Source organism: Parasteatoda tepidariorum, chromosome 7 (assembly GCF_982258835.1).
Source record: "Parasteatoda tepidariorum strain Cologne lab strain chromosome 7, Ptep-v5.0, whole genome shotgun sequence".
NCBI lineage: Eukaryota > Metazoa > Arthropoda > Arachnida > Araneae > Theridiidae > Parasteatoda > Parasteatoda tepidariorum.
This window is the reverse complement of record NC_141761.1, coordinates 62049887-62338244: the sequence shown is the minus strand read 5'-3', so window position 1 is coordinate 62338244 and position 288358 is coordinate 62049887. Positions and strand designations below refer to the sequence as shown.

General features: G+C 28.9%; 6 protein-coding genes and 1 pseudogene across 11 annotated transcripts; 2 read left to right on the top strand and 5 right to left on the bottom strand.

Moving 5' to 3' along the window:
* Positions 1-66072: 66072 nt before the first annotated feature.
* On the bottom strand, positions 66073-66618 carry LOC107451557 (ADP-ribosylation factor-like protein 8B). The gene has a single exon (XM_016067696.4). It carries the CDS (start codon positions 66616-66618, stop codon positions 66073-66075), a length of 546 nt encoding a protein of 181 aa, XP_015923182.2.
* Positions 66619-78670: 12052 nt separating this feature from the next.
* On the bottom strand, positions 78671-179429 carry LOC107451579 (E3 ubiquitin-protein ligase Rnf220). Of its 6 annotated transcripts, none has more exons than XM_043046895.3 (16): positions 179239-179429; positions 156019-156074; positions 133438-134137; positions 105116-105242; positions 101761-101800; positions 100970-101035; positions 98679-98721; positions 97716-97810; positions 97226-97337; positions 96941-97019; positions 95620-95700; positions 93128-93180; positions 92156-92219; positions 88085-88193; positions 81790-81864; positions 78671-81388 (listed from the first exon to the last, which is right to left on the bottom strand). In XM_043046895.3, the coding sequence occupies exons 1-16, from the start codon at positions 179357-179359 to the stop codon at positions 81317-81319; spliced, it is 1893 nt and encodes a 630-aa protein (XP_042902829.2). In that variant the 5' UTR covers positions 179360-179429; the 3' UTR covers positions 78671-81316. The 6 variants fall into 6 exon arrangements, with proteins under 6 accessions (XP_042902829.2, XP_015923212.2, XP_042902830.2 ...); XM_016067726.4 differs by having other exon boundaries at positions 97716-97813; positions 179239-179428; XM_043046896.3 differs by lacking the exon at positions 100970-101035 and having other exon boundaries at positions 97716-97813.
* A 2083-nt stretch (positions 179430-181512) lies between these two features.
* On the top strand, positions 181513-182274 carry LOC107451561 (V-type proton ATPase 16 kDa proteolipid subunit c pseudogene; annotated as a pseudogene).
* A 2543-nt stretch (positions 182275-184817) lies between these two features.
* LOC107451574 (E3 SUMO-protein ligase PIAS4) lies at positions 184818-200727 on the bottom strand. The gene is made up of 11 exons (XM_016067720.4): positions 200581-200727; positions 200328-200506; positions 197872-197975; positions 194726-194795; positions 193668-193785; positions 192543-192650; positions 190580-190682; positions 189527-189588; positions 187668-187828; positions 185689-185755; positions 184818-185037 (listed from the first exon to the last, which is right to left on the bottom strand). Exons 1-11 carry the CDS (start codon positions 200626-200628, stop codon positions 184978-184980), a joined length of 1080 nt encoding a protein of 359 aa, XP_015923206.2. The 5' UTR covers positions 200629-200727; the 3' UTR covers positions 184818-184977.
* Positions 200728-211757: 11030 nt separating this feature from the next.
* On the bottom strand, positions 211758-229895 carry Rpp25 (ribonuclease P protein subunit Rpp25). The gene is made up of 6 exons (XM_016067721.4): positions 229641-229895; positions 229154-229305; positions 218599-218691; positions 214250-214284; positions 213838-213954; positions 211758-211964 (listed from the first exon to the last, which is right to left on the bottom strand). The coding sequence occupies exons 1-6, from the start codon at positions 229657-229659 to the stop codon at positions 211856-211858; spliced, it is 525 nt and encodes a 174-aa protein (XP_015923207.2). The 5' UTR covers positions 229660-229895; the 3' UTR covers positions 211758-211855.
* Positions 229896-230056: 161 nt separating this feature from the next.
* Gcat (Glycine C-acetyltransferase) lies at positions 230057-248292 on the top strand. The gene is made up of 12 exons (XM_016067716.5): positions 230057-230388; positions 233958-234190; positions 234858-234947; positions 235553-235772; positions 237237-237333; positions 238573-238659; positions 239777-239859; positions 241367-241476; positions 243131-243232; positions 244157-244229; positions 245954-246001; positions 246086-248292. The coding sequence occupies exons 1-12, from the start codon at positions 230376-230378 to the stop codon at positions 246187-246189; spliced, it is 1260 nt and encodes a 419-aa protein (XP_015923202.2). The 5' UTR covers positions 230057-230375; the 3' UTR covers positions 246190-248292.
* A 7913-nt stretch (positions 248293-256205) lies between these two features.
* Positions 256206-271008, bottom strand: LOC107451572 (serine/threonine-protein kinase STK11). The gene is made up of 9 exons (XM_016067715.4): positions 270300-271008; positions 269331-269504; positions 268706-268838; positions 268035-268171; positions 265421-265548; positions 264616-264673; positions 262617-262792; positions 259773-259967; positions 256206-256956 (listed from the first exon to the last, which is right to left on the bottom strand). The coding sequence occupies exons 1-8, from the start codon at positions 270620-270622 to the stop codon at positions 259837-259839; spliced, it is 1260 nt and encodes a 419-aa protein (XP_015923201.1). The 5' UTR covers positions 270623-271008; the 3' UTR covers positions 256206-256956; positions 259773-259836.
* Positions 271009-288358: the final 17350 nt, after the last annotated feature.

Here is a 288358-nt window from a genome sequence, read left to right as displayed (position 1 = left end):
TTATACATAATTGAATAATTTATAAGACGTGATGATTAAAAGAATTTCAAAACAAATCTATTAAAAACCAAAAATAAAACACGCATTAAAACATAATATCGCAACATCAAAAATGTTGGAAAATGTTCCCGAAAATCTGAAAGAGTCATGTAATAAACGATGTATCCAATAGATGGCGCTAGCTTAAATGCTTTGAATAAGTCTGTATACTCCTCAAATTGTTCTGTTGATATTCATATCGTTAACACTTTTTTGAAAATAAAACTGTGACACTCTCTTTTTTTCAATAATATTAAATAAAATCATTTGCCAGAATTTTAAAATAAATAAATTTTTTCCTACATTTTAAATTTTTTTCTTCTGACATCAAAGAATTAAGTTAATTTATACTTAGCTAATTTAGGCCCTTTCATTTTTATCCATGATCCACTTTAAAAACAAAATTTTTTTCTCTTAACTAAAGAAATGTTTAGTTAATGCAGAAAAATAATGTTAAAAAATAAATAACTGAAAATCGGAAATATTATCAATTGACAAAATATGATGGTGACATTTAACTTTGAATAAAAAGGAATAAGATAATTTATAGTTATGGTTAATGTATTCCGTAAAAAGCTCAAGGAGTATTATACATTTTTCAAATCAACCATTATATTCCAAAAATGATAGATGGTTTAGATATATGCTCTATAAAGTAAAATATTCCATATGGAGCACTAGGCTTTTTTTTCCTTCTAATGTTTCAGCAAATTTTCATAGTTAAACATGATAAAAATATTCCTTCTGGTGTATTATACTATATTTTTAATCATCCGTGCAACTTTTTTTAAAAATGCTTGAGTAAGTCTCTACATATAATATTTAATATCCTTAAGACATGATTTTCGATTTTTCTAATCGCAAATTCAGTTTTTATTAAGTTGCATGATTAACGTATTTCTAAAATGCATAGCACTCTTTAGAGAATGTTATGTTTCTTTTAATAACCCCTTTAATTTTACTTAAAATGCATGGATAAACAGGAAAAATATGCATGAAACGAGTACTATACTCACTAATTAAATTTCTGTTAAATTGAATGATTAACGGTATTCCTAAATTGTATAACACTCCTTAAAAAATGTTATACTTTTTCTAATTATCCATTTAATTTTCATTAAAATGCATGTATAAAAATTAATTCAATCCATAAAATGAGTGTTTTATTCCCCAAATCAATCTTTATTAAGTTGCATGATTCACGTATTTCTAAAGTGTATAACATTTTTTAAAGAATGTTATACTACTTTTTAATTAACCATTCAGTTTCCTTTAAAATGCGTAAATAAGACTTTCCTTTTAAAAGATTAATATTCTTTCAGAAATATTATACTTTTTCTTATCACTCATTCAACTTTTATTAAGATACATGAATAAGATGTCTGTGAGAAATATTAAAGTGCAATTAGCATAAAAATTAGATCTATAACACAATTTAAAATCACATAAATTTAATTAAAATGCTATACTTTTGATTATGAATCCAAAAAAAGTTATAGGTTTTAAGTCTATGAACGTATTAAATAAAAGAGGATTCTATTTCAGAACTTTATAGTTATCTTACGCGGAAAGTTTTCAGTGCATTTTGACAACATTGTTGATACGGATGAATTTCAGGAAGAGATTATAGTGATCATTAAGGATAAGACAAACATTATAGAACCAACAACACATACAGAACTGAAGTCAATCAACTGTTTTAATCGTTGAACAAACAACCTTAATCCTGACGTATCACATGATGAGAAGAGATTAAAGAGAGAATTAGTTTCTCCATCCAACTCTCTAATGAACACACTCATTAAATTTAATGATCTATGTAAGATTTATTCTGGAAAAACATACAATTCTTTTAACTGTTATCGTCTGATTTTTCATTGACGTTCAAAATTAAAATATTTAGTTTAATTAATGTAAAAAGTAAAAATAGTTTCGTGTCAACACTTACTGATATTTTTATCATCCGTTGTTTTAGTCCCTTTTTTAATATACGAAACATATACGTAAATGAGTAAATAAATAAATCCCACTACCCCAATAAAAGATGCATACAACAGACACCGTAGCTTGATCTATTCTATCGTAATTTCAGTATTTTTAAATATTTTTAAAGCCCTTGAAAACTCCATTTGGGCCCTCTTTCCATCTGTTATGATCATTAAGAATATTAGAAGGATAAATAATTAATCGTCTACTAACTCTTATCCACCATTTAAATAAGCCATTATTTTAAATAAACCCTAAAATGTTAACATTTCCAATTAAATGGTAAAAGGAATAATAGTTCAGAAAAAGTTTTTGGTAATTTTAACATTATAACTTAGAGCACAACATCACAACCATCTACTCAGCTAAATTTACTCTTCAGCTTTGTATTTTTAAGAAATGTATGGTAGTATGAACTATAATTTTGAAAACCAGAAATTTTTCGGTAAACCGTTACCATATGGAATAAATGAACGGGATAGAACAAATGAAAATCACCAATAGAAGGGTTTTAGTACTGTAAATTTTGGTTTAATTGCCAAAATTAAGATTTTTTTTTCCAGAAATGTTTTTACCATACAAGTGTGGTATTTTACTAGAATTTTTCTCTTCTTGTGTGTGGGTTACTGGAATAACAAGTGAAATCCACATTTCCAATAGATTTTCTAGTAATACTAAAGTTTTTTTCGACAGTGTAAGTAGTAAATAACCTAAAATAAATATACAAGCAGTTAGAAACTGAAGAGTAAAAACAGGATCTGAAAATCTACACTTTTCTAACAAATTTTTGAAAACATTGTCGTTGACAATCAAATAGCTTGTACCGCCTTTCATTCATCTACGAATAACGTAGCTACGATTGTAATAATAGCAGTAATTCAGTCAAAAAGACCGACTCCTGATTTAATTCATTCATCTGGTTTTATCTAACTCTCCCTTAGCTTAAAATAATTTATGTACTTAATATTCGGCTCTTATTGCTTTACGTGCAGTTACACACAAAGAATGTTTGTCTCGGCAATAATGAAAATAACTATGCTTGGAAAAAATATTTAGAAAGTTGAATTTTGTTTATTATGAATCAAAAGTATTTTAATATGAAATAAGCAAATATCTGATTTTTAGAAGAATGTACATAGCAACTATTTCCTCTTGAGCAAATAAAACAATTTACATGCCTTGGTTTTTAATTGTTTTAATATTTAACTGTTTTTCAAGTTACGCTTTAAGTTACAAGACAAACACTAAAGTAAGAATTAAAAGTGTATTCTTAACACAATTCGCTGCATATTAACTGTTGAATAAATATTCTTTTACTGGATTGGATATTTTATTTGAATTTTAATGCATATTATCTGAATTGTGAGTCGTAGACGAGCTATTGGAAATTATTTAATTACTTCTATGCGGAAAAATATTGTCAAACTTTCAGTTTTACTCTCTTATAAATAAGTTTTATTTCAAAACCTAACTTTCTTTAAAAGGGAAAAAACTAAAATTACTCCTTGAAATGATATATTCAGCAGGAAAACAACTCAAAAAGATCAAACTCATGAAAAATGCAACTACACAAAACATTATCTGCCTGATATTCGCCAAACATCAAACTCGATGAGTAAACAAAATTTGCAAGTATAAATGCAATTTTTCCCAGAAACTAAAGGCAACAGTTAAAATTACTCCGTCTCACTTTACTTCTAAAAAAGCTTGACTTTCGTTCAAAAAATGACAAAGTTCTTCTCATTTTAAACTTTTCGAATCTTCAAGCTGAGTAATCTGCATAAATGTATAAATGCCCTCACATGTGTTTCACTTTAGCGTTTTTTTAGTTCTTGTTCGTAAACGGGGAGTGAGGCATTGGGGCTATTCAAAATTCATTTGTGGAAAATTTATCACCTCATGCGACAAATTGGTTTCAATTTGAATAATGCCCTCAGTGCAGGGTTAAGTGCTAACAGTGTTACCACAAGAAATTAGGGCATTTGTAACCCTGCCGCATAATTTAACTCGAGACATTACGTGTTATTCTTTTCCTTTAACGAAACTACTCAGATTTGCGCTATTAGTAAAACATTATAAATAGGTTTAGAAGCAAAAAAAGTGTTTTTTGTATCGAAAGAACAATTTTAATATGAAATAGTTTGAATTGCTTAATGACAGCATTTTCCATGTGACGTTTAACCTGCCTTAAATTCGTTATTAAAAGTACTACGGAATTCAATTTTAGTGCTTGAGTTCCTGACATCAAATTATTTAACATATTATAATTTGTGTTTCTAAATTTTTACTTAAATACGCCTTTTTAAACTATTTTTCATTTTCATTTAAGCAAAATAAGAAGACGGAAGTTTTACCTTTCAATTTAAATACTATCAATTGAAATAAAAATATAATTAATTTAATCAAAAGGTAGAAAAACATCCTGTTCCCTGAATGTTGGATTTAACAAAAAGAAATCCTAATGATTTGTTCTCGCACTTTTTTTTTTAATTTTTCGATAACATAAAACATCCTTTTAAAAATAGAACTTATTATTTTTTTTAAGATATGTCGCCATATAAGGTCAACTAACCTTAGGATACAAAATGAAAATGAAGGTCTTAATCGAATCGCGTAGGTGGCGCTTACAAATTTAACCATAATTTAGTTCACCATTATATTATAAATGTTATTGATTAAGATAAATCAATAAATCTTTTGTGCTGTTATTTAACTCTTTGACGCAGAAATTTTACTCATATTTTTCTTCATTTAGTATTAATTTAGGATACAATAAGAGAAAAAATATTGAATTTAGCATTTTAATTAATTTTTGGTTATGAAATAAAGCATGAAGCACCGGTCCCTTTTTCTGCACTGAAGTAAAATTTTCCAAACACGACTCGCTTCCAAACAATAGTTTTTCAAATTTTCACTTATTTGCAGTTATTTAGATCTAAAAGAAACAATTATTCATCATTTACATTTCTCTAATTTGCAAAATCAATTATTAATAAATTCTTAAATATGGGTGGAATTTTTTTTTTAATCTAATATTTTAGTCAAAATACAATTCCGATAATCTGACAGATTTTTTAGTAACTATTAGACCTTTTTTATAGTTAAAAAGTACCAAAATTTTATTTTGTCTGTAAAAATATATATAAAATATAAAATATAAATAAATAAAATATAAATAAATAAACATCGATGTCCCGTCTGCGTCAAAGGATCAACCGTCATTGACGAAATATTCAAGAATTAATCAAACAATTTATGCTTTCCTACTTAAAATATAAGAAAATGTTACTTTTGTCTGATATATACAAAGTTATAGTGAATGCTTACATGGAATTTTTATCAGAATTTAAATAATAAATTATTAAATGATTATTTGCTAGTTTTAGCAGTAATTAAATAACAATGTAATTGATCTTAGCATATTAATTTGATTAGCCTTCCACTTTTGCATTGTTAGCTGATAAGAATAAATTTTATTTTCCACAAATAAATAGTTTTTGCTTTAAAAAAAATAAACTGTTTATTTATGAACTACAAAAAGTGTGGTCAAAACTGCCAGAGAATTGTAACATTTAAATTGTTTCTGGCTTTACGGGAACGCCAAAAAGCATGGTAAATTTTACTGTAGCACTTTGGTAATGATTTTGGTAAAATAAACAATAAAATATGATTTTATAGTATGCGTTAAGATTTAGTAATTTTATCATGATACCTTAAAGCATGGCATATAAAAAATAAATTATTCGGTTAAATTTACTTTCCAGTTTCCGTTACCATGTGACAGAAACAGTTATCATATGAATAGTTTGAATACCGTATGTTTTGGTTCTATTATCTAAATAATGTTTTTTTTTCTACCAGAAATGTCATTACTATACTATACGGTAATTTATCAGAAATTGTTTTTCTATATTCTACAATAAAAAACTGGCTTTTTTAGCTTCTGTAGTAAGTTATAACGCACACAAAATTTTGCACTAAAACCATCACCAATTTTTGTAATGTATCAACATGCTAAGATACCAAAATATTTCAACATTAAACAAATATAAGCAATAAACAAATTTGTTGTTTAAATCGTGGTGTCAGAGTTGGCCGCATTTTAAGGCTGTTTAACTTTTTTATTTGAGATTTTTCGTTGTTGTTGTTGAAGTTTTACATTTATACCAACTAGTTAGTGGTTATTAATGTCTTAGAAGATGAAATTGAGTGCCTTAACAACGAAATCAAACCACATTTATGCAAAATAGTTTTTGAGAGTGTCTAAAATAATTGTGTTTTGTCACAGCAAGCTTCACCATTACCTAATATGCAGTGACATACATAATCGCATACTGAGCATATTATGAGTCTATAAAATAAATCAAATTATTTAATCTGGGTATGTTTTCTATCGGAATAACTACTTCTTGCGCGAATTTCGAATATCCTTTAAAAGTATGCACTGTCCCAAGAAAAGCGAAAACAATAATCGATTTCCGACACAAATATAAAGCGAGATAAAATAATACTACTCCTCAAACCACATTTTTCACATGAATGCAACATAAACTTCCATCGGACGGAACACAATATCGCAGTATCGAGCCAATAATTCAAGAATCTTCAACCGTCCGAGAGCAGACCAAAAAGGTGCAATAAAACACCACTTACAGTTCAGATAGCAGCGCAAAATGAAGGGTGTAACACAGCCCAGCTCAAAACACTGGGCAATGCCAAAAGAAATATGAGCCATATTCGCAATTGGCAATAGCCTCCACAAAAATGGCTATTCTGCGTTTTCAGTATGTTTTGCACCAGTGTGTTATTTTGTTGGCTCTTCCCCCTCCTCATGATAAAAAGGTATCGTTTCTCAGTTGGTTATGTCAGCCTAATGGCCCATGGCCTACGGGATGGGCCTCGCTCGATTGCGCTTGCGTCCCCACCTGCAATAAACTCCTCGGACCTTGGCTATTTGGGAGGTCCCGACTGTTCATCCATTTTTTTGTTTTGTTTTGTTCCTAAATGCTGTGATACCATGATTTCTCATTGTGGTAGCATAACATTCGAAATTGGATTTTTATTTTCTGGTATCACTGTAATAATTTGATCAGATGGGAAAATAAATTAGAATAAAAAATTAAGGAGGATATATAAACATACAAATCGGATTTGTTGCATATTTTCTGCTGAACAATATATATATTTTTTTGAAGATTTAAGGAAGCATTTCGAAAAAGGAATCAGAAAAACTTTATTTGAAAGTGACAGTGCTGATATAATGTCTTCACTGAGAAAAAAATGTGCGGTCAAACTATCAATATACGGTAAAACTTACCATGTTTCTGAATGTAAGGGAAAGCAATTGAAGTGCTTCGACAGTAAAAATTAAGAATGAAATATGGTTTTATAATATGGTATAAAATTTGGTAAATGTGGCAAAATTTGGTAATTTCATCAGGATGCATAAGAAAAAGGATAACAGACCATTTAATCAGTAAAATTTATTTTTCAGTTTTGCATTTTTTGCAAAATGTGTGATAATAAAAACTATTATTTCGAAAACCAAAATTTCAAGTGAACCGTTATCTTATATCATATTATCTTGAGCGGAAGAATTGTAAAATGAATGCTTTAAATACCATATTTTTTACCAGAATTATGGTTTTTTATCTTTTTATTTTAACTTGAAATTTCCTTACCATACAATACGGTTATTTTACCGGAATTTTATCCCGTGTTACAGAAGCTTATAGGTTTCCAATGCATCAAGGTGAAATAAAGTAAAAAATAAATAAATAAAAAAATTCAGTCAAAATATGAACTTCAAACAAAAAATTAAAGTAATAAAATGTACTTAGACAAAGGTTCATGTGCACTGTAATATTGTCCATCCCTTGGCAAACAAAGAGCTCTGGTATCCTTTGGCCAAGGTCCATCCAAACAGCCGTGAAGTTTACGGTAAAGAACATTTATTACTTTTACGGTTTTTAAATCGTTTACAACTAGTATCGCTCAAAAACCATTAATGCAAAACTGTACTGTTTTTTAGCCATTTACAACTAGCATAGTTTCAAACCCATAAAAAAGAAATTTAATTTGACATTGGAGCAATGGTTTCCGGATCTAAATTCTTTTGTGCTGAAGGCAATAGAGGAAATATTGTGGTGCCAACGCTGGGACTTCAATTCCCGTTCCGTCGGTCATGAGATTTTCAGAATAGCCTTTTTGGCTATAATTTGTACCCAACTGCAAGGAACTAACATTCTATTTGGTGCGCTTAAATTCTGGCTGTTTAACCGTATTAGGTGAAAGCAGTTTTAACGGTATTACTCATAGTTAACAGTTTAAATACCATTCCATTTACGGTTATTTGACTGTTTTGTTTTATATGAATATGGTAAAAAAAAACAATTAAATAAACTTAGACTTAGCCATTTTTCAAAGGGAAATTTCTAACACTGTATGAATGAAAGAAAGACGCAATAATGGAATTATGTCTTAAAATATGTCAAAAACGTTAATCAAATTTATTGATTCAGGAATATTTGAAAGAATAAGTTGTGTAGTGATCTTTTAAGAGTGGATGGAAAATATAATTCTGTTACATGCTTTAAAATTTTGTCATTAAACATAAATACCATGGTTCCTAAAAGGATATTTTCGTGAAATGTCGGAAGGCAAAACATATGCTGAAAACAGATAATTGGCTTTGAAAAGAAAAAAAAATCAGCAGGCAACAACTTAACAAGGAAAGCGAGCCATTTTTCATGAAATACTTTTAATAGTATGAATCATAAAGTATAATCATTAAAATGTATAACACTAATCGAAAACCTATTAAATACTTTAAAGAGTACAATGCTTTTTTAAAAAAAAATAGACTTTTGATAAGCAATTATACAAACGGTTCATGGGAAGAAATCAATCAATTTTTCTAAATCAGGCATTTTTTGCTTTTATGCTCAACCAACGTACAATGGGATTCATTATTTTACGTACATTGTCAGGGACCGATCAATACAAATTCAGGCCCAAGACCCACAGAATTTTCCGGGCCCCTAACGAAATATTTTGAAATTAAATTTCTGAAGAGTAATCCTAACAATAAAAAGAATTTATTGAACTGCATGATTCACGAGAAACATTCCAAAAAATTTTGAAAGTAGACAATTGAAGATTATTTTTCTAAGATAAAGTTTACGTATCCAAATAGAGCAAATTATAAAACAACAAAACAATGTTGTATGAAAATAAAAATAGCTTGGTGACCACAAACAATTGAAATCAGTGATTCTTGCTAAAAGTCACTGAATTATTTTAAAGATTGTAACCTTCCATCTACAGCTTTACATATTTGTCAAGAATAAGCTTTTAGTTCTTGTTGACACTAATCATTTATAAGAAACTTTGCGAATATGCATTCTCGTTGCATTTGCATAAACCGTTGCAGTAAAAATCGCACCAATTAAAATTCAGCTGTTCTTTCGAATTTAGTTAGTGCAATGTTTACAAGAGTTTGGTTTATCACAAATATAAGGAAAATTTGAAATAAAAAATGCCTTTTTTGAGATAAACTTTTTCCTTCGGTAATTTTTTTTTAAAGAAAGTAATATTGTGGACTTATTACTAATGTTTGAGGTCCGCCAGAAAGTGTGGGCCCTAAGCCCGTGCCTATTGGGCCTAGGCTATAATCAGGCCCTGTATATAGTACACATTTGGATAACTTAATCAGAATAAGGGGTGGATTTATAAAAACGACATAAAAGAGTACGTCGTGATTAAGAAAGAGTTAGATTAAATAAATAATACGTACTTTAAGATGTACCAAATTATAGTTGTGTAATTCTAAAGACACTAAACATGCGTGGTAATATGGTGTAAAATTTCATCAAATATATGAATACATGTGATATTATGAAAGTTAGATTAAATATATAATACATACTTTAAGATGTACTAAATTATAGTTGCGTAGTTCCAAAAACACTAAACATACGTGGTAATAGGATGTAAAACTTTCTCAAATATATAAATAAATATAATATTATTGAAGTTAGATGAAATATACTTCTAAAGAGTAATTTAACATTTTTTTATAATTTTAATAGTGCAAAATAAATTTTTACGACTTTTCATTTTCTGCACTTAGTTTAACAAACATTATTTTAAAGATTCTAGTCTTATACTATTTGTTTTATTTTTTTGTTTTATTTTTTTGTTCAATCTACAAGACGACAACTCTGGAGCTTCCGATTTAAAAATTTCATAGCTAAAGGACGGTAAAGTAAATATTATAGTATAGTGTTTTTTAATGGAAGTTAAATTTATATATTTGAACGTTATCGAAATTCTTATAAAGAGAATTAATTCTCCTAACTATTAAAATAATTATTCTAACTAGGCTCAAATTTGAATACTGGAAGATATGTCTAACATTTATTATTACAGTTATTTATTATGTTGTGCAGATATAGGTAAAATAATCCTACAAAAAATCACGAAAATACCCTAAATTTTATGTATTGCTTATTAATAGTTTTACTGTATTGCTCCTTTTCCATAAAATTTTGACTTTTGACTACACTCAGAGAATCAAACTTTGACTGTACACAGAGAATCAATTTAAATATATAATTCTATATTGGTATATTGCTCCCTAATATAACAAAAAATTGTATCCACCACTTTGAATTATACTATTGTATAATGAAATTCAATACTCATTTATCGCCGGAATAATATCGTTCAGCAAGAATGCAGCAAATTAAAACAATATTAGGATTCAATACGTTTTAAACTTTCTCACAGAGTAGTTTGTTGAATAAACTGCAATCATTCAATTTATGAAAAGTTTTTCCAGTCCAAAATAACACATTCATAGGACCTTGAACGCTTCATAAACTAAACACGTCGCCAACTTTCTATATTTCTTGGTGAAAAGAAGTCTACTCTAAACTAATATTCTTTGTTTCAGACACCGAACTGTCAAGAGAATATTCTTCTTTCTTCGTTTTCCTTTAACAGTTTTCCTAAGTTTTCTTTTGTGATGGTAGGGAAAACAGAATGCAAAAAGCATGCATCAATCGATGGCGGATAAATGGAATAAAATGCATTACGGAAATGGTCTTCGGAAAGTCTGAGAGTGCGGGACAGTCACCAGTCTCATTCCTGTAATGGATAAAAGGGAAAAAAGTTTAGGATGCATATTTTTTTGTCAACTTCTTACACATACTCTATTTCGAGTGCTCTACGAAATTCTAAAACTCTTATTTCCTCTGGGCGCACTATATATATTGAATAAACCACTGACGAAATAATACTTAAATTCGAAATATAACAGTCGGAATTCCATTAAATGATTGAGATTCGACGAAGTGATACTTGTTCGAATTTTATCAAACAGTAAAGGAAGTTTGATAAAACGCATTTGTCACAAAATTGCTTGAAAATTTTCACAAAACTTAAGGGAAATTTAAAAAAAAAATCAAATGAATGCATCAAAGCGTACTGGAATTATTGGACGAGAATAATTTATTTTTAGAGTTGAAAGTTAAATTAGGAAAAAAATGGTGATCGCTTTATTACTATCAATGGTTACCCATATGTCAAAAGCTTTTTTATCCGGATTGACTCCGGCCGCAATATTTCTAATTATGTGTTGCAAAAACTGTCTCAATTGATGTTTGTCGTCGGATTGGTTTTCAAATCCTGCTTATATACGTGTTTCAAGACGTAACGAAATACTTTTCCGTCTTCAGTATTCATATTTATATTAAAATCACCGTCAAGACAGTAATTATAAGTTAATAATAATAAGAATATAAAAATAATAAACTCACCAACTTAATACATAACAAATTAAAAATGGAAAAAAGAATACTAAGAAAATTATCAAGCAGCAGCGGCTGCCGTAACAACGCATGCATTGACGACGCAAGCGCACTATTACTCTTGAACACAGTTGAAAAGTGTGATGACGTCCAAATAAGGCGCACACGCTATGAAACCCAAAACAACACCCATTTTGCCAATGGGTAAAAAAATTATCACATTTTATAGAAATGAGCGAATGAGTTGTTGCTAATTTTCATCAAATTTCATAATACTTTCAAAGTTTTATTAATAATAGTTGAAAAATAATTGGCAGTGGTGGTCTAGCAGCTAGAGAATCTGACCTCGGTCCAGAGGGGCTGGTATTCGATCTTCGACTTCATTAAGACCCTTCAAGTACAAGCGATATGCGTGCTTGTGAAATCTGTAGAATCGAAAGTTATGAGGTCGCTCACTGAGCAGTACTGAGGTCGTCTGTGATTAGTTTCTCAAATGTCAGGAAAATTATCCATTTTTGAAGAGCATCATCGCTGAGAACAAAAAAATGGGTCGTCTGAAACATTGTGAAGGTCTCCACAATCTTTTAAGATTTTTATTTCTTAAAAATCCTCACTTCAAATGAGGAATCACTTGAATCAGTTTTGTTTGCCAGCAAAGAAAAAAGAAATTTGAGCTTAGAATTATGCTACTTCCAGAAAGATGGTAAAAGATCATGGATCATGGGTTAGAGTCCCCTTGCCATCAGACTAACCGTGGGAGTCTTTCGTGGTTTTCCTCTCCATGTAACTCAAATGCGGGTTAGTTTCATCAAAAAGTCCTCCACGAAAGCAAATTTCTCCCAATTCTTGATATAGGAGTTCCCTTATCTTCTGGATTGAGTTCAAAATTACAAGGCTACGGAGTTGAACATTAGTAGTCGTAAACCCAAAATTGGGTCGGCTGTTCAACGACGATTATGAAATAAAATAAAATATAGGAAAATCGTCTATCATTTTCATAAAAAAAAATGCGAAATTCTTACCCAATATATCCAAAATAAAGAAATTTGTAATTTTTCTTGTCTCTCTTAAAAATTAAATTCTACTAAGGTCTAATAAATAAAAAAAGAGCTGCTTTATCCATTTGAAAACGAAAGAAATCATGCTTCCGATTTCATTTCCAATCCTCTTAAATCAGGATGGTTTAAAAATTTTCCTCCAACTCCAAACCACGGAAAAATGTAACCCAAACGCCAATCAGAGTTTTTTTCCCCCTTCTCTCTTATAATTAGTATTTAAAGCTCCGCATATCAAACTTCAATTAAGTTACAATCCTGGCCTACGATGACATGAATCACTAGTGGCATGAAGGGTTTAATCTCATCTTCTACTTGGCGATCGATGCCAATTCTGCGCCATTTGCGTAATTAATTCTCGCCTGAACCCGTCGAATAATTGTTCCCTCAACCCCTCCTGTCAACGCTTTCGATTGGCTATGACAAGATAGGAATTTGATTCCATCGCTCTTTGTTCCATGTGTTGCCATTCTGGGGATGTAAATTGAAATTTATATGAGGATTTACGGTCGCATTCCACCTTTTTTGTGACGCTCTAGTTGAAGTTTCTAGGAAATATTCTTCTAAACTTTCTGGAAATTGTTTGATTTTTTTTCCTTACATTTTATTTAGAAAATTTGTAATAGAATTAAGATGCATTTCTTTGTGTGGTGATAAAACTAATGTTTTGAAAGCCAGATGAAAATGTAATTATTTTGCAAAGCTTTCCTGTATGCTAGTCGGAATCAAATTTATTAACGCATTTTTTCTATAAAAATATAATGTGTTTTGTAATCAAATTTCCTGAAAATGTATCTTTTTTGTCTTTTTAATGAAAAAATGAATCCTAAATTTTTGCAGAATAGAAAACTAGCACGTGCTTCAAACGGTAAAATTAATTTTATTTCATTAAATACTCTTAACTGTCAAGCAGTTCCGCAAAATTTTTCATAGACACATAGTTACATATATATTGTTACATTAACTTTTATAATCAAATCTTTAACAGTATTTTTAAAGGCAAATCTATGTCTATGCTAATTTTTATACAGTTTAACTGTCTATAGTATAAAGTAATAATCTATTTCTAATTATATAGTGTTAAAATTGTATTTTATTGTTTATGTGTCTGAAGATAGATATAAATCCTTTTTTTTAACATGAATAATAATGAAATTAATGAGAGGGAATTAATGTTAATGAAATTAACAATCTATTTATATGTCTAACAATTTATTTTGCATGAAAAATTATTTGATATGTTTAAGTTGCCATGCTTCATTTAGAAACAGAAGTAATAAGAAAATATTAAAACTGTACTTACTCTAAGAAAACAGTATAAAAATTAAAGTAACAAAATAAAATGTAGAATTTCCAACAAAAAAAAGGCAGAAATTTCCACAAAATAATTAAACAGAAAAAAAAACCCTTCTCAGAGCAGGAAAAATAATTCATCTACGACTAGGATCATTAGAGAAAGCTACTATAAAGTGTTTCTTCATTTATATAGTGATGAAGTTGTAGAAAAAAATACTTTGAAGGAAAAAAAAATACTTTGTTGGTTAAAGCATCTGACTGAATTAAAAAAAAGGAACGAAAAAATAATAATGAAACAAATCTATTAGAAAATTGAAGCATTGATAATTAGAAACGCGTCAACTTTATTCGGACTGCAGAAAATTTGGAGAAAAAAATATCAAAGGAATAAAAAAAAGAGGCACGCAGAAAAAGTTCAGTTCAGGTTAAAAATGAATTTTATCTAAGCAGTCATTCTCATATAAATATACATTTTTACAATTTTAAATCAGAGTTCTTATACATAGATAAATTTTCATAATTTTAAACTTTTATAAACTCCTTAATTCAAAGTTCAAATTATCTAATTTCACATAAAACAATTTCCAAATCAGCCACTCAATTTATTCTCGGATGGCTGGAGGAGGCATATTGTTAGTAGTCTCAACTAAAGAGAGCAGAAGAATTTTTCATTTAAAATATAACCCACAAAAGAAGCATATTGGTCATCACCCTCCACAGCAACCAAATTAAATCACTTATGGACCAAAGCCATAAGGGAAAGCGACCTTAGTTATTAATATGAATGAAAAAATGGAGCATTAAGGAAGAAAAAAAAATGGAACAAAAAAGAATGAAACACACTTCACTCAGGGGTGGGGGTTCTGGAAAAAATATAGTAAGGGGGGATTTCGAATCATGGACCACTGCTCATATTGAAGTTGGCGACCATTAAAACTTAATGTCTGTCCACTCTTCGACACAAGAGCGGACATCTAACGGAAAGAAGAATATGCCTCTTCTTGACTTAGAGCCAGAGAAGATGGTTCTGAGGCAGAGAGAGAGAGCCATCTTGCAGCTCTAGAGAGTGAGTCTTTTCAACGACCTAAACCGCTTTTTGATGAATTGCAGTTGTTACACGGAGGACTCTGCAAAAAAGTCACAATAGCCCAAGTAGTTTGGTCCTCTTCAATAGAAGAAGAACCTATTGGCCCTATTCGTCAACTTTCGCCTATTCATCGGCGGCTTTTCCCTCCCCTACGATGAAAAAGCAGAAAAAAAAAATATAAAAAAGAAACTTCCATTATTCCGAACCCACATTTTGGGGAAATCATTCGCTTGTACCATAGCCGATAGAACATGGAGATATATTGAATTTTTTTTATATTTATATCTATATGGGAAGATTTTTAGGTGCTTTTTTATTATCTCCACACTATCGGTCTTCTTCTGAGATTTTCAATGGACTGCATGGTATATATACTTTGTTCAAGACGGGACGATATTTTGGCAAGAGTATTTCCTAAATTTGACGGAAATTTTTGGCATTGGGACTTGGAGAGTGGCATTTATTCCATTTCTTTTCTCGCACAATTGAAAAGGCCTCTTCCTTTATCACAATGACAAGAATCTTGAAATTGTGGGGGCGATTCGGGCTCAGCGTCGACTTGATGATGATGGATTGAAGATTGTGACACGGGAGAGCGATCAATCTAAATTTTAAGTTTGAAACGAACAACATGCTTAGAGAATAAATGCAGGCGACAATGCAGGGAGCTTTCGAATTATGAAATGTTTACGCAAATTTATCCAATTTTCTTTTATAAAAATGTCTCGTGTTTGTTGTAAATTGCGATGTTGTTGTGATACTTAAAACATGCTCAGATTCTTAAAAAAAGAGTAAAAAAAGAAAAAAAAGAAGAAAACATTAACTTTTTTGGTGCAAAAGGAACGATTTGAGAATAAAAGAAAACATTAGGGCTTTCCTTATAAAAAAAAGCTCAGAATGAAAAGTTCAGAATAGGAAAACGGGTATTAAAAAATTATACATATAAAACTCATAATTTTATATAAATAAAAGAAACATGGAATTTTATAAAATGAATGTAAAAGCAAAAAAAATGTACGATATTTTTTATTTAAATAAAGATAGTCGTTTTTTGTTAGTTTTAAAGGTAATAAAGTATTAGTTTTAAAGTAATATTTGTAATTACTAGATGAAATGATTAAAAATGTATAATTGCATGATGAAAAGACTAAAAATCGTCTATAAGTGAATAATGAATCTTTAAATTAGATTAGAAACTAAAAAATGAGTATAAATTTAAATAGAATTATAAAATTTATAAATTTAGATAATTACACTAATTAAGTAATTATAAAATTATTTAATTCTATCATTACAAATTATTTATTTATATGATTATGTATTTATACATTTATAATATTTATACTGATGGGACACTCTATTAAGCAATGAAAGCGTAGAAATTATAAAACAAGTCTAAGACAGATAATCATTACATAGGCAACTTTTTTCTTACATGAACAACTAAAAAGTTTTGTTTTTGTTAGTTTTATTATATCTTTTTATAATTTTTCAATAAACTGTTTCACTTTTCCACTTTTTTCAACACTGTTCTCGCTTTCGTTCCGATGCTTCTATATTATGTAGTCTACACAGTCTTCCCAATAATGTTTTTTTATTCAAAAATGCTTCTAAATGCCCTATATATTATGCTCTTATAAATTATATACATTTTATTTTTGTACTGAATTTTCTTTTTTAAAAAATCAGTAAAACATAATGACTTAAGCTGTAAACAGATTCTGTTATCAAATTATAAACAAAGCGCTTACAATTAATTATTCCCATAATTTAATGAGTATTAATACTATTTGAACTTGTTTGTACCAATGCTTGATCCAGGAGTTCCTTTCTCTTCTGGGTAGGGTTTAAAATTACAAGGCTTCGGAGTTGAACATTTGGCAGTTGTAAAATCAAAACTGGGTGGGTTGTTCAACACCACTCATAAAGTAAAATAAAAAAAAAACTTTTGCAGAAGACTTCTAAATCAGGGAATGTTTGCACGCTACGATTTGACGATAAAAAGCAATTTTGATCTTTTTTCCCCTTTATTTTATAAAAGTTAAACGTATATTTTTAAATAAATTCGAATGAGTTTATGATGATTGTGTAAAACAATAAGCAAAACTTAAAACAACTTTAAAAGAAGAAACTGTATAAAATAAAAATTGATTTTTGACATCACTGTTGTATAAACTTTAAAAGTAATGCTTTTTTAAATTTTTTTTTTACATCTTTAAGCAGTGACATGCAAAGTTTTTTAATAAAAAAAAAATATGTTTCAAGCTCAGTTGTTATTTCATAATGAAAAACTTCAAAGAAAATATGCTAATTCCAAACAAGCATTAAAAAAATATGCTTGAAATGGGGCCATAATGCATAGCTCTAATTAATTAAATTTCTAATTTTTATCTCTTAATTACATGTAATACTATCAAAAAGAAAATTCCGCTTCTTAAAGCAAGCAGTGCAAAAAATGTTTGAGTTTTTTCAGCGGCTGCAAACTCCATTAGCGGCATAGGATGAAGAAAATCATTTGGAGGAAAAAATCGGGAACGAGAGCTAGAGCCTGTAAAAAAAATGCATCCATTAAAATTTCTTTCCTAACAAAGCTATAAAAATAAAGTTTTCCCGAGATTGAATCTAGAAATTAAATAAAAACTTTCCCCACATTTCTTTTTATCCTCTTATTGTAATATTTAATTTTTTGTACATTTTTTTTCCCTTTAAGACGCCAAGACAATTTATAAGAATGAAAGTAACTTTCATTTTTTTAAAGACTTTTTCTAGCCTATTTAGATTTTAAACAAAGTTTAAAACAAAGAAATATTGTTGGTATTGCAAATCAAAATTAATCACATTATGAAATATATAAACTAATAAAATCTTGCTCATTTTCAGGTAATATATAATAATAAGAAGTGTTTGTTTTTCAGGAATATTTTCTTGGTGAAATTAAAATAGATAATGCACGCTTAAAATAATAATACACTATTGGAAGTTAAGGAGCACATCGTATGACAATGCTGAAAAATTCACTGCAACCTAAAGATGACGCCATATTGTCATGGCTATATTACAGCGCTCGACATAATACGCACCATTTATCATGAACTCTATTATGCACCATATTTTATATTATTTAATTACCGTCGTTTTCAGCCGACCTAATTTTCAGTTTACGTCTAAAGGCCGGGATAGCCTGGTCGGAAGGGCGCTGGGCCTATGTCCGAGAGTTCCTGGGTTCGAACTCCATCGGCCGATCTAGTAAAGTGACTGATGCACGTTAAATTTGTCGAGTCGCAAAAGTCTTCCATGTTCCCATAAAAAATCAAAACCTCTGGGGGTACTGGATTGGAGATCGATCGTTCTCTGATTCAGGTCAAAATTACGATCTGTGGATGAATGAATGGATGTATGAATTGGTCTGCTCTATAAACGGGTGCGACGTATGATGTATCAGAAGTCAAAATCTTGGCCGCCACTGAAAAAAACAAGAAACGCACTCTCTGCCGTAAATCTGCTCGGTTTCACCAAGCAGGTTTGCCCTTATGGCAAGTGGCATTAGAACCAACCAACCAGCTTGCGCCTACCATTGTTGAACTTCGTAATCTTGTAATTTTGAACTCAATCTTGAAGACCGCCTTTGCACTACATGGAGAGGCAAATACCCAAGAAAATCTCCCATGGTTTTGCCTGAGGGCAAGGGGACTCTAACCTTTTACCTGTCTCCTACCAGCTATCGATGGGATTTGTACCAGGGTCACCTCATTTGGAAGCGAGAGCTTTATTTTCTGCGGCATCACGGTTCATCATGCACCAGTATCATGAACCATGTTATCATGCACCACAAATCATGAACCATGTTATTATGCATTAAACAATTTATTTAACTAGAAATTGATCACGAGATACTACAGTTTAGCTTGACTGAAAACATGGTTCAATTTAGCACATTATTAATGTTGAAAAACATTATGGTTTAATAATAGGAATATATATATATATCATAATAGAATTCAACCTTGAAACGATTAAATTGATCACGAGATACTATGGTTTAGCTTGACTGAAAACATGGTTCAATTTAACACATTATTAAAGTTGAAAAACATTATGGTTTAATAATAGGAATATATATATCTAATATGATTCAACCTTGAAACGATTAAATTGATCACGAGATACTATAGTTTAGCTTGACTGAAAACATGGTTCAATTTAGCACATTAAAGTTGAAAAACATTATGGTTTAATAATAGGAATATATATATATATATCATAATAGGATTCAACCTTGAAACGATTAAATTGATCACGAGATACTATAGTTTAGCTTGATTGAAAACATGGTTCAATTCAACACATTATTAAAGTTGAAAAACATTATGGTTTATTAATAGGATTATATATATCATAATAGGATTCAACGATTCCTTGAAACGATTTTTTTTAGAGTGGATCAATTTTGAAAGTGGATAGATTTTTTTAGAGTAGATACGATTTTTTTTAGGTTGAATTTTTTTAGAGTTGTTCCATCAAAAGAATACTTCGACTAATTGTATAGGGAGCTTTGAAATCACCAACAATAATTGTAGAGTTCTTATAAGAAATTAAGTATAAAAAAAATGCCCCCTTTAATTATTGAAAATTAGTATTTAGATTATGTGTAAGACCAAAACGTAATTTAAATCAGAAAAATCTTAGTCTAGGTAAATCATAGAAAAAACGAGATTAAAAACATCAAAGTCAGTTCGATTGTTGTGCAAATTTATTATTCGATGTATTTCTTTTTATTATCACCGGTTGCAGTTTCATAGTGCTGCTCATCAATCTCTCCTTTATTGTGGTTGGCTTCGATAATGTCTCGTTAGTCCTTGATAATATTTTTTTTCCATCAATTAAATATTATTTTGTGACATCTGATGTGGATATTTATGTATTTCATTTCTTTAATTATGTATTAAGAATATTCGATAATGATAGACACTTAATAAATTAGATTTTTTTTCTAAATCAAACTAATAATCGACTGTTATACATTAATGAATGTCTTTTTGTCTTTATTTTGTCATATGAAAATTACTTGTCCGATTACTCTATGATCAATAACTGATATGTCCCTGTTAAGTTATTTTCTTTTCAATTAATTAATTATTTTGACTATTAAAAAATTTTACTAAGTAAACATCAGATTGAAAAAATAACAAAATATTAAAACAAAAATTTTTTTTTTTTTTTTTGTCGTATGCTTGTTTAGGCAGAGGGGGTGCGATTGTTCCTGTTTTTCAGTGGCGCCATCTATGGCCAAGAATTCGACTTCTGCCACGCCATTCACACAACCACAACCCGTTTATTGGGCGGGTCACATTCATACACAAAGGAGAAAGGACATAGAACACACAGAAAGAGAAAGAAACATCCATGCCTTGCCCGGGATTCGAACCCAGGACCTCTTTGATGCAAGGGCAGTTCCCTGCCCCCTACACTGGCCGGTCGGCAAATAATTAATTGAAGAGGAAATAAAAATTTGGCTCGTGAAATTGAAATTTATAAAGGAAAAATATGTTGATCACATTGAATGAATTTATAAAATAAAACATGAATATTGGAATCAACATAACAGCAAAATATATTTTTTAAAAAAAAGTCTCTTTAAAAAAAAAAAAAAGTAGTATTAAAGATTTTTTGACACATACGATCGATGGAATCACAGAGAAAAATTCTATAAGAAGGATATTTTTCTGATCCAGAGACGCAATCAATGGTTGTAACTGTCTTTTTTTAAGGAGTCTAATAAAGCAATTGAAAAAGATTCATATTCTGAAGACGAGAGACTACTCCCCCTGAAGAGTGTGGGGGAGATAAATGGTTCCAATCATTTGTCGTCTCCCCTGTTCAAGGATTTGTTATTATTTTTATCCACGACAGGGGGTTGATCTTTCATAAATGTTTGATTGATTCACTTTCTACTGTTAGAGGCGGTTACGAAAATATGTTTTTTATTTATCTTCATCTGGATTAGATTCATTGTGGTTTGGCTCCAAGAATACCAGTAAGTAAATTGCCTTTAATAACTATTGTGTATGCAATTTACAAAATAAAATTTCACAATTTCAATAAACACAACAATATTAAATATTAAAAAGGGTTTTAGACATAAAAGTAAAATGATATATATCGATAGATTCCATAATGATTCTCATTGCTATAGATTTTTAGAATCCTAGTAAAAACTTAAGTCAAAACAGTATTCAGAGTAAGACGAATGGATTGAATTGTAGTGAAAAAGAATTTTCCCAAGATTCCATAATGATTCTCATAATTTTAAAATCCTTGTAAAAACTTAAGTCAAAACAGTTTGACTGACGAACTAAACTAAAGAGAAAAAGAATTTTTCCAAGATTCCATAATGATTTTCTTTAATATATGCTTTTAAAATCCTTGTAAAAACTTAAGTCATAATCACTGCGCATAGCTCGACTGACAAACTAAACTGAAGTGAAAATGAATTTTTCCAAGATTCCATAATGATTCTCTTTAATATATGCTTTTAAAATCCTTGTAAAAACTTAAGTCATAATCACTGCGCATAGCTCGACTGACAAACTAAACTGAAGTGAAAATGAATTTTTCCAAGATTCCATAATGATTCTCTTTAATATATGCTTTTAAAATCCTTGTAAAAACTTAAGTCAAAACACTGTGCACAGTTTGACTGGCGAACTAAACTAAAGTGGAAAAGAATTTTTTCAAGATTCCATAATGATTCTCTTTAATATATGCTTTTAAAATCCTTGTAAAAACTTAAGTCATAATCACTGCGCATAGCTCGACTGACGAACTAAACTGAAGTGAAAATGAATTTTTCCAAGATTCCATAATGATTCTCTTTAATATATGCTTTTAAAATCCTTGTAAAAACTTAAGTCAAAACACTGTGCACAGTTTGACTGGCGAACTAAACTAAAGTGGAAAAGAATTTTTCCAAGATTCCATAATGATTCTCTTTAATATATGCTTTTAAAATCCTTGTAAAAACTTAAGTCATAATCACTGCGCACAGTTTGACTGACGAACTAAACTGAAGTGAAAATGAATTTTTCCAAGATTCCATAATGATTCTCTTTAATATATGCTTTTAAAATCCTTGTAAAAACTTAAGTCAAAACACTGTGCACAGTTTGACTGGCGAACTAAACTAAAGTGGAAAAGAATTTTTCCAAAATTCCATAATGATTTTCTTTAATATATACTTTTAAAATCCTTGTAAAAACTTAAGTCAAAACACTGTGCACAGTTTGACTGTCGAGCTAAATTAAAGTGAAGAAGAATTTTTCCAAGATTCCATAATGATTCTCTTTAATATATACTTTTAAAATCCTTGCAAAAACGTAAGTCAAAACACTGTGCACAGTTTGACTGACGAACTAAACTAAAGTGAAAAAGAATTTTTCCAAGATTCCATAATGATTCTCTTTAATATATACTTTTAAAATCCTTGCAAAAACTTAAGTCAAAACACTGTGCACAGTTTGACTGTCGAGCTAAATTAAAGTGAAAAAGAATTTTTCCAAGATTCCATAACGATTCTCTTTAATATATACTTTTAAAATCCTTGTAAAAACTTAAGTCAAAGCCACTGCGCATAGCTCGACTGGCTAACTAGATTGAAGGGAATTTTTTTTCAAACACTGACTGCCACTGTTGAGGTCATTAAAAGCAAAGGAGTGAAAAAAAATGTCAATATATAGTTTTTAGAACTTTCAATCCTTTCTTTATTGACATCACCAGAGATAGGTTAGAATTTGAGAACGTTTTTGTTCTTTATCATTTAAATATTAATCTGTGTCCCCAACAGTGAAATGGATGGTCATAATTGAAAACCACACTTACTTTTTAAAGTCATTACGATGTAGTGAACAGGAGCTCTCTTGTGGCACTGTCGTATAAGACGAAACTAGCATCTCTGGTTGGAGAGCTGAGGGTAGTAAGTGCGATCCCGTTAGCCGTCAAGTCAACCGTCGTGTATATAGTTTGTCTAAAGTAAGAACTTCTCTAGCCATTCGTCTGGACTATGGTAACGAGGTGTAACTATTTCAGGTAGGGGTGCTGAGTCACTGTTTCGAGTAGGTTTTGGGTCGGTTCGGCGAGAGAAAAGAAATCTTTTTCTTCAGTCTATTGTGTTAACCTTGGAGTGAAGACAAGCTACCCTCCCTGAAATGCGCTATTCTTGTTTCCGTAGCAGCAGACGGCATCAGATTTTGTGGTGGGGGGAGTTCTTACCGTAGACAAATTATACGCAACAAGGTGCACGTTAAATCCATCGTGGCTGAATGTCCTCACGAAGTTTATGGCATAGAAGTTTTGAGAGAGGGGTACCAGATCAGGCGCTGTTTTCTTCATCCGATCATGGTCAAAATCACATGGCATTCCTATCATCGCCGTTAAAATATAGATCCCAGAAGATTTCACTTGTTTCTTTGTCACAGTTAGGGGATGGTGATCAACAGGAATAATGTGGTATAGGATAGTGAAGTCAGTGGGAAAAAGAAATAGTTTTTTTAATTTTTTATTACGCAAATCAAAACACTGATCAAATGTTTGTAGATTACTATTAACAAACAAAAAACAGATGCATAAAAAATAATTCAAAGTTTTTCTTGCCAATGTATATGATACACTTGTGTTTGCAGTTCCTGAAAAAATTCTTGAGAATTGCAATAATTTAATTTTAGAATAATCTTCAAGCACCAAATGTTTTGATCTTGAAAACGCTTTTCATATTTCCTTGGCGCTCCACTAGAGTGTGGAAAATTGCCTTCTTATATTAGATTTTTAAATGATTTTTAAATGCATTTCTTCGGACCATCCTTAAGAATGTTTCCCAGGCCACCGATAGCCCATTATGCAGCACTAGAAATAGGCACTTTATTAACGTCGCATTAGAGCTGTACAATGGACTATAGGCGACGGTCCAGGAAACATACCTGAGGATGATCCGAAGACATGGCCTCGCAATTTCGATCCTCTGCAGAGGGGATGGTACCAATGTTTTGGTAGCCCGACGACATGGGCGCGAAGTCGAGCTCTTTACGGTTGAACAATTTAACGAGGACCGATACCGTGCACCCTCGGTCCCTACGCAAGCTGATCTAAACGGTCACCCACCAGCTTACTGACCGCAACCAGTGATGCTTGACTTCGGTGTTCTATTGGTTTTTATAATCAGTCCACTGCTGGACGCAGCTCTAGTGCATTGTAAAATAAGTACTACTACTACCTACACATGTTAACAAAAATCGCACTCTGTTATGAAAATTATTAAATGCTAAAATTGGGTTTAGTTCAGACTCTGCGAAAAGTTTAAAACATATTTCCGTGGTAATTTAACACAAAATTTTTGAATTAATATTAATATGCAAACATTCGAGTAAACTTGAAAAGAACTGATTTCAAAATCTCTGCTTAGCAAAATTAACCATTATTTTCACATCGAGAATGAAAATAGGAAGAAAAAAGAAACTTAATATATTGTATGACATGATTGTTGAGGCCTCACAATCTAAATGATGGCATATACAATATGAAATCACGACTGGGCGGCAATTAATTAAAAATGAGCTGCATTTTACTGAGGGCTGCGCGTCAAAGCGGACGTAATGTGACAATCCCCCAGTTTCCTCCCGCAATAACGGAGTTACGAATTATCAGGCATGAATGAATTACGGTCATCCACTATCGGTCATTCAATGAAAGAATAACTGAGAGAGTGTGTCAGAAAGGAGAGACAAATTTCTTCAATAAAGGCTGGCCGGAAACTGACCCTAAGGTCTCCACACTCCCACTCTTAATACTCCCCCACATCCCATAGATTCATTCCCCTTCCCTCCATCCTACAATATAGAACAAGAATTTTGACAAATGTTTTTATGAATATTGAAGAAAAGTTATCTTTTTTCCCCTTTAATATTGACTAAAAACCACGCGAAAACGATGAAATGAAATGAAGATTTTATAAATTGTGATATTGTTATAAAAATAATATTTCTATATGAAGAAAGAAATAATGCTTCTATAATTAAAAAGGGTAATTCCGTAACTAAAAAGTGTAATTCTGTGATTAAGGAAATAATGTTTCTGATTCATGTAATTAAAAAATGCGGAAGAACTTACCTTTTAATTAAATGTAATTTGGCATTGTGTTAGCTTTGTGTGCAATTGCAAATATATTCTATCAAATTTACAATTAGTGTATTTACATGGCTAAAATGAAGTTTTGACGCAACTACATTTACTATAATATGAATCACGGTTAAATTTTACCAAAACATATAACTTTTGCTTTAGTGATAGGATGATGCAATTTATTTATTTACTTATTATTGTAACATGAATCTTCGCATTGCATATCTGACTGCATTGCTTCGTATTGCATAGCTGACAATCTTGCATCTCACTTTCTGGTTAAAGCTTTTCTTAATGGTAGTGATATAACAATTGATTTGACAATTTGCGCAGATTTTTTTAAACTGTGCAACTTCTTATTAGTTTTAAATAAAAAGGAAAATATTTTAATTTTAAGTAATTTTGTTAGAACTTGTATACATGTTTTTAATGATACTTATTTAGTGGTAGTCTAATTCATTATAAATCTATTTTATTAACCAAGTTAAGAAATAAAGTACGAATTATGTGCATGTTTATGTAAAAGTTTTCATGATCACTTTCCTTAGTGTATTCAAAATAATAATTTATTTTAAACCGAGTCAAATTTATTTATATATCAAAATATTTAAAAAAAAACAATAGGACATTTAATCATATAAGATTCTAAAATAATAAATTGTTTTGTTTTAATATATCAAGTATCAAATGTAAATGAAGTAAGCTCTTTTAAATTTAAACAGGTCTTTAATATTTAAAATTAATTTAGATATTAAAATGCAGGCAAAAAAAATTTTAAGCTAATCAACCAGATGTTAAATACAGTTTCCATATTTTTGCAAATATTTCACCATTACGTCTAACAATCTGGAAAAGTTCGATGAAGGATGCTTAATTGTTTAATTATTTTACTTTGGGGTACTCCTTAATTTACTTAATTCTCCAGAAAATTAACCTTCATTGGTTTCTAATAGGGATACCAGATTTCGAAATATGTCGTCAGTTTTCTTTTCTAAAATATTAGTATGTAATCATGCGTTTGTATTTTAAATTTGAAATTAAAGCTTATTTAATTAAAAAATAATTCATGCAGCCTTTTTACAATTCATAATAATCATTCACTGTTTTTCCTAAGGGTGCAAATAAGTTCATTAGTTTAATGATTTTTAGTATTTTTATGTACCTTATTTGGATTCGCTACTTTTGATCCCTAAAAAATTCTTTACCTCAAAAATTAAAAATAGTAGTAATAGCAGTTGAAATAAAAGTTTCAGGAAAATTTCAGCACTCTTACATTTTAAGTTTCGGCTCTGATTTTTAGAAGTTGTCCCAATTATGAAACAGAAATGGATTTAGTTGCGTCACTAATGTAATTAAAAAACAAAAGTTTTCGACCTTACATAAAACGTTTTTTTTTCCTCTCTTTTTGTTTCAAAACTTTTTTTAGCTGCAACAATTTTTTTTCTCTTGCCGTTTTAAAGCAAATATTGAAAAAATTAGAAAGAGGTCTTCAAACTCCATCTGCGCTGTTGAAAATTTCCCGAAAAAATGGTTAAATTACAATATATTTAATTGTTATTTTACCATATTTAAGCAATGCAGTCAAATAAAAATAAATAAAATGGTAATTAAACTGTTGAGCAAAACCGTTGCATGTGTAAAACCGTTTATTAACTGCTTTTACCTGATACAGTTACGCAACCAGAATTTTATCATCTAGGCCCACCTAATGAAGCCACTCAGTTCCTTGTAGTTGGGTACAAATTATACCCAAGAAGACTATTCTGTAAATTTTATGACCGATGGAACGGAGGTTTGAGTTCCAGCGTTGGCACCACAATATTTTCTCTCTTTCCTTCAACACTGAAGAATTTAGCTCCGAAAAGCATAGCTCCAATGACCAGTTAAATTTCTTTCTTGAGGTTTTGAAATCATGATAATAGTAAATGGTTAAAAAAAAAAGCATACAGGTTTGTATTCATAGTTTATTAACTATACTAGCTGTAAATGGTTTCAAAACCATTAAAGTAAAAAAAAAAGCTCTTTACAGTTAACTCTTCAGTTAATTTGATGGACAAACTGCTGATGGTTATTTTACCGTAATTTTAGAATGAAAATTCTAACAGTGTAGATAAATAAATATTAGAAAAAAGTTTCTTATTTTTTATTTTATTTCCAATGGCAAAAGAAAATGGCAAACTCTTACAAAATATTAAAAAAAAAAGTAAATAAGTAAATAAAATAAGGGATGCATATTAAAACTTAACGGCTAAAGAATACAATGCAGCGTTTTGCTTTCAAACCCGTTTGAAACTGAAACAGAAAGCACAACAAAAATTCCCATCTGCAGTGATGAACGGCAGATTCCCCAATCTGTCAATATCCTCAGATTTCAGACCGTTAATTTCCTCTAATGACTGACCCTTCCCCAAAAGTCTACCATCTAAACCTCGTATTTATTTATGAAGTGGACGTAATGGTGCCTGACCCACGGTCACTCTTTTCCAGCCCTCAGAAAAGGATTCCATAAATCAAAGCCAGTAGAGAGTCTTCCCACTCTACACTCAGCCATAGTTGGTGGTCAGTTCACAAATTTGATTGTCCTGTCTTTGGATTCCAAATATTTATCAGTCATTCCTCCCTCGCATAATGGCCAGTTGAAGGGGTTGAGGTCACTTCCAGTTGACCAGATTAAAAATGGTTGCAGTGCTGGAAATGATTGCTGTGACCACGTCTTGTTAGAGTGAGAGTTAGATTTTTAGTAAGGATGCTGCTTTATTTCCCTTGAGCTCATTGGATACCGTAAACCATTTATTTGTTAGAACCTGAATTAATTGCATCTCTGCTTGAAGACAATAATTTCGTCATATACTCAAACAAAGCTATTTACTTAATATGTAAATAAATAAGCAAATAAATAAATAAATAAATAAATAAGTAAATAAATAAATAAATAAATAAATAAATAAATAAATAAATAAATAAATAAATAAATAAATAAATAAATAAATAAATAAATAAAGTTGGTGTACATTTAATATTTTTCAAAATTCACATTCAACTTGATCTATTCATTTCACTCAAAACCCATTTGTTTAGCTGCAAATTAAAAGCAAAAATAAACCGCTTAAAAATCATATCTTTTCAAGTTATTTTTCTTCTTTCTCATGAAATAGAATTCTGATCAGTAAGATCATCTTGTTTAGTAATGATTTATGAACTTTAAAAGTTTCGCAACTCACATTCGAAATTCCCGATCAATTTAATCATATTTTGGCATTCATATGCCATGCAAAAAATCCTGCAATCATATTATAGAAATATATTGCATCCGTATTAGTTTGATATCACGCATTCATCTCGCTAAGAGATTGACGCATATTATTCCTAGTTTCTGCATTCATATTATTTTAAGATTTCGTGATAAGCTTAATGTTAGACAATCTATACCAATTTAAAAAAACTTAAAGTTTCTTTCTCCAAATACCAAGTTTAAATTAAAAAAAAGTTGTAACATAGTAACACCAATTTTTAATAAAATAAATTGATTGTTATATTGTTCAACTATTTTTACTATTTTCTGCCAAGAAATTTTTTAAAAATGGGCAAAAAACCTGGTTCAATATTACCGAATCACAGAACCATCCCCTTTCATTAGATGCTTACGCAATATTTGAACAGTCCCTTTCAAGAAATACTTTATATTCTAAAAAACATAATGTTGCTACAAAATAGCAGACCATTAATGAATTCTACCTTTAGCAGTTAATAAAAAAGAATTCACTCATATTTAGAACAGTTCCTTCTCAACTTGTCAAAAAAAAATATGATGAAATTGTTTAATAACATTTTCTAATGATTGTTAGTAATTAATGGTGTAACAAATATGGGATAGTAGATTTAAGTAAACTAAAAGACAATTAAATGATAATGATTTTGTTCAATTAAATGAAAATTAAATTAAGTGGTAAAATTGCTAAAGAAGAGTTACTAATGATTAAAGAATAACGGTGAAACACATTTAGGATATTTGCTGTTACTGACCAGAAAACGATGCGGAAATTGCATCAGAACATTACTGATGTTGGAAAGGAAATTTTAAATAGGCGATACTGACTTGGGACAATTGTAGTTGTTGGTAAGAAAATAACCATAAACTAAATTTAGGATACTTGCTGCGATTGGTAAGAAAACCATAAGGAAAGTATTTTAGAAGATTTATGCTGGCTGTTGGATAGAAAATAACAATGAAAGAGATTTAAGACAATTACCGATATTAGTCAGAAAACAGCGATGAAATAGATTTAGGACGATTGCTGCTGATGTTAAGAAAACTATGATGAAATTGCTTCAGGGAAGTTTTTGCGGTTGAAGTCTGGAAATAATGGTGAAACACATTTAGAACCATTGATGCTATTTGTAAGAAAGTTGTAATTAAATGGTTTTAGAGCATTTATTATGTTGTTGAGAAAAAAACGGTGCAATAGACCTAGGACTATTGCTGTTGTTCGTTGCAAGGAGATAATCGTGAAACAGATTTAGGACAATTGCTTCAGTTTGTTAAAAAAAATAAAAATCGTAAAACAGATTTAGGACGATTACAGCTGTTAGCTAAAAATAATCATGGAACTGATTTAAGACAATCGCTGCTGTTTTTTAAAAAATAATTGCGAAGCAGATTTTGTGCTGTTGATGAGAAAGCTATACGACCTAAATAATGATTTTGAAAGAAAAAGCCAAACAATTTAAATCGACATCTTCAAAATATCTGGGCTTTTTTTCTTTTCATTTAAATTTGATTTATTTAAATCTCGTGTCGAAGATGAAATATTAATGATATAATAAAACTTTAACTGATATTTCGTCTTCTTTATGTTTTTTGCTGAACTTTTTATTGTCTTTACTCATAACATTTGTCTGTCTTTGGGTCGGGCACTGTCTCGAATCTCTTAAGCTTCCAGAACGATTTGAGCTATGGTTCAGAAAGTTGTATATTAACTAAAAGATCGACTACAAGCATGGCTATATCCCCGAACTAGTATTTCTAAAGTTATCGGAAATCCCGTGTTTATTTTATTACGAGTTGTTATTTTTAAACGCGTTCTTATGAAATTAAACAATTTGAAAACAACGGTAACTGCAAAAGAAAAAGTTATGCACTGAAAAGCAGAGTTAATGGAGAAAAGGTACTGATTTGTTAAGAGAAGCATATTATTATTGACACCGATGATAATTACTTAGTTTTGGTACTTAGTACTACTACTATTACGGTAGTTGGTGCTATTTTAATAGGTACCATTTATGCTAATATGTGCACTATTGCAGGCATTGGTGGTAATAGGTCTTTTTTAACTGCGTACCGGAAGAAATAAGTACCGGAAGAAATTGCTTGATTGTGGAAAGTTTTCACTACCATGAGTAGGCCTCAAGCAAATAGCACCATGCCAACTGAGTCTGATTACAATAAATCTTTATTTTGATGGTTTAAACTTCTAAAAAATGTTTCGTTTAATCTAATAACGGCGATAAATAAAAAAATAAAAAAACTTTAGATTTATTAATATTGTCGGTATATATCTTTCAATTTTGTTTATAATTTCATCGAGTTGATGAGAGCCGTGAGGTCAGTAATTAAAAAGCTCTTATCCAACTTTGACTCCTGACTTTCTCGAGAGCTCGACTCCAACTTTGAATCCGGCTTATACGCAATTAAAATTTCTACCAAATCCCAGGAAACTGCTACGATATCATTTTTTAACAACTTTTTTGCAACCTTACTTAATTAATATTTAAATTTAATTAATAATTTAATTGCTCATTTAATACAAAAAAAACAGCTATCTTTAGTTATCTGCTTCATCTAACCTGCTAATAACAGAGGAGATAATTAGATTTATATAAACTTTTTTTTCTCTAGATACAAATACACCTGACCTGAAATCAAAGCTTAAAGTCAGTATCAAATGTGCAAAGGTCGGGGAAAAATAAAGCGGTTTTTTCTCATAGGCTTAAAGAATCCTACGACAGAAGAGTATAAAATGAAATAATTAAAAAATTATAAAAACTACATCTTTTCTATGGTTTTGTACGAAAAAATAAGAAATAAGTTCTTGCGGTGTATCTTATAAGAATCGAGTCTAAGTTAATTTTCCAGATATTACGTTCATTTTAAAGAAAGTTTATCTTTAAATTGTTTTCCAGACTTTATTGTAACATTTTTAAAGAAATCAAATTAAAAGTCGACTGTTTTTGGAATAACTTTAACAACATAGTATAAACCGATGAATTTCCATTTGCTTTCTTTAAAAATCTATAAAAAATTCGTGCAACATATTTTAAGATAAAATTTATATAAAATGCTCATTATACCCTAAAATGAACTGAGACTATATCATCTCAATTTTAATAAGATACACGCAATATTTAATTTCTTACTTTTTCGTGTAAAACTATATAAAAGTTATTATTTTTTTGCAATTTTTTTAAAATAATCTTTTTCGACTTTAATACTAATCAATTTAAATCCATAAGCAAGCAAATTACATGACAAGTTACATGAAATAATATTTTTTTTCCTTCTTAAGAAGTAAAAACAAAACATTTCTTTAAAAAATACTAGCAGAGTTGTTTTCGTGAATTTTACTTCGGAAAAAACATTTTTAATATTCTGTTTGCCATAAAATAACATGTTTTTCTTTTTTTATAAATTCTGCACTAAAAATAACTAACCGGTATAATCCATATAAATGATGCATAGATAATCTTTTTACATACTAGTTTTATGCAATTATTATAGGAAATTACTCGATAAGAACAAATGAAAAGACATAGTAGTAAAAATAACCTAGATTTTTAGTCATGTAAGATATTTTTAAGAATTTCTGTACACGTGGAGAAAAAAAAAACATTTTTCCGTATTTACAAAAATTGGAGAAGCAATAATAGTTCTATGCCCTTTTATTTCTATTTATTTACATTAGTTTTTTGATAAATAAATTTAAAAAAATTGTTGCGTTTAGACAATGAATAATTATTAGCCTATATAATATTTAAAACAAATTACTATTAAAAATAAATATGATATTCGAGGAGCTAAAAAATTTATTCAAGAATTTCAAATTCATTGAAAATTTACAAAATTAAATCTCCATCCCAGAATTCTTTCTACTGCAGTTATTTTTCTCCATTCACTGTTACATTCCTTTTCCACTCTTGAATTTTTTTCTTAAAATTTAAAGCAAGTATGAAACCTAATCTTTATTGTTAATTTATTCCAACCATTTTATTTACTCACATCTTTAGCACTAGTCGTTAAAGAGGTTATTTGATTTGCACATCTGGTAAAATACTTAAAATCTTTGTATTGACAGAAGCCAACTGTTTCTTTAAAGGAGTTGTTGAGTAACGTGCCTCACCTGATACTCTGATTTTGTTTTTACGATGTAAACAATGCCTAAAGAGGGTCTAACTAGTATTCGAAATGTTGTAAGCGTGATGAAGTGTAGATATCTTTCGGCTTCATGCCATTTGCTGCACTTTTAATGCAACGCTCTACTGTTTTTTACAATATATTGAAAATGATAGTTGAGCCTGATATTTAAAACATTTTATTCTATCCAGAAAAGATGCCGTTTCAATTTATAATGAAAAAAGAGTACTTTTTGAAGGTTTTGTGTATAAAATGAAATAACGTTCATCGTGTGCAATGTAAAAAATTTCAGTTCAAATTACGGTATTAAGCACCGGAAATTTGGGGGTATCATTTATAAAATCTATTTACCGTAAATTTCATTTTTACAGTAAAATATTATATCGAAATTTTTACAATAATATTTATTTTGTTAAAGTGATTCAGTGATTTTACGGTAGCTATTACTGTAAAAATTACGGTATACAATTTTTTTTAATTCTTTAACATGCTCCGGTAAAAATAATTTTACAGCAAAAAGTACCGGCACCCTGAGTACCGATATTTTTTATCGTAATTTGGTCCGGAATTTTTCACAGCGAACAAAATGAAGTCAACATATTTGACATTAGAATCAAATGGCAAAGTTTAACTTATATCACAAAAATATCTATTTTAGAAATTTAAACAAATGTGAATACGATTTAAATATGAAAGATTGGTCTTAAATAACTATTATGCAAGTTTTTAATGAATTCATTTAGTCAACAAAACGTCACGTGCTAGGCTAAAAACAATCCTATTAACTTTATCAACTAGTGTAACTAAATTCTAATTTGAAATGACAGTAATATATTTTCTTTTAAAGGAGTAATGTTATACCATAATTATGAATGCAAATTTTACAATAATTAGGAACTTTAAGTTATTTTTTAAATTTCGAACTGTTTTCCTAACTTTAAGTCACCAATATGCCGTTGTTAAAGCATTTTATCATCTAATAATAACAATGAATAAGCATTTTACGGTTAGTTTCAACCGAAATATACTAACTAAATATAGCTGTTATTATTTATTATTATTTTTTACTTATCATTTATTCATTTCTTATTTTTCATTTATTTATTTTAGCCTATATGGTCTAACAACTACCACATAAAAGTCGTGAAGAAATTATAATGTCGTTAAAATGATAATTAACATTATCATGTTATGACACAAAAATTAGAAATTTATTCATTACTGCAGTCAATTTTTAAAAAACGAAAGATTTGAAGTAATTTTTTATTTTTATCTTTTGATTTATAAAACTCTTCTAGACATTTTTTATTAAGATACAGTAGAATATATTTCCTTTTTCAAAGAATACCTTTTTTAAAAAAAATCCTTTTCGGCTGTATGATTATGCCCTTTTTATGTGTGCTGAAACTTCAGGCTAGTTTTTTCCGACCATCCCTACAACATACCAAGAGGTGAGAAGGAGATTTTCCATCATTAAGTGAAGGGTGCATGCCGGCACCATACGCACAGTTGTCGTAGTCACCGAGGGTCCTCGTTATAGCCCAAGTGCTATAATAGGCAAATATTGGCTCATATGCACTGTTGGTTTAAAGGCTCTGAATCTTTTCTGTCGGAAATAGGAATTGGGCAAAGAGGTAGTGCGTGGGGGTAGGGGAAGTTCATGAGAAGATTTCTGGGGAAGTTGTGAGATGGATTGTCCTTAATCAGAATCATCTGTCACTGTCCGAATAGCCATCGATTAGCCCATGTCCGTCAAACAAGCATTCTTAAGGGGGTGTCACGTGCATATTTTTAGTAGTCTTTTATTATTTTGTTAACATTAAGTAACTTAGTTATATAGTGCAAACAAATTGAAAGAAGAGAAATAGAAATAGTAAATTGCTATTTAGTTATTTTAAAATTAAGGTTTATTTTTTAAACGTCACTGCACCCACCAGTAATCATTCATTTATATGAATTTTGTAATTACTCTAGTTACTTACTTCAATAAGTTATAGATTAAATGTTTAAGTAATTGTATAAGTAATTGCCTTAAAAGTTAATAAGTAATTGTCTTAAATGTTTTAAGAACATGACGTGATGGTTACATTTTCCTGTTTCCAGCTTGGAATAAATTAAAATGAGTTCCAAAATTCACGTTTGTAGTAATTTTGGTAGAAAACAGATATTTTTAATTCAAATAACTTAAAATTGAGTGTTTTTGTGTAATTCATATGGCATACCTTTATGCGTATTTCGCTATATCTTAAAAATTTCTTAAGAGAATTGAAAAAATTCTGCACACAATTATAAAATTCGTATATCCAAAGATAATTCCATGCAAAAAATAGCTTTTAGTAAACATTTATTTTTTTAATTTTATTTCAGAATAGTTGAAAAAATTGAATACAAGGTATACAATTATTTACATCATTTTAAAAAAATGTAATTTTACATTTCAAAATGCAAAATTTTGTGCAAAATCGGTCGAATAGTTCTTGAGAAATCAGATTTCAAGTAAACGACTTTTTTGAAATTCAACTTCTCAGGAACTTTTCGACTTAGGAAACTATATTTTGCCATGTAAAATTACATTCTTTAAAATGATGCAAAATGTTGTATATCATATAATTCGAATTTTTTGGACCATTCTCAAATAAAACAATAAAGAATAATGAATATTTACTAATTATTTTTTGCATGGAATTATCTTTAGATAAGCAAATTTTATAATTGTGTGTAAAATTATTTCAATACGCTCAAAAGGTTTGTGAGATGTAACGAAATATGCAAAAAGTAAAATGAACATTAAGGGGTCCAAATTTTGATGAGCTCTCCTGACTTTACTATAGGGATTATATTTTACAGATTGCGGCTATCCCCAATATTTTGGGGGTCGGAAATCGGAATCCTTCGAAAACATTTTATGTTTATTCAGATAAAGTCTATTTTTGTCTCTGATTTCTTAACTTAAAACATGGTCTGCGCTTATTAATTAGCATATTTCAGGTCATCCCCTTGAGCCATAAATATTGAGTCCTAGAACCTGAAAATCAGATCAGCAAATTAAGAGATATCCAGAGATGTACTTTTTTTGGAGCACTGTTCTTTCTAAGAAATAAAACTCTAACTTTCGACGACTAAGCAAACCTTGAGCAGTGTTTCGTTAATTTTGAGAATCATTTCGTCAAGAAATCACGATTTATGACGAAACAAGAACTCTCGAATGTATGAAGAAAATGTTTCCTCAACTGGAAACCTCATCGTATTGTATTGTGGGAGATTGTTAACTGAAATGATGAAACTAGGATAAAGACTATGTAATCGAAAACATAGTGACGAATTAAGCTGACCGGCGTATGGTAGGCAAGGATATGGTGTCGTACCAGGAAGATACGGGATTCGAATTTCGCTTCAGGCATGGGTATAATTTATCTTTCAGTTCTATCTGTGTTGTTATGTTATGCCCATGGTAAAATGATTATTAAAAAAGTTAGATACATTTGGTATTACAGGATTTTTCTGTTTGTTTTTTGTTTTTTTGGAGAAAAAATAGAATGACGAAATATTTCTTCAATTTTGACGAAATTTGTTTCCTTGAAGAAGTGACGATAGTTATTTTATCACTTTGATGAACTGTTGGCTCGGAGCATATACCAGGAAACGGCTTCGTCAAAAACGAAGAGAGTTTCGTGATGTTTAAGAATTCATTTTTTACAGTGTAGATCAGTTACGTTTACTCCGTGTCTAATTTTTACCTTCAATCGTGACCTTGTTGGAAAAAAGTTTTATCTACATAAGACTCTAAAGAATTAAGTTCTGCAGCGTTAAGTTGTTTAATTTAGGTTGTCTGATTTAGTTCTCAGTTAAGATGAATTACATAATTAGGAAATGACAAAATGGTAAAAATATTTCTCAACAATGAAAACGCCTTGTTCCTTTACGTATTGGTTTCTTTAATAACTATGAACAGTCAGCTGTCACTTTCTCGTCTTTTTTTCTTTGGCAACATTATAGAGCACATTATGGAAAACAGTTGTTTCGATTTCGATTTGTTGATTTTTGTTCTTATCACAACTTTTTAATGTAAAAATTAACTATGTTTAAAGAAAGAAAAAAGTTATATCAGTCTATCGAATTTTGAAAATAAAAAAGACAAATGAATATTTTGAAATTAAAACGTGTTTCACATTAGATGAATTTACTTTTCTAATGTTTATTTTTGTTATATCATTATTTAACACTAGTGGCTAACGCTCGCTAACGCTCGTCAACCCCCGAAAATTGCTACGCAATCCACCGGCGGAAAAGAAATACAGCCAAAATATGGGAGCCACGTAAGAGAATTATATATATTAGATTTTATATGGCAGTTTAGTATAGTTAGATTATCCTCGTTTGATTTTTTTTCTCTTTTTCACACTTGAGTAATACTTTTACACTTTGCGCTTTTAATGTCATCTTTTTCTTGTATCTTTTCCTTGATTAAAAAAAAGAATAAAAATAAAAAATAATAAAAATAAAAAGAATAAAACGTATTGGTTAAGCCCCTGTAAAATTACTTTTAAAAATATAAAATATTTTTAATTGATTTTATTTGTTTATCGCTAACAGATCATATTTGTTTATGAAACAAATGCGTTTAACAAAATTTCAAAATCATCTGATCATTATAACTTCCTTCCATTCTTTAGAACAGTTTACAAATCGAGAAATTGAAATAGGAAAACGACACATTTATTATAAATTTCACCCCAACTCACTTTCCTCAAAGTGGTATATCTTTAAAAAACAAACAAACGATACTTTAGATTTTTATTTTATTTCTTTATTTCTCGTTTTTTTTTCTACCCCACACATCTTCTTTTACAATTTTCTCTCAGTTTTCCCCCCTTTTATACTCCAACGCAAATTTTCCCTGGTCTTTTTACCCTTCTCAACTCTTTCATTTTGACAACTCTCCCCCTTTTTCTCCCTTAAATAATCTGATTAAAACCGCAACCCAGGGGTTACCCTAACAAAAGAAGTTCCTGATTTTCCTTTTTATTATTGTTTTATTTTTTATATCCAGTGCATGCTTTCTATCAACATGCTTTTGATGTGTTGATTACATACCTTATTCAATTTTTTGGATTTTTAAGAACATAAGGTTGAAAATTAAAATTCATCGAAAAAGTTGGAATTTATTTTTACTCTAATCATTTTGCTTTTAATAAAACAACATTTTAAATTGTTAATTTTTAAAAAGTTGAGACAAAACGATGAAGATTATATTTGAAAGTATGTGCTTAAAAAGAGGAGGAATTGAATTTTTCTATTTTTTTGAAAGATCTGGAATCATATCCTTTTTCCTTACAATTCGAAAAGTAAGTCTTAGTTCCTTAAAGGGTCAATTGTTTCAGCTGTTTCTGAAAATGTGGATAAATACCAAAGACCTTAGAGAGAAAGTAAAATCATAAAATTTCAATTATTTCATCTTGCTATTAAGTTTTCGATTAGAAACAATTAAATAACTAATTATTGAATTTAAAAAATTGACATGAATAAATTATAACAATTATTTTCATATAATTCATGTAACACTATTCTCTGTAGCAAACTTGTAACTAAAGGTTCATAAGAAAAGGTTTATTATTTTCATTACATTTTTTTGCTGTTGTTGTTTCCAAAGACACTTGGGCAGGACAAGCTCGCCAGCCATTGGCCTTTTGTGACTTAAGCAGGAAAATGCACCATTGGTTTAATAAAAGAGCACCGCAAAGGGGAAAGTACGTCTTCGATAGATGGCAGCACCATTCATTCGTGTGACCACTTCCTCAGCTTAGACATAGATCTGAAATTCATCCAGATCCCTGTACCCATGGTACTGCTCAGCAACCGACCACAGGACTTCCAATTTCACAGACTTTAAGTTAATTTTTAAAGATATTAATTAAAAATAAGTTGTAGGATAAATGAGTTATAAATATCGAAAAATCTATTTGAGCTTATGCTGAGTTTTTACTGTTGTGCCATTTTTAAACCTATTACTAGTACATCATCATCATCCTGGGGCAACAGCCTTTGCAAACCCTTGACCTCCTTTAGGATTTTGGACCATTCTTTTCCGTTAGCAGCCGTTTGCTTGTAGTTTGTAAAATGTTCCAATGTAAAATGTTTGTGAACGTAAATAAAATGTTGTCAGCTCCTCTTCAATTTGTTCCTTCCTTCTAGCAATAAGTCTTCCTCTAGATCTTGACCCTCCCGGTTTTCTGTCTAATAATCTTTTGATATTTCTTTGTCTGTTCTTAGGATTTGTTTCAAATCATTGGATTCTTTTTATTCTTATAATTGTTACAAAATCTGGTTTCTTACAGTTAGCCTAAATCTCTTTATTTGTTCTGACCCTCCAATATTCATCTTCATAAATTGTGTCAGATATCTTCCGTAAAACTTTCCTTTTTCCATATTCTTAAAAAATCAGAATCGCTTTTAGTTTAAGTACATATCTCAGATCCATGATATACAATTGGTAGAATCATTACTTTATTCATAAGAATTTTAAGATTAAGGTTTACATTTCTAGATCAAAACAATTTTTGTAAAGAATAATACCACCTTTTCTAGCAACCATAGTCATAATTTCTAGCTGATTCCTGGTATTTGAAATTTTTTACTCATTCATCTTAACCATTTCTTCACTGTTAAAAACTTAAGACAATTTATAATTTGATATTTTTTTAATGCTCACTAATTTTTAATAATAATTGACTAAATTTTTAGAATATAAATATATATTTGCATTTTACTTACGGACTATTTAAAGTGTTAGGTAATTACCTCCCAAAGTGTCATATATAGATTAAAACAAAAGCATAAAAATTCAAACTTGTTGGATTATTTTCGAAACTATCATAATAAGAAAAAAAACTACTTCAATTTAACTTTAAAACTAAGCGAATATGGTGAAATTTAACATATTTTCCAACTCTATAATAAACACCAAATAGCAATTAACAGGTAATTTTTGGTTACTTTGGTAATGACTTCATGGCAAAAGTATGAGAAATTATTTCAGACTCAAAGAGCTTACATTGTTGGAGAAAAAAACACAAATTATATGTTTCAGATGGTTGTTTTGCAGTTTTATAGACATGATCAGGTAAGAAAAAAAACCTTTTATCCCAATCAATTTCTACAATATTATAAATAAGGCAGAAAAATCATAATAAGTACAATTAAAATTATTACATCCTTTTTATCGCTTACATCCTTTTTATAATGTGGATTCTTACATCTTTTTTTATTGCGTTTTTTTTCTTTTTTATTACGTTTTTTTCTTAAGTGGCAAGATATTACCTTAATAAAAACTTCAATCGTTTTAAAAATATATAGATAGGAAAAAATAGTCATCATGGTTCAAGCTCTCAAAAATAGGTGCTCATTTTCAAGATTCTCCAGACATGAATGAGAAGAAACAAAAGTGATTTAAAATATAAAATGTAGGTGAGAAACAAAAGAAGATAAACCACAGCATCCAAGAGGAAAAACATGTTTTTTACACATTGTTTTTCATCTTTCTTTCTTTCACGGCTACTGTGGTTTTTCTGTTTCGTTTTTCACTTTTATTTTTCCATTTTTCGTTACCAACTTTATGCTTTATATTCAAATCACTTTTGTTTCTTCTCATTCACGTCTGACGAGTCTTGAAAATGGGAGCCTTTTTATGAGCGCTTTAAATCTGAAGACTGCTATTTCCTCTTTATATATTTTTGAAGCAAATGAAGTTTTTTATCACGTAAAAGTATAACTTTCGTCGGTGGCTTTTACATCTGTTTTCTGCATTGTGGCTTTTTTTACTTATAATTTCTTAATTAGTTATTGTTAATATATATATATATATATATATATATATATATATATATATATATATATATATATATATATATATATTTATACAGAGAGAAAGAAAGAAAAAGGAAGAATGAGATAAATTGGCAAAAGTGGTGAAACATTTTTTCAACGTTTTCTCAAGTTTTTGGTGGCGAAAGGAGAGGGTAAAAGTTGAAACTGGAAAGGGAAAACCATAAAATAAAAAAAGAACAACGAAATAAAAATCAAAAGGGGTTTTGAGAAATAAAAGCCTTTTAGGCTAAATCCATTTTAAGTGCGGAAGGTCCTATGCATCCATTACATAGTCAAAAAGCGCCACGTCGGTTGTTTTCAATGTATGCGGGGGGAAAAGCCAGCCAAATAAATAAATGAAAAGATTTAGAAAAAATAGCCAAGAACGATTCGTAAAATACGATTTTTTATCCCTTTGGGAGGGTGCAAAATTTTTTCCTTTTCTGCGTTTGTGCAAGAAGGGATAAACTTCGAGTCTTAGCTAACATCTGCTATTAGCTATCCCCTTTCTTTTTTTATGTATGTATTTAAACTCAGCATTTTCTGAATCCATTGTTTTTCTTTGGCGCAGAAAGAAGCTCGCCGTGCATCATCTATGAGGCCACGCTACAACGAGCTGTGTTGGATGGAAAAAGAAGACATTTTTTTACTCGCCAAGTGGCACTTAATAAAATGGTGGGACGATTTGAGGGCAATGTTTCTACTTCATTTTCTACGGAGACCTTTCTTTTTATGTTTTGATTTTTTCTTTCTTAGAACTAAAAGGAAATTTAAATCCATAACAAAGACTTTTGAGAGAGCAAAAAGCGTTTCAAGAGCTCTTCATCTGGATGATATGTCATTCATGAATATGAGGGGAAATGGAAATTTATGAAGACGTAAAAGCGAATTTGATTCTTTAAAAGTTAATATGATTGTTTCATGCCGAATAATTTATGTACTAAATTTTTCAGTTACCTAATAAAGTTTCATTTGTATTATAGTTCCAAAAAAGGAAAACTTCTTTATTTTAGTGTTACGTAGTTATAATTATATTTATAATTATATTTTGCACGATATATATTTTACACAAATTATATTTTACACGAATATACGCTTTATTCTTGTAATTATATTTTACACGAATTTCTTTAATCATCGTCACATTTACACTAATTCAGCTTTTTAATCATTCCTATTTTATTATTAAATGTTTGCAATTATAATGTGTAGTTTTTTATAACTAATTTGGTAAACAGCTTGATCTTGTTTACGGCCTCACCATTTCCGTCTAATTATATTTCATTTTAAAACCGTGACTTTTTATATTAGTTTGAACAGAATGCTTTTTTTATTATTTTTTTAAAATTTTTATTTTCAATGAGTTGCACAATCCGATGAGCAGACCTAGTGAGTTCTCCAGAGGTGGTATCTACTCTTTCAGGACCACCACAATAGGTGAGATACCGTTGGTCATGTTAATTTAGACGTCTAGTTTCTGCCACACTATATGGCAGCACCGAGACTCTATTTGGATGCTAAAGTGCACTAGGAATTTAATTTTGCCGGAAATGCCAAGAGCCGATAAGGCACTCCGGGGATCTTTTACATGCCGCATAATCATACGACATGGCCGCTGAGGATTTTCTGCATCCTGAAAATCCGGTATCTGGTTCGGGGATCGAACCCGCAGACTTGGGCTCAGAAGGCCGACGACAAACCAACTGCGCAACCCAGCCGTGAACCGAATGTAATAATCTCAAAAAAGCAACAAAAAATTCCAGCTGACTTATCATTCAAACGTACCTGGTGGTGGGGGCACTTTCAAAGGGTTTAATGACTATAAAAAATAGACACTCAGTAAGGACATTTAATTTATTATATTTAGACACAAGAAATAGAAAGCTTACTTACTGCACGTGTATGAAAATTGTCTAACCTCTAGATTTATTTTGTGAAATATTTTTGTCACCTTGTTTAAGGTATGCGTCGAAAAGCGTATATTATGACTACCTATGGCAACTATAGCTCAAAAATGCGCAATTACTGAGAGTAACTAAAGCATGCAATAGCAGAACAACATAACGTTTACATCATAATTTTCACCAATGAAAAAAGAGGTTACCCATTGAAGAATTTTTTGAAAATGCTTATAAGGATATATATCCCTATTCGAAGTACTTTACCTTCGTAATCACGGTAACCGCCCACACCATTGTCGGGAGTTGAGGAGTTCTTGTGATAGCTAGACAGTAAAATTTCAGTAGAACAGTTCAACAACTGCATTTAAACATATGCAAAGTGCTCTTGTTTGCTTGTATAAAATATGAAACTGTTATAAATATTTATCAAACTATTTGCAATACGTAATAAATAGTTATGTTATTATTGACCAAACTATCTCTAACATATTAAAGTTGTCTGTGGGATATTGACCTAAAAATGACTAACTCACCTATAAATTTTTTATAAATAAGGGGCATTCGGCACAGTTTGCAATCTATTAGTCGTTTTTAAATTTGTTTTAACCGAGTACTTAAGCTATAAATCAAGAATGCTTCAAAAAAAATCTTATTTTTCCAATTTTTATAATTTATTTAAAAGCAATACACAAATACAAAATGCAGTATTTCTTCTTAAAATCATATAATTCTTATATTAACTATATTTCTTGCTTCAAATAAACCTTATTGGGACGCACAAGCTTCTAAACAGTGCTTAGAATGGTAGCCGACGGCTGCTAAAGATGTTAGCATCAATACGATCTTAAAAACATGTCTTAATTCTTTTTAATTTATTGATTTATATTCTACGTTTATTACGGTGCATGCAATTTAGAGAGAAAACACCTAAATTGAATTTTAAGAAATTGGACATTTGCTTTGTTTTTATACGGTCAGAATTTGCGGAGCCCCAATATCGATCGAAGTTGTTGCAATTTTAATTTGGTACTAAGCTAAACCATGTTATCGTACTCTTCAAACTTTACCACGATACCATTGGTTCAACTTTAGCCCACCTTATTAAGTTTGCAGAAAATTTAGACCGTATAATGATTCAAGTTCCCGATATTATGACTTACCATTAAAGTGATTTTTCTGGGATTGAAGTTAAATGTTTGTCTACAAATTAAAATCTACAGAAGCATCCAACAGGTATAAAATTTTGAAAAACTTGCCTGTCTTAAAAATATAAAATAATAATTCTCTGAAGATAAAGATAATTCTTATTATACGCAGTAATAAATTATATTTTGTTCTGCTTTTGTATTATTTCGTAAGTATCAGTCAAAAAATAACTTCAATTCTGATTTTTTTAACTCACACAATAGAGTCCGAATTTAACAACTCGGCGCGTTTTCACTCTGTTTAACTCATTGTACTACTCTCCCTTTTATCAAAACCCCTAAAGTCGGTACATTACTTACTTCCCTTACAAGCAGAGGGATTAAAAACTGCGGATTTAATCCAAAGTGGGGCAAGGGAATCTATAAATTGCTTTCGAGTTTCAAGCCCGCGTCGCATTGCATAGAAGCCACTTTTTTCCACTATGTAACCTGTGCATCCACGGAACTTAATTCTTTTAAAAAAGTAAACACCCTATTCTGTATTTTTTAAATCTGCCCCACCCCTTTTGAGAGATTTAAAAAAGCTTACTTTTTCTATTCGAACGTTTTTTCCTTTAGCCAGGAATTAATCCTCCCTTCATTTTAAGCGGTTAGAAGTTAGGCAGGAGAGTTCTGGAGTCAAAAGACTGGCTGCAAAATAGTCCATTATCGCCATTTGGACTATGTGAGGGGAAAAATGGGATATTACTCAGCTGTTGATAGCTTAAAAAACGTCTCTATGAATTAAATCCCGTTGAATTAAATTTCAAATTCAGTTAGTTCTGGTAAGTTGGAAAAGTCTATTAAGCAGTAAAGAATGCAGATGACCTTGAACAGCATTCAAAAATTCTTTTTATTTACAGTATTTACTTTTTTTTTATAATACCGTGTTTACGAAGCAGAAATCTTTGCATAAGATATGAAATAATGCATCGTAGAAAATTAATAAATCGAAAAAAAATTTGCTTTTTTATTGAAAGGAGTCTTATAGTTTCGCAGCTTTACTATTAGTTGTGAACATAAACATGTCAATTTTATTGTAAACTTTTCATTTCTTGCGTATCATTATTGTTTAAAACACTATTAGTACTTTCTATTTACATCTAACGTAGAGTTCCTGGTATCTAACTCTTAGTTAGAGAGTTACGACAATGATTTCAAAATTGTTCAAAACAGCTGGGTTGCGAAAGAAAAAGATAATGGAATGGTTACCGCATTTGGCGATGCTTCTCCCTAATCTCTGTTTCTTCCTCCGTGTTGGGAACTTTTAGCTTTCACAGTGATTTATATTGGTATTTTAATTTTTTTTCCAGTATCATTTGAAGTTTAAGTCAATCGAAATTTCAACTACTATCCGATTAGCTAGGGGGCCTACATTTTAAATGAAGCTCTGTACCGGATGACATTTCAAGTTTTCATCGTTTCCTGATCTTGGCTTTAGAATCATATCGCCAAAAGGAATTTGTCTTCAATCTGAATTTTGACTTCTAGTTAAAGCGTTCTTAAATGAACTAAACACTGTTAGATGGAAATGGTTGCTTCAATTATTTCTCGACCTATATAAGCATAGATTAGATCGTCATGTGAAATTTGTTTGCCCTCTCAATTTCGACCTTTTCCGGACTAGCTAGAGTGCTTAAATTTCTACAGGAGTGCAGTGTCTGATAAAAATAAGTAATTCTTTTTTAAGCTAAATTTATTTAGTTCAAGCTAAATTTATTAACAAATTTTTTTTCTATTTTTTCAGACTTTATTTAAAAGGCACAAAACTAAAAAATAGAAAATAACAAAATAAAAAAGGCGATTAAAATAGAGATTTTCTAAGAAAAGTTTTTTAATTCACATCCGGTTTTAAAATTCGCTGCAAATTTCATCAAAAGCTGATGCTACTAAGTGAAAAAAGCTTATAAAAGATATTTAAAGTAAGAATAAAAATTTGCAGCAACTAAGTAAAACAATTAGATTTCTCAAATTCCTTTCAAATATTTATATGATCAAATATTTGAAGGAATATTCGGAAAATAAAGCAGAAATATTGTTTTATAGATTTTCCTGCCAGGAATTCTATATGGTGATGAATTTTTGTAAATTATTATGAGGTATGGTAAAAATAAAACTAGTTTCCTAAGCAGAACTCAGAAAGCAGCACATTTCTATACCCTTCTATTTTTCTTTAGTTTATTTTTCCAATCGTCAACCACTTTTGGGCATCTGGTAATTTACTATCAACTGCATACTGTTACAGTGCGCAAAATAAATATCATTTCATCCTAGATAATTTTGACCTTACGGTACAAAATTTAAAAAAAGTTAAGCCGTACTAAGCTGCAATCTTAGTGGCGAAAGTGGCTCGCCTAAAATATTCAAATCAATTAGACCCTACAATGATTTGAGTTATAAAATCAAAAATAAAAACTTACTTTCTTTGAATAAACATACTTGTTTAGATCGATTGGAACTTTTAACATTCAAGTTAAGGAAAGATACCATAGTACGCTATTGATGGGCATTATTTTCCGACTAACTATAAAAGGTTTTAATTGAAATCATTTCATGTAATTCAAATGAGGATGATTTCGATTTAAAATATTCTTTATGAAGGTATGTTTGCCTGCTTGTTTACCTAATGTAAGAATTTCTTTGGCATTAGTGTATGCCTCAAATTTTCAAGATGAAATGCTTTACGCAAAATATTTGTTCATTAGCAACTGTAAAAATAATATAAATATTTTGTTCCTTTGTGTTAAATTTCAAAACCTAAACTATATATGGGTCATTCTCACAAAAACAGTCATTTTCATGTCCCCAGTATATTTTATGTTTGTTTTACAGCTTACGAAAAAAAAAAAGTCAGGGAAAGTGTCCTTCAGAATGCAAGCTAACAAAAGAATAAAAATAAAATTATCAATTTTTATTTTTTATTTATTTTAGGTAATTAAAATATACCAATATGTCATTCCCTCACTTGTTCCCACTGCTGATTTAAAAAAAGAAAAAAATTGTTTCTGAAATAGAAATTTTTTTTTTACAAATTCGTGTTTTTTATTTCAGAATACTGAAATATAGAATTCAGAAAATCAATTTTAAATTTAATTTCTGATAAAAATATTAACACAGCACTATTTTAAACTTTGTCTCCAGTGTTTCGCGTTATTCCCTCACAACAATGTTCTTATCACCTGCAATCTTCTTAGAATAAAAATATTTTAATAAAAACTTCAGAAGTTAACAAGTGGCATCATAGAACAAAATTGCAGTATGTTTCCATCTTCAACTTAAAGAAGCTTTGCTGTGGAATAAATTTGAATGAATTAAACCAGGTAAAATTTTTTACATTTGTCATTCCCTCATGTCATTTTTTAGAGTAAAATAAAATGCAACTTCATCGAGAAAGTGGATAATAATATGTTGCTTTCTTGTATGAATATAATTGTATGTGATTGACTTCAGAAATTAATTAGGCCTAAGTGTTATTTTTAAATTTTATTGAATTCGTTATTCCCTCACTAGTGTATAAAGTGAGGGAATGAAGCTGAAGTGAGGAAATGATTCAAGATGAGTATATTATAAATTCTTTTTTTGTTCAATCGTGCCAGCCAATTTTATTTCCCAAACCTGTAAAAACTATTAAATATATAAGACTAAATTATAATAAATATTAGATATACTTAGTATGTTATCATTTTCAAACTTTAGGTAGATGTAACTTAGTTAGAAACATGTATTAAAATAAAATATCATTCCCTCACTATTAGTGTCATTCCCTCACTTTTTAAATAGTAAAAATAATTAATTTACTTATTAATTATTTTGAAAAATAAATTAAAAAATTAATCAATTAATTTATTAAATTAATTTATTTATTTATTAAATTAATAATTAATTATTATAAATAAATTAATTATAAATTAATTATTTAAAAAATTAATTAATTTAAATATTAAGTATAATTTATAGGATATATATTTTCTTTACAATGCCATTACATATTTCTATTAATCTAAAAAGTTTCAGAGCTTTTTATTCACTTTACTTTTTTGGGATTTCATGAACTGAAAAATGACAGTTTTCGTGAGAATGACCCATATACTAATTTATTTTACTGAATAAAAATGTGTTCTTGTCTCTAAAAATAAAGCTGTACCATACTTTAAGAGATTTTTAAGCAAATTTCATGTAATCTTTATGAATTGCTAAGTTGGACAATATTATAGTGAGAATTAATCCCTCTTAAACTTATCCCTCTAAGACCTCGGAAACACTATTTAATTTAGTACCTTTGCAGTAAATTTGCATAGATATTTCGAGATACCGCTATTATGGTATGCAATGAATCAATTTCTCTGACAGTGTTGTGACTCTCTGTAACGACTTAATGAGGCATTTTGTTTAGTTGTTATTTAAAAAAAAAAAAAATTCAGAAGACTTATTTATAAAATAAACACGTGATAGAAAACAGCATTCAGAATAATAAAAAAAAAGTTCTGCGATGGTATGTAAATATACCATTATCAATTATTAGTACTTATTTTGAAAAATGAAAACTCCAGTAAAGTGTAATAACAGGCCTATATGTCTTAACACGTGAAAAGAATTAATGCAAGGTTAAGTACAATGTTATCTGTACTTTACTATTTATTTTAGTTCTTTAAAAGAGCAATTAAAGAACTAACGACATCTTTTTTAATGTTCAATTAGAAATATTACAGCATTTTTAAAGCATGAGTTGCATTGAGCAACAAAGTTCCTAACATTGATTATTTAACGAGAGGTTGATCTAGCCCAGGGGTTCAAAATTTTTTTCGGCTGTGGAACTCAACATGATCGAGCTTTTTTCCGGAATTCCTAGACTTAATAAATACACTTCATCAGCAGTTGTGATACTTTACTTATTTTAAAAATATTTTGTGAATGAATGAAGAACGAAATGTTTTCATCATATTATTTTATCAATATTAGTTGGAAAATCGGGTTTTAAGTCAGACAGTTGACTTCACAAGTGTGAAGCAGCATCTAACCGAGTTCTTAATTTAATTTTAATGCTTGTATAAACTGAAAATGAATGAGTTGAAACATAACTAACATTAAAATAAACATGAAAAAGGAAGAAAATAAATGTTGCGAATAGTCATCAGAGAAACATACACCGAAAAGCCATTACATTATGACCACCCTCCATCTATAGCAATGGGCTCGCCCGAGTTTTCATGGTTTCTCGCCCAGGAATAATGTTTTCATGGGGCACATTAGGACACATAATCCTCACAGAACAATCCCTGACGTCTGTAAGCTACTTGAACATAGTTGCAGACCAGGTTCACCCATTCATGGCAACAGTTTTTCCTGCGGGGGATGGTGCTAACCAACAGGATAATGCAACATGTCATAAGGGTCGAATCGTCATGGATTGGTTCGAGGAACATTCCAGTGACTTTCAAGTCATGTCTTGGCCCCCAAATTCACCTGACCTTAATCCAATAGAGCATTTGTGGTCCTACTTGGAAAACCAAATTCGTGCAGCCACGCTACCCCCTCGCAATGTGAGGGAATTGCAGGACCAGTTGGTGAGCGCTTGGTACCAGATACCTCAGACTACCTATCAGCACCTTGTGGAATCAATGACACTGCGGGTGCCAGCAGTTTCGAGGGCAAAAGGTGGTCCTACATGTTATTATCAGGGTGGTCATAATGTAATGGCTCTTCGGTGTACTTCTTAATTGAGGAATTCGGTTATTTTTGTTCGATTAAAAATAAATAGAATATTTCATAAATAATTATTTTTATCGTAATTAATTTATTATATTGTTAGATAGCGTCGAAAATTTCTTTCTTCATTAGTATTTCAATTAAATAATTAAATGAAAATAACACAAATATTAAATAAGTAATTTATTATTAATTGGATATAAATTTACAGGTTTCGAAAATCATTACTAGTAAAAAATAAATCTTAACTCTCGGAACCCCTGCAACTTTTCCACGGAATCTTAGAGTTCGCGAAACACCATTTAAGAACCTCTGATCTAGCCAATTAGATAAAAGCGAAATAAATGTAACTAGATATTAGGTAAATGTAAATAATCTGCATACTGATAGTCGTGAAATGTGATAAAATCGTTGGACTATCACATGCAAAAAAACAAGCCTCATGCCTAAAATTTAACTCTACTTACTTTTTCATTTTTGTTTTGATAAAAAGGGGATATTATCCTAAAAAGAAATTCAAGAAATGGGTTTTTGACATTTTTATTTGTTTAAAGAGATCATGTCGATGGAGGAGGCCTGTTTGTGATTGAAATAGAGGGGTTGACCTCAGGATAAGAAGTCCGAGATTTGACTTCCGTGCTTGGGTTATGTTCTGAAATGTTTAGGGATTTGAAAAATCCCTTTGAGATTTTGGGAATGGGAGTAGACGTAGAAGTTTTTCAAGATTTAAAAACGACTTTATATACAACGACATTGCTTGAAACTTGCCACTTTGAAAACATACCGAACTGAATTATTTCAAAAAAACATGTTGTTTGCCTTAGAGGCCTCTACCCTCGCCATCTTGGATTTCAGATTAAATTTTTAATTAGTGTTTTTTTACATATTTTTTGTTTTTAGCAAAATTTTGATGATATAGTATTATTAGAAAGCTCAATACTTTTAAAAAAATAGAATATAAAGGAATCGCTTTATTAGATTAGGAAAAATAGCGTTTGATACTTGGAAGAACTTCTATGAATTTTCCTGTTGTTGTTGTCATCAGCCATTAAGGCAGAGGGCGTGGATTGTTCTTGCTGTCCAGCGGCACCATCTATGACCAAGAATTCGACTTCTGCTACGCCCCATACGTCACACCCGCTTATAAGGTGGATCCATTCATACATCCACATATGGTAATTTTGACCTGAACCAGAGAACGATCAATCTACAATTCAGTACCCCTAGAGGCATTGGTTTGCTATTGGAACATGGAGCACTTTGTGATCTGATAGATTTAATGTGCTCCAGTCGCCATTTACGACACGGGGAGTCTTTGGCCGGATGGATTCGAACTCCCGTTCAAGCAAACATGAGTCCAGCGTCCTGCCAACCAGGCTATCCCGGCCCCTTGAATTTTTATAAAAACTTTAAAGCAATAAAATTATGCGATTTATGATTTTGAGTTAGTTATTTAAAGCAACACGTTTTCTCAGTTTTTAGATTTTTTTTAAATCTCTAGTTTTATTACAGTTTTAACTGATGAAAACCGAACGCTAAAAAATTATTTTATCGTCAATTGCATGAAAACAAAAATACTTAGCAAAAATCTAAAAGCCGGCAACTATCTTCCATTTAACTACCTATCGAAAACTGTTGATTTCAGAATTGTATTGGCATAATTTTGTGAGAAAAAATTAATAGAAAATAAAAAAATGCCACATGCTTTATATCGTAAATTGTGATCGGGGTGCAGACTTGCATTTTACGTGTATCGAAAAATACTCCAAATTGAGTAAATATCCATTATCAATTTATTTGCGAATATTAATCCAATTTATGAAAATAACTAAACTAATTTATATGCATTGCATTATAAGTATCAATAATAATTAAAATATTGAACGAACCAAGTGCAGTTATTTGTAGCTGTATAAGATTATTGTTTAAGTTGTATAAGATTATTATTTAAAGCTTCGAAATCAGAAATCACAAAACAATTTTTTTAAATCTTCAAACATTCGTTATTATCAAGTTTGAACTATGCTATTGAGCCTTTAGAAATATTCCAAAGTTCCAAACTGCAGACAATTGCATCCCCTCCCTTCGATTAGGGGAATAAAAAAAAGGAACTCAAACTCCTTCAAAATTCAGTGACCTGAAAACTGAGTTGTGATTACAAGATAAACCATCACCTTTCTATTGCAACTGAAAAATAAAATGTAAAAAGAAAAAAAATGATATTAAACTTGCACCAAATCGTAGTTTACACGTAGACAATGACTTTCAGCCAACAGCAACCAGAAATATGCCGATTGAAAGAGACTATTCTGTGGCAGATACAAGGCAAGCAAAAGCGTTCTGAATAGCAAAAGAACCCACCAGCAGTCCTTCTACCATCTCTTTCAAAAGCGGTAGACTGTATAATTGCTTCCTTACACGAGTTCCATTCGAGTTTAAATAACCATGTTGGTGTACCTAAAGTTACCTCCCGAAGGTGTTATCGCACCCAGTCCTTCGTCTTTTGTGTATATATATAAATAATAGTATTTTTTTTACTTGCTTGAAAATGGGAAATATTTCATGTCAGGCTTACGGAAATAAGCAGAATGCTAATTTGTTGTTGAGCATAAATCAAACTTGTGTATTAGCAAACAAATATAACATTTAAAATTAAGAACTTTTTTGGAATCAAGCATCCTGTTTATTTACTTTGATGTTATGAGATTTAGAATGAAAATTGAAGAACCGAGTGGAACCAAAAATTTTAAGTGTCATTTTTGAGTTATAATCAACTTTTATGTTTATACGTTGGCAATAGGAAATAAGAATTATACCTTTATTTCTTTTCTACTTTTCAAATGGCAAAATTACGTAATATCTTTCTTTTAAACTGATCGCGTCATAAAGTTTACACTCTTGACTTGTTAAATTGTTACCAGAAGACAAGTTTTCTCAGTTTACTCGCCAAATGTTGGTTCTAAATGTGCATAAAACTTCATTTTACATCAAAAGCACTCAGAGATTGTCACTTTTTCCACTAAGATTTTTGAAATTTAAAGAATTTATATAAATTAAATTAATATTATTCAATGCTGTAAAAGTAAAATATGATCTTTCGCCGAGAAACCTCAATTTTTTTAAACTTTTTAAAAAAAATTGAGGCTTTTGAGTAGAAAAACTATCTTCTGCTAAGCTTTTCCTTTCTTCCTTTAACTATTACTAACTTAATTAACTTGAACTAACTATAACTTATCACTATTACTAGCTTAATTAATCCTTCAACAATTATCTTATAAAGGCGCATCGTATGTTGTTTCTGCCTTTCAATTCCTGTAGAAAATTGGCGAATTAAATGCTTTTAATTCTTTTCTTCAAGTACTTTTTTTAATTAGTATCAGTACATTGGTAACTTGAGTTTTGAGCATTATGGATTTTATGAACGTTTTGGACATATGGACAACATTGCAGTAGGGGAGAGTGGGGTCAATTGTAACATTTTTTACTTAACTATTTTTAACTAACAAAAAACTCAATATATTATTAGTATTAATTGACAGACGAGTAAAGTAGACTATCCTCTACTAGAAAAAATAAATAAATATCTTATTTTAAATGTTATTATATTAGTTATTAACAATTTTTGACGGTCGTGCACTTGTTACAATTGTCCCCATTTACGGGGACAATTGTAACAGTTCATAAATTCAACTAAAACATAGTTAATTATACATATTATCATAGTTGTGATATATTATTTTATTGATCAAAATAGTAGTGATATTTTAGGAGTAAAAATAATAATGAGCAGAGACCTAAAGGGTTAAACTTTTAACTTTAAGGGGTTAAAAATTTTAATTTATGCTGTGAAAGGTGACAAATAAAATAGTGCACATGCAACATAATATAAATGATATAGGAAACTATTGGTGGATCTTAAAGAGTTAAGTAATGGTTTGTAAACATAAGATTATTTATTTTCAGCTGTTACAATCGTCCCTTTACTTATTGTTACAATCGTCCCCAAGACGCCATTTCAGCTTCATTTGTTAAAAACAATGCTAGTTAATTAACAAAAGTAATTTTTTTTAAAATTGAAATGTTAATTAAGGTGTCCACTTACATATTCGGTTAATAATTTTTATTTGTTTAAACAAAATTACTTTGTTACAATATAATATTCTAATGCCAAAAAAAGTACTTGCGTAGCGTGAAAATATCTTTTGTGATATAACTCTTTCAAAAATACATAAAAATGGTTGCCAGCAAGGATGTACATGTAGATTTATTAAATACACCTTGTGCGCCACCTAGGAACCAAATCTAGAACCCGACACTCGAAATTTTTGCTTTGTTACAATCGTACCCTGTTACAATTGACCCCACTCTCCCCTATATTTCGTCATATTATCCTTAACCTGGCAGACATTGTATATTCAATTAAAAAAATTTCAACAGCTGCACTAGATAGCTTTACATTTTTATTTAAACGAATATCCAATTAGAATTTATGTAAATTAGGCTCGCTACTAGGTTTGTGTCAAATTGTATCTTTATCTACAACTTAAATAAGCCAAAACCCTTATACTGATGAAACGCTTGCAATTGCATACGAATAGTTTTATTGACCCGATTTTGATCTCATTCTATTCTGCAGTAAAAAGAAATACACAGAAAACAAAACTTCATTCCTATCTACATAGCAATGCCAAAAGCGTAAATAGATATAAATATATTATAATAGTAAATAATAGTATAAAATAGTAAATAGATATAACAATATGTGTATTTTTTCTGCGCCAAACCTAAATAACTTCTAAACTATTATTCTTATCTACTTGAGATTAGATTAATTCGATTAAGCATAAAAAATAAATCCATAGCAATACGTAATATGTCTAGATAGCAATATTTACTCTATCACTCCTTTTACCCCAGCATGAGATGAAATATGAAGTGCTTCAACTTCTTAAAATCATGTTCATAGGTAACAATGATGAAAATTTTATGATTTTATTACAAAGAGTACAATTGTTTCACTAAGCTATCTTGTAGAATCGAAAATGTAAATTTGATTCTCATCAAAATCAAACCAGATATATTTTTTATAAAAATAAGTCGTCCTTTCACACTTTATAACGAATTTCACTCTTTTAGTTCAGTGTAATTAACTTGTTTTATATTACATATATTTTTTATTTTAATTGAAATAATTATAATAACAAACTTTCAAGTACCCAATATAAATATTGCTTTTGTTATATACAATGTTTTCCATTTTATTATTTCTATGCAATGAAATACATTCTGGCAATTCGATTATTTTTCTTACTTTTACTGTAATGAACTATCCTTCAAACTTGTAGAGGTCCGAAAAAGAACATCAAAATTGAAACTGCTGAACAGTCAGTTGTAAAAGGCCATAAATTCCCAGGAGTTGAAAGTCCGACAGTCGGTTGAATGCCAACTTATGTTGAGTTTCAACATATTGCCCTTATATTTTTAGCTTCCATTCTGGCCAATAGGCTGAGGAGTCAACTGATCCGTTACAGCATTGACATCTGTCCACTTTCCCAGCAAGATGAATTACTTTTAAGAAGATGGCAGGACTGAATGGATGAAAAGATATTCTTCCAACTCTCTCGGGTTTACAATGTCCCAATTTCAACTGATGATTTTGCTTCACTTATTTGTTTTTGGAAATAGGTAGCTGGAATATATATGTTCTTGACCACTTAAGGTAATTGAACGGAACGTAGTGCTCTGACTCGAAAACTGATGCTTTAAAAAAGACTATACTGCATACGATAGACCAAAGATACTGTTTCAGATATCGAAACAGTTAAAAGATATCATGAGTTTATGTCAATCCCTATTTGAAATAAGCTGCAAGTGTTTTAGTTTGCAGAAGTTTCATTTTCTAATTTTATTTAAATTCTGTTACATAAATTAAAAATCTGGGATGAATGTTTGGCCTTTTGAAAAATCAGATGACTAAAGGAAATAAAAGTAATAGATTTGCTTCATTCTTTCTAGGAAACTAGAATTTCATTCCCACCAAATTTTAAAATTGCTTACATAGTCTTTATTTTCATGATGGCGCTACTATCTGAGGAAACTATCTTTGAAAATAACCAACATTAACAACTTTGTGAAGTTTTAGAATAAAAAAAGTAATTCACAGATGAAACAATTGGAAAAGTTTACGGTTTTATAAGTTTCATATTCTAATTTTATTTCAATTCTGTCTTTAGATTTTCCGTTACGCAAATTAAAAAACTGGAAAGACGCAAAAGTGATCAACTATTTGACAAATCAGTTAACGGGAGATGAAAGGAAATAAAAATAGTCTTGAATAACAGAAATTAAAATAACTTGATCTAAAAATAAACTTTTTCAACGCCGAAAAATAAGTTTTTTCAGGGAAACTAGATAGTTATTCCAGCAAAATTTTAAAATTGTTTATAAAGTTTTTTGAAAGATAGCGCTACTGAGGAAACTAACTTTATAATTGTTTACAGTTAAATATTGTTTTACAGTTTTTATAGTCAGTAGCGTCATCGGCTTAATAGTTTTTGAAACGAATTTCCGAACTTTACTAGGAAATACACCTTTGTTTCCTAAGGAGAACGTTCTTGTTTAATAACTGTGTTCAGTGTCATTTAACATGATGCTGCTTCTCGAAGCCAACTCTTGCTAGTCAAAATTTACTTCAATCTGGAGATTCTCTGCGATACTTGGTACCGTAAAAATTTCTTCTCAATATCTGTATTAAAACTCTACAGTATTGATGTAGTTTCAATATTTTAATAGTTACCAAATATAGTAATATATGATTGTAGTAATAAAGGCCAATCATGCCTAATTAATTTTGGTAATAGGCACTACTAGCATTAAAATTGGTACAATTTTAATTGTTACCAAATATGCTAAGATAAGTACACTATATTAGCAATAAAATTGGTAAAATTTTAATTGTTACCAAATATGCTAATATAAGTACGCCATATTAGCAATGAATTGTAACTATATTAGTCTATTTGGTAACAATAAGAATTTTACCAATTACAATAATACCAGTACCATATTACTGACCATGAATTATGGTAATACCAGTGCCTATCACCATAATTCATTGATTTCAATAATCGCTAAACGATTTATTACGATTCAACAAAATTAATTAGCACCCTTTATAGTCTCTATAGTGCATAATTTATTTTTATTTCAGATAGTAACTATTACCAAAATTAAGAAAAAATAGTATGGCTACTTTTTTATTTTCTTTAAACTAATTAGTACCATTTCCCTATTAATTTTGCTTTTTAATATTGCTACAATCATATTTTAGCTTATATTTTTGCTGCAATTAGTAACTATTACCAAAATTAATTAGGCATTATTGGCATTCATAATTGTGTAGCGAATTTTCGCTCTTCTTTTAAATACCTTTGAGTCATTTCTTTATCAATTTATATTTTTAATATAGATCTTTTTTTTTATTCCAATTAAAAATGCATCAAAGATGATTGACGTCAATAATTGCTGGGTTGCGATTTTTTACGTTCCTACTCGACAAGTTAGTATTACTTCTCCATTAATTTTATTTTTCAATTCATAAAGTAGTGTTTTTTAATTTCCAACTCCGTTGACTTTAAATTTTTAGCTTTTAAAGCATAACTGTAAACAAAATAAACACGTCATTTCTGATAAATTTAGAAATACTAATTTGCTCACGTAATCTGCCTATCTATCGCGTTTACGTTATTCGCGTTTATCCAACATAGCGAATAAAAAATAATAAATATTGAAAAAAACTTTCAATTAATTATTTTTTTAATAAGATCTATAAGCTAGAAAGCAACACTGATGTTATCTTTAAAGTATTCAATAAAAACGGGATCAGTTTAGTTTTTATCAATGACTAGTTCTGAATCAATTAGAAAGTTCCGTTTTTCAAACATTTCTCCCTAACCATCTAAGTAAAATCTTTGAACGATTTTTGAGAAAAAAGAGCTAAAATCACCCTTTTCGTCTACTGTTCAAATTTCAGGAAGCTAGCGCAAACTGTTCTGGTGTTATAAGGAAGACACACACATAGAGAAACTCTTCATTATATTATTATTATAAATATTCCTGAAAATAATATAAGAACAAAAAGGCATCAACAATGTAAGTCAGATATTGAATGAATCGATGCAAAACAAAGTGTGTCACATTGGTAACATAAATTAATATAGAGCTAATCTAACATTGATTTGCTTCCTTATTTTTATGCACTCTTAGAAAATTGCACTTAATTTGTTTATTGTTTAAAAACCTAATCGGTCCCATACTTGTAATTTAATTTATAGTTTTTTAAATAACCTAAAAAGAGAAATTTAAGTATTTTTATACCTTATTTTCCCTATCAAAAAATTATGTTCACATCTGAGGGACACAAATAGAATAAAAATACCATATTATAAATTGACGATACTTTTCTTATTCCGTTCAGCTATCACAATGGTATCTATTTATTATATTTATCAACACGTACTTTCCCAAAGCGCGATCACCCAGAACACATCTTTTATTGAATAGAATAATACATTCGTAAACAACTTCAAAGATTCTGAACAAAATATTCTTTCTCAATGGGCTTTACACATACATATTTCGTTAGGTTATAACCTCACAGGAACAGGATCTAATCTCCTAAAGTCTAAAATATAAAGCAATCGCTAAATAAAGCAAGCATTTAGTCTATCACAACAGCTTAACAGTAACTCACCATGTCCCCTTGCATTTGGTTGTCCAGTAGATTTTTCTGATTTCCATATTTTCCCCCAACCCCCTGATTTTTTATACCATATTTCTGACGTCATGGCTTCAGAACCCCCGAACGAGAAACCAACCCCACCCGAAGCGTCTGGTTGACTTTATAATCCTCTACTTAGCTTTCATGGTAAAGATCAGGCAGCTTTTAATCCAGTAGTACAAAATCTTGACATTAAGCGTTATGCATCGCTCTGGAATAGACAAAGTAGCATACGTGAGAAAGCTAACATGGCAGCTGTTCGAAACCCATGGAATAAACTGTGGATGCCATGAGTCTTTAAATAAGCCCCACGTCTATGGAATCATTATCATTGGTGGATGTTTTTTTTCAAACCGATGTTGAGAATTTGATATCCTTTTTTGGAACATAAGCTACTTTATTGGTGTTATCGGAGCAGGCGCGTGGGAGTTGATAACAGTGAGTTTTAAAATTTAAATTGACATATCTCTGAGTAGTATGGGAAAAAGTGGAGTTGTTTTCTGCTTCGCCCTTGATATCTTAATACTGGCAGAACTAAGCATTGTTCCATCAAAACTACTCTTTGTATTCATGTGAAATTTAAGAAAAATGACAGAAATATTAGATATTTTCTTTTTCAGTGAAGATATAGTTCAGTGTTACTTTATGAGTGTTGTTGCTTTATATCTGAGCAACCACGTGAGAATTAGTGACAGGGAATTTTAGTATTTAAATTGACATGCCCATGAGTTGTATGGGAAAAAGTGGAGTTGTTTTCTGATTCGCGCTTGATATCTTAATCCTGGCAGAACCAAGCATTGTTCTATCAAAACTACTCTTTATTTACATGTTAAATTTAAGAAAAATTACAGAAATATTAGATATTTTCTTTTTCAGTGAAGATATAGTTCAGTGTTACTTTATGAGTGCTGTTGATTTATATCTGAGCAACCACGTGAGAGTTAGTGACGGGGAATTTTAATATTTAAATTGAAGTGTCATTGAGTAGTATGGGAAAAAGTGGAATTGTTTTCTGCTTCTTAATCCTGGCAGAATTATCCATTGTTTCAGTAAAACTGCTCTGTGTTTATACGTTAAATTTAAGGAAAATGACAAAAATATTTGATAATTTTCTTTTTTTGTGAAGATATAGCCCTGTATTTATTTTTTTACTTTAACACAAATCAGTGATTTTAACGTTTTTTTGACTGAATTTTTGGGAGTGAATGAATATATAATTTGATGAATAAATCTCTTAATAATATTTATTCATCAATATTTAATGAAATAATAATTTTAAAGGTAGTTTAGACCACCAACTGCAAAATAGGTCTAGGTTAAGTAAGTTTTTAGAAAAATAATGATAATGAAATCCTGTTTCATTAAGGAAATAGAAAGGAAAAATTCTAATTGAAAGTATGTTAATAATGACTATATGAATAATATTAAAAGTTTAAAGTGCATTGAAAATTATAAAAATTAACCACCTCTAATTAAAATATGATATTTCTTAACCTCATTGAGTTATGGTTTAAAAAAAGTATTCTAAGCATATTGAAGCTTGATAAAAAAATAATTCATAGACTATTTAAGTATTTATTTATTAGCAGAACAAAAGGATTATTTTTAAAACGCTTTGGAATCAATGGATTTTTTTCATTCCTACGATATAAAATTGTTTAAGCATATATTGATTTGTAAATTGAAAGTGTTGTGAAAAATTATGAATCACATATATTATTCAGAACAATGTTCAAAAAATGAGTCAGTTAAGATAAATTATTACATTTTGACCAAATTGTTTAGCTTCAGTAATTTTGCAAAAAATATTCTTGTGATTAAAATTACGATATGATATTAACCTATTGAATATTAAAAGCCAATTTAGTTCGCAAAGGTAAGTTTAAAAAAGAGTAGCCAGCAAAACAGATAAAAATACTCAGTAACAGTTTTACCATGTCAATTCTTTCACATGATTTCGAAACTGTACGTTATGATTAATATCATTATGATTATTCATAACAACTCAACGCAGCGAAGCGCTTGTTAGCTATTGCCTATAGACAAAAAAGGGATGAAAGTTGCGAGATTCTCCGAGTTTAGATGGGTTGAGTTTTATTAAATGTAGTCTTTCAGAATATATAAAATTTAAACAGAAGGAAGGGTGAATGCTTTGAAAATAATCTCAAGAATAATATTTAATAATCCTAGTAATGTTAATATTAATCCCGATTTTTGTCTCAATCCAGCTCCCTATTTTAAATCTCACGATATTTTTTTACCAACGTAGAGAGTAGAAAATCTAAAAAGCTTTTAGGATGCATTTATTCAAATCCAACCTCGCTATCTCTGTCTCGATTTTTGCAGAAAAGAGCGAAGAATAACACCCATGGATAGTTCAGCGAAAAATAAAACAGCATCCTCTGGATGCTTTTAGGTCATCCTTGTGTGAAACTCAAGGGAGAAAGAGGAAGCGCGAGAGCAATGATGATCATTTTCTTGTGTTTGAGGGCGAAGAAGAGGCTGTCTCTGACAAAGTGTTATCCCCCGACCCCTTTCTTTTTCAGAACAGAACTTTTTCTAGTTCTAAAAGTGCAGAAAGGGGAAAGGTTCTTTCCTAAATATTCATTTCTGTCTAGAAGAGATATACGAATTTTGTCTCTCCTATTAGTTTTTTTCCTTCTTTTTTTTTCTTTTTTTTTTATACTGTGTCCTCGACATTGTGTTAACGGTTCTGATTCGTTTATGTTCAAGGGATGGTATAGTGGTTGCTGTTGAAATGTTTCGAGGGTTAATATTTCGGCTCTACACACACATATTACATAAATATGTATATATATGTTATATTAATTGCTTTCTGCTTTGACGTGATATTTTTACTTATTGTGTTCGATTTTATTTGTTGTAATTGTTTTGCAAAAATTTTTTGAGTGCTTCTCACACTATTGTATTGATATATTTTGTTTTGGCTATATTGATACAATATTAGAAAGCGCTACTTTTTGCGGATATAATCGTGTGAGCTGATGAATCTTTTATTTTCCAGTTTTTCTTATAAATTTTCTTCCTTTTTTTCGGATATATTTTTTTCGGTTTCTTGTTATTTTTATTTTTTTACTGTTATTTTTCTTTTTCCCCCTTTTTTCATTGTTCTGCAATCTTTTCCATGCTTACTCTATATTTTGAACTTATTTTATGAGTTCTATTTACTTGCAGCTCTAAATAAGTAGTAAATAAAAATTACTATTACTAAATAAGCAGTAAATAAAAATTACTATTTTTCTTAATTTTCTTTGCGTTTTTTTATTTTTTTTGCATTTATTTATTATGCTACATATATATATATATATATATATATATATATATATATATATATATATATATATATATATATATATATATATATATATATATATATATATATATATATATATATATATATATATATATATATATATATATATATATATATATATATATATATATATATCAAGTTAATACTATACTAGACGAAGTTTAATGACTTAATGATCTCATTTGTTCTTTTTTTTTTCATTTACATTTTAAATTGTTATAATTGATGGTAATCTGCTACTTTCTTAAAGTTCACCTTTTATCTCATTTTCCCATTAATGAAAAATAAATGTTTCAATCTTTGATAACAACGAGCGTCATCTAATATTTTCAGTTGCTATGACGACTGTTCGCTTTCGAAACTGATCAAAAATCAGAAACTTCTGAAAACTGCTACGTTTTTTGTTTGCAAATACTATAGGGTTTCAAACGAAATCAGTAATTTTACCATAAAAATGTTGATTAATTTACTTGTGGTTTAATAATCCCATTTATCAAATAAAGCTCATTGTAAAAAATATAATCTCAATAATGCAACTGCCTGTTATATTAATTGTTTTTTGTTTATTATGTGTTAAACAATATTTTTTTTTGAATGGCAGGCACTGAACTTTATTCGTTTCGCCTTAGAAGATGCCAGGGTTGTTACTCATTTCGCGTTACCCAGTGGGCACCTGTGAACCAAAGTCACGGAGGCGAGTATCATTGCCCACGCCACACTGTCACAAATCCGTTCATAGGGCGGGCCACATTCACTCATCACGCGCAACAGAGGACAACAAAAGAGAGCGAAACATTCATGCCCAGAGCGGGATTCGAACCGGCGGCCATTGGCTTCGCAGTCAGGTACGCTAACCACTCGGCCACCTGGCCGGTTGTTTACCAATATAATTATTTTAAAATATTTAAATGAATCCTACAGCAGCAACTCAACAACTTTAATGCTTCTTTTATAGCATTTAAAATTCACGTCAGCTGACTGACCACAGGGTAAAATGAAAAACTTGTTAAAAGATAAATGAAACCAATTTAATATTTTACAAAATGATAGAAAAGAAAATATACCTCTTTAAGCTTCAACTTTCACAATATTAAGCTTCTAATCGTTATAAACAAATTGAAAAATATTAACTTTTTAATAATATCGTGCTGGTGACAACAAAAAATATCTGTAGCACCGGCTAGTATCAATATTTCCTTTTCTCAGTAGTAAATTATCTATAATAATAAAATGAAGAGTTTGTGTTTCTCTCTTATAGCACCCGAATTTTTCATGTTAGCGTCCTGAAATTTGGACAGTGTGTGAAATGGGCAATTTTGGCACCCCACCCTAAAAATCGTTTAAAAATTTGAATTGGATAGTTGCAATGAGAGAAGTGAAGTTATTATCCCTAATCATGTGATTTAAATCAGATTTAATTGGATAACTGAAGCGACGTTACTCGTTTGTCTGGAACCTGATTGGCATCCGAACTGATAAATACCTCGATTTAACTACAATGATGTCACTTTCAGGCATCCAATTGCATCGTCCGGGAAAGATGCTTGAAAAATTGAATATTTTCATTGGTTTAGAGCTAGCAATTGATAAAAATGAAACTGCAGACGATTCGGAGCGTAAAAAAATTGTCGTGCTATTTATGAAGTCAATTAAGTTTAATTAATTATGGAAAAAATTCTCATTGAAACAAAAAAAAAAGGTAGGCACTAAAAAACAAAATTAATGGAGAAATCGTATTAATTCGCTTAGGAGAAAAATAAAAACTCGCAATACTAATTTTGACGCCAATGATGCTCAATTAATTTTGATTATAAGTACTAATCCAAATAAAACTCAAGCAATGTATTAAAAAACAAAATTATGAAGAAATTGTATTTATTCGTTTCGGAGATAAGGGAAAAAATCAACATATTATTATTGAAGCCATATTATATATTTGATTATAATTCGTAACAAGTACTAATTTTATTTTATATTATATAACAGTCGTTGAACAGCCGACCAATTTTGAGTTTACTGCTACCTATGTTCAACTCCGTAGCCTTGTAATTTTGAACACAATCCAAAAGACGAACTCCTGGGTCAATAATTGGGAGAGATTTGCTTTCATGGAGGATTTTTTGATGGAACCAACCCGCATTTGCGTTATATGGAGAGGAAAGTCACGAAAATCTCACACGGTTAGCTTGATGGCAGGGACTCTAATCCGTGATCCGTCAGCACTGTAGTAGGTGCGAGCCAGTCACGGAATTGAATCCCAGCTATCACTGGGATTTGAACCTGGCTCACCTGGTTGAGATGCGAGCGTTCCATCCCCTGAGCCACCACGGCTCAACAAGCACTAAAAAAATAATCTACGAACTATAAAGTTAAGTTAATAAAGGAATGATAGTAATTCATTTAGGAGTCTGAAATTGCCATGCTTCTTGTTAATACCAATGCTGCTTAATTAATTTCGGAAGCAGACACTTTCGGCATTATAGTAATTAGTGCAATTTTGATATAGATACTGAGAAAAGTGGTTTTGTAAGATTCTTCTCCGAAAGGTAATGAAATACTTACTTGAACTAATTTTTCTATAAATTATTGAGTTTAAATCAATTATCTGCTTTTAAGTAGAAAACTTATGAATTTTTTTTTTTTTTTTTGAAGTTATACTTCTTATGCGACTTCCAACAAGGTTGCGTTAAACGTTTAACGCTACATTCTTATTGGCCGGGAAATCACGTGGTAGGATCCAGTTTTCCCTCATTCATTTCCATATTGTTTTGGTTCTCACTAGCATAAAAATAATAAAAGTCATAAAAGCATTGTTTTTCTATAAATATTTTTTTAGTTTGATTTGATACACATATAATTTAATAGGATAGTATTTTTTATTTTCATATTTAGTGGATAACAATTGTAAAAAATGAGTGAAAACAATCCCACGGACAATGCGACGGATTTAAGGTTATGCCAAGGTACGTCTCGTGTGAATATCAATTGATTGTCAGGTTTTCTCTTTTGAAATTACATTATGACGCATTCACATACATTATTAATATAAATACATTTTCCAAGGCGAGACGATGAGGCAACCACAAGCACTTCCACTGGTTCAAGAGGTCCTCGAGAGAAAAATGCACAATATTACCGTGATTACAGAGCACGGAAGCGAGTGGAGCAGGAAAAAGAGTCGTTGAATAGAACTAGTTATCCTTCTACGACTGCTGATTCTTCCACAATTAACGTCGCAGGTTACGAAGTTTAACTTCTTCCGCGCGGAGGGACTCCACGCACTATTTTTTTTTTCTTTTTTTTTTTTCTCATCCAACATTTTAAAAGCTGTTGTCTGTCCCGTTAGAGGTGTAGACAATTATCCAAAGAAGTGAAAAAAATCTGGTTTCAGAATTCATTGTAATTGTTTCATTTGCGTTCATGTCCACGGAGAAAAATTACCAATCCTTAATACAGTGATTTTTAATAATCGTGATTAATTCAATTTTATCCCATTATATTTCTACAAACGAGCACGAAATTAGGAAATATTGAAATTAGGAAAAAATTAGGAATTGATTTGTAAGGCACATTTGCCGTTTAGATACAACTAGCCCAACAGATCAGATTTTCAGACATAAACCAATGGGTTGAAGAGCTTCAGGATGTCCAAAAATTATTCAACAGCTGAACCTCATGAACGTGAATTTCCAAGCAACCATGGTACTGAAGTGGTAAAACCTGGCGACAAAGAGCAGCATAGAGAAATGTTCTGAAGAAGGCCAAGGACCATCCCAGGCTGTCGCGTTAATGATAGTGATGATTTTTATGCACACTAAATTAAGGAATGCTATTAAAATTTTCGTCCTACGTTATATTTAAATCATTCCCGTGTCCGTTTGTAAGGCACAAATTTCGACCACTTTTCGACTAGCTAGAGTTTTAAAATTTCAGCAGGTGCCAAATGGCAATAATATCGTAATTTATCCTTTCTTGATCACAACAGACGGAATTAATGACTAATACTTTTCGACAAAAATAAACTAACGGACAAAAAACTAAGATAAATAAAATATTTAAGAAACATAGAAGTTTGAAAAACTATCACTAAGTTGTTTACTTTCCACAATCATTCTTGGTTTTTCATATCTTAAAATCAGTGTAAAATAAACAGTGAATATTTATGATAATTATAGTTGCATAATTTATGAATTGTGAAGACATTTAAAGTAGTACTACTAATAGCTGATATTAAAAGGGAAAAAATAGCCAAAGCGACCAAAACACACACCACTATGTTATGTTTAACAATGTAAAAAAAAATCCTTTATTCTAGTTCAGTGTAGTGAAATGATAAAGCCTTGGTTTTAGAACTGTAAAATTTAGCACAAATTCATTAAAAATCAAATCACATAAGTTTTGTTTTATTCATATATTTATTTAAAACTTAACGAACTTCACTAGTAAAAATGCAAACTATTTGGGTCGCTTAGAATAGGCAATTAACCATTGTAATGTAATATCTATATTATCACGTTTTTTACAAGATACCATGGCACAAAAAGTTTTTCGAACTCTGACGCAATTTAAATGAAGATAGTCTGTAAGCTCTTCCGAACTGAAAGCATTGGGCAAATCGGTTTTGTTGCCCACTATCAAAACAGGAACGCACATCAGCTGAGGCTTGTGCAATAATTCGTGAAGTACGTGCCTGGCTTTGGACATTTTTTCGCCATCAGCTGCATCCACCATGAAAATTATTGCATGCACACCACGACAGCATTTTTCCACACCACGACGAAATCTTCTGTCTCCTCCAAGATCCCAAACTTTGATTGAGGTATTACTATACTTTACCTTTCTCATTTTGGTTTTAGTGCAGTCGATTTTGGAGATTACGTTAACATACGTTGTTACGCCAGCTTTGTGTAAACCAACAACAGCAACTTCCATTCGAGATTCTCTTCCACGCCAAAAAAGGCCTATTAGCCATTCCCACAATCGCCAGATAAATTGAAACATTTTGGAAGCGAAAAGGAAAAAAAAATGAATTTGCTTATTTATGCCAAGGCTGCACTAGATCAATAACTTAACTGTTCCAAGCACGAGCGAAAATAAGGAAGCGAAAATAGTGCTTGAGACAACTTTTGAACTAAAATGTGTTTAATTAATATACATCACAACACAACAATAGTAATTTTTATCCGTCGTCATAATAATCAAATAAATATAAATAAAAGCATTTAATTTTTAAGAAAATATTTTTTTAAAAGAAATTGTTTAGAGTCGTAACTTCTGAAAATAAAAGAGGTCCAAAAAAAAAATGAAGGAAAAAATTAAACTTATGCAAATTTTAGTAAAAAAAGGATAGAGCGCTCGCCTTCCAATAAGGTGAAACGGATCGAATTCCACCGATGGCAGGTCGATATGAATTTGTAATAAATATCCTGGCGTAAAATATCCTCAGTGGTAGACGGATCATTGGCTTAAATCCCCTTGCAGTTAGGCTAATCATGGGAGGTTTCCTTGGTTTTCATTTCCATGCAACGCCAATGTGGGTTAGTTCCATTAAAAAGTCATCAGCGAAGATAAATTTTTCCCAATACTTAATCCAGAAGTTATCTTGTCTTCCGGATAGGGTTCAAAATTACAAAGATACCTAGTTGAGCATTAGTAGTCGTAAATCCAAAAAATTGGGTCGGCTGTTTAAAGATGGTTATGAAATAAAATTTTATTATCGTCATCGATGCTGCAGATAGATAAAGGATAACTAAATTAGAATATTTACTGTAATAATTGAAATGTTGTACAAATTAAAACAGGAAGAAGAAAATTGAATGCGTATTTTTTTTTAATTCAGTTTTTTTCCAATTTTAATTGCTTTCTAGATCATCCGCTACATATTTGCATAATTTTTTAAAAAAATTGCCTCATCCTTGTTTCATAATTTTAAGCAAATTTCCACGTAATCAGTCAGGCTCTACTTATGTAATTAATAAAATAGCTCCACTTTTGTATGTTTAATTATGAAGTTTTGTGTTTTGAGTTAAAAAAAAAAATAATCCACACGATGCTTCAATTTATTTTCGAATATTCTTTGTGTATTTTTACATATCACTACATAAATTTTAATGTATAACATAATTATCTTATTCTTGGCGTAAAAAAAAATTAGCCAAATAATTTTTATCCACTGTTCATTTTATATACAAATACGCTTATTTTAGTACGTCACATTACGTACCAAAATTTTTTTATGCATTTGCTGCATCTCACTCATTTGAATTACTAAGATATAAAGTTTTCCATTAAAAAATCTCTTATCGATAAAAATATTTACCCAAACTCGAAACCGCATATTCTATTTGTATACGATCCCTATTAAATTTTCCAGACGCAAGTCCGTACTTTAACATACGAAAGTATGCATGCTTCAATGATGCAATACCATGCATATATGCAAGTGTCACGTGCATATGCATTTCATTTTGACCAGAAAACGAGAGTGTAGTTTTTTGAAATTGCTATCCCCTTTTCTCCCTTACTGATCCGGATACATATCTTACTCCCTCGCATTTTTTTCCCCTCTCCCTCTTCACAATTGTAACATCTCCCTTTTTTGCCATTTCCCCCATCCCTTCATTCCACATCAAACATGAAACAAGACGGCAACCAAAGATCATAGGTTAGCCCCCTGTACTTGACATAAGTCTTTCCCCTACCCCTTCCTTCCTTTTTGAGGTTAGCATTTGTTTGCGAGTGACAAGAAAGGGTAGAAGAGAAAATTTCGCTCTTTATTATTTTTTTTAAAATTTTTATTTCTTTTATGATTGCTGGAATTATTCTTGCGTAAAAATTATAATATGTGCCCCGAAATGATATAACATCAATTAATTTTGTATCCAAAATTAAATGAGGTTTTTTATAAACTTAAAAAAAAATTAAGCAACATTTCAATTGAATTATTATATGTTACTTGATTCATTAAAAAACAGTAGTCATGCAAATTTTATTTTGTTATAAACATAAATACAAAAAGGGAATGTTATAGTTTAAAACAGCTCAATGCATTTTATTTTAATTTTATAATCGACGTTAAGCAGCCGTCTCGATTCTGAATTTACAATTATAGATATTCAACTCTATATCCTTGTAATTTTGAACCTAACCTAGGAAACAAGGGAGTTCCTATATCAGGTATTGGGAGAAATTTACCTTCGCGGAGGACTTTTTGATAGAACTGACCCGCATTTGCGTTACATGGAGAGGAAAATCACGAAAACCACACTTGGTTAGTCTGGCAGCAATAAGAGTCTAAACTATGAACCGCCTATCATTGAGGATATTTTACAACCGCAGTGTGGTCGGTGCTTACCGGATGCGGGATTCGTATCGATCATCTAACGCTGGGATTTGAATCCGGTTCGCCTCATTGGGAGGCGAACACTAAGCTTCTTGCAGGACTTTTGGATGGAAGAAAACTACATTTGCGTTACATGGAGAGGAAAACCACAAACCTCCCACGGTTAGCCTGACAGCAAGGGGACTCGAACCCAGGGACCGTCTAAGAAATGGAATATTTTTTACGTCCGCAGGGTGGTCGGTGCTTCCCGGATGCGAAATTCATATCGAATAGCCATCGCTGGACATCGAACCTGGGACGAACATTGGGAGGCGAGTGCTCCATCCTCTGAGCCACTTCGTCATCTCAATGTATTTAGAGAAAACATTCAAGAGCATATTTAATGAATAAAATAGCGACACAATTAATGAGCTCACGCACATTTCATGATCATATATAGTGAATAATTTAGTTGTCCAATGAAAAAATCAGCACAACTCATATAATAGTATGGGTGGAGGAGTCACTTAAACTCAGGGAGTTCTGCAATCATCACCCTTACTGTTCATATTTATAATCCTTGGTAAAAATGAAATTAATGAAAAAAAAATGTAATTCGAAAGAGATCAAATTAATATTTTATAAAGGGTAAAACAAAAACGCTATTCAAATCTAATAAATTCCTTTAAGGATTGGGATGTTAAAACTTGTTTCATTACCAGGTGAAAATGAAAGGAAATTTGGGAAAGGTGATCAGAAAGCAATTACACTGGTTTATATCTTCAATCCAACCATTCCTAATACTGAATCGATAGATTTCGATATTGTTTTAATATCTTATTTGCTTACATATAAATTTGTGTAATCTTTAATGTGCATATATCTTTATTGCATTTTAGAAAAAGACAAAATGAATTCCAAAGGTGGTGATTAAGAAGCATTCCAACAAGTCGCTGCAGAATTAGTTAACTCATTTTCCATCATAAGGTATTGTTTCTGGATTTATTTTAATTATTTTGAAAATAAAAAATATTTAAAATGTAGCAATTAAACGTTTAACACAAATATTATACAAATTATAGATATCTACTTGGTTTGTGGGTAAAGATATATGTCAGGGAAATGAAAAATCTGGCTTATTGACAGTCATTATGCAATATGGCAAACTATTCGGAAAAGCTTTCAACATTTTCTGTTCACTATGATAAAGCTTAGGCCTATTACAACCAGCCCATATTCCTTTAAGCTGGTTGGAAAATGTGTAGATATTTACATAAATAGCCAAAAATTTACATAGGCTTATCCCAGCTGGTGCTTTGAATGGTAAGTCGGAGGTTGGTTTAATTGTAACTTAATCTTTTGTTTGAATTCTTTTAAATAAGCCTAGACGTTACTCAGCTCATTGCAACAAAAAGCTTAAAATAAAATTAGCTAATTGAGCAATGAGTTACATATTGTCTACTTAGTTTAAAGGTTAATGAACTGATTGCACTAAAACTGAAAACTATCAGGCTGATTATTGAAAAACACTTTTGACTTTTCCAGTTAACTTGGTTCATTACAGAACTTTGGAAGCAAAAAGCAGGAGTTTTCAATTTGCCTACAGTTGCTCAGGGAATACAGCGCTCTCCTTCCAATATGGTGACCTTGGTTTCAATATCATCGTTGGCTGTCAATTCGATACAAATACTGCTCTCAGCTCGGACCAACTACAGTGCAGTCGTAAAATATCCTCAGAGAAGAGATACATGAATCATTAGTTAGAATATTCTTGCCGTCGGACTAACAGGGGGATGTTTTCGTTGTTTTCTTCACCGTGTAACGCAAATGCTGGTTAGTTCTATCAAAAAGTTCTCCCCGAAGGTTAGTTTGTCTTAATGGTTGAACCAAAATTTCCATTGTCTTCTGGGGTTTAAGATTACAAGGCTACAGAGTTGCACATTAATAGTGATAAACCCAACAAGTGATAAACCCGATTGTTTAACGCTATTTATAAAATAAGGTGTAAAATTTGTCTACGACACATCTACTTGTGACGTAACTGAACGTAAGCCAATTTTTTTAATATTATATTTAACGACTAAATTATTTTCGCCTCTTTTACTACTTATTTGAGATTTTTATCTATTACTAACATTTATTACTTGAATTAAGTTCAAAATAGAAGAAAAATCCCAAACAATTATTCCTCGAATGTTTGATCTGACATTGCACCTAACAAGCTGTTTATTTTCTAATCGAACTTCTTGAATGCAACGTTTATAAAAGTATATTTTCAAACATTCTGTTATTCTATACTCCACTTCCATTCTATACGTGGCAGGACTGGAAAAATGCTTTTTGCTTCTCTTTTTCCAGTAAAAACACTTTAAAACACTAGTCACTTGCGGAAAATAAAAACCTATGAAAAATAAAAATTTCTACAAAAAGAGTAGGGGGCAGCCTGCACTTTCGCTTCGTCATTTATAACATGGGCCCTCGCTTCAGCAAAATGACAAAACTCGTTTGACGTCAACAAGGAGGTAAGTAATATGAGTCCTGTCACTCGACGTCGCGGTTGCAGTTTTGACGTATGACCACCCCCTCTCCCATACCTCATTTCTATGCCCATCTTCTGGGTTCTGATTTTTGGACTTTTGAGGCAACCCAATACCGAGAGGAGTTGAGGAATATATATATGGACTTTTTATATTTCGTCGGGTCCTTAGAAGGTTTGGAAAAAAAAAGTTCCTTAAATTGGAAACTCCAAAAGAGGGAGTGTTGCGTTGAATAATGCAGAAGCTGGGTTCTTCAATAAAATTCAAATTGGGCTGCCAAGTTTGCCCGCTAAAAGAGTGTGATTTTGTTGATAAATTTGTGATTGGTCAATTTACGAAGACTTGAAATTATTTCCCATGAAATTCATACAAGACTAACACTTAAAAAAAATAAATATTGCTTTTGGTTTTAAATTTGATTAATGCCTTTAAATATAAATGAGTAAAACTCTTGTATAAAGATTGTTTTCGAAATTTTTAGAATAACTATCATCGCGAATATCTAAGCGAACTTCAATTTTACATTTCCTGTGAAAAAAGACATTTCCTGTGAAATGAGCGAAACTCATCTATAAAGATTGTTTTTGAAATTTTTGGAATAGTTATCATCGCGAATATCTAAGAGAATTTCAAATTTAAATTTCCTGTAAAAATAGACGTAAGATAAATTTCGAACCTTACACATTCAACCTACAAATTAATGCTGCATCCTTAATTATTCATCATAATTGTCCTAGAAAAAAAATCTTTCTGCATATGACTTTTTATTTAAAGAAAAACAAAGGCTTTAAGGTATGACTATGAAGACACCGAACAACTATTAAACAATTTCTATTTCAATTTAATTATCTATTTTAGCTAATATTTAATATCTTAATAAGCACTAATTATATTATATGGTTGGTTTCCATATTCTTCATCATTCAAATCAATTTTTTCGTCGATTAATGTAATTTAACAAACTGAGTTTTTAATTATTATTATTATGTTCTAAACACATGAAGCCACAATTATTACAGAACTAGCTGAATACTCGTTTTTCTCTCTGGGAGAAAAAAGTCAAACTATCAATGAATCTGAATTAATCAACACAACAAAATCATATTTAAAACTGAAAAACATATACGTACTAATATAATTAATGAAGCTTAAATAATTATTATTATTCATTGTCCTCCCTGTTGTCTTTAAGTTATACGATTAAGCAAAACACGTTTTTAGAAGTTGAACCCACCTAAACAAAGATTATCTACTAGTACATACGGAATCATTCCGCACTATGTTGTTGTTCGAGATTAATTCTTGATAATCCAAATTTAGCACTATCAAGAAATTTCCTCCGGTAGCAATTCCTTTCCGGTCCTGTAATAAAACCTATTATCACAGTACTACATGTAGTAGGTATTTTGGTACAGATATTAGTTTATTTGGTACTTAAATAGCACCAATTACCATGCTACTCGTAGCCTCTATTACCAAAATTAAATAAGCATCAATAATAGTATGGCTTTTTTTTTACTGTTCCTCTTAAAGAAATGAATAAGTTACTTGATTAAAAATTTCATTTGTGTTGTTGTTCTTTCTAATGCCACTTGTCAAAGCAAGCAAGCCTGCTTGGTGGGCAAAAGGAGCGTTTCTTATTTTACAGTGGTGCAATCTATGGCCAAGAATACGACTTCAGCCACACAGATATCATTGCCCGTTTATAGGGCGGAACCATTCATTCATTCATTCAGTCATCCACAGTTCGTAATTTTGACGTGAACCAGAGAACGATCAATCTTCAACTCAGTACCCTTAGAGGTATAATTTGATATGAGTTCGTGGGGGACTTTGCGACCCGACAAATTTAGCGTGCACCAGTCACCATTTATAACACAGGAAGTCTTTGGCCGGTGGGAAGGAACTCAAGAGCTCTTGAACATAGGACCGATACCCTACCAACCAGGCTATATCGGCCTACTTCATTCGTTTCAAAAACTTATGGATAGGAAATAACAGTTGAAAAGTTTCAAACGCTCATAAACAGGTACTTATTTTCAAGACATGAAAGAGACGAAACAAAAGTGATTTGAAATATAGAACGTAAAGTAGCCTACGAAAAATTGAAAAAAAAAAAAAAAAAAGGTAGGGAACAAAACTAGAAAAAACAAAAAACAAATTATCAGAGAGGGAGAGAGAAAAAAAGATGAAAAACAAAACAAGAAAAACCAAAGTAGCCGGGAAGGGCAATTCAGGGTTAAAAGCATTTCCACGCGCTATGTACAGGTGATGAGGAACTAATGTTGTTGACAAAGAAATTCAGGGGGATCATTAACAATCTTCCATTTTTTGTCTTGGCAACTTTACTTTTTGTATTTCAAATCACTTTTGTTTCTTCTCATTCACGTCTGGAAAGTCTTGAAAACGGGCGCCTAAATTTGAGAGCTAGAAACATATCGACTATTATTTCCTATTTATATATTTTTGAAGCGAATGACGTTTTTAATCAAATACTATTTTATATTTTCCGTTTCTTGGGATAATTTATTTATAAATGAATAGATACCTTAATAAGTGCATTAGAATACTAAATATATTGCTTTTTAGAGCTTGAATCATATTTTTTATTTCCAGTGACGTTGATTTTAAATTACATAGTTTTATGGAAACACGTTTTAAAAGCTTAAATATCAACAGACTAAACATGTATTGTAGTTTCAGATAACTTTAGGAATGCTAATTCGTTGTATTCTTGTATGTGACGTAACATTTGACATTCGATCATGTGATATGCTCATTGTGCTTATTTGACATAACGATTAAAAAATAATTAAATCTTAAAACGCGTAAAATATATCCTTTTTATTAATAAGAAGTATAAGATGTTATTATTTAAACATTTGGAAAAAAAAGGGAAAAAAAAACAGAATTGCTTACCCTAATTATAAGCATATGTCTATCTTTCTAATGTTTTATACATTCTAGAAATTCGAAACATACGAAAACGTGTTATTAAAATAGTGTCCCGAATATTTTCGTTCTGTAGTCATTTATTACCGATCCAGAGAAAATTCTAATTTTGACAACAGTGATATGATACACAACATTTTTGCAAATAGACTACTATTCATTGAAGCAATTGTGTATGAGATAAAAAACTAAATATTTAATACAAATGTAAGTTTTGAATTGACTGCCCTAAATATGTATTTTTAGAATCCTTTTTTTTTATATAAATAATTAAAAGTACGTTTTTTTGGGATTAGCAAATAAAAATATAAAATAGAGAGAGAAATGATAGTGATTAAAGAGGGATGAACAACATCAAAACCAGTTTGATTACATTCTCTTTTGCAAGAATTCTTAAAACTTATATTGTATATACTACGAGGTACCAATTTACATAATAAGATTGAATTTTTTCTTTTTTAATTTACCGAGATACTATCCCTTTCAATACAAATGCATGAATATCGGCAACCTCATTTGAAAGTTTTAAATTTAAGAGATATAATATTTTTTTACCATCAGTTTCTTCAGAGCTCTAAAAAGATACGTTTTTCAATTTTAACAAGCTAAATTTCTTAATTTAAATAATTTTTATTTGCTAATTATAACTTTTAAGTTTTGTTTAAATGGTGCTTTCAGACAGTCTCATAATTCAATTTTAGAATAATTCAATTTAAGAAGACATCAAGGCGTTTAAATATTAATAGTAATGATTTCAATAATTGTTATAATTTCTGAATAAACTTGTAATTGGTTCACTCTAAATATCTGTTATAAGGAAAATTCAATTTTTTATATTTACTTGATCCAACATAGTGACAACTCACATTTTTTTCCCAAATTTGACGTTTTAACATCAAACTCTTTCTTCTTATTATTTTCGAATAAGTATTTTCCATGTTTTCGAAATTACAGCACAATGCACAGGAAAAACTTATTGCTAGAATGAAAATATGTTTTCTTTTTTTTTAATTACCAAAAACGTTTTCCTAAACAATTTGAAAATACGTTATATTACCCCAAGCTCCTCGTTTAATTTACTTCTTTTCAACTGAAAATATACATATATACACATTTCCAAGCGTTAAATTGCCACCAACTTTAAACCGCATATTTATACACCATCTTAAAATATTTTCTCAAAAAAATCCGATCCTTAAACACTTAAAAACTCATTTATCAACAGTCAAAACACCCGGAATAACTTATTTAAAATTCAGCACCCTTTTATGACGTGGTCTTTCTCGATCATTTGCCTTCACCCCCTCAATGGTGCAAAACATGTTCGAACTTGTCGAATGAAAGGGTGTTTAGAATTTAAGGAAAGTGTAATGATGCATGGTTGTGAACATTGCGGCCGACAGTTTTGAATTTATTGATTTTTAAGCACCCTGTAGAAAACTGTAATAACTTTTTACTGCAGCTCTAAATTGCTCTAAGTGATGGATGATAGCATTTTTTTATTTTATTTCTATAAATATATTTATTTATTTTACGGTTTTCAATCTTATTTAAAAGTAAAAAGTCTTAAATTCGCTTCGTCCAGTTAATTTAAAGCTTAAGGTATAAAAGAGAATAATCCGTTATAAAATTTGGCGTGTTGATTCAATATTGAGAGGACCACATTCACCCGCTTCCATATATTTTCAAAATCTTTTATAAAAACCCATATATTTTCAAAATCTTTAAAAAAAAAAAAAAAACATATATTTTCAAAATCTTTTCAAAAAATCCATATATTTTCAAAATCTTTTCAAAAAAACATATATTTTCGAAATCTTTTAAAAAAAAACCATATATTTTCAAAATCTTTTCAAAAAACCCATATATTTTCAAAATCTTTTTAAAAAACAAACTAATATACATCTATTGTTAGTTGCATTGAATTGAATGTAGTTTTTCGCAAGACGTGGGTGGAATTATAACAAACTCAAAGTTAAAAAAAAAAAAAAGAAAAAAGTACTATATTATATTTTTAAGGCTACAAAATAAAACCTGTTTGCATTCTTAACAAACAAACAAAAAAAAAAAAGAAAAAAAAAAGGAGAAAATGACACCAAGGAGAACTATACTTAGGTTGAGGCTGTAAAATCAGTAATCGTTCACGCATAAAAATCGCAACAAAAAAAGTGGTAAAATAAAATTTAAAAAAATTATAATAATAACAGTAAACAAGAAATTTAAATCAGAATTTAAGTTGTCGAAGTTGAAGAAACTGTTTGTAGAACAAAACTGCCGTTATCAGAAAATAAATGTTTGTGCATCGAATTTAAAACTTACAAATATACAGGGAGTTCCACAATTACGACAATTTATTAGGGGGACCGGAAAGCAATGTCGTTTTGGTACATTTGATATTTGTTATCAAGATTTTATTTTCAATCAATAATATATTCACCCTCGTTAGCAACCAGCTTTCAATGCCGGATAGAAAATGAATCGAGATGGATCAAAAAATAAAAAAAATAATTGGTTTTTTAGACAGACAAATATTTAATGCGCCGAAACGACATTACTTTCCGGTCCCCCTAATATAATTACCTAGAATCTTCGCAATAATGAAATAAAAAAATGTACTCACATTCATGATCTTAATTAATATTTAAGCAAGGTAGTAGTAATAGTAGTATTTTATTTACGTTGCACTGGAGCTGCGCAATGGGTTATTGGCGAAAGTGTCAGAACCATCCCTGAGGATAATTCGAAGACATGCCAACCTAATTTCAATGTTCTATGATGTCCTTACTTTGATAGCATGACTAACTGAGCGCAAAGTCGAGCACTTAACGGTAGAATAGTTTAACAAGGATCTATACTGCGCACTCTCGGTGCCTGCGCAGGCTGATCACCAGTTCTCTGACCACAGCTAGGGATTCTTGGCTTCAGTGTTCTACTCGAAACCGTGTCTTCATGATCTGTCCACTACGGGACGTTAAAGCAATGAATTAAAATATTTTTTATTAAAATTTAACGAATTTTTCTCGAACTAACAAAACTAATTAGATAGCCGTTTGAAGCTTAAAGGAGGTTCTATCAGGTAAGAAATAACAAATGATTTGAAAATTCAATTTAATGAAAATGGAAGGAGAGAGAAAACGGTTTGTTGTGCTCTGCTTAGAAAACCTTATTCTTTCCAAGTTTGAAAATTAGTTACTAAATTTCTTAACAGATGGCTGAAAAATTGCAAAATATTTCAGTCAAAGGAAATATTTGCCTGAGCTTCTGCCAATTTTGTCTTGAAACTGCGTTGCGTTGTTATGGCGAATTATGGCTATTTTGAAAACATTATTACAGTAAGGTTATTACAAACTTGAATACTGCGATTAACACTTAAATAAAATGAACTTTTATTCTAAACAGAGAGTGGTGAACTGTATTTTTCTATCTTCCTTCCTTTTTCTTCAATTATTTTTTAAATCGTCGGCTATCATCATAATATCAGAAAGTTTTGAATTTTTTAAATTTAGTCAAACCTCCTCACACTTTCACCCGTCCCGCAGGGGACTGATCGTTAAGACACGGTTCCCAGATGATCACCGAAGTCAAGCATCACTGGCTGCGGACAATGTACAGGCGGGAAACCACTTGGATCAGTCTGAGTAGGGACCGAGGGTGTGCGGCATGGGTCCTCGTTAAACTGTTCTACCGTAAAGTGCTCGACTTCGCTTGCAGGTTGTTGGGCTACCGAAGCGGGGGTGCCATCCCCTCTGCAGAGGATCAAAATTGTGATGGCTTGTCTTCGGATCATCCTCAGGGATGTTTCCCAGACCGTCGCCAATAGCCTATTGTGCAGCTCTAGTGCGACGTGAATTATCTACAACAACAACACACTTTCACCCTTCTTTCTATTATATTTTTTAAACTTGTTCCTCTGTCCTGATTTCAAAGTGATATACTTTGCACGTGCTTACTTAACTTCTCTTTATTTTGATGCCTTTTCTTATGTCATTTGATGTTTAGAGAACAGAAACTATAGTATGTCAATTTCTGTACATGATTTGTGCATTATTAATGTTTTTCACTTTAGTCCGAAATTAGAATGCTCTGTACTTTGAGAAATATTGTGACACACGCAGTAAAATGACTTAAAATATTATTTTTTACTTACCTTTGAAATGTGCTGCTTTTTTAAGTATAAAGAAGAAGAAAAAGAGTGTAAAGAAAGCAAGTTTCTTAATAGTATTATGAATAAAGAACATCAAGATTGGTATTGACATTAAGTTTTTATTTATAATTTAGACAACAGAAATAATTTGGTACAAAGCAAGCAGTGGCAAACTCTAACAAAGTAAAAAACTGGGGAGGGGAAAATTTGTACAAGAGGTCTAAAACTATTCCCAGCTATACAATAATACAAGCTAAAAACAATTCATCGTAAAACTTTTTGCAAATTGAAAATTTCCAACAAGACAACAATAACAACACTTAAATTTTTATTACATCCAAATTGCAATTTAATCATTCGAAAAAGATTAGCTCCCCATAATCCACAGCTGCTCTTTTAGATTTTTGTACCTCACTTTCTTTATTAGATGCAATAGTCGTAATTTTGATTCGAAACATACAGTTTTCACTCTTCTGCAAAAAATGGGACCAAATTTAACATTTGGATACATAAAAAAAACAATTTTGTCAATTTCGAGAAGCTGAATTTAAAAATATGCTATTTATTTTGATGACATTTATATAATTTCTAAATTTTTGGGAAAAGAATCATTTGCAACTAAAAAACAGAGATGATACCAAATACAAAATCTTCAAGGCACGAAAGAAAAGTGTGAGTCTTCTGTTTAGAAGTACACTGATTCAAGTCATATATGAAACTTTCAAAATGCTGTTCAAATTTTGTTATCTTTCTGAACATACTGTTATAATTTTTGGTGTGGTTTGATCCCTAAAATCATCCAAATTTTCAGCAAAACTGAACCTTGTTTTAATGTACTTCTTTAACTTGATTATACAATACCATAGTTGAACTTCAAAACAACGTTTATTAGTTTAACCCCTTATTTCGATTACAACAAATTTGCAACAGAAGGCCCACTATACTATTCCACACTAGAACTTAATGCTTTAGCTATCTTTTTTTAATCAACTCAATTAATTGCTTCTCTTTCAGAAACAATATAAGAAATATTCAAAGTGTATTAAAATAAGTAACATATTTCATATTTGAATTCAGCACTGATAAGATTTACAAACATAAAAAGTTCTGTTTGACTTGAAGATTACATGGTACGGTAAGTACCAATTTTTTTGTATTCATTAATACCGGTATCAGTTAATTTGATTAGAAAAATCCGTCTCAAAATTTATTGAATAAAGTTTATCAATTAGCGTAATGAATAAAAAAAATTGTAATTTTCTTTCAAAAGTTCATATTTGATATTTGTAAAATGTTATTACGTATAAGAATTGGAAATATATTACGAAACGTATTTTTCCCAAGAAAAAAATGTGGGAATATATATAAATTAATAGATTTATATGTTTTTAGAATTAAGATGGATTATGTATGAAGGGATAAAATTTCATAACAAAGTATATTTAAGCAATGCAAAATTTCAAACATCACAAAAACAAAAGCGAAGTAATAAATATTTGTTGTAATTTAGATTAATAAATAAAAATAGGTAAAATAACAACAAAGTCGCTACATATGGATACCACTTATGCGTTATGTTTTAAAAATTATTTCAAAAATGAATCGAAAATGTTGAGATTTCCAAAAAATGTAATTAAAAAAACATTCAAAACTTAAAAAAACAACATCGAACCGAATCTTCTAGTCAAAATTTGAATCTTCAACTCAACATTAATTTAAAAAATTACAATAATTATAGTTAATTGATAATCACACCTTAGGTAAACTTTACTAACACTTAATATTGTTGTTAAGTAGATAAATAAATATTTTAAATGACCACATTATTTATATTAAGTGTAATGGTGCAGTACTAAATAGTATTATTGGATTAAGAATTATTATGCTCACTTTCTATGCAGTAGTATTAAACAATACCTTGAATAATTATAACATCCCGAAATAAATTTGAAATTAAAATTCCAACACGAATTTTCATTGCACACATTTTTAAAAAAAATCAAAATTACTTTAATTTTCATGGTGGGAACATAACTTTGAAATCAACGTTCTCGGTTTCATGCAACGTTCTAAGAATTGAAGTTATGAGAATTGGATTTTCGTTTTTGACGTAACAAGGATATACATTTCAAACATTGGTACCTTTTTTTATACAATAAGGGTATATATTTAGGGAGAATGTTCTTGACCGACAAATGTCTAGAAAACAGCGTTAGTTTGCCTTAGAATATAGATCTATTGTGGATGTCATTTGGTCTTCAACTGTCTAGAAAATGGAGTTACTTTAGAAGAATCGAAGATTATTTTTTCACACAACAAGGATGTATCTATGTATCTTTAAATTTGATGTCTTTTGTCTGCAGATGTCCATAAAATGGTTTTTATATGAAAAAATCGAATAATTTTTTTGAAAACAAGAAGAATATATCTTTGTGGGTGCCTTTGGTCTTCAACTGTCGAGAAAATCTCGTTAATTTGAAAGAATCAAATTTATTTTGTCGAACACAAGAAGGATATATCAATAGGATTGATGTGTTTTGTCTTCAGCTGTTCAGGAAAGGATTTTAATTGTGTGTAGCAGATATTTTTCAGAAAATTTAAATTTTTCCATTCCAACACAACAAGGATATATTATTAGAGTTGACGTCCTCCCTCTTCAGCTGTCTAGAAAATTGTAGATTGCGGGTAATATAAAGGTATATCTGACTAGTTAACAATAAGCTTGTAATAAGGAAATTAGGACAGTCATAGATAAATACGCCTCAAATCTTTGGCTGCAGTTATCATATTGCACTGAGGACACAACTTTTTAGTTCCCTAAAATAAAATAATATAATTTTTAATTGATGTTCAACAATATACAAATATAAATTAATAGATAATAATTTCGACAAAATAACAAGCTTTGATTATCATTAATTTTACATTAAAAATAACTAAAATGGGCATAAAAGAGAAACTAACTCAATTTTAAACCAACAATTATCTTTGTGAAGAGAAAAAATAACTTAAGTGCCTTCAAGCTATAGTGAAATATCTGATAATTCCGAGGTCTCTTAAATTATTTCAATATCTCAAAGCTAGTGCAATATTTAAATATCTGTTCATCATGCACTTTTAAAGTAATTTAATTTCCCTGAAGTTAGCGAAATGTCTAAATATTTTATCCTCACGTGCTTCTAACATAATTTTAAGTTAGTGATATATATCTTACTTACCAGAGTTTTCAACCAACACTCTTCGCAGTGAACATGCCAGCAACATATTGACACAACTGGTTTGATGAAAGTTTCCTAAGTAAAGAAGAAAAACATGTTAAATTCTAATACATAAAGATTTTGAATGCTAATAAGAAAATGCACAATTCACTGATTCAACTCCAATTAGTTCAGCAACATTCATTTTATAATAAGAACCGCATTTCATTTCAGTTTAATAAACTAGTTAGTCTTAATAAACTGGTCTTAGATTACTTTAATTAAGATTACTCACACATTGACCTCAAAAAGGACTAGTCAGAGGTAAGAGCTTCGCGAGCCCTTAATGTGCAAACCTTTTTACTTCATTTTTTAGGAGAACTTAAAAATTCTATGATAGAAATCTTACAGAACACTTTATATTATCTTTCTTGGGTAAAAATTAGGTAAAAAATATCGTATCCAATTGCAAAAATACAATTAAGCTTCCAGATGTTAAATTCTTCTTACTCGATTCTCGCACCTTTTTGAAATGTGAATGAAAATGACGTCATTATGATACATTATCAATGACGAATGAAGCGGATTTTTAGTGGAAAGTAAAGTGGTTAATCCTTTGATGCAGAAGGTTACATATAAAAGTCAAGTATTGAAATATAAAGTCCAAAAAAAAGTAGTTTGAATTTTAATCTAATATTTGCAAAATCTAATATTTTCCACTCATTTTTACCAAAATTAACAAATTTACTTTTCTCAAGCTGTGACAGGATTACTTTCTTTTGATATAACAGCAGCCGAACCTGCCACAATTTGTTCACAATTATATAACGCGAAAATAAAAAATTACGGAATTTAAAACTTTATACTAGTTTTTTACTTTTGGTTTGCCAATTTTCCCCTTGCTTTAAACTTTAAATTACTAACATAGTTGTTTGTAATATAGTTTTTTGCAATATAGTTTGTAATATTTCTGGTATAGAAATTTGCCACTAAAGGTTATTCCAGCGTTAGAAGTCCTATCTAGAATATTCTCTACTAAAATTATGTCAAATGATGATAAATGATGTCATTTAAATAGTTTGTAGGGGTAAAAGACGTTTTCTCCCCTAAAGTTTCGATTAATCTAAAAATATGAAGCGTGTCAAATCAGTTTTGTCCCTAGCCAGGTGCGTCTATCCTTGTGCGCATTCTACAAATGAAATTGCTCCTTTGTGCACCACGGGAGCTGATTGGGAGGCAGAAATGCCAGAAGGGTGTGAGTAGTAAATACATAAGCAGCAATTTATATCACTCTCTACAACGCTCCAAGCAAAGTTGAAATTGAGATAACCTATAATTAAGTTCAGACCTCCCCTTCAGAATAAACAGTAGTTCTTATTTGACAGAAAAACGAGAACACACGCTGTTCTATGGATCAAAATAGCATTTTTCTTGCAGCATCATACAGTGTGGAATGCGCATTTTACCCCAAAAATGAATTTTTTGATCATATTAAATCGTATCATATGTCATTAATATTAAAATAAATTTCTCTATTTGATTATACATGAGGTTTTGAAAGAAAATAATATGACACTACTTATTATTATAATTTTTTTTTACATATTGTTAAAGTACATTTGCAAAAGTTTAGAAAAAAAAAATATATTGGTAAATACAAATTTTATTTTCGGTGATTTCGGATTCTCGGAAAATTTTGAAGATTCTTCCAAGATTCAGAAATCACCAGTTCAGACCTTTATTACATAACTCATCGCTAGGCGTTTTCTTTCTTTCAAAAAACACGCTGCGAACATGATTCTACATGTTTTTCCTTTTTTAGAAAACATGCTGTGAACATGCTTCTACAAGATTTTCGTTACTTTGATATAAAGCTGCGAACATGTTTCTACAAAATTTTCTTTGTTTAGAAAAGTGTTTCTCCTTAGCTAATTTTTGATTAACTTTGTCCATTATTTTACCTTATAATTAAAAGAAGATCTTTGCTTTTTAGAAAGTGTAGCTTTACCGATGTGCAGCTAAGGAACTTATTTTGCTAATTGACTGAACTATATTAAAAAGGGCTCAATTCTCTTAAAAACCAACAGAGTAAAAAAAAAATTGTACCAATGTAATAAAAATTAACTTATTTTACGTAAAATTTTAACAAATTTTCACCGTAATGCGTATATATGCGTAATACTTTTGTTAGCCTTTTTCTATTTGACATGAACGAGAATATATATGCGGCATATTAAGTTTCCAGTTATAAACAAAAGAAAAAAGAACTTCAAAGAAGACAAAACTTAATATTATTAATAGATTATAAATTAAAATATTATTATAATTAAACTTAATTTATAGAATATTATAATTATAAGACTCTTGCAAAAAATATATTTATTAAAAGATTTCTCTAGTTAATAAAATATTAACTTTACACAAAAATAAATTTCATGGCAACGAATCTATTTTATATTAAAACAAAGCAAAATTAACGTCTGAATGCCAATTATTTTATTTAAATCAAAATTTAGAATATGTTCAAAAGTTACTACCAATTTCTGAAGGAAATAGATGATTATAAAATAAAATTTGGCCTTAAGCGTTTTGATGAAGATTATCGAAAGACAATATGGCTACCGTATTTATTTACCGATTACAAACAATTATTCTTAAGAAACTTGCGAAGAAATTGGCAGCCAACTAACATTCTAGAAGCAGATCAAAGAACTGAAGTAGGTGCGGATGGCGCACCTTTACCAAATTCCTTGCCTGATGGCGAAAAACCCAGTCGTTGTATTTGCAATGGATGGATTCATGGTGTTGATGAACCCGCACCATTGTTTATTAGAAGAAATCCCTCTACAACATCAGAATTTCAAGGTGCAAGATTTCGGATTGGCTGTCCAATAGGTCCATACTATCCGCAAATGCTGACTAAAAATGTCGCCAATTATTTAAGTAGAAAAAGTTCTGGGCGACACAGTAATTGCGCCAACGTGAAGAAATCATCGGCTACTTTATGGCGTGACAAAATTAATTCCGCTTTGGATAATGAAGTTATATCTGGTGTTGAGTTGTGGTACCATCCACTAATTGCATCGGCTGAGGAAAGATTTGAACAAAGATGGCCGTACCAGAGGAAGCTAAGAGAACCAGAAAAGTATTTCGAGGAATATTTGCAACTTCATAATACACCGTCTCGACTGTTTGTTCCAAATTGGGTAGATGAACAATTAACATTTCCTTACGCTGATCACATCAAAAATATTTAACTGAAAATGTTAACATTAATATTAATGACGAATAATAATTTATCTATACTTGATTATTGTGTATAATTAATTATATTAATTTTATTACAATTGCATATTATATACCACTTTAATTTCGCTTGACGAACATTACTGGCTCTTCTTAAGGAAGACAAACAAAAAATTGAAGTTAAATAATAGTAAAATGTCGTTTGAGTTATGTGAAAGCGAGATCATGCTTAAATTTATTTTCTTCAATGTTAGCCAAATATATGTTTCTTTTTTAACATATTTGGTGTCCTTTGTTAGAAAAGCTTTTTCAGTGGTACTACTAGACGAACATAACCAGTTTCCTCAAAAATAACAGATGATTTCAAAGCGGAATAACAGTGACTTGAACAAAAACGTAAATAAGTGAGTTAAAGCAGTTTATATACAAAATTATGTTAATTAAAATATGGTGATTTTTTTTTATCAATAATTATAAGGCAATAGAATTAAAAGGTGCAATAAATTTTAAAAATCAACAAAACACGAAACGATTGGGTAGATGAACTGGTAGATGATTGGGTATAAATTTTGAGAAGTAATAAAAACAGTAAAAAATAAACACTTTATCTTGTTTTATTAATTAATGAATTAATTTTGTCTTAAAACGCAATGGCAAAGCGCATTTGCTATAGGGAAGTAGAATCAAGAAAGGAAAATGGTAAATTATACAGTACAAAGACAGTAATGAATAATTTTAAATATATCGTTATCAACGAATTTTTTATGCCGAAATTTAAAATTTGAAGTAAAACCACTCCAGTGAACTTAGAAAAATATATTCCCCCCGAAACACTGTAGCAAAGGTTTGACAGAAGCATTGTTCAACTACTTATTTGCTTCAAATTTTGTGTTTTTGTATAAAAATCACTTTGATATAAATATTAAAACATATTTACCAAAATTTCTGATAAAAAAAATATACTATTTTTGTATACTTTCTAAATGTTTTTTATTTTCAAATGTTTTCTTGGACTTGATTTACCTACAGAAGATTCCCCGTGGTTGTCACCCTTTTCATCTTCGATCCGAAGTTCTATGACAAAAATTGTTTCAAGGTGTCCTTACTGAAACACCTTCCTTGACACTTAAATACAATAACCGATACAAGCAATGCACTTTCCACATATCCTTACATTTTACAGAAGGCCTTTTGCCGGCAGAACCAACTCACGTAAATGATGGAGTCGGATTCTACCATTAAGTCCAGCACGCAATGCGTGAAATTATTTAATATATTTAAGAAAGCATTTCGTAACTAAGCATTTATGCCTGCAATATCTTTGTGTCAAATGTATCTTAGAGTCAAATGTTAGTTAAAAAACAATTTTATTCATGCTAATAAAATCATCTATATATATATTTCTCTTACACGGCGATAAAAGAAAGTCTCATTACAACTCCTCGAATGGCAACGCTTGAAAATCGACCAATCATTGCGGCTAAGAATGTCACATGGTGAGGTGACTCAACATATAGCGCTTTTAACAACGGAAACTGAAATAACCAGAGTGTAAAATATTATGTGCTTATGCGCATCGTATTTTGTGTTTTTATTTATTTATTATATATTAGTTTATGGATGGTAACGAGAAGAGTTTTGTGGTTGCTATGGTGACTATTTAGAATGTAAATTGTTTTTTTTTTGTTTTTTTTTGAGTGAGTGTGATATTTCTTTCTTGGAACTGCGATGCTGTAATTTTATTTTTTAGTTAATAAATCTTCCTTTTGTATTAAACGTGATAGTAGTTTCCTTAATTATTTGATTCGAAGTCCATTGAGTTTTATTTGAGGTCAGTTTATTTTGTATTTTTTGACAAGAGAGAGCATTCTCACCAAATGTGATTTCTTCCGAAATTCAATGTTTTGTTTATGCAGGTTTTTCCATTGCAATTCACTTATTTCAATTTTTAATAGATTTAATTATAGCCAAAATTTTAACCTTTTTTAAAGAGATATCAGTTTTAGAAATTTTATCTTAAGATTTTATACTATAGCACATTTCTAATAGGTTTAACGAATTACATGTCATTTATTTGAATTCAAATTCATTTTAATGACTTAGTATTTACTAAAAAGATGTAATTTTTTTTAAAAAAAAAGTTGTTATATGGAACAATCATTTAAATGATTGTTTTGAATTCTTAGAATTTTGTGAATTTGCAATGTATCTAAAGGCCTGGTTTCTTAGGACAGGACGCCGTCCGCTGGAAATCAGCGCTAACCTCTGATTGGTCCATTTGTGAGTTGGATAGTATACGTCATCGAACGCTTATCTTGAACTTCAATTGCCGTCCAACTCAACTGCAGTTGGATTACAGCGTGACGTTAACCACAGAAGCAATGGCGGACAACATCCAACAGCACATTGAAATCAGCCAAGATTTTGATTTTGACATTAAACATAGCTTCTTCATTAAACATAGCACTCTTCATTTAGCTCAGCTATAATGTGTTTTTTCTTGAACAAAGTCATTATTTGTTCTCTAAAACACTGGTCGACAATAACAAAATCAATACAAATTCAAAATAAATATTTGTTTACGTTATTAACGCATGCGCAATGAGAGATAATGTCTGCGTTGGACCGACTGCTCACGCTGAGCTAACAAAAAAGTATTTTTTTGGCGTCAGATCTACGTCAACTTTCCGCTGACGCCCAGATAAGGCGTTAGTTCTAAGAAACCAGGCCTTGAGCTAACAAACCAGTATATTGTTGGCGTCAGCGTGACGTTGACGTCCCGCTGACGCCCAGATAAGGCGCTTGTCCTAAGAAACCAGACCTTTAGTTAGTAGCGAGCGAAGCGAGCTTGGTTTGCGAAGCAAACCATATAAGATTGCGTAGCGATTTTCCGGGGTTGGCAAGCTTCAGCGAGCAGGGGGCACAGCCCACTAGTTAGTATATAATTTCTTAATTTTCTCCCCACTGTGGAATCCCCCTATATTTGTTGAAAAAATATCAGTAAATCGTTTCAATAAAAAATTTCAGATATTTAAAAGTAAAGCGAAAGAAGCTTCGAAAACGTACTTACCATACAGATTAAGCATTTAATTCCATCCTCCATTTGCTCTTTAGGATTATCACTATTTGTGTCCTTGCTGGGCTTAGAAGCTTTTTCAGACGGAGAAACACATTCACTGCTGTAATAGAAGAAGAAAAAACAATCTTGCTGAGCGAGTATTTTCAATGGAAAATTTGTTCGCATAAAATACCAATAACGTCATTAGTTACAATTTGTTTATTTTAGTATAATAAATTATTATAATATGATAGATTATTATAATGCTAATAAACGTAGCACTTTCTTACAACTAAAGCGTTAAACCCAATATTTTCCACCCTTCCCTACCGATATGATAACAGTACGTTTGTTTTTATTATTATTATTTCCTTTAAACTTTCTTTAGCTTTAATTAAAGTTTCATTAGCACAGTGTACTCTCTACATTTTAATTAAGGAGCATAACGCTTGTCTGTGGCATGTTAAACATGCTTAAAAAGAAAAAGGTGGATAATCAAATTTTATGTTTTCAATTAACTCTGCATATTTTTTGTTTCTAATTAATATACTTCACTACCCTTGCCTTTCACTAAACTTAAAGTGTCCGCGAAGATAATTAATTTTCACCAGAATGTGTCCTCAACACTAAATTTAAAGTTATAAAGTTTTTTAAAAGTTAAAGTATTTGAAATCCCTCCATTCTCTGAGGAAGGAAAATACTATCCCATTTCATAAATGTATGTAACTTAACTAAAACAGGAATGTATTTTTCTAATTGCACGTCAATAAAAAAGCTATATTTCTCTAAAATTAAAAATTATAATTTAATAAAAGGAAGAATATTTAAAGAATCATATATTTATAGGGAAACCATAATTCCCATATTTGCTAATATTCTTTACATTCTAATCATTTCTATGTTTAAGATTTTATGTTTATGTATATTCTGTTTTGGAAGAGTATGTATAAAATAGTTCGGAAAAATAATATTTAAAATAGAAAAAATATTTAACGGGACCTTTCTACCGACTTCCGTTAAAAAAGCAATATTTCGAATGATGTTTTTTCATATTTTCTTGCAATCTTATTATTCTTTTTATTCTTTTAAGATGTTAAGAGAGAGAAAAAATTTCTATTCTCTTCTTATTTTTTAAGTTTTTGTTTCAATATGGGTAGCCTGTCATTGAATTTTAAGTGAACTTTTTCACTATGCACCTAAATTAAAACATTTCTCCGCCATTTTGAAAATAAACCTCTATCCAACATTATGATTTGTATTGTTATTTGTTCATCATCCCTCTCTCAGCCCTGGTCATCTAACCCCGTTTTGTGGTAAAATGATGAAAATTACTTTTTTAGAGACATGAAGTACTTTGCTTTCCTTCAAGAGGAAATGAAATTGTAATTTCTTACGAATCTAACGATTACTTACGTAGTAATCGATTTCTTTTTCTTTGAAAGAAAAATCAGGTAAGCAGTATTTCTGTAAATTTTAGGTTTTAAAACCACCAAACTGAATTAGGAAAAATAGTAAAAAAGAACTCTTCACTTTCCATTTATCCCACTTCAAAATTTAATTTCTCAATTTCGTTAAACTTAGTACCTCACATGCCTCTATATGGTTAATATACTTTGCTTTCTCTTAAGACGAAATAATTTCTTACGAATCTTACGATTACTTATATAGTAATCGATTTTTTTTTTTATTTGAAAGAAAAATGAGGTAAGCAGTATTTCTGTAGATTTTAGGTTTTAAAACCACCAAACTGAACCAAGAAAAATAGTAAAGAAACTCTTCATTTTCCATTTATCCCACTTTAAAATTTAATTTCTCAATTTCGTGAACTTAGTACCTCACATGCCCCTATATGGTTAATATTAGGGCATATAGTTATCAATTATTTATTAGGGGAAATAAATAAAGAAAGAATGTTTAAAATGGCGTCCCAGCTGACTTCTGCGGTGGGACAGATATAGGAGAATGCTGAAGGTTCATTGGGGCTTGACGTCTATTGAATGACAAGTATACTATCGGTCTATAGTTTGCGATACCCTCTACACCGATCAGTCTATAGTGCCTGACATCCATTCTTTTTTTTTGGAAGTCCCCAAAGGGGTGACAAAAATATCTCTCTGTATTCTGTCCACCTGTATCAACAGTCACCCCACACTACATTTGTTCATTCCTGTTTATGGCAGTGTTGTTAATTGGGATTCCAGATCAAGAGATTGTGGCACTGTTCTTTATGGGATTCCAGATTCCTATTGACAAGAATACAGTCCTCCTAGAGAGTTATGTATTGTGAGTTCTTCATTTTTCAGTTTTAACAAAACCTGGTGTCATTTCGCGTGTGGGTTGTCCTGGATAATTGGTGGACCCCACAACCCTTCTCTTTGTCCAGTAAAGTAAAAAATGAAAGTAAAGCAGCAATTTTCAAAGGGTTGTGGAGAAGTAGTTATAAGAGTAGATTTAACAATAGTTCTTGGTATTTTAGCTTTGCAAAATAAAATTATACCAACCAATAACATCCAGGTGTAGATAGAGCAATCACTTTGCTAAATTTTGCACTGCTCTTTTACGTGTTTCATATGCTAGTTTCATTTTCTGTTTTCGAAATAGGCATAAAATACGACTACTTTTCTGTAATATTCGCTTTAGATTTAGCTGCTTTTGAACACGATTTTAGTTCGTTAATTTTCTTTTCTTTTTTTTGAATTAGACATAAACGGGAAAAAAGATTAAGATATTTACAGTTAATATGAGCAAGATATTTAGATGGTTTCTTACTTCACTTTAGTTAATTCATTGTTTTTTTTCCTAAATAATCATTAGATACATAATATCTAATGACTATTTAGGGGGGGGGAATGTAATTATCATAGATTAAAATTCGTTGCACAGAAAAGCACAGTATTTAAGTTTCTTTTCTTTATAGTTTTCGTTTATACGTATTTTTCGTTTATACATATTTTTCATTTATACGTACTTTTCATTTAAACGTTTTTTTCACTTATACTTCTTTTTTAAACTCAAGAAAGGGATCCCTCCTTTTTTAATGTTTATTTTCTGTATTCATTTATATGCTGAAGATAGTAAATAGTAAATAGTGACATCATAACTTGAATTAAAGGTATTCACCTTTTTATATTTCATTTTTATACAAGTGCTTTGTCTTAAATTTTAATTGTCACTATTTCTTTTGTTTTCTACATCAATAATACTAAGTGTCAAATGGCTAGTGCAAAACGTAATTGAAACTAGTAATTTTACGACGAATTTTAATTAATTTGCTTAATTTTCAGTTATACGTTTTTTCCTTTACGCATTGATCTACAATGAATTATAAGGCATTTGAATTATGAAAGCTCTGTATAAACGGAGCTTTTAGGAGGTCCATGAAAATTAATATATAAAAATGAAAAAGGAGAAACTTTCAAGAATAGTAAGCAAACACATTTTGAAAACCATTAAATAAAATTTTAAAAAAATATTAGTTTCTCCTTTACCGTAATGCTTAATATTTAGAAATATATGTATATATATATTTATATATTTATAACGAAATTTTATCGTAATATTAAAACCTTTTTATAAATTTTTACGGATCGTGCGAGCACTGATTTAAAAATACCTATTTACTCATTTCTTTAAAACGTAGATACTGTTTTATCTAAAAAAGTAAATTCCATGTGCTAATGCGTTTACTGAAAATTAGGGAAGGACCTGAAAATAAACCAAATAATTCAATTATATATTAATTTGAATTAAATTTATAATTTTGAATTAAACTTGTTTTTGCGTTTTATACACGACGCACATTTCAAATTAAGTAACAAGGATGCAGTACCTAATATTTAATATCGCATACTTTTTATATTTTTATGATATTATAACAATTCCGTCCTACTTAATAAAACAATAAGCAAAAAAAAAAAAAAAAACAATAAAATGATTTTAATATACCAGCTCCAACTAACAAAAATAGCTTTAAAATAAAGATAAATGAATTTTAAATACTTAAAGAAATAAAGAAATCTAGCATTTAGAGTTTTAGCATGAATGTGTACAAACGAAATATTATAAATGAAAAGTGGTATTTACCCAGCATCATTATTTGTAACACAAGTACTTGTCACCTCTTGACCTTCACCATTATTATTATTTCCTAAAAAATAAATAATATACAACATTTATTGTGATTCACACTTTTCGTACGTACACATAAAATTCAAATAATACTTTAATAAAAAAATTATCGTATTTTGTAATTTTCGCTGGGTCCTTATATTAAAGAAGGACTAAGTGATTCATACAAAATAAGGTGAACTAAGTTTAATAGTTATTTTTGAAAATAAATTCTTATTTAACGCATGCCGAAATTCAGATTTACTTTTTATCTTAAAAGCGATTGGTATCGAATTTATGTTGTATAAATACTTTGTCTTTAATCATTAAAAAAGTTATGTGATCTTTATTTAGAAGCGTCAGCTGTGATATCAGCATTGAGTTAAGAGAGCAACACTCATAAAAATGTCTAATTACTCATATATAGAGAAGAAAACAATATAGAAAAAAATTGTTCAAGGTGTTCTGTGAACATCTCCCTTTATATTACTTTTTTTTTAGAACCCTTGTCAAAAACGAAGTAAAAAAGATACTACGCATAAAGGGAAGTAAACTAATACATAAGTGAGAAAAAAAAGCAAAATCCCTACTGGGTAAGACGGAAATCCATTACTGGATGAGACGAAAAAATCATAAACCAGTTTGATAGCCTGATGAAATATGGAGATGTTTCAAACAATCGCCCTTCAGCTTGTCTCTGTTTCCTACTTACGAATTAATGATAATTCTTCACTTAAATACAAGTTCGAATGAGTATACTTTTTGGACTTAGTTTTTGAGAGGAATTTCCAAATTATATATATTGAAGGCGATCATTACAGAGCATCCTGTATATACATTTTTGACTCTCGGATAATCCACCGAGGCAAAGCTTCATGTTTGAGGCAAATGTTTAAATTTGTAATTATTCACCTCAAAAATAAAAAAGAACGAATTTGAATTGCTTACCTCCGTTAACTGTCCATTGGGTTGAATCTGAATGCCTTTGGTAATTAGAATCACTGAAAATAAAATTGCTTCATTAAAAAAAAAAAAAGCCTTATTGAGAGCATATATTTAAATAAAATATTTAAAATCAGGAATAAACGAAACTGAAAAAAAGCGGGTTATACATTTCTGCTTTTTATCGATACATGATGATCGACATTATCGATATCGTTGAGATGCGATGGCGCAGTCGTAAAAGGAGTGAGCTGCCATTGTGAAGAACTGAGTTTTGATCTCAGAGGTGGCTTGAAGACTACCCACCTTCAAGTAAATGAGAATCAGCTTGTTGTGGAAGTAAAGTCGGTACAACGCTCAATGCTAACCACGTTCTGACAGTCATGTCCTCGCAGAAAATTGTATCGACTTTACCTATATTACTCTCCTGACCCTACACGGACTGTTGCGAGAATGCTTTACTTTGATGGATATTTATCAATTATTAGTAAAAGATATTCATTTTTAATATATTAATTTTTTTTAAAAATAAATAAGAATTTAGCCTTTTCTGTATTTCTTAAATCATTGCTATGAAAAAAATAAGTAATTTTTAATTTATAGTTTTCAGAGAAGTACGTCAAAATAAGCCAACAAATTTGACAAACGTTATTTTCTTTTTTGAGTCAGACTTTGTCAATAAAAACATATGGTTTATGGTTTTGTTAGATAGAGTAAGCAAGAAAGTTTGCGGACGGAACATTTCATCTCCTTTGCCATTGAACCTAACATTCGAATTGCGAGGAAAAAAAGCACCAAATGAAATTTTAAAAAAAAGTACCAGAAAAAAATATACTGAAAAAAAGAGCATCGGAAAGAAACCATCTTATTAATTATTATTATAATAATTTAACATCCGATTCAATTCGTACTGCTTAACCCGAATTGAATAATAATTCATTCATAATAGATTTGTATCATAATTATTAGTATTTTGAAAAAAAAATAAATCATAATTATGATACAAAGTTGACTTTGAAGTCAGCAAAGAGGAACTTTTTTTTCTCCAATAAATACATTTCCTAACGTATAATAGTGTTGTTATAAATAATATATTAATTAACAGTCTCTCAGGTAATTAATCTTTTGATAAGTTAAAAATATTAACCAAAATGGAAACATTTCAATTGAATACAATTTAAAAAGAATAAACAGTTTAAGAAGTATAATTTGCATGTTATTGCGTCACAATTCAATAAGTGTAACTATTGAAATTTAAAATAATATTAGAACTGCTTTAGAGTCTTAATCAATTTGTTAAATAATATGTGAGAAAAATCCTTTCAGTTAAATTTAAATTAATCCTTTCATATTATTTTTTTTTAAAAATTATGCAATTCATTCGTATAAATATTTAATTAAATTATAGTTCAGCAGCCCGAACTGAATTGGTTGTTAAATTCTTATCGTGGTGTCTATTTTTATTGTTCTTTTTTCCGGACTTTTTCTACTGGTTCTTTCTTTTGTTGCTCTTTTTTCCGTTAACTTTATCGATTAATTCTACCTATCAGTTAATCGAATTGAAAACAATTCACCAAATACTGATGTAAAATTAGTAACCAAAAAGGGCTTTATTAAATATTCCATCCATAAATATTTTTTTTATAGTTACAAGGAAAAAAATGGCAACGCATTTCATGATTGGTATATTTTTAAAATAGTTGTTTCATTTTCAATTTCGATCTTTTTCAGAAAAAATATGGATTCCGACTTTTGGGTAATTATTTCATAAAAAACGTACAGTTTACAATTCGAAATCTAATTTCAGTATTTTCGATATTAAGTGTGAATAAATGAGCTTTGCTTGTATTATTTATATTTCTACATTTCATGCTTATATTTTTACATGACGACCTATACTGTACTTTTACATCAGATCAATCATGAGAGAACTGTGTTCGAGAAAAAAGAAAGGGCTTACACACTGTGAAAAAAATTCTGGTAAAATTACCGAATTGTGAGGTAATGACACTTTTGGTAAAAAAGAAAAACACAATTCTGGTTAATAAAAACAAAATATACGACATTTAACCCATTCATTTCATAATTTTTCCGTTTATATGTCACAGTTCACCGAAAACGTTCTTTTTCAAAATTATAGTTCTTATTACCACACATTTTGAAAAAAAAATACGAAATTCATATGTAAATTTAAGCCAATAAAAGATTTTTATGTCATGCTCTAAGGTATCGTGATAAATTTAACAAATTCTGCCACATTCAAAAATATTTATCATGTATTATAAAACCATATTTTATTGTTCATTTTACAAAAATAAATACCAAAGCACTTTAGTAAAATTACCGAGCTTTTTAGTGTTCCATAGAGCCGAAAACACTGTAAATTCCTTCATATTCTGGTAGTTTTGACCATACTTTTTTCTCAGTGCAGTATAACTCCTTTTTTTTTTAGTGTTAATTTTTCTTTGGAAGTGGTAAAAATTCAAAAAAATTCTCACTTTGATTGTATCCTCCTGATTTGTTCTTTGCTGTCAACGTTATCTTCGCTAGAACATGTAATGACATCAGCTTCAGTGTAACTAAAATTAAAATTAAGGAGAAACAAGGCTACTTACATTTCTTACACCACAATTAAGAACATCATGAGATAAAGTCGAATATGGAAAGTCTTAGCGATAGTGAGATAAGCAGAATTTTTCTACTATTGAATACTTAGTAGTTTTGAATGATTAGCGAACATTGCAAACAGTGCTTTACTTGGTTAAGATTTTATTATTTTGTTGATTGGCTTATTAATAAACATTAATGTATCTTTGAAAAAGTTTTATATCCCATAAACTTAGTTCACTTTACGCACCTAAAAATAAAATAGTTAATTAGCCATTTTTAGATATCGTATTGCAAGTAAACTAATGTTTGGCACGCAAAATTAAAAAAAAAAAATTAAAATTAAAGGAAACTTATTTTTGGTCCAACAAATGAATTTTCATGTACTAAATTGCAATCTTTGGGATTTATAAGTTGTTGTTGTTTTAGTTCATTTACGTCGCACTGGAGCTGCACAATGGGCTATTGGCGACGGTCTGGGAAATATCCCTGAGGATGATCCGAAAACATGCTATCAATAATTTTGATCCTCTGTAGAGAGGATAGCACCACCGCTTCGGTAGCCCGACGACCTGCACGCGAAGTCGAGCAATCTATGGTAGAACAGTTTAACGAGGACCAATACCGCACACCTTCGGTCCCTACGCAGACTAATCCAAGTGGTCACCCACCCGCACACTGACTGCTGCCAGTGATGCTTGACTTCGGTGATCTGCTGGGAACCGTGACTTAACGATCAGTCCACTGCGGGACTTAGGATTACTAAAGTAAGCATAGATTAACTAGCTTGTGTAGTTCGCTGGTTATGAAGAGTTAAAAGCCACAACGCATGCTACTTTATTCTTATGTAAATAAACATTCCTTTTTTTTATCTATTTATTATTCTACATAATATTGTACGTTTCAGTAGTATAATATTAAGCTGATTTATCTCCTTTTAACCCAATATTTTTCTTACGTCACTTTTTTTTTTTTTTTGCCTTGGGTGGAGAAACACTGATTTAAAACAGTGGCCCATTAGTTCAATACTTTAATTAAGCTTCAAAATTTTGAGTCTCAATTTCTTTTCCTGTAATAAACGAATGTAATGGCTGTCATATTTTCTCTCATCATTTTACTTAAATTCCGGGCAATATTACATTATCCTGCTAATATACATTATCTTGGAACAGGAATACTTGAGTGAATACAGCTAAAACGTTAAAAGGATACTGTGGCTGTCCATACACTGCACTGTCGTCTTCATCTACATTCAATTCTTGATTCTCATCTTCGTGATTTCTTGCGAAATCTATAGAAAAATATAACTAATTAATTCTCATATTTTTACACATATGGTTCGATTAACTGGATAAAAGCACGACATAATTTACTTTTTTTTTTAAAGATTTATTCTCCTTTTACTAGATTGATATTTTACTAGACTACTTTTAGATCATTTTACTATTCAAAGACAAACATTTTTAATGACAACATGCATACAGAAAGCGTACTTACCAGAAAGATTTCTTTGAAAAGCTACAGCTGCAATGGCATGCATTCTGGCTGACATAGCCCAATTAAGTTCGGCTGCCGTTCGGCTGTCTATAGACGTCTCAGGAGATTCCCTCTGTTCAAATAAAAAAAAATTCATATCGTAGTGTAAATTTTATGAATTCTTATATCATAGTCAATCAGAAAGCCATTAAATATTTTCAAGTTTTTTTAAAAAAAGATTTTGCTATGACTTTATTTAATTTAAAGAATATATTTAACATGAACAGGAATAATTTTACTTTCAACATTCCGTGTATGAATGTTGTATACTTTTCCCATTCATATCTTTGTTCAAACATTTCGCTACAATAATTACGTTTCATTACAACTTAAAGTATAAGAAAATACCACAAAAAAATTAAGATGAATTAAAATTTTACTATTGTTAATTTTATTATACTTTAAGAATAGGAAGACTATTTAAGTACAAAAGGGGAGAAAAACAACATACTTTTCTCAATCCAGGCATCATGTGAAGATTTTCTTCTGGTGATCGCTCTGTACAATTGGGATCATCCCATTTCTTTCGTTTAATCATACATCGCGCTGCTTGAAGGGAATGACAAAAATTAGAATAAAAAGTAACTTCAAATGAAATTTTAATCAGTAAATTGCTTAAAATTTATATATATATATATATATATATATATATATATATATATATATATATATATATATATATATATATATATATATATATATATATATATATATATATATATATATATATATATATATATATATATATATATATATATATATATATATATATATATATATATATATATATATATATATATATATATGAAAAAGGTACAATTAAAATTTAAAAAAGAAAAATAATAAACCATGAAATTTAGAAAAATCAAATGTCAAAGCTAATCTTTAATTTTTCTCGCATCCAACAGCTAACTACTAATTTTATAATTTTTAACTAGCCTGAAACATTTATTAGAGACCAAGAATTAGACAAAAATTAAAGACCACGCGTTGGACAAAAAAAATTAGACATTAATTAGAGACTATATATTTGACAAAAAGTATACATTAATTTAGAGACCACGAATTAGACAAAAAAATTAGACATAAATTAGAGACTACACATTTGATAGAAAATGTATATGTATGGAACTTAATAAATTAGAATTTGGTAAAAATAATAAATAAAAAATAAATAAATTAATTAAAAATATAATTGCTTACACGACGACGATGAGTGAAAATACTAATTTCTTACTTTAATTTTAAAACTATAAAATTTTTACTTTTAAATTTTTTAATAAAAATACAAGGAAAATTGCAATGAAGAAAATACAATGAAATAATTTATTTATGATTATAGCATAGAATCTGATTTACGATTATATCATAGAATAGTAATTGTATAATATGAGAAATTATATTAATGTCTTACATGTTAGTCTTGTTGTTCTATTGCTTTTCACTCGTTGATATGTCTGAAATTGAAATATATGTGTGTTAATTAAACATACAATTTAATTCATTGAATAAATAATCTGAAATGTAAATTAAATATTTTTTTAACCCTTTGACGAAGATAGGACACCGATGTTCCTTTTATGTATTTTTGATTCTTCCTAAAAATTATTGATTAAAATTATGTATATTCTAATCTGACGCCCTAATTACAAGAAAAAATATATTTTGGTAATTTTAATTCTAAAAACAATCTAATAGTTACTAAAAAATCTGTTAAATTATTGGAATTATATTTGCACTAAAATATAAAATCCAAAAAAAGAAGTTTGAAAAAAAGTTTTTTTTTTTTTCATTCTTATTCAAAAAATATATCAATACCTACAGATACCTTGGTAAATTGCCAAATTTCAATGATGCATAACTGTTTTTCTTAAATCTAAATAACCGAAAACAAGTGCTAACTTTAAAAATTATTTTTTGGAAGTAAACCAAATTTGGAAGATTTTACCTTTAATGTCGAAAAAAGCTGTATCTCATAACCATAAATTATTAAAGTGCTGAATATAATATTTTTCATTTATTTTGACCAAAATTAATACAAAATAATAAAAAAAAAGTGAGAAAAGATGTTTGATAAAATTTCTGCTTCCAAGACTACCAGGCTTATCGAATTTCGTGATTTACTTTAAACAATGATTGAAATTATTTTTTTCTTAGTCCAGATTATATTGAACTAATCCATTTTGTTGCTAGAAAGCTTATTTAATGCGAAAGTAGTATTCGTCTATAGCGAAATTAGTCAATTCCAGCTCAATATTAATCTAGTTGACCATTTTTAGGGAGTCGTTAATTAATAAATAATTTAGTCGTTAATTAATAAATAATTGCAAACGTCGATTTCAGCATAAAATTTCAGAAATTTCTCTTGAACTGATGACAGTGGCATTGAAGAAGGATTTTTGTGTTAGAAAGACCAATTTGATAAAATTACAACAAACCCTGACAACGATGAGTTTGAGGAAAATCACAAGAAATGCTCAACTGTAGTGAAGAAAGAAAAAATGAATAGATTTTGTGGGTTATTTTTACGAGTTTCAAAACCTAAAACAAATATTTTATTTCTGAGAGTGTATATGTATATAAAAGATTTTATCCCGTTTTTGCTCTAAATTTAAATTTCCAATAGCTTGTCAGAATCTCCTTGATATTTGCTCCTTTTATAAACACGGTAAAAAATTTTGAAAACTTTTGAAGTAAGCATCATTGTAAAATGTACTTTCAACAATTTCATTTAACTTATGTAGAAAATTATTCGAGAAAAGTAGTAGTAGATTAATGTCAAATTAACAAATCTTGGTGATGATTACGTGAATAATAATATAATATTATACCACGATAAATTTTTATGTTAATCATTGAATTCTACGTAAAAAGCAAGTAATAGTAATGAGTAATTGTACTGCTTTTTGCTGAGTAATAGTATTTTTTACCATGCATTTTCAGGAATTTGTTGCATTAAAGTGCAGTGTACTTTATTTTTATCAGCATAAAAATTTAGTTGAAAGACATACAAATATTTAAAGACTAAAATTATTCTGCTAATTGCTAATAAAGAATAGGCATTTTAATATAATAAAGCAGCATGAAATCCGTCAAAATATTTAAAAAATCAAATTTGTTACGATAATTGTAAATAAAGAATAAATATTTTAATACGATGAAGTATGAAACACGCAAAATTTTTGAAAAATTAAATTTATGACGTTGATTATAAATAAGAAATAGGTATTTTAATACGATAAAACATATGAAAGACGTCGAAATATCTTAAAAATTAGAATTGTTACGTTAATCATAAATAAATAATGGGTATTTAAAATACGATGAAGCATGAAAGAGGTCGAAATATTTGATAAGTTAAAAGGAATACATTAATTACGTATAAAGAATAGCTATTTTAATACAATGAAGCAAGACTTCTAGTTTGACAAAAAATTGAATCATCCACTGAATTATTTAACTTATTCTAAATTTTTGGGTCCTATAATTTCATTGACAATCAAATTAAATTCTCTCTGATAGATATACCAATATACCCGATGATGTACTTATTTTTTGAAACACAAACTTCGTAATTCGAATCTATAAACGATACAAAGCGTAAAACAGAAACGTATTCTCATTATCATTACTATAAACTTTTAAATTTGCTATAAACTTTTACATTACTATAAACTTTTACATTTAAGTAGTTTGTTTTCTTACCTCCCATCTGGATTCTGGTTTTCCTTTGTCATCCTTGCGTACCATACACATAGGGGACGAAAAAGGCTAACCAGTAAAAGAAAGGAATACACCACAATTAATTATTTTTAACTTAAATGACAGCAATGATATTTTCTTTTAATATTTAACAGTTTCATTAAAAATATACAGTCATGAAAATATCTACTACAGTGGAAGAATTAAAATTAAGTATAGAAAATTGTTTTTAAAAAAAATGAGCAGTAATGACACAACTATGAAATTATCATGCGAACATTTCATGATTTCATTATCTATAGGCATTTTAAGTTTAATTTCAGTTTGTCTTATACTATGATTAAAAAATATCATACTTTTGGTAATGTAATAAAATATTTATATTTACATACTAACAAAATAGGATTTAATATTTCCTATATATATATATATATATATATATATATATATATATATATATATATATATATATATATATATATATATATATATATATATATATATATATATATATATATATATATATATATATATATATATATATATATATATATATATACCGCACTAGAATTCATAATGGAACTATTATTGAGCAATACACCGATATAACAGTTCAGGGTACCAATATTGTGATTCAATATTGAAAAAAAATTTCGGAGAGTTTGTAATATTAAAGCAATGAAAATATTTAAAACTATTTCTTTTTTCTAAGGCTATCAACTTTTTTTATGTAGCATGTCAAAGTCTTATTTAAATAAATAATTTTGTTAAATTTAAGCTAAAATAATACATACCGAATGCAAAGATGTCACTTCTACTTGTTGGCTAATGCATCTGGAAATTAAAAACACACAATTAGTAACTAATATTTATTTTCCAATGGTCACAAAGAAAGGAAATTAGAAAGTGCTTCTGAAACGTTTACAATTAGACAATAGTTTATTCAAATAAGAGTAAAATATGTAATCTTTTAAAATTATATTTCACCTTGAAAAGGAGATCTTAAAAATAAGTTTGCAATTAATTATTCTTTAAGAAATACTTTCATACAGTTTATTTATTTTATTCAAAAATATATTTTTAAAAGTTGGAGAAGCAATATTTTATTTTGTGAAACCAATTTTAGAGTATTTTTTCCTTAAATCGTTCTTTATTTTCAATTTTTGACTTTTGCATTTAAATCAAATGTAATGCATAAAGTTTCTTTCTTTTAAACAATAATTAAGTTCACCTTTCGTTAGTTGATTATTTGAAAGTTGATTTTAAAAGAAAATTTTATTATTAATTTTATACGCATTTTATGAGGTAGCAACATTCGTAAGAGAATTCAATATGTAATACTACGTATATGTAATACTATTAAATAGATCCGTGCATTTCTGAGTCAATATTTGTGTAGAATAAATAAAACAACAACTACAGTATTGAAACTATGGAAAATTATATATTTCAATATAACAATTTTCTCGCTGTATTGAAAAAGTGTAAAGGCAGCCGTCTCTGTTTTGGGTGTTACATTTTGTTTAACGTTACATTTTGCTTTGCAGCGCAAAAACTATATGACTTCGAAACTTGAAATCACTAAAGCGTGCTGAAAAAGGTACAGAGGTGACGTTAGAATAAAAAATTTTAACTATCAAATAAACAATTCGAGAATTAATAATTGATAAACTTGTTGAAAAAATGCCATACGGCCACTCTACAGCCCGTAAGAATGCAACTTCGAAGTTGTAATTTGACGTGCTAAAAAGGTCATATTAGTTTATGAACTTAACAAAGATTTTTTTTTTCAAAATTCTAATTTGTTCGAAAGTTAGTGCAGTTTCAAGTGATTCTTTTTCTTTGTTTTACGTTACATTTTGCTTTGCTGTACGAAATCTATAGACTTAGAAACTTGAAATTACGACTATATGTAGAAAAAAATACGACAGAATAAATAAAAAATTAAGATTCAAAATTTAGCTTGACAATTATTAACTGTTTGAAATATAGATAAAAGAAAAATGTCATGTTTGGTCCATCCGTAGCTTGCTGAAATACAACTACGGAGTTAAAATTTGACTTCCTGAAAGAGTACTTCTTAGCTGTGATCTTTACCTGAACTTTGTTTTAAAAATTCCAATTTGTTCGAAAGTTTTAAAAAATTTAAGCGCTTTTTTACGATCTTTTTCAGCTTTTTTGCTTTAAATACTGACTTTTTATTCATTGTTACAGAAAATTTGATTTTCTCTTACAAAATCTTTATATAAGCTCGCGTATACTTCATATATTTGTATAATTATATCATAAGCTTCTCATATATTTCGTCTTGTTGAATCTCACAATCTGCATTTTTTAAGAAATCTTTTTGTTAAGCACAAATGATTATTTCTCAAATCTAGAATATCGTCTATTTTTTAAATTTTTTTTTAACAATTAACAGGAAACAAAGTGTTCTTACATAAACCAATAATAATTATACGTGGTGATAAACAAAATACTCCGTTATTACAATTTGTGTGAAAACGACGCTTAAGAAAAAAGAACAATGAGGAATGAACAGCAATAACGGGGCTAGTGAGCGAAGCGAGCAGGGGCTGGTGCCTTCTAGTTGTTATTAAAATAAATCCTTAAGTTTATTCCACATAACAAAAAGATAAAGACTACGCTTTCTACTGAACTAAATTATTAGTACAAATGTACCCGGATAACAACGAAGATACAATAAAAAGAAACATAAATCATTCTTTACTGGAGGCCACCAGTAAACTGCTTATTATCTCATCAAGAATTTACCAAGGGCAATCCTTAGAATAGATTGAGAAGGTAAAAACGTGAGAAAATAGAAGAGAAACTATTAATCTTTGTTCAAATGGAAAGTAAGGCAAATGGAGAAAGACAGCGGCTTCTTCTATAAAACAGACTTCTTTGTTGAATCTTCTAAATCTGTGGCAGTTGAATAGTAAGTTAACTAGCATGAACTAACTTGGGAGACTAGTCTCTTCCAGGTTCTGGACTTCCCCATGAAGAATTGTTGCATCTCTTTCATGTTAGTTAACAACCCTCCCAAACTTTCGAACTGCCTTTAACTTACTTAAAGCATCACTAATCAATTCGTACCTACCTGTTCGAGAAAAACTTCTTTTGTTGTGATGTACTGATATGCTGATCTTCGGTAACAATACATTAAAATCAGAAGAATGCTCTGGGGAAAATGGTGCATAGAATAGAAATTTACGATAATTTTTCTAAGAAGTTTTAAGCAATTCGTATATTTTGTTGTGTTAAGATACATTTAGTTGGATATAATATGTAAAGGATATCAGAAGCATAACGAACTGGACGTAATCATAAAGCGTAGCGAAGAGTTCTTGTAACTATATAATATTTAAAGCAAATCTTAACTGTGTTATTTAGTATTAGAGCTTTTAAAACTGAAAAAAATCTCTAGCCAAATTAGCTAACAAATTTAGAATTTACATTATTGGGGTTAAAAATTATTTTATACCGAAAGTTGGTCGATTCTATAAAATTTCAAAACTACTTTTAACGGCTTTTTTAATTTTTTTTTACTGAAATTATAAATCTAGAATTTGCATAAATCGAAGAAAAATTTCAGAAATTAATTTTTATCTCAGTACTTGTTCTCTACGATTATTCATCATTATTAACCTTTGGCAGTCGAAGTATTTTTAGCTGCTAATTAAATGGTTGTTAACAGCGGCAAATGTCTAAAGTAATCTAAAGTAATTCATGTCGAAAAAATAATTCTTGTGCCATTTTAGGCATTTCCTGGAGAAAAAAAAGCAGGATACTATTCAATTTAATCCATAATAAATAATAATTTTATTCATTCGATAACGTCTTGGGTGATGAAAATATAAACAGAATCGAGCATTGTTGTTCAGAGGTTGTACACAAATATTCAATTGAGTTAAATTTGTCTCTTTTAAGGTAGGAATCCTTTTGGATAATATTGGATAACTCCACAAATAAATAAGTAAACAATAACGTGGGCAGTGATAAGTTAAGAAAATCCAGGATTTTTTCCCCAAACTTAACCTGCCTTTTAATAAGACTTAGGACAATATTTCTCTATGAAAATATTTAAATGAAACTATAATGTTATAATAGGTTTAAAAAAAATCGTTGATAAAAAGAGAAACATACTTTCGTATTTCTGGTAACCTCTCTACTTCCATTTCGAAATGACTCGCAAGATCTGAGAGTTGAAGAGCTTGACCACATATGGGACAAAATGGCGTTTGTCCTCCCTCAAAGTAAAATTTTTTATGTCCTGAAAACAAAATAAACATACACATATATATTAGGTGTTCCATAAATACAGCCTTTGAAACACATTTTTTCAGAATTTTCGTCAAAAAGGAAGTAAAAAATAAAGGTGTAAATTTAGGGAGGACAAAGTAATATTTTACTAAAGGAAGAAAAAAAAGCAATTAAATCAATGGTTAACTTAGACGCTGATACACCATAAGAGTTTTTATTGGGCGAATTGACATATTTCGTCCATCGGTCTGAACACTCATTGCACGCGGTCGCCCACATCTCAGATTCTAGGCGAATTCATCTTTCCTTTTCTTTCTTCCAACACTTGATAAATATACTTTGATCTATTTAAAATGCTATAAATTTCAGAAATGCTCTTTTTTTTCGGATTTCAGCTTATAATTCTCCCAAACTTTGTTTTTTGTGAATTCGGCAGCTTTCTTCAGCATTGTTAGTGTTGGAGCCTTTAATTTGAAATAATCTGCCCGTCTTCACGCTTTGCAGAAAATTAAGACACTTCATCCATTATATCCCGCATTTAACATCCATTTTATACGACACTTTTAAAAATCCCAAAAAATAATAAAATCAATTTTAATTAATGAACATTTTTTGATAACATTTACAGTTATAATTTAAGAATTTTTCCGGTTATTACGTCACATATTTTTTCAATTGTATAGTTTAGCGGAATTTTGCTGCGTGTTTAAATTTTGAAGACAAACTGTACTAATGACATTCAATATTCTATTTCATGTATAAATAATTCAATATTCTTAAATGCAATCACTGTCTGTGACCGCACTGTAAAAATTCTGGATTAAATTATAGTCAAAAGTACCGGCATTTAGGATGCTGATATTTTTTACTGTGAAATCCATTTTCACCGGAAAGTACTACGGAACAAAAAATCTGGTATGCCGTAATTTTCGCAGTAATAATTACCACAAAACACCTGCATCACTAATTGAATATATATTACTGTAAAAATTATAGAATAATATTTTAGGTTGAAAATGTATTTTATTGTAAAAAAAATTATGGATAATGCATCTAAAATGACGGTACTTAATAGCGTAATTTGATCGGGAATTTTTTACAGTGTGCTCACAGACTGAAGATTAAAACAAATAAAATGAACTTTATATATTTAATTTTTATAAGGTCTTTGTAGTATATCCGTAAAGGTGAATATTTTATCTAATTTTATTTGGGTTTATTCTTAAAATTCAAGTTTTTATCTTGATAATAGAATATATAAAGAAAAATACAATTACTATCTTCTTTTTTTAGAAGAAGAGTTATGAATGTAAAATTCAATTATGCTCACTTTTAAGCTTTTATAACGTAAAAAACAAGTTTTTCTTTAATTATTGGTAATATAATTAAGCTGCTCAAGCATCTACTTATCATTTGTTTTTCCTTCTAAAATTTAATAACATCTGATAGTATCATTTACATGGATTGTTTCCAGAAACATCAAGTACTTATCTGCAGTCTCCTTCGAAATCTTGCTCATCTAATTGAATTAAACAACTATCTTTTTTGTTTATAAGTGCTCATATGTTTATGTTAACTAACTGCTAGGCCACCATTTAAAAGAAAGTCGACAATTGTTGCGAGACTTGGCTAAAACAGTCTGGAGACACTACGACAAATGTCTCTTATTTACGTTAATTTGTATTAATGGTCTAAACTTGGCCCACTCGCATCATTATGCTGATGTAAAATGCTCTAACTTCTGGCGATATTAGACTTTGAATAATGAATAAATGACTTCTTTGCATCCATTTCACAGACATTGTTAAATGTCAACAATAAGATTATTTTCATGGGTAGAGAAAGTTTTCCAATTAAGGAATTAAACTGCATAAATAAAGCATTCTGTAAATGAAACTGAAGATCTTTTATGAGCAAAAGGAAAACTTTGTTACGAAATTTTTTGACTGAAATAAATAGAAAATAAAAGTAAAAGTATAAATTAATTTAAAATTGAAGGTAATTTAAACGTAAATTTTCAAAATAAATGTGCGTTGCTTTGTCAAACAGATTCAACGTCGTTCCTACTTTTTTAATTTTTTTATGCCGTAAGTTTTTTTATCGAAAAAATTTTTAATAGTTTAGTTGCATTGTAACTTGATTCTTAAGATTCAAAAAGGAAAAAAAAGTGAGTACCATTATGTAAATTTAAGCCTACATAAACGTTGTTGTTCCGGCAAAGTTTATTTTCGCATTAACGAGGGTATAGTAAGTAATGTGCAGATTATCTAGGTAATGTGCAGATTATCAGGGTAATGTGCAGATTATCTAGGTTATGTACATTATCTAGGTAATTTGCCGATTATCAGGGTAATGTGCAGATTATCTAGGTAATGTGCTGATTATTTAGGAAATGTGCTGATTATCTAGGTAATATGCAAGATTATCTAGGTAATATGCAAGATTATCTTGGTTATGGGCAGATTATCTAGGCAACGCGCACATTATTTAGATAATTTGCTTTGAGAAAGGAAACAATTTAACCCTAGATAACCCTAGATAATTTACACATAATCTAGATTATTTGTAGAATAACTGATTTCTATACTTTCGTAATAACTTACAATTAATACATAACAGAATCTATAAACATCGAGAAGTCTTGTGCAGGCTAAAACAAAAATTCGATAATCTGAATTTCGAAAGTGAAAATTTCATGGTGGTCTAAAATGCGCGACAGGTATTTCCCCTCCTTTTTTTTTCAGAATGGTTCTTGTTAGAACACATCAACCACTCACGACCCCTGGGGTAATTGTGAAACATTCTCACGTTCAGTACAGCGTATCACAGCAGGGTGTCAATTGAAATAACTACTAATCCACTTTTTCGTAGAATATATCAATCAGAATTTGCAAGTACTTCTTTAGAGAGGAATAAAAACTGAACATTTTCTGGAACATTCAAAGCTACTAAACTAAAAGATAAAGAAGATCTATCTGGTATAGATCTTCTTTAGCCTGTCAATGAGCTAGCTCTAGATACGTATATCTCGTATCAAGAGCTAGCTCACTCACAGGCTGGGAACGGTACCTTCATACCGGAAACAAACAATTACTGAAATATTTTGTTTCCGCAATTTTGATAATAGGTAAACTGTCAACAGACTTTTTTACTTAAAATTTATGTAATTTTTCTTTAATAGTTAAATTATTAAAAATTTATTGATTAAAGCTTTCAAGAAAAAAAATAGAAGATTAATCATGCCTAAATTATCCTATTATTTAATTCATTTGTCTTTTCTTATTAAGACGAGACATTAAAAATAAAAATATTTATGATTTCTTACAAAAATCTTAATTTTTTTTATGTTACTATGACGTGAAGAATAATTTATTTTTGAGACATCGATAATGTTTAAATTAAACTTTCCAATTTATTCACATTAAATCACTCATTTTATTATAAGAAACTGAATTCTCATTTTTATTATGGTAGCATGAAAGTATAATAACAATACATTATTAAAAAAGTATAGGATTTTTAAGGTCACTTCATTATTTAATGAAAACTTTGTAAAAATCTTATTTTATGTATATTCTGTTCATTAATAAATTATCAAAATATTAAATATATAATTGTAATAAAAAATATTCCTTCAAAATTGTGCAAAAAATAATTTATAGATATGAATGAGACAGTAGTAGTAATTTTAAACCTACTTTATGTACATATTTTTTAAATACCACTAGTTTTACACTGCAATGAATAAGTTTGAACTGAATTTGAAAATATTTGATCAAGTTAAAATGCTTCATAAAACTGCATTGTGCATAATTAGGTCCATGTATAATGACATAATTTTACGTTTATTTCAATTTTGTTTCGCAAAAAAATATAGCAATACATTCCGGTTGTTCATCTAAAAAATTTTAGCTGTTAAAAATTAATCATAATTAAGAGTTTTAATTACACTGTTTATAATTAGATAACTTAATAAGGATGATTTATGAAACACCTTGAAATTTTTTTCTTCTATTTCATTATTCTATTTATAGAAACTTTTAAATTCTTTGGGACTGAAACAAATTAACAAATTAGTATACAATGGCAAAATGAACAGCAGAAAAAAAAATTTCATATCAATTTACATAAAGTTCGCTCATTTCAACTATTTTTTAGTTTAGCCTAAATTAAATATATTCATTATTTTGAAAACACTCTTTTTGAGATAAGATTATTTTCTAGAAAAAACCAACAAACAAAAGATCATTTGTTCTGGAAACAAAAGATTATTTTCCAGAATTCAAATAACGATTAGATAGCGATTCCTTATATCGATAAGTAAAGATTAACTTAAGTAGTTTAAAAAAAAAGTATTTTTTGTTGTTAATTCTATTATATATCCTTGTGAGTGTGATTAATCTTTTAACATAACAATATTTAAAAAAAATTAATCCTTTAAATCGACCATTGTTATTTTCCGCAATTTCTATAGTTCAATCGAACCTAGCCCAAACAAAACATGTATCCATATAAAAATCATTTTCAAAATGTTCCTTTTGACATAAGATAAACACAATATGATTTTCTCGAATACAAATGCGTTCGCTTTTCAAAAAAACCTTAGCTTTTTGATGTTGAATTGACAGAAATTTTGTGTGCTAAAATGCATTGTGGATTTTCATAAATGGATATAATATATATATTTGACTTCTCTTTTATCTTCAAAAGCGACAGTAAGATCCCACATTCCCCTTCTTAAAGCAATATAGAAATATCATTCAAATATGTGCTTTGAGAATTGTACTTTGAAAAAGAATCCATAAAATAAAACGGTCTTTTATTCTTGCATTTCTAAACATATGTATGAATGTGACATTTACATTATGTTTTTGTGAAAAGACATGTTTTCACTTTATTTGACTATTATATATTTCTAAAAAGAAGAAAAATGAAACATTTTATCATTAGCAAAACATTTTAACAAAACAAAATATTAAAAAGAAAAACGTTTTACACAAACACTATCATTTATTAGTTTACTAACAGTCATCATAAAGAATTAAATTAAAAGTCAATTTGAAACAGACCGTGATGTAACAAAGCGCCATCAAATTGTATTCATCAAAACATTAAACGCAGATAAAGAATTACAATACAATGTTAAAATTTTTTTAAACCGCGTTGAACAATAGTATCATTAAAATTTTTTGTAGACGAAATATGGCGTTACGTTTACCGTATTATAGTTCTTTTCAAATTTGATTACTCAATTGACATTCTAAAACTTGGACGAAAACATGATTGAATTTTCCACTTAATTAAGGTTGATTACGATTTGCACTTATTGTGGTGTAGGATACTCAATTCCAAAACAAAGAACAAACTAAACTTCTGTAAAGAAAATGAATCAAGTTACCCAAAGACCACCATTTCGCGCTCAAAGAAACTAATCAGAGCTCAACAGACAAAAGTTATTAAAACTCACAAGTCTCCAAATATTATTCAGTTTAAATGTTAAATTTTGAGCAGCGAGATCTCAAGGCGTAGAGAGTTCGACTCTCAATGAGGAGACCCAGATTCGTATCCCAGTGGTATGTCTATCCACTGACCACAGTTCTGACGTAAAATATCCTCAGTGGTAAATCATGAATTTAGATCTTCTTGCAGTCGGGCTACCAGTAAGAGGTTTCCGTAGTTTTCCTTTCCATATAAAGCAAATGCGGGTTAGTTTCACCTACAAAAATTCTTCTACGAAGGCTAGCTTGTCCTAATTCTTGATACAGACGTTCATTTTAGTTTATTTTATATTTTATAACCGTCGTTGAACAGAAGACCCAATTTTATGGGTTTACGACTACTAATGTTCAACTCCGTAGCCTTGTAATTTCGAACCCAATCCAGAAGATAAGGGAACTCCTGGATCAAGTATTGGAAAAACTTGCCTTCGTGGAGGATTTTTTTTGATGGAGCTAACCCGCATTTACTTTACATGGAGAGGAAGACCACGAGAACCTCCCATGGTTAGCCTGACGGCAAAGGTACTCTAACCCATGATCCGTCTACCACTAAGAATATTTCGCGTCAGCACTGTGATCGGTGCAAGCCGGATGCGGAATTCGTATCGACTGGGATACAGAAGTTCATTTGTCTTCTGGGTAGGGCTCAAAATTACAAGGATATGAAGTTGCACTTTGATAGTCGTAAACTCAGAATTGGATCTGCTGTTTAATGCAGGTTATAGAAAAAAATTTAAATTTTGTATCTCTAACAATGTCAGCTATTTTCAGAAACGAAGTTTATTCGCTTAATTTTTAAGTCTGATGAAGTATAAATTTTTTTTAAGAATACAAAATGAGTATGATCCTCAAAGATAGTCAAAAAACTACAAAACTGAATTATTCAATAGTCAATTAAATACTGATTTACACTAAAACTCAGTAAAGAAAAATTATAATCAGCTCTTTGAGGAACATACTGTTCTATTTTTCGCATGCAAGTTTAAACATCTGCCGTTATTTTAGAGCTAATTTGCATAATTTATGCAGTATACGAAATTCAGTGTATCCCGCCAGTAATGATGCCACAGATGGTGAAATTTAATCAAGAATATTATCGATGAATTTCCTAAGGAGGAGTTAGATTTTGATAGAGAGACCTAAAGGGTGTTAAACTCACCTTACTACGAAGAAAGTTTTCTAAGAATTTTCATAAAATAAATATTAAAATATACTTTATCAAGTCAGAGAAAAAAATTAGAAGGCTATATATATTTTTCAAAAAATTTTTATTTTATTTATAATACTCTTTTTTTTCACAATCGCCTTTCTCAACATTATTATTATTATTATTATCGAAATATTACATTAATACATTTGTGATATATTTCTGTGGGGAAAAAATTTCACCTTAGTATTTTTTTCACAAAAAAATTCATTTAATAGTGAGTATATTATAATAGATTCTATATCTATATATTCTAGTTATACATTCTATATCTGTAGGTAGATTAATTATTTAATCTGCCAATAATGCTAATATTCCAATTTCAGCAAAAATTGAAAAGTTTAAACTGACAAATTAGATTGAACTTCAAAAAACTTTCGTTGATTGAATCAAATAAGCATTTAAAAAAATATAAATAATTAAAATAAATAAAAAATTTGAAACAAGCTATAAAGAAGAGATAAATATTGAAAAACTTTCATCCATGTAAACTATAGAAAGGAATTTTTTGAAAGAAAAAATTAGTTTCAATTAAAATCATAGAATAAAATGCGCAAAATAATTAGATATAGATGTTGTTAAGACTTTGAGATAATGTGTTTAAAATAAATTGGGTTAAAACTGAGCAAACTAAGAAATGAAAAGATAAAATAAACACTTATTTTTATAACCTATATTACAAGCTAACGATACTTTTTGAAAATGGTACAAATCGTTTGAATATAAGTTTTATTCAATGTGTCATAATTTTGTTCTTCATTTTATATTTAATTCAGAATTAGCAAGGATTTTTAAAAACTGATCCCACAAATAGTAATTGTTAGAAGTCTCAATAAATCGAAACTTAAAATTGATTGTAAAAATATGATAAAAAAATCTATGGCAACAGGCCCTTAGAAACTTTTAATACTAGCAAACGATATTTTTTAAAAATGTTTTTAAAATGATACAAATCGTTTGAATGTAAGTTCTGTTTAATATTTCATATTTTTTATTTTATTTTTGTTTTCTCTAGTATTAACATCGAATTTTCCTTACTTAGCAAAAGGCAATTTTTAGAAACATAAATAAATTAAAATTTCAAGTCTCTTGTATAATTATTAATAAAGAAAAAAATCTATAAATGGCCAAAATAACAATGGAATATAATTCCATCTTGCCAAAATAGCATTTTCTATTTTGTCCATAAAAATCAAATCCGCATGATAGTTCCTAGTTCCCCAGTAGTTTCTTCAGCATCGCTCCTGTACCGGAAATAAAAAAGAAAATCTATAGCAACTGGCCTTTAGAAACTTTTAATACCAGCAAACGATATTTTTTAAAAATGTTTATAAAATGGTACAAATCGTTTGAATGTAAGTTTTGTTTAATATTTAACAATTTTTTTCTCTATTTTTGTTTTCCTTTGTATTGACAACGATTTTTCCTCGTCTAACAAAAAGCAATTATTAGAAAAATCAATAAAAAGAAATTTAAAATTTCTCAAATAAATATTAAAACGGAAAAAAAAATCTTAATGGCCAAAATAACACAGGAATATAATTCCACCTCGCCAAATAGTATCTTCTATTTTGTCCATAAAAATCAAATCCGCATGATAGTTCCTAGTTACCCAGTAGTTTCTTCAGCATCGCTCTTGTACCGGAAATAAAAAGGAAAAAAAAAATCGAAAAAAAAGGATAGAAAAGAAAAGGAGGGGGTAGAGGTTGGGCAACATAATAAAAGAGAATCGTGATGAATGAGAGGGGAATCCGGGAAATTTGTCAGGGGTGGAGTGGGGGACCATTCCGGATGGGAAGACGGGTTGGTCATCCTGCCGCCCCGTGCATGCCATGTAAAACATTTTGTCACTCATCTATTTCTAGCTTTAACAAATCCTTCTCTCGCTTATCTGCTACTCCGAGGGAAAGTTTAAGTTTAGGGATGAATAGGGCTGCAAGATTTGGCGAAGATGTCAAATTTTGTTAACATTCTTTTTCATTTGTTTAAAAATGAGGAAACTATAAAAAATGTGTTACATTAAAAAATTCCAGATTGTTAAGATGACGCTATACCAAGGGAAAAACACTTCATGGCAATTTTTCTTTCACCTACATAAGTCATTTCAAATTTTAAGTGTGAAAAAAGTTAATTCAGGTAAACTTAGAGTAAGCTGTAAAGTTTCAAATGTTAAAAAAAAAATTTTTTTTTTGAATATGTGAAGTTGCAAATAAATTAATATAGGATTACTATAATGATTAAGGTGCAAAGTTCTTCAATAATATGTTTGAGATTGATATTTTTAAAACATTCTTAAACATTCGGGGCTTTATGGTTTACTCACTTTTTTTTTTAAACTTTAAAAATACGAATGGAGATGAAACTTGATTAGCGATGGCCGTCTTAAAAACTTCCTCTCTCTCTTTTTCTCCTTTTTTTTTCTTTTTCATTGATAGGCAAAATTAGAAGCTAATGAAATTGAAAATGATGGTTAACTAAGAACAAGCATTTTTGCAACTTAAATTAGAAATAATAAAGCCACGAAACCAAAAACTTTGCTAAGCACTCTTTCTAAACTAAAGTTCAGAAAAAAAGAAATCACAACATTATGTAACAAATCTTGTTACAGAATTGTTATGTTTAGACTCAATGGCATAATTTGATGAATGAAACTCCTCAAGTATTTGTTTCAAATAAGTAAAAGGTGGTATCGAAAATATTTTGATAGACGTGCAATTCAGAAAAAAAAAGTGCATTGATAACTATAATACCACTAAAGAGATAATGTATTTAGTGTAGGTATCACGTTTAGTTTGGTTACTAATCATTTAAAAAAATCCCTCTCCCTTTATCAAAAACATCCTACCAGTTTGCTGTCTTCTTTTTTTTATTTTTTTTTTTTGGACACTACTTAATTTTGGTTATCCAAAAATTTTCTTTTTTCTTTTTTTGAAAAATAATTAGAATACATTCTTATAAGTAAAATTCTTGACAATTTTTTTACTGTATTATATTTATTCTCTCTAGACTTAAGTCTTATCATATGGAGAATACATTTTTTGCAAAATATATTTTGCAAAGAACGTTAAAGAACAATAATTTTACGAGTTTTTTAAATTATTATTCGAATATCACCTAGTAACGTAGAAATTATGATCTGAAAATGCTGTTTCTTACACCCCACATTTTCTTCAAATCACGTTTAACTAACATTTTTAGTTACCTTTCAGAAGGAAATCCAAATAAATTGTTGTATAAGTATGATGCCTCTTAGGAATAATCACCAGAGCAATTTTTACAAAATCAAAACAAAACCTGGATGCAGGGCCGAATTAAGCGAACGCGGGGCCCTAGGTCATTCAAATTTTTGGGTCCCTTAGATTAAATTTTCTTCTCGTATATTTTTTATTTATTCAAATGTAAAAGTATTTATATAGCTTTTCATTTAAGAAAACATATTTAAAATAAAAATAAATAATAATAAATTAAATTTTACTTTATTTTATTAAATTAGAACTAAAAAATAATCATAACATTATGAAAAAATTTGAAAAATCATTGTTTTCTTAATTTTTTAAAATTAAGTTTCATAAAATCCATTTTAAGGGGGCCCCTAATCATTGGGGCCCCAGGCCATGGCCTAGTCTGGCCTAACGGGTAATCCAGCCCTGCCTGGATGCATGAATATGTAAGGATTCACGAAATGGATTCTGCTACCAAATTATTTTTTCTTCTCTACCATTGTAACTTTTTTTAAAATTCATAACATAAGATACTTCTTTTAAGAAAAAATAACAAAAATTACAAATTGTTTTGGCTTCTTTTAGAACAACGACTGAAGATTTCTTTTTTTCTTTTACCAAAGTGTTTTGTTCCTCTCTAATTCACTCAGAATTCCAATTGGTGGAAGCTCTTCTAGCCGAATCCGCTTTGGCTTCGTCGAAGAGAAATATCAAAGCCAGCCAGTTTGAGCCTGAGCCAAACATTCTTCAAGATATTCAGTAAACATAAGCGGTAATACATACTCTCTTGGAAAACATATCTGCAATTGGCGACAGATATACTCTCTCAAAAAAAGAGAAGGGAAGAAAAAGAGAGATTGGGGTCCTCGTGGCAGCCCTATTAAGCGGCCGAGGTGCCCCAAATGGGCGTTTGATAAGCCCCATCCTCACTTCACATCTGCTACGGGGCGCATCACTATAACGGAGTGCGCCCTCAATCCACAACTTGAGTGGGAACTTATCTGAACAGCGGTTTGAAGATCGCCATTTTTTTTCTTCTTCATCTACAAGACCTGTGTTTCTAGATGGAAGGATTTTTGAAGCTTTCTCAAATACTGACATTTCTTTCCGTACTCTAAAGCTTGAAAAATGCAGTACTGGGATGAGAAAGCAGGTGCTACGTTCTTTATATGGAAATTGGAGAGAGTTTTGGAGAAGTTTAGAATCATTTCTTTCTTCTCTGGATATCTTCTTGGTTTTATCCTTACATATGATACCAGGCATGGAGAGAAAATTAGTTTTTTTTTTTTTTTTTTACTTCCTTCTTTTTACAGAACACTGTTGTTAAAATAAAACACTAGGAAACATTACTAGGCGTTAAAGATACTTTAAACTCGTAAAATATAGAATACGCTATTTAATTCTTTAAAAATGCTATATTCAGAACAGTAGTCTTAAAAATGTCTATATTCTTAAAAAAACATTTTAGGCTAAAACTAGTTTTTTTTTCAAATGCGCATTTCTAGCAATTAAAACGTGCATTTTTAACTACATCCAAATTTTTGAAGGCGCATTTTCAGCTATTATAATGTTCTTAAGCACGTATTTTAGCTGTGTTATTCCTTTTTTTAATTATATTCATTTTTTAGTTATATTCATTTTCTTTAACACATATTGTGAGCTATGATCTGGATAAAAGATCACCGATGTGATTTAAAGAACAGATTAACTTTGATTTAATTAGTCATTTTCGAATATACGTGACAATCAAACTAAAATAAGTGTGATACAAATCACTGGTACAAAGCAGACAGATACACATACAAATGACAAGACACTAATCGGTATCATCAAAATTAAGAAACGTTATTTAGCAGCTAAGGGTGATTTTATGAAGTGATTATATTACGAATAAGCATTATTTGCACAACACTATGTTTCCTCCATAAATTGAATTGGCAGGTTTAACCCTTTGACGCAGATGGGATCCCGGCGTCCCTTTTATATATATATATTTTCTGACGCTCTAATTACAAGCAAAAATATATTTTAGTATTTTGTAATTATAAACAATAGTTACTAAAAAATTTATTAGATTACCGCAATTTGCAGTAAAATATAAAATCCAAAAGCTAATTTGAAAAAAAAAAGAAAAAAAAAAAAGAAAGAAAAAAGAAAAGAAAAAAAACAATTCCTTCATATTCAAAAATTTAGCAATAATTGATTTTGTAAATTTCAATGGCGAATACCTGTTTTTCTTAGATTTAAATAACTGCAAACAAACGCAATTTAAAAAATTATTGTTTGGAAATTATTCGTGTTTGGAAGATTTTTACCTTTAATGTAGAAAAGGTAACCGGTGTTTCATACTGTATATCATAATCATAAACTATTAAAATGCTAAATATAATATTTTTCATTTGTTTTGACCAAAATTAATACAAAATAATGCAAAAAGTATGAAAAATACGTTTAATAAAAATTCTGCATAAAAGAGAATAAGGGAAGATTCCATTTTTTTCGCAAAACTCTCAATTCTAAGTGCATATTTCCTAAGATGTTTTTCACTGCATGTTCCCATAAACCAGTAAGCCGTTTCTTTGAAATAAAAAGCTGCTTAAAAAAGAAAGAAAAAATGAAAAGAGAAAAAAACACTCCACAGGTTGGTTATTAACGAGTTTTCTTCAATCTGAGTCGTTTGCAATGTCAGCTAATCCTTTTCTTTCCTTCAAAGTTTCTGATAGGGTCATGTTTAAAGCTCTTTTCCCCTTATAAGGATAAATAGCAAAAGGAGGGGTTATCACTTACACACCTACTACCATACACGTCTTGATAATGTCAATATATTCTTCTACACTGATGACACTGAATGGGGTACAAGGTTTGGGAGGAACCCTTGACCCTTTCTAACTAATGACAATTCGCACATTGACAACACTGATCGATGGAGACCAAGTAAAAGAGAAAACAAAACTAAAAGAAAAAAAGATGACTCGACGTTTTGAAAGATCTTGTCCTCTTCAATTTTTACCTCACCTTGTGATGGTTGGCTTAAACTGCATTACCCTGGTCACGGGTAGCATCCCCTGGTCACGGGTAGCATCGGTCATTTTCAACTTAATCCAGCATGATATTTGGATACACTGCATTGTACAAATTGAAAATCTCAAGCTCACAAGAAAAAAAATCTTAGAATGGCCAATTCTCTTGAAGTAATCTACCCGTCAATCATGTTTTTGAAAGGCTGTTGGCTAATCCACTGTTATAAATCACAAATCACGTCACATTTAGGGTACCTAGCCTGTCCAGTTGAAAATCTCTACTATCTCATCTGTACCTAACATTTAATTATTTATCTTTATTATCATTAAATTTTATTATTCGATTGATTTTAAGTAAGTTAAGTAGAGCGATTTAGTAAAGTAAATACAGGGATCGGAGTAAAATCGAATGACTTAACTATCTGTTAGTACTGTACAAAATATGTATGCACATGCACAAGAATTTAGATTAGAATATATCCAAATGCGATCATGCAATTTAGTTTTCTTTATTTTTTAATTTTATGTATCATGCTATTTTGGTTCTTATCCAAGAAAAGTATCATTCATTTCTCAAAGCCCAACATATCTGCTTGGTTCAACTACTACTAATTGCGACTTCTAAACCGTACCATCATTTAAGACTTAAACTACATCTAGATTCCATTGCTCAGGCAAACACAGATATAAATCAGGAAGATCTGTAACATTTACAAGATGAATTCTAGCAATAAAGAAAGCGAAAATTCCTTGCTGGCGTATTTAGGATAGGAAATGGGAAAAGTAAAAAAGGGAGAAGAATTCTTTAGAATGTATTTAGAATAGTCAACGGTAAGTTTCAAGTGGACAAAAATAGAAACTTTGGCTCGGCAATATCACAAAAATTTGTTTACTGAATCTGAGATCTAGCCAAGGACTGAAACCCCAATAAAAGAAAATTTAAGTAATCGCATTAGTTTTGCAAATTAATGCTAACTAATTAATAGGAAAAATTCAATTACATAGGAATAGTAATGTCAACATTAAAAACTTAAGAGCAAGAGACATAAATATTTTAGTTCTTCCATTGTTTCACTATAAAAAGTTTTTTTCCATTTGTTTCTTTAATGCAGCACAGTAAAAGCTTAAGTATTTCTTTCAAACAAATAAAGGTTCAAAAATTTCAATTTTATTTTATCGTTAATTGCTCCAAAACGAAATCAAAATGATTTAAAATAGGACCAACCAGAGGTTCATCAAAACCTACTTTTGAATTAGGTTTATTTTCAAAATATAGGTATTTTTTGTCTTTGTACCAAAAAAAAAACTTTTTTTGATTAGAAGGAGACACATTTTTAGCGTTTCTCTTTAAGCATTGAAATCATATTTTAAGAATAAATTAAATTAATTGTTTTATGTTATTCTTTTTTTTTTAATTTTATGATTTTTCTACTCGTTTTTTTCTCAAGTTATATTCTTTCTAACTTTTTATTTTATTTTTAAATTCAACCAAAATTTTCTTTCATATCGAAAAGATATAACTTCAAGCCATGATAGTGTGTTTGATTTGAAAGTTTTTTGATCACGATATGATAGTATAAAATCGGTAGAATCCACTTTTTTGATATAATTTTTATGAATTTTAAATATCTATTAAACTAAAGCTAATATTTTCGAACACCAAATGTTTTACTGTAAGAAATGCATCTCTCAGTAATCAAGAACTACATAAAATATTTTTGTTAAAGATCTCTTTTTGATTTTATTGAACAAATTTGGAAAAGAAATTCCTCATCCAATCTTAAAGGTTTGCAGGTTTTGAATTAAGTTTAAATCTAAGAATTCAAATTTTAATTTTGCCTGTAAAAATAAGCTAACAAAGTTTTTTTTTTCTTTTTCAAATAACCCTGAATTTTTTGTTTACCTATTTATTAAAAAAAAATGTAATCCAACCCAATATATAATAGTGTTTCAAAGTTAGAAAGATTTGCTCTGATCAGAAAGAATAAAAATTAACTCGTCTTTTTAAAACGGAAGCTGGTTGATAATTAAGTTCATGACTTTCGACGAGCAATGTATTTATTTTTTATTGTTCTACTATAATTTCAGGGGAATTCTATTATATATATATATATACTTGTTTAGAATATTGGAATTGTTTTTCTTAGAAATATAATTTTCTTATCCCTGTGGCAAATATTTTTAATCTGGTTCATTACAAGCAAGCAATTTAAACTTTTGTTTATTGTATGATTAAATAAAATAAAAAAATTTAAATAGATAAAAAATTAAAATTCAAAATTAAATTACTAAAAAATTTTAATTATCCTTATTCATAATAATTCAAATATTGCTTTATCATTTTAAGCAATTCTAATATTTAATATTGCATAATTGATATTCATTATATTCTTTCATAATTAATATTAATTATATTACTACATAAATAATATTCATTAGAACATAAATTACATAATTAATTCAAGCGTCATTCATTACGGCAATCAGTTTGCTTTCATAGCAAACATTTTATTTTATCGTATTGAAATTCAGTTTGAATATTAATTTTAGTAAACAATGCAAATCATTTCAGTTTTCACAAAAAAAAAAAAAAAAAAAAATGCTATCAACAAACGTAAAAATCGTTAGCATTTTTATTAGGATAATTAGTCGAAACTATATTTTCACAGTTTGTTTTGGAAGAATGCATCATATTTAACATTCATCGAGTACAGGCACAGTTCAAAAGCAAAAATAAAATTTCGCAAAATTTCGCACACAATAATCCCACAAAAAATGAATCTAAAATGATACTCAAAAGCCGGCTTTGACTATTATGGAGTGCACATATTACTGACATTCCTGAAGAGGTCCTGCACTCTGCACCTGCGTACAGTAAAAGGGGAAACATTGTGTACATTTTTGGGAGTCGAGAAGTCAAAAAGTCAGAGTTCTTATTGAATAGTAAAAATACTTCTAAAGTTACTAAAGGTACCCTTGTGTCGCAAGTGCAATACACGTCCTCGATCTTTAGTCCATTGAGTCATGATTTCAACGCTATACGGAACACGTGCGCTTCCCAGCCGTTGGGTCAACACTGACACTCCCTTAATCCCACCCACATCAAAATGTCAACTGTGAGCAAGACCCCTTTTATTCGATGGGAGAACTTTCAGTTAGTTCTGAGACTTTCTCAAGTTAGCTAATTGTTCTGAATCTTTCTCAAGTTAGCTAACGCATTTACTAAGATACACTTACAAAGTGGTGCACTTACGAAGTGATATATTTACTCACTGAGCATTTTAAACTTATTTTTACTACTTAAGAGAACACTTTACTACAGTAGGAACGTATCATAGCAAATTCCGTTTGGTCTACATAAATAATTTAAAATTTTAAGTTTAGAATAAAGTAAGTACAGGTAAACAGAGTAAACCATGAAATTCTGAACGCCGAAAATTTTTTTTCAAAATAACAAAAGGAAAGCCAATTATTTCATAATTACTTCACAAAAAGCGTAATCCTGAATTATCCTGCCATGGTTTCCTCGTATTTTGATATTTTTGATTTTTTTTTTCAGTATTTGAAACTTTATTGTTTACTCTTGATTAACCTGAACTCATTTTTCTTTCTTTTTCTTTTTTCTTTTTTTTTGAGCATCAATAGTCGTAAACTCAAAAATTGGGTAGTCTGTTCAATAACGGATAAAATAAAAATAAAAAATAAATAAAAAACTTAAGATTGAATTTAATGTCATTTATGCTTTATAGATACCTTTTGGCTAGTTATAAATGACCACTTAATAAGTTATGAAATCTGCCCACTCTAGCCCCGCCTCGTACCAGCTGTAGGACTAGTGTAGCAAAAGCAACCTTTTCGTAAAAACTTATTATTGGAAAACGGAACGATTTTGTTATTCCTGATGTAAACCAGAATACGGGTAAATGGCCAATTATTGTTAAAAAATACTTCATGAGTTAAAAATTGTATTAAATGGGGTTTTTTTTGGGGGGGGACAAATATGTAAAAAATGTCCACACTTGCCTCCCCTCTCCCTAATATTACATATTATTAAAAACATATGAAGTATAAAAGTTCTTTATAGTAAACTTAAAATTACGTTTCGTATATTAGTTATTTTTTTTAAAAAAAATAACTAAATACTTTCGAATAATATTTAATATGATCGAAATTTATGTATCAGTTAATGTGGTGCTATTTAATCCAGTGCTTTTTTTCAGCTTCTTTTCCTCCGTGATTCGATGTCTACACTATTGGAAGCATTTTTGTGAAAACCCCATCGTACACAAACTCATAGAAAACTTCGAAGTCTGTTGGAATCATCATCAGGATTGCGGAACCTTGTATGGGGGTGTTCCGCATGTGGGGGGTGGACGAGTTGAAAGGTCGGAGGTTTCTAGTTTTCTCGCACCTGTGATGGACTAGAACCTCTCTGCACTCTTTTATAGCTTTGATTTAGTGAAAGGGACCGTCGCTTTTGACAACTGGTCCCTCAAGAAGGAAATTTCAAGGAGAGAGAAGTTCTTTTCATGGGTAGACTCAAAAGACGAAGTATTCCATCTCTGAACTTTGGAGAATATAAACAGAATGAATTGTTGAAATACTCTGTTGTGAATAAGTCAGTAAGCTGATATATTTGATAGAAGAGCCTACTGACTTTGTTGCATTGTTAGTATCGAATAAAAAATGTGCTCTCCCCGATTTTCTAGTTTTCTGTGCACTGAAGTTCGGTTATGATATTTCTAAGAAAACAATTAGAAAACTCCACGAGTTTTGATTAAATTATGAATATCCAAATAGTATCGAATTCTTTGTAAAAATTTAATTGCATACAGAAACAGTTATTAATTGCAATTTCAAAAAATATATACATTTATTACATTTAAATAATATATAATAAATCTATATTATAAAGGTTAAATAAAAAAATAGCATTATTATTATTATTATTTTAAAGTTAAGGTTCTATAATGATTTATCAGAATTCAGTACTTTAAGTTAATTTAAATGCCAATTTTTCTCCATTAAAATTTGGTGCAATGGCTTTTATTTTTTAAGCATTATAAGATATTCGTTTAGACTGAACTTGGCCTAAAATATAAGGAAGTAGACATAAAAAGTAAAACAATAGTCTAGTTCCCAGCATAAATCACTTTCATTAATAATACATTAATTTTTTCAACAACTTTTGAACAATTTAATGTACACATTGTTAAAAATATATTATGTCTGTACCATTTGAAAATCCTTTAATGGACACATCATAAACAGATAATCATATGTGTCATTTGAAAAACAGTTAATTATATAGTTTTACTAATCAATTTTATATCGCGTGAAAACTTACTTATAGGTACTTAAACGAATAAAGATCTACTAGGAGGCTCCGCCCCCTGCTCGCTAACGCTCGCCAACCCCCGAGAATTGCTACGCAATCCTATGTGGTTCACGCCGTGAACCATGGCTCGCTGCGCTCGCTCGCCAATGAACACAATGTTCTAGCACAAAGACATAATATATTATCATCAAAGGCATAGTATTTTATCATCAAAGACATAGTATTGTACTTATGTAGAAGAATTCTATCAATGTTCTTAGTGGCTTTTAAAAAAGTATATTAGCTATTTAGATTGTACATGGTGAAAAAATCAGAACATTAGCTAACTAAGAAACATATTAGCAAAATAAATTATCAAATATTGCTTCACTAATATTCTGCATTTTAAAGCGTGAAAATTCAATGCATAAATAAACGCGAAATATAAAAAAATTCAATGCATTCAATACAAACACTTAAACGTTTTTTAGACGTTTAGGTAGCTCCCAGTAGAAAAATATCAATTCAACAGCGGCCTTTTAAAGCATTCGCACTTCAATTAATTAATTAATTCCTAATTGAGTTTAAATTAAATATTCGCGATCGCAACGAACTATAGGGGGCGTTGTTGTATGAGACGCTTACCTGCGATTTCTATATGAACCGTCATTCAGTTACTCTGGAGACGTCGTTAATATAGCTTGTAGCATTGCAACGTTCCTTCTTTAATGTGGCTTATTAAATTTAAAAAAGAAAAATGCTTGATCTTCTTTCTTGTACAACCGAAAACAAAATGGTATCGCTTTTTATTAGAGAAGGAACATCCAAAACACACCGGAAAAATATTTGTACATTAACAGAAAAAAATATGTATATTCTTATAAGAGTTAAAACCTAATGCCCGAGAAATAGTATTACTAAATTTAATGATATAACATGAAAGGCCCATTTAAACTTTACATTCTATAGTTTTAAGAATCATATTAGTTCAAAAATTAAAATGAACAAAAAGTATACATAAGCCTCATAATTTTATGAAATTTAATTTTGTAAACAACGTTTTTTGACAACAATTTTTATCAAAAAATTTCAAGTTTCAATAAAAATCATTATTTAGAAACTAAGAAACGTAAAATAAAGAATGCTGACGAAACAAAAACAAAAAAACAATTCTTTTTTGTCGCCATTTTTAGTGCTACGAATATTCGTCTTTGGGATTTGCCAAAAACAAAACAAGATGCAATTTTATTTTTTCAGGAGGGAAATATTTTACCGAAAAAACGAAAATGTACCAATTCCCACAACATAAAACTTTATCTTGGTAAACGTACGTTTTGGAAATGTTATTTCATTTGGAATCTTATTCATCAGAATTCATATGGCGATATGATTGTTTTGAATCTATGCTAAACTCTATATCGGCTCATTTTCCACCGAAATCCGATTAACTATTTTGATTTTAAATAAAGTGTTTTATTTTATGAATTGTCGCAAAAATTTTAAGTGTAGATTAGCGGCACTTAAAATCCGCCAAATCTGTAGCGGCGGTGGCGTTAATACGTTAGTACCGAATTTTTATTCCATACTTTTCTAAATCATATTACTTCAAACATTGGAATATACAAGAAGTATACATAAACACATAATGTTATACCATTTAATTTTTCAAAAAAAGTATTTTGAGAACAATTTTTATCAAAAAATTATAAACTAAAAAACGGAAAATAAAGAATTCTTAGGATAAAAAAACAATTTTAAGAATTCTTTACATTGAAATAAAAACTTTCATATTGTTTCTTTTTTTATTATTCTTATAGTTCTTAATCAGACGTAAAAACCCATTCTGTAGTGTAGAGAACCATCATCAAATGAAAAAAAAATATTTACAAGCAAATTTTTTATTGTAAAAATCATTGCACTTACCTGATTTATGATTCCCGGAGAATTCCAAAATGATAAGTTCCTTGTTTGAAAACTTTATTCTCAAATAATAGATACATAGTTTATACCTTCATTACTTTTAGATAACATACTACACAGCAAAATTTTATAATTGATATGAATTTGAATATGTAGCTAAAAACAGAATAGCTGAATTCTAGTTGAACTTATTCTTTCAAAATTAAAAAAAACTTACCAAGAAAACGATTTAAATTAATTAAGAATCAGCAGAAATGGCACTATTTCAAGTAACTTGGATAATTTTTTATTGTTGTTTTCCGAATTATATGGATACAGAAATATATACTATTCTATAACTATTACAATTCTGTATGTTCTGAATTCATATTTATTCACTGGAATGACGAAAGCAATGTTGACTTCACTTTAATTCGTAATGAATTGAAGACAGAAGAAATGCATTTTACCTTAATACACACATCTGTAACAGTATCCGAAATCGGAAGTCATCAGTTGCAAGTTTGTTGATAATAGAAATTAAAAATTATTGAGGAATTTTTCTTCAAATGTTTGGCGTGTTCTGTTCCTGAAAGATTTACTAATATTCTGGAGATTTTTTTCAAGTTCTTCGGCCTTTTCCTTAGGGAAATTTTGTTTCCTATTTGCTGCTAAAAAATGGCGTCTGATTCAGTCAATGACTTTGATGGAACTAAATGAAAACGTGATAAATTAATGTCCGATATTTACAGGCTCCCGCTAGACGGCGTACTCGAGCGTTGCGATCGCGAATTGTCATGTTTTTAGGGCATGAATCTGAATTGAACAACCTGATAATGCTCACTCTGGTTATTGTTATCTGGTTGCTCACTACGTGCTCTTGCGCGCCGAATCCAATCAATTAAAAATGAAAACTGTTGCCAGCGCGAGAAAAGAAATATCATCGGTTTTATTGATACATACATACATACGTACGCATTAGCGTTTTATATAAGCTATTTAATCAATTTATTGTTAACCATATTTTTAGCGTAATTTTTTTTGACCAAAAGGTTTCTTATGATGCCTTTACGCTTAGTTAAAAAATAATTGTCAAAACTATTACAATTGTTTTTATTGGAACCATGGGGGCTCAGGGGATAGAACGTTCGTCTTCAAATGAGGTGAGTCGGGTTAGAATCCTAGCGAAGGCTGGTCGATTTGAATTCCGCAATTGGTTCGCACCGACCACAGTGCTGTTCTAAAATATTATCAGTGGTAGAAGGATGATAGAGTTAGAGTTCCCTTGCCGTCAACCGTGGAGAGTTTCCGAGCTAACCGTAGGAGGTTCTCGTGGTTTTTCTTTTCTTGTAACGCAAATGCGAGTTAGCTACATCAAAAAGCTCTCCACGAAGACAAATTTCTCTCAATACTTGATCCAGGAGTTCTTTTGTCTTCTGAATTGGGTTCAAAAATATAAGGCTACGAGGTTGAACATTAATAATCGCAAACCCCCCAAAAATGGGTCGGCTGTTCAACGATGGCTATAAAATAAAATTAATTTTAGTACAAATCAGAATCAACTAGATTGATGTTCCCTGAAAAGGAACGTAACGCAAAGCAAGCGAATATAAAAGTGATGAAAAAACTCCTGCACTTTTTAGGTATGAATAAAATCTATTACGATTATAATCGATATTGTGTCTTAAAATGGTTTATTTTTATTCACAGCATTTTGAATCCTTTAAAATTAGACGAGGTTATGAAGTTATTCAAGGTCTAAAGGACACTTTGCAGTTATAGGTATGCACATATTGTAAACAGGATGATCTGGAGAAAAATATCACTGAATAAATTTAACAATTGTTGAGTGATAAATCAAGAAGAAAAAAATCAGTCGGGAAAAAATAATTAAAACTGAGAGTAATTTAAAATTTGAAAATGTCTCTTGACACCGCTTCGTAAATATAGCATTGACTGACGCCAAACCACAAAAGATTTAATAGATATCCATTTCTTCGATCGAATTTCCGTTTCAAGAAGAACAACCCCAACACCGCTTACAGAAGCTTGTTTAACACTTACAAAAGCTTAGGATCAAAGCCCATTAGCAGTGAACAAAAACGATAATGAGGAAACAAGGGTAAAAAAAAAACTACCCTTTCTCCCCCTGTGTGAAAAGAGTCTTAAAAATTCTCCGTATTTAACTCTTGTTGAAAGATAGTATCATCCTATTTGAAGTTGCCAAGCATCGAATACAGTTATGGTGAGGGTGGGGTACTAATGATCCAGAAGCAAATCCCAGCTGTCTCCCGTTTTTCACACGTAAATTACCCTCCATAAAGAGCATTACCAGCTTGGAAGGGAGAGATGTTGGCCAGTGAAGTGGTGTAACAGGGAAATGAAGGGCCCTTATTTTTGAATGTTAGGCCCTTACATCGTCTTTAGACGCATCGGAAGAGCCGCAAATAATTTTAAAGTTAACTTCTTCACTCTTTTACCATTGAACGGTATCGTAAATTGAGTTTGAAAAATCAAGAAAGCTCTGGAATGCAGATGAAGAGGATATGATGCACCTTGAACTGAGTGGGTTGAGAAAGAACTAGAGTACATTTAAATTAGTTGCTTTATAAGTCTGGGACATGCCTTCATTAGAAATATGCTATAAACTGGATTCTTTAAAATGCTAGTTATTGGACTTTTCTATATGAAATGAACCATAAAATAGGTTTTTTTTCAGATGTTAGTTAATAAGTTGTTCTGTATGAAATTAACAGCAAACTGGGTACTATCAGTCATTAATTATTAAGTTGTTCCGGAAATGAACTACTAACTGGGTTCCATTAGTTGTTAGTTAATAAGCTATTCTATATGAACTGAGTTGAAAAGTAGGTATTTTATTTTTATTTTCCTGACGTTAGGTAGTTAGTTGTTTTGCATGAAATGAGCTTCAAGCTGGACTACTTCAGTTGTTAGTTGTTCTATATGAAATAAAGCATAAACTAGGATTTTTTCCCCCCCAAAACGTTAGTTATTAGGTTTTTCCGTAATAAATGAATCCCAAACTTGATTTTTTTTAAGACCTTACTTGTTGCATAATAGAAATGAATCACAAACTGAGGTTTCTAAGTAATAACATGTAAGGATTTTCCATAAGAAATATATATATACATATATATATATGATTTAGTAACACTAACTTTGATAATGTTTACTGAAGTTAATAAAAAAACTATAGAATTCCACATTTTTTAGCTGCAGGGATTTTTATTTCATTTATTCATTTATTTGAGCGTTTATAGAATTTTAAGCAGTTTTGATTCCAAATAAATGAAGGACAGATTTTATTTCATACATTTTCAATTAAAATAACTGTATACAAAAAAAAGTAATAATTTTTTTCCCTGCCTAGAAAAATTGGAAAATAAAATTTCGCAAAGAAGAAACTAAGCTCATTTTTCAAGCGCAACACTTCAGTAGAGTTAACTAAATAACGTAAAAGAATCAAGCTGTAAGATCAATACACATTTCAATAAAATTGAATTTTTAATATTTCTTCAAACCATTTCGAGCTTTTCTAACTCCAGTTAATATCGAACACTTTTCGGTGCAATTTTCTAGTGTCGCATATCCTATTTCTTCATTAAGATGTCTCTTTTTGAAGGGAATTTTTTTTTTTCTCCCTTCTGTGGTAAATTAAAATAACATATTATTCAAATTCTGGATGACAAGAATTTTGAAATTCAAATGAGATATTCTGCTGTTTGATTTTATTCCGTTTCGATTTCTTTTTCCTTTTCTTTGCTTTAAAAAAATATTTGGAAAACTCGATTGTTAGAGAGATATCCGATTTCCGAAAGAACGAAACTACCATTTAGGAAACTAACATTTTACTATCTTTTTAATTATCACAATTATTTATTATCAAAAGAACTTATTAATATAAGGAAACCATTTTTACATGGTGAAAAAAATAATTTAAAAAAAAGAAAGAAACGGAAAATAAACAGATTTCATAGTCAAAGCATCAAATATGGAATCGAAACATTTATTTTTAAACTGGGCATCGAGTTCACATCAAAATATCACGCTGGGTATTGTTGAGAGACAAAATTATTATACATTATTAATAATAATTAATAATAATGAATTTTAAACGGGGCATAGTTGAGAGACAAAATGCATCTCAGATTTCAGGTCTCATCTTTAATATTTGCCGTTGCAACATCTTTTTTTTTAAATATACATATAAAAAATTGTATCACAATTACAATGCAATAAAAAATGCATTAAAGACTTCGTTTTATAGTTTAATAGAACACTTTTTTTTTTGAACTACTACTGACGTTTGCAACATATTTAAAGCAATAAAATAAATAGAATAGTAATTCTGATAAATTATTTAATACTGTAGTTTTATTGCCTTTATTTTTTATTAATATAACCAACCATTTAATTTATTTATTTTGTTTAACCATATAAAAACTGGTTTGAATTATGCTGGATAATTTTTCCAACATAAATTACGCAAAGACAAAGATATTTTTCAAAAATCTAAACACTAGCAAGTGTATTAGATTACTCATTTTTAAAACACTAATTGCAAAAATGCATCGGCGAAATTTCACCAGAAAAAATTCTGAAACATTCCCATTCCTCACTCTATATATTAGGTTTTATCTAATATATATCTCTAATATATCTATATATTAATACATACTATATATCTCTTCCATTCAGATAGGGCAGAGATCTTGTATTTTATACCTCGCATGTTTTGAAAAATAGGGAAAAGGGTGAGTAAATATCAATCAATAGCTTATTTTGGAAAAGTAAATATTTTTAAACAAAAGTATAATTAACGTTTTCCTCTTTTGTCCACACCCCTCTAACAAATGAACTGGTCTCTAAGGAAGTACTTTTTAAAATTTAAAATAGCAGTTTTTATTTTATGTTTATTTTATCACATTGTGCTGATTTCTACATAAATGTCTTTTTTTTAAACATTTGTGTCATAACTGCTGAAAAAAATCAGAGACTTCTTTTGTGCATTTAAAATGATTATCCAAGGAATTGCGTGTAAATAAATAACATGTTAATCTTGTTTTCAATCTCTTGGCGGCTGAACAATAAAAGTTAGTCCCAAACTAATCTCTTTTGAATTGCACCTAATCTCCTGCACGCCCGCAATTTGTTTCATACGCGCAATTGCCATTGTCCACTTAAAATCCTGAAAATGAATGGAAACTATTAATCCACTCCCTTTCCCACAATTCCCTTCTTAACATCTCCGTAAAAAACTCAACTTAACATTCCATCCCAATGTTCTTTAACAGATTTCCATCCCCAACTCATAATTCAGCGCTGTTGTTTGTTCAGCAGTTTCCTACATCCTACAAGCGAATCCAACATCAGCTACAATGGATCTACAGAGCTGGAAGCAGGCAACCGCTTATCCAAACAAGATCTCACCAAGCGGATTGAGTTGTTTTCCGATTCCTGATCTCCACTTGTCGTGTGTAAATCTCCCGATAATTCCTGCCGACAAAGAAGACCCATAATTTTCAACACCCAACTCTTTTATTTTATTTATTTTTTTTCCCTTTTTGCCAACAAAGTTCGAAAGAGGAAGACCACGTGCGGACACTTCCTATATGCGGCACCCTCCACAGCTGATGGGAATAATGCATTTGGTATGCTGTGGGTATATTCGTCTGTGATTAATTTCCGATGTCGTGGGATGGAAGAGGCACTAAGTCGGAATTTTTAAGAGGAATAACTGAGAAAAGTTAAATATTTCACACGAGATGGCTGCTCATCTTCAAAAAAATGTTGACGCCCTTTCAGTTAGAAATTACAGCCATATGTTTCCTATCATGCGATTTGTTCAACTCAAAATTCCCCCAATATTTTTTTTTATTAAAAGAACTGTAACTGAAATGAAATTACATTACCATTTATCTTGAATTTTTTTATTTCTATATTTCCGAATGGTGAAAAAAAGCATAGTCAAAACAACCAGGATATGGCAAAATTTATTGTGTTTCAGGTTATCCAAAAAGCTCGGTAATTTTTACCGAAGCGTTTTGTAATGATTATGGTAAAATCAACAATAAAATATGGTTTTATGGTATGTGATAAAATTTGGTAATCTTATAATGATATCTTAGAACATGCTATAAAATTCCGTTGAATTCACTTTTTAGTTTTGTATTTTTTAAGAAATTTTGTGGTGAAAAGAGAGATAATTTAAAAAACCAGATTTTCTAGTGAACCGTTATATCAAAAAAATTACCAAACGAATGGTTTAAATACCATATATTTTGGTTTTATTAGCCAGAATTTTCTTCTTTAATTTAACTAAAAATATCTCAACTTTTAATTATTTATACTGGTAAAGTTTTCTTTAAAATAAAAAATAAAAAACAGATTCCGTACCTGTTATCCGTACTTTTTTATTTTATTTTATAATTTGAAACAAATATCACCCAATCCGAAAAGTCTAAAATTTCTTTTTTTTTTATGCAAAACAGAACTTATTTGGCATAAATTTTAAATTAAACACTTTAAATAATTACTTTATAAATTATAAAAATTTTAAAATAGAAATTACAGCTTTTGTCGTAAACAATGCAAATTTTGTTATATTATTCGTTTCCCAATCAACAATTTTTTAAAAAATTGCTTTTCGCAGAACAGAAGTATTAGACATAAATTTTAAATGAGATATTTTAAATAATTATTTTATAATTTATAACTATTTAAAAATAGAAATTACTACTTTCGTCGCATCAGTATAAATTTTATTACCTTATTCGTTTCCCAATAAAAAATTAAATTATTTTTTCTCACAAAACGGAACTTATTAGACATAAACTTTAAATGAAATACTTTAAATAATTCCTTTACAAATTTTAATTATTAAGAAATATAAATTATTACTTTTGTCGTAAACAATATAAATTATGTTATATTACTTGTAGTATTTAAAGTTTCATTTTTATAAGAGGCAAAACTTATTAGACGTACATTTTGAATGATGCAATATTTTGCGGAATATCAGTTTGGTTCTGCAATATGTTATTTAAATTTTAGAACATTTATAATTGAAAAGATGAATGTAAATATTCATCCTAAATAAAGTCTTGATGGAAAAAATATATACATCTATAGCCAAAAAGCTCAGTGAATTATTTATCAAAGCGTTTCGGTAAGGATTTCTGAGCTTTTTTGACGATAGCTCATAGAGCAAAGAACATGGTAAGTTTTACCATATTCTGGTCGTTTTGACCATACTTCTTTTTTTCTCAGTGAAATTTGATAGCTTCGATTTCTTGGAGTTTAATGATGTTTTTGCTAAAAGGTGTATTTTTTTTAAATAAAAAAAATCACCGAAAAAACTTTTAAACTCAATTAAGTGCTTTTTATAACGCTCGTTACCTCCTAAAAAATGCCGTGATCTTCAAATTTTATGCTTACAAATTTGGATTAGATGATGTGAAGAAAATTTGATATCTCACTGAGGAAAGTTAAGTTATAGCAAAGTATTTTTAGACTGATGAAAATGTTTTTCCAGATTTAAATTAAGCCCCCCCCCCCAAATAAAACTAGAAAATATTAGCTAACTTAAATTATAGATCTTATATCCATCTTAAAATTAAAGAGCGAAGAGGAAAATCATTTTTTCCATTAAATATGTTGAATTGGATTAAAATCAAATTCAATTTGAGTTTGTAAAGGCATTAAAACTCAAAAATTAATTCACAAAAACAGTTGAAGTAAAGGAAAAGCTAAATGCAGTAAAAATAAAAAAATTAAATATAATTAGTTAATAACAAAATTTATAGAAAGACATTTAGATGTAGATCCGTAAAAAAAAGGAAACAATAGCTAGGAAAATGCGTATGAAGATAAAAACAACAATATTAACAATAAAGCTAGTTCAGAAACCAAATGTTTTAACTTTATAAAAAAATGCTTGGCATATAGAGAAGTTATTTCCTTCTCTATATGATAACTATGATTATAAAGGGGGAAAAAGGCATAAAAAGTACATATACTTACGTTTTGGCGTTCCTCTATCTTCCGGTGTCGATCTTTCTATCGATCGGGATTCCTCGGAAAGATTCGGCGTTTCGGACATACGATCGGCTCCATCAGCCATCGAATCGCTATCACCCCGATCATCCTTGCCATCCAGAAAAGAGCCCACCGTTTGTCCTAAAGATGATCCTGTTGAATTTGCTGGACTCTGATGAAAACTGGATTCACTCCCACTTCCTGGAAAACAATTCCCCAAAAGCAGGGGCTGAGTTGCCCCACTAATATCACTACCTGGAGAATGACTGTCTAATTTCATACATTTTGCAGGCATAAAAGCAGAGCCATGAAATGGTCCATTCCTATCATCAGTAAGACCTGCCAGCGGGCGAAAAGCCCCTGCATTTAGATAACTACGCCCTAAGGCATGGCTGGCTAGTAATGCTGGATGATGAAGTGATTGAAGTGATAGTAAATGATAGGGATCTCCTTGCCCAAATAAGGGTCTTACAGGAAAAGCAGGATTGGGAAAAGGTACAGCTCCGGCGGTGGACACGATGCTTTCCTTTCCGCTTTCTATCCGTCCCCCGGTCGGGTGACGGGCGAAAGTGACGTGGCTTTGGGCGTGAGGTGTGACGTTTCCGCCGCAGGTAGAATTCAACACCATGACGGCTGGGTTGGTCATAGCATTCGGTAAATAGGCAGAATTTTCCAAGCATAATTCCTATAAAGAAAATACCTTTGTTAATCTAAAAAATTAAAGTAAAGATGAAAAAACTTTATAAGTTGCCGATTAAAACAAAAATAAAGTGTACGTTCAAAGTTTAGAAGTTAATACTGTCTACTTTATTGATCTAGAACAAAGCTTCGTAAGTGATGAGTATGCATAGTTAAGAGATAACCTGTTTGTACACGAAAATAAATTTGTGAAATAATGTAGAATTTCGGCAACTTAGTCGGCAGAATTTTATAATTTTTTCTTGAATTTAGGCCACAAAATTTGTAAAATTGTTTGTTAAAGTTTGTGAAAGCGTTATTGTGAAAATGATAAAACAAAATGGTTTTAGAAGTTTTGCTTGAATATCTCGTATCTTGATGAAAATATGTTTTGAAATCTCTTTTCTTTCAAGAAAGGGATGGAATCTCCATCACTTTTAATGGTGATTTTATCTCCTCAGTATTCCATAGAAAGGAAATTCCATCACAAATAATGATGGAATACGGCCGCAAAATTTTTTCATAAAATTTTTTTTTTCGCGGCTGAAATCAGTGAACACCGTTATTGCGAAAATAAAACAAAATGGCTGAAGAATTGTTTTCTGAATATCTCCTATCTTGATAAAAATAAGTATTGAAATATCTTTTCCTCCAAGAAAGTGAGTACTTTCAATGGTGATGGAATCACCTCAGAATTCCATGGAAAGGAAATTCCATAACAAATAATGATGGAATCTCCTCTCCTCCGATTATGTTTCGATTATTTTTACGGCTGTTGTTCTACACTTTAAAAAAATTATCTATTAGCTACATGTTTATTTAGACTGAAAATGTTCGAAGAAACGAATAGAAAATCTATATTAAATATTTGTAGATAAAATAATTTGATATTTATACGGAAAAAAATGATCCTAATAAGACGGAAGTGTAAATGTACATAAAAATAAAAACTTATTTTGTTCTAGAACAGAATTATAAGAAAGATGGCACGTTTCGGAGCTCAAAACTAACTGACCTGTCTTCCATTTCATTTCAACCAGGAAATAAAAAGTTTTATTTTTAAAAGTATTTTTGTGATGAGATAGTATCAATCATTAAAATTCCTTTTCTTTATTATTCTAAAGGCGTCTCCTTATAATTTATACATAAGGATTATCACATATACAAGACTTCCTTCTGAAAAATATCACAAATACAAATCCTTAAGATTTCTAATTTATTTACATTCCTTTATCCTTTTATATAACATTAATGTATTTTCATTACGTGTTAAAAACGAAATCTAAAGTTTGTACTAAAAGTAAATACTGGTTAGAAATTTAACCTTTCTGTTGAAATAAATATGTTCTAATAAAGTTAAAAAAAAGTTACATACAAATAAGCCATTTCATGAAGAAAAGTTGAAAGCTAAAGTTTGTTATTTTTCGAAACCTAGCTCAAGTTTATACAAGTATATTAAAAATGTAGATTCACTTAGACTATTTAATTCTAATGATTCAATGATTTAATGTTTATTTATTGATTTATTTTTTGGAATAACGACTTATAGTTTCAAATTTATAATAAAATTTGAAGATCGTACTTTTGGATACATATTGTGAACATAATAATAGCTCTGAAAACTTGCGCTATGGGAATACAAAATTTGATCGTAGCTCGATTTCCGGAATTTCAATTTTTTTGTCTGCCCAGAAAACTACTCACGTTGTCGACAGTATCGCCGCAAGACGTAGCAGAGCCCTAGGAATCCGGAGTTCCAATTTCTGCGGAATGCCTCATTCATTGTTAGACTTTTGTGTCATTATTGAAATAAATTACAAGACTTTTATTTATTTATTTAGGTTTTTTTTTTGTTTTATTCCTAAAAACAAAAGATTTAACATTTCTTCTATTTATTTTATTTTAGTTTCAAACGTCTATCATTACTCAAATTTTATTAATGATTTATCAGTCACGGAACCCATAAAATAAAATTAAGAAATTTTTTCTTCAAAGGAAATAAATTATAACTAAAAATAGTATTTGATTTTCTAATTTAAGGGTTTTGGTTTCTATGAATAACTCTCTTATCCCTTAATCACAGAATTTTTATTAAACATATTTTCCATACTTGTTCATTGTTCTGCATAAATTTAGATCAAAAGAAGTAAAATATTATATTTAGCATTTAAAAAATTCATGGTGATGAAATACTGTTTGAAACATTGGTGTCTTTTTCTGCACTAAAGTTTCTTCCGAAAACGGCTCACTTCTAAACAATAATTTTTCAAATTTGCGCTTATTTGCAATTATTTAGATCTAAGAGACACAGTTATCCATCACTATTTTTTTTTTAAATTTGCAAAATCATTTATAGATAAATTATATAAATGAAAAAAAATTTCACACTTTTTTTTAGATTTTTACAACTATAATTCATATAATCAGATTTATTTTAGTAACTGTTTTTCATAATTAAAAAGTACTAATATATTTTTTTGTTTGTAATTAGAGCGTCAAAAAAAATAATATGTAAAAGAGACACCAGTGTCCCATCGGTTATAAAGGGTTGCGCGGATAAATTAGAAATATTAGGTTGTTAAAAAAGTTCTGCAACACTTGCGAAGCTTTCAACTTTTATGAATTTGCATTTTGCGTTCTTAGTTTAAATTTTCATCAATAAGCTCTAAATGCCTTGATGATAAAACCGATCTTCGGATTTTGATTCGCTATTGCTATAAACGAGATCTTTCAGCAAGGGATACTGCATGGGTGTTGCAGAACTTTTTCAACAACCTAATATGATTACTACAGAATTCAAGTGTCCCAAAAGCTATGTGAGTAATTCTAATCGATAACAATTTTTTCAAACTTTCCAAACAAAAGGACTTTTTTTGAAAAAAATCTTAATTTTGCAAACATTAGAATAATATTTTAACTTAACTGGTTTAGTGGAGCAATTTCAGTAATGTGGGTTCTTGGACAAATGTTCAATATATTAAAGTTGCATTGGTTCGAAGCGATTTTCAAGAATACTGAATAGTGACATTATTTATGGAATTTTTATAAAGGTAAAACAAGTTTTTCTATTGATATAATTTTATTTGTTATTGAACATTTTTTTGTTACACTTATTAATACAAAAGGAAATGCTCGCAGTTCAGATAAGTAATATAGTTGGGCATGAAGTAAAACTTATTTAAATTTCCTTTATCTTAGCTTTAAAAGTCTAGGTTTTAAAAGTTAAGTTTCATGGTTTCTGTGACGAATAATCTTAACGTAAATTATTTAAAAAATTTAGAATATTTATTACTCCCCTTATTTTGTTTCACAATTATTTCAATTTCGTCAATTCATGCAACTATTTATTCATTTCAATTGCGAAAAAAAAATATTTTCAAAAGAAACTGAATATTTTGATAAGTTTAAGTTGGGAATTTAATGATCAAGAATTCCTCGTTAATAAATTTTACTGCGTAAAATGTTATGCATAATTTTCATCACAGTGTGCACGTTTTAAATAAACATGCATACTCTGAAAATAAGAAATAAGTTATTAAAGAAGGTGCATTGGGTATTCATTGAGTAGGTATATTGAGAAGTACAAAAATTGAGTATTCATAACGATAGTGACATTAAGAACAGAATCCACTTTTAGATTTCAACATTGCAAACTAACTTTAAAATCAAATTTTGCTTAGCTGAAAATTATGAAGCACCAGAGAAAAATTTCTTAATATATAAATTACAGTTACTGAAAAATATTAAAACCAAGATGGTGATTTTTATTCATAAGTCTAAAATTCTAAACAAATTATTGTTAATTTTAAATAGTTCAACCTGCATTCAGTTGCACTCTGCATTTTGATGCAAAGTATTTTTGACTTTTGCAATATCTGTATATGATTAATAATTAGTTTAATTTCGAGAATAAATTTAAACGTATCTAGTACACATTTCCGATATGATCAATATCAGGCAACTGTTAATTGTACTGACCTACTAAGCCCGGACGCTGTTTTATTTCCTACTAATAAATACTTTAAATATTCAACTATTTTAAAGAAAGATGATTAAAACAATAACTAATATCCATAACTTTTCAGATTTATGTTTTTAATTATTATTTTGAATTGCGTAAATTGGAAAAATTCGTTTTAAGTAGTAGCATTTAAATAAAAAAATTTGGCTTACAATTGTTTTATGTAAAATAAGGTAAAAAAAAAATTCTTCAAGCAATGTATCCAAATGTATTATTCACTGCAAAAATATTTGTGATTGTTGAGTAGTAATATGACGCAAAATTTCTGCAACTTTAATTAGATAATATATTTAAATCGTATTATATATTTAAATCGTATTATAATGTAAAATTCTTCTGACACTGAATTTCAGAGTATTATAGTTAAAACGGAACGGGAATATGATAAGCTTAATTAGAATTACAACTGATCAATATTATGGCTGGATCTTCATGTTAACAAATTTTACGATTTTTCTCATAAACTGACTTCCAAGATAATTATTTTTAAGAAAGTAATTATAACTTTTTAATTACTTAAAATCATTTATAAGTTCTTTTCCTTTCAAAGACATTCTTTATTTAATTGAGATGAGTAACTAAAAAAATTTTTATGCAGCTCTCTCTTATGCAGCAGTTACTCTTTGGAAAAGAAAAAACTAGGGGAGAAAATAGAGCACTTAGTGCAATTTGAAATGGATTGGAAATGCATCATCTTTTTTTTCCCCCTCTTCTAGTGACTCTGAATTCCCTTTTCCTTAATTTAAAGAGCCATGAAATAAATGGTTCTAAAATCTTTTGTATCGTTTTAAAAAATCTAGGTTTAACATAACAAAAGGTAGATGGTAACTGTTCTGAATAGGCAGGGAAGTTTTGAAGTACTTTCTGTTTAACCCTCTCGATCTCAATTTACCTCTTTTCCTTTAGGGATCTTTTTTCTTGGAGGGAAAAAAAAATACAATTGAATTTGAAGTTCTAAAAAACTGTAGATTACTTAATTAGGTAATACTTATTTTTGTAACTTATCGTTAAAAAAAAAATCGAATTCTATTTCTTGAATTTTCAATTATTTGTTCAATAGATAATTACAAAATTAGTATCAATTGCAAATTTTAAAAATAAATAATAAAAAAAAAATGCAGGAATGTCATCTCGTTAATGAATAAAGTTATTTTAATTTACATGATAACTAAATAACATGTCCAGTTCAGTTTTTTATTAGTTCCTAAATTCATTTAGAGAAATTTAAAGTTTGATAATTTTTAATAATATTATGTATTTTATCAGTAATTGTACGCATTATTGTTGGCAACATAGAAATTTATCAATATAAATCAAAATATGTATATATATATCACAATAAATTTACTTTAATCTATCACAAAGATTCGACAATTCAAAACATTTTACTATAATTGTCTCATAATTACGTTAATCGCAAAGTTATCTCAACAATTCATTGCTTCTTACTGCAACTGTCTTAAATTATAATTAATTTCTTTTAAGTTATCACAAAGTTACACAGACCAATTCATTACATTTTATCACAATCGTCTTACAGCCAATTTACTTTAATCTATCACAAAGTTATCTCAACAAATCTATGCTTTTTACTGCAACTGTCTAAAAATTAATTTACTTTAATCTATCACGAAGTTATACTCAACAATTCATTACACTTAATTAAAATTGTTTCCCATTGCTATAAATCTACTTTAATCTAACTCAAAGAAATCTACCGCAATTACTCAACAATTTATTACATTCTATTACAATTATCCAGTTTTTAATTTTTAAATAAACTAATATTACAAACTTCTCAAACATTCATGGTTGACCCACCGACATCCTACCTCTTTTTTTGCTGATTTTCTTACCCTCATAGACTGCAATCTTCAGCATTTTTTATAACCTCAATGGTCATAGAAATCTTTATGAATCATTTATGAACTATTATTATCAAATTATGAATCATTTCTTCAGGTACACATTAAAGAACCACCCTTCCTTCTCTCCCACACTAATTGACTCTGCATTCAGCCATACTATCCATACCTTGTGCTATAGTACCCTTTAAATTTACTGCAAACTTACTGTGTTAAATCAAAGCATTATTTTTTTCACGTCGAACTACAGTATCTTGATTTCAAGTTTAAGAAGGATTATATTGCACGGCGACAAGTTTCAACAACGTTAATATCAAATCACTTCTACTGTCAAATTTAAACCATACTATGGTTCAATTTTTATTTCTAGTCGAAAAAATCTCTGAATTGGTGTTATAACCAAAAAGTGATCTAAAAACAATTAAGCTGAAGAGTAGCTATTAGTTAATTGAATGAAGTATACTTGTATATCTTCCTTGCAGCGAGAGTAACATGTAATAAAATCAAGTTTTATATTAAAAGAATGGGGTGAAAAAAATTGTCCTTTCCAACAGATATTGTTTATATGCCTATCTCATCAATGTGCATAATAAAACAAATTTTATAAAAAATTTTAAAATAATATAACATAATGAAATTTTTTTAATGCAATTTATAAATCTAGGTTTGAAAAATGCATGTGAGTAAACAGTAATATAAAAGTAATGTGCACAAATAAGTGCCATTACAAAAATTAAATGTAAGTACTAAACAAAAATTAAATCTGGTAAGTATAATGTCGCCAATTCATTAATTATGCATTGTTATAAATATAATTTAAATTCAAATGTTGATATATTATAGATATTTAACTGTAAATTTCTATGAAATTAAATTATTTCTATGAAAATTGATAATTTAAAAATTCTGGACAAAAAATATATAATTTTTTAATTGAAACTTCAATATTTATGCTTTCTATATTTGTCTTTTGCAAATAATATTATTAGTAGTATGATGCAAGGTAAATGATTAGTCAATTGATAAAAATATTATCATGCCAAAGTAAACTAAGCATATATCCTATTATTTAAAAATTAAATATCTATTTCATGGAATCTTTTCTCAGTAAATTGAAGCCTTTTGCTCTGTAATCAATTTTGAGGGGAAATCTAATTATATAGTTTTTATTTTATAACTATTACATGAATATCCATAAACAGAGATTAATCCGCATCCGAAAACGGAAGTCAGAAACAGAAAGTTTATTTCGAAATCCAAATCTTCTAAGTTTGCTTTGGCTTCAAAAGTTATGCATCATGATTTCCTTGTCGCCAACTTGTTTGAAATCTCCAACATGAGAATTGTAACCTGGGTAACAATAATTGATAGCTCACTAACCAATTCATAGATTCTTTTCTCTACTTGTTTTAACTACTACTGCACAAAAGGATTTGATACCGGAAGGATATATATATACACTATTTAGTTCCTTAGACTAGCACTTTCTATTTTATTTATGTTCAGTTTTAAAATTTTATTTTGATGAGATATCCTCTATCAGTTTTCTGAAAATGATTGGCCTTTCATTTTTAGAATTCCTAAATTGTTGCTTATTTTTTCCTAAAATAAAGAGTTATTTATATCTGCCTCACTTTTTAAATAGTTTAACATTTTTAGCAAAAGCCAATATCCGATAAAACAATCTGTACTTAATAAGCAAGTTTTCATGATTCACAATTCAAATTAGCTTATTTTCTGTCTTTTAAACTTGAATGACAAGTATATCTTCTTCATAAATTAAATTTCTACTTAAATCTAGATTTAAAAAAAATCTTTCCACAAAGTTGAACTTGCATTTTATATTGACACCAATTTCTATAATAAATACATAAAAAAATAATTAAGAACAAAACTTTTTTTATTTGCTTTTGCTCGTTCATAATTTTAAGAAAGAATAAAGTTCTGCTCTATGATAAGGCAAGTTAATCACTAACTGTTATACCAGACATTATTTAACTGTAAGAAGTTATTTAAATAATTTTTATATGATCTTCAAAAATTATAACTGAGCATCTTGAAAAAAGTAAAGAAAGAAAAAGAAAAGTATGCAAATCTTTAAGAAAATATTCTTACCTGTTGCTTTAAAGTATAACGAAACATTATAAGTAATCTTTAATAGCTATTCGTTCTTATCATTTAATTTCTTTTAATAATACATTGCGCATAGTTGTAAGATAAATCAAATTATTAATAACTATATTATTAACTACATTACGATAAAGTTTACTCAGTGCATAAACTACGTTGTAAGCATTGTGATAATAAGAGTTTTCTATTAAAATTTCTTCGCAGAAATTATGCTCGCCCCATTTGGGATTCGTAGAACAAAATGATTGTTTGATAATAGAAAATAATTTTTTAGACTCATTTGGCAAATATAATGGCTTTGTGTCACGATGATATTCCCCATGATTAAACAACTGTGTTATTATTTATTTACTTATTTATTTTTTTTACGTAAATTAAGACAAGAGTAATTTCTCAAATGAAATTATAGTTTTCACTTAACACTGAGACATTACTTTAGGTTAGGTTGAAAAATCTATGTAATTTTTTTTTAACAGATAGATAAAAGACATGGATAAAAATGAGGGGGGGGGGGATTGAGATGATACATGATCCAAAATTGAATTCAAACAAAAGCTAATGCTCAGTGGTTGAATCTGTAAGATACAGGTTGATATTCGTCTCTTCAAAAAATCAACACGCTTGTTTCACATGGTTCAAAAAGCAATCACCTAATAATGATTCGTCGATTAATTTAGATTGATTTCCTTCATTATTATTTTTTTCTATAGTTCTGCAAGTCATGCTATAAGCAATTTTTATGGTAGTACATAAAACGATCAGATATTTTATATTTAAACAAAATTTGAAATAAGATAAAATAAAAATGCTCTGTATAAAATGTTTTGATGCGTCTTGTTTTTTTTTATTTACTATAAATATATGTGCAGTATGGAACATTTTTAATCAAAATATTGAATGAAAATAAACTTTCAGTCATGATTTATCCGGTAAAAATATTGAACAATCATATTGAAGAACATGATTGTTTGCAATAACATAATTTCATTAAAAATGATAATAAAATTATGAAAAAAAATCGTTTTGCATTAAACAGCAAATTTTTATTTATTAAAGATTCAAAAATATTATTTACTGAACATTTCTTTCTTATAGTTACTAAAAACTAGAAAGGTTATTGACTGGAAGAAAAAGAATCAATTGGTCTAATAAACATATATATTTTTTTAAATTAAGAAAGAGATCCATGGTAAATATTTGCATAATAGACATTTCTTGGACAAAGGTATATTTTTTGTTAGGAAAAATGAAGAGTTTTGTTATTAAAGCTAAATATAAATAAATTTCTGAGTTTTTTCAGCGTTTTTTTACTTGAATTATCACCAAATATCCTTCAATTATTATCTAATGAATATGATAAAATAAATAAATATTTTACTGTTATGTTATTTGCCCCTAAAAGAACTTAATTGGAATCCTTCTATTCCAATGAAAATTTCCAATTTTTATATTACAACAAAAATTGCACAATTGAATAAATTGTAATAAATTAATTTTTTTTTATTCAAAAAGAACATTTGTCATAGCCTTCTGTTTATTTGAGGTTATGGAGAACAAAATAAATTGTGTCATAAAAATTTAAATTCTCTTATTAATGTTAATTAACAAAAGTTTTATCATGGAACAACACTTTATAATAATAAGTTGCTAGTAAGTTACTAGTTACTAGTTACTAATTAACAAATACTAGTTGGATCAAAATAATCATAGTAAAGCTTCTAAACATTTTCTTCTTCAAATTTTATGTATTTGATAAATTTCGTCACATTCACTATCTATTTAACACTTAAAATGCTTCGTCTATTTAGGAATAAAATCAAAATTCTTCCTAGATTTTTTGAATTGATCTAGAACAATTAATTTAGAAATATTGAGAAATTAATTAAGCATTGAAAAAGCTGACGTACCTGAAAAGATGGGAACTTTAAAGCTTGTGGAAATAGTCCTGTCCTACTACGAAATCTATCGTGGCTACTCATTACTGTAAATCTTATTCAATTTCAACAATGTTTTCTTTGCTTTTATATATCAATGTATTTATGCAATCACAGATTAATTAGTCCATATGATTTATTCCTCTTCAATATAAACTAATTCAAACGTCACTTTCTATTAATAGCAATTTGCCTTAACTAAAAAATTATCAATCACTAAAACCTCCATAGCAGTAAACAAAAATTTAAAAAACAAACAACTATTTGGATACAAAAGTCCCATAGTTGTTTACAGTGTTGACTAAGCTATGCCTCCTCTGCCGACTTCTCCTACCAACTGACTGCTACTTTGCTGGAACTAGACTACCCCCACCGTACTAGGGGATTGAAAATCCAATTATACTCTTCACAGTGGGGTTATCGTAGGGGGAAAGGGGGGTTTTCTCCTACCCTCAGTTCTCAATACTCTACTTCCCCAAACTATTCTCCACTCTGTTCATCGTGACGATCCCAGCATCTTCCTCATCTCCCCCCCCCCTGCATCAGAGTCCCAACCAAGTGATCTGTAGCTCTCTCATTGGCTAGCCGTACTAGTCTTTCTTTGGTGGTAGTAAAGTTGAGGGAGAGAAAATGATTGGTTAAAGAACAGAATGATAGGCGTGGTTTGAGAACACATCCTCTAAGGTTCGAGTTGTAGAAGTGCATCGTCCACCCCTGAAGGTGGGACTAAGTCTTGAGATGTAAGAGTTTATAGAGGGTTAAGTGGGGAAAAGTTCTTGTCAAGAGAAGTCAAGTTAGCCATCTATTAAGGTTATTAGAGAGTGTTAAATGGACACGCTTTTGAGCTGTCGGACGGAGTTCGAATTATTTTTTTCCCCTTCTTTTTCCCCTTTGTGGCTTTTATGGGAATGTTTCCTTCTAGTTAATCTGTCAACTAAGAAGGATGTGTAACATGTGTAGAGGGAAAAGTATTCATGGTCACCTTTTTCCCCCACTCGTATTGTATACATTCCTCCTTGTATACATTTCATTTGCTGGTGTCGAAGAAACGTTGTAGAACATTAACAGGTTTTTTTTCCACAACTGTAGGGATTGTATACTGTATTATTTTTAACATTTTAAATTTACAGTTTTTTAGTCTTTCTTCAACTTCCAATATCTTTAACAAATATCAGTTGTTTTTTTTTCTAGTTACTGATTGGTGTAAATTTTAACTAATCAATCGAAATATATTATAAAATCAATATTATGAAAACTTTTCAACGAAGTCTTCATAATAGATGGCGTTTCATAATGACTACCCTCAATATATGCTTTTAGAATTCATGAAAAATCGTCTCCAATTTGGAGAAGGATTCTGAAAAATAAATATTAAGAATTGTCAATACTATATATTTATTTAGTTTCATTACACGCAATGATCTCTCGATCCTCCTTGTTTCTGACTCTCGTAATTTTAGTTCTAACCTCAAAATCAAGGAGAACTCGCCTTTGTATATTTATAACTTACATTTACGTTACACGAAGAACAAAACCATGAAAACATTTTATTAGTAAGTATTATTAGTTTTGTTACAGCAGTAGGACTAAAGCCAATGTTCGAACAACCATAAGGTTGAATTAAGATTATATATATATATATATATATATATATATATATATATATATATATATATATATATATATATATATATATATATATATATATATTTTCTCAGAGATCAGATTTGTTGCGACAATACCAATAAAAGTTATATTTAATTAACAATAAAAACATCTCAGCGAATCGAATTTTCAACAATAAATCCCAGAATTTAAGATAAATCAATAATATATAGAATAAATCAATCGAATATAAAATAAATCAATAAAATGAAATAATAACGAATCTCTAATCTGCAGTAATTTAAATTTTAGCCAATTAAAACTGGCCCTGACTTTTTATTAGTTGTTCTACAACTATTTCTGGTTATCATAATCAATAAAAATTAAAATACTGTTGTTTTTTTTATATATATATAATTTCTTCTCATATAAATATTGATTTTCGGCCGATCGATGTCTGTTTTTATGTCTTAATTTTTGACAGGGATTTAAAAAAATTTACAAAATGTATTGCCTTTATTTATTTTTGGTATCATTTTGATTGGTAAATTTGAAATAATAAACAAACAATCATCTGAGAAAAGAAATTAATATTTATGTTTGATAAAAACGTTATTACAATCTGAGTAATGATAATCATAATTAATCAATCTTTTCTTAAATGATCTCTGATAAACATTCATAATAATTTTGTTTTTTAGTCACTTATAAGAATAGGTCTTATATAAAAAAAAAAAAAATAAGTTAACAATCAATGATTGATAACGAATTTTACATGTTATTGCATTAAATGCACTTTGTTGCAAAATGTACATGCATATTTATGTGTGATGCCACAATTGGCATTACATATTTATTTCCTATCTTTTTAAAATATCCTTCATTACTTAAGCTTATTTTTATTAATAGAATTACATTTAAAATAAATCAAAAACTTAATCTTTTTAAACGAACATAAAATATTTATTTCTTCTCTTCCAGATCAATGTAACGGATACTTTTTATTTCATTATTATGCAGACATATTAATTCACTGTCGCCTCTAATCGAAAACAAAAATCTATTTATAACTTTTTATTCTAAATTTCCAACGGCTAAATGTTTCGGTTGCATGGTTGTAATAATTCTCATAAATTTGTTGGCGACTCGTGATCGCCAAGGTGTTCTTTTACATCCATGTTGAGATGGTAGTTTGCTTTGTTTTGGGTATGGTATATTAGGAAAAGTCGCCAAATTATGGATCTCCTACCCATACTTTCTATGTCCGTTGGGAATAATTATATTCACTTTTAATTTCAAATTTGTGGAGGCTGGGAGCCCTTTGGGGCCTCCCCAGTCTCAGTTTTCTAACCGTCAGAAATGATATTCTGGCTGTACGATCTCTCAATAGAGAGTATTCTGATTTCATCCCTTTAAGGGATTTCTTATTTTTTTGATGAAGAAGTGGCCATTGTCTAAATCAAATTATGCTTAATAAAATCTAAATTTACATTCAACGATTTGTACATTATTTCCTGGAAACTCCATTGTTCAATTCATTCATTAATGGCCTAAATGAACATTCATGTACTACACTATACAACTATTGGCGGCTACTGACGGAGACACAAACCTTCCGTTACAAAAATTCCGTTACATTATGAATGCACTTAAATGCAAAAATGTATCAATAGTTGAATTTGTAGGCTAAAAAACTTTCAATGGGGAACAACTGTTTCTCTTAGATCTGAATAACTTCAAATAAGTGCAAACTTGAAAAATTATTGTATGACAGGGAGTAGTGTTTGGAAAATTTTATCTGTGTCGCAGAACAAGACTGTTTCAAGCTGTATTTTAGAATCACAAATTGTTAAAACGCTAAATATAATTTACACTTATTTTGACCATGATTAACACTTATAGTTTACTTTATAAAGCAAAAAAAAAAAACGAAAATAACTACTTTTTGCAATTTAAAATTCTAGTATTAAAAATTACAACATAACAAAAAAAATTGTTATTAGAGTAGCAATGCTATAAAATAATCAGTGCTCTAAATAATTAAAATTTTCGGAACTCTGTACACTATATATATTTTTTGAAGCTTTTAGTTTTCAAATGTTATTATTTTCATTCCATTTTATTCTGGTGTTATATCACTTAATAAGCTATAAAAATCTGTTCACGAATTTTATGCGAGTCATAAACAAAAAAGAAATCAGAAGCTTAAATAGGAAAAGTTTTTAATTTTTGATATAACTGAAGATATTATACTTTATTATTAAGAAACATTTTATTTACTTTAATTTTTAAAATTGGGAACCAGATAGCCTGGTTGGTAGGGCGAAGGACTCACTTTCGTGAGACCTAGAGTTTGAATCTAGCCGGCCGAAGATTCCCCGTGTATTAAATGCTGACTGGTGCACGTTTAAATCTGTCGAGTCACAAGGTCTCCCATGTTCCTTTAACAAATTATACACTTCGGGATCCTGGATTGGAGATTGATCATTCTCTGGTTCAGATCTGAATTGCGATCTATATGAATTGGTTCACCCTATCAAAGGGTGTGATGTGTGGGTGTTGCAGAGATCGAATTCTTAGCCATAGATGGCGCCACTGAAAACTGGAACAATCTCACCCCTATACCTTAATGGATATTTTTCCTTTTATTTCTTTTAAAAAAGTTTTTTTTTTTTTTTAATCAAATTTGGGAGCAAAATTTTTAATTTTGAAAACAAATTAAAATATCTAAAATATGAAAAAATGAAATATAATGACTGAATATAAATAATGACTGAATATAAATATAATGAATGAATAATGACATATACCGTTTTAATGTTAAAAGAATACTTACACAAAAATAAAAACGCTTACTTACACTTCAATGAGAGAAGAAGAAGTTTTCTCTCTGGGTCGTAAATTTTCTTCCTCGGCATAATATTTATTTATTTACTTATTTATTACTATATTTAAGGGGAATATCCTTTATCAAAGAATAAATTAAATCTCTAAAAATTTTAAAAATTACATAAACATTAAAAGGGATTTTCGATTTGCCTATTTTTTTAGGAAGGGTTAAGCAATGCGTTCGTAACGAAAAGAAAAAGCATTGTTTTCTAATTATTTTCCCAATTGAAATAAAAGTTAAATTTGAAAAGTAAAAAGTTGAACAAAATTTCTCCAAACAACTCTAAAATTTTATAAAAATGAATTAAAACGCAAGATTGGAAAGTTTGCTCAATCTAAAGTCTTTTTTTTCTTCTTTTCTTCCCCCATTTAATATTAGAATTCTTAAAAATTAGGTTACAATGGTAAAAGTCAAAATTAAAGCAAAGAAACGGGGGTTGCTAATAATTCTTACGTAAGCATAGTAAAGTATTTATAGTTAGCTTATTTTTGCTGACAAGGGCGGAGAAGGAGTTACCAAAAAATTAACACAAAATTACAAGGGCGGAAAATTACTAAAAAATACCGTTATTTAATATTTGGAAGGCCACTTTAAGATTACTTAATGCATTTTCCTATACAGGTAGAGTAGAAATGGTACGTTAACAGTCAAATATGAAATTTTTAAAATATTACAACTTAATTAAATGTTCAGTGAATATGCAGAGAGTGATGAATTTCCGTTTAGAGAAATATTCATCAATACGAACATACAATCTTACTAAATACCAACAATAATCTAGTTTAACAAATGAGAGCTCATCAAATTCCATAATTGGTTAAAAAACATATGATGGACATTAAATATAGAAAATTTTTTCCTTCTTTAAAAATGCATGTATTGTTCGGAAGATTTTTTATATTGTTGTGCAATACACAAAGTATAAATAAGTGCTCCCAAACACACACTGATTACACTTTCGAAAAGATGCAACAATGTTTGCAAGCAGTTGCTGGTGGTATGTAGATTGCATAAGCTTCTCGAAAGTACAAAATCCACGGAAATACTATCTCTAATTAAATTCACAAGAAACACGTGAAACGCGCTTGTAAACTATAATTTTTCTTCTACAAAGATTTTTCTAATGAATGAATCAAAAGATTTAACACATAAAAATATATTTTATAGGACATCAGGTGATTTTGACAGAAACTGAAGAGCAAGTTCTGTCATGTACTTTCAAGCATGTTATGTTCAAATTTATCAATATTATAAATGTTAATGAATATGTAATAATTATTATTTTTGAAATTTCATCTATTTCAATGCTCAAAAATAAATATGGATTCCTTTTGTTTAAACTCAAATGTTTTGATATAAACATTCTTTTTTAAAAAAAATTCTTAATAAAAAATGGTTTTTTAATGCTGAAAATTATTTTCATACTAATATCTTTACATATCTTGATGTTTTTGTTACTAAAAATGTCAACAATTAACTTTTTTAGCAATTTTATATCAATATTTTACTAAAAACATGATTATTAAACTGAATTCCTATCGCTGCACAAAGTAGCCCCACTTGGGGGCTACTTTGTGCAAGGTATGTTTTGACTTATTATTTGTAAATAATACATACAAATAATACCAATATTGATCAAATTCACTCGTCTGAGTCCAGTTATGAATATAATATCGATAAATTTTACTAAAGTTTGAATTAATATAGTTTTTTTACATGTCAAAGTTCAAAAACTGCGAAATCCTGCGCAAAGTAGCCACACATGACGGCAGTACTAATTTTTAAATTAACTTCAGTACAAAGATTTCCTTTTTGGTTTAAATAAAAAGGAAAAATCCCAATACTTTTCAATTTGTGTTCTGAATTCTGAAATTAAATTATGAAAATTATGAAAAAAGAAATTATTTAATTATGAAATTATTTAATTATGAAATTATGAATTATAAAATTATGAAACAAAAATTTTATATTTTGGACATTTCAATTTTGGCCAAACATTGTAAGCATATAAGAACTTTAGTTAGAAATAAATCTTGGCCCAATATTGAAAATCATTCTAGGAACAAAGTAGCATGATATTAAGTTCCCAATATTTAGGCTCTACTGCAACCCTAAAAGAGTTCTAGTTAGAAATGAATCTATAAAGCAAGACTGTCTTGATTCGTGAGAGCGAAATCATGATATCTCAATATTAACCTTCAGAGTACGTTCTGAATAAACTTTTGTTGAGAAAATTTTGTCGCAGGTTCTAACAGATAAAAACATATTTTTTTCATCCCTTGAAAGATAAGTGCATAACTAATTTTAAGTAATAAGAAAAGCTTAAATTTTTTTGTAAGATTGTTCTTTTAAAATTATTCTGTGAAGTCTTGGAAAAATTCGATTTTCAATAAAAATTGTCATCTTGGTGTTCCTAAACATTCTAAAACTAATTTTCGCATGTTTGCTAAAATAACGCTTAACAGGATGTTCAAAGGTAAGCTTTTTGTTGAAAATTAATAATGAATGAAAGTCTAAAATTGAAAGTTTAAAATTGAAGGATCGTTGAAAATTGCTTTTCATTATTTCTATAAAAGAATGTAGTTCCTAAGCAACTACTTAAAAACAAGAATAACTATGACTATGTACATGCTAAGTCTATATGCAGGGCCTGATCTTCTTTTAGGTGAACCTAGACAGTAGCCTGGGGGAACCAGAGAGAGAGAAATTTTTTTTTTTTTTTTTTTTTTTTTTTTAAATACAAAAAATATTTTTGTAAAAGAAATTTTCTTGCTATGGAATATACAAGTACAAACAAATATTTCTCAAATAAAATATCTTTTTGTTGGTCAAAATAAATGCAATGGAAACTAATATATTTAAGTTATTATGTACAGCTTACAGTTTATGATTAACTCGTTGTAAATCATTAGCTGTAAGTAATAGTTGCATAAAAAGGTACTAATGGCATTATAGTAAAATGGCAAGTTAGTTTATTTTTTTAATAGATTATATTGTAAATTTTATATATCTATTGTGTGAATTTGTACTGTTTCATGGGAAATTGTAAATAATTTCAGAAACATTTTGCACAAAACTGAGCTGTACAATAATTACTTCTTAGAATGAATTAGATAGCAATAAGCAAACAGAAATTTCTCGATTTCATTCAGAAAAAGTTTGGCAATAAATGTCTTAATATGCGTTTAGAGATATTATTTACAGATTTATTCTCACAGTTAGACACAGCTAGCTATCAATTGCATTTTTATACTATAATTTAAATAATTAAAAGTTTAATACTGTATACTTCTTCAAAATGTATAAAAAATCGTTGAAGAAAATTTATTTAAGAGGCCGTTCATAATTTCAATTTACAGAAAAGTATATTTAAAAAAAAAAAAACATTCTAAATACGATTAAAAAGAGAATTTTAAGGCATTCATAAATAATTTAAATAAAATATAAAAAAGTCGAGTAAAATTGTGGAAAGGAAGAAAATGAATCTTCAGGAACCATTCATCTTTTCTTCTAACTATCCCAGTCGGAAGAGCTTTGAGCGCCATCTATTATCCAATTTAGAGACTTATAATAGAGCTCAGAAAATTTCAAAAATCAAAAAACTATTTTCTGTTTCGACAAAATAAAAATTAAAAAAAATAAATAAAAATGGGAAAGGATAGACTAAGTAATATAAAATTACTGCTTTTTATATCTATGTATAGATATATAAAAAAAGTTCTAAGCGCATTAATGGGGAGTTATGTTTTTCGTTTTCTCCAATTTTTATCAATTGCATTTCGTTAATCGATATGATACTATACAAGGGCGCCTATACAAGGGCACCTATACAAGGGCGCCGGCAGAAAAATATAAAAGGGGGTGCAACGCTCTAACAAACTACCCCCCTCCCCCCTACACAAAAAAATTAAAATATTCTGTTATTATATTTTGTTTTGTTATTACATATACTTTCATCTGTTAATTTTTTCAAGATATATTTCTTCATTGTCAACAGGATATTTAAAAAAAGTACGAATCTCGTGTACTTGCAAATTTTACCACGAGAAACTGTATTGATTGCGCTGGCATAGCTACTGACTTTGAAACACAAATAACTACAAACAGTAGCTTCGTATACTAACGCGTTTGTGCACGCTTAACATTGGTATTTATTGTGTTGATGAAGTTTTACAGTTGTGAGAAGTCAGTTTATGTTATACAGTTATACACCTTTGTTAAACTAAATAACTAATAGAAAATATAATATTACTTACATTTTATTAAAGAAATTAAAAAATATAGCTTAGATATCTGCCAAGTTTGTTCAATACAAATATGTTTAATAAAAAACTTTTATAGCAAAATTGTTTTTCTGTATCTTTTTAATTGTTTTTTTTTTTAAAAAAGGCAGGAGGGTGCAAGTACACCCCCTTGCACCCCGCTGCCGGCGCCCTTGTCCCTATATCTATAAAATATTTAAATATTCAACATGCTATCTTAGAAAGCTTTTCGTAATTTTATAAGCTTGAAAACTTTTGAAATAAGATTAAATCTCCAAATTTTCTAAGAAACAGGAACTGTATTCTAAATGTTAGTATTTTAAATAAAAATTTTAAATTACGTAGTTATGAACACTGTAAAAAATTATGTTTGAATAATTGCCACCATATTTGGTGTAGAGGAAAACTAAAATGTTTTACAATGCATATCGTTATATTTCTTATTTACTTTTTCACTGTTATAGTTTTATTTAGTTATTTAATCATTTTTTGTTTCTTTTTCTTTCGTCTATTTACTGACAACGCACATTTTCATGCACATTGGAATCAATTTAATGGCTTCATTGCAAAAACATTTCGTTTAAAAGATTAGCACGTTTTTGATAATATATTTGAACTAATTTTTTTAATCTTTGTAATTTTTTAGTTTACCTCAACATCAACACCGAAAATGGGGGCAACTATACACATAATTTCTTACTTTGAGTGATCTATTTTCTATTCTAACATATGTCTACATCTTTTTCCATATAAAGTAACATATGTCTATTTATATCTATATCTGTATATGTGTATTTGAGCCATTTTCTAGAACTTCCATTTTTGACATCTTTTAAGTAATTTTAATTACTGAAATAAAATTCCAAATAACATTTTAAAGCATTTAAACTGACTTATATTTTTAGTAAATGCATATACACAGAAATGCATTATTTTTTTTTTAAATAACGTTTGGGTATAACCTTTTTAATACGACAGATACTACTAAATTACTACATCCCAGTCTCGTCTTAAATTTAATTACAATTAAACCAAATTGATTTTAATTTATCTAGTTGTGAAAATTTTGGTATAGGTAATATACTTATTTAATAATCAGTTTTAAATTTATTTTTGAGTATAAGTAAAACATTTTAATGTTGTCCTAAAACGTTTTTCACTGTCACTTGCATTCTGTTACTGCAATTATTGTATTGTATTGCATTATCATTATTATTTTTCAATATTAATGTAATTATTTGTATTTATTAATAATTATTTGTAATATGTAATTTGTATTTATTAATAATTATTTGTAATATGTAATTTGTATTATGTAATTATTTGTATGTAATTATTTTTTAATAATTTCAGATGAGTTATCAAAAATGGTTTCCATGGCTCCTTGGATGGTCTAGTTTTAAACAAGTCAGCAATTTAAAAAATTTTCACTATATTTGATGTATTCTAAAGTAATTAAATTTTGATAGGGTAAAGATGTTTTATTTACTTTCCCCCACCTACTAACATAAATGTTTTAAATATATTGTTCTAATGTTTATCTTAGTTTTTACGATGAGTTTAAATAATATTTCTCATTCACTAAAGTTGCTTACTGTTTGTAATTTATATTTTTATCTTATGTTTTAAATTAGAAAGTGCACTGCTGGTTTAAATTTTATGGACAGTAAATACTACAATTGAAGCGGAAATATTTATTATTTCAAATATTTAATTTATGAAAGAAAAATTCTCAAAATGCTTTCCGATTAGGAAAATGAACCATATATATCTTTCTCAATATAAAGTAACATATGTCTGTTTATGTCTTTACCTATAAAAAGCAGCTTAAACCATAAATATTTGGTCAATCGCAACGGATGTCGGCAACTTATGCAATTTTTTTCTCTTGATAAAAAAAAGACAAAAAGTCCAATCTTATCAAGATAGAGGGATTTAAAATTCATATTTCTCTCATAATACAAAGAATGTTCAATGCATGTAAAATTGATGAGTAGAGTAGATGAATTTTCTTAAGTAACATGCTTGAATAAAAATTGAGATATCTCGAAGAAAATTTCTATTTAATAGAACTTCTAAAAGTTGCTTTATTCTGTAGAGTCCTTGAACTTAGGAGATTGCCGTGAATGACGAGACAACTACATTGAATAATACAAACTTGGATTTTTTTTAAAAAACAGTTTTTAAATTAGTTTCCTGGATCTCTAATATTCAAAAATTCTAAAAAGCAAGAAAATAAATTTTCTTAAAAACCGATAATCATTTATTAAATTTTTTTAAAAAAATTCTTTTTAAAAAGCTACTAATAGATTTAATTTTTGCTTAAGCTATGTGAAAAAGTGAAAATTATATTCATAAAAGATTAAAGTTTAGTGAGAAAAGAGTTTTTTGGAGACGAATTTTTTGCGAAATAAAAGTTTCGATTATCTTAGCCATTTTAACTTTTTTACTACTAATATTAATTACTTCTAGAAAATAATAAAAGATCAAAGAGGATAACAAAGGTGGAAAATTGTTTGCCGGTACATAATCAATTGTTGTCGTTGTTTCTAATGCTACTTGCCAAACATCAACAAGTCTGCTTGGTGGCACCAAGTGAATTTAGGGCAGACAATGCGTTTCTTGTTTTTCAGTGGAGCTATTTATGGCCAAAAATACGACATCAGTCACACGCACGTCACAGTCCGTTCATAGGACGGATCCTATTCATACATCCATGTATTCATCCTTAGATCGTAATTTTCACCTGAACCAGAGAACGATCAATCTCCAATTTAGTACCCCAGATGAATTGACTTGTTATGGGAACATGGAGGACTTTGGCCAGACATACTTAATGTGCACCAATCACCATTTACTATACGGGGAGTCTTCTACCTATGGGGAACAAACTCACGACCCCTTGGACATGGGCCCAATGCCCTACCAACCTGGCTATCCCGGCCACATAATCAATTAATTTGACGAACTTTCACTTTCAAAACTTCGTGATATTTTCTTGAAATGTCAAACTTAAATGCATTAAAAATTCTTAACCATTAAAAATTGGCGCAAAAAAAAAACGTAAATACTTACTAAAGGAAATGATATAAAATAATCTAAATCTGTCTCAAAAATAAGAAAAAAAAGTAAAAAAGAAGAGAGATCACAAAGGTACTTCGACGTCAGAACTCTTATTTACCTGAAGATAAGCATGTCCAGCAGAGGTTTTGGTTTCGTACTTGAAATCATGTGTTCCTATTTCGGAAAAAAAAAAAAGACTTTAAAAATGAAAATAAAAATTACATTGGTGAATTAACAGAAATAAAGATATCTGTCCAGAACAAACTGAACCACATTAAACTATCAATAATAAACGAAATAAAATAAAAATAATTACTACCGGCTGACTACCACGAGAACTTCTCTCGACACTATAATCACGTGCAAACGGTTTCTGCGGTTACAAAGATGAAGTTACTTTAAATAAATAAAGTGGTGTTTCCTGTAACGCGCTTTTAAATATTGGGAGAAATGTATCATTTCTTCAATTACCTCCCATGGGTTTTACTCATTTCATGGCAGCAGACAACTTCAGGCTTTCAGTTGGGAGTGTTGCATAAATTCGTCTTGCACAATTCGCCGAAGAACAATTAACCATGCTAAAATCGTTATGGTGGTTTGTCGTGGGCACAATTGGTCGCGAGCAAAATTCATCTTGAGCATGGGCATCATTTGTCACAGCACCAATTCGTCGCCAAGACTAAAATCGTCTCAAAAACAGTTAATAGTGCTCATAATTCGTCTGCGACGACAGATCTTATGGGCTCAATTCATTGCGGGCACCTGAGTTTTTGTTTTTAAAATTGTTTTGCCTATCTAGTTAAAGACACGACAAACTGTTACTTGACAATATTTGCAAAGTTTTATTTCAAAAATTTAAATTTTCCAATTGCTAATAGTATTAAAGTAATATTAGTAAAAGAAGAAATAAAGTTAGTTGTATAGGAAGTATCCTTTTCTAAAGCAACTGATTCAATCAAAAAAAAAAATCGATTTTGGAAGTAAGCACGAAAATTTTTATAGTATCTGGTCAAAAAAGTTTCAACCAAAAAAAAAAAATTATAATAAATAAAAAAAAAATAAACTTACGAAAACATTATACTAGTGTAGAAGAGTTATATGCGTTTTTATTTGCTTAAAAAAATTATGTTATCACTTAACATTTTTTTCCAGCCTCAATTTCCAAAATACATTTTAAAAGTATTTTAGTGAAAGTTTAACTATTGTTCCTCATAAAAAGTATCACCTTTAAATTTTTCGTTACTCTAGTTGAACAGTTTTCGAATGTTAAAAATCAAATTTATCTTCAACCCAGTAATATAGCATTTCGATTCGATTTTCACATTTTCCAAAAATGTATTCTTCCCTAACTCAGTTGCACGAGAAAGAGAATATCCCACAAATCAAAGATTCCTTACCTTGGGGCAGTGAAAACGATTGTTGCTTGGGGAGAGGGTTTGTAAGGGCCCGTTATCAACTACTACATCATGTACTGGTCATAAAACCGACTGAATAGAAAGCATGGATGAAATTTGATCTAGAGTCATGCCTAACAAACGGTGTCCAGGGTACTATCAAATAATTCGCAGCCGGAATGGTCCTTTGGGTCACATTTGCGCTAAATCAACTGTGACGCTTTCTTCATCTTTCGAGGAAGGTAAAGGTTTAGAAAAGAGTTCGTTTTTAATTCATTTTGTTGAATATTTTATGATTCAATTGTTTTTATCATTGATTAAAGTAATTGTTTGAAAATATTAAATGTTAATAGATGAAATACAAACAGAAATTATTATGAATTAGAAATTAATTTTCCGTTTTTTTGCAATTAGGATGCTTTTAGTGAAAAGCATGTTACGCGACATTTTGAAAAAGTGAACCAATTGCAATGTAGAATTACAGGTATAATACACAATAAAATATGCATTATAAATGCATATTTTTTTTGCTTTTTTTTTTTCAATTTTTTACCATGCAATTAGTGAAAAGAAAACTTGTAAAACATGTTGAGGACTCTAGTCAATTGCAATATTGAATTAAAGGCTTAATACACAATAAAATATGTATCATAATTTAATTTTCATCTTTTCGAAATTTAGAGCTTAGTGAAGGAAAAAAAACTTGTTAAACGGCATTTTGTAAACATTGGTCAATTGCAACATAAAATTACAGGCAGAATAAATTAAAATATATATCATGAATTATGTATTATTTATTTTACTTATTTTTACTATTTTTTTTTTTTTGTAATTAGAGCGCTTAGTGAAAAGAAAAGCATGCCGAGCTACATTTTGTAACTTTAAAAATTTAAAAATATGTTATGGCCAGTTACATGAATCGAATATTGTTTTATTTTGTTAAGTCTTTAAATAAATGAAAAACGCTGTTTAATATAGTTTTAAGTCCTTAAATAAATGAAAAATACTATCAATAAAAACTGCTGTCTTTTAAACAACTTCCTAGTGCTTTCCTACATAATGAAACTAAATATCTCAAATTCGAATAAATTTACCTTAACTTGTTTTTCAGCTACAATTTCAATTGTGAAACTAATAATGTGAAAATAAAAATTGGAAACGGGAGTTGGATACAAAAAACACTTTTTTTTATAATTTATTTTCTAATAAAAATTACATTACACTAATTCATACTAATTTTTTTTCCCTTTTAATAAGGTTATTTGGCATGATATTTTTAAAATTACTTTCACTAAAAAAGAGAAGTTTATATATCTTTTTGAAAATTGAAAGCAAAATAAAAAATAAAAATTACTACCAATGAAAAAATAAGTTAAAACTATAACTAAAATAATTTTTTAAGAATGAGAGAATAGTCAAAATAAGATCATATAAGTATATCAAAATAAGATAACATAATAGTCAAGAAGTGCGAAAATGACTCAAGCCCTTTTCATATTTCATTCTAAAACAAAAACAAAAAAAAAGCAATAATGAATAAATAAATAAAATAAGGGTAAAACGGAAAAACTCAAAAATAGGATTTTTAAAATAAATTGAAAATGGAGTTTTAACAAAATTAACAAAAAATGCTCTTTCATAGAGCTTTTGACAAAATAAGTTCTAAAATGTTTGATTTCTGAGGAAAAGTATATAACATATATCTATGGAAAAAAAATCCAACTTCCTTCAAAAACAGTAAAAAAAATTCTCTTAGAAGGGAAAAAAAAAACTTGTAGGGAGGCAGATTTGTGGAGAAAATTGTCTCCCACAATATTTGCGGTTGATACAATAAACGAAAAACGAAAGACAAGTGTGGGAATAACAATAATAATAGAAAAATTCCAATAATCTTCGGGTCACTTCAACCAGCTGCTGTCATATTTGCACTTGGTTTAAGGCTAAGACAAAAATAAATATATTTTAGATAAAAAATAAAAAAAGGGGAACTTGGAAATGGAAGTTCTCCCTTTTTAGAAAAGAGATGAAATCCGGATGATCGATTTCGAAAAGCTGTTGAAATGCGGCCAATCATCGGAGGCAGGCACACTAGATTGAGAGAGTCGTCAGAAAGGGGGGGGGGGGGTATGGGAACAGTTAAAGTATATAAATAAAAAATTAAATGGATAAAAAATATTTTTTTGGAAGAGGGAAAGTGAGTGACAGCAGAGACCAAATAATAAAGTTTTTCAGTTTTTTTTTTCTTCCACCCCAACTTCTTTTTTTTTCTTTTTTATATATATTGTTTTCCCGCATTTCCACTTTGTTTATATATATATATATATATATAAGATAAAGTTGAATGACAAGGAATTTAATTAATATGCAATACAGTAAATAAGCGAAGAGATATTTTATAAAAGCATTTAATGAAAAATAATAACAGCGAAATATATGTTTTTGCGAAGAGTTCTATTTACATCTCTGAATGTTGCCAACTTTTTATATGAAAGTTAAACTATTCTCCGCTGTAATAAAACTAAACTTATGCGAACCTTACATATATATATATATATATATATATATATATATATATATATATATATATATATATATATATATATATATATATATATATATATATATATATATATAGGGGAGAGTGGGGTCAATTGTAACAGGGTACGATTGTAACAGAGCAAAAATTTCGAGTGTCGGGCTCTAGATTTGTTTCCTAGGTGGCACACAAGGTGCATTTAACAAATCTACATGTACACCCCTGATGGCAACCATTTTTATGTACTTTTGAAAGAGTTACATCGCAAAAGATATTTTCACGCCACGCAAGTACTTTTTTTGGTATTAGAATACTATATTATAACAAAGTAATTTTGTTTAAACAAATATAAATTAGTAACCGAATATGTAAGTGGACACCTTAATTAACATTTCAATAAAAAAAGATTAGTTTTGCTAATTAATTAGCACTGTTTTTAACAAATGAAGCTGAAATGGCGTCTTGGGGACAATTGTAACAATAAGTAAAGGGACGATTGTAACAGTTGAAAATAAATAATCTTATGTTTACAAACCATTACTTAACTCTTTAAGAACCACCAACAGTTTCCTATAGCATTTATATTATGTTGCATGTGCATTATTTTATTTGTCACCTTTCACAGCATAAATTAAAATTTTTAACCCCTTAAAGTTAAAAGTTTAACCCTTTAGGTCTCTGTTCATTATTATTTTTACTCCTAAAATATCACTACTATTTTGAGCAATAAAAAACTATATCACAACTATGATAATATGTATAATTAACTATGTTTTAGTTGAATTTATGAACTGTTACAATTGACCCCGTAAGTGGGGACAATTGTAACAAGTGCACGACTGTCAAAAATTGTTAACAACTAATATAATAATATTTAAAATCAGGTATTTATTTTTCTTCTAGTAGAGGATAGTCTACTTTACACGTCTGTCAATAAATACTAATAATATATTGGATTTTTTGTTAGTTAAAAATAGTTAAGTAAAAAATGTTACAATTGACCCCACTCTCCCCTATACACTGCTGGACAATTGATAAGGACGAATAACACTATCATCCATAGCAAACACAAAATGAAAGGAAGCAAAATGTGGAAAATTAGAATAAGTGCGGGATATAGTAAGAAGAGGTATGCGTATGCAAATTTTTTTTCCCACGTCTGCTCATCACGTGATAGCGCTGATAAGAGCTTTAAAGGTTTTGACGCGTGTGGAGAGTTGTAGTTTTAAGTCAAAGTTTTACAGGAAAGATTTAGTTGACGAACTTGAAATTTTCGGCATGTCCTCCCGATATCACTTAGATGATTTTAAGCGTGGCCGAATTATTGGAAAGATCGAAGAAGGGCGAAAAATAACAGATGTTGCCAGGGAGTTCGACATTGCTCACAGCGTTGTTTCACACCTGTGGAAATCATTTAAAACTACTGGAATATGTAGTAGGCGGCACGGGGGAGGTCGTGTTAGAAGTACTACGCCTGCTGAAGACAGATACATCGTCCTATCAGCAAAAAGGAACAGGCGCACCACAGCTCAGCAGGTGGCAAATCAGTTTCTTGCTGCCACAGGAAAGCAGATCTCCCGAAAAACTGTTGCCAGACGTTTGAGGGGAGGAGAACTATATGCCCGCAGACCTGTTGTGTGTGTCCCATTGACCAGACAGCACCGTACTGCCCGTTTGCAGTGGTGTCGTGAGCATCACAATTGAACTGAAAAGGACTGGACATGCGTACTATTCTCAGATGACAGTAGGTTCAGTCTGTCATCGGATTGTAGACGCCAACTGATCTGGCGAAAGAGTGGTACTGGTTATCGTCCAGAAAATATCCAGGAAAGGGACTGATATCCGACATGCAATGTCATGGTGTGGGCCGGCATCGTGATCAATGGCCACACTCGCCTACATGTGGTTGCGAATGGGACTATGATGGGCCAACGATACATTGATGAAGTTCTACTTCCTCATGCTCGTCTTTTCCGCGGTGCTGTCGGTGATACATTTGTTTTTATGGACGACAACGCAACATGTCATCGAACACTCGCTGTTCAGGAATGTCTAGACAGAGAGGGTATTCAACGCCTCGTATGGCTATCACGTTCTCCAGATCTAAACCCCATTGAAAATGTTTGGGATGCTTTGGGGAGGCAACTTGCTGGTCGAAACTATCCTCCGACAAACAAGAACACCCTCATCTGTGCACTGACAGAGGAATGGGATAAATTGCCTCAACAGCTGCTGGATAATGTTGTGCAAAGTATGATACGACGTGTAGAATGTTGCATCACACTCCACGGTGGACATATCCCGTACTGACACTTTTCTTTAAGTTGCCTGCTGACATTTAGATGCATTGTTCCATCTTTCTGTACGCAGCATCCAATGAAAAATTTTTTTCCTTCAGATGTTTCATAGCTTTTGTACTTTCCAGAACAATGAATATTCTTTATTCTAATGTCTGAACAGTGTGGCAACTATATTTTATCCTACTGGGTCTCATGTCTCGCTTAATGTTATGCTACATTACAATTTGTGATCCGTCCTTAGCAATTGGCCAGCAGTGTATATATATATATATATATAATAGATAAATATTTAAATTTATTAAACTTTTCTAAAAATCGCCATTTTGGCTAGAATTTCCTACCTAGATAAATATAATAAGCAGTTCTCAATTTCTGCAAATTTTATGAGCTCATAATATAATACAACACTAAAAGCAACTTTTCAAAAATTAAAAATTTAAAGACAAAAAATCTTTTACAAAACTGTGGTTTTTCTTAGTGAGATGTTTTTTTCGTAAGTGATTATTCCAATCAGTTGCCCTTGTAATATGGCATCTATTTCTTCCAGTTAAAGTGTTGAAATATAAAGTTTTCCATTGAATTTTGATAAATATATCTCGTTCCTGTGAGATAAATGTTCCTACTTTCTTCTTTAATTAAGGATTCCATCATATGATTTTTTACCCGATTAATATTCACCTAAAACATTGAGAATCGATTTTTGACTATTATTTTTTAATGCAATATACATCGATATTGATTATACTGAAACTATTTTAAATAACAGATGAAAAGTTGCTTAGAAACTCTAATTTCGAGCTTAAGGTTGTGGAAAAAGTTTGAAATTTCTCTCCCATTTATATCAAGTCGAGATGACTAAATGGTTATAAAACCCACTGAGAAGGAATGAGGTTTGATCCTCTATGGCGACTTGAACCTCACCAAGCTTCCATCTGCGCACAATGCTCTCAATGTTGACAATATACCCAAAATAATGTCGTTGGTTAAGAAATCGTTTAGTCTTAACATCCATGGACTTCCGCGTCCACAACTTGCTGTTGTGGTGAAGTTTTACTTACCCATTTATATTAATTATAACAAAATTTGCTGTATTAAAATAAAAATACATAATGTAGAATTTCATACATTTAATTCAAATCATTTAATGCACAAAATGCTCGAAAAGCTGCCTCTTATTTCAATATTGTTTTTTATTTTTTATAATTATTTCCAATCTCGAAAACATTTTTAATTTTGCGAAATCCAACAATACTGAAGTCTTTCTTTTTTTCAATACAAATCATTAAAACAAATGTAGCACTTATTTCAGCAAAAAGCATTAAATACTATTTTACCATTTTATGTTTAAAAAAAATGCTGAATTCTGGATTTAGCATATAATATTATTTAACAAATACCCATTAAGAGAATTGCCTGATGGTATAACACATTCAGTAGAAAATAATAGGAAAAAAAAACTCTTATATCCATAACCCATTACTAACGACGAATTTTTATTTTACGGGCATTACCCAAAAACAACTTGCGAACCATCTCTAACGAGAGACCTTTTCTTCACGAATATTTAATTTGGCGCCCTCCGAAAATTAAAAAATCATTTCTCGCCCTTTTAATTACTTTTTCTCGCAAACGAGGGGTTAAAAACGTTTTTTTGATGCCCTTTCATTTTCCTCTTTTGTTATTTTGTTGCCCCTAAAAGGCGCCGTGGTGTAAAAAACACCCCTGTTCGAACTTTTAAAAGGTTTTGCTTCGTATTTTATGCATTGAATATAACCCAAGCATGTTTACAAATCATCCGCCATCTTTGTACACGATGAAATGCGCCTCGCTACTTTTTAAAAATTGTGAATTTCCATTCCATGACAAAAATTCTTCAATACTTGTACTAATATCATACAATATACTGTACTAATCAGTTCATTGCTAGAAATTTTAGACCATGTTAAACTATAATGATACTTTAACACACAGTGAATGATTCGAAGAATAGGGTATTTAAAGAATTGTAATTAAGTTTCTGAAAAAGTTTAGTCACGTAAAAGCACATTTCAAACAGTCAAGAAATAGCAAAATAATGATAAGTTATTACATTGAATTTTTTGTACCGGTGTTAATTTTTCTTAATTTTTTGATTTTTTGTAAAAAAAATATTTTTTTAGGAATTTATTGTTAAATTTCTAAGTTAAAAAATTGTTAATTCATATTATAGATATCTCAAAATACAGGCTTTAAGAAACTATTACAAGCTGATAATGGAAATAAATTAGCAATGTCTCTACTATATTGTTCGATTACGAAAGAATTATTCGATTATGTAAAGAATGTTATTCGATTATAGCAAAAACAGTTCAAAGTAAAGAATTTATAAAATTGCATAGATAATAGTTCTCAAAATAATTTAACAGTATTTTAAATATTTAAAACAAGATAATATAAAATTACCATAATTTAAAATTAGTTATAAATTTATGATATTGTTAAAATTTATTATTCTTACTGGTTTTGAATGAAACAATGCTAATAAAATTTATAAAATTATGCAATAAAAGATCAATTTATGCTATTTAATGAAAACTTAATTAGTTTAACTTAACCATTACTTAATTAGTTTAAAAAATATGGTTCAAGTTCATCAAAATGCTGCTGTAGCAGTCAATGCAGAACATTCTTAGCTGAATTACTTATATAAAATGGTTGAGAATTCAATTTTCAATATTAAATTTCATACACTTCATGCCATTAATTCAAACAATTCTGCAACAGTTTGTGCAGAACATTTATTGAGTATTGTACTACACTATTCAGAAGCGCTATTGGCTCTCAATTCATTTTTATGGATGCCAGCATGTGTTCCCAAACGCTGGGGCTGATAGAGGAATACTTTGAAGACGAAAATATTTAGAAGATGGAGTAGCCAGTTACATCTCCAGATTTGAATTCAGTAGAACTTGCCTGGGATTCTCTTAGTAGAGTAATTGCAGCTCATCACACCTCTTCGAGAACTATTCCGGAGATAAGAGCTGTCTTGAGGTAGAAGTGCGATTTACTGTCTAAAATGTTTGAAAACTTCATAAAAAGCATGGGAGTTTCGTTGCTATATAGCCATATGCATGGTCGTAAGGAGTTTTAGTCCGTTTCGTTGTATCATTTTTAGATTATTTAACTGTGAAGCTTATTAACTCATCCTGAGTTCATGTCGTTTCCAGTCTTTTTTGTCACACTTTGATGTATTCTCATATAAATTTTCATTTGATTTGGCATACTATTGCCAAAGTTCTTCCCCGGAAATGTGTCTGTTCCTACAATTTTATACATGAGAATAGAATGTAAATGTAAAGGCTGAACTTGATTGTAATCATTTGTATATGAACTTGCTAATTACCTAAATATAATCTGACGAGAAGTTTTTTCGTTTGTAACCCAGGAAATGCTACTTACCTAACAGAAAATAAGCTAACCGCTCACGTAACAGCATATAAAATTTCGACATGAAAAATGTGTGACATTCCAGTTGTCTTGGCAACAAAACAATGAGAGAAATCATATTAAAGAATTTAATTTCATTGATATTTTGTTTTGAAAAAGTTTTTTATGTTTGTTAAAAGTTTTTTTCAAGATGTCTTCGTGGGGAAAGAAAGCTTTGTCATTTGTCTTATGATGTGCTGAAGTCATATTAAGATTAGATTCTAAGTATCATTAACAGCCAGAAATGACAATTAGGATTTTGAGGTTGTAAAGAACAGATTTTGCCTTCGAAATTATTCAATAAAATAATTATTTTTAACAAAAATAATTTAGTTCAAACTTTCTCTATTACCTTAAATACATTCACTGATTTTTATTATTATTGCAAAGTAAAGATGCAGGGCAAACGATAATTAAGAAAATTTCTAGCTTGAAAAATATATTGACAGATAAAGGTTTTAAATTCTCTTGGGATTTCTTGAAAGCTAAATCGGAAGATACGAATAACTTTTCAACGTGATAAATCATATTTTAATTTTTTAAAGTAAATATCTCATTTAATAAATTGGCTTTGTCTAGACAGAACCACTAATATACGAATCGTAGCAGGCGAATTGTAGCTCACGAATCATAGCGCACAATCACTATTAATACATACATAGAGAGCATTATTATCTTTCACTGCCTTGTAGAGACAGCCTACGTAAAAGTTAAATTACAGACCTGGTAAGCCTTGATAATGTAAAAGAATCTTCCTGTCAAGAGTCAAAACTAGATTAGCGAAAAAGTTTAAAAATTACTTTTCTGGAATATCTGAAAGTTCTCAATTTTTGGTGGTAGTACTTATTCACGCAGCTTAGATTAGCTCTAAACCAGGCCCTCCAAATTGTGCAAATGTTCCATAAACTTAGAGGCAACCATTGATGTTTTTAGGAATAGGTCCTTCACAGTAATGTTGAGGCAGTCTAAGATGTGCTCCGGAGCTGCAGGGATGTTTCATGGTGGGAAAATTTTCAATTTATTGTAACTACCAAAGGATACGCACTATCTTTAAATAACAATAATTTAAATAAAATAGTTGGATTACATTCTTACAAAGTCACTCCGATTAATGAACTATTTTAATACAGCTATTAAATAACAGACTACGTGATTAGCAAATTGACCTCACCTCAGATTTACAATTTTTTATTCAGTAAAAAGTAGTTTAGAAACAGTCAGTGGAAAACATAGTTCGGATAAAATTTGTCTAAGAAAAGAAAATTATTATAGAAACCATTTAAATTTTCCCCACCTCAAATGTATTTATGTAGACATTGTTTAATATTTAAAGAATCTAATGTATGAAACTAATAAAAGATGAGGCTCTTTGCAAGTAGTGCCGGTATTTTGCAATGGGCCGGGCTCATTGAAAAAGTCTTCAGTAATTCCTAGTCAGTAGGATATTTTTTATACTTATCATAATCAGCCTATGCCTTTAAGTCAATTAGGAAGTGTGGACAGATATACTCAACCGGGCTGAATTTGCATAGGATCATTGGATTAAACTTCAAATAAGACTGTTTAAAATAACCATTCTGTCTTGAAATAAATCACTCTAATTGAGCCACGAATGATGTGGCCTAGGGGATATAGCGCTCGACACCCAATGAGATGGCCTGGGTTCGAATCCCAGCGGTGGCTCGTTAATACGAACTCCGCATCCAGCTCGCACCGGCCACAGCGCTGACGTAAAATATCCTCAGTGGATCAGGGGATGTACCCTTGTCGTCAGGCTAACCGTGGGAGGTTTTTCTCTCCATGGAACACAAATACGGGTTAGTTCCACAAAAAAGTCCTCCACGAAAGCAAATTTCTCCCAATACTTGATCCAGGAGTTCCCTTGTCTTCCGGATTTGGTTCATATTTACAAGACATTGATACATTGGTAGTCGTAAACCCTAAGCTGGGTCTGCTGTTCAACGACGGTTATAAAAATTAGTCAGAGCGTTCACCTCCAATTAGGTCACCTAGGCTCGAATCCCAGCGGTGGCAGGTTGTTACGAATTCTGCTTCAGACTCGTAACGACCACAGTGCTAACGTAAATTATCCTCAGTGGAAGACGGATCATGGGTTAGAATCCCTTTGCCATCGGAGGGTTTCGTGGTTTTCCTCTCCATGCAACGAAGTTCAACACCTCCTAGAAGAGAGTAGGCCTCAGCACGGAGCAATTTAGTAGTGCGACGTAGCAAACAAACTGCTCAGTGTAGGAAAATAAGAAAGACATCATTACTTTTGGACTACTAAAGGATCAAGTTTCTTGCTTATGGTAACCCGTGCTGAGGCCTTCTCTCTTCTAGGAGGTATTGGTTAGTTCCACCAAATAAGTATAACGCGAAGGCTAGCTTGTTCCAATATTTGATTCAGGAGTCACCTGGTCTTCTGGGTTTGATTCAAAATTACAAGGCTATGGAGTTGAACATTGATAGTCGTGAACTCAGAATCAGGTCGGCTGCTCAACACTGGTTATAAAATGTAATATAAAATTAGCCTAAAGGAAATGAACTTATTGCAATTTGCTGAAAAAGTGTCAAACTGATTATAAAATACAGTAGATTTTTCTAATTAGCTTAGCACATTACAAAAAAGGCTATAGCTCCTTACAAAGATCTCGATTTTTCCATTATTCTATGCCATTAATATTATTCTATTAATTCTTCAGTATTTTAATAATTTGGTTATAAAATATAAAGTTACGCGATTCAATTTAGAATTTCAATTTAATTAACGTTTAAAAAAAGGCAGTTACATAATTCAAAATTTTAGACTTCACATCGCAAGAGCAAAAATTAACTTTTATCATTCTCTTTTCACTTCTAAATACTAAACCATAAATGGCGATGTCTTGGAGTTTGGCAAAGAAATAGAGCATGTCCATATTCTATAGTGAGTGAACATAATCGTTGGATGCTTTATGCATATTTAATGAGTGAAATAAGGCTCTAATGGTGTCCGGTCGACTTGCCTTTCAGCACAAAACTTGACATTTACCAAATCGTCCAATCAAATGATGCATACTAAAGGGAGTTACTCAATGGTCGAGACGCTTTCATGAACTTCCGAAATTCCTTTTTTTTTTCTCTCGCCTTTCACTGAGTCATCTAATTCGCTAGTATAGCACACATGATATCGATCGTATAACAATTTAATCAGCGATACATAAAAATGGTGTTGAAAATCTATTCAAACAATTTAAAAATTGATTCAGATCAGTTTTCTACGTCATGTTTTTAAATGAACAGAGCGCAAAGAAAAGAAAATCAAACTTTTTAATAACTTTTGATTTCATGATCGTCATTTCACGTACCAGGATTCAATTTAAACGGATCGTGGGCCTAACTTTAATTATTCAAGTGTAAACGATATTTTAAATTACGTAATCAAAAACTTACTTTCTCTAAGAAAAATAAATAATAAAAAAACACGTCTTTTTTACTATCGATTTGGGCTCTTAACCTACAAAACACGAAAGGCAACAGCAATCAGGAAAATCTATATATTCAACAGTTTAGGCATTTAGAAAGGTGTAACGGTTAGGTCACCTTAATATTGATTTTTATTTTTGAGAGTTTCACTATCTCCAGAACTAATTAATTGAATCAAAAAATTTTGCGCGCAATTTTAAGGCTTACAGATAATTCCATGTAAAAAATTACTTTTTCATAATTAGTTATTAGTTTTTATTACTTAATTTAATAAAGGGAAAAAAATACATGAATTGTAAGATATACAAGTTTTTACACTACAATTTACTCTACGTAATATTAATTTTAAAAAAATTTGAAGGAAATCAGTTGAATGGCTCTTGAGAAATGAAAGTTTAAAAATACGACTACTTCGAGAGGGTGAGATACGCAAAAAAATGACATTTAGTTCCCGCCTAAACTATAGGGACTATACTTTCCTACTTGCGGGCACAGTTCTCTCATATTTTGAGGGTTATGAATCTGATTCCGTCGGGGAAAAACATGTTTATACAGAGAAAACTGTTTTTCTTGAATTTGAAACTTGAAATATTTTTATCACTAATTAGCAAAAATCAAGATTAGATCCTCGAACCATTAAGATTGAATCTTAGCACATCAGAATGTGATCAAAAGTTATTAAGGTAAAATCAAGATTAGATCCTCGAACCATTAAGATTGAATCTTAGTACATCAGAATGCGATCAAAAGTTATTAAGATAAAATCAAGATTAGATCCTCGAACCATTAAGATTGAATCTTAGCACATCGGAATGTGATCAAAAGTTATTAAGGTAAAATCAAGATTAGATCCTCGAACCATTAAGATTGAATCCTAGTATATAAGAATGTGATCAAAAGTTATTAAGGTAAAATCAAGATTAGATCCTCGAACCACTAAGATTGAATCTTAGCACATCAGAAAGAGATCAAAAGTTATTAAGGTATTTTTTTTAATTAAAATTTAACTTTGGCGATAGATAGATTATCATTTTGAGGGGGAAGCTTATTTATTTTTACGATTAATCAATTAAAATATTTATTAATTTATAACTTTTTTTCTTACTGTACATCAAATTCAAATTTTGGAACTATGTAAACATATAGAGGCTGAGTCCAACGTTCAATATTAAAGGTATAACGAAAATTGACTAAAACCCTTTAATTTAAAAAATAATGTAATAAATTCTACGCAAATGTATACACATTAGTTTTTTTTCTATTCTCACATAATCTAATAACCTTTAAAGAAAATTATTGGAATTATTTAAAGGAATTATTTTATTTAATGCATTTGTGTGAATGCATGAAATCCATGCATTTTATAGAATGCCTGTATTCATAGTATAAAATGTCTAAAATTAACTCGTTCAGAGTATTAATATTCCGCACATTGCCTAGGACTTTCTAAAGAATGATTTTTAGAAAAATCTAAATGTATTCGATAGAGTGACTATGTAAATTACATAATAATTCTCGCATTTTATACTTTGCTTAATGATCATTAGTTATTCAGTAATGCTTAGGCGTTCCAACTAGTCAATGTAATAATGCTTAGGCGTTCCAACTAGTCAATGTAAATAATATTCATGTTTTGCTAGAAAATGCCAATTATTCTACAGAGCACAGGCATTCATTCAGTAACATTAACACTGCCAATTTATCCCTGTCAATCATTCTACCAATGAAAGTCACCCATCAAAACGTCACTTTTTGGCAAGTTTACTTCATGAGCAAAAGTTAAAGGCCAGGGAAAAAAGTTCACAAAAAAAAAGCAATGCGTTGTTTCCTTAATGCAGAAAACAGTTAAAGCGGAACTGTTCTGCAGTTAAAGCAGCTAATTAAATTAAAAGGAAAAAGGGAAAACGTTTAAAAATGTCCCCACTTTTAGAGATCAGATCATAGGGGAGAAGTAGGGGTAAATCCTGTCACTCCTCGCATCCGATCCCCATCATTCATTTCCGATCCCAGTGAAGCGCAAGATGAACGTAAATATTAAGCTCTAGATTGTAAAAAAAAGATATTATTTTGAAATTAAAGTTCTCCATTTTTATTATTTATGTTTTTTTAAAACACATCAAAAATGTCTCTTTTTTTACATTTATTTTTATCTATTAACCTTTAAAAATACTTTTTGGTTTACATGAAGTAGAGAAAAAAAACGATATGAAGCAATTTATACAGATTTAGTACAATAAGTATAATCATAATAACAAATAACTGTATTTGATTTGACTACCTAAATAGAAATTTCTTGAATCGTGAGAAATAGTTTTAGCATAGTTGATTCATTCTTGGGACATGTAATTTCCCATTATTACGATCAAAACAGACTGGTCAAATCATGTAATTCAATGATAGTTTTTAAATCTAACATTTAAGTTAACTAGCCCATAAAAACTCACGCTTGAGCGAGGAAATTGCGCACTGTTTAAACAAAATCTAGCTGCATTTATACACGCTGGTTTAGAGGTTATCTTTTTTCTACTTTCAATTTGATGGAAGCTATTAAGTTTACTAAAGATTAATCAAATCTCATGAGAGGACATACTTATTATAATTAATATAATTTATTTAAACATTTTGTAACTGTCCGGTCCGGAATCTAGGAGTAACTAGCACTTTACATCACAAGCAAGTATTCACCTTTTTTATGCTTTATTTCCCTAGCTTGTTACCTTTTCTTGCATCTTTTTTTCCAATCAGTATTACACAAAGAAACAAAGTCCCTCGCTTTGTTGATGTGCAGTTACGAATCCTTAAACTGGTCATTAAAAATATCCAAACTTAAAGAAAAAGAGGGCATATATGGGAGCAAACCAAGGAGGTTATTTATCCGATGATATACTTTTTCCTTTGAACCTTATACTGTCTGTTTCCTACAACATTAAAAAGAAAATTGAAATTTTAAGTCCAAAACTTGTATTTTTCATCACAATTGTTATTGGCGTGAGTTTCGGGAAACGCTGAATTTTGAAAGAATATACTTATGCATACTTTATCTGAACCAGCAAAAAAGAAAAAAAAACTATATATGCAGTGATCTAGCCCTTTCAATTTCTTATAAAATTCCGGATTGACGCATAATATCAAATAAAATATTTTTTTCAATTACCCGCTTTGAAATTAAACTTAAGAACATAACCAATTGCTATTTTGACATGAATGCAAATCACTGAGAAATCTTACTATTTAACAGAAACATATTCAAGTACTTATATTATCAAAATACATAAAAAAATATTCAGATACAATAATAATAAACTTTCCAAAATTCAAAACTAAAATTTCTAGCTCAGAAATTCGTGTTTGCGGACGCACCTGTCAGTACCTTAAATTTTAATTAAAATTCCAGAGGAATATGTGATTCAAAATCGAATTTTGAAAATACAATACATTAGATTCATACATTGCTCTAGCTGCTGGTTGCTGAGAATTTCCTCAATTTCGCTGGAGCCTACTTAGACTCATACTCTATCAAAATCTATTTCCTAAAATGTCTGCAGGGGTTCCATTTGGAATTCTAGCGGGATCCATAACTACAAATAAAGCATATCCTACCATTCCTGATTTAAAATTGAGTTTCTGAGCAGATATCCAATCAATTGCTATCTTATCCTGACTGCTAGAACGAATTTTAGGAAGGACACTCCGGGTTTCGATCTTCAAGAAGGGGGGGGGGGATCTCGTAATGCCTTAAATGAAGGAAATAACCTTGGTAACAGATCCCGATCTCTCGTCGTTTACGACCATTAACGTTTCCGGAAATGTCTATCTTCGCTTTTCTCTCCAGTGTCCGGTACTTTATCCAGGGATCAAGGTTGACCGATGAATTAGGGATTAGGACCTCCACTAACTGAGCCTACTTTTTCGTCTACACCGTGATTGTAAGCCTTAATTCGCTGTTCGCGAACATTTTGTCGACAAACTTACCACCTTTGTCGTCGGTCAAGTAGGGTCGTTAGAGTTGGGGATTACTGAAATATCAAAGTAGCTTTGCTGTCTGCCATTGTTGCCCACTTTTAATTGGGATTCAACTACCTATTAGGACAAATTTTACAAGCGCTAAGAGTTTCGCTTAGAAACTTACACGGCCATTTTTTATATATATATATATAATTAGCAAGACTTTCCTCTGAAAACTAGAATAGTACTTTTTTTTTCTCCATTATCTTCCATAAATCAATAATAGTCTCCTTATTCTTGTAATTTTGAGTTCAACCCAAGTCTATGTCTTCTAAGTTGAAATAGAATCAATTTAAAGAAGAAAAAAAAAATTAAAATTCGTGGTGACTGTTTTTGGTTAAAATAACCATCATCAAAGTTAAATAAAGAGGTAAAGTGTTAAAATTTAGTCCAAAGTACTCCAATCATTGTTTTGGGTATTACTAGTGACGCATTTTATCAGAAGTATTGCCTCTGGATATAAAATTCCCACGCCAACTTATCTCCTGAAAAAAATTGCCGAATGAAATAGTCAACCAATTTTTGAGTTTTCGAAAACTACTGTTGAACTTCGTGGGCTTATAATTTTGGTAGCCATAAGATAAGGGAGTTCTTGGATCAAGTATTAGGAAAAACTTGCTTTCATGGAGGACTTTTTGGTTTGCACGGTATTGATGGATTCGTTATATTGAGAGGAAAACTATGAAAACCTCCCACAGTTAATCCGACGCAAGGGGATTCTAACTCATGATACCCTTACCACAGAAAATACGTCAGCAATGTGATGGGTACAAGCATAGAGCAGAATTCGCATTAACCAGCTTTCAAACCTGGTACATTTCACAGGAGAGCGAGCACTCTATCCATTGAGCATTTATTATCTATTTAACCTTGACGTATTGAATACAGCCAGTATAAAACCGAAACGTTTCTGTAGTTCATGAGGTCCTAGAACAAAACACTTTTCTGAGCCCTTTTACTATTTTTATATAGAGGAGACGTGGTGGCTCAGGGGATCGAATCCTTCCAATGAGGTGTATGGGTTCGAATCGTAGTGGTGGCCGGTCAGTAGGAATTTCGCTCATGACTCGCGCCGACCACATTGCTGGACGTGAAATATCCTCAGTGGTAGACGGATCATAGGTTAGAGTTCCCTTTCCGTCAGGCTAACCGTGGAAGGGCTTCGTGGTTTTCCTCTCTTTGTAACGCCAATTTGGGTTAGTTCCCTCAAGACGTCCTCCGTGAATTCAAATTTCTGCAAATACTTGATCCAGTAGTCTCCTTCTCTTTCGGATTAGGTTCAAAATTACAAGGCTACCGAGATGAACATTAGTAGTCGCAAACCCCCCAAAAAATGGGTCGACTGTTCAACAACGGTTATAATATTATAATATAATATTTTCATTAAGTTGAGTCTCGAAAAATAGATAACATATAATCCAAAAAAATCTACCTTAAACTTTCGCTTTATTTATTTAATTAGATCATTGGACATTTTATTTTTGAATTCTCATTTTTAAGAGCAAGCACTTTAACATTTTATTATTTTCTTAAAATTTAATTCTGAAATTTCAGTTTGTAGCTTAGTTTTTATCAATGATATATCAAACTAAGGACCTTTAGAAATGAGGAATTTTCAGTTCAAGAAACTTTTTTGTAAAACCATGTAATCTTATTTTCTAGTTTTGCCATTTTGATTTCTTTGCAGAAATTCGTAACGATCACTGTATCTGGGCTCTAAGTCTAAACTAGTACATCTATGATTGCAATTGGGAAACTAAGTTTTTGAATTTTTAATACCACAACTCAATTTCATTATTTTAAAATACCTTACCCCGGATCCCCTAAAAATGTGGGGCACTGGGTAAATGCTATGATCTTTTTAAGTTACTCTTGAAATATATGTGATTTTTTTTATTTTAAATTTTATTTTTATATTTTTACTTATATTTAAAGAATTTTTAAGAACCACATGTCTCGTATATCTATGTCGTTTGATGCATATTATCTTTGTATATGCCTGATAACCAGCAGTATATTTTATATTTTGGAGAAAATATGCTATGCGTAAAAAATCTCCCTTTTTTTCTTCGCCTGAAACCAAACATGGCGTATAGATAGTGCCTCGATATTTACAAGGTTTTAACTGAAGTCTTGAGTGGAGCTTAGTTTCTTTAACGATTCCCAGTTGTCTAGTTGGGAGCCACTCGAATTTTGATTGCCTATTTTCACGGCATAACGAGAAAAATAGCTATTGGACGCAATTACGTGGAACATAGCAATCCTATCATAACAATAACCATGCAACCATTTCTTTTGAATTTTTTTTTTCAATTTTTATTTACTAAGTTATTTGTTGATGATTTCAGACGAAAGAATTTAAATATATAGTTTTTACACTACAATAAACACGCGTTTAATCTATTTACTTTTCCACACTCTTTTTAGAAATGTACTGAGATGTAGAAAATATTTGTCATAAAAAAATTCTCGAGGTAAAAATAAAAATTGAAGTGACACTCTAGAAGTAGTGTGACTAGTAAATGTTTTACTATCGCACATACTTTTACACACTAGAACACTAGTAAAACACTTACTATCACACTACTTTTATGCCCTATTACGCAAGTAAAACACTATCACACTACTTTTACACACTAGTAAACGCTATCACACTACTTTTACACACTAGTAAACGCTATCACACTACTTTTACACACTATGACTCTAGTAAAAAACTATCAAGCTACTTTTATGCACTATTACACAAGTAAAACTCGATCAAACTATTTTTACACGCTAGTAAAACACTATTAACTACTTTTACACATTACTTTTACGCACTACTTTTATTACACTACTATTATCACACTACTATCACACTAGCTAAACAATTACTATAACACCACTTTTACACACTATCATGGTAATTTTTTTATTTTGAGTTCAACTTTTAGTTAAAAACATTGTTATTTACTTATTAATATGTTAATAATAAAAGAAATTATTTATTTAAGAAAAATTGCTATTATCTTAATTATTTATCATATTCTTTCAAAAGTGTTTACTTATTCTTTCTTTAACTTAGCTGTTCTGTTGCAACCATCTTTAATATATTTATAATCTTTGTCAAAAATAAAAATAAAAAAGTAAACACACCCAAGATCCCTAATTGAAATTTAAACATAGAAAAACAAAAAATGCTATCGAAATATAAAGAATCACTATTGAGGAAAGCGATCCTTTAAATATCAGAACCTCTTTGATTGCCGGAGAAAAGAGAGAATTTTCAAAAACGATTATTAGAAGCACCAAGATTCCTCAGAAAACAAAGTTGCTTTTATTATTTTTTAATTCCATCTTCCTCACAACCAATTCGAGTAAAAATATTAGGGGGACCGGAAAGTAATGTCGTTTCGGCGCATTTGATATTTGTTACAAAGATTTTATTTTTAATCAATAATGTATTCACCCTCGCTACCTTTCAATGCCGGATCAAAAAAAAAATCGAAACGGCTTGGGAAAAAAAATGAATTGGTTTATAAGACTAACGAATATTTAATGCCGCTCAAACGACATTACTTTCCGGTCCCACTAATATATGTCACAGGCTATGATTACCGTATGCATTCCGTAACAAAAATTGATAACATACTATAATAAATTTAATAACATACTATAATTATCATGCCCTTATAAGCATTGTATAGTTCCTAGCTTTTTAATTTCATTTAATTCTTAAAAACACATTTAATTCTCAATCCCTTTCTTAATAATCATTAACGATAACATATTTTTCACTGACTCACAAACTGAATGTCAAATTCATTTTCTTGAGTTACTTACATGATGACATAAAAATTTACTGTTATATGTTGTCTATTATTTTGTAATGTTTTTTGGAGTTTCCTTCCTTTACCAAATTATTTTTAAAGCGAGAGAAAAGGTTGGATTGGCCCGACTTCTAATAAATGAACAAAGTATTAGTAAAGCTCATTCTTCGTATATCTCCAATTATGAATCGCTTTTTCCATAAATCGACTACTTTCGCAAATTTATTTCTGAATTAATTTTCGATCTAGCAGGTCATTGGAGTTTTTAACTCCTGTAGCTTATTATATTGTGTAAAATTAGCATTTATGCTGGAACTATTTTCTAACATTATGGTAAATCACGATACAACTGAAGAAAACCTCTAGATATCTGAAGATCTGGGGGGGGGGGAGGGAGAGTGATTTATTTTTCGCAAAAATGATGAGTGGATCACCATTTCATTCATTTTGAGGATTATTTGGCGAAGGTTGCGTGCTCAAATCACGCCTGGGTCACCACGTATCTTTGGCGAGAAATCTGTTGCGTTTATTATAAGTCTGTATGTTTAGTTAAATCTGTTGCCAAAGACAACTGTACGACGATTACACCACAATTACAAAGCCTTGATACATCAATAGCATGGAAAACTGTTTCTTTTAGAGAGTTATTACATAGTAAAGACTGGTCGTGTTGTGAAAAAATAGTTCCTGTCCTAGTTGAAATTAATTTTTTTCTCAGAATTAGATTTTCATGGACATTTCCGTTTTTCCTCCTTGTTAATTGAATTTATCCCCCCCCCCTAATATTGAAGTGAGATCTTTCTCTTTTTAACTGGATATGCAGATAATAAAGTACAAAAAAATTTGTATGCTACTGTTTGTATCTCATACTGTTTTGATCTCGCCAAAGTATTGAATCTACAACTGCAGCACTTCAAACTTTTATTTCAAAAGGTAAACTAATAAACTCACTTAATTAAATTTAATATGAACCATTGATATTCTTTAAGTCATGGAAATAGCAAATAAAAATAAATTAATAAGAAAGTAAAAATAAATTAACGAATGATAAAATAAATTTTTTTAAGACATCTAGGAATTATGATAAGTCAGTCATTATTACAAAAAAAGGTCACTTTTTTAACAACTGTAGCGTCAAAATTTGTATTACTTTATTTTCTGACAGAAAATTAAGTAAATAAAAAAAAGTTCCACGAGATGCGAAACCAAGTGAACGAGTCGCTTAAATATTCGAATCGGATGGAAGGATAACTTATTTAAACGAAGACGAGATCAATTTCACTAATGCGAACTTAGAGCAAAAGGGTGCGACAACTTCTCCCCCCAGAAAAATTCACTTTGTCACTCGCACAGGAACAACATATTCTATTAAAATCTCATTGGACAACTAGAAAAGCAACTGCTCTAATTGGCTGTGGCATGTGTACGCTTGAAATCTGATTATATTTATCGCTAAATTAAATGAGAAAGTCAAAATCCAGAGAAGTCTTTCTAAAACAATACCATCAACTCTCTTCGTGACTTTGGAAGATTTGTCTTTCTAAGCGAATGAGGAAATGGAGTGCCAAAAATGGAGTTTGAATTCCATAAATCATTCATGAAAATGGCGATAATACTGAAGATTTAAAAAAGTGGCTATTTACCATTCCTTTTCTTCATAAAAAAGCATCAATTGTAAACACATTATATACATGCAAATTAAAAAAATTAAATAAAAAAGTTTGACAGCATTGAATGTGTACGGATGTTCAACAGGACATATAATATAGTGCCCGTCACACACAGAGACAAAAACTTCATTTTATGCTAAAAAGTAAGAGTTTTCAATTAGTTGTTTTATTATTTATTTGTTTGTTTTTTAAGTTTAATTACTAAGTTAAGTTTATTAATATATTTATTTTTTGCTTTATTTTTATTCAATTCTTATTTTTATTGAAAGTAATTGAAAGAATTCACTTGTCTTAATTCATCGAAAAGAGTTATCTATTTCTAGAGTTTGATTTTAAAGATTTATAATAGAATCAAAAAGCTTATTAAATATGATTTGCATCTTAACTTTGTTAACAATAGTGCTGAAAAACTATAATAAATCAGAAAATAAATTGATTTTTTGATTTTGAAAGTCTTTATTTCTAAGAAAATAAACGAACTTTTTCATCGCTCTTAAATATTCTGATTTAAATAATTCACAAAAAAAGTTGGAAGTTCCAACTTAATTTAAACAATAACTATATACTTTTCAATAAGTGCTGGAACCCAGGAACAATGAATAGCTTAGTTTAGCTGCCAACGTATGGCGATTTAAAATGTCAATTAGCAACACGTGGCATAAACAATGACACTAAATTTGTAATAGAATACCTTTATAATTTTGTGAAGACATTCGAAATATATCTATAAGGATAGAATCCTCCTCAAGACACATATACCAGATATATAGATGAAGACACATATAACACCACGCGTTTGTGACCCAAAACATGCCAAAATAACAAAAGCTTACTATTATTTATTTATTTATTCACATACATGTGTGTTCAGTGGGTCTCTTTGGCCTAATGTCACTCCGCGGACCACTCTGAAGCGTGGGGATTGCGCGTTCGAATCCCACAGTAACCTTGTATGCATCTTTGTGCTGTTCGTGCTATCTGTTCCTCAGCATGACAAGAGCTTATAAGCCGTTCTTTGTAATGAGCACAGAAGCTTGTATGTGTATGTGTAAAAATGGATAAAAATAGTGTATTCAATAGCAAAAACGATTAATAAATTCTTGTACTTAGAAGATATAACACAAATTAAAGAAGGAGGGAGTCGAACCAGCTACCTCCAATCTTCAGGGTACTTGGTACAGTTAGACTGCTTGCTTTTATCACTTGTCATTGAGACTGTTGAAGTTCAGATCCAAATTTTTTTAAATTTTCAAATTTGATGAGTATGATTAGTAATTAGAAAATAGATCGTCCAGCAGTGGACTGATCGTTAAGACACGGTTCCCAGCTGATCACCGAAGTCAAGCATCATTGGCTGCGGTCAGCGTGCGGGTGGGTGACCACTAGGATCAGTCTGCGTTGGGACCGAGGGTGTGCGGTATTGGTCCTCGTTAAACTGTTCTACCGTAAAGTGCTCGACTTTGCGTGCAGGTCGTCGGGCTACCGAAGTGGGGGGGGGGTGCCATCCCCGCTGCAGAGGATCAAAATTGTGATGGCGTGTCTTCGGATCATCCTCAGTGATGTTACCCAGACTGTCGCGAATAGCCCATTGTGCAACTCTAGTGCAACGTAAATGAACTACAACTACAACTAGAAAATAGATCTTGTAAAAATGCAAAACTTCAGAGATCTCAATCTTTCTCAACAGTTCCTTGGCGCTAAAGTATCTCTCTAAGGAAACCAACAAAGCTTTGCAGGTATTTCAGCTAAAAATAGAGTATATATTCGGAGATACTTAAACATTATCAGTTTGAAGTTTAAGAAACAATAAAAACTTATGTTAAATGTAAAAAAAACGGAACAAAAACGAGAGTAATTGATTATTAAAACAAATAAAACATGATTATCAGAGAGCATGACTGAGTATCGGAAAAATTTTAAACTCAGTTTTAAAATAGAAAAAGTGAAAAAAAAAATGTCGCCCTTTCTTGTAAAAAGCTATCGGACAGCGGACAGCCCCTAGAAAACTTCTTGCAGCAAAATGATCAGGAATTTTGTACCATTCTTGTTTCTGAATTGAAAAGACAGACAGTTAATTGCATCTGACGATCGCAATGCTAAATGAATGTACGGGAATAGAAGCGGTCTCAAGTTTAGACTGCAGTCACGTGACTTCATCTTTTCCACGGGTCAGGGGTTATTCTGCTATCTCTACCTCAGTATTTCAACTCGATAAGCTGCACAATGGGCTATTGGCGACGGTTCGGGAAACATCCCCGAAGATGATCCGAAGACATGCCAGCACAATTTTGATCCTCTGCAGAGGGGATGGCACTCCGCTTCGGTAGCCCGACGACCTGCACGCAAAGTCGATCACTACGGAAGAGCAGTTTAACGAGAACCAATACCGCACACTCTCAGTCCCTACGCAGACTGATCCAAGTGCTCACCCACCCGCTCTCTGACAGCAGCCAGTGATGCTTAACTTCGGTGATCTGCTGGGATCCGTGTCTTAACGATCAGTCCACTGCTGGTCTGGCACATGTTTAAAAACCACAGAGTATCATAAGTACAAGTCTAAAGATTGTAAAATCAAATATTAATTAGTGCTGCGTCAGTGGAAAATCGAATGCAGTTAATGGGTGCATATGCGGGAAAAAAATCTTCAGAACACGACTACTACTATGTTAACTAGGATAACTCGTATTTTTTATAGCGGACGGATGTAAATATATATAAGATGAACAAAAAAAAAAAAGACAACCAGAAGATGATGCCAACCAAAAAGTAGAAAAAAAAATATATTAAAATTATTATGGGAAAACTCGATCCTACCATGTGATTTTCCGGCCAATAAAAATGAGCCGACTAATAATGGTAAAATAAATTTAAAAAATACAGTATCAAAGTTGTAGTCATGGATATCTTCTAGGTTTACCTCAGCATGGATACTTTTGAAAGAGATGCACAAAAATAAGACGTCATAAAATGATTTTGTTCATTTGTTTTGATAAGTTCTTTTTTATTAAATAGATTTTTAGCTTATTAAACTGAATATAAACCATTATGGATGCAGATGAGATCGAAATACATATGTATGCTCCTTTCTTCGGTGCTATGGGAGCATTTGCTGCAATAACTTTCTCCTCAATGGGAGCAAATTTTGGAACTTGGAAAGCAGGAACTACCATTGGTACTGCCGGAGTTGTAAAACCTGATATAGTTATAAAATCACTTCTGCCTGTAGTCATGGCTGGCATTATTGCAATTTATGGTCTCGTCGCTGCGGTTTTAATATCAAATAATATTGCTTCTTCAGCTGAAGGATACACTCTCTACAAAGGATATGTACATTTTGGAGCCGGAATCGCTGTTGGCATGACAGGACTAGCTGCCGGAATTGCAATTGGGATAGCTGGCGATGCTGGAGTACGAGGAATAACCGAAGAGCCTAAGCTGTACGTCGGAATGGTTCTAATTCTCATATTTTCTGAAGTGCTTGGGTTGTATGGTCTGATTGTAGGCCTATTGTTGACCACAAAAGTTTAAGTACTAAAAAAAGTTCTTTTTTTTCTATCAAGAAGTTGATCCTTACGTACACATAATTCATCAAGTGAATTTGAATACGTAAGATCAAAATATTACTTATCTGTTAGTTCGGTTCCAGACAAATGTCTAAGCGTAAAAATAGTCACAAAGTTCTCTGAGTATTAGAAAGAATCATAGTTATAATTAATTTTAGGTAACATTTAACGAGTTTTTAGCTTTTAAAAAATGAGTGTCGTTCATGAAAAACTGTGCACTTCAACGTTAAAATGGACTACACAGTATAAGATTTGAGTTATCAGAAAGTGACAACCATTCAATTTCTTTAAAAATAAATAAAATTAATATCTATAATTTATTGCCGTTTCTTTGATGGCGTATTGCTTGATGAGGCGTTGCGATTTCGTTCATGATTCGTCTGGTGGCGAAAAAAGGGATGATTATCACCAAAATATTCATCATGTGAGTGAATTCATCAAATAGACAATTTACATATTTTTAAATAAAATTTGGATTCTATTGAAGTATTTATTGTAAAAATTTCTTATTTATTATCATATAAGGAACCTATGTGTGAAAAAAAGTGATTCGATGTTATTAGGTTCTGTTTTCAAACAACAATTCCAGAGTGAATTGATGTAATACAAAGTTCCCAGAAGTTCACCGAAGTCAATTCTGACTTGTAGCGGTCAGTCAGCTAGCTGGTGGATAACAACTTTGATCAGGGTTCGATTTCGAAGGGACCGAGGATGCGTGGTATGGGAAATCATTAAACTGTTTTAATATTAAATATTAGAGTTCGCACGCAAGTCGTCGTGCTACTACAGCGGAGAAGTCATTCCCTCTATAAAGGAAAAAAAATATGATGGCATGAATTCGGTTCTTACCGTGAATGGATTCGGTTAGGGATGTTTACCAGACAGTGGCCAACAACGCCTTGTGTAGCTCCAGTGAGACTAAACAAAGTACTACAACTCATATAAAAGAACGCTTTTTACATAAAAATACGCTTTTTTTAGTAATGGTTGGTAGTTGGTAATAATTATTCGCTACTGTTGGATTAAATTTAATCTGTATTTAAAGAACCTAATTTAAACTAATTGTGGAAATGGCGCAGATTATTAAGCCACAGTTTAACAGGAAAGTAAAGTGTTCGAAATCTAAATTTTTAATATTAGAACAGTTACACAAACGCTGCATTGTTTGGGTTCACAAAAATATGCAAAAAAAAATGAGAATTACTCATTGATTTTTATATAGATAAAAGATCTCGCAAAATCGACGATAGTTTTTTTATAAATCCTATTATAAAAAAATACTTAAATTATTTGTCTATTTTAAAAGTCCAGTCATTCTTTTCAATAAGATAAAACACTTAAAATTAAAATTTTGCTTTGAGATTTAATGCAATTAAGCTGCAGCTTTATTTTATTTTCTTTGGCGAAAGAACGGTAGAACAGTATAACGAGGACCAATGCCACACAACCTCGGTCCCTACGCAGACTAATTCAAGTGGTCACCCACCCACACACTGACCGCAGCCAGTGATGCTTCACTTCGGTGATCTGCTGGGAACCGTGTCTTAACGATCAGTCTACCGCGGGACGAAAAAATTTTGAATAACACCCTTAATCACAACATTGTTTAAAAACTTTAGCTGGCAGAATAGTTCTGTGAACAGCGAGGCGAGCATGGTAAAAGAAACAACTAATTTCATTTTTAAGGATTATGACCTGTTAAATAGTTTTCTAATAACAGAAGTTACCATTTTTTGGTTAGACTACATTTTTAGATGCCACTTGGATTAGAGGGTTGCCACTCATATCTGCAAAATTAAATCCCTGTGTTTTCACTGTACAAATTATACACAATGTATTAAGTTGAAACACACAATCACTGTGCATTTATGTGAGCTATAGTAAGATAACTGTACTAGTTTTAATTGCTGGAGAAGCTTAGAGAAATCAGGTACAGATTCAAGTAAATACTTCTACAGTAAATGAAGTAAATTAGTATAGTTCAACTACCATCTTTAAATATTCCAAATGCCGGCCAGATGGCCGAGCGGTTAGCGTGCCTGACTGCAAAGCCATAGGCTGCAGGTTCGAATCCCGCTCTGGGCATGGATGTTTCTCTCTCTCTTTGTGCTGTCCTCTGTGCGTATGATGTGTGAATGTGGCCCACCCTATAAACGGGTTTGTGGCAGTCTGGCGTGGGCAATGTTGCTCGCCTCCGTGACTTTGGTTCACAGGTGCCCACTGGGTAACGCGAAATGAGCAACAATTCTGGCAAAGTATTGGCAAAGATTGAAATTCAGTGCCTGCCATTGAAAAAAAAAATATTCCAAATTTCCTTCATTTTCTCTGTTATAGACGATTTTTAAATTCCCTTTATGTTCCAAATTTTTCCTATTCCTCCTACGGAGTAACAACCCCGAATTATCACCAAGTTGGTCAACAGCTAGATAAGCGATTTTTTTCTACTTATGGAAACCCGCAAAGAAATCTTTAATTATGTTCTTGGCGTCATTTTATTTAGCAAGGCTTTGCAGACAGGCACAATTTGCTTAAAAAAATTGCTAGTTTTTGACAAGGGGTCACTCTAAATATTTTGTATCATTTTTTTTTTTGTAATGACCTGCATTTGAAAAAATAAATGTCTTTCTTTCTTTTTCTTTTTTCTTTACATGGAATATTATTACATCACAGTTGTATTCACAAGTAATGCAGAAATACGAAGCAAAAATAAAATGCAAGCAAAGACTTTATTAAAAATATGTTTTGAAATGTTCTCTTCTTATAAAAACATTTACAGCTTAAAATTTGCTTCGAATCAGGGATTAAGAAGGAAAATTGTTCTGTAAAATAATAGCAAAAGCTGGCATGCGTATTCATTTCAATCTACATCAGTCAATTATTATAGTTTCCTCAGTAATGACAACCTCTTCCGACTCTTGATCATAAAACTAGCAAAAGAAAATGAAGATTAATTACAGTTTCAAAATATCTACTTATTAAATTATTCGGATAAAATTAATTATTTATTTTTATCAAGCAAACACAATTACAATATTTCAAGCATTTTTGAGGAATAATAAGCCTTCTCGTTTTGGAAAAGAGACAGGAAAGGTTCACATGATATACTTCTTTTTAAACTAAGATAAGATAATTATGATGTCATTACAACAATAATTGTGATTTAATCAAAGAATAAAACTAATTAACAAACTCAGAAAAAGACAAAATAAGTAAGTAACATTACAATAATAAATCAAAATAGAAAAGCGCTAGCATTTATCAGCTAAAACAATAAATCCAAGGAAATCTCAATTTGAGATAAATTTCTCAAATTTTTGGTGCTTAAAATTATTTTAAATTGTATCGCATCAGTGCACACTTATTCAGTATTCAATTCTTCATTGTAATTATTCTTTCTGGCTTTTATCTTTAATTAATTGCAATACTAGGAAATTGTCATTTATAGAAAATAATAAAACAATTTTTTAAATAATTTCATTTTTATTAAGTTTGTTATCATTTTTTACTTTTAAAGCACTATTTTACTCAGAAAATTTTGCGTACAGGGAGATCAGTAGATTTGATAAATGCTGACTTACATGTTTGTCTCTTTGCTTGAAAAATGTAAGTAGAAGTTTTCCTGAATCTGCATAGTTCTTAAGAGTCCTAAATAAATACAGATATGCTTTAAAACTAACATGAATAAATTTTACCTAAATTTTAAAACTATCAAATTACATATGCCAATTCAAGATTATGTTTTCTTAATAATAAATATGAACGGTAAATCAGTAATAAATTAAACTCTTTATTTTATCTTAAATATATCCTTAGTAGAATTAGGGTAGAAACTTTTTTTAATCATTATTAAAAAGTAGTTGAAGAGTTAATTTTTTGCATTTTTAAGATTATGCATTTTAAAGTTTTCCTATCCATCGTAGTTTAGAATATATACGCATAAACATCAATGCCTAAACATTAATTTTAGGGCCGTGGTACATCAGTGGTAAGAGAATCGGACTACCATCTGGAGGAGCCGGTGTTCGATCCTCGACTCTGCTCAGACAAACTGAGTACATACGATATAAGCGCTATTACAATCTGTGGAATCGAATGTCTGTCGTTCAGCAGTACCATGAATACAGGGATCTGGAGAAAATTTCCTTCCCCTTCAGATCTATGTCAAAGATGTGGAAGTGTCGTCTCGTATAAGTGGTGGTGTCATCTAAGGAGGTTTTGAGCCAAGACGTGCTTTCGCATTTACGATGCTCTCTTATCGAACGAAAGGCGCACCTTCCTGACTTGTCCAAGCCACACATGCCAGCCAGTGGAAGATTCGTTCCCTAGATAAACGTTAGAATTCAGCTATAATTTTACTCGCCTTAGAAGAACTCAAAGATGAACTATATCCAAACAATTAGTTGCTAAATTGCAATAGGTAATATAATGTTGAAAATCAGGCTATGGTTACCGAAATCATATAGTTACCATTACTTGGCAATTTTTCATTTCTGAAAGCTTTAAGAAAAAAAAGCAAAGAGTTCCAACTATTTTAATGCTAAATTTACATGCATTTTGTGTGTATCTAGCAGTAGGGGGAAAATCAGCGCCCCACTTTTAGGGTTGATTAACTCTCTTACTAGAGTGCTATGGTAAGCGCTTCACCCCACTTCGGATAGATGACCTCTCATCTATAGGATGAGCGAAACATCCCACTTCCTCAGCATGGATAAGAGTTCAACCCCACTTATAAGTTCTTAATGTTATATATATATATATATATATATATATATATATATATATATATATATATATATATATATATATATATATATATATATATATATATATATATATATATATATATATATATATATATATATATATATATATATATATATATATATATATATATATATTATATCTAAAACAAGTTCCAAATGAATTGCTCATTGCAAATAATTACAAACAATTGGCAAAGTGTCCTTCATTATGCTAACCACTCATATGCTCTTAACGTTACATGGTATGTTTAGACTAAACGAATACTTCTTAAAAGGTTTTTAGTATTTACTTCTTCACATATATGAATATTTTTGAAAAATTTGATGTTTGCTTTGTATGCGTTCTACTTGTAATTTTCATCTGAGCTTCAGATACAGTTAACTAGTGAAATTTTGAGAGTGCACAAGTGTGTGAGAGTATTGAGAGAAATGACATCCAGCTATTATTACCATTCAACTTTACAGTTTGATACTTGGTATAACCTATAAGCATCGCAACTTTGGTCAATTCGCCTAAATTTGCCTTTTAGCGTTTTCTATTTTGTTTCTTTTTCGTTCTACTTGTAGTTTTTGCCTTTGCGTCAGATATAATTACCTCTATCAGATACTATTCAATTGTAGCTTTTAGTATTAAATGAATCATTGTTTAAAATAAACAGATTGATTACATTTTTTAAGTATACTATTTTCAAATTCGGCAGAGAATAAAGCAAAAATTGAAATACATATAACATTTTATTTTTAGCCACATAATGTCTCTGTATAAAAATGACGAGTTATATTCCATTACTTACTGGTCTATATATATTGAATCATAGCTGATTGTCTTAGAACAGACTGGGCATTTCCACTTCAAAAAATACTGCATTTCTTCCAAAAATGGGAAAAGATCGAAAACATCTGGATGTGTACAACTGTTGCTTCGGCAAGGAAAAGAAATCGTCTTTTTTGTTTTCTAAAATATAATTAAAATATTTTGGGATGTTAACATATAGCAGTGAGCGATGCCATCATAATAATTTATCAGGGTGATTTTTTTTTTTTTAAAAATTGCTCTCTAAAGTATATATGATAAATTTTATACTTTTGTACTATTGGGTTGGTCGGAAAATAACTACTTTTTTTTTTACCTTCGCGATAGTAAAAAAGTAAAATATGCCGAAAATACAGTTCTTCACTTTCCATATTTGAAAAGACACCGATCTACAACTACTGAGTAGAAACAAACGAACTTTTTCACAAGCAAGCCTAGATATAACAGCTGTCAAAATATATAATGATTATGTGGCTTAAGTGTGAATTTGGTTGTGAAAAAACACAATTAAGTCATTTGTTGGGAAGAAAAAATCACTTTCTGTGCAACTCAATATATATTTAGAAAAAGTGGAAGAAAAATATTGCTGAAAAAATATATTTAAAGTCATAAGCAATTTTCGAATTAGTCGCAAGTTAATGTCGGTAATGTAAAAATAAATAAATAAAATAATAAAACTTTTTACTGTAATCTGTGTCTTCAATCTTTAAGCGATGGTAAAAAAATATCTAATATTTGTACGAAATGGTATTATGGTAGAATGTAATACCAAATGTCTTAAAAGTAACAGACGATTTTGAAAAATTATTTAAAGAAAAGTAAGACGAGATAATATATATATATATATATATATATATATATATATATATATATATATATATACAACAAAATAAATAAATACACGAAGAAAGTTAAGAAAAACAATAAGTTCCATTTATTGCGAAGCTGCAAGTAAACAGAACTCATTAGATAAGCTCAAAATGAAGATAAAACAAAGGAAAATTATAGACATATGACTGGAAAAAAAAGGGGGGGGAATAATAATGAAAAAAAAATAACAAACTGATTTTAAAAAAAAATCATACTTTTTTTTCTTTTTTTTTTTTTAAATCAGTTGTTTGTTATTTTTTTTTTCATTATTATTTCTCCCTCCCCCCTTTTTTTTCTTCATATGTCTATTATTTTCCTTTGTTTTATCTTCATTTTGAACTTATATATATATATATATATAAATATGTTCGCTGCTATCTGTGATGATAATCTTGTGGAATGCTTGGAACGTATATGCTACAAAAATGTTTTTTTTTTCCCTACAGCATATACCTTTGCATGCTACGTAAGTATAATGACATTTTGTAGCTATTTGAATATCTTGTAGCCAGCCATCATATTTCTAGTGAGAATGAATACCTGGTTTCCTATACACAACACAGCAAACATTTGTATCTCCTTCCGCTTTTTCATAGGTTTTCCAAATCATCTATCATTTTGTAGACACTTGGTAGAGAATATTTGTACAAAAAGTTATGATAACAAAGTAATTTTTTTTTTCAGACCATCGGATAGTTTTAACAAGTAAAAAATTCCTTCTCAAGATCTTTCATTCAAGGTCTTCAAGATTTACTTTTTATTGCAAGCACAAATAAAACAAATTAGTTTTCTCTTCATATATTTCCAAAAAATAAATCAAAAACTTAAGAAATATATTACGGTTTTAAAAATACAAAATACTGGCGTTAGTAAATAGAATAGTAAATCTAGTAAATGAAAATAGAATATAAAAATAGTAAATAATAGTGTAGAATAATAATTTTTTTTATAATAAATTGTTAAACTTACATGACAAATTAAAAGTAACTTATAACTGTGCTTAATGGACTTGTTGTGAATGCAATTTGAAACTGTGAAAATGTAAAACAATATTATTTAAAAAAAACATAAAAGCATTTTATTCATTAGTTTCTTATATTTTAGTATTTAAGGTATTTTGATGCAAAACTATAATGAATTTTTGAAAGAAAGAAGAAAAAAAATATTACAGTACGTAAAAAAAAAAAAAAAAAAAAAAAAACCCGGATTACCCTAAACAACTTTTGACCTAATGATATCAAATATGCTAATTAATAAATGCAGAACATACTTTTTAAGTTACGAAATACGACACAAAAACTTACTTTCTTTCTCTAAACGTACAGTATATATTTTGAACGCTTATTCAGAGAAACGTACTTTCTCTGAATAAACATATCTTTTTTTTTGACAAATATGGTCGCAATAGTTTGATCAGGAGAGGGCTCCAAAATTTGGACCCTTTAATGTTAATTAAACTTTTCGTGTATTTCTCTATGTCTCAAGAACTTTAAGAGCAAATTGAAAAGTTTTTGCACACAACTATATAATCTATTTATTCAAAGATGATTCAAAGATGATGAGAGTTATTTTGAGATAAGAAAAACAGTTACTCATCTTGAAAAGTTCTTTAATTTACAAAATCAGTTATTGATCAATTTTTTAATAAAAAGGAAGAATAATTTTTTCAAACTTTTTTTTTTTGCATTTTATATTTTAGTACAAATAAATTCCGATAATCTAATAAATTTCTTTTTAAAAAACTAATAGACTGTTTTTAATACTTAAAAACCCCGAAATATCTTTTTGCTTGTAATTAGAACGTCAGAAAAAAGTTCAAAATATGATTCACTAATTAAAGCTTTATTCATTTTGAATTACAGTCAATAAAATATTAAGTATTTAATTTTCGAGTAGTTCAGTCAGTTAAATTCTTTTATAATAAAATATTAATAAATAAATACAATTATTATAATTAGAAAATAATGAACATGATTTTGTTTAATATTTTAGTAACAAAAAAAACTGATCGTTCGTATTTACCTAAATCACGTACACTTTTATCACCTCCAATTTTAGTCGGAAATATACTCACAAAGTCTAGAGGCGTAAGTCTTCTGACAATTGATACGTCAAAATAATATCCCTAAGTTTAAAAAACAAAAATTATAATCATAACATTACAGATGATTCGTAAATTAAAACAGAAAAATCATAAAATTGCTCTCTTACTTAAAAGGGTATGAGAAAAACTTTCAGGAAAAAATAACATTGCTGTATTGCACCTTCTTATAATCTTATATATTGGAGAGTACAGCGCGCAAAATAGAAAAGCGAATTGCTAATAAATAACTGATTTAGTACCATATGAGGCGCATCTGTTTGAAATGATAAATAAAAAATTTTCCCATTTCAGAAAGTGAATAGAAAATTGTTTGGTCCAGTTTTAGAAAGTCCGGAGTTAACCATAATTGGATTAAAGCACACATTTGTTTTGTTAATAAGTTGACGATTAAAAAAAATAATTATAAATAAAAATAATAAAATTTTCTTAATTGAAGAAATCATTTCTTTTCACATCGCAAATTACACTTTAGCAAGATTATTTGGTTATAGTAAATTATGGTTATTATTATTACAATAACCAATCAGGTAACACTAAGTAAAACATTAGTGTAGAGAATATCAGACAATGAAACGTAACCTTAAAACACATCAATATAGGAAATGGTACTTAACCTTAACAAAGAATCAGTGTATCCTGGCAGAGTGTACCGGGCAAATATATACCAAGAAAAGGTAGTTAACCTTAAAACATCACGTGTAGGGAATACCGGGCAATGGCTTACATATCTTGTTATTTTTCGTCAGTACTGTGCTCGGTATGAGCCGGGTTTGGAATTCATATTGACCAGCATCACTGGGATTCGAACCTGGGTCAACTCATTGGGAGGCGAGTGCTCTGTTCCCTGAGACACCACTGCTTCAGGCGACTATTCTGTTTAAAAAGAGTTCAGTGTAGCTCTAATGCGATGTTAACAACCAAAATCAAATCAAAACAGCATCTGAATGATTTGACAGCAGCCTTTCAAAACATTTCAATTTGAAGCATCAAATTGTTCTCTTAAATTTTTGAGACTGAAAATTCAGTTTTCATAGGAAAACGAATACAATACTGATGCACATTAACTCTGTGACTCACTGAATGATTGGATTTACTATGTCTTCGTAAACTTAAGCTTTTTCTTTCTTTTCTTTGGTAATCTAAACATAAGGGAGTAGAATGGTATGGAATGCCTTTTTTTCCTATTATTATTTCTTGTTCAGTTAACAAGACTCGCCGGTGAGCTTTTGGTAGTAGACTAATACGTACTAGTAACGTCTAGACTATACTAAATGTTCGGAATTACCAGTAAGGCTTCTTTCAACCTTTAATAAAAATGTAGTGGTTCATGCAAGTCAATCTTTTAAATTAGATTCTAATTCAATTTTGATACCAATTCTAGTTCTGAAATGTTTTATGGTATTCACTTTTTTTCACTCGTTACATTTTTTTTAAATCTAGAAATAATATACCCAGGGACAATTTGGGTAAAAATGTCACCCTTAAAAAATGGTGGTTAATCACTATATTGCCCCAGGTTCTTAAATTCAAATGTGGGAAGAACGTAAGTAAGACACGTTTTAAAAAGACCTCTTAAAGTTTTGAAACAATCTCAAATATATAGTTTAGATAATTATAATTTATGAGAGTTTTGTTATCTTAAGACTTTTGCTTATCTAAATGATTAATTATAAATATGCGTAAATTAATAATAACAGTAGACTCTGAGCACTTATAATGTTATGCCTTAATGTTTTTAACGCAGTGCTGTTAAACGTTTCTTTGTTGCATTAGAACTCATTTATCATACTGTAAATTAAATAAATGCGCGAATACAATTTAACATCAACAATACAAAATATTTTCAGAACATAGAAAATAAGAGTAGTATTATTTCCTTACCAACATATTTCCAGGTTTTGATGAATGAATTACAACTGTATTTATAGTATTCGCATCAAAATTACAGTATTTTGTAATGTAAAATATATGAGGGCATGGTTGTGGAACCTATGGTGCATAAAATGTATTTACAGATCATAAGATATAAATAATAATCAACACATTAGTACAATACAAAAATCAATAAATTAAAGAAAATGTGGGATTAATAAAAGTGATTCAGCTCAAATTCGATATGCTAAATTGAATTAGAATCGAGGCATCGCCCTAAAAAATAAAACCTGGATGGACCTCTGCCAATTTAATAATTGTTAATAAAGTTTTAAACATTCCTAGGTTTAGCCATAGCTTTATTTTTAAAGGAAGATCATTTATTATTCTTTTATGCTCTCTATTTCTTTATAAATACATAATAATAAACCATTTAGTTCACTCAATATCAATCTGCATACACGGTTCTTTGGCGTTGTTAAAAGTATTCTAATAATTCTCATAGTAATAAAATCCTTAAATGGGCGTGGCTCTTGCCATGATTTAATTTCAGTGGGAGCTTTTGTATTATAGACCACTGTGCTATAGTCATTGTTTTGCATTTTGTGTTGTTATTGTTGTTTTTAATGCCACTGGTCAGTATCAGCAAGCCTGCTTGGTGAAACCAAAGGAATTTAAAGCAGAGGGTGCGTTTCTTTTTTTTAGTGGCGCCATCTATGACCAAAAATATGACTTCAGTCACACACTCGTCACAGCCCGTTTATAGGGTGGACTCATTCATTCATCCTCAGATCGTAATCTTGACTTGAACAGGAGAACGATCAATCTCCAATTCAGTACCCCTAGATGCATAATAATTTTTGGGAACATGGGGAGCTTTGTGCCCAGACAGATTTAACGTACACCTGTCACCATTTACTACACCGGAAGCCTTCGGCCGGCGGGGATCTAACTCACACCCTCTTGGACATGAGCGCAACCCTCTACCAAGCAGGTTTTGTGTTTTGCACGGTATTTCCTACTTTATTAAGAGTTCCTAGTCTAAATCTTTAGAATCAGAAAAGTAACAATATTTTTTAAATATAGCAGTAAAAATAATTATAGATAGCAAAAGTATTGCAACAAATTATTTACGTAAATAGGTTTATTGTTGATTAAGATCCAAATGTAGGCATCATCCCAAACATCAACATCTAAAGTTTCCCAGAATTTGATCTGAACTTCCAACTCATACGAACCATCCATTCGTTGACTGAAAATAAAATATATCCATCAAAATAAAATAAACAAGAGTAGGAATCAATCTTCTTAAAAATTTGTAGTTACAAGACATGGAAGAATTAGTCTTCAGTGAATATGAAAAATTCACAAACCAAATAAAGGCTACCTACTAAACTCACGCACTTTGTAGACCAATAAATTCAAACTTGAACTTTTTTTTATTTCAAAGAAAAGCGAAAGAAACTCTGTTCCTCATGTACATGAATTCATTTCAGAGTTCGTAAATAGAATATGACTATCGCTTCATACTAAATGTTTACGATAGATCTTCTTACATATGTTCATTAATTTACTCTTAAAGAGAAATTATTACAGAATTTTTCCGTTTCATGATGTTTTAACTATTTTTTCCTAATTCTTAAGACAGCTCTGAAATTCGGCATTACTTTATTTCAAAACAACTTTCAAAATTACCTATAGAAATCATACAAAAAAATTAAACTGTGAAGAAACTAAAAAATAACCTTAATTGAAGAAGAAAAAAACGAAATTTGAATATTAAAATTCAAATACAAAGGAAAAACCTCGCGTAACTTAATAGAAACAAATATTATAAGCACGTTGTTTTTTGCAACAGAGGGGAAAAAAAGGGAAAGTTACCTGAATCTTGCAGAAAATTTAGAATGGAACAATTGGGTTGTTTATTCATACAGTGGAGAAATAGGATTACTGTTCCTTCTAGCAAATTTGTGTCTTCTAGCAAATTTTAAATCATTCAACCACATTGTAGTAACAACTGATATATAAAAAGCAACAATTGATATTTCTAAATATCAATTACTAATTCTTTCTTTGATATTTTTAAGAGATAATATTTAAACAAATTTTTTCTAAGAATACAAATAAAATAAAACTAATGCAAAATTAACATAACATTCTTAAACGATTGTATATAGAAAGATCCTATTTACCTTTTTTTAATTTTTTTAACTGAAGATTGTGGTATAGAAAGCTCCATGCAAAGAGGGCCCTTTTCAACATCTGTAAATATTGTTTAAAAAATGCAGCAAAATATTTAAAAACAAAACAAAAAATAAATAACGAAAAAAAAAACTAAAATACTCATAATTTTTTTTAAAAATTGAAAGCCTTTTTTAAGTTATTTTTTCTGGACAAAATACAGCTTAGTGCAAAAACAATATATAGTTTTTATTAGCAATAATGGATCCAAACAATTATGAATTTTTACGATTCATTAATTTAACAATTCAGAGAGAAAAAAAACATTCAAATGTCTAGATAAGAGAAGTTTTGTTTTTTTCTCTCCTGTTAAATTGTTAAAAATAAATTAAGCTCTCTAGATAAATGTAAAAAAAATTATGGCTTTTTTCAAACAGGCCTAAGACAATAAGAAGAGTTAGAAAGGGGACCTATTTCAAAGAGCCCGTGACTTCAGAAGGGTCAGACATAACTAATAAAACTAAATGATAAATTTAGAAATATTGAAAATATAAATTTTTAAAATACTAATTTTGAATTACTTTACGAAAATACATTTCTTAAAGAAGACCAAATTTGCCAATATACAATCTCAAACGGGTAAAAAAATTCTGGCAGAATTACCGTATTGTACAGTAATGACAATTCTGGTTAAAAATAATTTATGCATAATTTATTGTTATTTTCCCAATATCATTACCAAGAGCCGCGATGGCTCAGGGGATAGAGCGTTCGCCTTCCAATGAGGCGAACCGGGTTCGAATCCCAGTCGATACGAATTCCGCATCCGGCTTGCACCGACCACGGTGCTGACGTGAAATATCCTCAGTGGTAGGCGGATCATGGGTTACAGTCCCATTGCCGTCAAGCTAACCGTGGGAAGTTCTCGTGGTCTTAATCTCCATGTAACGCAAATGCAGGTTAGCTCCATTAGAAAGTTCTCCACGAAGGCAAAATTTTTCCCAATACTCGATCCTGGAGTTCTCTTGTCTTCTGGATTGGGTTCAAAATTACAAGGCTACGGAGTTGAACATTAGTAGTCGTAAACCCATAAAATTGGGTCGGCTGTTTAACGACGGTTATAAAATAAAATAAAATATCATTACCAAAGCGCTTCGGTAAAAATAACTGAGCGTTTCGGCTTTCCTATAGAGCCAGAAACACGGTAAATTTTAGCATATTCTGATAGTTTTGATTGTACTTTTTTTCTCAAGGTATAGTTTACTTTTTAGAAGAATGCGGGCTTTTAGTTTCCATTGTTACTTTTTTATTTTTGATTATTGACTACTACTTTACATCAAGGTGGTAGTGATACACCATACATAAATTTTGAACTGCAAAAAAAGTAGTTGCCACTATTCTTTGTGTTGATATAAACTGACAGTTTTAACAGTGCGTATAGTCTCATTTTTCTATTTACTGTTTTAATTTCTTTTTACTTATTCATTCCTTTTTTGCGTGCTTGTTTATTGACAACTTATATTTTCATCAATATTTAGAGCTTCACCCCAAAAACATTTTTTTTAAAAAACAAGCAAGTTTCTTAGAAATATATTCTCCCTAGTTCTTTCAAAGATTTGCTATTTTGTCAATTTTATATAATTTTTGGCACGATAACTACGGTTCGGTACATAATATGTATTTATAGTAGTTTCACATTTGAGAATGTATTTATAGCAGTTTTATATATTAGTCACTGACACGTTTTTAAGTCCCGCAGTGGACTGATCGTTAAGACACGGTTCCCAGCAGATCACCGAAGTCAAGCATCACTGGCTGCGGTCAGTGTGCGGGTGGGTGACCACTTGGATCAGCCTGCGTAGGGACCGAGGGTGTGCGGTATTGGTCCTCGTTAAACTGTTCTACCGTAAAGTGCTCGACTTCGCGTGCAGGTCGTCGGGCTTTCGAAGCGGGGGTGCCATCCCCTCTGCAGAGGATCAAAATTGTGATGGCATGTCTTCGGATCATCCTCAGGGATGTTTCCCAGACCGTCGCCAATAGCCCACTGTGCAGCTCTAGTGCGACGTAAATGAACTACAACAACAACGACACGTTCTTAAGCACCGAGGTGTAGGCGCCGTACAAAAATAATTTGATAAAATTTACAAAATAACAGTGGTTGGAAAAAATTCGTACGAATTTATCACTAAAATTGTGCTTAATTTTTTAACAAAATGTTTCGCCATGGATCTATTATATTAATACTAATGAGTGTGAAAATATGTGTCGTGAATAAACAAATACACAAAAAACGAATAAATAAACTATAACAGTAAAAAAGTAAGTAAAAAATGTGACAAGACGCATCAAACTTTCATCTCCTTGAGCTCGATTGTAAACAATCTACTGTTGCCAACTGCCGGCTTCCTGGCCGAAATAATTTGTGAATGGAGTAAATGCATCTGAGTGCTGTTTAGACTTTCTCAGTTATTGGTATTTAGATTTCACTACACCCTATCTGTTTGATGAGATCTTTCTGAACACTACACATGTTAATATATTACTTAATTTAGACCAATTAAGAATATTTTATTAATGAAATTTATCTTTTTATCGTCAAAAATTCAGAATATGTTAAATTAACTGCATTTTTTAAAAACTTAAATCTGAAAGCATGTTTGGTAAAAATATCTGTTAACCAAAAAATTTTATTCTCATTTTTGAAGAACTATTCGGCGGATTCCATTCTAATTTTTGATTACATATTTTAAAATAAAAAAAGAAAGAACAGATTCAAACTAATTTCGCCTACAAAATTAATTAGTATAAAATATCATCCACGCAAATTAATTAGTATAAAATATCATCCACACAAATTAGATAGTATGATTAAGGTTAAACCCTTGAACACTCTTACGATTATTGCATCTTCGCACTTGATAACCAGATCATTAGATCAAAAATTATTAAGGTGTTGCGTCTATCATTTGGCGTACAGTATAATATATTAATATTAATTTAGAAGTGGAATAAATCAAATTATAATCAAATCAAGTTCGTTTTTATGAATCAGAAAACTGTAACAAATGCAATTTATTTTAGAGATTCAAGTTTTTTTTCCAATACAGGCAAAAATAAAAATATTTATCATCATAAAAAGATATTTCTATACACTTACTAAAGGAATGAGGCGCAATAAGTGATTCGATGCTAGTAAAAAACAAATATTTTCCTAGATCCACTGATTTATTACCAAGATTGCGCAGCGGTATCGTATTTTGTCTAAAAGAAAAAATATACATAAAAAAGAAGATGGAAGAAAAAAAAACGAAATTCTAGGAAAAATAGAATTAATATAATAACTTAAAACTAACTACCATAAAATTGGTTTGCAGTATTCCTCCCTTATAAGTCTTTCTAGTTTTATTGAAAGATTTGTAACTCATTTTCAATTCTAAGAACATTTATTTCCAATTTAAGAAATAGTTTACTAAATTTTAATATATAAAAGTGATTTCATTAAGAATTTCCATCAGTTTCCTCACATAAAAAAATTTAAAAACTTGTAGCATTGATTGTAGTTACTTAATTCAAAAATATTCGTTTTTATCTTAGTCTGAACATGTAGGGTAAGAGAGCACAGCACTTTTCAGAAAAAGGTTGCCGAAAGAAAAAAAAAATCTTTCAAGGACTGCAGAAAATAAATTGACTTTATAGTCGGTAATGAATTCAATTTTTGTCTAAATTAATAGCTAAATTATTCATAAAATTTATTGATTTATTGAAAATTTATTGACATAAAATTTATTGATTGATACTTGTCTAAAAAATTAAAAGACAAAGTACAAGTACAATATTTCTTAATTAAAAAATACATTAGGAGTTTTACACGAAATTAAATTGTAGCTCTCTTGCTACATTCTCTGTGTAAAAATTAATTTTATTAATATTTTTGAGGCACATTAATAGTTTACATCTTTAATTCTTATACTACTCCTTTATTTTTTTAAACATTTGTTTTGAACAGGTTTTTTTTCTTCTTTGATCAAGGAAAATTTAAAAATAAATAAATAAATAAAAATTACGAAAGTCACCTATCGACACATCTACATTCGTAATTTTAAAATAATAACTTTAATAAGTTTTCAATGTTTATTAAGACTAGTTTAAAAAAAGTTGTTAATCTTTCATACTAGTTATGAAGTTGTTAGAAGGACAGGGCCGCACATTTACTATTCAAGGACCGCATTTAGCAGGATCACGGTTGTGCACTTCTAGAATTTGAGAATTTTACATCTTCTATGCAAAACTTTTTAAAATTGGTCACAACATTTTAAACAAATATTTAGTCTATCTCAAAATTTTTTCTCAAAAATAAGGCTTGATAATCTTTTTATTTAAAAAAAAAGACATATAAAATAAGAAACACAGCCACAAATTTCACATTTTACGAAGACAAGTTACAAATTGAAGAAGAGAGAACAATAATTCAAATACAAATAAAATAAACGGCTGTAAGTATAAATTAAAATTAAAATTTTGTACCAAGTACGCATTATAGGTAGAAAGTCATTTACTTCCAACTGTAAAAAAAGGTAAATTTTAAATTTGATAAGTCATTTTTATTGAAGAATAAAATAAAATGGGAAAACTGAATTTTTTAAAATTCGCCATTCAAATGAAAATCTCCCTTAATTTTTTTTCTTAGTAGAAATCATGTTCTTTTAATATTTTTAAAAGGTTATCTTTAGTTACAATTTTACATAAAAGTAATTTTGCGATAAAAATAATTTTCTGCAATCAATTTTTCTCAAGCATCTTACAGAAAATATAAATTTAATTAGGATATCCCTGTGGCAGAATTTTTTCGAGCTTTTTTGTAACAGTTCTTTCTAGTTCTAATACCTCTTCTGAGAGAAATTTTTAATAGTAGCAAATATATATGTTACTAATTTAAAGTAACAGAAGCGCTTTCTGTTTACAAAAAAAGCCTTAATGTATAAAACAGAACAGTATATATTTTTTTAATTATAAATTTAAAATTTATTTTTTAAATCTAAAACTGAAAGAATACATATTCTAATATTATTTGTGATATTTTTCTTTTCTAAAAATATTTGTATAGTTAACTTTTTTTTAAATTTTTTCTATTTGGAAATTACTTTTCATAATATCACTCTGAAATTCTAGCTAAAGCCAATCATTGTGGAATTTTTTTATTCTCAAAAGAAAGTAGGGGGAAAAAATTACGAGCATTTTTTTTCCATATGCGAGAAAGGCATTTTTTGAATATAATTTGGCAGAAAGGGGGAAAAAAAGTTCTGCAGAAAAAAATATGTTTCGAAAAATTCTGCAGATAAAAAAACTCAACTTCTTTGCTTCCCAAACAAAAAAGATTTCTGCAGGAACTCAGTAGCGTTCTGCGACAAAGTCGCCGTGTGGCCAAGATTCTGCCACGAGATAGGATACAAGAATAGAAAGATAACAGTATTAAAAGCCAAAATATGTACTAATTAACGGACAGGTACTAGTTATTACAGAGAAAATTAACATAGATTACAGATGATAATTGTAGGAAGAAATGAATAAATTTAATTTTACAAGTGAGAAAGAAGGAATTTTAAATTTACATACATTAGTAATTCGTCAATTTTTCTGCTAAGTTCTTCAAAATTTTTTACTTCACAGTAGTCGTAATTATTCACAAGTAATAAAGCTTTCTTAAGTAATTCTTTTTTAGAACCAGAACTATCCATGTTGGCGAAATCTAACAGATCTTTTAGCTCCAGAATGCGAAATTTTTTAACTTTATTCTGAAAGAAGAAAATATTTAATTAGAATATAATATTTTTTAATTTTGCTAACTATTTTAAATAATAATTAGTACCTCGAGGTTTGTCACTTCACAACGATGAAGTAAAAATTCTGAAGACATGTTAGTAAACTTGTTCAAATCAACACGGATTCAAAATAAACGAAATGGTTTTTGTTTTGATTACCAGAAATTAAAGCGGCAGTTTTATGTAATACTCAGATTGAGCCTTCTTAGAACAACAATTGCGAAATAAATGAAACAGTTGCCAAAACAAGAAAAAAGAATTTTGTTCGACAAGAAAGTATTTTTATTTTTAGATGAGTATCTTTTAATTTTAAATATTATAAACAATAATAACAATAAATTTTTAATGTATAACAACAATAAATTTATATTATTAAATTATTGTAACTCACATAATATATTCTATTAAAAACAAGAGTAGATTAATAAGTAATGGTATCGAATCATTTCCGAAACTAAGGTGACGGAAAACCCCCTTTAAACATGGAAGAAAGACTTGTTTTCAATAAATAATAACATAATTAATGATAAAAATTTTTATTCATTTTTTATTGAAATATATCACTTATTTTTGTTTTTAGAAATAGCATAATGATTTAAATTAAAATGCTAATTCGCAAAAAAATTATTAATTTTCCATTTGTTGATTTTTTTTCTTTTAATATTATTATAAAAATTGATTACGTATTTTTTCATAAGTAGAGTTCGGTTTCATCAGACGACGGCTAGTAATGGAAAACTGCTTATTTTAGTATTTGTTGCAAGCATACTTCGAATGAAGAATGTTATGCCGCCATATTAACTAAACAACAGTGTTTTTTACAACACTGCCATTTCAATAGCAGCGGAGACTAAGAAATTGCGCTGCATTTTGTTTTTAACTATTGTTTTGAGTGAACGAAGGAAACTTCTACTGTAGTTGCTATAACCTTTCTAAAAATGAATTTTTTTAATTCTTAAAAACATTTTATTATCCTTTAACCCTTTCTCTATCGGCTTCGCATCTCTCTTGTGTCTGTATGGTCGACGTCGCATTTCATGCGATGAAAAGAAAAATTGCATCATTGAAATTGAATTCGTCGCTACTTACACGTCTCTTTAATCCCGGCGATTTTTTTCTTCTTCCGAATATTACTAAGAGATGGTGCAACTATCATTTTTCGTAATGAGATTTCTTGCCTTGAATTGAAATCAAAATCATTTTGTACTGTCTATAATTTCGCTTTCATTAGTGTTACTGTTGCGTTTCAAAATAGTTTTGATGTAGTTTTAATTATTATTCATAATCATTATTTTAAGCAGATATTTCCAATTAATTTTATTAATTATAATAATCATTAATTAACAATTATTGTATGTAGATATTTATTTTGAACACCTCAAAACAATTGAATTAATAAATATGTTATAACAGTGTATTTTTTCACGATAAAACTTAAATGAATTGCAGGGAAAACTGGAGATCAATGGACGGGAGATCACATATTTCACCACCAATCGGTCAAGTAAATAACTGCTTACTGAGAAATATTTTGCATTTTTGAATTTAGGATAGAACATATGTTAATTTTCAGCAATAAAAAAAATGCTTTTTTGGGATCGGATGTTCGAAAAAAAATTCGACAGAGAAGGCGTAAAGTAATAAATCATATGTCTCATTAAGCTCAATTATATATATGCTGCAACTAGTGGTTTGCTCCATGATGTTCATGTTGTATCTGCCACAGTTTTTTTCATTTTATAACCAGCGTTGAATAGCTGACCCGGAGTTTACAACTATCAATGTTCAACTTCGTAGTCTTGTAATTTCAAACCCAACCCAGAAGAATACGTCAGCACTGTGGTCGGTGCCAGTTAAGAGCAGAATTCGTATCAACCAGCCGCCGCTGGGATTCGAACCTGGATCACCTCATTGGGAAGCGAGTGCTCTATCGCCTGAGTCACCATGGCTCCTTATTTTCATGTTAAATATTTTTGACTTTTGCAATATCTGTATATAGTTATTAGTTAATTTATTTTTGGGAATGAATCTAAAAGTATGTAGTACAGTATGAGCTCTATCCCCACGGGTTTTCGAACGCAGTTTAGAATATGGGCAGTGTCGATGTCGCTAACAATTATTTCACCGGCAGAACATATATCCGACGCTTGTTCATAGAGACCAAAGCACATAGCTAAACGTTTATTTGTTTCTGGCACGATCATTTCACCGACAGCTTATTTCGTTGACATCTTAATTTTAATTCATATTTCCTGAATAAACATCTTTATGAATTGTACAAATTTTTTAATCTGAAACACTTTTTGAAAAAAAATTTTTTTTTAATGTGCATTATTTTAAGGTAATCAAAGTTATATCATTAAATAAATTAATTAATCAATAATCTGAGTGTTGCTGCGACCTGGAGGTGTCTAAAGTTGTTATAAAGAGCATGTCGTCTTTAATTTTTGATTTATAAAATATCTTTTTTCGGATATTAATTCAGAAGTGTTTAATTAAAATTTCATTTTGAAACATTTTTTATTCTTATTAGAAAAGAACTGTTCTGACAAATAATATAGTTTGAAGCGTTACGTTTGAAGCACTTTATCCGTGTTCTGACTACGACCATATATATATATATATATATATATATATATATATATATATATATATATATATATATATATATATATATATATATATATATATATATATATATATATATATATATATATATATATATATATATATATATATATATATATATATATGTGTGTGTGTGTGTGTGTGTGTGTGTGTAACATGCGAGACTACAGCCTCTCTGTCAATACGCCAGATGTCGCTTTCTTTAACAAAAAGCAACGAACTTTCTCGATGTAAATGAAGAGAGTGAGTTGATGTAGTTTCTAAGTGAAACTGGTTGTTTTTAGATAAAACCTGAAACCTGTGTGGTTCGAACCTAAGTGGTTAGAGTCTATGTGACTCATATTGTTATTGAGGAATAAATATTATTGTTATTGATCATATGGTTGATTGAATTAGTTGATGATAACCATCATCGCATTATGGTGTAGTTTGAAGTAACTCGGCATATATACCTGGCATAATGGTGTCAGAAGTGGGATTCGAACCCATGCGAGACTACAGCCTCTCTGTCAATACGCCAGATGTCGCTTTCTTTAACAAAAAGCAACGAACTTTCTCGATGTAAATGAAGAGTTAGTGAGTTGATGTAGTTTCTAAGTGAAACTGGTTGTTTTTAGATAAAACCTGAAACCTGTGTGGTTCGAACCTAAGTGGTTAGAGTCTATGTGACTCATATTGTTATTGAGGAGTAAATATTATTGTTATTGATCATATGGTTGATTGAATTAGTTGATGATAACCATCATCGCATTATGGTGTAGTTTGAAGTAACTCGGCATATATATATATATATATATATATATATATATATATATATATATATATATATATATATATATATATATATATATATATATATATATATATATAAAGCAAGTTAAAATATATTCTCTATGGGGGGGGGAAATGCGTTACGGTTGTTAAGATTTTAACTGTATTTAAAATTAGTCATACTTAATTAGTTTGTGCCAGCCTCGTGCAAAATTATTTGCCAGGGTCACAAAATTCCCACACCAAATTTATTCTACGGGTATTGGATCGGAGATTGATCATTTTCTAAATCAGGTCAAAATTATGATCTATGGATGATAGACGAATGGCGTGTGAATAAGTCCTCTTAGTAAAACGGGCTGTGACGTATACGTGTGATAGAAATCGAATTCTTGGCCATAGATGGCACCACTGGAAGACAAGAAGAAGCACACCCCTCTGCTCTAAATAGGTTTGCTAGTATTGGAAAATGATATACGAGAACAGCAACAAGTAACATCACGCTTGGGTGTTGAAACTGATTGACTGCTGAATCGTAGCATGAGCAAATGCCATCATTCAGTGGCCAATCAGTTTCGACACCCTCGCGTGACGTCACTCGACGGTACCCAATTAATGCCTTAAATCTTTGCTAAAACTATATACTATCCATGGTTACTACTATTCATGTAATTAGGATCGATATTTTGTTAATTGCAATATTTCTAATATTAGTGCGAATTTCTTGTAACAGATAATAATACAATAAACAATAGTAAAATATAAATCAATATTAGGCTTAGTGAAAAATAAATTATTAAATACTTAGTGAACAAATAAAAAACATAAAAATATTATCCATTCTAATTAAATGGATTAGTAGTAATTATGAATGGCATATGAAAATCAAGAGGGATGAACGTTTTATGTCTATTTTTCACTAAAATAACGATTGGATCTCCATTTTACGCTTTTTGAAGATCACTATGCTTTGACAAATCATCAATAGCATAAAAAATCGGTTCTCTCCGAGGGTTATTACACAGTGAAGATGCAACGAGCTGGTTAAAAACGGTTCCTGTCAAGTCCTTCTTCTCATACATCAGAAGTTTTTTTTTCCTCGTGGGGCAAAGTTTTGAGTAATATAATGAGATCAACATTTCGCATAATAATAATTTCTGTTGTTAAGATAGTTAGCACCAATTGTATTTCCAACAACAAAACTATTAACATTTTCTTTTGCGATATTTGATCAACACTTTTTAATCCTTTAGAAAATTGTAAAATAAATCTATTTCAGGGAAGGTAGTGAAAATAGATTCCTCACTAGTGGTAACCTATTTTTTTTTCTTTTTATTTGCCTCAAAAATAGCAAGGAAAAACGCGAAATTGTTAAAACAGGAAAAATCCTGAAATAGGGAAAAAAAGTGTTAAGTCCTCCTCAGGGAATATGAACTATTTTTTTTTTCATTAATAGAATCTAAATGAGTTATTTAACAACATTTATTTGCTTAAAAAGAAATAAATTATGAATTAAAATTTTATTTATAAGGTACCTAAAAATTATAGCTTTATTAAGAAAGGAAGGAAAGCGCCTCCTCAGGAAGTAGGGAATTTCTTTGTTCCATTGCTTGATCTCACATGAGTGTTTTCCTAAGTTTCAAAACTCTATAAATTTTTTACATTATTCGTCATTTTTGGATCTGATTTGAACGTACTATTCCTTGTTTTAACACTTTACTAAATGCAAACACTTGAAAAAGATAAATTTTTTTCACACCGTGATCATTTTCTAACAATAACCGACAGAGTTGGTTTTTTCTTTTAGAACCAATTTCTTTTTTAAATATATATATCTTTACATATGTTACCGGCAAAGTATGAAATAAACATCCTGATGAGGTTATTATGTAAATGATGTGCATGTTACTGTGAATGACCGAAATCGGTGGTTGTTGACAATCACATAGTCGCTTTGGTGAATGTCCGAAATATTTATTACATCCGATTTGATATTAATTCGTTCGTGGATATAATTACATTTATTCGATATTTTAATACTTACTGACGATAGATTAGAAGAAACATCAGTGTAGGGTATACCGGGCAATGGCACTTGACCTTAAAAAAACATCAGCGTAGGGTATACTGGGCAAATGTATACCGGGCTAATAGCTAGTGGATGCAGTTAGTCGTTATTTTGGAGGGATGATCTACTAAAAATGTGTTTTATTTATTCTAATATATTAAAACCACAGAGAAGGGAAAAACAATCAATACATAAAATAAAATTTAGAGTTTGTGTGTCTGTCTGTTTATATGCCGAATTGCGGATATACCATAAACTCTAAAAATACGAGATTGAAAAGGAATCTAAATAAGTAAAATTATAAACAAATTACGATGTAAGGTTTTTAATTTTTTTAAAAATTATATTTCAAATTCAGACATTTAAAAATAGAAATTATATCATTGATTTAGTGGAATCCAGTGTTTTAAAATAAGCTATGGACGATTCAGTTTTTTGAATTATTTTAAAGATAACAGATAGCTTCTAGCTCTAATCAAAAAAGCTGTTTATCGCACTTCCTATACATACATTATTTTATTTATACTTACTTATATTTCATTTGTTATCCCAGGTTTTCTGAAAGATCGTGGTAGCATAAGCAAACTACATCATCAAATTATTATTCCTAAGTTAATCTGAAACCACGAGTTTATTTTGTTTATAGTTATGTCTTTAAATCGTGATTTTACAAAACTCAACAATTTAAAAACGACCATAATTGAAATGAAAATAAAAGTTTTGTAACTGAAAGACAAAATTATTGGAAAAATGGAACTAATTCACTGAGGAATAAGCACAAAAAAACACCAATATTATTATTGGCGCCAAGGATAATTAATTTTTGCCAACTATGCTGTCAATGATGTTTAACTAATTTTGATTATAAATACTAAATGACATAAAATATGCTATGAGTTAAAAGGAAAAATTAATGCAGAAAATTAAGTTATTCGTTACAGGGTACCTATAAAAAGCCGGGGTAATGTTGACGTGTTATTATTGACACCAATGATGCTCAATTTTGGTTATGAGCATTATTTACATTATGGTAATCGGTTAAGTTTTGATAGATACCAAATATACTCTTATATTGTACAACGTATTTTAGGGTAAATTTGGTGTGGTTAATTACAGCTGCAACAGTACTGTACATTTTTATGATAGATTTATTACATAGATAGATACGCACGGGAGTGAGTAGCTTAACTATGACAAATTTTAAATATCATGAGTCGACTTGAGCAACAGCATTTTTGCAGATGATACTGAATACAGTTGGCCTTTATTTTGATGGGATGAACTACTAAATATTTGCTTTGCTTAATCTAATGATGTAAAGCAACTGAGAAAGTCAAGAAATAATTATAAATAAAAAAAGCTGAATCATTTTAACTTTATTATTTGTGATGGTATTTGTCTGAAAATTGTGTGCACATTTCTATAGTGTTATTCAGTGCTGATTAATCGATGCCTTTTTTTCACCCTGTACGAAAAACCGGCATTCGGCTAATTATAAATTTTAAAAAAAAATGGAATTATTTTAGATTCCAATTTAAATACTTCATCGTAAAAAACGATGTAATATGATTTCATAAGAATAACCGACTGTTACTGGTATTTCTAGAGCAAAAAGTATTCAGAAATTCTGTTTAAAAAACTTTTCCTTTGTCCCTTGGAAGCAGGCACCGCATCCTCTTACCACTGTCATTTGTTCAATCCAGTTTCAATGAGAAAAAGGATAAAATCTTACCCTGTACAGGAATTAATTTATTCTTTTTTCAAGCATCGGAGAGAGGTGAAAAGTTTATAGGACTGGAAGAGGATAAGATTTTGCATCACGATGTATCATCACTTTAACATCGCGACACTTTGTTACATTAACGTTTTATTTTTGCAGGAAAGGAACAGCAGCATAACCCTTATGGAAGCAAAAAATTTTTGATCCAGATTGTAGCAAATAGTCTTTATATACAGAAAAGCATAGTGCTTGCAAAATTAAGATTTTTGAACACATAAATTAACATTTTACATTTAAGTTAACAGAGCTTGGGAAACAATGCATTAATTAATAAAAAAGATGTAATAGAAAAGCAAAAAAGAATTGCTAAAATAAATATATAACTGAAAAAATCTTAGACTTCCGACTAACGCATTTGAGTAAAGACTATTTAACAATTTATTCCCTAGTAATTTTATGTTTTTACGATTATTTTTATCGTCCACTTCCACTTGTTTTTTCTAATTTTGATATTTTAATAAGAATACTATTACAACATGTGTATGCTGAATTTTAAGGTATTATTTTTGGACTTGCTCTATTTGCACCAATTCTATAGTAAATCCTGGTCAACCCTTTCCAATTCTAATATTTTTAATACAATGTTATGCATTATGACAACAGTGATTTTCTATAACTTGAAAAATATAAGAAAATTTGGATTTTCATATGTTTGGCTCCTTTTTAACTAAAAGCTGGTCCCTATTTAAAAAATGAATTCTCTATCTCTTCCTTCTCTCTATTGTTAGAAAAAAAATTGGAAACAAGAAGAGCTTTGGAAAATTAAGGCTTTTAATTAGGATTGATTAAATGCTTGCATCAAGTAAAAGCAACAAAGTAATTTGATACTCAGAATTATTAATAAAGAAAAGGATTTTTATTCATAGGTTATGTTGAACTATAATTCTGCTTGCCCACATATGCTGGAGCGATATATATATAATTTCCGTGTTGGAGAATTACATGTCCCAAGGGACAAGTCATAAAAAATTTTTGCGTTTCCTCTACGATTTTTGGCGTACTTGACTTTTTTTAACATGTAAAAGGAATAACTGGACAAATGCATTTCATTATTTTAGCAATAACTACTTGACATGCTCTATTCGATAGGTTGGAAAAAAAAACTCACTTAACATGTTAATTCACATTTGGGTGAAAGATGAAAATTGCTTTCAGTTTTGGCACAAAACTGATATTTGTGCACAAATCAGGGTTGGCAGGTTTTTGACATGTGACAGTTTAAACCATGGTTTAAACCGTCACGTCAAAAACCTCACTGTCAAAAATGTCGAAAACCTATATTCATATGTGAAATTTAATTAATACATAAAATTTATATATTTTTTATAAAGGATAGTGTTTCTAAATATGTTCTAGAAAAAATAAATTTAAAATTTTGAAGAAACACTTATATTTTGAACAGTAACCAAAATCTTGTACTTAAAACTCACATCTTTTGTAATATTATGTATTCATTTTCATGTGTTATTGAAAATCTGCAGTGATATTATTAAGAAATTTATTTATAACCAAATTTAGCATATAGTATAGATTATACTAAAAATTAGACATTTTTAAAGATAAACATTAGCAGTTTTGTACATTAGACATCTTCTTTTAAAGAAAAATCTTTTTAATATTCTTTTAAATCTTCTTAATAATCTTTTTAACATAAGACAATACAAATTTAAGTGCTTTCTGTTAAATACACAGAGTAAAATAGTGTTCATTTACAGTATATTCAGCCTATTCATTTACTATGCTGAAAATTTAGTTTATCCAAATACTTGTGAATTTCATTTTGCTGAATACGATATAGTTTTGTTGAATATCTAAATATTCAGCTGTTGAATAATTACTTCTTGCTTTCAAGATATGCATTATTTGTATTCTTAATACAAGTGGAGAAAAAAAAATTAAGAGATAAAAATTGTTTTAAAATGATAAGTGTAATAATTATAAATAAATATAATAAACAATATGAATTATATTTATCATTATTCATAAATATAACTACTTTTAAATTCAAATTAACTTACTGGATAATAAAGATATTCGGTATAACATTAAAAAAATTTTTTTATACACTTGTATCAAGTTTGTATTTATACAACATAACTTGTAAGTTCCTTATAAATATTAGTTATATGTTCCTTATATGTCAAAAATGCATAGTAATAAACTTTTAATTTTCTTAAGTATCAAAAAAAAAAAAATTTTTTTTCAAATATAAATATTTAAACAATTTTTGTGCAAAATTTTTCTGCACATGCATTTGAATATAAATTTCTGAGATTTTAAATCTGTTATTTTACCTTAATTCTAATTAAAAAATATTTTAAAACCTGCTGATTACCTATAGTATAATTAAATTTCAATCTAATGCATGGCAACTGTTGGTAGTTTTGAAGTTTATATATTTTCTTGGCAAACTTCAGTTTTTGACATTTTTGACGGTTTAAACCAGTATTATACCCTTGTCATGTCAAAAACCACTTTTTGTTGTCAAAAACCCAACCCTGGCACAAATATTGTGTCAAATTGACCAAATTTATGATAGATTTATTTACTTTACTAATAGATTGAGAAAGAACTTAAAAATAGTTAATGGGAAAAGGCGCACTTAACTCTAAACTTGTTAGTTTAGTAAATTACTATGTCTACGATGCATCAGGGGTGATAGTGAGCCCAACTCAAAAATCCTGAAAATTTCACGTGTAAAATCAATAAAGACGCATTTAGAAAAATTTATGTCTTCATAAATTTAAATCATTGATATTTTAAAAACATGAAATTCTAAATAAATTGTATGCAGCATAATTTAAATGAATAATTATGTATAAGTTTACTTTTATGTCTAATCACATTTATTATTCTTAAAGAAAAAATATTTACAAATGAAAGAGATGCCAAGTATATATTCTAGTTCTAATATTTCTAAATAAAATAAACAAGAATTTTTAGACATATACATTTCCAGAAGTTTCCGGAAATCCAAGGATTTCCGGAAACTTCCGGATCGCGGTTAGCGAAAAATCAGGAAATCTGGATTTTTTCCGTAGCACAATCACCTCCGAAGCATCGAGAAATAGCGTACACACTGTCGGGTGTATGCTTCTGAAGAAAATGCCAATCCAAACATTGCACCCCCGATGATTGCATAACATTGATATTTTCTGATGCATCGGCTACTCCTAAATATCTGTAAAGGAATTAGTTTATTCCTTTTCCAAGAATCAAAGAGAGGTGGAATGTTTGTAAAGGAAAATGTTTTTTTCCCTAAAAATCAGAGAGAGGTAGAATATTTGTAAAGGAACTAATTTTTTCATTTTCTAAAAAAGAAAAAATTAGTTCCTTTTTGAACACACACACCATTTTTAATAAGTTTTCCAAATGCAGGTATTTTTTTTTTAAATATTATGTACTGTGCAGTGTATGTAATTATATTAATTTCTATGAACACTTATAAATAAATTTGAACCAATTTTGATGAAAATAAAATTTAAAAAATTGACATTTAAACACACCATGCTAAAAAAAATCATAGCTACAAATCTCAGTCTAAATCCTGAAAAAAAGAAAAGGTCTAAAAAAACACTGCTAGAATTGCTTTTCATTTCAAGTTGTTCCATTATCCAGATATTTCCTAAATGATATCAGAGCTCCACTGTATTTGTAGTTATTCTGACACAATGCTTTTTATTATCTTTATTACTTTTATATAAGTTGAGGGTGTTTCCTGTACACTCTTTATAATTTAAGATTAAAAAAATACTTAAATAATTTTAAAATATATCTTTGCATGAATAAACAAATACATAAATTGTAAAAACAAGGTTTAATTCATAAGAATTTCACTTTGTAAAAAGACTTCTTTAACTTCGTAAAAAGATGCTCGTCTTTTGCGCTTCAACTTTTTTAAACTCTCAACAATATAATTCATAAAACCAAATTTTTAACATTGAGTAAGAAAGTTCTCACTCTGCAGAAATTATATATTTTTAAACTTACATATATTTATTTATTATAACTATTATATCATACAAAACAAAATAAACATATTTACATAATAAATTCATCCACACATGTTAATAAATCAAGATTTTCCTTGAGCTTCTTTACTTTCTAAAGATGTATGATCATCAGTCTTTTTCCTCTTGTGTTTTCTTTGGGGGACACGGCCTGAATCTTTTGGACCTTGGTAACTGTAATGAAATTGTTTAAATATAAGGGAAAATTTAAAATTATCTACACTTTTAATATAACTTTTCTTACACTGAATTTTGACTTTATTTATTTTATTTTATATAGCAGATGGACATTTCATTAGAAATTTAAAAAACCAAGCATTGATCTGTTTCTTCTGGTCAGTGGGTATAAAAGGTTCAGAAATTTATTGTAGATAAATATCACTCATGGATCTGCTTTCTCTGTCCTAAAGCCTGTGCTTTCTCAGAAAGCTTACAGCAAAATACAAGTTTAGATCTAGTGTGTATTGACACACAATCTACAACAATGAAAAAAAAAGTTTCAAGAGAAAATGCTATCTTCTACATAGCAATGAGAGTTTACAGTAAATTTCTTAGACACCTGCCAACACTGAGGAATCAAATAGCTGCTTATTCTTATTCTTTGGTACAAGTATCTATCAGCATGATATATTAGCATCAGAAATAAAAAGATTGCCAAAATATAGTTAAACATATTTTGGCAATCATAGAATACATACAATTCATAGTATTACCACAACTGCATAGCAATAAAATACAAAGTACAAAAGTTAATGTGCCCAAAGTAAGACGAATTATCATGATGTCAGTTTTTCAAGTACCCATGTAGCTTACAAGTCATCAGAGTCTAAGAAATAAATATGATCGTTGAAAACATACCCGCTTAATTTTTGAAGCAAGTTTTGCAACAGATTGATGTCAACAAAGATCTAGATCACATATTTGTCATGCATGACAATTAAATTTTGTTTTTTAATGAGTAACAAAATGTACTTCTTGGTAAAAAGAAAAAAATAATAATAAATAAAAAAAAAAAATAATAAATAAAAAAAAAAAATCAAATGTTCTATTCTGTAGTAAACAAAATTTCAGTAAGTAAAGGTTAATATGTAGATTTTACATTGTAGAAGTATATGAATTAAAAATGGAAGTAATATTTTACACTAAAACTTGATAAATCAGAAAAAGAAAACACACACACACAATGTGATACACATTTTATGCAGTCAAATTAGCAGTACTGCTATGATATATATTAAAGTTTTTCTAGAGACAAAATAAATTTGTACAGTACACAGTACAAAAAATAAATTATTACCAACCTATTGAAAAGCATTGATAAAGTATAAATAAGGTTATATTTAAGAAAAATTTGAAGACCACAAATTGCTAAAGGAAAAGTATTTTGAAAAGATTTATAATCCAAGAAAATTTAATCACAATACACTTGAATTTTTACTTGAAATAATCACATAAGATTTATCTACGTTATAATTTACAGTTCAAATAAAATTTACTGTTTCAGTGACTGCAAAGTTCAAAACTGATTGTTTTCTAGGTTTCTAACAGGATTTTCTTAGGTTCTGGCTAAAAAAGTTGATATTTCTTCATAATCCCTAGATTTTTTTTTACCAATATTAAGTTTCCTGAACGCTCTAAGTTTTCTTGACCCCCTAAGAGCCATGAAAATTAAGAATGATGCTGAGACAATGTGGGTAGCTGTTTGCTATTTTAATAATGTAAAAAATAAATAAATAAAATACGAGAAAGTATATGAGGAATGGCAGAAAAATTTATTAGAACCAACTAAATCTTTAGAAAATGTTGAGAAATATATAGGTCTTATTTATAATTTTAAAGTGCCCGTGCTTTAAAGGGCATTCAAAAGAGCTTTTTAACAGACTACATTATTAAATTTAATTCATCTCTCATTAAACAAAGTCTATAACCCAACTTTAACAATTAAAATATATCTAAAAAAACATTACAAAGAAATTTAAAAATATATACACATATATAAATATTTTTGACAGAAAGATAAAAAGCTAATAGGTAAAAATATTCTAACCCTCTTTCATTGGAATCCAAAGCATCTTTACAAAGAAGGATACTTATCATCGGAATTTCTCTAGTAACCTGTAATCTATCCAAATCAGGATTTTTAGGTTCCCAAAATTCTTCAACCCTTAATAAAAGACAAAGAATATTAATGATATAAACTTTTATATTATCATCAATGAATAATGTTTTTTACTAATTGTTTTAAAAATAATTGTTTTTTTTAAATAATTTCCAACATATTTACATAAATCAAAATAAAATAATTTTGATAAAATACTATTTAACCACCTGGTACTCTTAATAATAATAAGGAAATTAGCATTTTTCAAACAATTATATTATTTTACAATGCAGTAATTTAAATATAAGTTGAAACAGAATTATTAAAAAATGTTTGATGAAAATAAAATCATATTTACCTTAAAGCATTAAGTCTAGAAATTTGATAAAGACCCTGAAAAGAAATTAAAAATTATTACAGAATAAAAACACTTAATTAAAGTTAATTTATTTTGAACACTACAAAATTTTAGTACATCTCAACAAAAGAAAATGTGAAAATAATAATTGATCGGGAAAAAAAATTTATTGAGTACAACATTATAAATAGTCTTTGAAATTTAACAAATGAAAAGCAAAAAATAAAAATAAATGTATAAAATACTTTAAAGAGCGCTGAATATGAGGCAATAAGAATCAGGATAACAAGAAGCTACTTAGACACATTTTCACTTGACCTGTATAACTCAAAAGTCATTGCGGGCTATTTTCAGAATGCACCTATCACTAAACAATACTAAGGAACAGCTAGTGTATACATCCTGGATTTTCCGTAACAAAAAACTTTCTTGTAACAAAAAACCAGTTTTCCTCATGTTATTCAATAGGAATTTATTGCCTAGTAGAGAAATCCAAGTACAATTCTGCCAAATGACTCAATGCTTGGAGCATTAAAGGTTCATTACTACACTAATTAAATGTAACAAATATAATTAATCAGTAGAAAGAATGAAATAATATTTATTGATAAATTCAAAATGAATACTGATATTTACACATCACAATTAATGCTGCATGTTTTCTTCAGTTAAGAAAATCAGACAATTATTTTAGCACAGAAAAATTATTTGCAGGCTTAAACCTTAACTTTATTCACAACAATCTGAGTCAGATATCTTAAATTATTATTACTTATGTTATCAATGGCAGCATTGTAAAAATCATTTTTTTAACAGACTGCCGCTTGTTGAAATTTCTTTTCTTTTTTTAAATTTTTGAATGTTAAAGTTACCATTTTTCAATAACCGTCATAAATAATGCCGATTTCCTCTGGAATATTTAAATTTTCTTAAAATTATGAAATTTTCATTTTCCTATAAATATCTCTTTCAATTTATTTATTTTTCCACCATCTACTCTACTCTTTTTCTCATATTGTCATTAAGTCTAAATAAAAAAAAATTTAAGACCGTAGAACCCTGATTATTTGACAAACTCAGTTATATGAAAATTTCTTCCACTTACATTCAGGAAGAATTTAAACAGGGTTCACACTCAATCTTTTAAAAAAAATTCAAGGATTTTTCAATGACTTTCAAGGACCTAAAATCAAATTTTTCAAGGACCTATTCGATATTATTGTTATACACTAAAGTACATGTCAACCAGATTTTACAATTACGTAGAAGCAGAAATTGTATATTTTTAAATCATAATGCTTATTTGACAACAACAAAAAATTATTTATTAAATTTATCAGCTAATAATCTGAATGGTTGATAGTTACATTGCTGTTTCAAATAACTTTAAAAAATTCCAATTGACACAGGATACTAGCCAACATTTAAAACTAGCATCAGTGAAACTTTTCATGACAAATGAATTAGAATTAATGAAACTGAATGAATGAGTAATGCATATTACACTAAAAAAGCATAGTAAATAATTGATAAAGTTTGTGTAATTGCACAGTTTTTAAAATATAAATACTTTTTTTTATATGTTAGATCAAATTTTAGGTTACAGGAAATGTATATAATTAGATAAATTATCAAAATATATCTATTTAACATATCTGTTTCAATTTTAATATCAAATTTTCTATGTTCTTACTTAAGAATATCAGTAATGTATTTTGAACATAATAAAATCTATTGTAGAACAATATTTTACAGATAAGTAAGACTTACCAAGCTTTATTTTCTTTAAAATATATCCATAAAATGTAAATTTTGTGAATATGCCTAATTTTCACAAATTGCAATTTGTGCTTCGAAAGGTGCTTAATATAGGAGAGATATGTGATTCTAAAATCATTTTGATGAGAATTGTGAGTGGTAATTCTTAAATCTCTCTTTTATGAATCGCAATGAGTGATTTGTAAACTACTAGAATAAGAATCGTGAGGCATGATTGATAAATAACTTTGATGTGATTTATAAAATACCTTAACATGATGTGATTTATAAAATACCTTAATATAAATCCTGATGAGTAATTTGCAAATCACTTTAACGTAATATTTGATATGTGATTCATTGATCACTTTCACTTAAAACACAATTCGTAGAGCATTTTATGTGAATTTCTGATCCATAAATCAAGAATCAGTTTAATGTGAATCACGATGTTTATTCATAATCAATGAAACCTGTAGGATTAAACTTTATTTATTAGCAGTAAAAACTGAATGTAAAAATTTGATTGTAAATGATACAAAATTAATTATCCTTCTTACATAAATTAAAAGAACAAATAGGACAACAATATTAACCTGTCGTAATAATGAAGTCAACACATTAAACATGTTTCTAAATCAATTAAACCCTATATATTAGGGGTGCACAACCTGCGGCACGCGGGCCAAATGCGGCCCGCCAACCCTCTATGTGCGGCCCGCTACCCCGCAATCTGAACAAAATGAAAAAAAATAATAAAATTTTTTTTTAAATAAAAAAAAAATTCGGAAATTTGAAATTTACGCATTTAAGTTTTTGACGCACCCAATTTCACTGAATGTAGTTTTCGATCGCTTTTTTTCGATGGTTACCTCTACAGATTTAGGCATAGTTTTGAAAATACCATTATTTTGAACACATCATTATTACGATATACGAATTTCTAATTTTAGTTATTACTTTTGACTCTCTTCGAGTGCTCCGATTTTATCGTAAATTCAATGACTTTCCGGTAGTTATTGCTGCCCATTTTCACGTATTTTCTGAAATTGCGATTTTTAAAAAGTTATGAAACGCTTTATTTGTGCAAACTTCATGAAAAATCTAATCTTTTTCGGCAGTTGTTGCTACGCATTTCCGCATGGTTTTTAAAATTTTGATATTTTGGCACGATATTATTACTAATCGCGATTAAATAATCGCTCATTTAGATAACCATTTTTTGACGTGGTTTATTTGTGCCAATTTTATTGCAAATCAAATTATTTTTCAATCGTTATTTTGGCAATTATTGTTACACATCGTAATTCGTATTTACGCGATCTTAAAATTGCGCAGCGCATTTCGTATTAAAAATAACGAGATTTAAAAATCATCCATCGCGATTCATATTCACGCGATTTAAAAACCATATATCGCGATTCATATTCACACATTTTAAAAATCATGCACAGTCTTTTCGCAATTTAAAATTGTACACCTCAATTCGTATTCACACAATTTGAAAATCACACATTGCGTTTATATTTATCTTCTGATTAACTGATTCTGTTTTTTCTTAGAAGGCTCAGTTTTTTCTTAGTTTAGAAGCTTTTAACTTTAAACATTTAAAAGTATTTAATTTTATGCTAAGATATTACAAGGTTAACTTAGAAAAGGAATTTAGTGGTTAGAATAATGTTTTTATAACAATTACTACCTAATATTGCTATGAATATGTTTGTCTAAATACTTTGGGTGTTCCTTTTGGCATGCGGCCCTTCGTTAGTCAATCTGCTGCGCATGTGGCCCTTCACTCAAAAAGGTTGTGCACCCCTACTATATATCATTCGCAAAACTATGACTAAAAAGTCTAAAATTTGCTAGAAATTTCAGCTTTTAAAACATCAGAGATATGAACAACAATTTGGTCTGAAAAATCTAGGAGAGAAAAGTTTTGCATCTTCTTTAACCCCTTTTCACTTCAAGCATTAAAAATTGCATAATTAGAATTTCTATAATTTTCCTTTGAATTTATATTTTTTTTCTCATTACTTTTTTGCAAGAAAAATTAGTAGTATTTTAATTTCTAAAAAATCAAGTAGTTTTCAAGTACCCTATGGCAGAATTCAAGGACTTTCTGGGGCCCTGATTTTTTTCAACCAAATTCAAAGACTTTCAAGGTTTTTCAAGTACCGTGGGAACCCTGTTAAAGTAATAGAGAACAAGCATAATCTGATTGTTTGATTTTTCAAGCAGCAAAGTTATACTATATTGCTGTGCAATAGAAAAATTAACGTAAGAAGTCACAAAAAATTCCAAATTAAGATTTTTATGTATTTGGCATTTTCGTATGATAAACCACTTATTACGAAGGATTTTTTTTTTAAACTAAATTTTGTTTCATCAGTTTTTTGAAATTATATTTTGGCATCCTTAGTTTTAGTAATTTCAACACAAGATATTGTCCTTTCAATAGCATTAGCAACAGGAAGAAAATAGTTGTCATGCCACTTTTCTTGTAAATCTATCGCGAGGCACTTAAAAAAAATTTTTTTTTTTGAATTGCATAGCAGTGTACTGCAATTAACAACATGAGAACTAAAGAATACCTGGAACTTAGTTTTAGTAATTTCAACACAAGATATTGTCTTTTCAATAGCATCACCACATCCAGTAAATATCATATGTCGGTTTTTCTCCTCCTAAAGAATGATAAATAATGTTTAATTATAATAAGCAAATGGAAATATATTAATAAAAGAAATAAAATACAACAAATTATTTTAGAATAGGAAATGTTTATTGTTTATAATACAAGTAACTCTATAATTAAAATTCAAAGATAAATATAAAAATATTCAAATTAATAAAACTATGCATTGATAGGAAAAAAATAACATCATAGGAATAAAGTTGAGCTGTATTAAATTAAAGTATTTAACAGAACACATAACTTACGACTCAAGTAACCTAATTATAATGATACATTCGATATCAATGTCAGAACATGTTCATAAGCTTTCTGTTTTCTATGTTTCAAAATCAGTAAAAACATTATATCTGTTTCACATATTCTTCAACTATCTATTTCGAAAACTTCTTTTATAGTATTTAATATATATTTAGAATAAAAAATACTATATTTTTTAAAATTAAGTGGAAATTGTTTTCCGTTTTATAAAATATTATGATAAATCAATATCAAATGTCAACTGAGAGGCATATCATAAAATCACATATGCATACCATTAATACGATTCAGAAGACATTTTAGTGCTGTGATAAAAAATAACAAAATTCCTTCTAATAGTTTGATAAAAAGAACAATCAAAATTTTTGAATAAAAATAAATCTTTTATGATAAAGCATTTCTATTAATGTTTTTCCAATTTTTTCTCAGAACAAAATTAAAACAATTTCAATAAATAAAACTAAAATGACAAAAAAAGTTGTAAATTAATTAAATGCTATAAATATGCATATCCACTTTTAACAATCCAATAATAATAAGCTGAATTTTATGGAAATGATCTGTTGTGCATTTGCCTCTGATGTTTGACAACTTTTTTCCTTGCCAACCACCATTGTCATATGCCGGAAATGGAATCAAATATTGCAACCCCAATAAATTTGAAATGTTCACTTGTATTACATTTTATAACATTAAATATGCATTTTATAAATAACTGCAGATCTATCTAAAATGGTAGCCTCCAGTTTTTGTTATGTGCCTGCACTAAGCACCAAAAAACAGAATCAAATATTGTTACTCTATGAAAATTACTGTCAATTGTGAAAATTAGGGTAAATTTCAAGCCACAGTCAAGGGCAGTGGTTCCCAACCTGGGGGCGATTGCCCAAAAGGGGGCGATAGAGCTCCTCATGGGGGCGATAATCCTTAGGGGGGCGACGAGTATTCAAAAGATAAAAATTGCTAATAATATTAATGACAAAAGCTATTAGAGATCGAAATTGAAAACATATATGAAGCTTATGGTTCTGGTGTAGACAAAGTTAAACGATAGTTAAAAATTAAAAAAATTCAAGTTCAGGATCGTTTTCGTCATACGTTTTGGTATCGCTGGCGGAAATCTGACCTTCAAGAATTATCTTTTGTTGAAAGTCATGGTCTTTTATGAACCTTCTTTTCCTCATATGTTCCTCTCTCGTCTCATTCCCATCCCTCCGATTTTAAAAGGCATGTAATAGGAGAAACGGATTGATAGACGAAACATTTAATTCTAAACCTCACACTATTGGTAAACTCTTATTTTACCTGCTACTATTAACATTGTTGAAATCATGTTGTGTAAGGGATCGAGCAATAAGATTAAAGCAATAATACTGTTTCCAGGCTTATTGATGAGGTGGCTGCAGACGTTGAGTCAAAGCTCATCAGATTTATGAGAGAAGGTAAATTTGCATTGCAGATTGATGACTCAACTGTGATAGATAACAAAGCTATTGTATTAGCTTACGTGAGATTCATAGATGAGAGTAAGGAGATTGGATGAACGAGGAAATGTTGTTTACAAGAACTTTGATCACTTTTTACCTGCTACTATTAACATTGTTGAAATCATGTTGTGTAAGGGATCGAGCAATAAGATTAAAGCAATAATACTGTTTCCAGGCTTATTGATGAGATGGCCGCAGACGTTGAGTCAAAGCTCATCAAATTTATGAGAGAAGGTAAATTTGCATTGCAGATTGATGACTCAACTGTGATAGATAACAAAGCTATTGTATTAGCTTACGTGAGATTCATAGATGAGAGTAAGGAGATTGGATGAACGAAGAAATGTTGTTTACAAGAACTTTGATCACTGATTTTTAAATTGGTCAAAGACTATTTTGAGGAAAAAGAAAGTCACCTTACAAATGTAAGTGCTTGTTCAACAGATGGTGCTCCTGCCATGTCTGGCCGTCATACTGAGCTTCTAACGCACCTTAAAAAAGAAGTACCGGAGGTCATCACCATTCATTGTCAACATTTGGCTGAAAAAAAGTTTAGTGGTGCCCTGCATGACACTTTACAATTTGTTATTTCTGGCATCAATAAAATCAAAGCTAATTCTCTCAATGACCGTTTGTTCCAAGAACTTTGTCGTGAAAATGATGAAGATTTTGAACGCTTGTGCTCCTACATACAGATGTGAGATGACTTTCAAAAGGAAACTGTTTGCGTCGTTTTTTCGAATTTTTTGACTCGGTTACTGAGTTTCTCGACACCACTCATCCTGTTTTAAGTGAGAGTTTGAAGCAACGCAAGTTGTAAACTGCATACCCCACGGATATTTTTGAATAAATGTACACAATCAGCGTAAAACTTCAAGGAAATAAAGTGAACATTATCCAGGCTAAGGGAATCATATCTTCATTCATCGCCAAGTTTGATATCTACAAGTCAAACATTGGTCGCAAAGAGCTAATGCAATTTCCAACTCTTAGAAAGTGTTCAATGGCAGATATCGAGATTCTCGAAAATAAAATATTAATTTTTACTGATCACCTTGATCAGTTAAAAACTGATATGGAATCAAGATTTAAAGATTTGATGAAATTAGAAATTCCGGATGGGATTTTCGATCCTTTCTCTTTTGAAGTTGTGGATAAGCTCACTTCCTCTTTGCAGACTGAGTTTTTAGATTTGAAGTATGCTAAAGTCGTCTTTAAAAGATACGGTTACGAGTTAGCTTGGGTAAAGCTTATGGACACTTATCCACAATTGTGGAAGCAAACTGAGCCGCTCCTCATCTCGTTACCATCAACATATTTAGTGGAGAGAGGATTTAGTTCTGTCGTCCAGCTCCTCACAAAGCAAAGAAATAGGTTGGACATTTGCTTCAAAGAAGACCTGCGACCTGCGTTTAAATCTGACGAACATAAAACCTGACATTCAAGCTTTAACTGAAATACACCAAGTACAGGGCGGCAGTCATTGAAGCGGTAAAAATGTACTTTCTCACTCTTCATTTTTTTCTCAAATTTTAGTTGATAACGTTTTAACTTTTTCTTGATTACATTAAAATATGAATTTTAAAAAATGTACTTATGTTTTGGTTATTCCGTTTTAAATATCATTTCTTTTTTTTAAAAAAAGTTTCACAATTTTTTTTTAAATTAATAAAAATGGCAGGATAAAATCGCCTCCTTATTTTCATTACAATTTAAATTAAAATCAAATATAACTTAGCTTTTGGTTGCTCATAAGCAGCAACGAATGGTTTTTGAGCAAAAAGAGAAAGGGGCGATGTGTGACAGTCAACCACAAGAGGGAGGCGATGGTCCACAAAAGGTTGGGAACCACTGGTCTAGGGTATAATGGGCAATGTCCCTTAACCTTATAAAAATATCAGAGTCGGGTCTACTGGGCAGTGGAAATAAAAGAACAAAACTAAAACTCTACTATTAAAAAAATAAATGCTTATTACACAGGTAGATTGCAGTTACAAATATAATAAACATGTTTAGCTTTATAAGATAATAAAGTATTATTTTATAAGATAATAATAAAGTATTATTTTATAAAGCTAAACATGTTTTGTTATATCTCTGCAATAAGTTTTATAAAAAATATAGCAATATAATAACACAAAACAATTATTTATAATGCTAAATAAGGATAAAAAAAAAAGATACTATGATGAATACATTGAAGTTACTCATTTATAAAACGTGCAATCCATTTCATTTCTTCAAAATACTTTTAAATTACAATAATCTTTTATCTCATTTTAGCAAAATGCACCGCAGTAAAAAATTGACTATAACACACATTGGACTTGTGGTGCTACTATTCAAAACAAAATGCCTCTAATTAAAATTAGTCTTATACTAAGACGTACTGTGCATCTCCTCAAAATTAATTTGAACAGTCTTAATTTAACTAAGCAGTGCAGATAGATTGAATAAAACACCTAGCTAAATTTTCAAAATGCAAAAAAAATCTGTCTAGTGGAATTCCAGGCAATTTTATACCTGGTAATCAAACTTAAACTTAGAATAAATATGGATTACGATTTTGAGCATTGCTTCAAACTCCACCCCCCTTCTTCCATCATTACAAAACTCTTATCTGCACACACTTATACAATCCAAATCCAGCATTGTCAGTTATTGTTGTCGATGTTGGCAAAAAAAAAAAAAAAATTCTTGAAAAACAGGCACAGATGTACAACAATTCTGTTTTAATTTGTTTTGGCTATTATAATTTTATCTGTAAAAGGAGAGAGATAATTTGTAGCAAATGTCAGCCAGTGGCGTACCTAGGGGGGGGCGATGGGTGCGGTCCGCACCGGGCGGCACTTACCTTGGGGCGGCATTTTTTATATTTACTTATAGTTGTAAAAAGCAACTTATTCATTTCATATTTATTTTCTTTCTTGAATAATAAATGATTATTATAAGTTTAATATTTGGTTTATATAAATTATGATTAACTATATGATTTCGAATATTATTCCTCGGTGTATATAAATGCATTTTAGTGTAAATTTTGAATTCTAATTCAAGAACAAGATAATAATTTTATTTTATTGTATTCATTAAAATTCGTTGAATTCGTAAAAGGATCTTTACGATTTTGCTCGGCAATTTTTCCTAACTAAAATTTTTTGATATCAGTTTATAAATATCATTTCTTTTGAAAAGTTTATATGATTACTTTGAATATCAATATTTTTTTAAATCATTGATTTTTCTTTTGAAAAGCAGGGCCGGCGGTAGGCGGTCTAGACGGGAAGGCGGAAGACCTAGCAGACCACCGGTCTGTTAGGTCTGCAAAGCATTAGGGCGCCGGCATAAGAACTATCTTTCTCAAACAACAAAATCTAAACGAGACAAAACCAAAATACTGAAGAAGTTACAATTTCAGGAATCGCAAATAGATAAATATACTTAGTCCGTTTTGAAGAATTGTATTTGGAATGATAAATTGCTTATAAACCATTTTGTTCATTCGCGATTCAATCTTTTAACAGTGAAGAGTGAAACAAATTATTAGGGTGCCAGTGCATTTGGAGAGTTTATTATAGGTAAGTATATTATATTACGTATTATAGATATAGATGTTATTCAAAATGCTATTCAGAGTAGTAAAATGACTTTGCCGTTTTCTATACATAATATACTATTTATTTCGACAAGTTATATTTTTTACCACGTTTATATAAACTTGCCTTCGTGTATGTCTGTCCGGGTGGAATTTTGTAATCGATTTTAAACTAACTTCCCGACTAGCTACAAACTTCAAATTTAGCACACTGTTCAGAATTGGATGACAATGCATGAAAATGAAGAGAAAAAAGACATACAAAGTAAAATAAAATTAAAATTCAAAAAAAAAAATTATTTTCGAGATTGTCTTTTGTTGTCGATTCCATTATTTCAAATTATTACGTGTCAGGTGAAAAGATTTTTGTTGTCGGAGTATTTTGATTGGCTGAAAAATCACGTGGAAGGATCCGGTTTTTCCTCATTCATTTCCAGATTGTTTTGGTTGTCATCAGCATAAAACTATTGAAAGTCGTAAAGGTATTGTTTTTCTATAAAGATTTTTGTATCCCTAATTTAAAATAAAAGTTCTATTACTTTAGTAGTGGTCTTGTAGTAGTCTTGACTACTCTTAACTAAGAAAAATAATCTAAATAAAAATATATATCTTTAAAAACCACGTTTTTTGTAGTGAAGAATAATAATTAAAAAATAATAATTTTTTAAAAATATAAAATAAAAATTAAAAAAAATCATAGTTTAAAATAAAAAAAATTCAAAATAAAAAAATTCAAAATAAAAAGTAATATTTTTAAAAACCACGTTTTAGTAGTGGAGAATAATAATTAAGAAAAAAATTGAAAAACGAAAAACATGGGGAGCATGAAATACATAACAGTACATATACACATTTTCTTACTCATACACATGCACAGCCACATATACATCCACATACATATGCATATACAAAAGCATATTCCACATCCACATTCAGATACAATTACAATTACTGATATACATACACATATTCTCAAGAGCACACATACACACACTAATACAGCATTACTGTTATGTATTTCATGCGCCCCACATTCTTCGTTTTTCAATTTTTTTCTTAATTATTATTCTCCACTACTAAAACGTGGTTTTTAAAAATATTACTTTTTATTTTGAATTTTATTATATATCCCTAGGATGAAACGAGTAAAAGAAAGTGGTGCGTCATTTAGAAAGAAAAGGAAGAGAAGGGAGGAAATACAGACTAAAAATACTGGAGCACTACTCAAATATATCTCCCATAAGTCAACTTCTAGTTCTTTTAGTATTGTTGCCTCAAATATGGGCGAAGAAGCAGCCCTCGAAGGCGAAAAAACATTTTCCAATGTTGTTCAAGAGGAAAGACCTGCTTCACACACTGGCGAAGAAATAGAAAGTTCATCAAGTTCTGATGAAGAATCTGCTGCACAAATTATTCCGTCTATTTCTATGAAAGATATCGGATTATGGCCTAACAAAATTGACGACAATACAAGAGTATTTCTGGTACGTCAAGGTCCCTTTGCAATTCAAAATTTGGACGCCGACTTCAGCGAAGGAGTAAAACGTCCTAATAATACAATCAAAGCCAAAGGTGAAACAAGAAAACTGAGTCATGACTGGTTTTTTCAAATTTTGCCTAATGGCGAAAAGCTCTTAAGATCGTGGATGGTATATTCACCATCGAAGAAAAGTATTTATTGTTTCTGCTGCAAACTGTTTGATAATCTTTGTCAAGCAGGTTTTAATACGGAAAATGGTTTTAACAAATGGTGGAAACTTAATCCCAAAATTAGTCAACATGAGGTGAGTCCACTGCACATTCGATCATATTCCAAATGGAAGGAATTAGAAATAAGACTTGGACGTGGCGCAACTATTGACAAACTACAACAACAGAATATTGATAAAGAAATAAAAAAATGGAAGGAAATTCTAACAAGAATACTTGATATAATTAGATTCTTAGCAAAACAAAATTTGGCGTTTCGAGGACATCGTGAAAGTGTTCATCAGGAAAACATCGATTCAATGGAAAATAGAGGAAATTTTCTTGAACTTGTTGACTTATTGGCTAAGTACGACCCAGTATTACGAGAACACATAGTAAAAGTTAAGATGGGTAATAAATATAGTATCTCTTATTTGTCGCTGAAGATCCAGAACGAATTCATAGAGCTATTGGGAGGCGCAGTCAGAAAAACAATTATGGATCAAATAAAGCAGGCTAAATACTTTTGTATTATATTTGACAGCACTCCTGACATTTCACACAAAGATCAAACCAGTCAAATTATTAGATATGTAGTTATTGATGGTAGAGAAGTTAAAGTTGTAGAATCGTTTATTGACTTTGTAGAAACTAAAGGAAAAACTGCTGGTGAAATCACAGATATGATTTTAACGAAATTAGAAAATGACGGTTTAGATATAAAAAATTGCAGAGGACAGGCTTACGATAATGCTGCCGTCATGGCAGGAAAGCACAGCGGTGTTCAAACTCGTATTAAAGAAATAAATCCAAATGCAGAATTTGTAGCATGTACAAATCATTCTTTAAACCTGGCATGTTTACACGCAGCTTCTACAGCTATCAATTCCATCACATTTTTTGGAACTATCGAACAGTTGTTTTCTTTGTTTTCTTCTTCCACTCATAGATGGAATGTTTTACTTTCTGTCACTGGTCAAGGTGTTAAACGCAGTGTAGAAACTCGCTGGAGCGCTAGAGCTGCCGCGGTAACTATAGTAAAAAAACATTTTTTTTACATTTTAAGCGCTTTGGAAAAATTGACATCTGAAGAAGAAAATAGTAAAACGAGATCAGATGCTGGAGTATTACTCAATTCTATGCAATCTTTTTCTTTTCTATGTTACCTTCATTTATGGGAACCCGTCCTTTTGGAAATTAATGACGCTCAAAAATACCTGCAAATAAAAGGGTTAAATGTCCACCAATGCCATATAAAACTAAATTCTTTGCAAACACATTTCATGGAACAAAGAGATACGCTAGTACAAAACGCTGTTATAGCAGCCGAAATAATTTGTGAAGAGTTGGAGATATCGACTGAGCGTCGAGTTAGAAGGAGAAAAAATATGAGTGGGGAAAATTCGCGAGACGTGGGGCTATCCTTAGAAGAAGAAGTACGCAGAGAAATGTTTTCATCTATGGACAGAATTATAAAGGAAATAAAAGAACGCTTCGATCAGTTGCATGGCCTTGTAAGAAAATATTCGTGTATAATACCGTGTAACCTACTAAATGAAGAATTTGAATGTCAAATAAATGACTTGATTGACTTTGATAAAGAACAGTTCCATATTGAAAGAAAAAGGATCTAGGTTTTTATGGCTGTACCTACACTAAAAGAAGAGGCAAAACATTGGAAAAACGGGGAGAAGGGCCCTCTTGATCTGCTAAAATTTATTCAACAGTATAGGTTGGAAAATTCTGTTCCCAACATTGTAATTTTGTTAAGAATTTTTTTAACAATATCAATCAGTGTCGCTAGTTGCGAAAGAAGCTTCTCAAAATTGAAGTTGATAAAAAATTATCTTCGTTCTACAATGAGTCAATTAAGACTACAAAATCTTGCAATATTGTCAATAGAACAAGAAATTACAAATAATATAAATTTTGAGAGCATTATACACGATTTTTCTAGTATGAAAGCTAGAAGAGTAGATATTATATAAATATGTTTACGAGTGCATTAATGTCTAAAAAAATTTACTCTGTGAATTAATTAATATTGATTAAATAACTTAATAATTTATTTATGTGTATTAATTTATAAAAACCACTATTTGATTGACTTATAATAGAAAGGGCGGCAAACTGGAGATCGCCCCGGGCGGCAAAAGTTCTAGGTACGCCACTGATGTCAGCAAATAGGTTTTGAAAAATGATTTAGTCAGAGCCACAATGAATTTATATTAAACATTTAATGTAATAAAGAAAAGAAAAACTAATGATTATTATTTGCTTTACAGATATTAATTCATTAACTATAATTAAAATAAGGATAGTCAAACCATATGTTTAACTAACATTTCATTTTTTTTAACTAATAAAGCAATAGATAATTTTTTGATGTTAATTAAATAAAATATATCTTTTCAAAATTTAATTTCTTTAATAACAATATGTCACTTTAACTAAAAATTTTCAAATGACTCCCTCAAAGAGTTAAATAAAAATTTCATAGCACACACCATTTTAAGAGATCACTCAAAATTGGAAAATTGCAACAATTTTATGCATCTAAAACCTTTCTAAATGCTAAATGAAAATTGACAGATAACAAAAAGATCTTTAAGCAGTATTTAAAAAACTTACATTTAGTAGAATTAAATTTCTATAGGTACAACATTATTAACTCTTTTTTTATGTTCTTAATATAATTTCACGAGATTTAAATAAAAACGAGATATAAAAACAAAGAGCAACTAAGGACAACTGCAAAAAACAAATATCTGTCATAAAAATAATTCAAAATAATTAAAATAACTAGTTAATTTATAAACTGGTTGATATAACAAACAATAATAATTAATAGTAGAATTGAATAGCAAATGGTAAAAAGGTATCAAGAATTGTAAATGACTTCAAATATAAAAATTGATAATAGGACCATTAAAATATTACGTAAACACCAAAAGGGATAAAGAGACTTATGATTTCCTTATGTTTGCTGACCAATGAGGTAGGAAGGATATGAGCAATACTTATGCTATGCAAGGAATTAAAATCCCTTATTTTCGAAATTTTCTTATAAAGCAAAATATAAATTGCAACAAAAAATTACGCAAGGAAAATTTTTAAATTGAATTTGGGGAGAGAAAAATTTTTTAAAAAATTTCTTTGTTGAGTTTGGAACACAAAAAATTCCTTAAGAATATTTTACTCAAATTTTGTAAAGGGAATTAAAATGCAGCATTTGTTTAGTTTAAAGTTACATCTATTTATATGAATTTATTTCTAGATTACTTCAGTAAATGTCAAAGTTAAAGTTAGTTGCAAACATGGGCGAGAAGCTTATTTTTGCTGGCAAGAGGGAAGGGGAATTCGAAATTGCCAAAAATATGCATATGAAATATTTAAATGGCCCTAATGGTTTGATGATTTACCTTTAAGCTCTTTTCAACAAAGCCTAAGATATTTTTAATTTTGCTTCCACGCTTTACTTTCACAATTATAGTATCCTCAGGAACATTTGTAAAATCTTGTTTAGGATCATTATGCTTTACATCAACATCACCTTTACAGTAATACTCATCTACTGCAAAAGAAAGAGAACATTATATCAGCAACGAAATTAATCTATAAATTAATTGTAACACGCGAACACACGTATCCATATATATATATAAATAGATTGTTCAGTTTAAATATAGATATTTAAGCACCACTAAAAAAAAAAATTATAATAATAATTAAGGGCAACACATGGTAAAAAAAAAACGAAAGGACGAATTTAACGATCGAGCCTTCTTTTAAATCCATTGTTTGTCAGGGTATCAATTTTGCAGGCAAAATATTGTAAATAAACATTTCTCTATAGATATGAAATAAGTAAGAAAAAAAAATTTGCACATCAAAATATTTCATGCTTACGTATTGATTTAGAGGCCATGGTTAGTTAGTATCGAATTATTCCGATTCTTCTATTTAATGATTTGAAAGCATTTAATTTCGATTTGTGTAGGAATTTAAATAAATTTTCTGTAAAACAAAAATAGCACATCAAGCAAGGCACCAATAATAAATAATCAAATATAATTGTGATTCGTAATTTGAAATATTTAGATCTGTTAAAACCGTTTCAGGATCAAGTGTAGCTTCGATGCGATATATAGAATCGATTTAAAAATTTAAAACTCAAAAAACAGTTTGATCGCATTGACTAAGTACATATTTTCGATAATAGGATTTATAAGTTTTCTCTCATTGAGTGGCTTTCAGCTTTACTTTCGCTAAAAGTAGTGAGTTAGGTTTATTCTTTGCATTTGATCTAAAGTAAGAAAAAAGAAGAAAAACGGAAACAGGTTATGGAACGGAATTTTAATTAAAGGTTTCACTTTTACTCTCACTCTTGTCGATATTTTGTGTTCCGATTGTATAATTGAAGAAAAATTTTCACCAAGCAAAATTTTTATTTCTTAATTTTTATGCAATTTTGTTAAAAATCAATATTAAGTTAGTTGGGAAATACTATCAAACTTCTCCCCCTCTATGCATATACACTTTTAGTATTTCCGTGTTTACAGGTGTTCTTAAATAAACAGGTGTTGCGGTAGCTCTTCTTTTTGTAGTTTATTCTCTTAGTCACTTCTGTTTAAAGAGCTTAATATGTTCCGTCCAGGTAACAATATTTCATTTCATTTAATTTTCAGATATTGCTATTTTAAATTTATTTTTCAAAATGATCGACGATTTCTTTTCTTTTTTAATTTTGTATTCTTTTTTATCAAACTTTAGCTATGCATTTTTGTTCTTTACTTAAACTGCTATTTATACTACATAATGAAACTTTTAGTTGTAAACAAAATTTATTAGTGCTGGAGTTTGAATTCTTTTTGAAGTATGTAGTCAGTTTAATAAAGTAGTTATTGAAAAGTTAGAATCCTTTATTTATTAAAAGAAAAAAAATTAAATCATTGATTCTTTTTCTTTCAATATTAAAAAGAATTTTAAGATTTTATATAATCCTAATTTTATTTAGATTATTTGAATACTTTTAATAGTTAAAAAATAATTACTACCTAATGATTAGAAAATATGAATAATTTTCAAAAAACTAAACATAGTCATCAGCATGCATCGAAGGGTGTTACTGAATAAACTAAATTGTGAAAAATAAGTTACAGTCTGCATAAATAATATAATATCTGTATAAATAGTATAATAAATTTGTATAAATATTAAATTTTTTTGCTAAATTAAATATTCTCATGAATAGTTTTTGCTATATTTTCTTTTTCATTAATCTATATATTCAAGAGGGAGGTACATTTTATTTTCTATTTTAATTTTATTTTTATTACCCTTCTGAATTAAGAATATTTTCTGTGAAACATTTTTATTTAAAAAATAAAAAAAAAAACAGTTAGTGTTTTCTAAATGAGTCAGTGTTTATTTTTGTAAAAAAGTACAATTTTTCTTCTTTGGCGAATTCTTCTTGGTATAAATTGATTAGATATTTTTTATACATTCATAACATTAACTTGCGAATGTAGCTTAATTAATTAAATAAAAAATTTGTGTATTGATTTATTTTTAGGGTTTAGATTATCAAGCCATAAAAACCAGAGCTTGAAAAAAAGACCTGGACTTTTTTAAGTTTTTTTCAGAAATATTTTATATTTTTATTTCAGAATCCTTATGAGATTGCAGGATTTGTTCTTAACATGAAAGTTAAATGTTTGGTAGCTATTTATCCCTCGTTTTGTTACAATGTAACCATTTTTGTGGAAGCTTTAAATTGTTAGGTTATTATTTTTCTTCTGAACAATAAGCAGATAGTTACATAAAAATTTTAAATTAAAAGATTGTAAAATTTTTATTGCACTTACTCATATTTTGTACCTAAGTCTATTGGGGTAAAATTTAAATTTTTGCTCAGTTACCATTGCAACTTAATCCTTAATTTTGTTTTCAACATTTTGTTACTATAAAATTATTTAAATGTTTTTAACAAACAGGTTGCTCTGTAATGCTTTGTAAAGTTAATTCCTAATAACAGTTTTATATTCATTATTTTAATTGCAAATTTTGATCAAAAATTGTTTTATATGAAGCTTATTATGTAAGTAAACTATCTACAGTTATAAGTAAACTATTTTATTATTTATTTACAGTTTAATGATAATGAAATTATTTATTTACATGTATAAATTTTTTTCTTAAAATATTATGTAATAATGTAATATTACAGGATAACTTTGTGTATAAAAAAAATTCCACATTTAGTTTTAAGCCTTTAATTTGGAATTATAATAGAAATCAAGTGATAAAAATAGAAATCTGGTCATAATAATAGTAGAGAATAATATTAAGAAAGGATGATAAATGACTTTTACAAGTAAATTAAATACCTTTAAACAATAAATGAAAAAGTAATTATATGTAGAATAAACTTTTCAATGATTTTTCTATCAACAAACTTCTTTCTTCATTCTTTTTTGTTGTATGAAAAAAGAGATATGATTCTCAATTTAACAGTATAACTCAGAAAAGAAATTATAAAACATAATTCAATTATAATGAAATTAAAAAAATAAATTAATGCTAATTAGTTTCCTAGATATAATTAAAATTTAACAAACAGTTTTTATGTTTTATTATAATGTTTAAACACAATTTATAAATTATATCTTACAGTTTGATTTAAGAAAACCGATAATTTTTTCAAGTTACATGAATAACTTTATTTCCTGAAAACTGATCGTTTTTCATAAAGAAAGTAAATTTATATTAATTATAGTTTAAATCATTACAAACTGCTAGACATTCAAAACATGGGGAAAAAATTTCTTATCAAACGTTAATAAGTTGTAAACAAATTTTGATTATTAAAAACATAATAATTTCATATAAATAAAAAGTATTCGTAAGTTTTTATGAACCTTATTCAACAATGTGTTCTTCACAAGAAAGAGATGCTGTACTCATCCATCATAATTAAAGGCGCAATCAAAACAAGTTGAATGCATTTTGATTTATGTATCAAGTTAATTTTGCTAAATTATATAATTAAAGCTAAAATTATCAAGTTAATTTATTTTAAATTCCACGGAAATTTTTGTTTAAATGACAAAAATATACAATTATTTTGCTTTTGAAGTAAAATCCATTAATCTAGTACGGTAAATTTTGAAAAAATGTATGTTTTTCCAAATGGTTTTTTTTTGGCTGGGCCCACTTTGGCAAAAGCAGCTAAGAACTCCCTTCAGCTTTCATCTGAAGCATACAGCATACTTTGAATCACTTCAAAACTTACGTTTACAGCCTAAAGAGGTTTGCTGAAGCTGCTTGGAAAATATAAATTGGACCATAATATTCAAACCTAGAAACTTAATCACTTGTTTTTTTTATATTCTTTCATTCCAAAAATTCAAATTTTTGTTGCATTTAATTAATTATCTTAGTTTAACTCCAAACAATAGGCCCTTGCAAGATTGTGCCCATGTGATTGTGTTAAGAGGTGACTGCGAAAAAATAAAATTATTGTTAAAGAATTGTTGTTGTGAATAAAATAAATGTTTAGTTTTCAAAAAAGAAAAAAAAATGTAAATATTTAGTAAACTTGCTAGCAATTCTTTACTCCTCTACCATCTATTTATTATTTAATGAATAATATTTAGCAAAATTAGTTATTTGTAGTAATTTTTTCCTTTTGAAATAAAATATTTTATTCGGATTTCTGATGTTATCATCAGTTTTATGGTATAGTACGAGCAAAAATATGTTATCTTCATTAGGCTGAATTAAGCTATCACACTGTATCTATGATGGACTTTTAAGGCTCAAAGATTATTCTTTTGCAATGACTAATGTATTATGGATGAGCACAAACAAATTTTAATTCCCAATTGAAGCTATCACACATTTCATATGAAAATGTTGATTAAAAAAATTCACCTTCAGATAAAATTCATACTAGGACATCATTCAAAATTTTTTGTACAGAGGTTCACCCTAATATAAATTCTATGGAAGACGTTCATTTTCATAAACATATGACCATTCTTAGATTTGTTGGTAAAAAAAAATTTGAATTGATGTAGGATCAGAAATCTTAATTTTGAAACTATGTTTGAAAAAAGTTAGAAGCCCCTGTTGTCGACGAATACATTTTTACTCATTTTTCTTATAACAGAATTGCATAGTAATATAGCTTGTAATTTTAATGATAATTTTATTCTCTCACAGCTGTGTGCCGTACCCTATTAAATGTAGGTTATACATTCAAAGTGGAATATGTATGTTCAAGTGCTTGGGCTAATGCAAGAGATATTATCAATGTTCAGCTAGATGCTATTCGTGAAGCAAAGACCTACAAAAATGAGAGAATTATTATATCAAAACAGGATGCCCGCATTCGAGTTGCTGATACACCACAAACTGTAATTAATTTTTGTGCAAACAACTATTTAGGATTGTCAGTAAGTGTTAAAGTTTTAATTTTGTTTTTTATTTTACTGAATTTTATCATAATTAACTAAATTATATAATAATTGTTAATAATTTAATCCACTTATTTTGATGATAAATCTATGCTTTTCAGTCAGAGAAAAATCTTTTCTGCATCGGGTAAAAGTTATATTTTGCGCTTTCTAGTATAAGTGTCTTGCTCAATATATTTTGTTATGTGCAGTCTCATAATTTTTTAAGTTGCAAATTTTAAGTAGATATTTATTTTCATTTTATAATAATCAACTCTTATAAATTGGTAAAATTGAAAAGTTTTTAATTTTTGTGAATTTCGAAAGTGATGAATGAAACTATTATTTTATGTATGCGTAATTACATATTTATTAATTTTTATTTAAAAATATTTTCACATTAATGGTGTACATCCGAATAAAAAGAAATTTTTATCTTGGTATTATCTCTCTTTATTAGTTAGATATAATTTATACTCAATATCTGTATTAATATAACGCTGTTCTTATTCTGCTGCTTTGAAAAATAATGATAGTAATGATACCATGATTATTTTAAGAAAATATATCAGTTAAGAATATTCCTTTGATTGAATATCAATTCTTTGTTCTTATTGATGTAAATATTACAACTTTCTCAATGATATCATTTCTATTACTGTTATAGAGTAATTCACAAATTATCGAAGCTGGAAAACAAGCATTAGAGCAATATGGAGCTGGCTTAAGTTCTGTTCGTTTTATCTGTGGAACTCAGGTATTTAGTTTTCTTTTAGTTATGTTAGCATTCATATGGACAAAATATTCCGGAGCCATTGTAAGTTCACTTAAAATGGCCAATAAAGACAAAATGGCCATTCACTAATACAGCTGCATAACTTGTATTAAAAAAGAAAGAATTTTGGGACTATTTATAAGTTATTGTATTTGCTTTCACTTAAACAACAAAAATAATTTATGCTTCTGTTAGCATAACAAAACATTAAAGAATGTGTGCTGTCCACTTTTAGAAAACTAACATAAATCAGTTTTGAAATTAGAACATATATTAAACAAGTGGGTTTCATTTATAATTAACGTGCAGTTTTTCCTTTTAAAAAAATAAATAAAAAGTAACTTGCATCTTTGGTGCAGTTTTTTTAAATTAATGATTAATTTTTTTTTACTATTATTAGCATTATCTTTTTCAAATTATTAGGTCAAGCACTATTTACATACTTTTTGATGAAAAACTATTAAGATAGAATCATGCACATGTAAGATTATAAGGCATTTGATGATTCTAGGTAAAAGAAACGAAAAAAAATTGAAACAATAAATTAGCATTAAACTTAGTTACTATTATTTTTCTTTTTAATGCAGAATCTGCATAAAGAACTAGAAAAGAAAATAGCTCAGTTTCATGGGAGAGAAGATTGTATAATTTATCCAAGTTGCTTTGATGCTAATGCTGGGCTTTTCGAGGCACTTCTCACGCCTGAAGATGCTGTGCTGTCCGATGAACTGAATCATGCTTCCATTATTGATGGGATAAGGTTATGTAAGGCCCAGAAACACCGCTATAAACATAGAGATATGGCTGGTATGGTTATTATAATTATTAAATGAATAAAACTCTTGTAGAATTTATTCTCATAATATTAAAATACAATTGTTATTTCACAGTTTTAAGGATTTGCAGTTTATTATTTACTAATGAAATTAGTAAAGAAAGTAACAATCATATTAACTGTGAATTTTACATCCAATTTTTTCTAGTTGTTATTCACTTTTTTTTGTTCTTTTCCTTATTTGTTTTATTTATTTTGCAGATTGTTGTCTGGGGGTACTGTAGAGAATTATTTTGTAGTATTTTTTTTGTTGCAACATTTATCATTTTTATTTATTTAAACAAAAAGATAAATGATTTTGGTGCATGATAATGCTATGAAAATAAAATATGTGTTAATTTTTAATTGTTTTGAAATCATATTGTTTACTAAATGCAATTTGCATGTATTATTAAGCATTGTTAAAGGACAACTAAGGATAAACATTTAATAATGTTTTAATTACAATTATAAATAAATATTAACTAATTTATTTCATTGAAATAATATTCTGAGTCATTCACTTTCACCTAAAACCTGTCTATTTTTAATGTGCCTTTTACATTGAATTTGAGTAATCTTGCCAAGTACCTTTGTTGTTTACCTTCTCACCTATTGTATTTTAAGTTTTCTATTTTTGGCTAATAATTTTATTTAAAACTCAAAATCAATCGACAATTTGAACTGCAGATAACTAATACATCTCCATTTGGCAGCATTAGAATATGCCAAATCTAGGTGCATTTCAAGCAACCTCAAAACATTTTTCATCAAGCTTCAGATTTATTATTCTCTGTCATGTTACATTTTCATATAAATCTCACTGCTTTAGCCACCATTCAAAAATGAAGCTGAAGGCCAGTTTGTTGTATTTTTATTAATTTTTACTGAAATAAGATGAGATATTATTTCTCAATTACATTATGGTTATTGCTTCTTCATCACTGCTTGAACCTACTACAAAATACTTCATTGTTTTTTATACTATTTATTTGAAATTTGGGCTCATAGTTAATTTTACACTTTAATTAATCATGATATTACATATTTTTATTATTACACATATTTTTATGTCAAAGCTAAAATATTTAAAATTAAAAATTGCTTTATAAAGTATTAGAACCTGCTCTTGCTTTTTTGTGTTTTTAAAGCAGTGGTACTTGATAAAATAGTTTTAAAAATCACAAATTGAAATTTCCTGGGGGTGTCTAATTTGATGAAACAGCTATCTTGCCATAAGGTAAGACTAATGTTATTTATAAATACTTTCATAGGATTGTTATTTAATTCTGAACATTAAAGCCTATGATTTTCGATCATTTATTTATCTATTTTTTAATAGAAATTCTGTTAAATGAAAATCTTCAAAGCAAATTTTTTAAATGCTTTTATGATTTTTGCTTTGCTTTCAATAATTAATATTAAAATTCATTTTAATTTCACCTACATTTGTTTAGATTTGGAACAGAAATTGCAGGAAAGCTCATCAGCTCGCATGAAACTTATTGCAACCGATGGAGTTTTCAGTATGGATGGAAATATTGCACCATTACCGTAGGTTTTTATTTTATTTCTACTAAAATTGGCATGAAATTTATTATTTATTTTTCTTTCAACTGTGTTTGCCTATTTTCATTTTTTTTTAATAAAAGGAATCATTGCATGCCTTAAAACTAATAATTTATGCATGCATTAAACTAATAATTACACATTCTAATACAAAGGTAGTCGTAATATGCGAGGCTCACCACAACTGTTAAAGATCAAACTTAAACTCTTTAAAAAACAGTATTTATGTTTAATCATGAATATTTGCAATAATGTAATGGCAAGCTGATGACAGTCTACTGTTTTGGATATTACTGTTTTTTTATTATTTACTTCCTTTTTTTTATTTATTTATTCATTCATTTATTTTTGTTGTAAAGCCCCCCGATTTTTTAAAATTTTTTTTGAATGTTTAATTGTCTGTAATGTATACTTACAATCCTTATTTTTTGTCTAGTTCAAATTTCTTTTTGATAGTTTTTAAACTTTGCTAGAAAATTTTTTAAAGTTAGCAAATTTAAGTTTTGCTGAAAATAATTTAATATAATAAAATGTTTGAAGTGCATTTTTGTCCTAAACATACAAATTGAGAATGATAAAATGGCATATTAACATAAATAGGTGGAATAATGTGTTTTAAATGAGAAAAAGTGTTCTGATTGTGAAAAAAAATTTGATTTATTATAAAGCCAAAGCATCAAGTCTGTATATATGTTTCTTAGCTTAATCAACAGCTTGTGTTGTTTAAAATTATTTTAGTTGTATTTACTGGTTATTTGTTTAATCAGTTACTTTTCGCATTTCATTTTCAATTACTTTGTTTATTCTAATAATTTCCTTATTTATGCTTGATAGTACTAATTTATTTTCAAAAAATGAGTATTTATTTTTTGAACTTTTTAAAAATTATTTTTATATTCTTGTAATTTTTGAAAAAGAAAATTGATTTTAAGCATTTTTAACTTGTTTCGATTATTATGTTATTATAATTGATGCCCATATCTTTAAGAAAGTATATACTAATTAAAAAAAACTTTAATTACTGAATCGCATAATCTATAATTTTAATAGCTTTGCCAATTTTTAATTTCACAGTACCAAAATAATATATATAGCTTAAATATAAATGAATATAATAATTGTAGAAATGAGGATAATTTTTTATAATTATAATATTTATTTATATTATAATAACTAATTAGAATTATTCTACAATGGATAATAATTTAAAATGATTTTTTAAAGAGATATCTGCAATTTGGCAAAGAAGTATAATGCTATGGTTTTTATGGATGAATGCCATTCAACTGGAGTACTTGGCAAATCCGGAAGGTAATGTATTTTTGAATTATCTAATTTAATTTTTGTGAAATAATTCATTTCATGACATCATCAAGTATAAAATATTTATTATAAATATAAATTGTGTTAAAAAATAAATTAATTTAAGATATTTATAATTAATATTCATATTAGCTGTTCTGTAGCTTAGTTATTTAGTTTAATTTTAACTAATTCAATTTATTCCTACACATCATTTTTTTTTCTGCCAGTTAGTTTTATGATTTATTGAACATTAAAATACATAGTATTTAATTAATAATTCTTAAGCTTGAAAAAGAAAAAAAAATTTAAAGTAATTTTTAATTGTATTTTAAGCTCCAAGAAAAAGGGGTTTTTAACTTTGAATTCTTCTATATGTTAAGAAATGTTCTAAGAGTCTAGTACAGTAAGCAATTGTAAAATATTTTTATATAAAATGTGCTCGAAAAAAAACTTTTTTTTCTTCAAATAATTTGAGTGTAGTATTTGGCACGTCAGGTTTTCTGCTTTTTAACAGTATTACCTGATATACATAAAAGCTATAGATAAATGTATGTTTATTGCAACAAAACAATGGTAACAGTCTATAATGAGTTATATATGAGACATTATAATATTTATTTTGGTTGAATAATCTAGTTTATATGGTTTTACATTGGAACTTTAATTGATTTTTCTAGGGGACAAATTAAATGAGAAAGATCCTAATAATCTGTGCTTATCATTCTTTTAATCCAAAATATCAATTAAAAAAATTTCAACTTTCAGTGAAACTGCATTTGTAATATACATATTGCTAATGTTTTAACAAAATCAAATGCAAATTTTAAAAGATAAGAAATTAGTTAGTGTGGAAAACTGTTTATTAAAAAGGCCATTTAAAGTTTGTGAAGGCTTTTCTCATACATGTACGCACCAGTTCTCAGTAATTCATTATATCCCAAGTCTAATTTCAGCTTTATACTTAATTATTGGATATTTGTTTTGCCAAGTTATTCAGTAAATAATATTATAATACTTTTTACAAACTATCTCAGTGATATTTCTCATAATATTTTACACACCAAATTTTTATGATTTTATATTAATTATTGATGCATGCAAATTAATAATTATTTCATTTTAGGGGAACTGAAGAACATTTTGATTTAAATGGAAGTGTTGATATTATTAATTCTACTTTGGGGAAAGCTTTAGGAGGTGCTGCAGGTAAACATTGGTTTTATATACTATAGCTGCCTTTAGTGTCCAGATTGTTTGTGTTTAAATGTGTTTGTGTTGGGGACATTTTTTCGATACTTCTTGATAAACAATATTAAACATTAAAATGTAATTTTTAAAATTTTTCTATTTATCTAATCTGGACAAAATCTGAGATTTCTATTTTGTGGCAAACTTTTACTTAACATAACTTTCATTAGAGAGTAATTACCCTCGAATTACTACACTTTTAATTACAAAATATCGAAATGAAATATTTGATTAGAAATGCAGGATCCAAATCTATGGCTTTTTTTTTTTTTTGAAAAATATATTATTTAGTATTACAGTTAATTAGACCAACTTTTTTCCTAATTACCCCAATAATTTTAAAAATGATCAAATGAAAACCGTTTAGTTTTTCTATTTATCTCATAGAAACACATAGATCACATTTGAGATTTATATCTTATTAAATATGCTATTTAACAATCCTGCTAATTAGGCTAATTATGTCTTAATTACTCTAATTATTCTAATTGCCCTAAATTACACATAAATCAAACTAAAACTTTCTTAGTTTATTAATTTTTATGTGAATACATGATCGAAATTGTAGCTTTCTAACTTCATGGGATGGAAAATTTTGTGATGAGTCAGAGAGGATATTGGCTTTTATATTTCGCAAAAAACTGTTTTAATATAAATTCCTTATTTTTACTTGTTTGTCTTTCTTATTTTTTATTTGTGATTTAAACTTTTGTGTCGGGAACATTTTAAATCAGGAAATATTTTACTCTTAGTGCGCACTTTAAAAACTTGAACTTAAAGTCTCAATTTTAATGTTAATGAATGCTGCTATTTACAAAAATAAAATTAAAAATATGAATGTGCATTAATCAATAAATGCAACAAATTGTTATTCAAAAAGTTACCAGATGATATTTATTTTATTTATTATTCTATATTGGACCATATTTAAAATGATAATTCAGATCACTGAGAGTTCTAAAAAACTATACCTCGTGCAAATAATTGTTAGTTCCCTAAAGAAATACTTTCAAGATTTAATAATAATTTGTGACAATAGCAATAAGTTGTAATAAAATTAAAATGACTCAAAGAAGCTAAATTAAAGGCATTTATAAAAATGTAGTTAATGCTGATTGGCTAATTTATGAAAACTAACTTGATTATTCAATTAACTTTCATCTTTATGTTTTTAAAATTAAGAGAATTTAAGTAATCTTTTCATTTCATATATTAAGCATTTTATTATAATCAAGTATATTTTAATTTTATGTTTTAAGTTGTGTTTTGCTTTGAAAAATTTTTTATAAAAATTTAATTCAGTTTGTTTTCACTGTCATAGTTTTTTTTTTTTTTTTTTAAGAAAAATTCAACTATAATTTAGTTTTAAAACAAATTTATCACTGTAATGTATTGGCTTATATTCAATAAAATGTTTCCAATGTTCTTATTGAATCGTATTTGTTAATCTTTATATCTGTATTAGGTGGCTATACAACTGGCAAATCTGAGTTAGTCAGTCTGTTACGTCAAAAATCTCGTCCATATTTGTTTTCCAATGCTCTTCCCCCTGCTGTTGTGGCCTGTGGAATAAAAGTAATTGTTTAATCATGTTACTTTTAATAGTACTTTTACTAAACTTAATAGTACTTTTGAATATATAATGATACTCATTTTTATTTTCCTTTCCAAAAGTTTACAAATTAAAATAAATAAATTATATTGTGTTTTTTTAAAGACAAATTTCCAGGAATCTTTTTTTTTTTTTTTTGTAGAGTGTGAATTCATTACTGAAATTGTCAAACTACCTAGAATTACTCTTAAATATTACATTAATTTGTTAACAAATATTTGAGTCTATAAACATGCTATTTTTTCCTCACATGCTTAGAGCCTATAATCCCTTTTTAGGGACAGTTGTAAAAACTATTTTTTACACATATATTACTTTTAGATGTCTTTTTCCTTTGCAGGGTGCCTTGAATAACAGTGACAATTTTTAAAAATTTATGATAGGGAAACAATTTAGTTTAAGAAACAATTAATATCATGTGTCAAAGCATAACTTTTTCTGCTCAGAGTTCTTGGTTTTAGATCTGAAATTTTGAAGCTGTAACTGTACCAATTTCTTTTTTTCTTCTTTCTATTGTATTTTGATGTATTTAAATTTCAATCTCTAATTACAATATGTGATTGTTTCTGATAGTGGGCATTTCGTAAATAGCATGATGTAATTTTCATGCATTGAAATGTTTCAAAACATTATCATGTGATTTTTATTTATGTATTTTTTTTTTTTTTTTAATAATTTTATCTACTTGTAGTTAAAAAAAATTTTGAACTAAAAATGAATGAGCGCTAGAAGGTGAAATTTATGCTCTATTACATAAATTATCTTTTTCCTATTTAACCACTTTTTTGTTGTTTTTTTAACAACTACCATTCTAATTTAGGATACCCGGTCAATTTCCCCATGACCCACATGTATCAAGCATTTGGTTTATAATATAAATTTCTTAATTTTCAAGTTCGTTAAATGTTTTGTTGACTATATTAGTAATACAATTGTAAGCATTTTGATTAGATTTTGTCATTTCACTTGGTACTTGAACTTTTTCAAATAAAACTAAAATATTAGAATTTTTTTTTCTAGTTGATCTTATGACATATACCTAAATATACTTTAGTTTTTAATAAAATATTATTTAATTCAATTCAACTTGCAAAATTTTATTTAAAAACTTACAATTTGTTTCTATTGGCATGGCTTATGTAATCTTTCTTTTTCTATTTATAGCGTACATTTTAATAGTTTATTTTGTATAATTAGTAATATTACATGTTTTAATTTTATCTGTTTAACCTACTGGCGATTTTGAAAATTGGCAAAATCTGAAGAATATACGCTCTCTATAATACGCTATTTCCCTATCTAATATCATGAAAAACCCAGCTTTGTTGTGCGGAGAAGACTGTAGGTTAAAAGCATATTTTGAGGATCAGGAAAAATGTTGAGGAAAAAGAAAATGTATTGCAGTCAGGATAGATTACTTTGTATGAGCTTTTAAATTTGTTAATACCTTTGTCATGTAACAAGATTCCTAATATCTTTTGATCCACTGTCATTTTACTTTAAAGTAATAGTTTCTTGCTTTTTTTTATTTATTCATTTTGTATAATCTCTTCTGTATTGAAAATTTACGTATTTGTTTTTGTATATCATTAATATTTTGAACTTCATTATTTACAGGCTTTGGAAATAATCATAGAAAACCCTTCTCTTGTGGAACGATTGCATAAAAATACTAAAATATTCAGATCTTCAATGAAATCTAAAGGGCTTGAAACTATTGTAAGTTTTTTATTTGAAATATTTCATCCTTACTTTTCAATTAAAAGAATGAAAAAAATTAACCTACTTTAGGTTGTGTGTTTTATATACTTCTTAACTCATTTAATTAAATGTTTTATAATTTATAAAGAACTGCATCTCGTTTCCAGTTGGAAACCATACTACAAAATATTGTAAATCAGTGATTAGTACAGCAAAGTGAAGAATTTTTTTTTTTTTTTTTATCTTTCTATTAAAATTACCTTTCTATTAAAAATTGTTTTACTGTACAATCAGAGTTTACCCATGCAACTTATTTAGAAAAACATACAAATTATTAAAAGAGTCAAATGTAGTACTTCTTATTGTTTTGCAATCTAAATTGTTTTAGTTTTTATGTCACAAAATATTGTGAACTGTCTAATTACCTATTAATACTATGCTGAAGAATAATAACCTTTTTTTCGGATTGATGTAACTCTAAAAGTAAAAAAGTAAAGTTTATAAATTTTAGGAAAAAAATGTGTGTTTATGTTATATTTAATCAACTGAAAATAAGGATTTTTTAATTTGGTATTTTTTCATTTTTATTGAGAGTAAAAGTGATCTTAAAAATTGATTCTTCTACTGAATATAAACTTGTTTTCTTTTTATTGACCACTTGTGGACGTTGGTTTTATGAACTGTCGTTATTTTGTCGAAAGATTGACATAGACTTTACATAAACTCCATTCTTTATTTATGTAAAATATTAAAAAATAACTAATATGTAAGTAAAATTTTTATAAATTTTTTAAAAATAATTTAATAACTTAACGAAACTCTCGGAAATGTTTGTTTAATTTCATTGTGGTTTTATAAAAAAAATTGTGAATTAAAACAATAAAGTTAGATTATTTACCTTCACAATTGTAATTCATATTTTAACTGAATTTTTTTTTAAAGGGAGATGATCATCCTATTTGTCCTGTAATGGTTCCTGAAGATAAAGCTGTGGCTATCGCTAACAAAATGCTAGGTATGTTTAATTTGTTTAAATTTATCGGCGGATATTTCTGCAGTTTTATTTTTAATATTTCATACAATAATTATTTTCACAAAAAATAACAGTGCTTGCTGTTTAATGTTATTGCACAATATCCTGAAGTTATTTAATTCTAATAAACGGTTGAGTCCGCTTACAAATATCTGAGCAATGTGATAGAAAAGTGAGATAGAATTTTCTTAGTTTTGCTGAGCATAACCTGGATAAAGATACAAAGTAGTTAAATCAGATATACATAAATTTATAAAATTTAATATTCAGTCAGAAATATTAATTGAGTAAGTGAAACTATATTAATTCAAATTTAATAGTTATTATAAAAATTACACAAATTATAAGAAATTAAAGTCTCTCCACTTTATTGATTCCCTAATGCTAATAAAAGTGAAAGAAATCCTCTGCTATTTACCTTGTTTAAACAAAGATCTAAACAAAGTAACTATGTCTTATATTTGTTGGAATAAAATGCCTTCCTGCTCATACATATTATTTTCTTACAATTCCTGATCCCATATCCCTAGAAAAGTGATGAAAAATAGTTTTAATAGTTGATGAAGTTTTTTAAGTGAAGGCGAAAAAGTAGTCTGTGGTCCCAATGGTAGCCAAATGCCTTGCCTAAGGTTTTAAAAAGGAATGTTTTTTAAAAAGCTGCACTATCAGAACAAAAATAATCAGATACTTTTAATCATTGTCATTTTCCTAAATTATAAAGATTAGATTTGTAACTAAGATATATTAAGATTATGTGATTTGTCGCACTTTGCTGTAATTATCTAATTATGTGGGACCTTAGAAAACCAATAAAAATTTATAAACAAAAGTATTTTTTGAACACATAGTAATAAATAGCAATCAATGTGCGATTTTTTAACACCTATGCACACACAGTATCTGAAAGATGTCACTTTCAATTTAAATTTAATTTTTTTGTAAACATAGCATGTATATCCATAGACATTTCTTTAAGAAATCTTAACTCTGTTGCATTTTTTTTTCAATTACAACTTAAAAATAACTCAAGCAAATTTACTAAAATTCTTGAATTATTTTATGAATTGTAAGAAAATAGAATAATGTAATAAATTTAATGTCTAATGTGAGTATTTGACTATGCTTGTGTGAAAAAAGTTAACCAATTTTTTTAAAAAAATTTCTTTGTCTTATGATAAAAAGGGCTATATAATTTAGTAAAATATTAAAATTTTTAATAGATATATGATAACAAATTAAGCAAATTATATAGAGTATTTTATTATTGATAAAACAAATGGGAAAACTTAAAGTGAAATGTATAAACATTTTATCATATGATTTTGCTAGTAAATACATAAAAAAATCTGATTTAAATCAAAAATTTAAATTTCTTTACATTTTTTAAAAAAATTAAGAATTTTTCCAGTCTTGCTGCATAACTACTTTACTACTCTCAGACACCACTTTTATAACTATAATTGTAGCCATTAAAAAGTTAGAGAGTTGCAAACTCAGCTTATGAGATTAAATGTAAAAATATTTGGACTAGTAAGTAGAATGTGAATGAATGACCTTCTAGTAGAATGCATTTTGCTTTTATGTTTAGATGCAAATATGTATTTAAGTATTATTTTATTTTTATGTAGGTTGATTTTTATTTATAAAAAGATTTTTATGGTATTTAAACATTAGATAACATTTTCAATTGGGAATTATTTCCACAGATAAGGGAATATATGTCATAGGCTTTACATATCCAGTTGTTCCTAAAAGTAAGTGCAAAATATGTATTTTGTTCTAATTGGTTAAATTTTAAGAGCAGAAAATATTAATAATAAGTAAATTTCAAATTTTAGATCGAGCTAGAGTCCGTGTACAAATATCTTCCTCTCACACGGAACAGGACATCTTGAAGGCAGCTGAAGCTTTTCAGTCCGTTATTACTGAGCTTGTCCACTGAATTAAGGTCTAGTGAAAAGAAATTACTTCTGAGATTATATTCACATTCCAGGGATTTTCTTACTGAGAAATATCTATAACTTTTATTTGGGGATTTTTTTTTATTTTAGTCTTGTTATTATATTGAATCTCATTTTCTTTTAATTAATTTTTTTATGAATTACGTGAATACAGTAGAAGATTTATATAACACAATTCTCTATAAACCACAGTAACTTTATATTTATGAAATTATTAGTAACTTGAGCGTATATGCAGTAACTTTATCTTTATTAAAATTATTATTCTTAGACATCTACTAAATATATAATTAGTAGACAATGCAATCAATCACACATAAAAAATTTCAGCAACTGAGCAAAAAATATTAACTGTTTCCAGGCAGCAATTATGTATCTGCTAAAAGCTTATAATCTCTAAAGTAAACTAAAATTGATAACTTTTTTTGTTGTTAGTTCTAACACTCTTTGTAATTTAAATTTTTTCCCCTTTAGTATATAAATAAACATTTTGGTGCATATTTTTGTGTTTTCAAGTATGTGTATTCAAAAATTGTTTTCAAGCATAAATATTGATCTGCTCCAGATATGTATAGCCATAGTTGGCAAATTTAATATGTGAAATGATATGCAAACACAAATTTCTTTCTAATGCAAGGCTTTGTGTTTCAAGATTTGCGTTATAAATATCTTTTACTGTATTTGATTTATTCCATGCAGACTTAAATGGTTATTTTCGTTTTCTAAATTATAAAAACTATACATTCCATTTTTTTTATTTATTTCTTTTTTGCAATATAATTTTTGGTATTTTTATTTTTCTTATATTATTTTCATTATTTTATTTATTGCCTACTTTAATGAAATTTAAAAATATTGCTGAAAGTTACTTTTGAATTAAGTAATTTTAGAGATAATTTTGATATTGACTAAATTTTTTCATTTCTGATTTGACTCCATCCATATCTATAAAAAACTGCTAATAATTGCCTAGCTCAGCAGTTTCCAACCTTTTCAGTTGTACAGATTATCAATTTTGAAAAAATAAAAATAAGAAAAGCTTCTGAAGTTCCACTAATATCAGTTAAATATATGGGAAAAGCTATATTATGACAAATAGACACCTATTATATATATGTAGGAAGGAAAAAAGTATTTGCTTTGACAAATGAAAAGGACGTTTTCCTCATTGGTTATGGGCTTAGAGCTTTTGAGTGACGCCACATCTCACTAAGACTTGTAAATCATGTCTAAAATTGGTATTAACTTAGTTGCTTAGTACTGGTAACAGCTTAAACTTTCAACCAGCGTTCACGGCACAGTAATCATGCTGCCCATGAATTGGGAACTGCTGGCCTAGCTAATTGTTTTAAAAAGAAGTTTGCAAGGTGCAATAAAAACTTTAAAAACATCAGTTATAAGCGTTAAAATGAAAGCATAATGGTAAAAATGCCAAAATGAAAGGGACTAAAAGTTATAAACTCATAAATAAATTTAAAAAAGGTACTGAATACTTATTTTAACATAAAATTTATAGCAATTTTATTAAGTTTTTCACTTCATGTTTCCTTGCAAACCTCTTTTGGGGATTCATTCTTAGTTTAAAATAATGTTTAATAATACTAAATCATATCCCTTTTTAGTAAATATCTTTTTGAAGTATACCTTATTTATCTTAATCCTGTTACAATAAAATACCTAATACACTGTTACAGTAAAGTGCCTTTTTATAAAGTATTATTTTGAAGGAAAAAAAAAGAGACACATTATGACAGTTTATCTCAATACATATGTACTACTAGAAGTCAGTGACATTTTTATGATAAATGTCTTGTTGAAGCTTTCCTTTCCTACATTGATTCTTGTTTTTTTTGCTCTAAATTTAAACTTTTCTATGGATATATAAATTAAACTATATATTCCAATATGTATAAACTTATTTCTCTGTATTACAATATTTTCAGTATTCCCCCCCCCCTAGTTTTATTTAATTATAACAAAAATTAATCCTTACTCTATCAAATATAAGAATACTGTATGAAATGCTGTTGTGATAAAATGGCTTATTATAAAGTATTATTTTGAAATAAATAAATAAAACAATATGGCAGTTTGTCTTATTACACAATACTTTAATATTATTATTCTCAATTAACATTGTTGTATAAAACTACATGAATCTTAAATGTATCCAAACTTGAATTTTTTTGTATGCATACTTTAATTGAAAATGTGTATAAATTCCAAATGGCATACATCAATTTTTTGTTATTCTGACGTTTCCAGTATTGTTCTTTTCCCTAATTTTATTTAATTGTAATAATCCTCTCCCGTGTGAGATTCCCGTATACTGTTAATGAAGTATTATTTAGAAAGGAAAAAAAAAATTTTTTTTTATTAAATAGAACTTTGATATTATTATTTTCAATTAAATTTCTTATTCCTTTTAAATGTATAATTTTAATTCAGTTTCTTTCATTTATAAAACATTATTGACATCATTTGCATTTCATATGAATTGCAGCTAATATAGTGTAAAACAGTAATTATATATGTATGGAAAACAGTTTAAAACTTACAATCTTAATGGTTGGAACTGGAGACCTCAAATACGGATACACAGATGATATTTTAAGTTACAAAATCAGAAACAAAAACTTACTTCTTCTGAGTAAGCCTATTTTTTTTCGACGGTTTATGATTCCAGACCCTTAAAATATGTTCCCAAAAGTTTTTTCAGGAGAGGAATCTAAATTTTTGACCCCTTAATGTTTTACTTTCTGCGTATTTTCCTGTATCTCTAAAACTTTTTAAGCAAGTTAAAAAGAGGGAAAAAATTACACACAATTAAGAAATTCATTTATCCAAAAATAATTTCATGTAACAAATAATTTTTAATAAATAGTTATTAATTTTCATTTAATAATAGTTGAAAAAAATTTGAATTGATAAAAATACAAGATTTTAAAGAAAGTAATTTTATATAGCAAAATACATAAATTCACCATTTTTCCCATCACCATTTTTCAAAATTCTCTTCACTCTATTCACCATTTTTATTCTTTTATCATTAACATCAATTGTTTCTAAAAAAATTATAAAGAAATTAGTTAAATTTTTTAAAATGCAAATTTAAATCATAAAAGGTTTGTTATTGTATAGATTTAAAATATTAAGTGAAGGTTCCCTAAATTCGTACTTTAATTAAAATCCTAATTGATTTATTATTACAAACTTTTTTTCTTAATAAAATAATTCATTGCTGAAATTTTTGAAAATCACGAAACCAGTCAGATAGATAAAAAGCTTTAAGTACTTATTAGTGCATGATCCCTCAAATCAAACTTTGCTAAGTTAAAATTTTAATAAAATTTTATTTAATTAGAAAATCAAAAAAGTAGATGAAAATTATGGAGTGATGAACGCTGTCTGTCTTTGTTTGACATCTTAAACCCAGATGAAAAACTTGATGCGTGAACGAGCAAGTTCATGCATTGCAGTACTGATTTCCAGTAACGGTACCAGGTTGGCGTCATCAGCGGGAAAATACAAAAACGAAATTATGGTAACCCTAAGTTTGCCTTACTAATTTACTAAAATTCGGGAGATTTTCAGATAAATTCCGGAGGGTAGGAGATGCCACCAGATATCGCGACTCAACCATAAAAGGCGAGAAGGTTGGTACGTCTATAATTTATTCTTCTCTATCACTGTCTTCAAAACATCTTTCTTAGACTTTGAAGAAAGAAATTTTGAGTTTTTTAAATCCCACAAATCCAATTGCTGTTTTTAATCTCCAGAAATGCTAAAACATTTAAGAATTTAGATAACCTACCAAGTGATCGTCTGTTCGGCAATTAATTTCTCCTCTTTTTATTATTATTTTGTGCAACCGCAAACAAAAGAGTGAAACACTGTTCTTTGCGAGATTTGTTAGGGTGAAAAATCCCTGACAATTCCAGGTTTTGTTCTAAAATCTTGTGTTCCTGGTGCACACGAACCCTGTAAAAATCTCTGAAAAGATAATTGAAAATTAGAGTTGTTTTACGAAACCTTTGTATTTTAATAAATATCAATATAAAGACCAGTCCTAACTAATGAATAATTAATCACTGATGTAGGTTTTAAAAAAAATGAAATAATAAGTTTTTAATACAGTCGCGTCATTCTTTCCTAAATAATTAATGTCAATTGTTTTTTCAACTAAACTTCCAAAAAGCTAATAAATGATACGGCTGAGCGATCACAAAAACATAAGCTCAATTTTCGTCCTTTTTTTGAAATTTTTAAACTGAAATATTCAGAAAAAGAGGATTCACTAAAGTTCAAAACTATCATTTTCACACACAGAGATAGTCTTTTTCGCAAAACGCTGAATCTGTTGATGTCAATTTTACAGCTTTGGACCGGAATTGCGGCCTAACTTGAGCCGAAAATGAATTTCTTAGGACTAGGTAAAAAAAAAAAAAATAATCGAAATACACTTTTCGTTTGCTTTTATATTTTTTAAACTTTGGATAACAAAGTTAGAAAGCAAAAATTTTAAACCTGTCTTCTTGCGAGAACTAAAACAATTTCTATAATTTGGGATTCTCGATGTAAATAACAGTAAAGTAACTGGCAGTAATGCTAAATAACACATTTTTACCAAAATTTGGACCAAATGTACATCACATTTAAGAAAAACAAAAAAATAATTTAGATAAAAAAGATTATTACAGTCATCGAGATAAGTATTCTAATTGACAGATATTCTAAATAAAATGTTACGAACAAAACGGAAATCTCCAATTTTAGACAATTTTGCGCCTTATCAGATAAGAAAAAAATAAGCTTCATTTTGTTACTTTTGGCGAAATATCACAATCCAACCAAAGTAGAAGCCACGATTTTGAGCATGTTCATTATCAAATTATAAGAATGAACTAAAAATATTTATGCCGTAAGTATAACGCAATCCTCCATTAACCACGGGTGCTAACAATGAAATTTTTATAACTAAGCAAGAATTGTAAACTTTTTACATTATTTGTTTAATTATTATCCAAGAGGCTAACATTTTAAAGGCTAAGCAAACCGAAATTGATTAGTTTGCTTGTTGCTAGTTCTAATGATGCAGAAACTTTAAATTTTTTTCCTAGTAAATAATACTAATGTGCATATTTTGTGTTTTTAAAATTGATTTGTTATAAGAAAAATATTGCCATGTTTAGTTGGTAAATTGGGCCAGGATACCCTTGTTTGGGCACTGAACTCCCGTTTGTGAGAACGAATCCAGCCTTGTGTAGACTGGTGCACGTTAAATCTGTTTGGTCACTAAGTCCTCCATGTTTCCATAACAATTTAAACCTTTGGGGGTACTGAATTGGAGATTGATCGTTCTCTGGTTCAAGTCAAAATTATGATCTGTGGATGTATGATTAGGTCAGCCCTATAAAAGGGTGTGGCAAAAATCGAATTCTTAGCCATAGATGGAGCCACTGGAAAACAAAAACAATCATTTTCCTCCTCCTCTGCCTTAATGGCCGACAACAGTAGGATAGTTAAAAGATAAGATCTATATAACATTTTCGAAAAACATCTTTGCTTTAAGGTCAACTAATAATTCAATGACTATCTATATATTCAACTTGAGCAGAAAATGGCACATGCTTTTCCTTATGAGAATAAACGCAACAAACTAAATAAACTTCCTCCTGAATAAACGCAAAAACGTTTCTTAAAAAAATTTAATTCTATATATTTTAACATCTTAAATTCTCTTTTTATTTCAGGTTCAACCATAAACACATTTAGTACAAATAATAAATAGACAAGATAAGATATAACATTTTATTAAACAACATGCCTATAATGCTGTGAACAAACAGTACTTCATACAATAAAATTACATGAAACATGAAAGCATTTTGATAATTTTAAGGCACTTATTTTAGAACCTTATGACTTAAACTTATTTTGCCTTAAATTTATCAAAGTTTCTTATCATTACGTAAATCATTGAAAATTCAACAGGTCATACAATATTTAAACAAAAGAAATCAATTGGTATAACAAAACAATCATATTGTGCGCTAATAACAGCATTATTGCACTCTGCTGTTTTTCTGTTCTTGTTTAAAAAAGAGAAAACACCTAAAGCAAGCGTTTTAGGAAGAATGAACACAGAAAGACCTTTTTTTCTCACCTTTCTTAATCAAATAGAAAATGTAATATTCAACAGGATTTTCATTGAAATTGAATGAAAAATTATAAATAATGAATGGTCAATCGGCAACAAAGATTATTATTAATAAAAATAATAATTACGTTGTCTTAAGAGACTTGGTTAAAATATCAAAAAACATTACTTATATGCTATTAAATACAGCATTGTCAGAAAAAGGCAATGTTTGACATCAGTACAATTATGCAGTAAAATAGCATGAACGTGGTCATAGGATGAGCACTATGTTTCGAACTATATTGAACATAAAGCATTGTTTAGGATTAACTAATATGCACCTAAATCAGTTTTGTTACCGATTCAAAAGCCACATTAAGTACTGACATAAGTAAATTTTCGTTTTATGCATAACATGATTGAATTAACCTTCGTTAAAGTTGTATATTGTAATGACTGAATTAACTATTGCATAAAAATAGTTGCAATTGGTACTTATGTTTTATTAGAATACTTTTAAATCTCCACTACTCAAAGTTACACAGAAAAAAAATTTTATGTGTAAAAATCCGATCATCAGCCTTATTTTTTTTTCAATTTTGGAACAGACATGAAATTGGTAGAAGCCCTTACACTTTTTTACTTCTAACTTTGCGTTCATAAGTATTTCAATAGCAGAAACTAGTCAAATTATATTTTAAACAAAATTTAAGGGAAAAAAAAAACTATAACAAGCTTAGTTTTTTTTTTTTTTTTAATACTTGTTGATTTTAGTCAATATGAAAGATTTAATTGTGGCTATTTTATCTTTAAAAATATATTAAAAGCATTTAAACTGCTTAGGTATTTGAACATAGTAAATTGACAAAGAGGCAAATCTCAATATTGCAAATTTACAATAACTTCTGTTTCAATTTTTTTTTAATATAGTTTTTGTTCTTCCTCCTAATTTTCTAAAAATATATACATTATTTTTAATCCAGAAAACAGATTTCAAAATGAAGGGACATAATGACTACAGACAAACATACTGAAATCAAAATTCCAAGAGGAGAGTAAAATTGTATATTTTCTTTCTGTTGTTAGTAGAGACCACTTATCCTTTCTGTTTTTTCTTCGGTCAAAGATTCTTGAGGGGTTAACATGAATTATTTGTTGTGGATGCTTTAAAATATATTTGAAGTCTGACAGATTTTGAAAAACACCTTTAAAGTTACTGCTTATTCACAAAGTCATTGATAAAATATATTCTTTGCATTAACAAAGTTTTTCTTTTCTTAAAGGCATAAATTATTATTTTTATTATTATCTTGTTGATAACATGTTTTTTGACAGCTCAAATTTTCCCTTCTCTCTTCAAGTTTGAGACAAGAGTAACTTTTTTTTCAGATTTTATATGGGTTAATTGTTAGATAAAAACCACTGGTTATGCATCCAGTTTAAGAATAAATATGTGCTTCAGTTAATACAGATTAAAAATTGTTAACAGATTAATACAGAATAATTATATCTAAATAAAATAGGAAATTTTCAACACCTATTGCAATAGTATGAAAACTTATAGCACTTAATGGATAAAAGAAAAATATTTTTCTCTACCCAGCGATGACTTATGCTCACAAGGCAAATTCCTCTGACTAACAAATTTCTTACTGCATTGCTAATGTTAGTCAATGTTGTTGAAAAATAATCTGAATTTATTTGAAAAATTTGCAAGAAACTAAGGTTACAGTTTTGTAAAAAATTTTATTGAATTAAAATAAAATCTTTTTTTTTTAACCCAAAAAAGTCAAATTTATGTCAATTAAGTTGTAAATGAAAAATATATATACCAAAAATCATTATTTACCCTGAGCCTACTTGCTTTTAAATTTATTAATGTTGAACTCTATTCTGAGAATATAAATAAAATATGAGACCTCTAAAAAATTTATTTATAAACTATTATTATTCTTTTTGCTTTACTTTAATTTCAATGTAATGCTTATCTTTCTATGCCATAATGAGCATATTTATTTAATCACAGATATTAATATGGACACAAAAGTTGAGCATTTTTTTCTCAGAGATTTAAAAATTACGAAACATATTGACAAGCGATGGCTAGATGAAATACAAACACAATCTTTTAATATTTATTTAAAATTTACAAAATTCTATGCAATAATTAGAATAACTTTTTGATAATGAAACAGGATTGTCAGACATAGAACAAATTGTTTAAAAATTTCCTTATCAGGTAGTATGGTTTAATTTTACAATTTAACAAAATAACGAAGGAAAAAAAGCTGGTTTGTTTAACGATATCCGGACAGCATCATCAGTTTTCACAGTAGAGAAAAGGAACTTTAAAACATTGTGAGGTTTGTGCTTAAGAAATTTCAAGGGGCCCTAAAAGACAATTTATGAGACAGAATTAGTATTTTAAAACATCTACTTAAGATATAAAGAATACACCATTTGCTATACTTTAACTGCTTAATGTGAAAACTTTTGCAGTCATTGAAAATTGAATAAAATATGTTATTTTATTATGAGAAGTCTAAAATATTAAAAATCTTACAACAAAGAACCTTTTTTTTTCTTCACAAAATTCTCCAATTGCAGATGGTTAGTGTTTATTTTTATAGTTAATGATAATCAAAACTTTGCCTACATCTTTATAAATGAAAAAAAAAATTATAAATCCAAGATCAAATAAACCCTTTGAATTTACAACCTTAACGGAATAATTTCAAACTTTCATTCTAACTACATATTTCTATTTAAAGTGGTACAATAAAAAATGATATATAATGAAAACACCCAGCTACGGTGAAAATACAGGATTTTCTTTTTCAAATAAGTTTCTCTTGTCTCAACAATATATTAGTCTGATTACTAATTTTCTGCTTCTTAATAGGAGCTATGAAAACTATCGAGAAATAAAGAAATTTTCTTTTTGAAAATAGTTCCTGCATAGCATTATAAAACTTAAGTGATTTAGGATTTATATGCATATAAACTTCATGGAGAAAAAATAGATTTAGTATTAAAGGTAGTATTTTTATATTACTACCTTGAATTAGTGAAATCTAGTAGTTTGACTTAATAGTAAATATGAAGAAAACAGTGAAAACGGCTAGGTAATTTTATTATAATTGTTTACTATTTTATGAAAAATTTATTCTTTTTAGTAATATAACTAGAAATGGCGGCTCATAATCCGCATTTTTAATCACATAAAAATCTTTCTCCACATCTTTGGTGAAGGATAGAAATAAATATAATGTCTTGCACAACTTTTTTCGTAAATAAGAAGGGCATTTTTCAATTATAAAAAGACTTCTTCTACAATAAATTTTATGCAATATAATTAAATATGTTAGAAAAAACAATAAGTTAAGTATTTTAATTAGTTTATAATTTAATTATAATGATTTACAAATTTAAAATAAGTTTTAATTAAGTATTTTATTAAAATAATTCAATAAATAAGATCAAATATTTGACTTTTACATAGTAATAACTTAAGATTCTTATTTAATCAGTCACTGATTGTTTTAACACATTTTAATATAGCCAATAACATTAAAACAAAAAAAAAACTGATTTAGAAACTGTTACTGTACAAGCAAATTTTCATTTTGAAGTGAACAAAATATTAAATTATTTCAAATTTCAAAATTGTTTGATTGAAAAATAAGATAAAGAGATAAATTACTTAATGACGATAGACCAAGATTTGCTTGATTGAACATAGGGTTTTAATGGCACAAGGTCCAAAAATGGTCATGTGCGAAACACGCAAATTCAAAACAGTTTATCATTACAAGTATATATGTCAAATTTAAGATAAGACAAAGAATCAATATCTTTCTTTGTAAATTGTTAACAGCGTGTACATTATTTTTTAATTAGTATGAAAATAAAAACACATTTACAGCATTAAATAAATTTAGTAAGATAAGCTCCATAAAAGAAACATCCATACATCAAAAACTAGATAAATAACTGAAAATACTGTTTAAATATTACACTTTACAATACTTAGAATTTGTATGTACAAAACACATTTTATAAATACCATATACAATAAAATTTATATAATTCTATAAAACATTTTTCTTTCACCTGATTCATAATTTTCATTCATTATAAAAAAAATTCACTTTTCCATTTTTTTTAAAAAATACATATATATATATTTTCTAAATTTGAAACTGATATTTTTCCAGACATAACATTTGATTCCTTATTTTTTTTAATTGGAATTAGAGAATAAAAGAATAGCAACATTTCACTTTTTAAGCATTTTCCAAATAAAGCTACAGAAAGAGGAAAAATGTGAGAAAATGCATTGTTCATATGTTCATTTCTTGGGCTTCTGGAAAAATAAAGTTTCAGTTGTTCAGAAGAACTTAGCTGTGAAAATCCATTCCAAAGAGTTTATGCAATTTCCATTTTCTTCCTAAAAGGCTAGGAGGTAAAAAGGATTAAATGCTTAAATAACTTGATTAAGTATTTTCCATTTGAAAATTGAGCCTTGCTTAAAATTCTTGTTAGAAACAGCATTCCATGAAACTTTCTTCTACAAAGGAAATGACATTTTGCCCAAAGAAACATTCTAGAAAAAATGCAAAATAAAACACAATGAGAATTTTAAAAAATGTACATGGAATATTTTAATAGAATAGCAAATAAAATCACATTAAGACAAATTTTGGATATAAAAACAATTTTTCATTTATGCTAAAAATTATACCCCAGTCAGATTTTTTAACTGCAAGGTTCAGATTGGAGACTCATTTCTTTCTTTCTATATATATATATATTATTTATAAATTGTATTTTTTGAAAGAAAGTAATGCTAAGAAACCATCAGCAGTTTCAATATAAAAAAGGGGAGGAATTTTTAAAAATTTTTTTTTTAGCAAAGTTAGAAATAGGCAGTCACAGCATCACCTGATTTTGTGAATAATCTGGATCTTACACCTATAAAACATTAATGCTCACTTAAATGGAAAAGGAAAAAAAAATTTAAATTCATTGACACTAAATTTAGAATTGTGCTGTAATAAACTAATCGTTCATAATTACATGAGACTGTTTAAACAAAACTTACTATTCGTGAAAAGTGAGCTTGAAGCACAATTCAGATTTTATTTACCTTTTCATGATAACGAAAGATACCCAGTATTTGCTTGATTTTTTTCTTTTATCTAAACACAATATTTCACTACAAACTATTCATACCTGCATATTTTGAGAAATAAAAAATATATATATACACAGCGTGTGCAGTCAAATTTTTTTGGCAAAAAATAAGCACTTTTTAAGTACTCTTTTTTAAAAGAAAATTGTAATTGGGATATACGCACTAATAAAAAAAAAACATTTCTTATTGTAGAAAGTTCATATATCATATAATCAAACAAAAGGCAAAAACATTATCAAAAGCTTTCCATGATCAGGATAAAATTACTAATTTCTGAGAAAAACCGTTACCCCTCTCTTGATTATACTAACCACCATAAAAGCAATTTCTGCAAAACTTGATATATATTTAATATTGAGTCGCACATTTTATTTTTTAAATTATAAATTACTTCATTAGATTACTTACAAAAAATAATTTTCATTCAAAATTATAATTAGTTAAACTATAATTTAAGAAAGCTATTGGGTGTATTTTGCAGATTTATATAAATAAAAGTATATTAAAAAAATATTAACAAGATTAATATTATTGACCATACTGAATTTATAAAGATGTGTAAAAAATATGTAGCAAACTATTTTTTAGAATGACAAATCTGAGTTAACATAAGAATTTTTATATTGCATTTACTAAATGTTAAAATAGGGAAAAGCCCCTCACTTCACACATTTTTAAAAAAAATTTTGCCATGAAATATTAATTGAGCTTTTTTAAATTTTTTTTAATAATATAAAACAGCTTAAGAATACTGAAAATTTATAAGTAATTAGGTCTAATAAAAGTTTAAAAATTTAATGCATTTGCGAATGCCCCACAGGTAAAAATCTTAATTCTTATCTTTGTTAAATTTAATGAATAAAAGGCAGAAAGAAACTTTGAGGTGATGAAACTTGGTGATTGTTGATTGCTTTGCATCCACGTGAAAAAACATAATTAGTGAATGATCGCAACATCAAGTTCAAAGATCATAGTACAGATCTATAAATAAAATAGCACTAGAAGGCTTGCCGTGACGATGGTGCTTCACCAGTTATGAAATTAACAAGAGAAATAAACTTATATTTTGCTATCAGGCACTATGATCAGTGAAATTTCAAAAAATGTTTCGATTTGATTTTAAAGTGTGGAAAAATAAGCCTGAAATCTAGAATCTCTTGAAAAATGCAGCAGAGTTGCATGTGAGCGGTCAAGAATTCTTCCAAATCCAGCTCAGATTAAGCACTTTCACATTCGGAAGTATTTCACCAATAAAAGTAAAATGATTAGCACTTTCACACAGTATGTCAAAATGGATTGTAGTTGAAAGAATTATGAAGATGTTGAAAGGAATAATATGAAAATCACGAGTTTTGCATAACTTGGGACGAAAATGGACATGATAAAGAAAAAACTTCATTTTGGGAAAGGGGAAATTAAGCACTTTTTAAAAACACCCAATGAAAGCAGCACCTCTGAAGGATTTTAAAAAATGAAAATAAGCAACTTAAAGCAATTTTTAAAAATACTGTGCCCCCTATGTACAATTCAACTAATAAAAGAGGGAATGTATAATTGTATAGTCACTTACTCAGTTTAAAGGGAACTTAATACAATTAATTTTTAAGATGATTAAATTAATATTTTAGAGTTAAAAAAATTTTTTTCCTCAAGATTTTAAAAGACAGAAATTTGTAGTGACATCCGCTAATTGTTGTCTAATTTTAAAAACAAATGAATTATACTTGGTATCGTATGTAAGTTTCACACACGGAAAAATCTTTATTGTGTTAACTTTTGCAGATTTCACAAACCATAATTAAGATTCAGCAAATATTAAATTATACATATTTTTTCAACTTGAGAGCAACTAAAAATATAAAAATACTTTTTAAGAATTATGCACAACTATTATTCTAACTAGAAAACCTCCCCCCCCCCTAAATTGTAATAATGCTTCAATAATTTGAATAATTTTTCTTTCAACAACCATTCAAATTGAAATGATGACCTACTGATCCTTATTGATTTAAACTCATAACTTTCATATTATTTGAAATTCATTATATACAAAAAATTTAAAAACAAAAAAAAGGAAATGAATTAAAAATTATATATTTAAAAACATAGGAATCGAATTCAATTAGTAAGTCTGAAAACAAAAATAATTTATTTAACATAAGTATGTACAAATTTTCAAATTGAATATTAACATTAAAGACACATGATATAAAATAGAAACATACCATTTGTGCAATTAATAGAAGTTTTCCATTCTACCATTTCTTAAAAAAAGATTTTGATCATTTGTCAGGACTGTCTACAAAATGTTAAACGATTGGAAGCTAAAGATCCAAGAGATTTGAAGCGCTTTTTTGTTTTACTACCCGTTTGTTGATGAATAGAATTTCTATGAGAAGGTACATCTTGCCTTCGTAAAGCTAGAAATAAAAATATTTGCACATAAATTCCTTTAACATGGTTTCATTTTATTAGAAAATGGTAATAAGTGTAACACAAAATTCTAAGGTCAAACAATTCGTTTTGAATAGATTTGGAAGCAGTAAATTTGAATGTTATTTATTTTGATTGATGAATTTTAAATATTCTGAAAGAGACAAAAGAATTATAATGCACGACGGAAAGATGAAGATTACAGTCATTGTTGTATCCAAATCGTGACATAAAAGTGCATGCACCTTTCATTCAAAAGATAGCAATTTCAAAATTAACGGTTCAAATAATTTTTTCTACGAGTTTTTGGTTTTACTTAAGCACTATTATTCAATTTTTCTTTTTAATTTTTGAAAACTGTTTTTAATTTAACATTTTTTACAACAAATTGTTTTTAAAAATCAATCATTTCAATATTAATAAAACTTAAAAAATATTTATTGTAAGGTAAACAAAGTAATTTGAGACAACAAGCACAGTTTATAAATTTTTCACTGGAACAATTAAAATAATTACCTGTTTGAAATGAAAATAAAATTTTAAATAGCTAAACAGTATTTTTTTAAATAATCTGGAAGGGCCCCTTTATTTCTTAATTCCATCAGTCTGGATAGAGACAAGTGAATAATCATCTGATGCTTTTGAATAACACAGTTTGATTTCTTTTCAGGTTTCCACTTATTATAAAAATTAATACAAATCTAGGGGTTGCACCAGACTTGTAGTTGCGTAGGGCTGATTTTCAATTCTTAATTAGCAAAATTATAAGGAAATTTCTTATTAGACACCTTTGTAGAATATTTCAAGTAAGGTATAATGAAATTCATCCATTTATTTCATAATTAATTGAATAAAGTATGAAGATTTTTAAATATTAGTTTTACAAATCTCACCTTCAACTTCTGTATTCGTATTCCCATTTTTTTTTGTATTGCTTAGTTTCAGGTGAAATAAAATTTAAAACAGATTTAAAAAGAAAATAAGCACTTAGAGTGATTTATATATATTTTTTATAATATTAAACAGTAAAAGTAAATTCCTAACAAAATATTTAAACTAGTTTAAATTTTTACAGTATACTTTAACTTTATTAAACATAGTTTAAACTCAATTTTCTAAAAATTGAAGCTTATTTCTACTGATTACATAAATAGGGATGCAATAAATGGCAATTAAAATTTTAGTGATGCAATTCACCCCTTTACTTTGAATCCAGCCCAAAACCACTCTGAACACAAAACGGTTACATTCCAATACATCCCAGTTGTGCTTTGAATTAATTGCTCTAGAATTAACATTTTCCAAATTCATTGGATATTTTCTATGAAACTGAAGATTTGTTAAAAATAACAATGAAGATATATTTGGAAATAAAACCTTCCAAAAATTGACTAAATTTCAGAAAAGTTACCATTTGGAGATTGATTATTATTCCAAGTAATTTAAAATTATTGATTTTCTGTAGTCTAATATTTAAAGCTGTTTCTTCAGGCAAATTATGAAAGTAAAACTGTTGTTGCATTTAGTTCCCGACATCGAATCATACCACTAGTTAATAGCATATCATCTCAGTTCATTTTATTTTTACCAGTCTTTTTCTAGTAGTTTTAACAGAAAAGAAAAAAAAAGTGCCTTTTTTAGGCATGACTTAAATTTGGCAATCCTGATTTTAAGTTCCTAGAATTAAAACACAGGACCAAAGGAAATAGGACTAAATGAGGAATAACTATAAACATAAAATTCTCACTGACAACTCATTTGAATCTAACATATGAGTACAAAGAGTAGAGAATAGGTACATAATATGAATTAAATCTTTCTACCATGAGCTAAATTAATGAAATAAGTTTCATAACATTCAATTAACAGTATGTATAATTGTTCTAACTTTAGCTTACATATTTTATCATTATGCCACTGGAACATCATGACAGCCATGGTACTTTTTTTTCCTTTAATATAACATAGAATGGTTTTGAGAAATAACTAAGGAAGGATTTTCCCTAAAATAAATATTTTAACTCGAAGTCTTAAAAATTATATGAAATGTTTTATTTGATCCAGAATTTTATGATGTAGTATGTATCATTTTTATGTTAAAAAAATTCTTATCTCCAGAAATGTTTAGCTACAGACACAAAGCAAATTTTCAGTAGTAACAATTTAATAATATTATTACAGTTTAATAATAATAAAATAAAATAAGGGGCACCGGAAAGTAATGTCGTTTATGTGTATTTGATGTTTGTTATCAAGATTTTATTTTTAATCAATAATGCATTCACCCTCCTTAGCAATAACCTTTCAATAAATCAGTTTTTAGAACTAACGAATATTTAAAGCGCCAAAATGACATTACTTTCTGGTCCCTTTAATATTATAATTCTGTTGTAACAGTTTAACAGTATATACTATACATAAAAATGCGAAATAAAATATTTTAAAAGCTTAATGCTAAACAGTACCAAATAGTATTCCATAGTAAAGCACAAAATGGTCAGCTTAATAGTGAATTTTTATGTAAATTTAGAATTGGGCTTTTAAATTAGATTTAAATGTAATTTTGAAATTGTAATTCCAAAGTTCAAAATTAATAGAGTCAAGAAAGTTATGCAATTAAACAGAAAAAAAAATACCTTGAAGATCATGCTCAGTAATGAATTCTTGTGAGCCACTGTCTTCATCATCTGTTTGAGAGTAATGTAAATCTTGGAGATAGGGCAAGACAGTCATACTACAGTAATCATCTTCATCACAAATATGTAAAATATGCGAATAAGAACCAGATACTGAATATTTCTTCTTCACCCAACTGTATAGAAAATTAAATAACACATTTTCTATTACATAAAAAAAAGAAAAATCAGTTGATAGTATAAGAGTAAGACAGTATGAGAATGAAGTACAATTTTGTTAAGCTAAGAGATAGTTGTAAAAAACTGATTGAATAGTTTTTTTAAACATGCATTTGTTCATGCCAATTATTTTCCCATAAATATATATATGGTTTATAACATGGTTGGCATTTTGTCTGGAAAAAACACATATTTTCCATAACACAAAATCTATTTCTAAGAAATTAAGAATGACCAATTGTTCATCAATAATTAATATAAGAAAAGCTTAAATTTAAATAAAACTTTTAATATAGTATCAGCCTGTTAGAAGTTTTTAACATCTACATCATTTAAAAAATAATAACTATTAAACAATAGTATTAATAAATAATATTAATAAAATTTGATACAATTTGCATTAATAAAATTTGATAATTATACAATTTATTACACTTTTTTATAAAATTAGGCATCAGCATTTTTTAAAAATCTTTTACACATGTAAAAAATTGAATAACAGTTACCTTAATTTCTCAAGAAAATGAATATTTCCAATCATTGATTTTTAGTTTTCATTTACTAAAAAATGAGATAAAAAGCTAAGAAATAAATATGATTACTTAAACTAGATTGAAAATATAATCTTTTTAAAAAATTGTTCAGATATTTGATACTTCACTCATTCCTTGAAAATAATTGTGTTAGTAGCCTTAAATATACAGTAGAATGCTTGCTTAGTCAGAAATTTTATTTAACTTAAAGCAATTAAATTTTCAAATACTTATTAAAGTTAAAAGTCTACTTCGAGAGACTTAAAATGTAAAAAAAGAAAAAATAATAATTTACCAGACATTATGTTCTACACATTGAAAAAGCTAAATTCAATTATTCAAGGATCACATTTACATTTAAAAGGGGGGGGGGACATATTGTATGTGTTGATGCAGCAATGATCTTTTGCTGAGAGGGAAAAAAATTTAATAAAAATTATGATTAAATCAATGTTTCATAATCAGAACAGACACATGCACCAACTAGTTAATATTAGTAAGGTTCAACAATACCTAAAATAGGCAGAAAGCCTACTGGAACAACATTGAAAACACATTATTTTTACTCAAAAGGTTGAGAACAATAATACTTCCCACAAAATCTTATTTCCTTCTGAGTACGATGATTGAAATAAACTTAAAAATACAAACCAATTTATAGTATTGCAGCTTTAGTATAAATTGTACAACAGCCTGGCTATTCCCACATTCTTTTAAACAAATTAGAAAAAATTCCAAATAAAGAAAGAATAAACTATTAGTAACAGATTCCACAACGCATGAGAAACACAGAAAATGCCCATTTAAAGTTGCATTAAAAAGAATGTCTGGTCACTGTAATAATTATTAAGCAACTGATTTTCTTTTTTTTTTAGCCTTAAAAATGATGCCAACCAATAAAACATAGTTGAGAATATTTTTATCTTTAGCAAATAATGCTAACATTAAAATGTTTTCAAGGAAGCATTTTCAACAAAAAATTATTTGAACGCATGAAATTTAGCGCTGTTCAAATAAAAAACAATTCATTATCATTTAAACTAAAAATATGTAACAGTTAAATTAGGAATTATAGACATAAATACCAACATGCATAATCAAAATATTTTTTAACTCTTATCAACTCAGTTAACTTTTCCAGCTTTGTATGAAAGCAAAAAATTGAGGAAAATATTCGATACAAATATAAAATGTAGATAAAGTATTTTATAAGGATTTTCATAAAATTCTTTAAAAAATTTACTTACTCATGCTCTCTTATTAGTTGTAAAGTGAATCTTTCTACCGGATCTTTCCTAAGCATACCTAAAAATCATTTCAGAACATTAAAAAAATAAATAAATAAATGCTTTAAAAGTGGAATCAATGCATAATAAGATCCTAACATGATTTCATTACCTGTTTTTGACAAAACATTACACCAAAAAATAGCATTAAAATAAGTAAAAGAAAAATTAAAACAGGTAAGGAGTTAAAAGGAGCTTTTCAAGGTAAAGACAAAATAAATTACATATTTTTACAAGACAGGCAAGGAAACACATTTTTGATATAATTATCCCAAATTATTACTTTAGAGTTAATTTTACTTAAAAACTTTGGTCATGTTATTAACAATTCACAATAGTCAATATATCATGCTTAGAAAATAATTTGATGCTAGAAATCAAAAACTGTACAATATATTTACAAACACAAGACTTAAAGAGTTCTATTCTTTAAGTTTAAGATATTTTCATTGCAAAAACTCCACTCCATATTTTTTTTACAAGATATATGCAACTCACAAACAATTAAACAAGTCAACCACTATTTGAAGTCTTAGCAATTAGTTCGCTATTAAATCATATATATCAAATACAAAAGTAAAATAATAAAACTACATGTTATTTTTAAAAAGTATAAACTAAATCAGGTAAATATTTAATTAAATAAAAATTGTTTCAGTATAAAAAATTATAAATGAAGCACGAGTGTAAAAATGAAAAAAATAAAATAAACATTATTGAAACACTTTGAAAGAATATTTTTTTAAAAAATGAGATTTATTATTACCTAGGAGCAGATCTTTTAAAAGAGGATCTAAATCTTCAGGAACTGCAAACTCCCCCCTACCAATATTTTCGAACAATTTGTAAATGTTGTCTCCCTCAAAAGGATATTTTCCTGTAGTAAAATTGTACCTAAAATTCAAAATAAATTAAAGCATAGGACTTCAGAAAAACATACAAACAGGATAATGTCTATGATTTAAAGATTAATGCTCATTTTTAAAAACATTGGTTGGTTGGTAATAGAATTTAATTGCTCTAGGCCCATAAGCTGCAATATTGTGCTGTGCCAAAGACAAATTTAATGTATTAAATTATGCATTCAATGTGGCTAGATAAATTTTTTTAGTTTACAAAATTTATTCAATGAGGAGTTTGAATTACAAGGGCATTCACAATTGAAAAATACATCAATACTTTTGGGAACAGGAATATGTGTTTTATTAATCAAAATGTATGTTCTTACACATATAGCATACATTCATTTAGATATATTGTCTCAAATAGTATTAATAACAGGTTTCCTATATGACAAAAGAGCCAGAAACAAAATAAACATTTAAATCAAGCAAATGGAAGAATAGACAATAATGGCTTGAGAAGGAAGTAAGATTTATAAAATAAGAAACAATTAATCGTAATACTCAAGTTTACCTTTGCATCCTTAAGATTATAAAATTCTATGCAATGCTACATCTCCACTACACCTCCTTGAAAAAAATTTTTATTAACAAGTATCATACTACTGTTAGGTCCTTTTTGGAACACCCATTCAAGGGTTTTGATCCTTTGTGATTATGGCAATTTTTTCATTCCATTATAAAAAAAATTTTAAAAAAAATCAAAACTGAGTTAGTTGTTCTATTTCATACAAAACACCCTATAGTTATTATTGAACAATATTAACACTGGGATTGAACTAGTAAGAATAATTTCCTTTAACTTTATATTTATCTTGTTGAGTTATTTCTTTTCAATGCTTAATATTTAAATTGTTTTATAATTATGGACTAAATAACCAACCGTAATTTTGCGGCAATAGGCCACACCCGGAATATTTGACTAAAAAAAGAAGTATTCCATTGGATATGCTGCACAAAATTTTACTGCATGAGCCATCGTGGAGTTAAGACATCAGTTAAAAATAACAAATTATATATAAAATAAATGCTTAAACAATTAAAAATTATTAAAATACTTATTAAATATAGAAACAAATGAATATATGCCATATTACTTTAAATCAGAAATGATGCATTTCACGAAAACTTTTCAAAATCATGCACGATTGTTATGCGTGCAATTATTCGTAATACAAACCCATTATGCCGATAAATACTAATTAAAATATCCAAATTTTATGTAAATCAAATAAATAAACATGTAAAAATAATTAAAATGAAGGAAATTAAAGCAAAGAACCTTACTTGCACAAAATTGTGCAATGGAGAACAATAAAGATTGCATCACTCTTCAAAATTGCAATTTCATTTTAAATACGTAATTATTAATTCAAATAAATAAACAGATGAATAATAAATAAAATACATAAAGATGAATAATAAATAAACAAAACTTACAATAAACTTTAAAATAATATTAACAATAATTAAATAAAATATATCTTGTTTTGTCCAAAATTGTACCACTCAGAACAATCCCGAATGCATCTGTTTCTTTTTACTAATTTTAAATTTCTAAAATTTAAACAAATCAAATGATAAATAGTTAAGAACCTTTAAAATAATTTTTTAAAAAAAAACAGCAATAAAAATAAGCCAATAATCTCGCTTTGGTCAAAATTGAAGCATAAAATAATCCTGAACGCCTTACATCCTTTATAATCAATTATCAATAAATCATAAAACAGCTAAAAATTTATCAAATAAACTTTAAAGAAATTTTTTTTTTAAAAAAAGAGAAAAAGCAAATCTTCCAAAATTTAAAACCAGCAGTCCATGCATTTTAACTTTATCCATGTGTTAATCATGTTGTATCATTTTACTTAAACAACTTTAATTTTCAAAATGTTACACTTCCCAAAAATAACAATGTTGAACTTCAGCTGAGGGTTTGACTTCTACTTGTATTTCATGCAAAAAATTATTTGACTTTCAAAATAGATCATTTAAGCATTTTACCCCACTCATGCCCCTCAGAAAATGATTTGCATATTTCTCTTCCATTTTTTCCCCACACCTACAGCAGAAGAAAGAGAAAAGGATAGTGGGAATAATGTTTCTGTTGATTCTTGTAGAAAACTTATTCCTGGGGCTATTCCAGGAGCTGCATTTGTCAACGGTTTCTTTGGGAGAGGGGGAAAGCACCCTTGCACCTGTTTTTCATCTGCATTGATAATTCTTTAGAACATTATTCATCCAAAAATATAAAATTAGGTTGACACACACACACACAAAAAAAGGGTAAGGCTGATAAAGGAATTTCGGAGAATCAATTCAACAAAATTGAATTTTCAATCTCAAGTGGAGAAAGAAAAAAATCCCTAGATAAGCTATCCCATAAAATATGCCAGACATACTAAAACTTAAACCTAACTTCTCCATGAAATTTTGGTAGACTTTTTTGTTGGTTAAGAGCCATGGTTGTAAGTGACTTACAAGGTAACACCTGAAGACCAAACATCTACTTTGAAACCAGAGAAACTTTCTAAGCCAATAGCAATTTCTGGTGGTTGAAAGGCTGGAGATCCTTGACTGGTATAACAAATATCATCTTTAGCGAAACGATCAAGTGCCTGGAAATAAAGACAAAAAATTAATAAAACCAATTATGCCAGTAGATGTCATACTCTTAGTGTCAATCGAAATCTGAAGTTACAAAATATTACATTTTCAAATAGAAAATTACTAATTTAAAAGAATTACACATTCACATAACTATAATTTTTCACTTATAGCAGTTTTGTATAATATAATAATTACATGGGTAACAGTAGTCACGAGTCTACTAAAAAGACTCTTTTACTAAGATAATTTATTATATTTCTTTACATAATATATTTAGTATAATAGTATTTTTAAAGCAGAGTTATATTCAATCTTTTATTATAATTTTTTTCATTTAAAGTTAAGTTCAACAGTAGAGGAGTCAGTTCAGAAAATTGTTTTCATTTTAATTGATGGCTTAAAATAAAAAATATTAAGTGATGAAAATTGTTAATTATGCAGAAAATAGATTGTCAAATTGATATTATTGCATAAAATTGTGAAATAGGAAGAATTACAGCTTACAGTTTTTAAAATAAATTAAACCTTTAAAGTATATATACCTCAGCTACTCCAAGATCTGATATCTTTAGCGTTCGACAGGTTGTCAACAATAGGTTCCCAGGTTTAATATCTTTATGAATTATACCCTGACTATGTAAATATTCTAAACCATCTAATAATTGGCAGAAATATCTAAAACAAACATGTTTAAATAATTTATTTAGTACAACTTACTTATTAATATACAATACATTTTGAAGAATCTTAAAATAAATTCAATTTAACAAAATTTTACATTATAAAATGTTTAGATTTTAACAAGCAGTTTAGTATTTTTTCTCTAGTTCTCTCAATTTTTTTTTTTTTTTTTTACTTGATAAAAATAATCTCAGTTGTAAATTTTTTTTCTTCATCCTCTATCTATTATCTTCTTCAAAAACTGTGTATATTTATGACAAAAGATAAGCAAACAATAGAACTTCTATTTTGAAATATTTTCTTCTAAATTCAAAATAGTAAACATTCACAAAAAATTAGCCGAATTTTAAGAGCAAAATGATTGAAAAAATAAATAAAATGCATATTATAAAATTTGAAACAAATCAAGTTTACAATATTATAGCGAATCATATATTAAATATTAGATAAAAGTGCAATTTCACAGAAACACTTATGATTTCTTACCCATGAGCTTCCCAAATAGGAAATTTTTTATCAGGCAGTTTTTCTAACATTTGTTGTAAAACTGATACACAATACTCCATAATCATATACATTTTTTGCTTTTCATCATTGTATAAAACATCCACTAACTTAATAACATTTCTATGATTGAGTCTTTTTAAAAGCAAAATCTCCCTAGAAAAAAGAATATACAGTCAAATATTTGACTTATTTTAACATTACAAATGTAGTACAATAAAATATATTAAAAAGCATATTACCCATTAAAAAGAATAATATATTAGAAAAGTACTTAATATACATTAGTAGCAAAGACATGTATTAATAACAATTGGTATTTTAAACCTCATAAGATCAAAACTTAACTCAGCTTAACAGTACAGACAAATGTAAGACAAATATATATCAATAGTGAATGAAAAAATGACAAACTGAAATCTATACGAAAATTCGCTAATTCTTGGGTTGTCATATAAATAAAAACATTTAAAGCTATGCTCTATTTAAAACTTAAAGAATAGAGTTGGATCACTGCAAGTAAATCAGATAATATAGGTAAAAGAAAATATGCATCAAATTACAGTAAATTTCCTCGTTTGAATTTAATGATATATCGCAAATGTTTCCCTCCCTATAATATGATCAAAGCATAAAATTTTATACAGCATATAGAATAAAAAGACCTTAATTAAATTTACAACGTAATCTGGAACATTTAAGTCATGAAAAACATTTAATTGAATATTTTCAAAACTTAAGTCAATAATTGACAATAGAGGTTTTTATATTAAACACTTAACACTCCTATCAACCATTAATAAAGTAAATTATAATAGAGTTATCATTTAAAAAAAATGTTAACAAGTTCAGAAATTCACAATTTTGGCAGATAATTTACATTATCAATAACATTTAAAAAATTGTACATTGTGGAAAAATATATTACAATTTTAAATAAATAAATCTTACATTTGTACATTTTGTTCTCCATTTGGAATCTTACGTAATTTTTTCTTTTTTAAAATTTTAACAGCTCTCCTACAGAGAGTTTCTGCATCCAGCATTTCTTTTACTTTACCATATGAACCCTCTCCCAAGATATCGCCCATGACATACTTCCCAATAATTTTTGCTTTCTTTTTACGTGCTTGATAAATAATTTCTTTAGAATTGACGCGGTGAAAAACGAGAGGACCATCATCTTCAGGTTCGGTTAACCAACTATCTAGTGGCCGAGTATCATCACCCAGTTGAAAAAATGATGTGCCTTCAGCTGCCTCCTCTCTTTCCATCCGGCATTAAAAATTTTAATTTCTAATTTTAGTATCACAGTCTAAGGCATAACAAACAAATATAAAGGATATAAAAAAATATCTACAAGAAATAAAGTTGATTTTTTTCCAACCACTCCCGCCATAGCTGCTAAAATCTCAGCTGAGAGTGGACAGAAGTAAACGTGATGCCACCGTAAATCAAAGAGCAATTAAACATTCATAACAATGTATCACACTTTAATTTTCTTCGAAAGCAAACCATTTATTTAGAGAAAAACAAAATTCGGAATGAGAATTGAATCTAGAAATTGCAAATGCAATAGGAAGATGTCAGAATTAGTTATGTTTTCATTTTGCTTTAATCGATCACCGAGCGAGATCAAAATCAGATCATATTTTTTAGTCATTTCACTTCATAGTCTGTTTCATTTATTTTTTTTAAATATTTTACTCTTTATTTTTTAAAAACTAACACGGTAAAAGCTTAACTTACGATGAGGTAATGTTTTTCGTTCTAATTTTTGTCATAAAAATAAAAGAAAAATATGAGAACTTTCTTAAAAAATAAATCGAAATTGCAAAGTAGGAAAGTTTCAACTCAACTACTAAATACTAAGAAGTTTCGGTGTACGCCGAATTAAAAACAAAACTAGCACAAATTCTTAACTTTGTGCTGAATATTGCTTCAATTATTTAATTTGCCATTTGTTAAATTATTAAAGTGGGGATTAAAGTAATATAACAGGAAAATATTATGATGGGATTTTGTGATTATGATTGTAAAATTTGCAAAAATTGCTCAACTATTATATAACTCATTTAAATAGGTGTGGTGAAGATTTAGCGTATTGAAAGTTTGAAATTAATTTACAATGTTTTCAAACCGTACTGTGAATCCTAGTCCTAATCGCACGAGTATCAAAGAGGCAAACGATCATTTGCAATTACTTCATGAAAAAGTTATGGAATTAGAGACAACTGCACAAGAACAGAGTGAGGCGTTGAAGAAAAAAGACGAACTGTTGCAATCTACCATAAGAGACATTACAGATCTAAAAGATACGGAAATTCGCGACTTATCATCTATAATTGATCAGCTTAGGGACAGAGTGAAAAAACTTGAACATTTATTGAGAGAAAAAGATCAGCAGATTGAATCACTCAATCACCGATGCGTTATTGCTGAAGATGTTGCATCTTATACTCCGGCCGTGGAAAAGTTATTAAGTGCCATGAAAAAGCTGCCATATAAAGGAACCAAATATGGGATCACAAAACCGAAAAACCGTTCCATTCGTTCTCATAGTCAAAAATCGGAGAGAAAATTATCGTCTGATACTAATTATTCCCATGAAAATATGAATTCTGTAGATGGCCACAATGCCTTACCCAATCAAAATTTTGCAGATTTAAGGATTGGTAGGAGCTTTAACATTAATAGTAATTTTTCTCTTTCAGAAGATGAAGAAACAAGTGAGATGTTATGAGTGATTGTCTTTATTAAAAAAATGCATTAAAAATTTATGGAGTGTAAAGGGTTCATAAACTGTTTTTACAAAACAAAAAGGGGATAATATATTTAAAATTGATGAATATTTAATATTAATTGAATTCCACTTTCAGTACTACTCATGGTATCTCTGTGATACTCAACTGACAAGCACAAATAATACTTTTTATTGTACACAAGGTTCTGAAATGTAAGCACACATCAGATCAGAATACAGGGGACTGTTCAAATTTTACTTACGTACATTACAGAGAAAGTTTTTTTTTTATTTGCTTATTTTTGCTGACAAGGTGGCAATGCTTATGTAAGATATTAGAACCTTTTGTTAACAAAATTTTCTTTAAAAAAATGTAAAATGTAATAAAAAAAAATTTAATGTGGCAAAATAAATTGGAAAAAATTTCTTTAAGGAGTTTCAGAGATCTGGAATTTTGAATTCAAAATATTCCTAAAGAAAATTTTACTCCAAATTTTATAAAATGAATCTACACTCAAATTTTGTTACCTGCAAAGTTACTTGTTTGATTTGAATTTAATCCTAAAATTAGCTTACTACTGTAATAGTCAAAGTTCTTGGAAGAAGGAGTTGTTGTGTTTTTTTATTTTATGCAAAAATACAAGGGGATTTGTGATTTGCTTATTTTAGCTTATAAGAGAGAAGGGGGAGCATAAGATTGTCTATTATATGCTTAAGTAGGGTGACCCGTGGTAATTCACGATCACTCTGTTTCTGGGGTAAATAATGATCATCTAAGTTTTATTTAAAAAAAATAATTTTTTTTAAAATTTGAGACATGGACAAGAATGATTGTACTCTTTACTAAAGTATAACTACATTTAGTTAATAATAGTTTTTTGTTTAATCTAACAAAATAAGTATCTTTTAAACTGCTCTCTGTATTTTCCATTTCAAAGATGGGTTTCGAAATGTGCACATTTCTGCAAAGATCCCCCTCCTTCTCTTAATAATAAATATTTTGAGTTACTTTCTTTTTCTTTGATATAAAAATAGTGTAAGCTTTTGTTTAATTGTTTCACATCTACTGTAAACATTATAATTGATTCAGGGTTGGCAGGTTTTTGACATGTGACAGTTTTTGACAGTTTAAACCATGGTTTAAACCGTCACGTCAAAAACCTCACTGTCGAAAATGTCAAAAACCTATATTCATATGTGAAATATAATTAATACATAAAATTTATATATTTTTTATAAAGGATAGTGTTTCTAAATATGTTCTAGAAAAAATAAATTTAAAATTTTGAAGAAACACTTATTTTGAATAGTAACCAAAATCTTGTACTTTTGAAAGCTCACATCTTTTGTAATATTATGTATTCATTTTCATGTGTTATTGAAAATCTGCAGTGATATTATTAAGAAATTCATTTATAACCAAATTTAGTATATAGTATAGATTATACTAGAAATTAAACATTTTTAAAGATAAACATTAGCAGTTTTGTACATTAGACATCTTTTAAAGAAAAATCTTTTTAATATTATTTTAAATCTTCTTAATAATCTTTTTAACATAAGGCAATACAAATTTAAGTGCTTTCTGTTAAATACACAGAGTAGTTAGTGTCGATTTACAGTATATTCAGCCCATTCATTTACTATGCTGAAAATTTAGTTTATCCAAATACTTGTGAATTTCATTTTGCTGATTACTATATAGTTTTGTTGAATATCTAAATAATCAGCTGTTGAATAATTACTTCTTGCTTTTAAGATATGCATTATTTGTATTCTTAATACAAGTGGAGAAAAAAAAATTAAGAAATAAAAATTGTTTTAAAATGATAAGTGTAATAATTATAAATAAATATAATAAACAATATGAGTTATATTTATCATTATTCACAAATATAACTACTTTTAAATTCAAATTAACATACTGGATAATAAAGATATTCGGTATAACATTAAAAAAAAAATTTTATACGCTTGTATCAAGTTTGTATTTATACAACATAACTTGTAAGTTCCTTATAAATATTAGTTATATGTTCCTTATATGTCAAAAATGCATAGTAATAAACTTTTAATTTTCTCAAGTATCAAAAAAAAAATTTTTTTTTTCAAAATATAAATATTTCAACAATTTTTGTGCAAAATTTTTCTGCACATGCATTTGAATATAAATTTCTGAGATTTTACCTTAATTTTAATTAAAAAATATTTTAAAACCTGCTGATTACCTATAGTATAATTAAATTTCAATATAATGCATGGCAACTGTTGGTAGTTTTGAAGTTTATATATTTTCATGGCAAACTTCAGTTTTTGACGTTTTCGACGGGTTTTTGACGGTTTAAACCAGTATTATACCCTTGTCATGTCAAAAACCACTTTTTGACGTCAAAAACCCAACCCTGAATTGATTATAGGAAACTATATCAAATGTTGCCCCCTACAGATGGGGTAATTATTGATCACTGGGGTAATTCCTGATCATTGTCATTTCTTCTTATAAATAGTTTAAAAAATAGCTAATAAATAGTTAATTTTCTTTTCTTAAATAACAGTTCATATTTATTAAGTGGAACAACTATAAAAAATATTTTAACTATAATCACAAAATTTGTTTTTAACTGTGTACAAGACAAATGTGCTCTGATATGCACCATTTCTAGCTTGTCTTACCTTGCTTCTATCTTAATTTTATGTGTGTACATTGTTAGAATAATTTTTAAGTTGATAAATTAACCTAATATAAATATGGTGAGAAATTATAAGCCTAAAAAGGATACTAAGCTTCTAGAAAGCAAAAATAGTGAATTTCTTTTAATGATTGAAAATGAAAATTTCAGTGTGAGAGCTGCTGCCAGAGCTGAAGAGTTAATCTTTATTCCTGCTTTTAAATAAAACGTTTTATTAGCAGCTTAAACATATCTTTTTGGTTTATTTGTTTGATCTTAATGTCTTATTTGTTAATTACCATTGTATAATTATTTTTAAACAGCCCATTTACTATAAAAACTGGTGATCAGTAATTACCCCAGAAATGATCAAGAATTACCCCAGAAATGACCAAGAGAAGGGGTAATTCCTGATCACTAAAAATTTAAGATCTTTTAAATTCTAATTAGATTTTTAAACAAAAGAAGGTAGAATAGGACTCATCTCATATAGCTTCAAACTTGCAGTAAATATTAAAATTCTATCTTGAATAGTTTTTTCACAAAATAGATGTTTGCATTTTTTGATCAATAATTACCCCAGGTTACCCTAATATTTGGGTGGTCCCTAACCACTAACATACACCAATTCTCTGTGTGTTAAATCAGTATCAAGAGTTACAGAAAGGAACCAGTTCATCGTCTTTTTTACGATCATCAGTTCAGATATGAGTTATATAGATATTTATAAAAAAAATTATATTTAAAATAATTTTTTTTTCATATTCAGAGTGATATAGATTTTATTCTATCCATCTTACTGTTTTTCTTTTTGGGTTCTGATAAGTTTATTGAAATCCACATGAATTTTGATACTGTGAAGTGGAATATGACTAATTTCTTTCTCTTACGGGATATAAATTTCCCTCATTTTGTCCAAACAGTTTATGAACAATCTTGTTAAAAATTATAACCTCAAGTATGGATGCAAAAATTGATGGAGCTTTATTTATTTATTTATTTGTGTGTATCTTCTTGAATACAAAGTTTTGATCTGTACAAATTTGTTAAAATTTTTTTCACTTTTCTATCTGATTCAGTTTTCAATGTAAAATTCACTAATTTCAATGGTGCTTATATTTTTAAAAATATATTCTATTATTTGCAACATTAAAAAAAATGAATGTTATTGACAAAGCAAAATCATTAAGAAATATAACTTGTTTTAAACTTCTATTTCAGTGAGAGATGTAAAAGAAAGCAGGCTTATGGGGCCGTGCTGCACTTTATTTTCAGCAAGGTTGGCATGTTGTCGTGAAGAAAACTAGTTCTTCTAGGGCACTGGAAAAAATTAAATAGCTTTAATTTTAAAAAAACAGGGTGGCCACCCACCTGGAAAACCTTGAAAACCTGGAATTATCAGGGAATTTTTTTTATACTGGAAAAAACCTGGAAAAATCAGGGAAATATGGATTAAAACCTGGAAAACCTGGAAATTTTAAAGAAAAGCTGGAAATTTTTTCTTATGTATTTTTATTCACTAATTTAAATTATTTGCTAATAATTTTCTTAATTTAAATTGTTTCATCCATTATACCCACATTTTTTAGACGGAAATGTATCTCCAAACAGTTAAAATATCATCAACTTACTTTGCTTTCGTCAAAATTTCCTCCATTATAACCCTGTTAAACTAAAATACAACATAAAATTCTCCCATGCAAATGTCTTTGATCTCTATGCAGACTGTGCAATTTAGGAAAGGCAAAGATTATGGTGGATGTGGAAGACGGGGTTAGGATTCGGTTTTTAAATTCTGTCCGTGTTCACACAATGATTCAAGTTTGTTCGCAATTGAGAGTGGTAATTTTTTTCTATTTTGGCAAAATGTTTTTGTATTTTTAACTTTATTAAATTCTCTAAAAATTAGTTGGTTATAATTTAATAATAATAGATTTTATATTGCACTCTTTTTCTGAAAGCTTTTCAACTCCCATTCAAAGAAATCTGTAAACTATTTTTTCTCAGCAAACCAACCAATCACGCATTTCCCCCCATCACTAACAGCAATGTTTGTCGACAAATTGTTACAATTCTTGCATTAATGCTAATTTTTTCTATTTCATTTTAACCTTTTAAAGTATATTTTTATTTTGAAAAAAGTTTTTTTAGAACTAACTATATATTAATATCAAATTTTACGGTTTTGTTGGTAAATATTAGTTTTTTGATTCAAAATTCGAATTGTATAGTTATCCCAATATCGATAGTTCGTAAATGTTGCTTGCATTCCAGAGATGATATTTCAAAACTATTCCTCTTTTTACCTAAAAAAGCTGACAATGACTAAGAACTTACCTAAAAAAGCTGAATATATGAAACATATTAAATGATATATATACATAAAATATATATTTTTTTATTCATATGTGTTTAGTCAGGAGAAGGAAAACGAAACTTATTGTTTTAGTTCTGCACAAGATTCCAGTTGTTCAAACAAAAACAATTAACTATGCTAAACTAAAAAACTGTGTGTTTAGATTGGAATTCTTTAAATGTTTTAATTTCAAATAAGAAAAAAAATCAGAAAAGTATAAATGTTAAGGAATTTTATCTATTTTTTTCTTCTATAGAGTATAGAACTAAAAATTAAACAATTTTACATTTCTGACAATTTTTTTATACTGAATCTCTTAAAATAAAAATGCTATTTCAAAATACCATTATTTAAAAATTTGACTTGAGATATTGGTTTAAGAAAAATATGATCAGCGAATTTTATAAAAAGCACTGGTAAGATGAAATACAATATAATGCAGTATACAGTACAGCTTTATATTGAATTGTAATTACAGTGATTCACAAAAGTGTTGATACACTTATGACTTTCAATGAAATAAGACTATTCATTAATTAAAATGAATGTTTCAGAATGTATATTTAATGATAAAAAATGTGTTCTAATCTTAACAAAACTGAAATATTTTAAATGACAATATGAAATATTTTAGAAACAAAGGAAAAGTTTATTTTTAAGGAATCAATCATCAAAATGTGACAAAAACTTTATCCCGCAAAAGTCATCATACACTTTTAAAGAAAAAACTCAGTCTATTAGTAATCAAATTTTTCGTTAAATTAACAATTAGTGGAGTTTCCTTTAGCATCTACAATAGCTTTTAAAGGTTGAAAATAAGTGTAACTAGTTTTTTTTTTGTCAGGTGAAATTCGTGCAGAATATTTTTAAAAATTTTTTACAGAAACTTTTACAACACTCATTTGCAAATTTATGAATTTTTCCACAAAATTTATAATTTTAATCTCTGATTTGAAGTCCTTTGTTTAAGCATTTTATCACATATTGCACAGTTCAATTGAATACAGTAAACTAATTTAACATATTCATTACTGATTTACCTCTTAGGAAGACAAATAATCAAATTTGGTCTATTTTATTACGACTACAAATCATTTTTAAATGATAAAATAAAATATTACGGAGTTAACAAGCAAAAATTAAAATATAATTTTGCTATTATAGGTTTGATACTAAATTGCTAATAAAGAAATGAAAAATAATTAAATAAAAATAGCAATAGAGGATAATTTTAATTCTGAGATCCAAAACATTTAAATGTACGATGACTTTCGTGGGGTAACATTTTTGTTACTATTTGATTAAAAAATTAACTTTTGCTTTGTTTTTAAAATATTTGCGTGCAGTTTTGCTAAGAATAGATTATACATCTTATTATCAAATACCCATTGTAAAATATTCATTTTGATTATTGAATTTTTATTACCTATTTCAATATAAGTTATAAGTGAGTGAGCACTTTTGGGAGCCACTGCAATTATTAAAAATTATTGACATATAATCACCTGAAACGGTTTTCTTTTCCTTAATGAAAATATATTAAACAATACTTATCCAAGGTTTTATTTGTTATTCTGATTTTATCATTTTGTAGGTACACTTTGAGCAAATACTACTTAATTTAACACATTAAATTGAATAAAAACAATTAAAATTATTCAATAAAAACAATATATTCTGCAAGCTAAGCATATAATTTTCTCCACGTCCTAATTTTTAAAAAATTTATGTTGTACCAGAACATTAAAAAATAATAAAAAAATATCTTGTAAGAAAAAATTTTTTTTCAAGATATGTTTAAAAAAATGACATTTTGAATAAGATATTTTATAATACAGACACTTTTCTTGTACACATCCTACACTTTATAAGAAAAAAGGAAAAAAACACAAACCTGGAAATTTTAAGATTTTAACTGGAAAAATCAGGGAAATCTGAAATCTGTTTTGAGTGGCCACCCTGAAAAAATACCAGAATTAAATTTAATAAAATACTAGAAAATGAAACATTTTTTGCATCAACTCTTCTTTATAAATAACTATTTTCATATTGTTTATTTTAGTTTCATTCTGAATTTTAAAATCTATAAATCATATTATTTAAAAGTTGTTTGGAATATTTTTACTTAACTGAATTTGAATTTAAAAATGAGTTTGTTGCTTGAACTTATGAATTCAACATGTGATTTGTAGCAGTGTATATGCTTAGTATAAAAAGGATGTCCATCCTTTTGGATGTTTAGTATGTGATTCTTTATTTTAGTGGTACCATAATTTCCTGCATATTATTCATTGTGGTGTATAATCCGCAGGCAATTGAAGAGTCCACAAGAAAAATTTTAGCCTATAATTCTCATCACCGTATAATCAGCACATTATATAGTGATATGTTTGGCTCTGAAAAAATGATACTGACTTACAAAGCTTATCCCATGGACAGAATCTACATTATATATAAGCCAATGGGCATCAGTCGGGAAACGGGCATGCAGATATACAATCATGTTTAAGGGATATTCAAACTTTATGCATAAAAATTTCATATGCGAACGTGAACTTGATTTTGTGGGTTGATTTTATTCCACCAATAAGGTTCTCATTTGGAACTTCAAATTTGCATATGCTGATTTTTCGGATCCAGTGTAAATTGTTCTGTACACTTTTATGGTTTATGAAAGTCAGGGCTGTTTACCTACCCAATAAAGCCCAATAAAACTTTAAAAAAAAACCAAAAAAAAAACAGGTTTCTTTCAGCAGCCCTGACGAAAGTTGAAAGTCATACCCAAAGGCAAGAAAATAGTTACACCACATTATCCGTAGTGGCAATTTCCACATCTTTTTTTAACAGATAATTTGGGGATTATATGCAGGAAATTACAGTATTATAAATTATGAAATAAGGATTTACTATACTCAATTACGTAATATATAGTGAAAAACTAAAGTTATTTTAATTTCTTAAAAAATTCATATAATTTTGTTTTGAAATATTTACCTTAAAATTTTCACATGTTTAAAAAATTATTTATGAAATAACTTGGAAATTAGTTTATTTATTTAAACCATATTGCAATTATGAACTGATTAAAAAAATTGTTTTAATATTGGATATTTCTTGTTTAAGAAGAATTTCTTCCATTTTTCGTCTTAAAAGAAACTTGTTTCTTCCATGACTGTTTTTTCTACTATGGAGGAAATTTGTTATTTTCAGTGTGATAAACAATGTATTCATGCCTTTTGTCTTTGTGGTTTCTTGCATTCTTGGTAGATTTGATTAATCAGTGACTAAAAATAATAATAATACTCTACATTAAACTTGCATTTATTAGGATTACAGTTGTTCCAATTCTCCTCTCATTGAAAGTTTTCTAAGTTTTTAACTTCGTGAATTTTTCAATGATTAGAATTATTAATTTAAGATTAATTTTACTACAGATTATTACCAAAGGTAATACCTGCAGTTTTTATCGACGGTGTTTTCAATAAAAACTTTACACAAGTAAAACTCAAACTGTCACTGTCTCTACTTCCAGTGAGAAAGTTTATGATCACTTATTGTATTAGCCAACAGCTGATTTTTTTTTTATAAAAAGAAATATATAATGTAATTTTTTAGATTACATCTTCTATATTTTATTATATATTCATGCTGTTAGAAAATTGTTTACCTTATTTATAGACAAATTAGTTATTTTCCACTTTAATGCAAAGAAAGTACATTCATGACAAGGAAGTAATTGTTTTATTTATATGATTATTTTCTATAATACCTATTTAAATATTTATTTTACATTTTTATTACAACTAAAATCACATGTTTACTGACTCTATGAAATAATTATATTCATTTTGATTATAAAACTGAATTGTGTTGTAAATGTATATTTTTGCTCATTATTTTTCATTTTCTGATTAACAGTTCATGAATTTCTCAATACTTCAAAAAATACATTAAAAATAAGAAATGCTACATAACAAGCAGTCACTGCTAAAAGCAGTAAACAAGTTTTAACCATGTAGCCACGTATTAGCAGTAATCCAAGTGGCGTGAAAATAAAAGGTATGCGATAACAGTGGCCAAAAACCACAATGCCTCCTTGTGTTGTAAAAATCAACCATAGCGTGAACTTTTCTCTCAATATCCTACGTTTCAAGAAATTTTATTAATTAAAATTTGGGAGAGGTCTTTTTTTTATAGTATTTAAAATTATTGGTGTTTATTAGATAATCATTAACAGACATTCCTCTTTCTGTCTTGTCCAATTTATTTTATTATTTTAAAATAAAATTATCTTAAGATCAAAAGACTTTTAAGTGGTATATTTTGATGTATACAAAAAAAAAAAAAATTTCTCTCTATTTTTACTTCTTATTATGTTTGTGTGATACTAATTTATGTCAATCAAGTAAAAGTTAGTATGCAAAGCTCTAAAAGTCCAAGTGTAATACTAGTGCATAAAGTGCATTACTTTATTTTTTATTATTTACATTATATATAACCATAATCAGTTTTTTTTGTTGTTGTTTAATTAGAAGTATTGAAATTTCGTAAGCCTCAACCAGCAAGCTTAAAGTATCGATCTACTGTTGAATGTTTTTAAAACTTTTATGTTTAATCTAAAATCTTTTTTAAAATTTAATAGATTAAAAATATATAAAGAACAGTTTATTAAAAAAATTCTATTAACTGTAGAATGATCTAAGAATAAGAAGAAAAGAAATTTTTTATCAGATAATATTTAGAAATAATCATGAAACAATTAAATAATATTGTTATAGCCTGACAAATTTTTAAAAATTTGATGAATAATTTAAAATTCTGTTATGAATTAAAAATCTTTTGTAGGTAGTCTTTTTCTTCTTACTATTATATTTTAATATAAGGTTTACAAAGCTAAGAGCCTTACATGATGGGCAATAATATTCTGTGAAAGTAGAATAGTATTTATTCTGAAAAACATTATTCAAGCTTCCTTTTATTTTGTTAAGGAACAAAAAACTTACCACATTTTTGATTATAAAAGTTGCAGTGTACACAAGTCCATTTAAATCAATGTTGAGATTTGTCGTACAAATTTATTTAATATCCTTAATGAAATAGGATGATGCCTTACAAATACTCACTGCTTATGGCTATAGATATTTTCTAATTTAGAAAAATTTACTACGTATTTCCTATTTCTAAATGATTGTTTGGATACATTGCAAGAATTACTCCCAATTTTGAGTTCAGAAATGAACAAAATTTTCCAAACTTCTATGTATCGTATACATTGTTGCATGTGATAATAATGTACAATATTGTTTATGTACGTAGTATAAATATGCTTTGTTTAATAAATTAAATGTAATTGAAGTGTTTATATTTTTGAATTCATGTTGGCTTTTTATGTAACATGTTTTTTTACAAATTAACGAATTAAACAAAATAAAACACATTAAATGACATTTTAAAACTCTAATTTTTCCAATTTAAGAATATACATGATTAGCTTTATACAAAATAAACTATAAAACCTGAATGACTTTTGATTTAATGATCAAATTTACACAAAGATGAAATCTTAATTTTTCTGGATGCTAAACTTAGATTTGCTTATTTATTGTAATGAATTTGAGACGATATTTTAAGTTTCCTAATCCCACAAAAAACATACTTTCTTTGAATTCGATACCCTTTTTTTTCGATGGATTTAGATTTTTGAACCTCAATATTTTTTTTTTTTTCGAATGGCAGGCATTGAACTTCATTCGTTTTGGATTTTTTGATAGAACTAATCCACAATTACGTTACACGGAGAGGACAAACACAGAAACCTTCCACGGTTAGCCTGACTGCAAGAGGACTCTAACCCATGTTCTGTCTGCCACTGTGGATATTTTTACGTCAGCACTGTGGTCGGTTGATTCGTATCGACCAGCCATTGCTGAGGTCGAACCCCGGGACACCACTTACTGTTTGTCTACGATAGGTACTCTGTCCGCCATTCGTCTGGAGTAGTGGCGGGGACTATGGTAACGAGGTATGATTATTTCAAGTAGGGGTGCGGGGTCCCTCTTTAAGACTGGTTTCGGTGGGAGAAAAGGAGACTTCTTTCTTCGATCTATTGTATTAGTCCTAGAGTTAAGAGAAATGAGCATTCGCTCCTGAAACATCGTTTAGAGCGTGTGATTCCTTTTTTTTTAATCTTTTCTCTTTTTCAAAAGCTTCTGTTTTAGAAAAAAAATTTATATGTATGTATGGAAATTGTATAAAATTGTTTAAAGCAGCTCAATGTTTTATTAATAAATAACTAATCTATAAATTTATCATACAAAATTGGTTATTAAGAAAAAAATAAATTTGCTAATAAAAACTGTTTTTAATACATAGTGAAAAAAAACTGTACAGGTTACAATAAAATATGAATAAGAAAACGTAATTTAAGCAAAAAAAAACTTCAGATAATTTCAGATGGTTTGATGGGTGCTGATAAAAATCATCGTTGATAGTTTTAGATTTCATCCTAGTTGCGGTCACTTGCTTTCAGTTTCAAAAAAAAAAAATAATAATAAATAAATAAATAAAATATTTAAAAATTAATAGTCAAAACAAAGATATTTAATATTTCTCCGGCATATATAACGTGAACTATTTTTATTTTCAGCAAAAGTTTTATCTCCTTTTAAAATCAGAGTTATTAAGTTTAAGCTCTTCACTTTTTCCAGAAAATTCAAGTAATAAAAGAAATTAACTGCTTTAAAAAATGTGCAAGTTTAGAAATTAAACCGTCTAACAACCAATGAACATTCATAATAAATATCGTAAAATTAAAAAGTATATTAAAAAAAACCTGTACTACCCTTAATGTCAGAATTTGTTCACTTTTTTTTTCTTTGTATTTAAAAAATAACAACTGATTGAATCGAGAGAATTATTTTAAGTAAGAAAGAAATATTCATGCGAATCTTAAAAAAGTTCTTGAATCAGATTAAATAAGTCTCCTACTGGTGGCTGAGTCAGCCAATCTGGTATACTCCCCATACAAGCTATCATCGAAGGCGAAAGAAAAGGAGACCTCTTCATCGAAGCCACCCTCCCTAAAATGCTCTCTTCTTGTTTCCATAGCACCAGACTGCCGCAGACTTTGTGGCGGACAGAGTACCTATCGTAGACAAACAGTAGGGAGGCGAGCACTCCATCCCCTGAGCCACCATGGCTCTATTTTAGTTTATAGTAGCTATCAGATGTTTCGATTATTCTAAGGTTAAAAAGTGAGCAATTTTGAAAAACGTAACAAAAAAAAAAAATTTGAAAAACTTGCCAAATTTCGACTTGAGTTTTCGAGAAAACTCGAAGTTTTCATGCAAAATTTATATCATTTTATTGATTTACCACCAATTGAGCTGCAATTTCTTATACTTCTTTTGTAAAACTCGGGGAAAAAATGTCAAGTTTTTTCGACTTTGAATTAATTTTAAAATTATAGATTATTTTTAAAAAAGTAATCTTAATCACTAATATGACGCTTATTTATTCTAGTTGGCCAGCAAGAAGCAATAAATATAACTATTAGAGTTCACATTAAATTGAATTTATGTCTTGTTCAGGATGTAATGTCCCGCACTGGACTGATCGTAAAGATACGGTTCCCAATAGAACACCGAAGTCAAGCATCACTGGCTGCGGTCAGTAAGCGGGTGGTTGACCACTTTGATCAGCATACGTAGGGACCGAGGGTGCGCGGTATCGGTCCTCATTAAACTGTTCTACTGATAAGTGCTCGACCTCGTGCACAGGTCATCCGGCTACCAAAGCAGGGTAACCATCACCTCTGTAGAGAATCAAAATTGCGATGGTAGGTCATCGGATCATCCTTTTGGATGTTTCCCAGGCCGTCGCCAATAGCCCATTGTGCAGCGCTGGTGCTACGTTAATAAAGTACCTACATATCTCAGGATTCAATAACAAATATAGTTTCAGGTTTTGTTCAATTGAGTACTTGCAACTCGAGAAGAGGACGATTACTGATACACAGTCACGTGATATATGATCTCAGCGCCAGCTGATCGTTTATAAACAAGATGGCGTGTTAAAATCGGGCTAAGTTTCTCAAGATAAGTTAGAATGTTAAATAGCATGGAGTTGATTAAATACAACGCTGTATCGCACATTGAATTTGTTAAAATATAATTCTGTTTCTTCAATATCTTTTACTTAACTTAGATTTATTATTTCTTTATGTATTTTATTATAACCATGATATATTTTAGTTTTGTGTACCTGGCCATTTGGGTGCTTAATTAGTTTGTTTATGTTTTACATGGCTTTGTTCCTGTTTTTGTGTTAAGTATATATATATATATATATATATAGTGAAATAGTTAAGTATTATATATAGTGAAGTATTATATATAGTTAAGTATTATACATAGTGAAAAAATTTAAATCTTTGTGTAAGAATATAGAATGTGTCACTTAAGAGAATTGATACTTGACGGGCTTGGTTTTCTCGCAATAGAATGGAAAGAACAGTTGCTAACGTAAATGAATGCTGCTACGTCTCAATCACTAATCGGAATCGAGATACCCACACTACGTTACTTGCAGGTATCCCATTACAAGCTATTTTTATAAAATAGTTTATCTCCTTATACACTGTCATATTTTATCCAAATTTTTAAAAAAATTCTTAGATAATATAATTCTACTTTAAAGTCAGAGAGGGGCCATTTTTCAACAAATGATTTGAGATATATTCTTCATAATCCTTTTCAAACTTTACACTAAGATTAAAAGAACAAATTTTAATTTTGGCTTAAAATTTGCGTTACAAGCAAATATCATTCAGCGGAGTACCTACTTTACAGATTACTATTTCCCTTGTTAAAAAACAAAGAACATATATCGATCCACTGAAGTCAATAATACCTCTGATTTGATTACACTTTTCTCAGTTTCTTCAAACTAAATGTAAGTAAGGAATTTTCATCACTCGCTTGGCGAAAACAGAATCATTTGGCAAAATTTTTTGTCAAAGCTAAAATTTAAAATTTTATTTTTCCGAATAAAAAGAGAAATAGACAAAATGTTTTACACTTTAATTTTAAATTTTAAATTCTCTTTATATAAGAATCAGCCTGATTGTCGAATGACAAGTGAGGTAACTCCTCATTTTAGTTCTTCTTTAGTTTTCTTCACGTTCTTTTTTTAAAATTATTTTAATTCGTTGTCATATAATTTTTATGATGAGCTTTAAATGTTCATATCAAACAAGAAGAACATTGATTTTTTAATATTCATTTATCATACTTAAATTACATTAACAAGAGTTAAATTAGTTTTACAAAAGATTTTAACTTATATTGCCTTTCTTACACAAATTCTGATATCAAATTATGTCTGTGATGGCCGATAATACAAAAATACTAAGTACCGAAAGTTTTATTTGCAAAATAACTTAATTTTTTTTAAATTTTACTGAAAATATTAGTTTAGGAAATAAATAGTTTTGCTAATTGTGTGCGTAATGACCAATACAGTTCATAGAATTACATTTAAAATACTTAGGGAAAAATTTCAAACACTTCTGCACTAGAGTTCTAATTTTGCAAAAAAAGTCATTTGAAAAAATATTTGTAAAGTGTAAGAATTTTGAAGTTTATTAAACAAAACAATACACGTCTGTAGGATAAATAGTTCTTGGCAACGCATTCAGGTTAAAAATGCATAATTGGATAATTAGAATTTAATAATTACTTCGATCTAGAAAATTAATTTTACATTACGATTTTTTACTCTCAAGAAATTATCCGCTAATTTTTTTTTCCGAATTGGAATAGTTAAAGTTCATCAAATATATACTTGATTTTATTGTAATTATTTATAATTTGAAGCGTCAAAAACTTTGGCACAATTAAATAGTTTAAAATAATTTAAATATTTCTGTACTTTTATTATTATTTTTATTATTTCTTTCTTTTTGACTTAAGAAAAGTATGCTTGCGCAAAGTGTTTATGGTAAAAGCAATATTAAAGTAATCGAGTTTTTGTAACGTAATAATGTTTTGTTTAAATAAGCTTAAATCAGGGAGAAAAGTACTGTGTAAAAGTGTTTTTTCTGCCGATGCATACATGAAGTAGGAAAGCTTCAAATAGCAAATACCTTTTTAGATTTGGATGAGAATACACAATGAATCAGTTTGGCGACACGGAATTTTCGAATTTAGCTCCAAATTCCTTAAATTTTCGAAAAGCAAACAACCGTTTGACTGTCGACTTTTTGGTCAATCCAATTTATAAATTTCACATTACGTCATAATTCTTTATGGAATAGAAATTATTTTATTAATATTTTAAATAATTTTATCAGAAAAACCTAATTAGAATAAAAAAAGCTGAAATATTAAGGAATAATTAAATAAAATTCACATGAAAGAATAATTAAATATAATTCACGATTTTTACGAACTTATGGAACATTCGTCCCGCAGTGGACTGATCGTTAAGATACGGTTCCCAGCAGACTACCGAAGTCAAGTATCACTGGCTGCTGTCAGTGTGCTGGTGGGTGACCACTTGGATCAGTCTGCGTAGGGACCGAGGGTGTGCGGTATGGGTCCTCGTTAAACTGTGCTACCGTAAAGTGCTCGACTTCGTGTGCAGATCGTTGGGCTACCAAAGCAGGGTGCCATCCCCTCTGCAGAGAATCAAAATTGTGATGGCATGTCTTCGCATCATCCTCATGGGATGTTTCCCAGACCGCCGCCAATAGCCCATTGTGCAGCTCTAATACGAGGCAAATGAACTACAACAACAACAATAAAGAACATTCTTACAGAATCTGGTTTGATTATTCTACTTAAAATGCACTAATCAAATTCTCAATTTCTAAATATATATTTCATATATTTGAAGAAAAAAATTACAATAAAAAATAATGTCATTGCAAGATCGGAAAATATTTTGCATTAAAATGAAAGATTTCAAAACATTTTATTTCGATACAAAATCGTTAGTACAATACAAAATCGTTAACAAATACAAAACCGTTAACAATGTTATATTATGAGTGTTTCTATAAGCATCCGAAACATTTTTAAAAGTCTTTCTTATCAGATTTGTTTTAAGCACTGAAAGTATGTTAAGAACAAATTATAAAAATTTAAAAAAAGTTTGATTTTTACATTTTTAAAATTTCGATACTTTCAAAATCTTGTTGACTTAAGAATGCTATTTGTTTTAACTTCGAATATATGTACGA

Coding starts and splice junctions, on each gene's coding strand:
- LOC107451557 (XM_016067696.4), bottom strand. CDS start 66,618: ATGTTTCAATTTATCTGGCGATTGTGGGAATGGCTAATAGGCCTTTTT.
- LOC107451579 (XM_016067726.4), bottom strand. CDS start 179,359: ATGTTTTGGGTCACAAACGCGTGGTGTTATATGTGTCTTCATCTATAT. Junction 98,722..100,969: donor AACCAGAATCCAGATGGGAG/GTAAGAAAACAA, acceptor TTTCAATTTCAG/ACATATCAACGAGTGAAAAG. Junction 95,701..96,940: donor GCAGTGTATGGACAGCCACA/GTATCCTTTTAA, acceptor TTTTAATTTTAG/TTACACTGAAGCTGATGTCA.
- LOC107451574 (XM_016067720.4), bottom strand. CDS start 200,628: ATGTCTTCAGAATTTTTACTTCATCGTTGTGAAGTGACAAACCTCGAG. Junction 200,507..200,580: donor GTGAAGTGACAAACCTCGAG/GTACTAATTATT, acceptor TTCTTCTTTCAG/AATAAAGTTAAAAAATTTCG. Junction 192,651..193,667: donor TCAACAATAAACCTATTTAC/GTAAATAATTTG, acceptor TATGCACCATAG/GTTCCACAACCATGCCCTCA.
- Rpp25 (XM_016067721.4), bottom strand. Junction 214,285..218,598: donor TTACTAAAACTAAGTTCCAG/GTATTCTTTAGT, acceptor ATTTCTTTTCAG/GGTCTTTATCAAATTTCTAG. Junction 211,965..213,837: donor TTGGATTCCAATGAAAGAGG/GTTAGAATATTT, acceptor ATTTCATTACAG/TTACCAAGGTCCAAAAGATT.
- Gcat (XM_016067716.5), top strand. Junction 234,191..234,857: donor ACAACTATTTAGGATTGTCA/GTAAGTGTTAAA, acceptor TTACTGTTATAG/AGTAATTCACAAATTATCGA. Junction 246,002..246,085: donor ATATCCAGTTGTTCCTAAAA/GTAAGTGCAAAA, acceptor TTCAAATTTTAG/ATCGAGCTAGAGTCCGTGTA.
- LOC107451572 (XM_016067715.4), bottom strand. CDS start 270,622: ATGGAAAGAGAGGAGGCAGCTGAAGGCACATCATTTTTTCAACTGGGT. Junction 268,839..269,330: donor CCTATTTGGGAAGCTCATGG/GTAAGAAATCAT, acceptor TGTTTGTTTTAG/ATATTTCTGCCAATTATTAG. Junction 262,793..264,615: donor CAACTAATAAGAGAGCATGA/GTAAGTAAATTT, acceptor TTTTCTATACAG/TTGGGTGAAGAAGAAATATT.